At 41.0% G+C, this 269,674-nt stretch overlaps 10 protein-coding genes across 14 annotated transcripts; 6 read left to right on the top strand and 4 right to left on the bottom strand.

Moving 5' to 3' along the window:
* The first annotated feature begins 11,680 nt into the window (after positions 1-11,680).
* LOC130174863 (uncharacterized) lies at positions 11,681-14,948 on the top strand. 3 transcript variants are annotated; one of them, XM_056385097.1, is made up of 6 exons: positions 11,681-11,865; positions 12,688-12,810; positions 12,922-13,266; positions 13,505-13,612; positions 13,758-13,792; positions 13,934-14,948. In XM_056385097.1, exons 2-6 carry the CDS (start codon positions 12,765-12,767, stop codon positions 14,051-14,053), a joined length of 654 nt encoding a protein of 217 aa, XP_056241072.1. In that variant the 5' UTR covers positions 11,681-11,865; positions 12,688-12,764; the 3' UTR covers positions 14,054-14,948. The 3 variants fall into 3 exon arrangements, with proteins under 3 accessions (XP_056241072.1, XP_056241071.1, XP_056241070.1); XM_056385096.1 differs by having other exon boundaries at positions 11,681-11,915; XM_056385095.1 differs by having other exon boundaries at positions 11,681-12,066.
* Positions 14,949-15,520: 572 nt separating this feature from the next.
* Positions 15,521-24,736, bottom strand: dnajc16 (DnaJ (Hsp40) homolog, subfamily C, member 16). Its single transcript, XM_056385092.1, has 15 exons — positions 24,599-24,736; positions 23,986-24,167; positions 23,840-23,906; positions 23,366-23,690; positions 23,092-23,276; positions 22,102-22,206; positions 21,853-22,011; positions 21,604-21,734; positions 21,245-21,428; positions 19,562-19,741; positions 18,639-18,715; positions 18,356-18,436; positions 18,103-18,189; positions 17,274-17,444; positions 15,521-17,173 (listed from the first exon to the last, which is right to left on the bottom strand). The coding sequence occupies exons 2-15, from the start codon at positions 24,156-24,158 to the stop codon at positions 16,726-16,728; spliced, it is 2,373 nt and encodes a 790-aa protein (XP_056241067.1). The 5' UTR covers positions 24,159-24,167; positions 24,599-24,736; the 3' UTR covers positions 15,521-16,725.
* On the top strand, positions 24,653-28,271 carry casp9 (caspase 9, apoptosis-related cysteine peptidase). 2 transcript variants are annotated; one of them, XM_056385093.1, is made up of 11 exons: positions 24,653-24,808; positions 25,211-25,363; positions 25,448-25,658; positions 25,788-25,868; positions 25,952-26,013; positions 26,132-26,308; positions 26,401-26,490; positions 26,593-26,740; positions 26,838-27,026; positions 27,494-27,603; positions 27,727-28,271. In XM_056385093.1, exons 1-11 carry the CDS (start codon positions 24,653-24,655, stop codon positions 27,829-27,831), a joined length of 1,482 nt encoding a protein of 493 aa, XP_056241068.1. In that variant the 3' UTR covers positions 27,832-28,271. The 2 variants fall into 2 exon arrangements, with proteins under 2 accessions (XP_056241068.1, XP_056241069.1); XM_056385094.1 differs by lacking the exon at positions 24,653-24,808 and adding an exon at positions 24,998-25,076.
* Positions 28,272-31,056: 2,785 nt separating this feature from the next.
* On the top strand, positions 31,057-40,739 carry LOC130175048 (uncharacterized). Its single transcript, XM_056385314.1, has 19 exons — positions 31,057-31,173; positions 31,419-31,451; positions 31,632-31,691; positions 32,416-32,554; positions 33,918-34,024; positions 34,338-34,382; positions 34,517-34,649; positions 35,725-35,828; positions 35,971-35,999; positions 36,520-36,600; positions 37,552-37,858; positions 38,719-38,751; positions 38,891-38,950; positions 39,201-39,333; positions 39,754-39,863; positions 39,970-40,014; positions 40,142-40,274; positions 40,439-40,542; positions 40,660-40,739. The coding sequence occupies exons 1-19, from the start codon at positions 31,149-31,151 to the stop codon at positions 40,698-40,700; spliced, it is 1,722 nt and encodes a 573-aa protein (XP_056241289.1). The 5' UTR covers positions 31,057-31,148; the 3' UTR covers positions 40,701-40,739.
* A 1,312-nt stretch (positions 40,740-42,051) lies between these two features.
* Positions 42,052-47,599, bottom strand: lrrc47 (leucine rich repeat containing 47). The gene is made up of 7 exons (XM_056385461.1): positions 46,983-47,599; positions 45,793-46,254; positions 45,586-45,702; positions 44,858-44,973; positions 44,167-44,269; positions 43,772-43,861; positions 42,052-42,738 (listed from the first exon to the last, which is right to left on the bottom strand). Exons 1-7 carry the CDS (start codon positions 47,550-47,552, stop codon positions 42,517-42,519), a joined length of 1,680 nt encoding a protein of 559 aa, XP_056241436.1. The 5' UTR covers positions 47,553-47,599; the 3' UTR covers positions 42,052-42,516.
* Positions 47,600-48,633: 1,034 nt separating this feature from the next.
* cep104 (centrosomal protein 104) lies at positions 48,634-81,446 on the top strand. 2 transcript variants are annotated; one of them, XM_056384367.1, is made up of 22 exons: positions 48,634-48,690; positions 49,628-49,754; positions 49,968-50,141; positions 50,383-50,521; positions 52,088-52,150; positions 55,513-55,589; positions 56,027-56,195; positions 59,790-59,945; positions 60,081-60,311; positions 61,763-61,978; positions 63,186-63,353; positions 64,729-64,902; positions 68,263-68,439; positions 72,565-72,765; positions 73,983-74,078; positions 74,373-74,460; positions 75,289-75,358; positions 75,532-75,640; positions 75,752-75,890; positions 76,989-77,056; positions 79,526-79,613; positions 80,273-81,446. In XM_056384367.1, the coding sequence occupies exons 2-22, from the start codon at positions 49,642-49,644 to the stop codon at positions 80,401-80,403; spliced, it is 2,847 nt and encodes a 948-aa protein (XP_056240342.1). In that variant the 5' UTR covers positions 48,634-48,690; positions 49,628-49,641; the 3' UTR covers positions 80,404-81,446. The 2 variants fall into 2 exon arrangements, with proteins under 2 accessions (XP_056240342.1, XP_056240343.1); XM_056384368.1 differs by lacking the exon at positions 52,088-52,150.
* A 1,197-nt stretch (positions 81,447-82,643) lies between these two features.
* b3gnt7l (UDP-GlcNAc:betaGal beta-1,3-N-acetylglucosaminyltransferase 7, like) lies at positions 82,644-85,319 on the bottom strand. Its single transcript, XM_056384369.1, has one exon. The coding sequence runs from the start codon at positions 85,018-85,020 to the stop codon at positions 83,785-83,787; it is 1,236 nt and encodes a 411-aa protein (XP_056240344.1). The 5' UTR covers positions 85,021-85,319; the 3' UTR covers positions 82,644-83,784.
* A 1,500-nt stretch (positions 85,320-86,819) lies between these two features.
* c9h1orf174 (chromosome 9 C1orf174 homolog) lies at positions 86,820-92,524 on the top strand. The gene is made up of 4 exons (XM_056384372.1): positions 86,820-87,091; positions 89,291-89,365; positions 89,563-89,937; positions 91,286-92,524. Exons 1-4 carry the CDS (start codon positions 87,080-87,082, stop codon positions 91,424-91,426), a joined length of 603 nt encoding a protein of 200 aa, XP_056240347.1. The 5' UTR covers positions 86,820-87,079; the 3' UTR covers positions 91,427-92,524.
* Positions 92,058-97,505, bottom strand: dffb (DNA fragmentation factor, beta polypeptide (caspase-activated DNase)). Its single transcript, XM_056384370.1, has 7 exons — positions 97,344-97,505; positions 95,503-95,629; positions 95,246-95,431; positions 94,642-94,721; positions 94,380-94,553; positions 94,179-94,279; positions 92,058-93,185 (listed from the first exon to the last, which is right to left on the bottom strand). Exons 1-7 carry the CDS (start codon positions 97,464-97,466, stop codon positions 92,936-92,938), a joined length of 1,041 nt encoding a protein of 346 aa, XP_056240345.1. The 5' UTR covers positions 97,467-97,505; the 3' UTR covers positions 92,058-92,935.
* A 3,441-nt stretch (positions 97,506-100,946) lies between these two features.
* Positions 100,947-264,802, top strand: nphp4 (nephronophthisis 4). The gene is given in 31 exon segments (XM_056385157.1): positions 100,947-101,009; positions 101,335-101,516; positions 102,042-102,185; positions 123,100-123,269; positions 123,647-123,711; positions 135,175-135,324; positions 139,001-139,042; positions 139,045-139,136; positions 154,812-154,996; positions 158,971-159,106; positions 181,329-181,547; positions 182,019-182,148; positions 186,460-186,512; positions 196,723-196,860; positions 206,458-206,615; positions 208,884-209,075; positions 212,240-212,427; positions 226,166-226,326; positions 227,225-227,408; positions 236,926-237,063; positions 240,533-240,735; positions 242,424-242,647; positions 249,307-249,496; positions 250,086-250,169; positions 254,322-254,478; positions 254,986-255,062; positions 255,308-255,393; positions 257,233-257,404; positions 259,457-259,636; positions 260,165-260,308; positions 264,487-264,802. Coding segments are annotated over 31 exon segments (4,416 nt in total). The 5' UTR covers positions 100,947-100,978; the 3' UTR covers positions 264,628-264,802.
* The last annotated feature ends 4,872 nt before the right edge of the window (positions 264,803-269,674 follow it).

Raw genomic sequence — 269,674 nt, 5'->3', positions numbered from 1 at the left:
TATTATTATTTATTATTAACTATCATTCCTATTAATACTAATGAGCTGCTGGACATCTAAATAAAGTATATATCTATCTATATATATCTGTCTATCTCTCTGCACCCTTAAGTAACTCCTTCAGCTAAGGGGAAATTAAACCTTAAGTGCCATTGCTTAAGGAGAAAATTTAAGGTGTTTTGTGCAACTGGCCCCTGATCATACTGTTACAAAATGTTATGTATGATATATTTTCCTTTGTCTTAGGACATAAACACCAACCAGCCACGACAATGAAACCAGTTCCCAGTTTTCATGTTGTGGCTGATCGGTGTATGTACAGTGGCCATGAAGCTGTCGTAAAAATGTGTTCCTGCTGTATTTTCCGTAAGTGGCAGGGAGGTTGTGTCACCTCCAGCCATTAACAGATGATCTGCTTCATTATTAAGGCTAAAAAGTAGAGTAGGAGCTCCTGTTCTGCTCCCACATAATTCCTATGTGTGATAATAACCATACTCGTGTGTCCTCGACAGCTGTGCGTGCACGCTCCCACACACGATTATCTTCCTTTACAACTTCTATTTTCATTCACTTTTTCTCCTCCGTCTTGATTTTTTTTTTTTGTGGCTGTTTGTAAAACTGTGACCATCGTCAGATTAAAGTCTCATCACAGAACCGCTGCAGGATGTCGATCCAGTCTGCGGTGGCAGAATCACACTGTGTGAATGATTTATGAGCGGAAACTCTAGAGCAGCAGACATAGAATTAGAGCAGTTAGAATAGATTTTATGTTACTATGCGCGTATCCATACTGGTGATTGGCCATTTGTCATGTCATAGAGGGATTGTTTAAAACTGGCCATGTTTAAATACACACACTAATAATGTGACTGCTGTGATAATAACCAATAACCACAATGAGCAGTCACGTATCACTGCCAGGCTTCATTGTTTGCTTCTGTACACATTAAGATTTTTATTTTTTATTTTTGACACATTCAAACCCAGCTGTATAAATTCAAAATGACAAATTAGATTTATTAAGCGTACAAGATTTTTACTGGACAGTGTTTTCATGTCCTGAAAGGTCATTTTATACACACCAACCAGAATATCGTTTACACCTTAAAGGAGCATCCTGAGTGAAAACCACACGTCTCTAAAGTGATTAACATCATCGGAATGATACAGTGGTAAAGGGTATAAAAGGTTCCAGTTCCAACATTAATCTGATATGTTGGGAAACCTGGTTGTTTAGCTCACACTAAACTGAACATTTATTATGTGTTGTCAGTGAAGAAGTTTTGATCCTGTTACAGTTCCTTTACATTAAAAGGAGCTGACAAAATAATTAATGTAAAAAGGGTTGGCGTAACAAGCTAAGGCTTCAGCCTACACCTTTTCCTGTTTTGTTTCCTGTTTATCTTTTGATTTTTAATGCTTAAAAGTGTATTAACTAAATGTTTATTTATTGCCTATCTACCAGTGTATTTGTGTTTCATAAGTTGGAAAATGACCAAAATAAATGAAATTAAAATAAACTACAGAGACAGTCCTATGTGCAGCAGCGGTGCATTTGAAATCACTCAGTCTGTAAATCATTCATGGCCAATGATCTGGCAGTGGCAGCCACAGAATTACATCAGATAGACTGTACACCTTCAGTCACATCAACAGTGTTGATTTTTCGGCCATAAAGTTGCTTTCATGTGAGCTACACATTAAGTAATACTCCACAACCCTAATCTTCAATATATTTTATTAAAACCAATTCTCTGTGTTAATTCAGCCTTTAACCAGCTGGAAAAATCTTTTACATATGATGTTTTAAATACTCTCAATATCTCAAAGCTCAGAGTCTTAAAGCTCCTTTGTGTGCAGAGGAAGTGATGCATGTTATATTTTTTTTGGTTTGTTTTTGGCAAAAAAAAAAAAAACTATGAGAGTCTCTTTGAGCAGCAGTGAGTTGGCTGAAAGGTGACAGAATCAAACTGACAGAAAAAGTGCAACAAAAATCAAAGTGAAAGACGAGTCAGCAGCTGTCTACACCGTTTGTAGTCAATTATTGTCAAGCAACAAAAATGTCAACTCAAGGACTCAACGGAGCAGCTCTTTATCTTTGTCCCTGCATGTGAAATGTCCCTTTTTCACAGCACACACTTGACTTGATATAATGGGAAAAGCATAGTGTTGTTTTACCAATAACAGTAATGATGGCTCTGTTCTATTCAAGTGGCAGCACGCCAGCATGCACAACACCAGGACCCTGAAACTGAAGCAGCTAAATGGAATTCAACCATTTATAATTTTATTATTTACATCAGTGTTTTTTTTTTTTTGGCTGGACCACAACAGCAGGACCAGCCCTGTAATGGCGAATGTCCCTGACTGACTGAGTGATCATATCCATTACCAAGCCGTTCTGGTTTCCCGGCTGGTCAGGAACTGCAGGGAAGAGGAGGAGTGCTTCCAATACACTGAGCCTTCCCTCCATTACAGCAAATAAACTACTTTAATTCCATGTATCATTATTACTTAAGGAGGCAGAACAATAACTCAACACACCGAGCAGAGAGAGCAGGAGAGAGGGAGGTCATCACTAACTGCTAAGCTAAAGAAACTAGCAGATCTGGATAGCATGTAAACAACAGAAACACCAGGGACCGGAAATGAGATGATAATCTTACTGCAGCACAGCAATAAAAGCCCTGTTCAGAAATAAAGGGTTTCCGTCCACTGAAACGCCAGACGGCTTTTAATTTGAAACAATTACAGGAAGTGTTGACTTTGTATTAACACGTAATACAGTAACACAACAGACAGGAGCAACTGAAAACAAGGCGTCACACTAAAGTACAAATCAGATGGAGGGAATTCAGATATAAATACCTGCCTCTAATAAATGTCGTTACGTTCTGGAGTTGAGGTAAATAAAGGCCCGGTTATGTCCTCAGGAAATACAGTAGTTGAAAACTGTTGTGGATCACAGACAGAGGCTGTGTGAGGGACAAAATAGGTCACTTCTAACTTTCTCTGAGTGATCATTTTATAAGTAAATGCTCAGCTCTGTCTTTGTAATTAAATCATGTGTTTGGTGATTTTTTTTTTTTGGTTATAAAATCAGAAGCTTACAGCAGCTTGGAAGTTAACATGTCGTCTTAATGGGCCACATTACAGTCGCTGTTGTTCCAACAGAAAAACATTTAGATGTGGTGCAGCCATATTCTAATCTTGTTTCCACTGTGACGCGTCAAAATGTTTTCCTTGAAAATGTCTTATTTAGGCAAAAATCCTCCTGCACTGACATTACACAGCGCAGACGCCATGCTATTATGTTCCTGTTCTGTACATCATAACTCTATAATCACATTACAACCTTATTAAGGATCCTATTCAACATGGAAATTGCAATTTGGAGTAGTAGAATGGATTCTGAATCATTAATGAACAGGTCATCCATTGTTGCACATAACAAGGTGGTAAAAGGCATTCATTGAATAACTAAGCAGAAACCCAAGTGCTACACAAACAGCAACCATTGTTGGCTCACACAAGGCTGTACCCCCCCTCCCCCACTCCCCCAAATACCCTATGAAAAACACAAGAGAGTGGTTAGCCAAGTCAGAGAGACACCTATATCAGCAGTATTACAACCCCCCCTGCAATGTTAATGCAGTCTTGCTGGTAGCTTGCTGGTAAAATGCCAAGTAACATTAATTAGCTCCACTGTCACAGGGACACCTCTACCCTCTCACACACACATATTTATATATTTTTTTTTATTTTATTCCAGAAGAATAAAAGGAGAAAAGTATTGTTACTGTATACATGTAGCTAGCCAAACATTACCAGCTGTTCAGTATGCTTAACATCAACTGAGAGCACGTGTGGTTTGAAAATGCTAACCTCATATTAGCTTACCAGCCATTGTAGTTATAGTGGTGGTATTTAGTTTACACAAAAACATTGCAATAAGCATATGTTTTGTTCCAAATTGGAACTCACGTCTTGAGGTTTTGTTGCATTATTTACTGACAAACAGCTTGAAGTTCACTAACATCGCACTGTGCGTCCACAGCTACACTGCTAACTAGCTAGCTAACTCTGCTCCGGTCGCCAGCCTCTCTCTCTCTCTCTCTCTCTCTCTCTCTCTCTCTCTATACGCACCCAACTTACGTACTGATCTCTTCCCGAAATCAGTTGCACTACTCCTGTAACAATATTCCGTCTCAAATTTACAGCCGATCTCACACAGATGATAAACCAGTGTAATTTGCTAGTTTACGTGCTCCTGCTGCCTCCTAGCGCTTAGAAAGCGAGCAAGTTTAGTTTCATCACACGTCTGCGCATGCGTTTAATGCCTGCAATATCATAACTGATCTCAGACCAAGTGTCAAACTGTTGATGTCACCCATTGGTTTGTGAACTGCCGTTTTGAAGCCTCGAGTTTGTCTTGATGGACGTTGCCATCTTGGTTTTTTGGAGCCAGAAGAAACCATATTTGGATGAGAGGGTGGAACTGGGGAGGAGTGAGGGGTGGTTCTGACCTGTGTCACCGAGAACACCAAGTACACCCGCCCGCGTCGGCAACCTGACAGCAACAGGCTCCTGGCTTTTGGATTGGCTTTTGGATTAGCAATTGGAGGTAAACTGAGTCCTCACGGTCCCTCTGGACCACGTGGCCACCGGGTGAAGATGGCAGAGCTGGCTCCACCAGGCGGCTGACACTGGCCCAGTTTGCAGGGCCCGAGTTCAGTCCAAGAAGACAGCTGAAAGATAATCAGAGAGCAGTGTGTGTTAATATAGATCTGATATTCATTAGAGGAAATAGTGATATCTGAAGTGAATCTCACCTCTGGAGACTCTCCTTCCCAGGACAGGATGCATGAGATGATAATACACAATATACTTAACCACAAGCTATGAGACAAACGCATGTACCTGGGATGAACTGGTTATGGTGGAAACCGGAAGGCTGACCCCGCCCTTTGTCAGCCTACCAGTCTGTGTACAGCTGCACACCTGCTGGGTCCTGAATGCAGCTGAGGTGGCGCCTCTGTGTCTCCATATGTCCCGGATGCAGAGAGAATCTAGCAAACAGACGTCCAGGGTGACGAAGAAGAGATCCTGGATGAGGAGGACCTTCTCCTCTGCCCCATGTGTCCTCCTCCATCAGTGGAGCCTCCACTCCTCCCAGGAGATCCTCTGGATCACCTTGGCAACAGTAAGGCCAAGCATCCTGCGCTTCCCCTCTAGCCAGGGCCGCTATGACTCAATATGACAACAGGCATGTTATTTTTAAAATTGTCATTATTATTATTATTATTATTATTATATACAATCCCAAACAAAATGTCACTTTATATACATTTTGTCACTTGTCTATCGTGCTTCATGGTTAAAATGTCTTCTTTGTCACCGTCAGTTTATCCATTTGTCATCAATAAAGATGCTAGCTATCCCCCCACGTTATTTTGCATTCTAATAAAATTGTTGAATTCATTCAATGAACAATGCCAGTGAACCAGCTGCTAATGCTAGAGCTAATGAAAACGGGGGTGTCTACATGCTGTACGCACAGATTCATACCTGGATACCTTTGAATGAAAGTAAAAGACAAACACTTTAGTTCAGACATAGTGGATCACAGTTAATCACACACACATATACCAGCTGTCAGGGCAGGTACATGAATATCTGCTTCAGCTACTCCAGTGTATGAATTTAAAGTATTAAATGACAAACCCCTACAAGATAATGTTCTAGTATACATTGTGTATTGTACTAAATACAATAAGATACCAGCGAGAAGAGGAGACAGAAATAAGTTAATGAGATAAACTTGAATGTTTTGCTGCATGTAGGAAAATTCTATCAGCGACTGATTTTTTCTAATAACATATTTATCCTTGTCCTGCACATGTTTGCGTGTTTGGGACCAGGTACGTTTAGCATAACAAACACTAAGTTATCCGTTAGCTAGCTAGCTAGGTTAGCAAAGTGCATCTGTAATTCACATTAACTCTAATATTAATTTGGATGTTAACTGTCTCCCGTAGAGAGAAAAAACGCATTAGTTTTAAGTGAGCATCATACACATTAAAACTGTAGGACATTCAGAAAATAAACATTTACTCACCGAAAACAAAACTGTATATCAGCGTCTCTCCAGTCTGTTAGCGCCAAAGAACGAGCCATAATGACTGTGAACCGAAAACTCATTAAAACTAAAGAACTGACAGAAAAACTGTCGGTGCAAAACTCCTCCTCCACAGACAAATATTGAGAAAAATAATAGAAATTTAACACAACTGATTCAATACAATGCACACGAACCAAGCTTTCCTCAGGTGACTGCTACTCCGGTGATCGACCTCCCGGCCTGCCGCGTCAGCTGATCAATCATTGCAGAGCAGGCATGTCAATCAAACAGGCACGCAATCAAAACACCTGATTTTAAGGCCTAATATCTCATTTATTAGATGATTATTTTAAGATGGACCACCGGAACACTGACCAAGAGGTGTGAATTTAGCCCGCAACGTGACGAGTTCTGGAAAAAATGTATCGTCTGTGTATTTCATGAGAGAAGTTGGCGTTTTTTGAATGAGTGTGTATTGGAACCCTCACAGTAGAAACAGCCGCAATGCGCATGCGCAAACCTCCAAACGATGTTCCCTTCTTTGACAAACTCCAGCCTTTATAAAACGTCATATATGAGTTAATCGGTCCGTTCATGAAATATTATTCTGCAAATGTATGTTGACGTTTTTAACGCTTTGCGTGTCTTATTGTCCCATTAAATGAAAACGTGCAATTCAATTCAGCGAACAAAAGCGTCAGTTTGTTCCAATATTCAACTTTTACCATGAAAGTTGAACCAGGAAGTCGAGGGCCGGATGTAAGGATGACAATTTCTGCAATATTAACCTCTTTATTTTACTGGGGAAATTTCATTTTCATGAGGCAAAATTTCTTAAATCAACAAACAAGAAATCCATGTCAGTAGTTAATATATATATTCTGAAATGTTTGCCTGAAGAAGTCACTTAAATTTCATATTTGTCCTTTGTTAATTAATGTATTTTTGTTTGTCTTTTAAAACTTTAATTTATTTTCATCTTTTTCTTTCTTTTTAAATTTTTTTTTAATCTGTTTATTTTATTTAAGAACTGATGTGTCTGATTGTTTGTAAAATTTCCAATTTAAATTAAGGGGGAAAAAAAGGAAAAAAAGGAAGTCGAGAGCCGGAAACAGAGACAGCTTGCCTTCAAAGTAAAGGTTGTGCGTTTTGAACAAACGTGCTGGCTGCAGCGGCAAATTTAAGGGAAGCTAAATAAATAAATAAAACTTTGTAATAAAAAAAAAAAAAGAAGAACATAATTCATAACTGTTATCGGTGTTTAACTGCTAGCCCACAACTGATCCTGAATAAATGTTCAATGAACACTGGAATTATGTTAATTAACTATTTAACTATGTTAACCTTAACTATTTGATTAAAGTTACTTAATTTGTTGGGTGAACAGTAAAGACTGTAGTCTGATTCACCTGAGATATGGCTGTTATCAAAACTAACCCTGAAAAAACAAAACAAACAAAAAAAATTATTTAGTTTATTTTTTCTTTCAGCTGAGGGAGCAGATCCGTCAGTTTGCCCTTCACGTGGTCTGCCTGCAGAGGGAGCTGCTGACCAGACCTGTCCAACCGTCCAACCCTCACATCCTCCCCTTCACACAAACACACACACAAAATGTTTGTTTACTTGCCCTGTACTCAGGACAATACAGGACATGTATCAGAGTGAGGTTAAACAAATTGCAAGTAAATTTAATTATATGTAAAAACCGAGTATTTCAAGAGATGAATGTGAAAATAAATTTTTGAGTTTATCAAAGTGGTTTAAAAACATCTTTAAGAACTTAATGTTTAAGAAAACCCTTCGGAGGTGTTTGGCTCCCTGATCAGAGGGAGGCAGACATGGCTCAGTCAAGATGTTGATGGTGGGACTGAACTCCTTCAGATACAGCCTGTGTATTCTGCTCTTGGTGTTGTTTCATTGTTCTACATTTGTTTTTTTTTATCCACTCAGCTAAATTATATTTTCCCATGTAGAAATGTAATCTATGGCATTTATTTCCCTATATCAAGGGATGTTGCCACATATGTGGGGATATAATATTATCACATATCTACATCCTCTGGATATATGAAGATAGGAGTTTATAACATATTTGAAACATTCATAGTAAATATTTCTATATGTACATACATTAAAAATATCTATGAGGAGTTTTTATATTGTATAACATATCGTGAGCACATATGTTACAGTTTTTTCCAATTGCTAACAAGCATTGGTCAAAACTCTTCACACAGTCGGCGAAACAGAAGTCTATGTGGAGCAAACTGTGAATCACTTTTCACTGCTTTCACACAAAATGCATTCAGTGACCACAGTTACCAAAATTCATCAACTCCTTTCTCAGTCAGAGTCCACCACCTGCAAAACACTACACTTCTGCAGCACATTTTTCAAATGCTAACACACTAAAAAAATAGTGCATTTCTGCTGCAGCCACATTAAAATCTATAGAAAATAATATCAAAAATATTGATGATAAAACAAAATAATAATAATTCCAAAAACAGTTGAGTGCAGTTTGCAGCTGAAAACCTTCCCAGGTGACGTGTGTTTGGCCTCATTACTGTAGCGAGCAGATTTAAGGGGATGGCTTCTGAATGGATTTTTTTGGAAATATGGGTGGAGGAGGACAAGCTGGTGGAGAGAGAAGAGTGGCAGGGAGAGGAAGACCAAGAGCTGTGGTGTCTGATGAGATGAGGGCCACAATTAATGACCATGTGGTGAATCACGGACTCTCTTTGAGAGAGGCCGGTTTAAGTGCAGCCAAACCTGCTAGTTCACTCCCATTGCGCAATGCGCCCAGGCAGCGGGCTGGTGATTTCAGCCTAAACTATCATGATTTTAAGTAACTAGAAACCAAATTTTTATTTTCACTGCAGGTAGATCATAAACTCTTGAATATAGAAACGACTCATTGAAATCGATTGAGAAATATAAATGTTATAGAGGTTTTTATACAGAAAAAGTGCAGCACCTCCGTTGCGCTGATTTACAGGACAGCATTGCCTGGACCAATATGGCGGTGACATTGACATAAGATCCAGTGGCCAATTCGGTGTCCACGTGTAAACGTCTATACGTCTTTGGGAAAAGCACTTCTTTCACCCCGCTCTTCCCAAACAATCAGTGTTTCAGTTCTACTTAATTCATTATTTTACCCTTTGCTTTTACCATTCAAACGAGCCATCTTTCAAATCCAATCTCTGATAGATTATCAAACTCTAAAACTCCGACTTTTCAACCATAAATGTGAGAACAAACCACTCACTGACTGGTTGTCATCTGTCCTCAGGACCATGAACATATAGCTATAAATCAATTTCATCAATTCAAGCTGTGAAATGTTTTTGTGTATTAAGTCTATGAGAAGTCGTTGTCTGAAGATCCTAATCAATCAATTTCCAATTCTAACCCACATTTTTCTAGTGTCTACTCATCAAACTGAAAAAACAACTCAATGAGAGCACATTAATATTTCAACAAGTATAGATTTACTCGTTCCTTAACTGCTTTGGTTAATTTCATGGATTTTCTTCAGGAGGTAATTGAACTGAACTCAGTTCCCTCTGCAGGAGTCAAACTAAGGTGTTAACTACAGGGCTGTTTGATTTCCCCTTAATTTAACCAACTCTGGATGTGGGATCACAGGAGGCAGAAATACTAAAGAACATAATCCAAACGTACCTCTAACTTTGTCTTAACCTTTATTTGTTTTTATCTTTTCTATACTCCTGTCTTACAACCTAACCCTGCTCCAAGATAGAAGTTTTTTTCACAACAGAACAGATAAGGATTATTTCACCCAGAAGAATTAATGGATTTAAATCCCTCAGTGAAGTTTGGGCCAAACTAATGAACTGATTTAAATGAAGTCTGGGAGCACAGGATGTCATGCTAACTGCAGACTCAGGAGGCACTGAGGTTAAAGATATAGATTTATGTGTGTGTGTGTGTGTGTGTGTGTGTGTGTGTGTGTGTGTGTGTGTGTGTGTGTAGTCTGAACCCAGCTAAAATAGGTCAGTATTAGAGGAAGCTTGAGGCAGTCTTATCTCCAAGCAGCCATTTAAAACCCAGCAGTGTTCTCCTGCATCTGTCCAGCTATCTCTAACAGGCTGCTGCTGAACAAGATGAAAGGAGCAAAGAAAAAGACTAAAAGTCATTAGTATCATAAGAGTGAGCACGGGACCTTGTCTTTACTTTGTGAAAAGGTTTGACTCGCTGTAATAAATCTGATGTCATTAGATCCCTGTTCTTCTGTGCCATACACCTGCACTGTTGTCCAAAACCATTCAAATATCAGTAGGGTCACATCACGTTCCTTCATTACGAGGAACACTGTTTCATTTATTCACATCTATGTATTTATATTCATTTTGTTTGTTTGTTCGGTTGAATGTTTTTGTTTTTTTTTAACTAGCTAACTCCAGCAATAAATGTGTATTCATCCGCTGCTGAAAATAGTCCCCAACAAATACACCAATGACAGAGGCTTTTATGACCCATTTTAAAAGACTTTGATCTAAAGCAGGAACAAATTGATTTGGGGTTTAAAGTCTAAAACTATGGAGCTGTATTTTTGTTTGCTCAACTTTTGCAGATGAGCAAACGGCACAAAACAAAAAGACTTGCAGGTTACTGCGCTTGGTCTAAAGTTGTTTAAACTTCTTAGTCTAAATCTGTGTGAAATAACACAAATACATCAAATGTGTGTGTGACTTAAGGTCTGAGGATGAACTTTCAAACACGCACAGGAAAACAGGTACAAACACAGGATACAGTCAACGAGGCTCCGGTAATTAAAACTGAACGCAAAGAGAGGAACTCAGGCTCTTGACTTGAGTTAATGCACAAAACACACACACACACACACACACACACACAAACACACCTTTCTCACACATACGGTTAAACGTCTGCCAAGAAATTTAGTGAAATCTACTCCAAGGAAGGGAGTGAGTTTCCTTTTCAGTCACCGTTACCTCAAGTAAAAACAGAAACACCTGACCTCATAACAAAACACAGCTCCAGTCCAATATCAACCCTCAGCAGCAGCTCTTGTTTTAAACTGTTTTTCTCTTCCTCACGCAGCAAACCATCAAATGAGAAAATACACACGAAATGCAATGGAAACTGACAATATATATTGGCAAATAAATCATGTGACTTCAACGTCCACTGATGTCTGCTCCACTGCAGAGATGAAAAATAACAGCAGACTGAAACATCAGATGAGTGTGGAGCAACAAAAGACCGTAACCTTCCTCCAATGAAACAAACAAAATCATATTTCCAAATGAAATTTCGGGCCCAACACATGCCTGGGTCCTCAGCCCGAGTCTGGTCCATGTACTCAAGTCTGGCTGTTATCCTCCGGTATTGATCGGAAAGCCGGAACAGCATCATCTTGTGGCTCCTTTGTGTTACTGTAACTCTCTCCACAGATGTTCAAGTTCGTGGAAACTGCTGTAAAATCCAATATAGCCTACAGATGGTGATGTTTATGGCAAAGTGGAAAGAGGAGGAGGAGATTTCAGTCCGTGCATGATGTATAATTCTTCTGCAGCTGTTCTTGTTGTATGATTACAACAGTCAACAGTCAACATTCAAGGGAAAGACACTGAGGTGGTGCACACTTACAAATACCTAGGTGTGTACCTGGACAGTAAACTGGACTGGTCCCTGAACACGGATGCCATCTACCTGAAGATGCAGAGCCGGCTCATTTTCCTCAGGAGGCTCAGGTCTTTTGACGTCTGCAGTGAAATGCTGCACGTTTTATCAGTCAGTGGTGGTCAGTGCACTTTTTTTATGCTGCAGTCTGCTGGGGCAGCAGCAAACGTCTCATCTTACTGCACAAAAAAATAATCTATCTATCTATCTATCTATCTATCAATCATCCAACTTGTACCTTGAAAATTGAACAAGGAAGTCGAGAGCCAGATGTAAGGATTACAATTTCTGCAATATTATTAACCTCTTTATTTTACTGAGGAAATTTCATTTTCATAAGGAAAAATTTCTTAAACCAGTTCCCTCATTTAAATTGTTTCTAATTGATACTGAACGTTACTTTGAGTCTCTTAAATTGGTAACAAACAAGGGGGGGGCAGCTCTATATACTGTACATGTCCACGTACATTGCCACTATTATCATCATTATCATTTATTGCAATTATTGTAACTCATTGTTGGCATTATAATTGTTATCAATATCATCATTATCGTTAGTTTTACAATTATCATTATTTTTACCATTATTGTCATTATTATTGTGTACAATCAACTTTCATTAGAACGCACACACAAAATGTCACTTTATTCACTTTATTTAAAGAGGGTGATTTTAAACATTTAAACACCTTTTGGGTATTTGGGATATTATTAAAGTGGCTACAGGTTTTCAGCACTCTGTCAGTCTAAAAAAAGTCTCAACCACAGGAAGACAGATGTCACAATATAATGGCCTTTTTGCTACAAGCAAGAGAGAAGTGATACCTCATCACAAGTTTTGAACTAAACCGTCTCCTCTACAAGTGACAAAATGTATTGTCTTACTTTCACAGCCTGCCCACACTTCCCACGCCGAGATGCAGCATTTTCATTTGCAAAGTGCCATTGAAGTGACACGATCACAAGCACAATGAAGAACTTTACCTTGATAACGGTTTCACTTCTCTGCAGCCTCTGTAAGTACTGGCATTTAAAAACAATACAATAACTGAACAATTTAATAGCTGAAGTCATACAAAGGTTATTGTTTGGGTTCCTGCAACTAATCAGTTGTGTGCTTCTTTCAGGCGGGATCTCTGTCTCAGTTTCGGAGTTTTACACTTTGGAGGTTCAGCCTGGTGACGCGGTCACTTTGCTGTGCTCCAACTACACCAGTTCTCCTAGTCAAATACTCTGGTTCAGGGTGGTCAAGCTATTGAATGCCCGCTGTATTTCTCATATATTCAAGGCTTTTGATTCTGCTTCATACTGTAATGGATTTGAGAATGGAAGATTCGAAATGACATCCAACATGTCCACTGTCTTTCTCAAAATCAAACAAGTGGATGTATCTGACTCTGGACTGTATTTCTGTGGATATTACATAAGGAAAAACCCGCTTATTGTGGGTGCCACTTACTTAGAAGTGCAAGGTAAGTTTTATAAGCGTTTTGGTCGATGTCTATCAACATAACATGTAATTTTGGAAGACCTCAGTTTGAATTTTTAGACTCTTGAGATAATTTAAATTTTAAATTCATCCTACCTCACTTAAACATTTCTGTTGTGCACTGTGTCATTCAGTTTGTTCAGTTTAATATTGATCAGATCTCAAGCAACTAGTGGTATAAAATGTACAAAGTCTAATTTAACTGTCTCTCATTATCGAAGTGTTCAATCGACTTGCAAAGGCGATGATTATGATCTTGGGCGGTCTGACTGTTTCCCTCGCTGTGGTCACCATTTGTTTGGTTGTCAAAATAAAACAGCTTAAGAGAGGTACTTCTAATAATAGTTATTGTATTTTCACATCTTTCACATCTTTTTAAGTTGCATCTTCAACATGATAGTAAAATCGTGTTTAAAACAAACATTTTGAAACAGCATTTGTCAATTAACCAGATATGTTGTTTCTGTTGTGTAGCTCGCATTGAAGAAGAAAATCCACAACAGACAGAGGTGATGTTAAAGATTTTACATTTTTGTATTTCAGCAGCTGCTACAATCACTTCAAGTCATTTGTCAGTGAATGATATTGTCGTTTTCTCACATGCACAGCTGTATGAGATTGAGACTGACTGAAAATCCTTTTGTTCACAGGGTCAGGGCTCAGACCTGAACTATGCAGCAGTGACTTTTCACCCAAATTCAAAGAGAAACCTCAGGCCTGCTCCAGAGACAGAAATGATGCCAAATGCTATTTATTCTGCCATCAGATGACTAATGAAGCACCTGCTGCAGCTCAGAGCGGAACTGATGATTTATTATTAATCCACTGGTGTTGTCAGTTGGTCTGCAGAACAATCACTTCAAACAATCACCATGGTATCAAAGTTCATGTCAGCCTCCACTAGTGATGTACTGCCCGGGCTCTTAAATTTTCTTCCTCTGATGCTGAAAGGCTGCAGCTGTGGTGAGGACTCACAGGATCATTGCCGCACCAATGGGAGAAGCCGTGGAGTTAGAGGCTCCTCCTCTCTGCTCCGACCAATCCTGTCACAGAGTCCGCGCAGCCTGATTAGCATACAGACAAAACACACTTTAAAATCCAAATCCAAATTTGAACAAGGAAGAGCAGAACAGATGATACAGTTACGCAAGATTGCACCGGTAGACGATAACATTAAAAGTACTAGAAAATTCCTGGAGAAATTTTGAATGTTCCTGCTGATTGGTGCGTGTACTTCACTCCTCACATTTCAATCTGCACAAAGGACGTTACATTCAGTTTAATTCATGTGGTAGAGACTCATCCTGACACTGACCTCAGTCACTGCAGGTGTCCCTCAAAAAGCAGTTTGAATTGAATAAAAAGGGTTGGCTTCTCCTTTAAATGCATAATTCATTATTATAATATAGTGCTCCATCCAAGCATCTAATGCAGAAAAATAACAGGCTAAAATTATACATATTAAAGTCATTATAGAAGCCTATTATGGATTTTATTTAAATGATCATGTAAACTTAAAATGAAAAAGTAGTTTTCCACAGGTATGTGTTCTAGGATTTATTCCCGATCAGTTGTGGGTTATCAGTCAAACATATAAGTTTTCTTTTCTACAATTATTCCAATGAGTTAAATATTTCAATAAAATAAAGTTTTACTGACAGTTTTCTCTCAATGTGTGGGCTGCATGTGTTTGAAATGTATCTGGTCTAAATACTATTCACATTAATTATACTGAGAGTACGGTAAAGTGGTTTATTGGTCCGTAAGAGTCTGTGGTTGCCATGGTTTCTCTCCAGGTGCATCATTCAATTTCCATTTGAGCAACAATCAGTCACATGTTGCGATCGTAATTTCCAGTGAGAACACAGCGGCAGTATTTGTTTTGGGGCTCCTAAACACACATGCACAGTTTATATTAATGGTATTGTATCCTGAGCAAAAATGCAAACATTAAATTGGACTCAAGGATGAACCGATTAGACATCATTATGTTCTGCTAAAATACTTCTGGCCATTATTCGATGCTGTAAATCAGGAAGGAGATACTGTGACCATGTTTCCTGTAACTCGTCTGGTTGGTGGGGGAAACAACCACCACAATATTGACAGTTACAGTAATTATTTGTGTTATATCTTAGCTTTGTTAACTGCCGTGGTCTGATTCTTGTTAGAGGTGATGCTGAATGTCCAGGCCGTCCTGCTGAATGAACTCCTACAGAAGGTAAATTCTGCAACAATTAAAACTTTATATTGTTTTAATTAATAAACATAAAGCATTTTATTACAACCAACAAGAGGATAAACACACTACTGAAGACCAACTGAAACATCTGACAGTAGCAGACAGTTCTTTTTACACTAACTCGCAAAAGAAAATTTTCATGAGAACTAGAAAAAAAAACATAACTACAGCATTTTGATAAATCCATGTAAAACATTCACCTTTTCTTTCAAGTTACATACTCTTTAAAATACAGGTCCTATAGATAACATGATTATGTATAATATTTACATAACATAGTACCAACAAAATTTGATTAATGACATTTTTCCACTTGATGCGGACAAAACAAATTAATAAATCAAGCAAGCACAAACTAAGTTTGACCTCACTGTCATGTGTTTGTCGTAATTCAAGATGACATGACGATGACGTATGAAAACATTCAGGACATGAAATACACAGCCTGCTTGTTAGGGTTGCTACATAAAGCTACTGGCTAACTGAGGTTTTTAAATAGCTAAATAATTCTTGTTTGTAGTGACGTACATTTATAAACCACAGCTGCAACAGTTTCCATGTAACAAAACAGGTATTAATTTTCTTTTTCTGCAATCATATGATCAGGAAGAACACGGATAACCCCTTGAGGTCCAGGTAAAAGGCAAAAATGTCATTACAGCAGTTTGCTATATTGTGTAAGCGAGTTAGCATTCAGGAGAAAATCTAAAACTAAAAAAACTAGATAAATAGAAATGGGCAGAGATGCATAAAAAGGCAAAGACATTTAGTGTTAGAGACATGCATCTCTATTCACAGTTTTCATCAATGAACACTACAGTAGTTTTCCTGCCTCGGTTAGTAACAGTGACTGATGGTCCTGAGGGCAGGAGAGCACATGTGGCCACAGTGATTCTGTTGCCTGTTCACAAGGCAGTGGCAGCAGCAGCTGCAGCTGCAGCAACATCTGCCTGGATAAAATAAGACTAGCAACAGTTGAAAACAGCATGCAATGAGTGTTAGAGGGGGTTCGCTAAAGGACCTGTCCCACAGTAGTTACACTAATGTCAAGTTTGTAATATTGACCCAACTTTTAAAGACTTCTTTAACTATAAATATCTCAAATGCAAAAAAAAAAAAGGCAGCTCTAGCCTAACTTCAGCAGAACACGAGAGGGAAACCATGTCTGTGTGACGGTAGATAAATACTAAGTCCTTCCGTCTATTTACAGGGGGTGATCTTGTCCAGTCCGGGCCAGGACGGGATGTAGTAGCGGGGCAAAGTTCCCTCCATGAGCCTTTCCATCCACAACCCCAGGCGGTCCAGTTTGTGGTGGATCTGCAGGGTGGAGATGCTGCGGGACCGGTTGGATTTGCGCGGCGGGTGGTCGTCGCGGGAACTGGACCTCGATCTCCCCCCTGTAGTGGCCCCTTCGTCCTCAGATGACTTACCTTCAAGGTCTTCCCCGGTGTAGACGGGCTTGAACAGACAGAGATATTTCTTGTGGCCATTAAGTGCCAGCACGTAGCCGGTGTAGTCCATCTTGTGGTCTCCACCGTCGTCCTCGTCTGCGTCGATCTGCATGGCGTCCTGGGCGTATTCCAGCAGCGTGTTCATCCACTCGCTGTGCTTGTCAATATTCAGGAAGGAGAAATGCAGCGTCAGGCTCCTGGGAGAGAGAAGAAAGAACAGATGTCATGAAGTATCAATAATTTAATGCTCATATAATGGAGTTCATTTGTTCCATGAAGGATGTTTGTTTCGCTCACCCTGTGAAGGAGTAGACCTCTTTGGCAAACTTGCTGAGGAGGATGTTCTTGGAGGCGTCGGTGAGCACCAGCACTATGTTCATGTGTCCTGGCCTCAGCTTCACCAGGTTGCTCATGTAAGTGATATCCGTCAGCTCCGTCACCTCCACAAAATTCTTCTTAGGGGGCCGACTAAAGCCAACAGCAAAAACATTGAGCTTTATCAAAATTTACAGCGATAAAAGACAATATATCCAAAATGATATCCAAAATGTAACATCTCAATTCATCTCATTTTATTTTCAGCCACAAGATACCCAAATCCTAAAACACTAAAATAATTATTAAATGGTTCAAAAACATCTGTCCCATCAGTCCAGACATGAATTCAACAGGCAAGATACAAAATTAGCAATAAATACTAATAAATAAAAATAATATCTCAGTAGAGTAATCAGTTGTGAAGACCCCAGCCTTTCAAGTTTAAACATATTTTAGTAGCAACTGCTGCGTTAAGTTTTTTTTTTTTTTTTTTTTTTAAACAGTCCAACCCAAATATCGCAATATATAAAATTTTATGTTTCAGGTGTTTTTTTTCCTCAATAATATATAATTATATTATTGTATTTTATGTTTCAGGTATAAGTGATGCCGCCACTTAACAGCAGTAAAAAGTTTTATTTGTCACAAAGCAGTGAAATGACGGGCAGACTTGGCAGAAGTGCAGAAAAGTGAAAGAAAAAAATTGCATATGGCAGGAAATATCGCAGTGTTTGATATTATTGAATCTTAAAAACACAAAGATAAATCCTGCGCTCAGTAGAGCGTGAAATGTTAAATGTGTTCTTGCCTTGAAGCACCGCTCCCTGGTGACCCATTCTCTGCTTTTGTTCCATCCTTTGCTTTTGGTTTTGTCTGTTTATCTTCACTTGAGTCACTGAAAAACAAAGGGAAAGCACAGATGAAGCAAAGTAAAATTAAAAGCATTACAGCTGTTTTCTTTGGCTCGTCTTTAGCTTTTGTTTATACGGTGAAAAGATGACGCTGTTGCTATAGTTACAGAGTTGGTGGTCTAGTGAAACGTGTGCAGTAAAGCAACCAACCTGAAGGCCTGGATCACCACAGTTCCAAACAAGATGAACAAGGCAGAGAAGATGAGGGACAGAAGAGGCATCATCTCACGCCTGCAGGTCATCACACACAGCACACTGTATTTATTTACATCTCAAGAGTGTGTTCTTCCATGACATGGAGAGGAAAGCTCGCATGAAAGTTAAGTACTGGTGTAGAGCAATTTCAAACTTTATAAATGTTTAATTTGTCACATCAAATATTAACATTTACATGGAACTGCTGAACTGGACGAAACTTCAGATTTCTACCTACCAGTTGTTGTGCAGAATATCATCGATGACTTCAGAGAGGTAATCGTATGACGCGTAGATCCATCGGATTACAAACATCTACGGAGTGAGAGCACCACGTTTAGTAACCATTACCTTTGGTGGTGGATATTTAACAAACAGTACCTGGTTGTAAGAATACTGGTTACACAGTTTGTTGCACGGCTGCTCGACTGTGACAAAAATCATAATCACGATTAATTTGATTAATATTCAGATCATGATTATTTAACGATATTACTCATTGATTTTGAAAACACCACGCTTTTAAAAAAAACGTTTTAAATACAATTCAACGGAAAAACAAATAAAAAATATATTTAAAATAATTAGATAAATAAATAAAATAATAAATAATATATATGTAAATATACAATTAAATATATAATATAAAAATGATTAAAAATAAAATAGATCAAAATAAATAAGATCAACTACAACACATCAACCCTGGCAGCATGCATGTAGACAGTAAAGCTAATATCAAGCACTATCAAAAAAGAAAAACATAAAATAAAAAAAACAGATTTATATTTTTTCTGGTTATATATCTGATATAAGTTAAAGATATCTGAGATATATCTGGGACAGCAGCCAACCAGGACATGGTCTCTCCAGAGTATGTATAGAAAGTCTGTGAACCAGCAAACTGCTCAAGATGACGCACTCCTACATATGTTCATATGTTGCTAACGTACGCCGAAGCGTAAACAGAAAGTGGACGGGGGGGGGGGGGGGGGGGGGGGGGGGGGGGGGTTGGTTTTTGCAGGGGTGGGGTGAAAATTGACATCTTCATTATCTTGTTTTCATAATCGTTGGAAAGACAAAAATCCTTATTAAAAACAACATTAGATTAATCGCCCAGCACTCGTTCAAACCCTCCATTTTAACTCACAGAGAACTTACCGATGCAAACTCATTGTTGAGCTCAGGCAGCATGGCGTCGTGGATGAGGATGGACGGGTCCTTCTGAAGTCGCTCCAGCTCGTCCAGAAGACGTTGTTTGTCTTCTTCACTGCCGTTCCAGGCGGTCACGGGTTTAAACAAGGCCTTCCCTGCAGCGTTACGCCTCTCCAGGATCACCACCTGCGCACACGCACACACACATACACACACACCAGACAGTTTCAAAGAGGCTCTCAGTCCAGTGCTATGGATCATGACCAGTGCACCCTTTATGTATGAAGTATGAATCATCTAATCATCTTTTAAAGAAATACCAAAAAAAAGGACTTTTTACTCTTGAGTGAAAAAAAAATTGAGTTTTTATTTTTGTTTTTTAATTAGAGTTATATGGAGTTATATTATAGTTTTTCCAAAAAGTTTGTTTGGGCAGTGAGGAATAATCCTTGAACTGAGTGCTGTACAAAGGACAATTAAGATAAATAAAAGCAAGTAAAACAAATGTACAGAATAAGTAAAACACAAGAAAAGCATAGTAAATATACTGCATACAAAAACATGTAAACATACAAGAAAATAAAAAGGAGCAAATACACAATAATGAACATGAAAATGGAGTAAAAGGTGACAAGCTAAAAAGGCCAGTGAATAAAAAGCTCATCTGATTTCTAAAGGAAACTGGTTCCATCATTTTGGAGCAAAGTCTCTGTCACCTTATCGTTTCAAGGTGCTTTCACACCTGCTCTAGAACCCTGGTTGGGTTTTCCCTCTCAGTACGATTCGTTTATGCAGATGAGAAAACAGTAATCAGACCAAAACAATCGCACCAAGACCCTTTAGAGGAAGTGGAACTGGCTCCGACCCCACCAGCAGGGGAACTCACAAGTTTGAGCTTGACGGTTCCTGTAACATCCTTCCCTGTGTTTACTTCCCTGCGCCAGACAATCTGACCAATAAGAGGAGAGAACATTCTCACCTGGTTTGTAATGATGCATTCTGGTTCTCTTGTATTTTACAAACTCATCAACTGATGTGGAGCAGAGCAAATGAACTGTAGGTGTGAAAACATCCTTAGTGGTGACTGTGGGACAAAGGGGAGAGATGTGCTTCCAGGTCTGAGTGATCCAGGAGCTGAGTGCCAGTGAATAAGGTCTGTGATCTAAGAGCCTTGATTTTTCAAGGAGCAGACAAAAAACACCCATAAATACTGCTCCAAAGAATGAGCAGAACTCATGATCAGATAAAGATAGAAACTTCAAATCACCTCCAGAACAACTCAAACAAACGTGTGCAACTTTCTGGGTTGATATTTTCCTTCTTTATTATGGTTCACACTGTTTTTATATATAAAATAAGGAAAAATTAAAGGACCGTTTTTTGTTTTTTTGTTTTATGGGCTTATATATACTGTACAGAAGTCTTTACTGAGTTATAGTAACTATTTTTAAAAACAGAAGTGATGTGTTTATCAAAGCAGAGCTTGGAATCAGGTTTTTAGCATTAGACATCACATATGGTTTGAGGTGGTCTAGCTTACTTGTTAATACATTATCCTGCTACAATGAATTAATTTCATGGTGCACAACCTAAAGCAATGCCAACTCTCAAATGTAGCTTCATGGTGAAAGTGGCAGTTGTAGTGTTGGAAGTGCGTTTGTGCGTGTGTGTGTGTGCGTTTGTGTGTACCTGTGGTGGTGACTGTGCGCTGTCCTTGTTCTGCATGAGGATGTCACACAGCGGTTGCTGTAGCCGCTGGTACACGTAGGCGAACCTAACGACTTCCTTGGTGTTGGCGGAGGCAAACGAGAGAAACGCCTGGTTCCCAAAAGAAAAGGTCTCTTCGTCCCGTGTCATCAGCAGGACACAGTATCTGAGGGAAAGGACGGACGTTACAGGACGTAGGTGAACACACACTGCGTAACTTAAAATACCTGAATTTTTAATTTGACACTTCGGTTTCATATTTTAATTTTCTCTCGTTAACTTATCAGGTGTGAACAGATGTTTAAAAAAAAAAAAAAAGAGAAAATGTTTGGTTCTCTTACTTCCTGCGTCTGTGGAACTGTTTGACAGGACAGAGCTCGTCAAACAGCTTCTGATTGACCAGCCTCGGAGCGAGCAGAAATTTGTTGTTTGACATGAACTCGTCGATAATTTGCTTTTTCATTCCTTTAGCCTGCAGAGAACAAACATAACCACGTAAAAAAAAAGAGCAAAGTGGAACTACTTCACTGTAAAAACAACAGTGAACGGATCTACTTTATGTCCTCAGGCTCCATATTGCTGTGATTGACCTGTATAATGTCAGCAGGCTTGTCGATGTTCTCTTTGAAGACCAGCATGGTCGGAGCGTAAGTGTTGATATTGAACTGTTTCTGCAGATTGGCCGTCTCTGAGAGGCCCTGGTCCACATAGCCGAACTGCAGGTAGTCTTTATACGCAAAAGCTGTCAGCTACGGAGATGCAGTGATAAATTATTGACATGTTTGTTTTAGTGACGCAGTTACATAGAGGTACATTTCAAATAAAAAAAAAGAGCCTACTTTGTATAAGAGGGGAACTACAGGCACTTGGTCGAACAGAAGCACGTGTGGCTTGTTGAGCTCGTGCCAGCTGTTCAAGAACTGCAGGTCATTCTTGTCTGTGACCTGAAATTTGAAAAAAAAGAAGAAAAAACAAAACTGTTTCATTCATTTTGATAAATGTAAACAATCCATCCCGCCCTAAGTTACAGGTGTCCATGTATGCAGGCAGTTTTTTAGTTTTCTTTTTTTATAAGTTGGAGGATGTATGTATGTGGGTTTTGTGGTTGATATCGTATAGGTATATATATCGTATATACACCTGAGTACGGAGATGTGTAGGAGAGTATGTGTGAGTGTAGATAAACATATATACATCTGCTTTTTTCTTTTCTTTTTTCTCATTTTCTTAATTTGGTGTATGTATATGGGTACATTTCTATCAATCATTCATTGAAAGTTTTCTAACTTTCTCATTTATTTGCTGGTTTAATTGATTGTTGATTTGTCCATGTTATGTCAAATGAATTTACTGTAATGTCCTGAGGTCAGTGTTACAATGGGAGAACAAACCGCTGCTCCACGTCCTTCATTCCTTCTGCTATCAGGCTACTAAACGTCAACAGTTGCCATTTTAATTATATATAAATATATTTTAATTTAAATTTCATTAATTCATTATTCATTCATTCATTAATTAAAGTATTTCTATTATCTATCACCATAGAAACTGCAACATAATGTGTTATTTTTATCTATTGTACTTGTGTTACTCTTATTTATTTGACTTATTCCTGCATGTTGTTCCTTAGTTTGACCCTCCTATGTTGATCTGTTGCCTCTGACATGAACTGATCTGCCTGTGAGTTCTGAAGTTGTGTGTATGGACTGGGTGAGCTGTAAAGGAATTGCCCTTCTTGTGATAAATAAAGTCTGAATCTTAATCTGAAACAAATTATGTAACATCCTGCAGAATATACTGTGTTTACGAGAAGACAGGCAGATATTTACCCGCTCCACAAGCCTCTGAGGAAGAAGGTCCTCTACAAACTGCCTCAGATGCTCCTTCGCAACAGCATAATGGAAAAACGTCACTTTGCCATTGATGACTCCAAGTATTGATGGGGTGCGGTGAGCTCCCAGGTGATTGGCTAACCGTCTCTCGTAGCCAACATCCACCACGCCGATTCCAACACCTGCAAAGACAGGATATCCACATCAACCTCTTCAACTCACTCTGTGAAACTTCATAAAGGGCAGGGCAGCAGCTGGGTCATTTCCACACCTAGAGTCTCCATCTCCTGCACCACCTCTTTCCAGACGGGCTCGATGTGGATGCAGCTGAAGCACCAGTCAGAGGTGATCTTTATCAGGTACGGCCTCTTGTAGCTGTCGGGCACCACGTCGTTGATGTACTGGTTAAAGTGCAGCGTGTACTTGCTGTCAGCAAAGTCTCTGTGGGTTTTGCTGTTGAAGGGAAAGTTGAAGAAAGACTCGTCGAAGTAGAAGCTGTCGTGGCGATGACCATAGCGACCGCTGCTGTAAGGCTGGGTGTCATCAGTTTGCCCGTAACGGTCATAATTGGCACGTTTGTCTTCGTTGGATAAGATCTGAATGTTGGGTGGAACAAACATCAATACGACACAACATCTTCCAGTCATTCATAATATATACTGTATGTTCCTGGCATTTATCAGAGTCAACACACACACGCCATGATACATCAGTTGATGGACCACATTTTTGAAATGTGACCAACCTCATAAGATTTGGTAATCTTGATGAACATATCCTCAGCACCTGGATTTTTGTTTTTGTCTGGATGCCTTGAGAAAAAGACACCTGTTAGTTAAGAAGTGAATGTATTTTAATTTCAACAGGTGAGCGTCTGGTGAAAATATATACCATTCTTTTGCAAGGCGCTTGTAGACTTTCTTGATTTCAGCCTGGCTTGCACTCCTGGTTACTCCTAGGATTTTGTATGGGTCCATCTCAGGCCCGGCATGGGTTGCTCCTGTAAGCAGCACTGAGAGGACCAGCACTACAGCCAGCAGCAAAGACATCTTTGACCCTGCCATCACAGCTACCTTTAACATATCATAGAGCAACAAACAATTAACAATATGTTTATATACATATATATCACCATCAAGTTAAAGTGGACTACACCTGAAATAACAATACAACCTTTATCTGCATTAAAACTCAGTTTAAACCGCCTTTCAACCATATTGACGTTTGTGTGATGAAGACAACCGGTTAGCTAAAGATGCTGAAAATTACATTATAGCATGCTAACCAGAAGCTAGGCAGGCTAGGATATATGTCAGCTAACTAACACAGCAACAGCTAACACCACGTCATAATCTTACTGACATGTTTCTGGACTGTGACATTAACGTTATTCCTAAGGGATAAAAAAAAACGTTCACGCAGATTTTTTTTCCCCATTAGGGTTATTTGCGTTGATACAGTGGCTAGCTGTCTCCACGAAACAGCTCAACATTTTCCCAGTCACCTCAAGCAGATGCGGTCAACCGGTACTACGCCACATATTTGGTGAAGATTTTAAATGCTCCTTGGCGTCTCGGTTAACGCTGATGTGAAGACGCGAAGGGTGTGTTCAGCAGCATCACCAGGGCAAAGCTGTCAACCTGCTGCCGCGAAGCAGAATAAGCTGAAGAAGAGGAGGGGGGAGGCGCCCAGCGTCGAAAGTAATTTTGGGAGAGTGAGTATTCGGTGACACCTTTTGCTTCGTTCGTGTGTTCTCGGTTTTTATCCCCGTCGCGCCGCGATTTTTCAGCATGTATATGTTGTGATACGGTAGCCGCGTAGCAGCGGCGCGCGGTGAATAGAATCAAACTCACCCCATTTTTTTCCGCGATTTGCTCTCTCAGTTGACCAATCACAGGCAGCGGTGATGTAAACACGGAAGTGGCGAGTGAAACCGAGCACAAACAAGACGAAACAGACGAAACTTCTAACATTTGTAGTCTGTAGGTCTAATTTCACTCTTACACGCGACTTGTTATCACATCGCTCACTTTAACATACCGACTGACTTTTCAACAGTCACATATTTTGTCAGTTGCAGCTTTTTAAAGACGGCTCCTCTGTCTTCCTCACTCAGGTCGTTACTGTCGGATGGAGAATGGAGGAAAGACACAAGAAGATCCTTCAGCGCAACAGGACCAACCTGGTGAGAGACTTGGACCCATCGAACCTCTACGACGGCCTTCTTGAAAAGGGAGTTTTCACCCAGGACATGATCGATGAGATTAAGGTAGGATAGCTATGTAGGTGGCAGCATTCAGGTTCAGGTTGTGGGGTGTTTACGAACACTCAAACTCAAACTTTCTCCTTTCAGGGCTCTGGGACCAGACGGGACCAGGCCAGACAGTTGGTCCGGGACTTGGAGACCCGCGGGAGTCGAGCTTTTCCATTGTTTCTGCTGTGCCTTCAGGAGACAGGGCAGCACAGTCTGGCGGAGCTCCTACAGAATGGAGCTCCAACAGTTCATCTACAGCCCGCGACACCCACCGAGGTTCTTCGGCCTGTTCTGCAGCCTCTCCCAGTTTGTGAGTGTGTGATACTATGGTATATCTCATGAGGATTAATATCATAACTGTGTCTTAGTAGGAAATTGCTTTTAACTCTTGTAATGTGAACACTTTTTTATCATTAATTGCTCTGTGTTTCTTTAACAGCCTCTCCAATGGATGTTGACAAGCAAAGAAAAGAACTCCCTGTCCATCCAGTACAGAGACCCAGTACTACTCCCAGTCCATGTAAGATATGCAGTTAATTTATATATTAGTAACAATCTGATAAATTTCTTGATGTTTAACACATATTGATGCTTATGTCACAGCACCTGAAAGGGAGCACATAAGACCAAGACCACCAGGCAGACAACGACGGGACAGTATACAGGTAAGTTGTTACAACAAACAAAAGGACAAAGATTGCTGTACAATCAGTTTAATCCTACATTACATATTTATATCATATTTTATGTCTGTGCCTCCTTTTCCGTGTATGTCTGTGTCAGAGCTATAAAATGGATGCCAGCCCATGCGGGCACTGCCTCATCATAAACAATGTGGAGTTTGAACCTCAGAGTGAATTGAGCAACCGAAAAGGCTCCAACATCGACTGTGACAAGCTGGAGAGAAGATTCAAGGCGCTCAACTTTATTGTCGAAGTCAAGACAAACTTGAAACAAAGAGTAAGAACTATTTCTTCTGCCTCCGTGTCTGAAACTTCACTGAAACACGTGAGCTTATGAGCATGTAGCTAACAGCTCTCTTCACATTTCAGCAAATTAAGCGTGAACTGTCAGCTCTGTCTAAGGAGGACCACTCACAATATGACTGCTGTGTGGTTATCATGCTGTCACATGGGACTGAGGTAAGACCTGTCGGTCGACACTCCAGAACTTTCTTTGACCTACACAAGCTCCAATCCTGATGACATGTAAGACCTGATGTGTGCTCATATCTATGCTCTTAGGTGAGTCACAACCGGTTCCCTGGTGCTGTGTATGGTGTGGATGGACAGTCCGTCCCAGTTCAGCACATCACAAACTACCTCAACGGCCAGCACTGCCCGTCTCTACAGGGCAAACCCAAACTTTTCTTCATCCAGGCATGTGGAGGAGGTAGCTAACACTGAACATGCTGTTTAGTCTTACAACATTTAAAAGTTACACATGAACTACAAGTGTCTCACACACAGGAAATGCTTTTGTCTTTGAGGTGAAAGAGACACAGGTTTTGAGGTGTCACCGGATGAGGTCAAACCATCGTTCGGCGGAGCAGACGACCAGACGGACGCCATTCCCATGTCATCCAGCAGCGACTCTCTGAGCATGTCAGACGAACCGGACGCCAGAGTCACTCTGCCCACGCCGAGTGACATTCTGGTGTCCTACTCAACTTTTCCTGGTGTGTTGTCTTTGAGGTTTTGCATGTACAGAGTAATTAAAACCGTCAGTTTTCATTATCATAGCATCACAATACACTACAGATATGACAGCAGAGTAAAATACTATATTGAAATGCATTTATTGTGACGCACAGTCTAAGAAGAGACAACAACAAAAACAACACAAAACAAACAACACAATTGATAATATACAATTAGCTAGGAAAAGGAAAAAAAAATCTGAGTTTAGGAGAACAAAGTCATACTTTTAAGAGTAAATTCATCCAAGAAATTTAAGTCATAATATTACGAGAATAAAGAAAAATAAAATAAAACAATTAACAATAGATACAGTTAGCTAGAAATGGATACAGCTCTGGTTTGCTTTTAGCAGCACTTCATCTTCGTTGTAAAGTCAGATCAATAGATCGACTTGACTTGATATTAACGTCTTCCTAACGCCACTTTGACCATGTGACGTGTGTAGGTTATGTTTCTTGGAGAGACACCCAGTCTGGATCGTGGTACGTTGAGACAATGGACCGTATCCTCGAGGAAAACGCTGCCACAGATGACTTAGTGACAATGTTGATGATGGTGAGCTTCTCTGTTAAAACTGCAAAATTAACTGGGGCCCGATTAAATCCCTCTGACCATTTCATTTAGTGCTTTTAAATTTAAACACAGACACATCTGATTATGAACTGTTCTTATTTGCAGGTGAACCACGAGGTCTCCCAAAACTCTGCAAAAGGGCTCTATAAGCAAATGCCTGGTTCCTTTAACTTCCTCCGCAAACTTCTCTACTTTCAAACCCAAACGTAGCCAAGGTTCAAAGTTCAGCTCGATGAGTTTCTGTTTCAGATTCAGGTTCAATGTTCAATGTCTCTTTCAATTACTGTAATTTCTTGGGATTGTGTCTCAGATGAGTTTTGAGATGTATGAATTTGCTAAATCGTGGTTTTACATTGATATTGTTTATCAAGCCTTTCTGTGATTAATCATTGATATCTTCTTTATATGAACTTTTTAAGCATTATTGTCATCTTGGAAAGAAAATATGTACTGTGAACATGTGGCTCAGGTTAGTTTTTTTTTTTAATATATATATATATTGGTGTCTTATCAACACGGCCACAGTTGTCAAGAACAGATTTCGCTGACTTTTATTTTCTTTCTCTTTTATATTGATCATATTAACAAAGTGGATTTTTGTGAAGTCGTTTTGTGGAAAATGTGATAAACTCCAAAGGTGTCGACTCTCACTGTGAGCCGGAGCTTTTCTGATTCTCTGTCTGACCCGTTGCTCATTTATTCACCTGTTTTCTCCAGCTGCATGTTCCATAATCCAACCCACGCTGTTCCACTACAGTTACTCTAATGTAACACACACAGCTGGCCAGTGACAGGGTGAGTCATTTTACAGATGGTTTTCCAACACTAAGGAGAAGGTCTAGCACCGAAACGTTGCATTAAATTGTTTGTTGCACTTCAGACAGTGCCGGGACTTTTTGATTGCCACTCTGGATCCACTTATCCTGTTACTACACACCTGCCTCCCTAAATAGATGTGCAACGTTTTCACCACCACACGACATGTCTGAATCCAGTAACATTTACACACTGGAAGCACAACAAGAGAACTGGGAGAACTGGGCTTGTGCTCACAGGCAGTTCCTACATACTGGGGCAGTCCACAAGGGAAAGCATGGGAGTTAAACATCAAAGACAATGAAAGAGAAAAATAAAATAAATATAAATAAAAAATGTATGTGTTAAAATAATCCCTTAAGGCCCAACATTCATCTTAACACATCAGCAGTGATATCACATACACCTCCCTTAAAACTGCCAGGAAATTTATACCCATAATTTATGTATTACATACACGTTGCTGGTGTTATCATAGATTCTTTTTTTTATGATCAATCATTTGTTGCATAAATAAGGAAGTAACAACACAAAATTAGATATTATTTGAGGAACGAAACATATGCAAAGTGTGCTAATGAATGAAAGTTATAGGCATCACTGTTGCTTGTGCTACTGTTGAGGTTCAGTGTGTAACACTGATGGCAATCCTAAAAGAAAAGCTCCTGTACTTTACTAGACTCCAAACTCCAGTAGATGGTGTCTGTGACCCTCAGATATTTGTACTTTCTGTGAGTTTTTTGGTTCCCACCACGACCACCAGGGGTCTCCATTAACTTAGAATCGGTTCCATTTAAATCACCTCAACAACACAAAGTGTTTGAAATGCAGGTTCATCTCTCACCTCTTAAACTACAAACAATGAAATCACTCTGACACATACAGTAGCATGTTCCCAACGCTTCAGTAACAATTCTGTTTTTGGAGAACTTTTACATGACAACACAGGAAGTCCCTTTGTCAGTACCACACACTCATCAGTTCCTCCATATAGCTCTAATTCTTAATTTAGAAATCCAATTAATTGATTCTTGATTCCTTTGAGTTGCTTCATTATCATGTTATTAGACCTTTGAAGGAGAGAAACTTCAAACATCTCTTCATCTTCATCTCTTAAAGCTGTTCAATGAGCTCATCAAACTAATTTAATTAAAATGAATACAATAGATACATTTTCACCCACTTATCTCAAAAGTAAAATATCTTTTACTGTGATTAAAGAGTTCCTTAACCTGCATTCGATTATTCAAAAATTGCACAAAGCTGTGTTTCTATATTCTTATATTAAAGTATGTTTTTAATTTTATACGAATCACATGGGATTGGCCGAATAAAACAACACATGGAAAGGGAGAAAAAAAAACAATAGTATATTTCAAAATGTGCAAAGTACAATAGGTGTGTGTCACAGATGTTAGTGTAGCATTAGTCTAGTCTCCATGTTTGACATCAGATTTTCATATTGTATGTTTGGAACAGTTATTTCTCTTTTAACTCTTTTATTTTGTAACCCCAATTATAATTATTTATAAACACAATATTAAATAATGATTATTAGTTATTATTTATGATTATAACTCCTTTTCTCTCTCTTTTTACCTCTGTATTAGACTATCAATAAAACACTGGCTCAGAGTCTTTGGCTGCAATGGTTTTGTTTCTTTCTGAAAATTACAAAATATTGTTTATTCTCTCTTTGGCCAAAACTGGAACCAAACAGTATTTCTCTCTTGTGTCTGGCCCAATCAGATTATACCTAGTTCCTCAGACCATCATTTTGTCTCGCCCTTGACATGTTGGCACAAACTGAACATTTCTGTCAACTGACACTGTAGATGACTATGTGTTATTCTCACTTTGAATATTATTTTTGCCAGTATCTTCAAGTCATCATGACGAAAACGTTGTGATTATTGTTCTCCAGAAGTTTGTAATCCTCCGCCCACGTGGGTGGAGGAAGAACATGCTTCCAAAACAAGCCCCTGGCCAATGGGATATTTGGCTTTTAATGGTTATTTCTACAAACTTATTCACTAACCCTTAAGAATGGGGAAAACACAGGTTCTGTTTACGTTTTCTATATTTAATCAAAACCACAATCTTTGCCTGTTGTTGTGTTTGTGCCTGAATCTAAACACATGCTGGACGCGGGTTGTGAACCTCGTTCTCCTGGAAGAAAATGTTGCTTGTGAACATTAACCATACAGAAAATTACATTTCCTCCAAAGCAGTTTAGGCAAAATCATTTAGTGCAATATTGACATTTATATACACATTTATAGGAGAAGCTTGTGTTCTTATACACAAATGAAAGTGGCCAGACAGAACAGTTACTGATACACATTTAGAACAAGTATAACGAGATTCAGTACAGTTTAGTCTATAATGTGTTTAGCCAATATTTGATCATTTTATCTTCTCCTCTCCTGCTCCCAGTCTTCCTGTTTGAGTGACTGTTTGCTTTGTCTGTTTCACTGCTCTGGCTTCTTCAGGGTCTGCTCTAAAAAAACAGACATTTCCCCGTCCCTCATGGGATTGTCGTGTTATTCTCATTTTGAAAACTGTCCAGCTGAACAGAAGCCACTGAGGTTCAGGCTTGTTTTGCACAAAAGATGCAGCAGATGGTCCAAGATCCAAATGAATAAATACTGGAGTGTGTCTGTTCCCACCATCAGTCTCACTGGTCACCTACCACTGGGTCCTGTAAAGCCATGCTCTGCATCAGCACCACACTCTGTGAGTAGAACTGATGACTGTAATAATTATTTAAAAAATATAGCTTTATATAAATTTGGTAAATTTAAAATTGTGATTTTATAAAGTTTTAGTTTTGATGTCAAAGAAACCAAAGTGTTCCTTTATAACTCTTAGTGGTTTCATGTTGTATTTTGACTCATTAAGAAAGTGTAATATGATATACTATAATCTATGTCCTATTTCTTTTTTTTAATAATAATCTGACAGTGCTGTTTCTTTTTCAGTCCTGGCAGCAACCTGCCTGCTTGCAAGTGCAGGTAAATATCTATGTATGTGTGTATATATATATATATATATATATATATATATATATATATATATATATATACTGTATGTACTGTACTGTATGTATGGAATGAGGATGTTTGAATGCATTTAGCTTTGTGTTAAACTCATACTTCCATATCTGTTTCTTTTTTCTTTTTTTTCTTTATCAGATTTCCCCACAGAGACAGCTACCACCTGCGAGGGCTACAACATCCATCGGCTGAGCTGTGGTATGACTTTACATGTATTTCCTGAACACAACAGTACTTATATTTTTTTTTGGCAGCATGAAAGAGTTGGTTTGGTTTGTTGTTAGGGTTGAAAAATGTATGCTTTTTATTTATTTATTTTATTACTTTTTTGATCTGACTCAACAAGTGTTAAGACAAAAAAATGTTGTGTTGAATTTTATCAGGACTATGAAGAAAACATTTGTTGTGTATGTTAGGTTAGCTACTGTTTTCTTTATGATACAAGATTAAGTAATTGCTTCTATCATGACAAAAACAGTATTGCTGAATAATAGATTATGTTGATGAAATCCATCAGAGTTGCAACTGTATTCAAAGGAGCTATTTCTAAGTTTTTGCTATTGCTATATAACTAGCGGTAGCATTAGCTGCTGTTTACTTACCAGTCTAAAGGAAATGTTGTGAGCTCAGCATCAAACTACATTCCTTCACTCGCCAACATCTCTCCAGAGGTGGAAAGAAACACTAATGTTAACGCTGTTTTATCACTTCTTAAATTTAGCATGCTAACCAGCTAGCTCAGGCTCAGTCGGCCAATTTCATCACAAGTAGTGCTGCTCAGAGGACGTATTATAAGCTGCTATTGCTAATGCTAGCTATGTAGCAAAACTTACGAATAGTTAATTTTATTATCATAAATATTTATGATGGGCTATTAATTTTCATTCTCAATAAACTGTTTTTTCACCACTTTGCTGAGTAGCAGGTTTAGGAGTGATCAGTGTTCAGACGGCGCTGTACGGACGTAAAGACAGGGTGATCTGCAGTGAGGGAATGTCTACATCTAAGACTGAAAACTTATACTGCTCTCTGGACGGCGTGTTGGACATCATCAAGAAAAGGTACGTTCCCGCTGCTGCCATACAGCAACGTCGCCGCCATCTTGGATCGGTCAAGACTGCCCTGTAAACAAACCGGAATAAACGATGGAGAAGCGGTTATTCTGGATTTAAAAAAAACCACTGTAACGTTTATATTTCTCAAACGTTTTCAATTATTTGTTCTTATATTGTGATCTAGTAAAAAAATAAAAGTTTTATCTCCAGTTAGAATCATCATAATTTAGACTGTTTTCAACAGCCGACTGTGGCCCCTGCCGATCAGGGCAGATCTCCTGTCCCAAGCAGACGGCAGGTAGACCCTCCCACTTCTTCTATTCAAACAGCCTCCAGTCACTCTTGGACTCGGGGAGAGCATCAAGTACTATTAATGTGTATGCGGTCGCCATTTCCTGCTTTCAGGAGTTAGTAGAGGGAGTGTCTGTGGGGAGACACCCCTTGGTTTCTCCGTTAATAAAGGGGGCATATCACCTGTGTCCAGGCAAGGTGCTGAGAGCCCCATCATGGGATCTCCCACTGGTGTTAAGATCCCTGACTCGGGCCTCAGGCAGACCTTAAGTCCCTCTCACAAGACGCTGTTCCTTTTGGCAATCTGTTCAGCCAAAAGAGTCAGTGAATTACATGCTTTGTCTGTTAGTGAGCAGTGTTTGAGGTGGATGGCACGGGGGTTTCGCTGTGGCCAAATCCCTCGTTCCTCCCTAAGGTGGTAAACTCCCAGACAGTAAATCAAACAATTGAGATCAGCTCATTTCAACTAGAGTCAGCGTCTGAGGAGGGGGACATAGACTTACAGACATTGTGTCCGTAAGTGTGTTGAAGGTTGAGTGTTGAAGCACACACTGCCAGTTGTTTGTCTGCTATGGTAGTAGTAAACTGGGCTTTGCTGTGTCTAAACAGGGCCTGTCACACCGGGTGGTCGTCACCATGGTCAGAACCTCTGCCACTTCCTGTCCCTGGTAGTCTAGTGGCACACTCTACTAGGGGTATCGCCCGCTCCTAGGCTGCTTCGAGAGGGGTACCTATTGCAGAGATTTGTGCCGCAGTGAATAGTAGTGAATAAAGTATAATAAAAGTTATAACATTTCCTTATGACAAGGAATTATTTCCCGCCACATAAGTATTAAGTTCACTGATGCACACTCCTCCTTCCATTACAGCCTAAACTTACTAACCCGAGACAAAACTTTTATTTTTACTCCATCATCATAAGCTTTTGAATATAGAAATGAGTCATTGAGATTGGTTGAGAGATATAAAAATTTGTGCTTGTGCCGTTAGTATTGTGCCCAGGTCACAAAACACTAACGCATATTTCAGTTTTCTTGTGATTCTGTTTGAATCATGGTCTTTATATTCTTTCCTGCAGGTGTGATGGAAAAACGTTGTGTGAAATGAACTCAAATGCCTTCACACCTGATCCCTGCAGGGGCACCTATAAATACCTGCAGACCACGTACACCTGCCTCCCATCAAGTCAGTCACACATCTGCATGAAACTAAAGCAAACCTGCACTGATCGTTCTTTATTTATGGGCTTGTATTTTTGCCTGATCCTCAAATGTTTTTTTTAAACACACAGGAAATATCTGTATAACTATTCTGCTTTGAGCTCTTGGTTGATTCAGACGGGAGGTTTCATGTTGCCATGGAGTTTGTTAGTCAGCAGCAGGCTGTTTGTCTGTTTATCTATTTTTGTTAGTGTGATCTGATTTGAAGAAGATCATGAGGAAAGAGGTGGGATTTCACATTCATGCATGTTTAATGTGATTCATGTTATTTTTTGCAGCTACCCATGTGGTATGTGAGAACTCTTTGGCACACCTGAACTGTGGTAAGATCACTTTTTACTCCTGTTTCATGGCACTTCAGCCTTCACCTTAATATTTCTCTTGCTCCTTTGGCCACCTTCCTCTCAAAGCTTCCTCTTTTCTCTTTAATTCAAACTCTACCTTTTTATTCTGCCAGCTGCAGGGCAGGTTATAAGCGTCTACGGTGCTGATTATGGACGCCACGACCGGACCACATGCATCTACAAACTGTCTGAATCTAAGATCCAAAATACTGACTGCTATAACCCCACCAACATAGTTGCTGAGAGGTACAGATACTTTTTTTTTATTATTGACTTTCAGCATCAAACAGATATTTCCATACAATGAATCTCAGATTTCATCCTGAATGTAGTTATATAATATATAATCATGTTTGTAAGCACAGGTATATATTAAAGGAAAAAAAAGACAATGAAAAAGAACCATGAACAGGTAGGGAGCGATGTTTTTCTCTAGTATTGATTTGTGAAAATAAAATCAGGCCCATAGGACATTACATACTTGTCCATTTTTTCCAATATGCGACGTTACATTGTTTCAATTTATGATCGACAAATGCTGTTAGCGTCTCCGTTTTATAAATGTCAGTTGTAATCTCCATCCACACATTTTGAGTTGGGTTTTCCTGTGAAAACCATTTCCATGTAAGATTGTTTTTACTAGCCAGCAGCAGTACATTCATTAAATATTTATCTCTTTTCGATCAGTCTCGACTTGGTTTATATTCAATATATATGTTCTTCATTTCGGGAGGGATATCACATTGGAAAATGTCTTGTAAGGCTTTCTATATCTTTCTCCATCCTCTGATGTATGATAGTGGTTTGAGTTTTGATTTCCACAGTTTCTCCAACAAACAGGAAGATTAAATACCTGAACAGGTTCTTCCAGCAAAACTCCCTCCGTTTCGGTGATCTGTTCTCCCTCAGATATAATTATCCCTCCTTCCTTCTCCCATTTTGTCTTAATGTATGAAGTCCAACGTGTTTTAAGGTTTAACAGACCATAATGTCCTAATGTCTGTATGAAATGATTCTTTTACCAGTATCTGAATTGTATGTTTTTCCCAACAGTTCTATCAGACATGTTCTTGGCTCAGGCACATGTTTCACCTTCATATCAATATAATGTCGCATTTGCAGATTTCAATAAAAGTCTTGATTTTCTAAAAGGTGCAGCTGCCGCTCTGTGAAGCCTGTGAAAATCAAAATCATGATGTATTTAACACTGCAGATTTGTGATGCCATCCACTTCCACCTGTTCTCAGAGGATGCTCAACATTTCATATGCACCAGAAGCACTTTGAAGCCTGTCCTCACTCATGTCTCTCTGACTCCACAGCTGTAACGGGAAAAACAGCTGTACTATCAGAGCAAGCAACTCTGTGTTTGGAGACCCCTGTTCCGGCACTTACAAGTACCTGGAGGTGTCTTACACTTGTGAATGTAAGTAGCTTACATTACAACCTTTAGGCTCTATAGGATTCAGATTTTTAGTGTCTACATTTCTTCTTGAAGTAAAAAATGCATTTTTTTTTTGTTTAACTGTCCATCTGAAGTGAAACTTATCTCATTTGTCTTTTTGCAGATCCTGTGACCATTATGATAGAGTCTTGGTAAATATAGTGAAAGCACAATGAGATTACAATATACGTGCATCAGATAAAATTTGCAAACTTTAAATCTGCAACATGTATCTTATCAGTTTGTGATTAAGTTTTACTTTTTGCTAATCGCACTTATTTTACTGTACACTAATAAGATGCAACAAGCTGTACTTTGTATCAAATTAGACAAAAATATAAATAATGTTCTTTATTAAACAGTAAACAAACATGGTTATCCCTTATTTAAAAATATAAATACATGTGCACAAAAAGAGCTTCATGAATCCTTCAGGTGAAGCAGAAGGATTGACTGTCAGTGTCTGCTGTGTATGGATCTTCCAGGAAGTTCAGTGACAGGAAAAACAAAACAAAAACACAATAGGTGCTTTATCATATTCCAAGAACAAAGACTCACCTATGTGTCATTTCTCAGGTAACATGAACATGTTCTGAGCCAAACTGTCCATTAGTGTGACAGCCCTCTCCTAGCTGTACCTCTTGCTGCCTGTGTGTGGCTGCCTCCTTTGCAGGTACTGGGAGGTGGGAGTGGCAAAGGGTCGTCAGTACCTGGGCTCATCAGCACACCTGGCACACCTGGTTCCTGTGCGCTGGTGCTTTTAAAACCATATTGGAGCTCAGCTCTGGGTCTCTTTCCTCCCTGAGGCACCAGTTTGGTTTTGGTTGGTGTTTGGTTTGTGTTGTTTCTGTTGATGCACCATGCAACATTGCACTCACACACTTCTTCACTCATTTTGTATTTTATAATTTTGTAGTTTAGTTGATTTATTTATTTAATAGGGACGATGCAATTTAACATAGTTTCAAAACAAAGCATGAAACTAATGAGTTGCACAAAGAGTTTATAGCTGATGCTAATTCTCGACTCTTGTCCCTCGTTGGGTTTTTACGTGTCTAATGTAATTAAAACAGTCAACAGCAAAAACAACACAAAACAAACAGACAACACATTTGACAATATCCTACAATTAGCAAAAATATACAGATGTTCAGTTGAAAGAGCAACAACAACAAGCTACAAACATAAACAATGAAAAAGAACCACAAGCAGCTAGAAATGAATACAGCTTTGTTTTGCTTCACCTTTGTTGTAAAGGAATTTATATCTGAAGTCACTTTGATTTCACTTGGTGATGTGTTCACAGTCCTTTATGGAGAAAGCCAACTGTCTAAATTTAGATCTACAATATGATATTTTGCAGTTGCCATTCACCACAGTTTCTCTCTCTGTGAATATGAGACTCTGGATCTAAACTGTTGATAAATCTATGAACTAATTCGAGAAAGATATATTTTGTCCATTACTTTTAATGCCTGAGTGTATAAGGCTGTGAGGAGTCTGAGTCTAGAGTGCATCAATAACTGGGTATGTAACGTCTGATTCATTTGAAGCAGTTAAGGTCGGTCTTTACTGTTTTTGATAACACTGCTGATCTTACAGATTAACATTGTTTGTGTGCGTCTCCCTCTGTCATGGGCCGGTTAGTGACATCAGGAAGAGTAACTGGCCACACAAGCACATGAACTGAAAACAATGGGGCCACATTCACCTCAAAGATAAAGGGCATATCCTTCAAGGAAGGAAATGTCAGAAAAGTGACTGCTTGTTTGGAAAGAGACGTGAATGCAGGTTTTTGTTGTCAGACTGGAAAAATCATCACGATCACCAAACATTGAGCCAATTGCGTGAGATCAGGCTGTTGCAGGTTGTTTGGCAGGTAGAGCGAAGACAGTTCCTCATCAAGCAGAATAAATACAGGTGTGACCGACCCAGCCTCCATCAGTCCCACTGCTCACCTGAGACGGGATCTTCTGAAACCATGCTCCGCTTCAGCCTCAGCGCCGCACTGTGTGAGTAACAACTGACTGACAACTACAACAACAATCATGCTGCCTTGCTTCAGAGGCCGAGAGCTTTATTATATCTGATTGGAGTCCTCCAACCTCTCTTCTGTGGTCGCATCTTTCAGGTCCCCACCTTTAAACATCTAATATTCTTTCAGAATCCACGTCCTCTGGGATTTTTTGGGAGGAAGGAAATAGTTTCTGCGATATCTGCTGAGCTTGTGGATTGTTCCATTAATGCACAACAACTGAATTTTCCCATCAGCTTCAGCTGCGACTCATCTGTTGTGGCCCTAAAGTTAAATATTTCATTAACTCAGTGTAATTATTGAGGAAAAAATAGTTCTAGACTGTGCACTTACTGTTTTGGGTTAGTTCTGAAACGGCCATATAATTCCCAGCATGCTCCAGTGTTCTGTATATGGTTATAGCTGGAAGGGAAATCAGCATCCCCAGGTTGTTTGAAGAAGCAGCTCATTCAGGTGGTTTTCTGTCTCTGTTTAGAAATTTGTTTCTCCTTGTCTGACTCATGTTGTAAAATCCGATTATTGATTATTAAAGAAAGCAAATGGACTCGGCTGTAAATTAATGTTGCAAGTTGATTGATGTGTGTTTACAATCGAGCGATGATGTGTTTTACTGTGTTTTATACTTTGACAGACATTCAAAGCTTTTCTACACGGTTGTAATAAATAACATTAATTATGTCTGCTTCAGAACAGAGTCATTGTTAATGTTACCAATAAAATCTGTGATTTACAATTCAAAATGTCTGCAGTGAAAACTGTGCTGTAGGACAGGATACAAGACTTTGTGACTTACGCTTTTGTTTGGCCGACACAGTTTGACTGATGTTTGTTTTCCAGTGCTGGCAGCAACATGTCTGTTCATGACGGCAGGTAAATATCTGAGAGAATGTGGTATAAGATTCATTTTCTACATATTGTGTATATATCTATATATCTATATATATCTATATATAGTTTATGTGCCTGGACACACTGCAATTTGTACTTTCATATCTCTTTATATTTGTAGTTTCTACAGAGAGAGTTCTCACTTGTGACAGCAACAACAACGTCCAACACCTGAGCTGTGGTATGACAGAACTTTCTAAATCTTTGTGTCAACAATGAAAATTTTGAATTGTTGAATTGTACACATTAACATTTTTAAATGATTTTGGGAGGTGAACACTGATCCGCAAAATTACAGTGGCACAAATGACACTGACCCAAATTTTTCTAAGAACATAAATTATCATATCAGAATAATATGAAATAAGATCATAAAATTATAAAAAATAGAGACCTGGATGTTTAATAACCCCCCTCCCGGTGTGAAACAGATTTCGGGGTGATCAGTGTGCAGGCAGCTCTGTATGGACGTGCAGACAATGAGACCTGCAGTGAATGGATAACTGAGGAACAGCTCGATACACAGTGCTCTCAGAACGGCACCACAGACGTCCTCAGGAGGAGGTACACGTCACATCCATAATAACAGAGTTAAAATAGTGTTTTTCTACATGCATTCAGCTGCTGATGGCAGTGAGTCAATCATTCAGTGTCAATGAACTGTGAGAAAGACCTCGTCTCAAATGTAGTACTTACTATTCAGGAAAGAACCTGCGTCACCAACTGAAGCACTTCACACCAGATCCTCATTATTTAGACACTAGGAAAATGCATTACTGCAGATCCATATGCGAATGTAATATAACACTTTTTTTCCTATACTGTGTTCAGCCCATACAAATATGTATGTTTATGTATTTATGCTTGATGATAGTGATTTAAACAAGTGTACGTCTGATGTAATTTCTCACCTTCTGTGATTATTTTAATTTTCCTGAGCTTTAACTTTGTGCTAAAAACCTGCTCTGACTGTCCTTCCTGAAGGTGTGATGGTAAGAAGGTGTGTGAGATCAACGCAAATGTCATCGGTACCTCTGACCCCTGCTTTGGCGTCCACAAATACCTGGAGACCATCTACACCTGCTTCCCAGCAAGTCAGTCACACACCTGCATGACGTCCACATCCACAGTGACTCAGAGCCTCTAACAGGTTTGATCAGTGTGACTTATCTCTAATGATGATTCATGTTCCTCTGACAGTTCACGTGGTTGCATGTGAGCGCTCTCTGGCACATCTGTTTTGTGGTAAGATTGAATTTCTTTTTTGCATTTATGGTGATAAACAAAATCATAATTACATAATTAGAAATCAAATAAACCACATTCCTTCCTTCCTTCCTGCCTTCCTTTCCTGCCTGTCACTCCTCATCAGATGTGGGGCAGGTTATATTTGTCCTCGGAGCTGACTATGGACGCCGTGACCAGGCTACCTGCTCTTTCAGACGGCCTGAACGTCAGATCCAAAACGTTGACTGTTCAAGACCCACTAGCCAAGTTGCTGACAGGTACAGCTGCTCACCCTTATAATAAATACAGTTAAGTACAGTACATGATTCTGATTCTGATTAAAGAAGGAAAGGCCAAATCTAAACTGCACATTATTTACCTGGCCTCCATAACAACCTGCTTTCTAAAGCCTGTTTTTACTCATGTCACTCTGACTCCACAGCTGTAACGGGAAAAACAGCTGCACTATCAGAGCAAACAACTCTGTGTTTGGAGACCCCTGCATAGGCACTTACAAGTACCTGGAGGTGTCTTATGTGTGTGACTGTAAGTATCCTGTAGTAAGTAACTGTAATTGAACTGTGCAAAGGAAAAATACTGGAAAGAAAAGATGTTAAAGTGGATTAATAATTTGTCTGAATTGAATCCTTTGTTCTTTTGCAGATCCTGCGCTCGCTCCTGAGGAGCCTGTGGAAACACACTGACGCTACAGTCATATCACAATAAACATGCATTGAATGAAATTAATTTGTAAAGTTTATGATTTTGTCCATTGGCCAGAGAAATGCAAAAAATAATGATGCTTATGAGGATGTATGTAACTCCAGAAAAGCTTAAATACAATCCTAATATCCCAGACAGTTGTGTAAAATGTAGAACAGAAGGTGCATTATTTTACTGCATGTGAAGGTGCACTTATGTACAGGACTTTTGGAAACAAATAATTAACACACTTTCCAACATAAAGGATCCCTGTACTCCCAGAGGTTTGTGTTCTTGGTCTTGGTCCCTGAGAACTCATGAAAGTAAGTTGGTTAATCTATTAATCTATTACAAGCAGAACGTCTTATTGCTGTACATTGGAAAAGTGTTTGTGGACCATCCTGGGATTGAAAGGCTTACATCCATGATCAAACAAAAAAGTCATATTTTACATAAAATATGGGATTAATTTCTCAAATAAATCAAATATTTAGCATTTACCAAATGACTGTATCCTTTTTTAAATTTATTTTGATTTGCAGGTATGTTAGTATGCATATAAAAGATCTTAAAACTTCTTAATTAATTCCATCAGTTCATTGGCGAGGGGTTGGTACGGAGGGAAGAGGGGAACGTTTTTTCAAGGAAGACTTGAAAGATAAGCCCAACCCACTCTGGAAAAGTGACGTATCATGTTCAAAATCAATAAAGATAAGTGATATAAAAAAATTTAATAAATATAATGCAGAAACTACTTCCAGAACTATATTTAAATAACACTATGGAATAGTTAAATCGCAGGCAGGTTGTTAAGGAGTCATTTCAAAACATTTCACTGCATAAAGCCGTGAACAAGATGACATCATAACTTGTTAAGCAGGAGGCGGAATTAATTATATTTCTCAGGTCGAAATTTCAATATAAAAGCTTTTAAGTCCAGCTTTTTTATTTTAATTAATTTTTTACATTGTTTATTGTTATTGTATATAGTATTTCTATCAATAAAGGTTCATCTCATCTTAATCTTTCCTGTTCTTGGTTTAGAGACAGATGTTTTGACGTGGTCGGGACGTGGGCAGCTTGGCCTGGACACTTGTTTCAGAAAAGAGAAAGATTTTAATATGCTCCATATGTGCACGAACAGATTTGGAGCAGCAGCTGAAACTCCTCTGCTGCACAGGAAGTGATGCAATTTATGTTCCCAGTGTTTGGAGGGAGTTTGTGGTTGGAATGAGCCGGTGTCGCTTCAATGTCTGGAACGAAGAAAACACAAAAACCTACAGAAACTCCAGCGGATCAGGAGACATTGTGTGTGTGTGACATATAATGAATGTAATAATAATAACATTAATATAATGAATGAAAACAGAAGTCAAGTTTATTTAGTCTCATGTAGACATTGTTTGCTGCTGTTTAAAGGGAAAATGCCAGAGCTGTAAGTTGATAAATAGAAATACAAATCTTCCTGTGACACAGATAAGTGATCAATCCAAGTTCAAGTCAATGTCAGTTGAACAAAATTAATTCCACCAGTTTGTAAATGATACAAAAATAAGGATATTTTGCAGTGTGTCGTGTTGATCATGCTGTCAGGAAGCAGGAAGAGGATTTATTTAAGTGTTATGGGCATGTGGTTGAAAAAGCTGTACATTAATCAGAAATGTTCTGATCACAGACTCCTACAGGATCAGGTTTTCTCCCTGAAGTAAAAGGATGTACATTTTGTTTTTTGCATGTTGTCAAACCTTGCTTTAATCTGTGAATAACTTCATGTAAGTATGTGAATGAGTGGAAACACTGCAGGTTGTCCACAGCCCACTACCAAACGATGCTCAAATTGCCGACGTCTTTGGAGAGGTCGGTCTTCGACGGGTAGACGACCTTCAGGTTCCCGTCCTGGTCCATGGTTCGGACCTGCTGGACGATCAGTTCGCTGGAGGTCTCGCTGCTGGTCGCCGGCTCCGGTGGACCCTCCCCCTCCCCGTCTGACCCCGCCTCCTCCTGATGCTCCGCTGTGAACTTGTTCAACTCTGCCATTTTCTGTGATGAAACAGGAAACAGCCTTTAAATACCTGTGAGATTTTTTCTTTTTAAAACCATTTATGAGATGCACTTTAACACTTCGGTTCTTGAAATGTTTTTTTTTTGGATGATTTTCATTCAAAAATCTGTCCAGAAGAAAACAGAGTGAAGGGGGGAGGAAGGAGACAGTAAACACAACATGTGTCCCAAATTCATACTCAAAGTCTGCTCAGAATCAGTGTGTGATATGAATTTGGGACACACTAACTTCTCAGGGCTTCTTCTTGAAAATCTATATCAGCGGTTCCCAAACTTTTCCAACTCATGGTCCACTTGAAATTCTGAAAAATGCTGGCGCCCCTCATCCGACCCCGTAACAATAAGGACGCCTAATGATGCCCCAGAGCACTTTTTACTTTAATCATGTTCGAACACTCGGGGTTCAACTGAAAACAGGAGAAGCTCAACTTGTCGATTCACCATCTGTCTCTGAACTCTTTCCTTTTAATTCTTCCTGCTGCTAACCAGCTTTCTATTTTGACTGAGAGAGCAAACACATATATGATGTGGTTTTTTAAACATCTTTAAGAGAATATTTCATTTTAAAACATTTAAAAACAGTATTATATATATATGTATATTAATTTTATTTTCACCACAATTTTGCCGTTTTGCAAATGATTTGTCGGACTACTCACAATACCTTTGCGGTAAAGTCAGTATTAGACTCTGTACATGGCTTCTTCTTCACATGTTTTCTTCATTTCCTCAGACCACTCTGTTCAATCCAAAACTTTCCCCAAGAGTTCTATTCCTGTCAGTGAGAAAAGCGAGATGTCCCATCGGCTTCCAGACTAACAACCTCTCTCCCACCCTGTGATCGAAAGGTCAACTGAGGTCGCGAAATATGTGATGAGCTGAGTTTCGGTTTGAGTTTTACTGATACCGTCAGAGCTGCAGCTTCTCTTGGTCCAAGTTGTAAAAAAAACAAAATGATTCTTGATTCTGATTTCTGAGAAAGAGGAAAGAGAAAAAGGAAAGAGAAACTTACTACAATCAGAGCATCCATGATGTCTTTGCAGGTCTGCAGGCTGGTGGAGCTCGTCACCTCCAAGAACAACTCTTTGGTGGTCTTCTTGATCTGTAACGTACAATCAGCTGATCATGTTTTTTATTTCTACTATATCACAAAAAGACGCTGAAACATATTGTATGGTTATCAGATCTAATGATGCTGCTGATTGGCTGTTTATTTACCAAGCTTCAAAATAAAACTAAAATAAAACTAACATTTGTACAATAATGTGTGTTGTAATTTTATATTTGTTAAAATAGATTTGATAAAGTTGGAATAGAAAAAAGCATAATTAAGAATCTGTATCTAAATCAGAATATAAAATCCTCTCTTAGATCAAAGATGCAATCATGATAACCAGGAAGACACACCTTGGTTTTCTCACTGTTGGTAATAGGTGGGAATGAGATCACATGGTCCTCAGCGTCGACCAGGCAGGGATAGACGGTTTTTCCTTGCAAAAGCTGCAGGTATCTGTAAAAAAAAAAAAAAGAAAAATAGGCACAGCTGAGAGACTAGTCGACGGAGACAACACAGTGAAAAGGTTTTGTCTTCCTCTCTGGTCGCTAATAAACTGCTAGAAACTCAAGTAGCACTTTACTTTTGAAGCACACAGTGGTAAAGAAGATTTTACGAGTCATGTAAGTTATAATAATAAACTATTTGAATTCCACTAACACAAATCAATCATGTTTTTATATCCTAATTTTTCTGCATTTTCTTTTCAATATGTGGGATTAAATAAGCTTGTGATCCTTAATAATGTTCAAGTTCAAGTGAATGTGTTTAACACCTACATCTTATTCAATACTGACAACAAGTACGTCAGACTAAAGCTGTGGTCCAACATTCTTATACTGCCCCCATGTGCTCAAACGAAAAGGACAGATGTCTGTACTAAAATAAATTAGATAATTTCTCTTTTATTTTGAAAATCAGTTCATGTGCCCTCAACACAAGAGCCTTGTCCCTTGACTCCAGGCTGCAGTTAACTCAGTTATCCCTCAGGAGAGACAGAGCTCGTGCTGTGTGGATCAGTCATTCACTGTGTGTTGTACTGACTTGTGGAGGCCAGTTACATTCTGCCTCTTCTTCTGCTTCCTCAGCTCTTCAGCCTCGAGGTGAAGGTGTCTTATCAGCTCCACCGCCGTCATCTCCTTCCGACCCAGAGGAACGATCTAACAGACATTATGTTCTCAGTTACAACACAGAACCACACAGCAACTGACACAAACATAAAACTGACGACATCTGGGAGACACCAGAAGACTTTTCTCTGATCTACTTGTACGACACGAAGCATCCGGACCCCTCAGGTGATCAGGTGGGTCAGATTCACTCAGTGTTCCAGGGACCAAACAAGGTGAGGCAGATTTTAGTTCCTCTGCTCCTCACCTGTGCAACAAGCTTCCTGAACACCTGAGATCTGCTGAGACTGTCAGCTCAGTTAGATCAGGGAGTTAAACATCACTGCTCACATACAGAACATCTTATTAATCTGGTGCATTTGCTTATTGTTAATTATTATTATTGTTGGTCTATCTATCTATCTATCTATCTATCTATCTATCTATCTATCTATCTATCTATCTATCTATCATCACTGCACCCCTGTCCTAAGTTTCCTACCTGATCTCATGTATTCAAATATTTTTATTTCTATTTATTCAAATTTGTTTTTAAATGCTGTTTTAATGTCATCTTAATGTTTTATGTTTAATATATTTCAATGCCTCTGTGAAGCACTTGTGTCTGGACAGAATACTGAAAATAATGAACCATGAGGATACCTTCAGCTGGGTGGGAGGTTTGACGTCGTACACCAGTGGACCTTTGAGAAGCTGCACATCATGAGTTGCGATGGTCGCCGTCGTCCTTTTACCACACAGATCATCGTGAAGCTTCGTCTGGGAAAACAACAGGGAAGTGTTTTTGGTCACGGCGCTGCACATGTGGTTATGTTTTTATTTAACATGGTCTTATGTATGTCACCTCACCTGAGCCACGAGGAACCGTTTGAGAGAATTCCCAGACTTCAGGTTCATGCCTCGGACCACGCAGCACACCAAGTACGGCCGCACGTCCTTAACCTCAGCGGTCACTTTGACCGTGAGCGCCGTGGGAGCGTCTGAAACGTGGAGAACCCTCACCACCATCTTGTTCAGTTCCTCCACCTCGTCCTGTTCCTCTGCCGCCTTCTCCTTCTTCTTCCTCTGTTGCCCCTTTTTCCTCTTGTCTGCGTTGCGTCCGCCATCCGCATCAGCTCCATCCTCTCCCTGTCGTCCTTTTCCTTTTCCTCTGAGGTACTCCAGGATGGACTTGGTCTGGCAACCGTTGACCATCTTCTCCAGACGCTTGTCATTCAGCTTGTTGCCTTTGAAGTTGATCTCCTTCAGCTTGGGGCAGTCGCTCAGATCAGAGGGGATCTCACTCAGCTTGTTGCAGGAGAGATCCAGCACCTGGGAAGACGGGCACAAAACCAAGCACATAAACTTAGTCTGACATTCTGGAGAAGAGCATCAGCTCCAACAACAGCCCAGAGTATATTATATTCAAGCTGGTACAGATACATTACTGGCCTGTCTTGTGTGGTTACTAAACTCTGTTTAAAAATCTGACAGTGAAGAGCTTCACTGTATATTAGCAAGCTACAATTAAAGCTGTGCGCCGAAACAAGTGACAGCTCCTCTTTAATTCGGCACATCTTTGATTCACACAGGAGTACGTTTCACAAAGAAAATATCTTTTATTTGTTAACTTTGTCTCATTGTGGTGGACTGGGTGCTCATTAAAATGATGTAGAAGAGCTGTTTCTTGCATTACGATGGAGTATTAGCACCAGATTGAGGGGGAAAAAATGAAATTTAGGGACTAAAGTTATAATTTTGCAAGACAAAAGTCATAATATTATGAGAATAAAGTGGTAATTTTAGGTTCTGTGTTGTTTTAGAGGGGAAATATCAGCTAGAGGAGCTCTCAGCCCCTTTAATTTGTCATAGTAGCTCCTGGAGCAAAAAAGGTTGGAGTCCCCTGACCTTGATCATTTGTATATTTAGTAAGAATAAATGAGTAAAAATAAGAATAAATACAGTAAAAAATTTTGTAATTGTGTGTATGCCAAATTCAAAATACTATTCAAATAACATCTGTATTGTTTTACAGCATGTTTGGCAGTAAACAACAACACCTTCAGAGCAGCTAGCTTGTGAACATCTCCACTCAGCTCTTGGATGCAGTTGTCTGAGGCCACCAGGCTGCTGAGAAGCTCCAGCCGCTCGGAGTAGAAGTCAGCGGGGAAGCCGGTGATGTGGTTCTTGGAGACGTTGATGGTGGAGAGCTTGATGCACTGGCTCAGTCCCTCGGGCAGCACCTCCAGGCTGTTGCAGCTCACGTTTAGCGTGTTCAGCTCTCTTAACCGGACGATGGCCTCCGGTAAAACCTTGAGGTTGTTGACCGACAGGTCCAGGACCTTCAGGGACTTGAGGCTGCCGATGACATTCGGGATGGAGGCGAGTTTGTTCCTGCACAGGATGAGGCTCTGCAGGTTGGTCAGATGCTGGATGTCCTCGTGGATCTCTGTCAGACTCGGACACTGGCTAACTTCCAGGTAATTCAGCAGTGTGAGGGAATAGATGGACCCGGTGAGACCCCCATTACAGGAAATCCTCTTGTCGACACCAGGACCCTGTAGAACCAGTTCACGCCTCTTCTCTGTCGCTGCTTTCTCTATTTCAGGCCATTTCTCCATGTCATCCATGCTGCCTGGTATGAGGTACCAGTCGTTGTGAAGGTAGCACAGACAATGAAATACACCACTTCCGTTTTCCGTTTTCAAAATAAATAATTATTCCTTTGGCCATATGGGTTTGAGGAAGATAACGGTACATGTCAGACTCAACATGCCGAATAATTATAATCAAAATGTGACTTGAAATGTGAAATTTGGCGGATGACTGCTATCCAGAGAAAACCTTATTCATAGCATTTTGGCTATAAATGATTTTTTTTAAAGAAAACTTTTCTCAAAAAAAAATCCTGTTCTCTGAATGACCGACATAATTATTAAATTGTATTATTAGATAATCATTACTTATTAAAAAATTGTGTCAGAATTCGGAGATCATTATTCCGTTAATTCAGAAAAAACAGAGCAGATTTTTTTTAAAGAAAACTTTTCTCTAAAAAAATCCTGTTTTTCTGAACGACATAATTATTAGATTCGATAATTCGATAATTATTACGTTTTAAAATATTATCTTAGATAATTATCTCATTATAACAGAAAAACTGAGCAGAATCTTTTTTTTCCTCAAGTGAATGCATTAGGCTTCCGTGTCGTATTGATAGTCCCTGTGTAATTGCAGTTTTAGACCGTTATCACATATTGATGTATAATTCGATATTTTTTTGTTTAAAGTCACGATATCATTACTGGAATATGAACCTGTAAATTGAAAGGAATATTTAAATTAAAAAATGAAATTAGTAACCTCAAAGATTTTGAAAATAACGCTACACGCTGTGCCTTCATTTTGAAGACCTAGTTTACTTCCTGTAGCATTTTTGCTAGCTTCACGCGCTGCTTGCTCCAGACCACCCAGCACCAGGAAGAAGTTGTCAAAACGCATTAAAAAAATGTATTTTGAATATATATCGATATTGTCCTCGTCGCAAAGTGTACGTAGAAACATACACAACCAGACGTGTGTGTATCGGGGCAAACAGGCTTAAGAACAACTGTTGATGTCAAGAACTAGTAATAAAACTATATCAACCATAATCCATTGCGACTGATGACAATCCTACCATTGCGCATGACCGCGCTGGTTGTTGTCAACGGTGGTTATGGAGATGGAATGGGACTACAAGCTGTCAACGGTACGGTGATGTTCGCGGTAAGATATCTTTAAAATACGCTCAAGAAAACTTCTTTTTACTTTAAACTTTACACCAATAAAAGGGAGGACATAACATGTGACAGTTGTCAGGACATTTATTGGATTTCAGGCGGTCAAAATACCTTTACAATATAGCTAATGTAAGACTAGCTATGTTGGCTGATTGAGTTGTTAACAGTTAGCTAATGCCCCCCGCCCAACATGGTCAAGTTAGCATGAAGGACCTCTCTGTTCTGTCCTGGGGGGGTTTGTTTGCTATTTTCAGGATAGTTTATGTTCCCTGAAGAGAACCGTACAACTGGCCGGTTAATATATTCTGTCTTCTGTGTCTTTAAGCCTCACAGCTACTGACATACATTCAGTACACAAAAATAATGACTTTAGTACTATTTCACACTGCTACCAAACCAAAGGTTGTTTCATAGCGTTCATGTTATTCTTTATTGTCGAATTTATGGGATGAAATGAATTTATTGTATTCAAATCTATTCTTTTAAAAACTGGTAGTTGCTGTCTAATCTCTGACTAACTAGTTTTGGGCTGTATTAGTAAATATTCAACATTGCCCCTTGTTGTAAGGGTTGTAGATGAGTTCACTGACGTGGTTGGGCGAATTTATCAGCTCTAGTACTGATACAATGCCTGAGTTTTGTTACTGAAACTTGACTTTTTTCATTACTTTACTTTGAGAAACACTCACATTTGTTTCTACAAAACCATTCAGAAAAATAAACAATTTCTAAAGTGTTGAACACAAATTCACACGGACTAATTTGCAGATATTCATTAAAAATTGACGTTCCTGGCACTTTCAAAAAGGTATAACTGTACCTGAACATCATCTATGCAGTTATCACTGTCACTAATCGAACTCCTTTGCACTTTCAGATATTAAATATCAAATATAAAAAATAAAATTACTTGTTTATGTCAGTGTCCATCAGAGGGATGCCCAGGAAGATAGGATTCATCGTGGTCAACTCTTCAAGTCATGAGGACAACTTCACTGCCAAGGAGCTCATGGTCCATGCGCCCACAGTCAATGGTTGGAGATCCGGCAGGTACATATACAAAGCGTTCTGTTTGAAAAGCATGTCATTCGTTCATGGCAACTTTATAACTTCATAGGCTGCAAAAGCAATAAAACATTTCCTATGAATGGCAGTTTTCTTAGATTTCTAATGAATAAAAATAAATAAATAGATACATTTTTAAAAAAAAGTGTAATTTCCTCTTCAAGAAACTCAATATTACGTGAATCAAATATTCTGCAGGCTGTGCTCTTACCCTCAACACGTCACCCTCCAGCTGGTGGAGAGAAGTAGGGTGAGGAAGCTGCAGCTGCTGGCCCACCAGTACCTGATCCCAGCTAAGGTGGAGTTCCACATTGGAGACACTCTCCCTGAAACCAGCACTCCAGGGTTCCCAGGGCAGCTTCGCAGGCTCGGGTGGGACTTCAAACTGTTTTGACTTGCACCCTCTTGTATATTTTAACTAGAAGTTGTAGGTTAATACTAGATGGTTTAGGAGGTTGGGATGTTGTAGCATTCAAAAATGTAAACAATGATCATAGTTTTTTTCTGGTGAGGGCTCAACATATATTAAAAATGTAGCTATGCATTTTAGTCTGGTATACTGTATCACAGCAGAGAAGTTGGACTGAAAAGCAACACTGTGCTCTCACCACAGGTATGTGTCTTTGTCAGACAACGAGAAAACGGGCTTCAAAGCTCGGGAGCTGAAGTCGGTCCATGTCGACGCCATCGGAACATACCTGAGAATAACCTTTCATAAGAATCATGTCAACGGTTACAATCAATACAATCAGGTACTCTGTTTAATACTAGCGATGCACCTTCACTATTTCACTGCCTGTAACTTAAGTCTGGTCTGATCCAGACTGTGGGCAGCTTTTAATCTTGGGTTGTAAAAAAAAGTATTTTGTTTGTTTTGGTGTTGCCTTCCAGAGTTTATTAGGTTAAATTGATAAATAGAATGTGAAATAAGCAACAAAATCTTGCTCGAAATCTCGTCATATCTTTAGATACAGCCAGTGTCTTTTAAAAACTATTTCTTCAGATCATTTAAAGTCATTCGCTACTAAGAACACACAAGGTAGTAGTAGTTATTTTGTGTGATATCTGTTGCGTGAGGCTCTCAGTGACAGCACTTACACTGCCATCACCCTGGTATCCAATAGCAACACTGGTCAGAGCACCTTTCAGATAATATTTGAGAGCCTCATTATTGTGATGTGTTGCAGTGATATGAGACAGTTTTAAAGAGCACTGTAAATGTGGCTGATAGATACCGTATGTAAAGAAGAATAACAATATGTGTTGTGTTCATTTGAAGAATGTGTTCAAATGACTGCTTTATTAGACACTCTTTAGAATTAATTTCTTGCCAGTTATTCCCTCAAACTCATAAGTTTCCTTTGCATTTTCAGTAGTGCTGAGATGATTAGTTGAATAATGATTTATTTGATTGAAAGAAAATTAATTGATTCCAGGTCTGTTAATCAATCAAATGTCCTTTATCAAGTATAATCCCAGATTTTCGCTTGTTCTGGTTTATAGAATATGATGATTAGTTTTATTTTCTCCATTTTATATCCTTGTAAATGGAATACTTTGGGTTATTTTTTTTACTGTGATGATAATGTAATGGACTTTTCACATTTTAGAGACTAAATTATTGAGCAAAAGAATGATCAGAATCGTAATTGCAGGATTGTAATTGATATGTTTTTACTCACCAGATAAGGCTGGTGTTAGTCTATAAACAAATCCCATGAAAAGACCAAAACCAATAATGTATTAGTGTATCTGTGTCTGTGACTCATTCCCATTTGTTCATGCTAAAGAAAATCTTAAATCTTTGAAAATGGATCATAAATACATGGATTAATTTTTAAATCTGACTAAGTAATTTCCTGGAACAGTTTTGCTCCATAAACAGCGCCTTTACTGGGGACTATTTTCAACAGCAGATTAATGCACATTTGTTGCTTTTGTCAGTATTTACAGCAGCAGGACAGTTTATGTGGGATTTACTCAAACTAAACTTCAGTTCCCATGTTCATTGTTTATAAAACAACGGAGATCTATAGCGGAGAGAAATTAGTTATATCAAGCTTTGAATACACAGATACTACTTAAGTAGGATCAGTTCATTGTTGGTTTTAATATTTTTAACGGATTTGTTGATAGTAAGTTAATGAAGGATATCACAATTGTTATCCTTTAAACTGCAGTGAAATTGTTTCACCGTTATCCTCTCAGTACTATTCACCCATTTATCACATGCATTGCTTTTTTTTTTTTTTTTTCGTATTTTCTCCTGCAGTCATGTTTCGTTCCACCACCTCACCATCATCTGTTTATGATTTCAGGTTGCTTTGGTTGCCATTAATGTTCTGGGAGACTCTCTGGATGGAAATGCTTTTAACACAATTGTAAGTGAGCACCCTCCTCACCCTGAATGTACACCTGCACAGCAGTAGGTGGTGCTGTTGCATTTTGATTTTGTGAAATGGTGCTCAGTCATCACAGTCACTCAGAGAGGCCTTGACTGAAGTTTTATCAGTTTGAACTTTTGTCATGTTAAAAAGGGAACCAGGTCAACAAAACAGGTCAAATTAGAATCACATTATTTATCATTCAAATATTCTTCATAAAACCTCATGAGATGCAAACTGGGTTCTTTTTTTTCATAAACTTTGTTTATTGATTTTTATATTTATACTGACAATGGTGTTAAAGCACTGTGAGTGACAGTGTGATGTTACAGCAATACAGCTGACAAAACAACAACATACTAAACGTAGCAAAAGACAACAACACAAAACTAACAAAACGCTAACACAATACTAACAGTCAGCTTGCTCTTATATTATCTTAAACATGATAGCCTAATCCTTCCGGTCAGAGTTACAATAAATACAGAGAAGAAGTAAATAAAATAAAGTGAGATCTTATTGAGGGATAACTGATGATGATAACTCTGCATAGACAAAGAAAGGCCCCCACATCTTTTAAAATTTCTTGGAAGAACCTTTCAAAATATGTCAGATCTTTTTTAAAGATGTAAATTATTGAATATTTCTTTTATCCACAAAGTGTGAGAGGCTGGTGTTGGTCATTTCCATCTCTAAGCATCAGTTTTTTTCTGCTCTGATGCTGTTTGAGCTGCTTTTTTTTTTTTTTGTTAGAATAGACAGGATAATATGAATACCTATAGAAGATAATGCTAATCCATTACCATAGCCCTAAATGATATGGAACTTGTAATTTGTTGAGATTATGTCAGAGAGTTGTTGATTCAGCATACCTTGCATGTAGAGCGTATACACTGGATAACACTGTGTTGTATGGGTGTTTTATGTAGTGTTTCCTCATAGTCACTGCTCCAGAGACATTATATAACCATGTATACAGAATATGCACACATGTTTACCTGAATGGTGTGTGTGTGTGTGTGTAAGTGGGTGTGTGTCTATGTGTCAGGAATGTAGTAATGAGACACAAAGGGAAGGCAGTATGTAATCACACAGGAGGCCTTTAGTTAGTCAGAGTAATCAGATAGTCCTGCAGACGGACAGCTCCTGGAGGAGAGAGAGAGCACCTTAAAACACACACACACACACACACACACACACACACACACACACACACACACTGAAACAGAGACACGGAAAGACAAGGACACACACTCGCACAGATTCCAGTGAACAGGCTGTGCATTGTTGCTCCACTAATCTGACTCCGAGCGCCTCCACCACAGCGGCGATCCTGCCTGGAGGGTCGGCTGGATCTTGTTCTCTTATATCTGCTTTATGGATGGAAGTTGTGTTTGTCCTGTGGAGGGACACTGTAGCGTGGATACAGAGAGAGAGCCTAATTATTTGCTGCTTTAACGGCTCATTTTACCCAAATTATGAGAAAAAAGCATCTCGGTGGTATCAGGCCAAACATATGCTTCTTGTTTTACTTGTCAGACTTTGAGATTTCTGCCTCTCCTCAAATGAAATGGAGGTGAATGTGATTTTGTTCATGGTTCAGAAGGATTAAAGAAGAATAATGATTGATGTCTGTTGTCAGAAAGACGCTGAAGCTGCCAATAACTCTCCATCATACTGTATATCTGCGCTGTCCTTCTCCAACTCGTAAAATCAGTCTCCAGAAATTAAATGATGCTTATAAAGTGCAATCTGTTTTTTTTAATTTTGAGCTTACTATAACATGGTTTATTTGTTTCCCGTGGTGCTAACATGTTACTGCTCTGAGCCTTTGTTTGTTTTGACTTGTCACAGCAGGAAATAGCACATAAATGAGTGTTACTCATAACCATAATCAATGGATCTGTTCTATTTAAGTGTCCGAGTAATTTGTGATAGCATGAAACTAGCATGCGCAGTACTATAACCAGGAAACTGAGGCAGATAAATGGAACTCAACCGTCACTGATTTTATTAAAACGTCCTATACCCGACCACCACAATGGTGTAAACCAGTTAAATCTCTCTCTCTCTCTCTCTCTCTCTCTCTCTCTCTCTCTCTCTTAATCAACAAAGTTATTGATTGGCTTTTTAACTGATAGGAATCTAATCTGTGTCACTGACGACTGAGGGTGATGTGACATTAACACTTTAAATTATTTTAGCAACATATTAATCCATCAGTGAATCCATCAGTTAGTTGATTAATCAGGGAGCATTAACCCAAGCTTTTTATTTCCTCTTACAAAGGTTGAAATAGTGACTAAAAAATACACGTTACTGCTTTTTATCCTCCTGGAAAATAGTTGAGTTTTGTATTTCAGGCAGGATAACTACATCCTTTGTGATAGGTGCACAGAATTGCTCTTCTTTCTACTTATTACTGGTGAGGAGGAAGTGGTGCTCATTAACTCCTGGTTTGATGTCTATGAAGTGCTGTGAGTCATCGGTACACACTGTTTCCTGCTTACAATGATTTGCCACTTGACATTTCAGGTGATAGTCGTGCTACAGTGATAACAAGTCTCTATAAGAGCCTGAGGATGCTGGTTAATGAGTGAGTGAGTGAGTTAGTGAGTGAACGAGTGAGCGAGACTTACGGCTGTTATCATGATCAAATTAAAATACGATTATTTAATACGTTTACTCATTGACTTTGGAAACACCACCCATTTAAAAATACTGGACTTTCTTGAACTTAATATATAATATTAAATTAAAAATACAATTCAATGAAAAAAACTAATAAAAAGAAAATAAAAAAATTAGATAAATAAATAAAATGATAAATAATATATAATATGTAAATATATGCAATTAAATATATAATAAATAAAAAAATTACATCAAAATAAATTTGATGAAATATGTTGTAACATTACTGTACTTCTGTGAACCTACTGAAAACTGCTAAACATATATTCGGCATTTGAAAATATAAATAAAAATAAATTTGACCAAATTAAATGAGATCAAATATGTTGTAGTTCACTGTACCAACATACTGAAAACTCGACCGACTCAAGATGACGTTCTCCTGCGTACATTGTTACCAAAACGTAAACCAAACCCAAACGTAACCAGGAAGTGACAAAATCATAATCGAAAATAAAATTAGATAAATTGCTCAGCTCCACTGGCTGATCCTCACTTTTGAAAAGGGCAGTGTTACGGTTAATTTCAGGTTAGGGTAAGGGCTGAAGTTGAGGGTCACCTTAAAGTTAATGGGATTAGACAACAGTGGTCAGATCCTTTTTGAGCACAGTAATACAAGAGTACATATGCATGTGTGTGTAATTTGTCCATCTGTTTACCCCCAGCCAAGCAGAGAGCAGCTGATCGAACACTACCTCAATAGCACTCAGCTGGAGGCCGCCTTGGACATGACCTTCATGGGGTGAGGCTCGGCCATTGAACCCTGGTTTCTTTGTCTTGTGACAATAACACTGTTCAACAAAGCCATTTAGTCTGGAAGCCAAGCAAAGCATTCACAGCCACTCACATTCGAAGGCAATGCAGGTGGCAGCCGGTGCAAAGAGGAAAACACATTTCGAAATAATCTTTTTTTTTCTTTTCTTAATACATCAACCCCCAACGGACGTTTCACCTCGGGGTCTCCCGTCCTGGGGGGGTCAGTCAGTGTTTTTCCCCTTTGATCAGGAATTGCACAATACAAGCCCAATGAACTGATGATGACACATTTATTGGACACAAGCATTTTCTCAAAGTTCAGACACAAGTTTCTATATTGTTCCTGACAGAAGAGTGGCTAATCTAGAATATTTTAATGTTTCAGTCTAGTTAACGGCTTCTGTCCTCGTGTCTCACACCCAGAAAATGTGAGTTGTTTTCCCCCTTGGATGACCTGGCCTTCGACATGTACCAGGACCCGGAAGTTGCTCACATCATCCGTCTCCTGGACCAGAAGAAGCAGGACATGGTCAGGCTGGAGAAATACGAGCAGGCCAAGAATCTGAAGCAGGCCATCGCCGACCTGCAGAAGGTACTGTAGCTTCTGAGAGGCTCACACCAGATGTTTGTTCACACGGTCCAGCAAAATACCCCATAAACACAAGGATGTGTTCTGGCTGCAGTGAGAGTATTTTAGTGTATTTGTGAATTACTCATGGTCTGAGAAGGTCTTCAAGAAGTCTTAATGATTCATATTTAAGGCCTTCAAAAGATAAAAAAGTACTTTACATTACATCACGACTTCATACGAATTAAACAAACAAAATATAACATGTTGATCGGTGAGCTTTAGAGGAGGACCTGCAGGCAGATGGACTTATGAGCTAACTGTTTGCCTGTACTTCCAGTCAGTGCTTACCTGTATTTATTGATATAATAAGGTTATCACCACCCTGTGTTGCATTACAGCATCTCCGTATTGATCACACAGACATGAGTGGTATCAATTTTATCATCGAATTCTCAGCAAGAAAACAAATTCCCAGAAACTTCGAATTATCCTTTTAAGCCACTTTAACTACCTGCATGGATTTATTTTACAGATTTTGCCTCATTCACACATATTTTACAGAACGTTCTCCCACACTGCAGGAGTGTAAACTGCTCTTTTATCCTAAAATGGAAAAGTGAAGTTGATCAATTCGTTTCCACAACAGCATTCTAAGGCTGGGCTTCAGTATTTAACTACGGCAGTTGCATTGTAGTGTTAATGGGGTTTAGAGAATGTGTCTTTGTTTTAGTACAAACAAGTGGTATGTGAACACATACACACACACACACACACACACACACACACACACACGCGCTAAATCTACCTAGTTACTGGGGGTATTTTTTTGTCTTTGCTAAGAATTCCCAGGATAATACTGGGATCTTTGTTCCCGATATTCAACCTCAATCCGGACTCTGGACATTGTTATCAGTGTCTGTAAGTGGCTCCTCATGGCATGGATAGTCATTTTTATTTATTGATTTATTATTTGTGTGAAGGAGTTCACATTTATATGTCTTTATTTAAACTCAAAAATCAGTGAGGGTAAAGCCCTCACTTACAATTATGTCAAGTAGATAAAAATACCAGTTAAAATACAAACATATAGATACAATTAATAAATAATGTAAAAGGATCAATTAAAACAGGTACAAACAGAAATGAAAAGTTCAGAGATTAAGAATCTAAAATGACCAAGAGGCACCAGCGAATTCTTTTTTAAAGAGTGTTGTAGTAGGGCTGCACGACAAAAAAAATAAAATCATATTGTGATTATTTTGGCAGATGTTCTGATTTCAGTTGGAAATTATCGTTTTTTGCATTTTCCTTTTCACTGAAATTTTTTTTTTTAAATGACGATGATGATGATGTGATTTTTGTTGGTCTTGTACCAAACAAACATGTTTCTTTTTCTTTTTTACGTCTGGAGAATATGATTTGTCGGTCGGGGCGTCTCTGTAGCACCAACAACACTTATGGTGCTGACAACAATCGCACTTGCGCCATATTGCGATTTCTATTATATTTCGATTAATTGTGCACCTCTCCTTTGTAGTGAGTTTCAGGTGGACGGTGCAAAGAAGCCATAGTTTACTGTACATGCAGACCATGTACAGTAAACTGGCTATAAGAGCTGTGGGAAATGTTTTATTGTGGTAAGGAAATGATTTAGGTCCAGATGTCAGCATCCAAACACTGGCTTGTATTCTTTGTTTCTAGTGTATTCTCACCACTGTTTGTAACAGTAGTTGTTAAACATTGTTCAGATTCCTGTTACTGACCTTCTTTGTATGCAGTGTTACCATGCTGACCATGAATTCTTAATAAGCCTGACAGCTGATGGTCCTTGGGTAGCGTCTCTCCCACGCCGGGCCGCGGGCCGCTCTGAAACCTGATAACACACACACTAGCACCTTGTTAGTATGGCATATTAGTATCGTGCACAAAGCAGTTGCCAAGGTAGTCATGCTGAAAATCCCTTGTCATTGCACCCTCAGGATGTCAGGGGAGGCTTTGTGGTGTCACATGATATCTATAAACACATGACAGAGAGGAGACAGGACAGAAGGATGAGTATTTACCTGCTCTATTTCTCCCACTTTACACAGTCCAGTTTTTCTTAGCACAAAGGATGCACAAGATTCAGAAATCACAAAGAGCTACATGCTGGAAATCCTTGATATACAGTAAATTTGAGGAGCAGCTGAGGTGCAGAAGAGAGGAAGCTCAAGGTGTTGCAGCTGAGACTGTGTTGCTTGGCACCTGGTTATCAACTAAATTCAGCTTAATGGAATTTCCTCACAACGAAATTACAAGCCTGACTTACTGGAAGTTGCTGTCAAATTTCCATTCAGTAAATTTCAATGATTCACCATGTGGCACACTCCCTGTTATTACTCACTGTGTTACTGTGTGGGGCAGAAATGCCCACGCCATGTCTCCAAGCCAAAGCTCAGAACCACCTCCAGTATGGTTCAAAGATTAAGTCTGGTTCGCTTCTCTGGAAGTTAAATTTACTGTTTTAAACATTACTGCATCAGATTAAATGACATTTTACACACCAATCACTGATTCTGGGGAAATCTGTGATGTAGGTTCAACAAAGTCAAAGGTGATAAACATGAGCAATCAGGCGGGTCATAAACAAGGTGACGGTTTAGCCAGATTATCTATCTCTTTGTTTTTATTATTATTGTAAAGCACTTGGAGCTGCTTCTCTTGTATAAAAAATGCTCTACAAACAAAGTTTATTATTATTTAGATCAAAAAAAAATCTGGAAGTGAGCTGATCTGAGATGTGCACAACTACAGAAAGTGAAGTAGGTCAGAATTGTATTGGGGTGTCAGCTTCTAAACTGTAATGAATATTTACAACTCACAGTGTGGGTAATTATTTTACTGCTCACCTACGTATGTTTGACTGTCCTGAGGGAATCATTTTCAAGTGTTTTACTGCTTGTATCTCTGACTTCTTTTTATTGATATCACGTTTATTGCCAGATAAGCTCGGTGAGCACAATGTTATTTTAATCATTTCAATCAGGAGAGACTAAATGAAATTTATTGTGAACAGAAGAAATAGACTTTGATGCTTAGACCCAGACAGGAAATGGATCACCATGGAAACGATCCATAGGTTTAAGGACCTTCCGAGAGAGAGAGAGAGAGAGAGAGAGAACATTTTAAAAAGTTTGACATCTTACAAGCAACTGGCTGAAGGCCACCGTGTCAGGTTGTGATTGGATGAAGACAAGAAACAGCGAGTGGAGCTTATAGATAGCAGGAAACTGACTTAGATTTCGAGGAGATAGTCTTCCTAACTGAACTTTCGCTATGCGTCACTAAACATGAACAAAGATCAAGTATGTAATAACTGGAATAATATTACAACAAAACACCACGGCAAGAAAAAGACCAGATAAAATTGTATTTAAAGCCAGAATACACTGCACTCTCACCTTTAAGATAGTACCGGTGGTGGAAAAGTAAGCGCTAAGTTAAAACAGTAAACATCCAATACATTTTTTGTCAGTGTGGCCACAAACTGACATAACAACAGTTCTGCTCCCATGTTTACGTCTCTAAACATGCAGCCTCACTGCCTTCACCTCTGCTTGTCCCGGGCTCTTCCAGGTCGGGGAGCGTTTGGCCCGATATGATGTGGAGAAGCGATGTGCCATAGAAAAGGAGGACTATGACCTGGCCAAGAAGAAGAAGGAGCTGATGGAGGAGTACAGGAGGAGCGTCTACCAGCAGCTGGAGGTCCACAACCTGTTGGACACGACGATGGTCAGTCGCCGGTCACTGATGGCAACACTTCACCTGTTTGTGTGATGAAGATAATATGGTGAAACAGGAAAAATCGGTTACTTTACAGTTAAGTGCGGATCTAATAATGACGTATTGTGCCTCTGTTTTCTCCAGATCACGAGGGCGACAGATTCCTCCCCGCTCCAGGACCCTCCCTCCCTTCTGCCCTCTCCGGGTCACCGTTCAGTCCCTGCCAAGTCCCTGGTGTCCACAGACACATTCGGGAAGGGGAGAAAAACGAACGCTCCTCAGAATCAACAGTTGGCCACAGAAACTGTGGCGCCCAAACTGAGCAGCCAACCTGACACACCCTGCACCCCCGCTGCCGCTATACCCAAGATAGATGTAAGATCAACACTATCCACTGTGTAAATGTTGCAACATATCACTTTTAACAATGCTTTATGGACGGCCAGTAACAGGGATGATGCAATTTCTTTTTGAAATCCCTGTTTATTGCTTTTTTGAATGAGCAGCACACAAAAGCACATACTCAATAGATAAGCCAATAAAACAAAATACAAATACAGCAAGTGAACAAGTACAATATCTTTTACAATATAAAGAAATAAATATACAATTTTAAAAAAACAAAGATGCGGTTTAACATAGTTCCAATACAAAGCATGAAACTGACGTGTTTATAGCTGATGCTAATTTTCAACTCTTATCTCTCGTTGGACTTTAACATGTACAGAATAATTAAAACTGTCAGTTTTGATTATCATGAAACCACAGATATGAAACATTATTTTGAAATGTGTTGAATGTGACGTGTGTTTGTGTGTGTCAAGAAGAGACAACAACAACAAAAACAACACAAAACAAACAAACAATGCGAATGATAATAATTACACAGTTAGCTTCAAATATACAGATGTTCAGTCTATAAAGAGACAACAACAAAACAACAAGCTACAAATAGTCAAACAAAACAATTAACAATAAATACAATTAGCTCTGGTTTGCTCTGAGCAGCACTTCACCTTTGGTGTGATTTGACTTCAGGTGGTGATGTGTTCACAGCTCTTTATGGAGAAAGCTGATTGTCCAAATTTAGATCTACAATGTGATAGTTTGCAGTTTCTATTCACCACAGTTTCTCTGTTACTGTATCAGGAAAGAAACTCTGGATCTAAACTGTTGATACATGTATAAACTAATTTGAGAAAGAAAAAGGTGAATAAAGCTCAGTTAATGATCCAGATGTTGACAGCTGCTGTATAGTTGTACTGTGGCACTTTGGGAAACATCTCCTGCCTTTAGCCCCTGTAGTGTTGGAGCACACTGGCAGATTATGACCAGCTTTTATTCTTTACTCACTACAGACTGAGACCGGTCCGGCTACAGGTTTAGGTTTCACTATTTAATTAAAAGCGTGCAACAGTTGGCTGACTCCAGCGGCTGCCAACCTGGCGTCCAGACTCAGCTTTGAGCCTTGTACGAGCAGCAGAGTGCCAGTTGGCCCGGGGGCACAGGAGACAGTGCTGACTGGATGGAGCCTGGGTTTGTATAGAGGGGGTTCGACATCCATTGTCATCGTGATGTTTCATGATCGGCCTATTCAGTGATCACATGCTAGTGAGAGTTAGTGAAAAGAGCAGGGATAGAGCTGATGAATTTTTCAAAAGGGTGGACATCCTGTGGATCAGTTGTCTCTGAGCCTTTCAGCTGAGGGATCTCTGGAGAATACATACACACAAAAAGAAAAAAAAAGTGAAAGCTGTACATGTTTATATATGTAAACATTATATTCCGAGTTGTAAATACCAATGCCGTTGTCTTGTTTATGACAGGTTATCGGTGTGCCTTATGATGAGAGGCCGCTGCCAACGCTCCAGAGGAAAGACCGGCCAGTGGAGGCCGTCCAGAGCCATGCAGAGCAGCGCCCCCCCCGACCTGACATCCACAGGACTCCGCCCGGCCCTGAGCTGAGCGGAGAGCCAGAGCCCCTCACAGAGAAAGCCCAGAGAGAGGCTGGACTACCAATAGAGGTTTACGGAGAAAGCCTGGTAAGAAAAAGAAAGAGGGGACAACACGGCTGACTGAGCCAAGTGATGAAGATATTCAGCAGTCTGTACAACATTTACCTCCTTCTCTCTCTCCATCTCTTGATTCTTCTCTGTATCTCTCTTTCTAAAATAAGTAATTTGCTGTGCACCTGCTTGTTACTTCATCCACCTGCAACCTTGTGGCATTTGTGTCAGGTGGAACGTGGAACTGGGAGTTTATCCTGGACACAGTTGCCTGCAGCAGCTGGAGGACAAAAGCAATGAGCTAACAAAGGATAAAATGTTCTGTAAAACTGAGGGGAAGTACAGAGTTGGATGATTATTTCTGTGGCTGTTTTCAACTACAAGCCACATTTTTCACACCTCACATAGTCATTTGATTTATTGATAAAATAGAAAATATCGATTAGTGCAGCTTTTTGTTTTTTTTGTTTTAAATCAATATCGCCATTTGAATGGGTTTGTGTTTTATGATCTATGTCAGGAGTCTCCAACCTTTTTCACTCTGAGAGATATTTTGACAAAATAAAAGCGGCTGAGAGCTCCTCCTGTCTAATATCACTGGACACATTTATTCACGTATCGTATCAAAACACTCAAACTGATCTCCAAACCAAATCAGATCAATAAGATAAATTAACAAGTCATCAAATATCGATATCCAAAAACATCTGAAACTCACATCAGGCAAATATTTTGAGTCATGATTCAGTCAGACCTGAACACACAGACACGAGAAACCGCTGCAAATAAATCTGATTAGAGATCAGAGAAGAAGAAGCTCCTCAGTCCGTGATCCAGTGATAGTTATCAGTGCATCTGATGGTACATAACAAACAGGAAGTTCAAATAGATTATTCACTACACTTCATTTTCCAAAATGTAAACAAACACGGGCTAAAAAAAAAGAAAAGTTGAAGTTTAACACAGAGTTTAACTCCCTGTATCCATGACAACATATTTGTGTTTGTTGGAAAAGTTTAGTTTATATATGTTCTGTTAAGATTTGATAACACTGCATGTCGGGGGGGGGTTGTTGCTTGAAGTTTGAACTATGCATCAATGGTTTGTACAGACTATATTCTCAGAGCCTCTGTGTGACCTACTGGAAGCTCACGGGCCACATGTTGGACACCCCTCATCTATATATAGAACAGGGCGGGAAAGACATCCCCCGGGCAACTCTCTTCCCTTTATTTTGTTGCAGGTGGCGGGGGCTTATTCCAAAACCTGGTCCAACAGAGAGGAGGCTCTGCTGGCTGTGTACAAGAGGCTTTTGGAGGTATCACCCACCACCCCCAAGGAGGAGCTGAGAAACATGATAAGAGCTGCAGTCTTCCTGGTTAAGAGAGCCCTCCTGGATAAAGTGTCATCGGTGAGCCGTGGTGACTTCTGTGAATGTTCCAAGTTAACTGTAGAGAAAAGCAGCTGTTAGGGAGAACTGGATACGTTGAGTTTGTTACTGTCAACGTCTTCTATACATCGTGTTCTCTGGACTCCCGTTACGAACAGAACTAACAGTGATGGTGTCAAACATAAGCACACAATCACACATGCAAACACTTAACAACGTTCCCCCTGTGCCACATGCAACCCCAGGCCCCTCCCCCCCCCGAGCTGACTTCCTTAAACAAACAGTTTTGACAAGGATGGCCTTGTAACCTCTCTGGAGGTCGTCCGCAGCTTGTATGGTAATGAAAAGGGCAGCGCCGCAATAATTCTGGTGATTTATTTTCCCCGGCCACATCGGCACACAGAATGATCCATTAACATGTTAACTGGTTAATTTGCTGCTCAACAAAAGTGCTTCAGTTTAGTTCATGATAAATGGGCTGTTCTCTGGAAATCAGTGGCTGCATTTCATTAAAGTGACATCCAGGGGCCGGAGATATTTCAGTCGGCTCCGTAGTGTTGGTCCAGTCTTCATTCAGCTCATAGATCAGTCTAAAAAATACAGACTGAATACAGAATTCTAAGCCAAAACACCATTAAACACCTTACCCCCAGGCTATCCCAGACCTAAGACCAATGTTACCATGGTAACAATCATGACACCTGCGCTAACCAATAGCGCTCTACAAGCAAAAAACCAGGAAAACATGGCCCATAATTTGTGGTTTGCTAACAGTGTTATAGAGAGAGCAGACATTTCTTTTTTCTTTGTTCAGCTTAAGATAGACACAAACTAAACTGCTTTGTTATTTATTTAATCTCTGTTTATTGCTTTTTTAAGTGATGAGCATACTGAAACACATACAACAAAATATAAAGACAAGTGAACAAATACAATATCTTTTACAATATAAAAACAATTAGAAAAAGGAAATGTGAGGTCTGACTGTTTGTTGTATTTAAGCCACAGTCTCTCTTTGTGAAACCAGCCCCTGCGTCTAAATGTAGCCCAGCGTGTTTTTTATATGACTCCAGTCTAAATTTTCCCATAAATACAAAAATTCCACTAATATTGATAATGTATTGATAATTCAGTTTAGCTCTAGCAAACAGGTTAGTTGGTATCTTTAGTTTCCAGTGTCTGGTTAATGTGTCTGGTTTACTTGTTAGTGAGTATGAAAACAAACAAACTTTCCCCTTCTCAACCACTGATCACCACTCTCTCTCCACACGCTCTCACCAACTCAAACTAAACATTTTCTCCCCTCTCTGCCGACTGACATCACCCTGGTGCCTGGAGCTTTTTCTTAGAAAGTCGACTAAGTTTTGAGTTAAATGTCCCGTGGCTCTCTCCTCAGGTTTTCCAGGCCTCCTTGAAGCTGCTGCGCCTAATGCTGAGTCAGCTGATCCCAGGTCTGGGGTTGGGCCGGACTGAGGTGACCTACTGCTTGGATCAGACCTGGCCCAACCTGCTGGCCAGGACCGCAGACTCAGCCAGCCGCCTCCGGGCCACAGTCACTGCCTTCATACAGGTATTAAAACACCCTGGACCGACATGTTGCACATTTTCTTTGACTGAAAGGAAAACAAAATGACTGAAGATGATTTTGCAATAATTTTCCATCTGACTTTAATTCTCTCCACCATCCTCTCTTTTATAGAGCTCTATAAAAGCTCTTTCCTTCTTTTTTACGCCATATATTAAGGTGAAGTCCTGGTTCATAATCTCATTTGTTTATGGTTATTATCTCTCAATTTGTAGTAGCAGTGATTTCTACACATACCAGGGTGGAGTTGTCTCCTGTCATCCTCTAACAAATACAAAGGGGTTTATTTAAGTGGCCTCCCTATCCCATGAGATGGGCCCATACAAGGGTGGAACAGTTACCAAGACAGCAAAGCCAAAAACATTAGAAAAATTAAAAGAATACAGCCATGCACCAGTAAAACAAAAACATGCATAAAATAAAGTATTTACAGTATTAAAGATAAGTTGTAGGAGTGAGAGAATAATACACTGATGTGTCCTTCGTCCACCATTTATGTACATAGAGAAGAAAGATTTCCTCAAAATAACTTGATGATGAATTCATCATCATATTAGTGTCATATCCTCTGTTAGTTTAAGTTAAAACAGTCAATTATTCCTTTTTTAACAGGTTGGATTTCTAAAAAAAAAACCATTTCTCTTGCCTCCAGCTCACAGTAGAAAGATTCTCCTCTCATACCAGCATTATCCAGCATCAGCTGCGTCACAGAACCATTGTCTAAACATATAGATCTCTATATAAACAGCATATGTGCTTTATCCTTCACTTCCACTGAAGACAATAGTTGTGTAATGTCTTCTGTGGCTCTGCAGGAGCCTTTCCTTTTTGACTCAATCCAGGTTTTATCAAGAATTTAATGGACAACACAGCGACTCAGTGTTTTATATATAATGCTACAGATGTACCCTCACTGTGAGGCAGAACCCAGGGCAAAAAACAAAAGTTTGCCAAGCGACTGACTGCTTAGAACGCACTCTGAGATGACTCTATCATAGATTCCTCTTTTCTCACATCTGGAGTATGGCAGCTGCAGTGTCAGAGGACAGTGATGGGAGAGATTTTAGTCAAGAAAAATAGGTGTGGAAACTAGACCTGTGCCTGAAGCTGAAATTCTGATCCAAGCAATTAAAGAAATAACCTTGATGTAACAAATCTGAGCAAACTTCAGTGAAACAGTAATGTAATATTGAGTGTCATTAGTATGACAATTGATAATTTGGTCATGTATGGTGAACTGTATTTCTTCTGAGCATGCAAACATAGATAATGGCCACGTTTCCATGGAGATAAATACACATAAAACATTTCACAGGCAGTGATTGCTTATATTTATTTGTATGCTTAATTATTATGTGAATGTAAACACAAATAATGGATTTGGTTAAATAGACACCCTTTTTTGATCGTTGCGGGTGAAATCAGTACGACGGTCAAAACCAACAAGTCCTCCTTCAAAACAATGATGAGAGTGGCGCCTTGTTTACACGCTCCACAGTCAGAAAACATGTGCAACACCAAATCACACTTTCCACCAAAGGCAAACATTGAGGCAGATTGACTGAGCGTGCTTGGTACTTTTATTTTTATCAATTACACGACTTAATCTCCCCAAAACTACAACAAATATTTACTTGACTGAATGTCAAACTCTTTGGTTAGATAATGAAACCAATGAATCATGAAAATGATGAAATGAGCTGATATCATAACTTACCAGGAAGTCCAGTACTTTGTTTTTTTCCATCAGGTTTAGTTGAAACATTTTCAACTCACACGGACACATCTTTGCATTACCCAGAGAAAATTCACTATTATTATTATTATATTATTATTATTATTATTGTTATTGTTATTTTGTTTTTTTGTTTATATTTGTTTCCTTTGATTATTTTGTTGTTTTTTTGGTTTTGTTCTGTCTTTAATTCATAGTATAGACGGAGAGAGAGAGAGAGAGGGAGGAAATGTGTGGATGCAACGACAAACGCAAACTTCTTCACATCCACATTGTGCACTCTGTTTAAATCACTGTAATTAAAAAGAGTGTGCAAGTTATTTTATGTGTTAAGCCGGCTTTTCTAACATTAGACTGATTACAAAGGCGTCACTGTAGCTTGATAAACGTGGTGAATCAGGAGGCGTCTGAGGTGTTGTCACGATCTGTCCCAGGCTTCAAACAATTCAAACAAGCCCCAAGTTTTAGTCGGTGATGACGTGTAGTATGTAAGTGAAGTAAGTGTCTGACTGTATGAACATGTGTCGTGTTTGTTTGCTCAGTGGAATCTGTCAGTGCTCTCATGCGTGTGTGTGTGTGTGTGTGTGTGTGTGCGTGCGTGCGTGCGTGCGTGCGTGCGTGCGTGCGTGCGTGCGTGCGTGCGTGTGTGTGTGGATGTGTGGATGTGTGGATGTGTGTGTGTTTAAGAGCTACAGTTGCTTCTGTTTCAATGAGATCAACTTAGGTCACAACTGTACCGGCTGTTACCAAGAGTTTCAGCCCTCTGAAATCATCGCTCAGCCCCTCTGGACCTCGATTAGAGCAATGACTGAATGCCTCTTTGTTTTTGTTTTTTTGTGTGTGTGTGTGTGTGTGTGTATGTGTGTGTGTGCCATATTTCCGATGTACATTCCACTCACCTGATGAGGCTAAAATACCAAGAGTTTTCTTCCGTCATACTTGTACACATGTGTTCTCTGTCACGACTTGTGTCTCCACCAGCTGCTTGTGTTGAATGACAAATCACTGAGTGTAGCATCACATGGGTACAGTTTGTCAGTGCCCGTCAGCATGCACATTATTTCATTTGAAGGTGTGAGTCTGTGAAGCACCTGCATGATTTTAACACTGAACATATTAAAGGTTTTGATTGATTATAGATCAGGTCTAGGTTCTATATTAATACTGTGAAAGTATCAGCCTCAGTCCACAGAGAAATGCACACAGCCTGTATTCAGAAACTGAGCCTTAAAACCAGGAGTCAGGACTTCTGGAACTTTGTGATGTCACAACAAAACAGTCACCAAGCCCCGCCCACCTGGACCCACCATCCAAACCTTGCAGGATTTGGTTTCTCTGAGTGTTTTACCTGAAATCTGCTATATTTTTATTGGATCACTCAGAAAACAGTCAGCCAATCAGAAGAAAGTCTCAGAGCCTCCTCTCTTCTGATTGGCCCACCGACCTGTTGTTATTAGAGCTCCAGAGAGAAGCCTGAGAGAGGAAATGTAAAACTACACTGAGATGGTTTTTATATCTTCTTATGGATCAACACTTGAAATAGATCACAGGAAAAGTGTAAAATATGAGTCGTTTAAAGTCAGTGTCTCTTTCTCACGTCCCCCTTTTAGGAAATTGCTGTTTTGAAGGATGTACGGGTCCTGCAGCTGATCCCCGGGGAGCTGGTGAAGCCCTTCAAATCCAACTTCCCCTCTCGTCTGGCCCAGAGTCGGGCCGAGCTGCTCGAGAAGCTACTCGCTGAACTGGGCACAGAGAACTCCGGCTTCACCCTGAACAATGTCATGATGGTAAAGGTCCTAAAAAATGCTAAAGGCATCTATCCGTTCTCTTTGCAGTGATGTGGGCATCCTTAATTAATTTGAACTAATTCAAATCTCTGATATGGCTGTACAGTTTACAAGTTAATTATCAATCTTTTGCCTCACTGCATCTAGACAGTCTGACGCCCAGAGTCACCACAATAGCAAGAGCAGCTTTGGTAGCTATTATTTCTTGTCTTGCGATAATAAGATAATTATTCCCTTATCTCAAGGAAAGAAACCTCAGCAGTCATTGGCTGCCATTCAGTTCTATAGGTTCTGAGGGTCAAAGATTTCCCGACTAAAGCTGTTATCAGCTACTGTTGTTTCCTGGCAGCTTGTCAACTCCCCTGTCACAATCTTTCCAGTCTAGAAATAGCAATTCTGACATTCCCTCTGTACTACACGATAGCACATGTGCTGCATATCATACATACAGGATAATGTCTGTATTATTCCAGTTTAAATGTAGGCATCCATTAAGTATATTTTCCATTACATTTGGCTCAGTAATCGCTGAGAGCAGCCCCTCCCTGACTCAATGTGGCCATTCACTTCACCCAAACAGGCCGTCAGTAAGCTCTAGTCAGCTGAGTCAATGTTGTCACCATTGGCATCCATTTTGTGTCCCTTGTACTCCTGTGGTTCCCAGCAGTGATCTAATATTTACATGCAAACTATCCAACTGTTGACCCATGCTGGGCAGGACAACAAGCAGGCCTGTCCTCCCCTCTCTAGTTTACGACCCGTCCTCCACCCATCCCCGTCCACTCAGCCCTCCTCCTGACTCTGCGAGGCTTTTTATCAGTGAGAGCAAATTGTTAGGTTAGTCCACCTTCTGAAGCGAAAGCCACACAGGTGGCGCTGGGTGGCCTGTGTTTGCACGTTTGTGCGTGCTTGATCAGCTCCTCCCTCCTTTTGTGTTTTCTGCCTCCATGTTTGTTCAGGAAACATAGATTAGAGTCTAGATTGAGATGCAGCAGGATAGCTGTACTCTGGTCCATAGCTGTTCCTTCTCTCCTGTCCTGATTAAACAGTCTGATGAGAAACACATAAGAGAAAACTGAAACTCCCTTTCAATTAACAATTTCATTTTTAAAGTTATTTTTTGGGCAGTTTTTGCCTTTATTTTGATGGCCACAGTGAAAGTGAGACAGGAAAGTCAGGGAGAGAGAGAGGGGATGACATGCAGAAAAGGGCCAGAGGCTGGACCCGAGCCCAGGCCGGCGTGGCCAGGACCAAGCGCCCATGGCACGTGCTCCACGAGGTGAGCCACCAGAGCCCCCCCCCCTTCAATTTATAATGATAATAATATAACAACTTTTATTTATATTGCACTTTTCTTAACAAAGTTACAAAGTGCTTCACAGAAAAAGAAAACCAGATAAAAGAAAACGTCAAAGAACCTGAGAATAGTAAAAGAAAAAAATCATACTTCAGTATTAGTATTATTAAAGGATCTGACAGTAAGTGAAGAGAGTCAATAAAATATGTCAAAAAACAATGATAGAGGACAAAAAAAATATAGATTAAACACATATCAGACATTGTCAAAAACTATTAAAAAGAAATGTGTTGGAATAGGTTGAGAAATACAATCACTGAGCACTATATTAGGAACACCATTTCATATATTCATACAATTATCCAATCAGTCAGTCATGCGGCAGCAGCGCTGCTCATATAACACAGAGCTTCTGTTAATGTTCAAGCAGCAGAATGAATTATTGTACCTGATGAATTAATCCGATTTGGTTCTACTTTTCCTACCAGGTCACAGCAGATATTATTCCTCGTTAGTTTCAGGCACTTTGTATATCACTCAGCCTAGAGCGAGAAAAATCAAGTATCCATAAAACTTTGAGAACATTGGGGATATTTTTCCACAGAGTGATGGCTTATAAAGACTCTGGGTGATAAACAATGTCCCTGATATGAACCAGTAACATTACCTGCTGTAAACTGGTAGGCAAACTAGAATTAGAATATATTGTGGCCAGGCAACCTTTAGAAAGAGTGTGTGTGTGTGTGTGTGTGTGTGTGGTGTGTGTGTGTGTGTGGTGTGTGTGTGTGTGTGTGTGTGTGTGTGTGTGTGTGTGTGTGTGTGGTGTGTGTGTGTGTGTGTGTGTGTTGTGTGTGTGTGTGTCTGTCTGTCTGTCTGTCTGTCTGTCTGTCTGTCTGTCTGTCTGTCTGTCTGTCTGTCTGTCTGTCTGTCTGTCTGTCTGTCTGTCTGTCTGTCTGTCTGTCTGTCTGTCTGTGTGTCTGTGTGTCTGTGTTTGTGTGCGTGTGTGTCTGTGTGTGAGAGTGAGAGTGAATAGAGAGGCAGCACACAGACACATACACTAGATATCTAAGCATCAGCATGAGGCACTGAAAGAAAAAGTGGAGAGGGTTTAACCCCACACATTTGCACATATACCTGCATATCATATACTGTATTATCATGCCTTTGATCTGGTGGCCAAACAAACAAGTTGCATTTAATAAATAATACATAACTTAGTAAATGATTAAATCATTGAGTTCACAGCTGAAACTACGACCAGTATCTGTTTTTAGCTCATGTGACTGGTCCCTGTTACAAGCCCTATAGTGTTAGTCCAGCTATGGTTTGAACATTTTTCCTTTTTCCTGCGCTGTTACCGGGGTGATCTGGTCTGAGGCGGGAGCGACAGTGAAAAAAAGGGGGTGATTGAATTTCCTGTAATTAAAATGAGAAGTGCTTGACAAAGACAACAGAGAATAATAGAGAGCTGCCCCTGAGACTGTTGGGGCGATGGATGGGAGGCCTTTGTACACAATTTACCTCTGGATGTTAATGCCCTCCACTGGCAGGATTTCCATTGTGTTGCGACTCGCTTCACAGAGATTATGTTGGATAATGGGCTCTTCTTACGTCATGATGCACACTTCCCTGGAAGGACCCGAACCCTCAACGAGGCTGCTGTTCTGCACCATGAAACTAGACTGCAGATTTAACAAATCATGACTTGTTTACTGTATTTATACTGTATTTAACAATCTCTGTATATATATTTATATTTAATCATATGGCAGCTATGTAAAGGAATTTAAACTGCCTTACACAAGGTTAAAAATTAGAACAACATCTAAAAAACAATAATGATTTAACGATTAGATAAAGTAATGGAGAAAAAAATAATGTTTCATTGTCGTTGTAGTGACCTAACACGTTGCCCAAAATAGCAGGAAAAGAAAAAATTAACCAAAGGCAGAAGTAGAGTGCACAGTAAAGTTTTTAATTTAATTTTGGAAGTATCTCAGGCTCATGTTAGGTTTAAATAAATCAAGCATATCAGAAATGTATTTTGGCCCAAGGCCGTTAAGTGATTTATGAAAGAGCAACAGCACTTTGAAAACTCCTCTGTAACTAACTGGAGGCCAGTGTAAATATTAAAGAATAGGAATAATCTGTCAGAAATTGAATAATAGAGGTCCAAGAATTGCCCCCTGGGGGATTCCACATGCTATGCAGTACATTTACATACATTTACATAAGAATTCAGGTTATACAGGAAATGGGAAAAGGGTTTACATGCACTGTAGTAACCTAGTTACGATATAAATCAGATTATTTCCTTATAACCCTCATGTGAATTTAACAAATAGTCAAATGTTCAGCATTGGAAACCAACTTATTTTGACTTCTAGAAGCTGTTTGTGTTTCAGCTTTAGTTGGACTTTGAATTAATTTTGAGTGTAATAATTTATTCTGTCATCCTGCCGCTAGTCTTTGTCCTCCATGTGTTCACAGGAAAAAAGTCACTACACATTCTCATGGCCAAGAAATGTGTCTTTCTCCAGGAGATTTCTATGAGGTTGCACTAATCTGTTTCTAGTAATAATGAATCGGGTTTATGATTGCAAATAACCAAAAGTCAATTTGTAGGTGTGTCGAAGATTTTTCACATTTTCCGTCATCATTCATTCAAAATGTAATATTATTATATATTCCAAATTAGTTTCATGTCAACAACAAAAAAACCCAATTTGCTTTTCTAATTCAAGCGTGAGTGTCAGAACAAAGCTGAAATTGCAAAATTGCATGTTTGAGCAGTAAGTTACTAAAGCCTGTTTCCTGTGCTACTGTAGTTCTGCGCAGCGGCGTTGGAGCACAGTGCATCAGCAGTTCGAGAGCTGGCAGCACGCATCATCTTATCCATGTACCAGCAGCACAGAAGTGCTGTTCTCAGCTACCTGCCACCCAACGACGCTGCTGCACGGAAGAACTTCCTCTACAAAACCCTCTTTGATGGCTTCGCCAAGATTGACGGAAAGCTGGTGGAGACTCAGGCAAGAAGTGTTTTTTTTTCCTCAGCCGCAAATGAATCTTTCATTGATACTTGGCATCTTCGAAATAACTAACACCCCTTATTTCTATATATCAAAATGTAGCATGTATACGAGTGTCTATATTCACTGTGTTAAAGTGATTTGATTGTAGTCAGAGAGGAGCAGCTGGTGGGTGGACAGAGAAACTGCTCAGACATGGCAGACGGGAGAACTCTTGCTGAAAAGAGTTCAGCTTTTAGGAGGAGAGTACATGACATCATGTCTCTTTATGTTTTTGTTTTTTTTAAAAACTGACAGTAACAAGGAAGAGGAGGCGGGGCTTCATGTTACACAGAGAGCTAATTGTCTCCTTTGCCAAGGCGAGCACGGGCACTCTTGTCTGTCTTTTGCTCATGAGGTGAAACAAATTACTCCTGGTAGATGTGATATAATAAAGTTAATAATAATAATAAACTTTAATTATAGAGCACTTTTCATACAAGAGATCAAAGTGCTTTACAATAAAAAATAATAGTAATATAATATTACTATAAAATAAGGACAGTAGAAAGACAGTAGATGATAGAAATATTTAAATGAAAATAAAATCAGAAACCAGTAAGAAAAGTAAAATATGAGAGAATTAATTAAAAGGTTTCCAGCTAAAAATGTTGTAAAAAGTGTCAGTTTCAGTTAAAAAAAAAAAAGCTGCACTACCTACTTTACAGTAAATATAGTGTTGCACTTCTTTCAAAACCGTCCTGCCATCACCAGCTTTACTGTTTTGCACCAGAAACAATCCTGACTTTTTCATATGATCAACACAAAATGTGGTAAAGTTGAGTCTTTGTCATCGTGCACGACTGTGATCCAAAGCTGTCACCGTGCGATTTTGTTTTACCGTAAAGTTTTTGACTCCCCCAGTGGCCCAGTTTAATTTCTTCTTGGCATTATGAGAGACCTAGACTTCCCATTACGTAATGGCCATGCTGCTGAGTAGCTCTCATCTGTGTAAGTTGCTGCCAACAAAACCACCACACCACATCACTGCAGCTCCAACAGTCTGCAGAGCTCTCAGCTGTGCAGCTTCAAAAGGAGAACATAATGAAATGAAAGCTGGTGTGTTGAGCCGGAACGACCCTGTGATGCTGAGATGATGGTTTGAGAGTGAAGAAGAATTTAGACATAGCAGTGAAATGACTCCGACTAAGCGGCTGATGGTGTCACTTCTCACCCAGGCGACGAAGAAGGGAGGCGGTCAGCAGGAGGGGCAAAAGGAGAAGGAAGAGATCCACTCTCTTCAGGAGCAGCTGGCTGCCTTGAAAGAGATCACAGTAGGTGGAGCTGTCATCAGACCGCAATTACAATTACATCACCTCTCGTCATGTGCTGCTAATTTGTATTTATGACTCCACACAGACTTGGTAGAATTTCTTCTCTCTAGGTGGTCAGAGACCCAGTTGTTTATATGTACAGATAACAACACTGGTACATTTTATCTTTAAAGTCTCTGGAGCTCCACCATTTAACAGAACCCTCTCTGTCTGAAGTCACCGTTGTGTTTTTGTAGATGTTTCCTTGTGTGATTGCGTCTATTTGTTTTCATACATCTCTGTCTGTTTGTGAAGGAGAGAGGCAGTGAGAGCAGCGGGGGACAAATGGCCAAGAAGGAAACTCCTAAAGTCGAGAAAGAGTCTCAAAGAGCTGGAAAAGCAAGTACGTACACGTTTAAAAAGAAGAAAGTAGACAAAAGCACGACGTGCAAACACTAATGCCTTCAACTGTGACCTCTTTTATGATTTTATGAATTCTAGCGAAGCTCCGTGGTCACAGCTGATGACATCAGTGGGGACAGTCACTTTTGTCCTCATTTCACATTTCTAAAATGGATCAGGAGCTTTACAGCATTTACTTTTGTTGTCAGTTGCTCAGCCAAAGAACTCCAAGTATAGTTCTTCTCTTAGCATGTCACTAAAGTGATTAAACTTGATAACATCCATATGGTGTTCCTTATATGATACAAGTTATCTGATGAAAGAAATAATCATCAACACCATGGCTCAGTGTTTCCACCTTGAACTGCAGTGAACCAATGACAGTCTCATGAAGGTCTCCTAAGGAACCAATCCTGTCAACTTGTGGGGACGGGGGGGGGGTTAAATACACCTGGAGCTGTGTCAGTACGGAGAGAGAGAGTTAGCATTAGCACAACTGCTAACACTGTGTCCGCCACTGCCAGTTGCAAGCTGACAAACATCATCATAAATAAATAAAAGATGCTAACTGTTTTGATTTGTAGCCAGCACCTTTGCCTGTATATCTCTAAAGCTAATTATAAGGGAATGACCTGTTACCCAGATATCAAAGCATCTACAGAGCTCTATTATCAAAACTGTGACCCCTGCAAGTCTCATTCATATTTAAATCCTTTTTAAGTTTTGTAAAGTTTGTATAATTAGGGCTGGATCTCGTTTGGTTGGTGGCCGCGAATCAGTGCAGTCAGTCAGTCAGTAACTAAAAGATTCTGACTCTTTGATTTTGCAGGTGTCTCTAAAGTACAGAACAAGATAACAGACAGAGCGGACGTCCAACAATCGGTCGACTATCTGGACAAGTGAGTAACTCATGACCCGGTGGAGACCTTCACTGGAATTATATCAACAAATGATGTGATTCTCTTGTTCCAGTTTTCCGTGTGTTTTTTATCACACTGTCCGTTCTTTTACCAGCTGAGACGTGAATTTAACTTTGATTTAGTGTGTTATTTATTTTCACTCTCTGTTTCAGCTTGTGTATATTCTGTGGTAAAAAGGACGAGTCGTTCACAGAAGACGGGCTGGACCTTCACTACTGGAAACATTGTCCTATGCTGCGACGCTGCGATGAATGTAGACAGGTAGATGTTACATGAATGAATGAATGAATGAATGGTCTGCCTGTCTGTTTGACCACCAGCTCAGTGATACAGCCTGAAGACTCTTTGTACGGCTCTGCTCCGTGTTCACAGGTCGTGGAGATAGCCAGCCTCACAGAGCACCTCCTGGGTGAATGTGAAAGCAGGTCCAGGTTCAGCCAGTGTCCGCGCTGCTCAGAGGCCGTGGCTGCTGAAGACCTGACCCGTCATGTCCAGGGTCCCGCCTGCAACCGTGAGTTCTGTCTCACTCTTTTCATGCTATGTTTTAAAACTGTGAAGCAATGAAAAAGAAAGCACCACTTTATATGTTTTTATTTATTTAAACTCTCATTTACAATCATGTGGAGTAGATAAAGATACCAGTTAGAAATACAATTAATAAAAAAAGTAATGACAAAAGATCAATTAAAACAGCTACAAACAGAAATTAAAAGTCAGAGATTAAGAATCTTCTTCATGTGGATGGTGCATTTGATACCATGTCAAAGCTTTCCTTCCTTCTCTCACAAACCCACCATTTATTTATTTAGATAAACCATTGCATTCAGTCAAAAAACAAACACATTTCCTGAAACACTGATTCACCAGCCTCATGTGGACAAACGTATTTCTGGTTGTGTCTTTCTTTTTTATTTCCTCCTCGTTTTTTAGCTCAGTCCTCCACAGCCGTGATATATACAGTATATACAGAAAATATATAAATAAAATTAAAAAGATAAAAAATATATATATCATATGTGTAGTTATATATTTGTACACTTTTGGCCTGATAATGTGCTCTACTTTCACTAGTGGTACACAGAACCTTTTACATCGTGTTGGTTTCAGCACATTTTTTTGTGAACTACTAAATCCTGTCACCAGTATTTACATTGTGAAAGCTGAGGTCAGCTGTTCTCGTTGCATCCACTGTTGGATTGTTCTCCAGTTGGACAGTCACTAACTGTTACAGCACCTGCTAACCTGAAGGAGAAGCTACACGTATTGAGAACCGACAGCTCTCAATATTCTTAAGATAGAAAGGGAGATAATTCCCACTCCATCTCCATCACCAACCATATGTTCCCATGAATAATTAACACCATTGAGCCTTTTGTATTAGCATAAACTTCGATTCTCCCTCACCTGTGTTGGTTAGAATGAGGAAACAGAAATTTGGATGGATTGTTTAACCTTAATGTTCCCACTCCTCCGAGGTCATTTGTGTATTTAAAACTATTTTCCTTCAGTCGTGTAATTTCATCGATTCTTCGTTCTCTCTGGAGTGTTTCGGGGACCTTCTCTGTAATTGTATAACTGGCAGTTTAAAGGTGTCGTGTTTCTGTTTCAGGCCCCATCTCCGGTAAAGGCTCCAACCACTGTCCTTTGTGTCACAACAACTTCATGCCTGGAGAGGAGGTGAGATTATAGACATGCAGCTCTGTGTTTTTCTCGTGAAACAATGGCCAGGGGTTTACGCACGTCACATTTATGTAAAAAGGGAAAAAGAAGCTGGAAGTCTTTTCCAATTTTCCTCTTTCATATCAACACAGAATCCAGAAAGCATCTAATGTCAGGGCTTGAGGAGCAAACAGGTGTTGAGGTAAAACTCCACCATTGTTGGTCTTTTAGAGACTTCAAAGGAGGAGAAGTCTTTGTTCTTAATGGGCTGTTTCATTTGTCTCAAGATGAAGTAAATGCCACGTCACATGCTTCACATTCCTCCCAGTTTAAAGAGAAGCACAGACTAAAATGCTCCGATTAGACGGATATATTCTTTATTGTCACTGAATTAAAAACACAACGAAATTAAGTTTGGCAGCAAATGTAAAAAAGAAATAGACTAAAATCATTAGAAATGAGCTGTTTATAGATAGTCGTAGAAAACTATGGTTCAATATAATGATCTCTTATCTTTTCACAAAAATTATAAACAGTGGGGGAAAAAATGACTTATTCTCTTGTTGTTAAAGGGTCAGCTTCCAGCAGTAGTGTCAGTTTTCCTCAGGTGTGTAACAGGAAAAGGTTGCCCTCTAGGATTTAGGACTTAAACAACAGGTACAATGATGTGTGATTTAGGAAATGTCAAATGTCCAAAATTTGAGCACTCACTGAATATAATCTCACTGTTTTATATTACATAACACAACCATAGGAAGAATAGTGCGTTCTCCTCTTGCATAAGTAAACAGTGCTCCTGTTTCAGCGCCCTGGAGGCCGCTCATCCGCCACTAATCTTTAGTGTCCGTCCACCTCTTGTGCGATGGAGAAGTTTAAAATGGACAACGAGGTTTTACAAGATTCTCTGGCTCTCGACAAGATGTAACGACAGTGTCGCCTTTCATTCGTTCTTCTGTTCCCTCTCTGTCACTGTGGAGTCTAATGAGTCATGCCACTCGTCTTTCAATGAGCCACTCCTCCAGTCTGACCAGCACCTGTCCCATCACGGTCCAGGTCCATCCCAGTTTGCAGCAGCAGCGGAAATGAAACGAGTGTCCCTGTTTGTGTGTGGCCTTTTTTAATAATATTTTATAAATTTTTCACACAGTCAAACAAAGAGCAAACAAAGGTACAGACATTGGCAAATTGCAAAACAGAATTAAATGAACATGCATGGGTTGCATCGTATGAATTATCAGAATCATATTGTTATCATTACATTATCATAAACAATCTTGTTTATATTATTATCATGTCAAAGGGATGAAAAAAACAAAATACACAATATACAGAAATAAGAATAAATAGATAAATAAAATATAAATAAAATATATTATATATATTATATATATATATATATATATAAAATAAAAAAATGGCTATGACTTATTTGTGAAGACAATGTTTGGGCGCCCCTTCTGCAATAGGTCAATGAGATCACCAGGAAGATAGTCTAGGAGAGGAGCATTTGTTTTTGATTATGTATGAGTGTAAATTTAATAATGTTGCTCCTGATTTCTGATTGGCCGAATCAGGAGTAAAGTATAATAAACTACCTGATACGTAGAAGTAACAATCATATAAGCTATGGTCCGTTTTGCCGCTCTTCACTCGTCTACAGTTTGTAATGTATTTTGTGTATATCACTGTTTAGGGTGTGGTCAGATGTACATCACTTTCTACGGTGGCCCTGAGAGCTCAACCCACTGCAGCTGAATGAAACACATGCAAACAGACAAAACACAAACAACTTCAGGAAACATCTTCATCAATTTGACAAACACAAATACTCACAACACAACAGGAAGTGTTGTGGAACGCCCCGGTGGCTCACCTGGTAGAGCGCGAACCATGAAGGCGAAGTCCTAAGCACAGGTTCTCTGAGTTTGTTTGTGTTTTGTCTGTGTGCATGTGTTTTCTTAAGCTGCGGTGCTTTGAGCTCTCAGGGCCACCGTAGTTTCCCCACATTATTTGATTGAATGTCAAATCGGCCTCTTTCCCACCAGATATTTTGTCTTTTAGTAGTAAAAGTGCAGGTGCAACCAGCGTGCAAAACACAACACATTCAGCCTGAATTAATGATGCTAATTACTCACTTGTTGTGAAAATCCTGTTTCCTGAGAATCAATAATGATTAAACATGAAGATTTTTTTAGTGCTTTGCCTGTCAGCCATTTTCAACCTTCCCAACCCACGACCAGAGTCCAATTCACAACATGCAGTCTGTCGCCTCACACACCCTTAAAATGCAGTGAAGAACAAACTCACAGAAAGTCACACTCTGCTGCCAGAGCTCTGAGCACAGACCCAATGAAAGACTGCAGTGTTAGTGGGAGGGAGGGCGGCCATTCGGGCCTTGACTGGGCCTACAGTCACCCGTGGTCGTCCCAGTCGAGCAGGTACCAGGGAGCGGACTGGACTCACTGAGCTACTTTGTCCCTGTTCCAGGCCTGGAAGGCTCACCTCATGGGCAGGGAGGGCTGTAAACAAAACTCACGCAGGACTGCGGTGTCCCAGAGAACCCAGCCAGCACAAGGTAAAGCATTCATACACCCTCCGCTCACACCCACCTCCCCAACGCTTAGTGTGAGAGCTATAGAAAGTGCCTATGCTCGTTGGCGAGATTTTATGTTGCAGCTTTTCCACTATGGTTTCCTGCCTCGGAGCACAGATGGAGGCATGTGCTGTAATAATAGTGGCAGATTTAATTCAGAAGCTGATGTAGTGGGAGTTTGTGTTTGACGTTTCACAATGATGGTGGTTGTAAGTTGACTGTTAATAACTGAACCAGCTGCTAATTATTTCATATTTATACTTGAGTATAAATATAATATAAATGGAGTATTATACAGTGACATTAAGTCGAGCGTCTGTTTTCCGTTCCGTCAGCCATCTTGTTCTGACAGAACGCAGTTATTAGTTTACTGTAGTACATATTGAAAGGAAGCCGTGTGATGTGACCTAACTGTACATCAATAGAGATAACCTCTCCTCGCCACGAGCTTCTGACACCTTCCCCTTTATGCACGCATCACAGGTCATGCAGGCGGCTTTGTTTAGCGGTAAACAACACGTGAAAACACAGGTTTCATCGGTGTTAAAGTTGTGTGTGTGTGTGTGTGTGTGTGTGTGTGTGTGTGTGTGTGTGTGTGTGTGTGTGTGTGTGTGTGTGTGTGTGTGTGTGTGTGTCTCCAGGCAGGGCTGTCGGTGGATCTAAGCTGAAGCAGGCCTGGTCGGTGGGGGCCAGGAGCAGACCTCTTGGCAGAGGCAGCCGGATCCCAGCCCTGGCCCCCCTGGCCAGAGGACATACACCAGGGAAGCGCTGAACCAGGTTCACAGCACTTCGGGAGGGGGGCGGGGACATCCCTGCAGTAACCCCACCACCACACTTCCACATGTTCCTGCTCCCATGTTCCCGCATACAGACACTGGTAGAGAACAAACATGATCGGTTTCACGTGTTTTCACTGACATATGCAACAGGATTTTAAAGGTCAGCACAGATTTGTGTTTGAAACCTTTTTTTTTTTTTTTTTAAAAACATTAACCAAAAAGGGAAAACACCTGTCTCATTAGCTCACGTACAAACTGACCACATGGTTTTATATTCACTTATTCACACACTGTAGATTTACTATATTTACACAGTCAGAGACGGAGACACACACACCTGCTGGGCTTGTGAACGTGATCGTACTGTGTGCTGTTCACTGACATCTCCTCACAGAATATCTGGTCACTCTCTGCCGTGTGGAGAGGGGGAACTGTGCAGCTTAAAGGGGTCGTCCATTGATTTAGTTTGGTGGGGGACTCAAAAGAGACAAAAGGTCAAATTAAAGCTGCAGCTTTTAAATGGGTCAACTAAACACTGGATCCTACATTTCCCATGATGCAACATCTTCTTGTCTGGGAAATACAAACTCCACGCCCTCAGTTTGCAAAGTGGGCTTTAAATGTGTCGTCCATACGAGCCCAAGCTGAGATAACCTCGATGACATCATCATGACATCATCAGGGTTATTTTCTCAGGCTCCTCCAGAGTCACAGGAGACATGATGAAACTGTTTTCACTCGCTAGTAAACTAAACCTTCGTGTGTAAAATGTTATGGTCAATTTGCTCGATGAAAAGAAGAACGTCTGTCACGCTGCTCTTCTGCTCAGCATCACAATTTATTGATCATACGAACCTTTCGGTCTCTCTCGACCTTCGTAAATCAATAAATTGTGATGCTGAGAAAGAGCGGTGTGCCCGATAAATTTCTTTACAAGAGTAAAATTTTAAGCATGTCAGCGTGTTGGTCAAAACATGTACACCACAAATTCTCCAGAAATATCGAGGATGTAAATAAAACTAAAACATACTCATGATCACGATGTGATGAGGTTCAGAGCTTCCCATCGACGACCAGTGTTGTATCAATCAATTCTCCAGTTAATCTGAATCTAATCAGGAGACGGTGACACTGACTGACACCTGGAAACACTCCTCTCCTCGTGGAAGCAGCGATGAGAGGAGTTTAGCTACAAGCAGAAGATGTTCCCTCCCTCTGTGACTTCCCAGCATACACTGCTTCAACCCTAAAGCCATTAGCCACCTGTTTACATTTTTCTTTTCATTACTTTTCTTAAATAAATTATATATAGGAAGTAAAGTAGCACTTTGCCAAAGGGATGATGCGTCAGCGCTGAGTTTGTAGTTCAGAATGGACTTTATTTATTCTTCCTCTTTAAAGCCTGTTGACAATCTGGAGATGGCACAGTTTTATATGCTGAACAAGTCCAGTGAGAGTGACGACGTAAATCTTTTAACTTAACAGAATTATTAAAACAGATAAAAAGGAGTAGGATGGAGATGAATGTAGTTTATAGCAGAATTTGTGTAGCACCTATTTTTTCAAGCGTTTCAGTGGCTTTAAACTGATTTTTATCTCAAGGTTAAGAACTAAGACAGTTACACGCAATAATTATAGTTATTATTATTATTATAACTATAATTTTATTACTTCTATTGTACTACACAGTATTATGACAGTGTTGATTGTAATATATGTGTGATTCATCTACAGCCAAAAAAAACCCACATCTGTGAATCTGAACTAACAGAAACTTCTCTGTGTTTTTTTATACACAAATTGTGATATTAATTTGGCAAATTCTCTAATAACTGTCTTATTAGTGGACAAACAACTAAACAATTTGGTTTTTAACTTCCCAATCCATCACATGAGCTTTAACATGCTTCCATATTGAGGTCTATCACAACAGTGGATGTTTCATTGTGTTTTTTATGTGCACAGTCGTCTGTATTTTCTGAATAATTTTGGCATTAAAAGAATATTTTTTCTGCAAAATGTATCTGTATTTGTTTAAATAAAGCTTCGTTAAGCTGAGGAGGTTTCCGATGGTCAGCAGCTCCAACAGCCTCTGTTCTAGAAACCAGGTGAAACTAACAGAATCCATCACGTGTTGACTTTACAGGCTGCAGGTCTCGAAGCAGTGATCTTACTCTGTGTTGTCCTCCAGGTGTTGACACACAGGTATGAATCAAAGGCTTCAACATTCACGTTGTAATTACAAAGTTGACAAAGATCCAGTTTTATTTACACTATCATACATAAATCTACAGTTTTACAGCCCTTTAATTTCTTTGGTTTTTGGCCTGTCTCTGAAAAATCACACACAATTGAGTAACACTTAACACATAGAAAGTACTATGAAATAACAATATATTAACTTAACAAATTCATACCATTTGATCATTTTTACAATTTCAGTACTCTACAAAATAATCACTCAACTACGGACGAACCTGTCTGATCTCAGCTGTGAGTCTTTGAAATCCTGGAGTTAGAAAATGACAATAAAATCAACAAGTCAAGTTTTTATGTAAATGCACAAAAACCATGACAACCATAAGAGCACCGGATCTCAGGTGAAGACGTGTGGACCGCACGAGACTCCGATCTGAAATGGCACCAAGAATCTGAAACCCAGAAACCTCCTCCCTTCAGCTCTTACACTGTGGAGCTGTGTGGTAGTGGTTTCACTAAATGGTAAATCAAGGTAGTGGAGAGGAAATCCAACCTGCTCGTAGTATACAGTTGAATTTAACATATAGAAAATTATAGATATATATATTTTTTTTATTTATTTATCATATGTATTATTCATATTTAGCCCATACAGAAATGTAATATATGACATATATGTCCCCATATCAAGAGTGATGTGGTCATATATGTCTCCTATAAGGGGATATATTACTCACATGTATACATCCTCTTGATATACGAAGATATAAGTTTATGACATATATGAAATTCCTATAGTAAAATTTCTATATATATATATATATACATATATTAAAAATATCTATACGTTGGATTTTTATATTGTAGAATATATTTTATTATATATCCCAATATGGATGCATTTATTTAACATATGTCTAATTTCTAGTAAGTTTCATTTATAATTTTACATTTATCTTTTTGTTTTATGTGTACATATATTTCATTTATGGAAAGTCAATATATGTACATATATTACATTTGTGTATGGGGTTGTTTGCTGGGTGATCACCCCCCTCCCCTCCCTCAACTACATGTGAAATGTCAAACAATCATCATGATCAATACGTGATCAATACATGATCAACACAGACCGTATCAGTTCAGCTTTGGTCATTTCATAAAGACTACTAATATCATATGGAGGTCCTTTGCGCGCACACCAGCTCCTCGTTGTGCACCACGCTCCACATCCGGAGCAGCTCGTGCGCGCTGAGCTTGTGCACCACTATGAGGTTTTTGTAAAAGCAGGGCTCGCTGTTCATGGGGCTCACCCTGCGCCGGGTGATGCCGAAGGTCCTGAAGCCCGGGTGAAGCTCTGGGGCCAGGTGGAGCTTCTGCAGGCACATCCCCAGAAACACGTCGTCGATGGGGTACAACTCCAGGTCCTCCGAGACCACGAAGAGCCTCCTGGCCAGCGGGGAGGACATCAGAAACCCCCCGCCGCCCACGTAGGGGGGGTAAGGTTTATCGTACAGCTCTTTGGGGATGTAGTATTTGCTCTGGCGGTTTCGGATCGGGATCGCCTTGGAGATGGTGTCCCCCACAAACAACTCGGCGTACTTGCGCTCCTCCACTTTGAAGCCGATCAGCTCCATCAGGTTGTGCGTGTTCACGAAAACATCATCGTCTCCCTTGAAGATGAAGTGGACTCCGGAGCAGTAAATGTCGAACCACTTGAGGAAGTTGACCTCCTTCAGGGTCAGGTTGAAGAAGGTGTCCATGAAGTCCCACTGCAGGATGTCCCCGTAGATCCGGTCCTCGTACTCGATCAGTTTCTGGAGGTTCTTGGTGTCTTTCCCGGTCGTCGGGCTTCCCAGAAGAAATAGCGTTTTGATTCTCTTCCCATCCACTGTGTGCTCCTTCCCCCAGGTTTTACGCACGGCCTCGCGCCGGTCGTGCTGCTCAATGACGGACTTGACCACCATGAGGAGGTGCACCTCTCCGTCCGTGCATTTCTCCGGGTGGTTGATGAGCATGGGGAAGTACCTGCAGTGTCTGTGCAGCACGAACTGGTGAAATCTCGGGTCCAGGCGCCGGAACCAGTCCTGGCTCCTCACCGACGCGTCCTCGCTGCAGTTCAGAACCTGCGCATCCCAGGAAGCCGGAGTCCCGTTGGAAACCCGTTGCGCATCCAAATCGTTGTTGAGCACCGAAGAGTCCGAGCTCCCCAAACTGGTTTTCACGACCCCCTTCTTAAATGAAAAGCACTCGGAGCCGCACCAGCCGGGCTCCCTCGTGTGTTTCCCCCCCACCCCGTCCTTCTCCGACAGCTTCAGCTTGTGGATCATCAGAAAAGACGCAAAGACCAGAGACAGACTCAGCAGCGGCTTCAGCAGACCGACCCGCTTCCTCCGGAAAAAGTGATCCATGGCTCTCAGTGCGGCGCCCGGAGAGCTTCAGATGCTGCACCTTCTGCCTTCATAGTGTTTCACAACTGTGATGCGTCCTTGGTGAATCCACCGCCGCCGCGCCTTCTCATCTGGACACCAGAGGCTGCGTCCTCGGCTGCGTGAGCGCGCTGACACCGAAGTGGCCCCGGGGCCCCTTTTGCCCATGGTGGCGCTCAGTGAAGTCACACATGGAGTTTCTGTGCGGGCAGACGATGTGGGATAGGCTGCATGTCCCCGGGCTGTTCCTACAGACTGATTGGAGATCTGCTGCAGGACACGTCTTTCTCACCCAAAAAAAAAGAGAAAAAAAAAAATCTCCTCCCCCTGATGAAACACACTGATCTGGGACCAGCAGGTTTCCCATTTCTCACACACCTATTTCCCCCCACATTATTAAGACCCAACAGTTTGTTAAAACAGTGTCAGGCTAGATGATTTGATCAGATATCAAATACAATTTAAAGATACAGAAATAACATTAAACATTAAATAATGATTTTTATTAAAAAGGTTTAATGAAATATTACACATTGAATATGTCTATAAACGACTTATTCAGACTTACAAACAAAGGCAAATGCAACATATAAAACAAAAAGTGCACAGCAGAATACGCGTAATAAATAGGCTATAACACACACAGCCAACACCACAACTTATACATAAGAGCATTGTTTTCAAAGCCATAACAATCTGGAAAACATCTCGAAAAAGAGAGGAGTCTATATGCAAAATGTACATTTAGGCTAATGAATTTGACTAATACAAAATAAGATTAATACAAAAACATTAGCTGTTATTTATCTCATATAATCAAAGATATACCAACGAAAACATCTTTAAAGAAAATATATAAATGATGTGAAGGCATAAACAAAAACTTTCCACTGTGGATACAGGACAAAAACAAGATTCACACAAATAATAATAAAATATTCCATGCCGATATGACATTACATCAGAAACAGTACAGTATCTTGTTGAGAAAGTGCTGTGTTTTTCAACTTAAATCGATCTGCAGGTGGAACAAAGGAAAAGCATATAATGAGTTATCCTAAAGGAATGTCACCAAAAAACAAAGGGAAATTAAAAAATAATGCTCATTCCTATTGTTCATATACAGAACAAACTGAAATAGAATCTAAAAGATAAGACTGTCACCAAACATGTTGTTCATATGCGTCCAGACCTTTTTATATAGCCCACAGTCCTTGGTCCAGAGAGCAGGTTTGGTGGCTTTGAAACGCGTCTGGCGCCATCTTGTGGACATTTCTTGGAATTACACTTTTTTTTGCCACCCCCGCGCGCCTCCCTCCTCCTTTACCATCTCACATGAACGAATTAAATCCAAACTACACTCCTAACTTTAAATAAATGTACACCGGCACAAACAAACGCAATTTATTTTTTTAATTTGAAAGTCCAACTGATCCCGATGAGCTAAACTAGCTGCACCAACTGTGAGCGGAAGTTGGCCTTCAAAATAAATTCATGGACATTTTTACAAGGATTAACACCGGGATGCACAAAGTTTATTAAATGTCAAAAAATAGTTAACAGTTAAAATATTCGAGTAGAAATAATAAATTAAAAACACAATCTGACATTTAGCTGGGCGTTCCTACACGCTAACCTCGATTATTTTGTTAAATTGTCTTTTACATTTGATTTACAGATACGTTAAAAGTTGCAATTAAATAATTTTACCATAAAAAATAGCACCTACCACAGGCCAGGTACCGCTGTAAACACATCGGCAGTCACAGTATCTTCCTGTTTGGTGTTAGCTGGGACTGTGGTTAACGCTGCGGTTCGGGGGACGTCCTGGTGAACAGTCTGACCTATGAGTGAACCTCTCCGGCAGGAAATAAGCCGAGTCTCCCCCGGGCTGACAGACGTTGCTGAGCCAGCGACGACACTCATCGTTAAATTACCACCACTGTTTATAGCTAGCTGTAATTTTTAAGCTAATAACGAACAAGGGAGTCGAAACTTTTAGTAACTGACTCGCCGTAAAACGGAAGCATTACGCCGGCAAATGATTCACAAGGTAAGTGTTTAGCTGAGCAAACTAACAGGCAGCTAGTAGTGAATTAGTTAGTGGTAGCTCGTAGCTGTTTTGCTAGCTTTACTAGCTTTACTAGCTTGTAGTTAGTTGATATGTCGTTTTAATGTTTTGCTAGCTTTAGCGAGCTAGCAAAGATTGTGACACTGTAACTACAACCAGAGGTGAAGTAATTCTCCCGGCATGTGACTTTTAGTTGTTTATGTTGTAAACGTCTCGTTTACAGTTGCAGCTCGTTTAACGACGCTGCGTCTGGATTTTTATTATTATTAATTAAGTTCGGCTACGTTGCTGGAGATGTGGTGTTGTTTAAACAGTTGAAATGTGAGCTGTCGGTCATGAGCTTCAGTTCGGCATAGCTAAAAGGTTTTAATTTAACGTGAGTGGGATGAAGAGTTAATGGAGGTCTGGACTCATGGCTGAGGAGTAACGTGACGTTTAATTTCCCAGTATTTTGGGAGGAGTTTGGTCAGCGGAGGATACAGGGGCGTTGTTGGGATTTCAAACAGCTTAGTGGGCCCTTAAATAGGTGTAAAATATATATATGTATATAAATATATACAAGTATCAGGGTAGAATGTGTTGACAGAAACATTGCTTTATGTATTTTTATTTTCTTTCTCTCACTGGTTGGTTCTGGTCTCGTTTTCAAATGTTTTTATATAAGAAATATGGTTTTCTTTGACGTAAATTGCCTGAAAATAACATGGATGGTTCCTTACTACACTTTTTCCAAATGTAATGAATGACCACAAATTTGACCCAGTCTCTACAATGGGGCAGTGGGTCACACTATTGAAATGGTTTGAAAACAGTATCCTGACTAAACCTTGACATATACCTGTCTGTGATAATCCATCCACATATGTTCCCTTTGATTGTAACTATAGTCAAAATAATTAAAATTTGACGTTTATTGACCATAAAATTCCAAAAGAAAGTGTAAAAGTTGCAGTAACTGTATGTACTGTATACTGTATATACACTGTATATATTGTGGTTTTCTTTCTTTCTTTCTTTCTTTCTTTCTCATTTTTTATGATGTTATTATTTTACATTAAGGTGAGGTTTAACGTAAACCCTGGATGGGTTTCTTGCCTCATCTGCACATTCTCTCCATTAAAAAAAATGATATAGAATGTATTTGTAATGTTTTATGTGTGCGAATAAATTAAAATAAAATGCAAATCAATGCATTTGAGAGTGTGCACACAGACTAGAATTTACACAACTAAAACATACTAAGCAAATGCACAAACTGTACCGTCTAAATACACATTCCCCATTAGTAGCCATTTGGAAACTGACTTCCGCTCATTGCTGCAGCTGCAAAGTTTAAAAGAACATTGACATTGTGTAATCTGAATACAGTTAAACCAATCGCTATCATTTATCACTCAAAGTGTGTATAGTTTAGTGAAAGTTGTGAAGAGTGGAGGCCGAAAACATCCCACAGATTTCAAGCATTAGAGTGAATATTTATGTTAGATGGAAAAAAATGACATCTCACAATTTGAAACACATTCTCAGATTATCACACATCAAGTTGAAAGTGAAGCTTACGTTCAGAAACAAACAAAATGATTGTCTTGTCGAGAGGGCAGCCATATCATACAGAACAATCTTTGATGTAGGAATTTTATCTGTCAGAGATTGCATGCCGCCATTGGTCTGTTCTGTCACAGCACGTCACTCGACCGGCTGCTCTTCTGCCATCTCTTCTTTTAACTAACACTGATTCATCTCAACCCAGCACATATTTCCCACTGCTTTTAGTGAAGGACAGGAGATTTGTTTGTCCTTTTTCCTCTCCTCCTGACTTTCTCAACCGACGTGACGAAGATTACCTGAGGCAGCCATTTATAGTGCACGCAAACTGTCGACACGCCATGTGGAGATCACATGTGTAAAATACTTCCAACATCCTGAAGCTCTTAAAACTGGATCACATAAAGAAAAAAGTGCAATAAATTGAAGTGAACCAACTCTTTTACAGAGCTGTGTTTTGGAAAAACAACTTGGCGTGTGATGTCGCTAAGATCAGTGAAAACATTTAGCTTAATCGTAGCTTATTAGGAGCCAGCCCCCCCCCCCCGAGAATTAAACAGTTGTTTTCATTAACTCACTGCTATAATTTAGTTTTGCCATAAGGGATCCAACAAATCACATTGTGTGTCTTTGCAGATGCCTGGTCAACTCGACAGCAGCCTGAAGCCCAGAAAGAGGAAGATCACCTCTGAGGTCAAAAGCTCCAGAAAGGTTTGTATCACTAGATAAAGACAGCAGTGGTGTGCTGCTGTTAAACGAGTTGAGTTAAATGGTATTTTTCTTTACACAGTTTATAAAAAGTCCATGTTTGATGTCTTCTCCTTCACTGATACATATAGAATCAAAGGATATTGATTATTAGTAAATACAGCGTCATCTTAACCCTGGTCTTTCACTGTGTGTCGCAGGCGTCTGCTGCCAGGAGGAGATGTGTGAAAAGTTCAAAGACGCACTCGGCAGCTGAGAGCGAATCAGGAGTCAGTGGCTCCGGTACAGCGGCCGACCCTGTGGAGGGACGGTCTCGCATCAGCTGTGAATGTCACCAGTCTGCGGGCAGGAGGAGGTGCTCGGCGTCACCGGAGCTCGAGGGACCAGAGGGCAAAGAGAACGAGCTGAGGACGGGGCTGGACGTTGACGGCTGCAGCAGAGTGAACGGCTTCCAGGACAAACAGGAGCGGGAGGAGATGGATTATGAAGAAACCGGCAAAAACATCTTTCCAGACGACGACAGCAACCAGATTCTCCCTGTGGAGCAGTTCTTTGGAAACCTGGACGCTGTACAGGTGAGGCAGCTTGGTTTACCACAGTAACTGGATAACCTGTTGCATCCATCAATCAATCAATCAATCAATCAATCAATCAGACTTGATTTGTATAGGACTTCATACAAACAATTTAACACAAAGTGGTTAACACTTCATTCTCACACACACACACACACACACACACACACACACACACACATAAATAAATAAAGACAATAAAAATAAGACAATAATAACAAGAACTTAGGAAATGCTGAAGACTGGAGAGCAAAGAAAACCATAGTGATAAAATAATAAAACACTAAAACAGAGGAGATTTATTAAAGTGAGTAAAACCAGAAATAAACGGTGGGATATTAAAAATCAAATAAAAATGAAACAAGATGGTGAAGATAGAATAATAAAATGTTAAAAGAGAGGAGATGTTTGGAAGTGAGTAAAACCAGTTAATGATAAAAGTAGAAATAAACTAAATAACCAGAAATAAAAGTAAGGTATTAAACGGAAAACAGTCCAGAAAATAATCATAGAACAAAAGGACACACCAGTAAAACAGCTGAAAATATATTAATAAATAAATAAAATAGAAATAAAATGAAACCAGTTTTTGTAGAGGAAATTGTTCTGTGCTGACGGCCAGTGTGAAAGAGGCTAAACATCATTAAAGCAGCTCTCTCATCTGTCAAGTAAATATTCTATATACTTGTGTATATTTACCATAATATTATTTCATCACATGCGTCTGTGACGTTCAGATCTCAGCTCAGACCCTGGTATGGAAATATGTTCTACCAACGATATTTATAAATAATAATAACTTTTTATTTATATAGCACTTTTCAAAACAAAGTAACAAAGTGCTGTACAAACATCAAATCAAAACAAAGCAATAAAAGACAGAAGAGAGGCAACGTTTGAATAAGTGCTCAATCTGCTGATGAAGTGTGTGTCATTTGGTCAAAAGCTCCAGAGGAAGTGTGTAAGTGGGCATTGAGATTGTTTTGTCAACTGCTGTTTGTGCCTTTTTAGGATGAATTAAAATCACTTATTCAAAAAAACTACAAAACAAAGGTAAAGGTGCAGAAAGGAAAACCATGTGTTGCATCATTAAACTGACATTTTACTCTATAAAAACACTGGCTGGATTTGTTATGTTCTCCACATCAGACTGAAGGCACTAAAAATGATCTTTGCTTTTAAGAATTAAGCGTAACGAGAAACAACAGAGACATGAAAGAATTAAACCCTGATCTCGTTGAGGTTCAGACACTGAAATAAATCTTGACAGTTTAACAGTTCGATTTATTTCCAGGTCGAAATTGACGAAATGCCGAATTAACTCCACAATGAACTCTTTATGCTACAGGACTTTCCTCAGAGACCGTCAGCGACTTCTGCTCGCGCCCACCGGGAGAACAGGCGGCGACATTACTTCGCACGAGAGGACAGCGACGAAGAGGAGGTGGACTTCTGCAGCGTGCAGCAGGACGACAGAGGAGGCACTTAGAGATGAGTAACTGCACTGATGACTGCTGAGGACTCACAGTGACGTCTGAGGAAAGACGTAAAACCTCTCAGCGGCACTTAGGAAAAAAATCAGCCAAATGAAACACGGCGTTCAATCAGTCCTCGTCTAATGTGCTGAACGTGTTCGAGTTCACCACTGGTAATTATGACTTTGTAAACAGTTTAGTTCTTGTTCTTTAAACTTGGAAATTGCACAAAAAAGCCAAATTTGTTTTCCACCCATAACATCGGGCTGATGTTTTAAACAGCTGCAGTAATGAGATTAATATGGACACCTGTGAGGAACAAATGGAGGAGTGATTGTTTAATTATTTATTGTTAAATTTATGCTCACACCTCCCCGGTTTCAGTTGTAACAGGACTTAACCTTGACGGTGTGATGACAGCACTTTATATCGACCAATCAGTCCCCAGAACATGAGATGCTTGAGATCAACTTTGAGAAATACCAAATACAGTGCTGGACTAAAGTCACAAACATTAAAACTGTTTATTTTTTCCTCACAAATCTCCAAATTAAAAAGGTCTGAAATTCTAAATGTAAAAGTCACGCGTTGATAAAAGCAGCGTAAGAAAAGATTTCGTGTGATGAAGGAGGGAACACACACGTCAACAGTGTCAACATGAGCTCATTTAATATCACAAATCTCATGTCTGTAGTTTTCTTATTCACCAAGTGTCTAATATTCCTGTATATATATGTACACATATCAATAATCAATGCAGCTAATCATTTTCCCTGACATGGTTCCTGTTGGGTTTATATTTGCAAAAAAATGACAAAATTACAAATGAAAAATTTATAGTTTAAAAAACAAAAAAACAAAACAAAAAACCTTGAGGTTTCTCGTCTAAATCAGAGTCACAGTCGTTGTACTCGAGTTTTTTGTTCTGGCCGTCCAAGCAAATGTTTTATATATTTTTACTGCCTTATTTATGTAAAATGCTTTTCATATTCTTCTATGCAACTTTGTGACTGAGCGAATGCCTTGTACAGGAAACAGTCATTGTAATCAGCTCATGCGATTTTAATCACCAGCCAACACAAAGAATAAATAAACATTTTTCATGGTTTCAACTCTGAGTATTTACTCCATGAGGTACAAATAAAAAGGTGACGTCACCTTATTGCTACAGTGGAGATATTCACATGGTTCATCAGTGTAAGACATAATGTAGTCACAGCTCATACATACAGAAGCTGAGAGAGGCCATTTTTTTTATCCCATGAGGTTCAGTCAAAATTATTTTCTCCGGATAATTATCTCCTTAGCTCGGGATAATAAAAAATCGTTTTATCCTGATAATATCTCGTTATCTTGAGATAACAGGATAATTATCTCATTACAGGATAGCAAAAAATAATTTTCTCTTGATAATATCTCTTTAAGTCTAGCTTTATCCTGAGATAACAGGATTAAAAATAAATATTTGTGAGTAGGCCCTTTTCTCGGCTTCTGTAAATACAAATTAATTAATAAAAAAATATTCACTTCAAGCGCCTCTTCTTGCCGTTGGTCGGCTGGTTTCTCTTGTTGGCCTCGCTGGCTCGTTCAAAAACCTTCTTGGCGTCACACTGCAGGTTGTGAGCTCCCTTCTTGTGGCACACGATGTGAACCAGCTTCAGGTTTTCCCTGGTGAACAGCAGGCGGTAGAAGTAGGTCAGGTTGACGTCGGCTGCCTTGTGATTTTGCAGAGCGTCCAGCAGAGCGGGAATGACCGTCCTCTTCTTTTCTATCCTGGACCCAAGAAGAAGAAGAAATGTTGGGTTTGTTCAAGAACTAGCTTCCTTATGCACAAGACATTTGAGTCATTAGAATAGTGTTTGGTTTAAACTTAACGTCCTTGTGCAGATGTTTTAAGTTCACATTCAAATACTTACTGTAATATGCGAAAAGACATGTATGAAAAACAGCCTTGAGTTTTGCAGAATAACCAAAAACAAACAGAAAAACTAAGACATGATAATGTGCATGATGTAAAATGCACAAAAGTGAATTCTATACATTATGAAATTAAACTACTGAAATTTCAGCTGTGCACTGAGAAGAAATGACAGTTATGAAGAATGAATTATACTTTTCATGTTCAGAAAATGTGCGATATGTGAGAAACTCCAATATGTTCTTTACTTGAGTATTTTCTTAAGAAACTTGTGACTTTTGACTCCACTACATTTCTACGAAGCGCTCTTACTTTGAAGCAGAGCCTTAAGTCAGTGGAATAGATTTGATTTTATTTTGAAAAAATGCGATAGACTATGAGGCAGAAGGTTCTTCACAGAGACCATGGTCTGATCTGAAGTCTGTGTTTGAAGGTTTACAAATAAAGATTCATTTAGTTTGAAATGTTTGCTATGACCAGACTTCATCACTGACTAAAAACAATAAGAAATGTGAAAACAACAATGGCTCCTTTTGTTGATTCAATGTGTTTTCATGTCCATGTCTACAGTCTGTGATCATTTTCTACAGGTTCAACAGTCAGTCAGCAGGTTGTTTCAGAGTCATTAGGTTCTGTAAATGTGGAAACAGTACAGAACATAAAAAATGTACTTTTGAATACTTCAGTATTTTAAAACCAAGTTCTCCAGTAAAAATCTGACTGAGAAATATTTGACCTGGAGGATCTAAACTCTGACTTCAGTGATGGAGCTGTAAACTTTTTCCACCTCTGGATATATATAATATAGTTTTAGATTGCTCCTTCGTGACTCAGCTGAAGCGTCCGACCTGTGGTCCAGGTTCCAGGTGCTGAAGAGGATCCTGCTCTCCCGGCTGCCGTATGGGTTGATGGAGTGGAGGGACTTGCACACGTCCAGGTCAAATGATCCCTGAGGAAGAGGAAGGTGTAAATATGTTAAAAAGCTGCTCCCGCTCTTTCAGAATCACTCGTCAGTTTGGTCTGGTGGTCTACAGTACGTCCTGTGGTACCTGGCAGGTGAACCATCCCTCCTGAGTGCAGAGGCGAGCCGGCTCTGTCTCAGTCCTGTCAAAGTAAGAGCCGTTGTATCTGGCAGCTTTCAGCATTTCCACCAGGGACTTTGATGTTTTCAAGAACTCGGCCCTGACTTTAGCTTTCTGGATGGTTTTGGTGGCGGCGTCCACCTGAGAACAAAACACAAACAAACAATCCGTTAGATATCATGTCAGACACCTGAGACCCGCGGAGATGAGCGTCAGTTCGTAGACCTACCTCCTTCATGTAACCTCGTATCCTGCTCTCACAGTTGGACTTCATGTAGGCGGACTTTGTCTTGAATCGAGCTTCGACGCCTGAAATGAAACACTCACATTTTCCATCACCTTGAAGAACCAAATGTCTCAAGAGTTAAATCCTAAAGCCGGGATGTTCATTACACCTCACAGTATGAAAAGCAATCTGTTGCAACAAACTCTGCCTTTCTGGAAAAACAGCCAGAAATGTGAAGTTTGTCTTCGGTGTTGCTGCAGAGCAGAGTCACTGCAGTCAAACATCTGATCCTCTCGGGGGCATTGATGACTCGCTGTTAGCTGATGAGATACAGTTTCCCATCTTCCTTTAGAAGTTCGTATTTTAACTTAAACATGGCAACAACTGAAGGAGGTGACTGTTTTAGTGAAGTTGGCAGTTTTATCTCCAAAACTCTCTGCTGTGGTTGCGGTAATCTGTTCAGAATCTGCTGCTGAAACTGAGAAACCTACATTTGAATACCTCACTTTAATGTAAAAAGGATCTCCCTTAAAACAAGAACAGTTTTATTGCTATAACCAGAAACTTAGCAGATATCATGTTGTTGTCATGGCGGCGGTGACTCTACCTCTGAACCACTCCTCGTCCTCCTCTCTGCTCTCCAGCTCAGACCTGTCGTCCAGGTTCAGCAGCAGGTCACTCAGGATCTTACGCCTCTTCGGTGACTCCTCGTCAGACAGGAGCCCCTTCGCTGCTTCGATGATAGCGTCGGCGTGTCGGTCTGTGTCCAGTAACTCACCGATGTCATGCACAACTGAAATCAGGTATCAAGTATAAGAGAGAGAACCATTTCTGTTGATTTATTTTATGTGTTGTTTCACCTACCCCCGCTCCACGTCTGCTCCCCATAGAGGAGAACGAGTTCGGTGTGGTCCGGCAGAGTCTGGAAGAATTCCTCCGTCACTGTTGTCCCATCAGAATACAAACAAACATGTGCAACAGGAAGTGGCAACTGGAAATATGGACGACATAATAATAAAATAATCATAATGGATGTTATTTATATTCATGCCAAAATGTATAAATTTACATTGAGGAAACACTGAAGACTGGAAAGCAAAGATAATGATAGAGTGATAAAGATAAAATACTAAAACAGAGGAGATGTATTAAAGGGAGTAAAACCAGAAATAAAAGGGAGGATATTAAAAGTCAAATAAAAGTGAAGATAAAATAGGAAGGATAAAATAATAAAATGCTAAAAGAGAGGAGATGTTTGGAAGAAAGTAAAACCAGAAATAAAAGAAGAAATAAATAACCAGAGATAAAAATAGGGTATTCATAAAAATAATCCAGAAAATAATCATAGAATAAAATGACATCTGCTTAAAATATATTAATAAATAGAAAGATAAATAAATAAAATTGAATTAAAAGCCAGCCAAAGAGGTACGTCTTGACTTTGCTTCTAAAATGTATTTATTTAAGTTATACATACAATATTATATGAACACTGTATATACTGTGATGCCTGTGTAACACAATCCTGCCCAGACGTGGGAAAGCACTATTTATTTTTTATTTTTACAGTGTGCAGACGATGTGGAGACACATGATGACAGAATACAGTGATTATCTAATTATCTTATGGGGTTTTTTTTAGATTAAATGTTTCCTGTGACAGAGTCTGCTCTGATTAAATGGATTTATTTATCTTGTGTTCACACACAGGAGACTAGACGAGCAGATGATTGTCTCATACAAAAGGCTGCAGCTAGACTCCTGCTAGATTCTGCTGGATCATATTACACCCATTTGATCCTCCTTACATTGGCCACCTGTGTCTTTTAGGATCCATTTTAAAATACTTTTAATCACTTATAAGACTCTGGCTGGTTTGTTATCTTCTTACATCTCAGAACGCCTCTCCCCTTATCATCAAACTCGCTTCCCCAGTTTAGGCAGCTTTTGAGTCTTGATTTGAATATTTTTATCTTTGGTTTCTACTTTAGTTTTTTTTTTTCTTTTGGCTGCTTTATTGATTTCATTGCTTTAACACAGTATTTGTAATTTTGTAATTACACTTGCCTTGGTAATTGACACTTAGCCTTAATTCTCTTCATCTTTTATTGCTTTGTTTTGTTTTTATGTTTGTACAGCACTTTGTAACTGTTTAGAAAAGTGTTATATAAATATAAAAGTTATTATTATTATTATTATTATTATTATTTTTATAGAATAGCTCCTACTGACAAAAACTCATTTAATCTGAAAGGTGCAACATATTTAAAATGTTCTTTACTGTTAATGTATCTGGGGTATTCACGTATCTGCCTCTCTGACCTGTTCATGTGCTGCTGTAATTCTCAGTTTCCCTCCTGTGTGTAAATAAAGTTAATCTTATTTTAATAGCAGAGAACTGTGACATGTCAGGAACATTATGTGACATAATGTGAAGATAACTTTATCTTTCAGTTTCGAGGTTGGTCACATCTAGTTCAAGGTGAATCTGACCGTGAACTACACCAGAGAGGAGCCCTGTGTCGAGCTGCAGTTAATTCAATAGATAAAGTTACGTCTTCTTCTTGAGAACAAATGAATAGCAGCTTGAGCTGGTCACAAACAGCTGTGTGTTTATTTTGTTTACCAGCAGTGTTAACTTCGCTCCTCGCTGAAGTGAAAGATGAAGATCGGGCGGTACAGCTGTTAAAAACACGCGGGCTCACCTTTAATGTCTTGCAGCCTTTTTTAAGCAGCTCCTTCAGGTCTTTTGCTGCAACTCCATACTTCCTGTTTTCATTAAAACTCCTAATTTTCACGGGTTTACTTTTCCCGAAGAGTCCGAACATCTCACCGCTGCAGTTTGTAACTACCGCTTCCTCTTCCTCTTCCTCTTCAGACTGACTGCGCGGCGCTGTGCTGCTGCCCTCTAGTGGTTGATGCGAGGCCATGGTTTCTGACAGTGAGAGTCTGCTGTGAACAGTGGTGGAGAGAGTATTAAAAACATTCACTCAAAGAAATCAAGAATCTCTGTTTTTATAATATTTATAAATATCTTTTTTAATTCATTTTTACACAGATCCGGTTTACTGTGATGGGGGACCTTTTAAGTTTAAATCGTAGATGTATAAAAATGGACGTCGACTCCGGGTCTGGAAAATTAAGCCAATGCGGACGTGTCTTAAACTTGCATTCTATCGAATGACCATCATGGTGACTCCACTGGTTGCACAAAGAAGTATTATATATATTATCATATAAGACACTGTGTGTATGTTTGGGAAGAGAAGATCTTCATGTGTGGACTCTGCAGGTGGAGGTGGTGCAGGGCCTCCATGATTGCTGCAAGAGGTCGTAGGTGTCCCCAAAGATCCAGACCTTGGCTGGATGGGAAAAAACATTATAATAGAGAGAAATCTTATCAATATCATATTGTAGAGTATAGAGAAAAAGACAAAAGAAACAGCACTCTGATTAGATGATCACAGATATCTGAAAATACATTATTCCCTCAGCTTAGTTGTAATAAACAGTCTGCTGAACCGTTTTATATTAAATAACAATAGAATAGAAACTGTAAAAGAAGAAATGGATTTGTCAACATCTGTGTCGTGATACAGAGAAGAAAAGTGTAAAACTCTGGTCAAGTTCCCACAGTGTGACACTGAAGTGACATGGATCAAACTTTGTACTTGTCAGTGTCTCACACTGGGAATGTTGCTCACTGAGTTTTACAGTTTTCTGCACACAGACGCCCACAAAAGCATTTCTTCTTTCCCTGTGTCTTTGTTTAACCTCCCCACTGATCATTTGTTCAGTTTTGATTCAAATGTTTTAACAAATACAAATCTCTTTGCCACAAGCACAATTTGTTTTCACGTGCACAAACTTGAATTTTTCATGCAGATTTATTTTACAGGTTTACAAAGTTTGATTTACAACTACAAACATTGGAATTATTTGTGAACATTACTTTATGAGCTCAAAATCATTTTGAGCCTAATTTGAACCGGGGGCTAAGTCGTCCATTTAGGCAAGGGGGGTGCGAGTTAGCCACCGGGCGGCAATCTCTTTTGATTTCCTTTAGTTATATTCTTAAATTGCATTCACGATGGTCTTAAAAACTCTTCAACACCAAGATGGAAAGTTGCAGTGCAAAGACTGGACACTGACTGTTTTCCTTGGTAAAAATGTTGTAAATAGTTTCCATTGGGCACAATGCTGTTACTGTTTGTAAGAATTAATTTGTAATTTGTGCTTTCTTTTATTCTTGCAGCTCACATCATGTGCTGTGGATGGATGAGCATCGGTTGAGAAAACTAAAGTCATCACATGACTCACTATCACAGGGTGAGGAGCTGTGGAGAGAGAGATAATCAGTTTCACCTGAACCTCAAGTTCTATTAGTAAGTTATATGATAAGTTTATGGCGCTACAGTGACTCACCATCGCCTCTTGAGGAACAAAGTGGTGTTACAAGATGAGACGGACTGTTCAGGACATCCAGCACCAGTTACACAGTGAAACTTTCTAAGGCAATCTGCAGTCACTTATTTCTGCCCCATTAATCCCATCACCATTGTGTTCAAAGGAATTTATTGGTTGAACTTTAAATAAAGGGCTGATTTGTTATAGCATTTGTAAGTGTCCTTGATTTTAAGTTTTAATTCATATATATGTATTAGGTGAACCTGGATGAAACTAATGCAGTATAATGGAACAGGGCTGCAGTAAATCCTCCTTCATGAGGATTATAATGTTCAGTATTTACTGAATCTGTTTGAGAAGTGTTGGTTTATTTTAATGGTCATTGTGGAGGTTGTGATTGTGGTAATGTTTAACTGTACTGGGATATACTGAGACGTGTTCCTAATATATTGTCAAATGTAATTCCTATAAATGGGATGGACAAAATATTAGGAACACCTGTCAGTATAGGGTTAGTTTATATACAGTGGTGTCCAAAAGTCTGAGACCACTTTCCCATGTAGCCTCACGTGTTGCTCCATAGCAGCTCTAGTATCGTTCAATTTCATTTACAAACCAGAATAAAAGGAGCCATTAAAAACACTGAATGGAGTTCAGCAGGGAATCTCCTCAAGTCTCAAGTTGTCGTGTCTCACTTATTTATCCTAGTGCAATTTAGCAAAAAATATGAGAAACAGCATTTCAAACAAAATAGAAACTAAAGTGAAGCTGAAATGGGAATCACAGTTTTGTCTCCTGAGCTGTAGAATAGCAAAGTTTCTTCAGGAATTTCCTATTTATGTGCCTGCAATGCAATAGCCTTGAAGGCATATTATTATTCTGCATACTTATTCTTCTTAGTCATCTTCTGTATCGAAATCTCGGGTCGTAACTAGTCCAGCAGCTTTGAGAAAACCCAGACAATATAGATACGCTTAGCGATTAAGTAACCACCTTACGCTTCGAGTAACCATGGCAACGTAAATGCTGGTAAAAGGCGAATAAATTCCCATAGAGAATGAATGAGGAGACGTCTTCAAAACGACCAAACCCAGCCTTCTTTGGAGCTCTACAGCTGCGTCATACTTCAACACACACACACAATTATTGACAGAAACACACAAACACCATCTCGATATGAATTAACCTTCAAAATAAAAGTCTCAACATGGTAAGAGGGAATTATTGGCTCTCTTATAGAAAACCTTATGCAATTTATACTGCCAAACACAGAAGCACAGACACTTTCAAAATAAGAGTCTCAAAAAGGTAAGAGGTAAGGTAGGTCGTAAAAGTTCGATCTTAGAAGCTATTGTCTATATGGGTGGATAAATCGTACTTAGTACAAAGTATAAATTATAGTAGAAATGTAAAAATAATACTTCATAGCTAAGTGAGGACAGTGCAACAGTCTGATAGGTTGACTGGAAGCTATTGCAGCTGTCCTTAAGTGATGGAGGTAAAGTGCAAAAAGTTCAGGAGCCATTATTCATCATCAGAATCATCATGCAGAACCAATTTAAAACACAAGATTAGAATACGTTTTACACTGTGGTTTTACAGTTTAACGTTAGCAGACATGCTAACTTCAACTACAATAACATTGCAAGTTACTCCTCACATATATGATACTTGCCAAATGTGTTTGTATGACCTACCGCATTCTTTTTTTTCCCTCTACCCTACCCTGTCTCTGATTGGCTTAGCCTGATATTGTTACACTAACTCTAGCCAATCGTCACTCTTCATGCTTAATCATAAACGAGTACTAGCCAATCAGAGGCAGGATAGGGGCGGGTCTTTGCCCACCTCCGGGTGTGGGGGAAAAAAAGCAGACCTTCATGGCAACCACAATACATCCATGATGGCAACGTGAGGATTACCATAGCAATTGATGCACCACGATGGGAAATACCAAATGAAAGGTTAAGTGTGTTAAAGACGAAGTTTGAGAAATTCTGATTATATGATCAGTTTTGGGGTGAAATAATTCGTTACATAAACATCTTCCTTTTATGAATAATTCCAACTATTTGTATAAGGTTTTTACGGGACAATTATCCTGATGAAACTATTGATTTGCTAGAGCAACCCCTCTGCACCGAATGGTAGAATCCGATTTCAAAATGGCGACCGCGGGTTTGAATATCTAAACGGGTGGAAAAGATAATATTCTGTGTAATATTCGGTTGTCACTATATTTTTGATTTTGTATTTTTGAAATATTGTGCTAATGTTTCTATTAACTAGCTAATATGGTAAAGACAGACGACATAACCACCGTGGCGGACGGCTGGAAAGGAGTGTTTGACAGAAGCCGGCTGGTTCCCCCACCTAGCCAGACAGTCCGCCTGGCTGTGGATAGCCACTTCACCCAGTCCCACGGCTTCCAGCTCAGCCTCAGCCGGGTCACTGCAGCTCACCTCCCGCAGGTGACAGCTCACAGATAACACTAAATGCTCGGTAGAGATTTAGCTGTAACAGTTCTGCTAACGGCAGTAACACAGTGATGGTTGAACATATTAATACAGTGTAGGTTTTAAGTTGTTGAAAAGAGTCTTAGTCTTCTACCTTTGGACTGTAGACAAGGTATGATGAAGACTTATAAAAGTATCTCATCGCTATACTTTATGATCCATTTACATTTTGTCAAACATACAATTAAGTTGACCTGTACAAAATATCAGTGTAGGTATATTATGAATCCTCTTTTGAATTCGGGTTAGAGCTAATCCACCACAGTTAATCTTAACATGCATATTTTGTTTCTTTCTAAGTGATGTACTCATGCAGAATTGAGGATTGGGATCTTGAGTGAAGATGTTTAGGTGGACTCATTCAAATGTTTTTCGGGGAGGTGGCAAAGTTAAAGTGGAAAATTTTAAAGTTTTACCTTTCCATACAACCAAATCTTTAAGGGCTGTGGATTAACTGATATGAATGTCTCCCCCTTTTAGTCACAGGAGATGCCAGAGGTGGAACAAGACCTGACCTACCAGCTGCGAGCGACCCTGTTTGATAGAAATCACCAGCACTTCTTTGGGAAAACATGGAGGAGCCAACCCCAGGGGATGAAAAACAACAAGATATCCTTCAATGAGGTAACTTTATTATGAAAGGCATTCCACTCAAATAAGGCTAGAGGACTGCAGATGACATTTACTCTGTGTTACTTTATTTTAAACTCCTCTGATGTTCATTTTATAAGCAGTGGATTGATGATCGTAAAGTAAAACCAGTGCCCATTCAAACACGAATTACATTAATTTAGCATTGCCATTATTTAATTACAACCAACTCAAAAGCTCCACCGCTCACAGCAAAATAAGAAGTGACAGTTGTGATTGTGCTTCGCTCTTGAGTATGTTTCCAGCCTAAACAGGCAAGTGACATCCTGCCCTGATTGCCAGTAAGTGATTCCTTTTGCATTTGTTCCAGTTCATTTTCTTACAATGCAAATTGAATAACATCATATTTTTATGCGAAGCAACAACTTATGGAGTTGTGACAGAAGATTCTTCAGTAGAAAAGCGTGGATACAGTGCAAATCTGAATCAATTACAGACACAGTGAACTGCAGATCAGTTAATAATGACCAATGTTCAGTCAGTTTTACGGGGTTAAGAGGTTAATATAATCAAATGATTCTGCATCACACAGGGAACCTGCCCCTGAAAAACTTAAGTATTTTTCTACACCATTAAATAGTCATGGTCCAGTAAGCAACACTATTTATTTCAAGTTTAACAGTCACAAACTCGTCTTATCTCCTTCATCAGGACTCTGTTGGTGTGCTTTGATCAGATTTAGGTTAGTGACTTTATACTTATACTACATTTTCTGGAAAGTTAATATAGACACCTTTGATGGATAAAATAACCAGACAACATATCAAAGAAGTTGTGGTTTGTGTGCCGCCGTTATTCCCGAAAACTGTGTCTATACTCTGACCCCATTCCTCATAGTGAGTAACTAATAGTAAAAAAGAGATTTTGTAAAGGCCATGCACAGTCACACAGTCGTTTTCACTTACTTAAGCTAATTAAACCACCACTCATTTTGAAGCTGGATGGAGTTATATACTAGAAATACATGAGGTCACCAACCATGATAAATTAATCAGCTGTACCCTCTCTGAGTTTTAAACCTTCTCAGCCTGGTGCTAAAAATCTTCAGCACAGCAGCATGAATGTGATTTCTGCAGTGATAGTTGACGATGTGTCCATTTGTAACTGAACAGGTAAAGTGGTGTTTTTGAAAGTCAGTGTCCTTGGAGCTGTCGTGCTCAGCTTTGCATTTCTGTAATTTTTGGAGACTGTTGTATTTTTCTATTCAATCTCAACCTCCTCAGTTTCCACTCTCCCACTGAGCAGACATGCTCGAGAAAACCTGATTGATTTTCCACCAACCAGCTCGTACGGGGTACAAGAATTCAACATCTAATGGTCTCCATAGCTGTAATATTTCTGCCTCCTTTAAAGGAGCTACATGTAAGTTTTTGCTATTGCTATATCGCCAACATTAGCATTAACAGCTATTCACAGTGTCAGTGACAGTTGCACAAAAACTATGGGCAGCCCAGTGAATTTGAATTGGATTATTTGGTGTAACTACAACCAATTACACAGCAGCACACTGAGGCAGACGGCCAGGCCTGCCAGCCAAAATGTTATAATTTGTTCATTTTACAAGACTGAAGTTTTAGTGAATTCTCAGTATCTCACTTTGGTCAGTCTCAGCAGAAATCACTGTATTTATGCTTGAGCTTTACTCTGTGTTTTAGTTACTATTACTTAATAATACATCTGATGAATCAGTTAGTGGGTTAAAATAATGTTTCAATTGACAGGATAATCGATTTATAACTATTTAGATAACTGTTTTAATCATTTTAAGTCTCTTATCCAGTAAAACTCCTAAACATTTGCAGTTTTTTTTTTTTTCAATTTCATATCATTTAAAATGAGCTTTTGATTTTGCACTGTTGATCAGCCAAACTTAACTGTTTGAAGACATCAGATCGGACTAACTTGTGAAAGGCATTGTTCATAATTAGTTTGACATTTTACAGCCTTAAATCAATTAAAAATAGCGACAGACAAATTAGTATATGTTAGTTGCAGCTGTAAATACATCTTTGTAGAAAGTCGCTTCTCTGCTGTCACAGAAATCACTCTGAATTCAACTGCTTGTTGTGAGCCTGAAGTGCAGCTCCTCCTGTGACGTGGTGATAATTTTAGTTCTGTTTCCTCATCTCCTCACGTTTAGCTCCGGGTTATTGTCTTTATTAGACCGCTGCTCGGGATTGTGTTGCAGCAAACAGTGTTTGTCGGCTACATTATAATGATAAACAGGCAACTTCCAACCCTCAGAACACCAGTCCTTTATGGTTTGGAGGTAGATTCGGTGCAATTACATATACTTGCTGTAGTATTTATTGTAATTTAACACCCTCTTTTGCAAGTGGTAATATGTCTGCTGTGGTTGAGCTGCTCTGAACAAACAGCAGTAAAGACTTACTGGTTGTTTTTCTCTGGATTTGAATAGTAATGTACTTTACTTAACCATGTGAGTCGGTGTGGGTGAAGTTGGCCTGAGTTTCGCAGAAGTCTTCAGTCTCACTTTACCACTTTTTTCCATTTTTTTCCAACCATTGTTCTTTGGGTCTTTTCTCCTCTGTAATCATCATTAGACAAACGGAACAAAGACACAATTTTTTGATGTCAAACTAGGTGATGTACTCTTTGAAAGATGAGCTTTGATGATGAAATTTCCTATTACTTCTGGGAAATCTGAAAATGTCGTTGCGACGAGGGACTTGAGATACAAAAGACAAAATATACAACACTGATATTGAAATATGCCACAAATAAGATTATCTTCATGGTATCCATTCAACTTGAAAATGATTTCTTTGTTTAGCGAGGCAGCCTCTGGTCTCTGTGTCCATCCTGCTCCAGCTCCTGTACAGTAGTAGTAAAGTAAAGTTGAAGTTGAAGGCTTCAAACGGCTTTTGACATGTCACTGTGCAGTCCAGAGTTTTTCTAGTCAGGTGTGTGGAGATGAGATCTAACCAGGCAAAACCTATGGCACCTGACTAGTATTTTAAAAACTCATGTTTTTGCCGTGGCTCGTGCAAATGTGTGACACTTTAATGAACTGTATCTATTTGCGTCCTATTTGAAGTCTAAACCCATTTTTTAGCTGTTAAATTATTGATTTAATCTATTATATTTTAGTATACAAAATCAGGTTGATACCAGTGGTGAGAAAGATGTACTCAAAAACTAAAAGTAAGACCAGAGTTAGACCTGCAAGAGCAGAAACATCTTGTCAATAGTAAAGAGGTTTTAATTATTTATTCTAAAAGTCAAATGCATTGATAAAGTCCATATTTTATTTTGCATTCTTCTGTACTTTATACAGTGACTATAGAAATTAAATTCTTTAACATATATGATAAAAAAAACATCATATTTCTTTTAATTTATGATGAATTTAACTTGTAAAGATAAAGTGTAATTGTAAACTTGTAACCAAGTGGCAACCTGGGTATAATTTGAAATGGATAACTTGCTGTTTCTTGAACATAAAGAAATGCACATAGAAACACATTTCTTAAAAGAAACATACCTAAGTCATTTAGGTATTAATGATATTGCTGCATATCTGCTAACAACTGACTTTATTGACTAACGTGTCGCATCCTGACCATCGGAACACAAAACGTTCATGGTTAAAGTTTGATTATATTAATTTGGATCACAGTGCGAACCAAACTGGACATCCTGTACCGAAGGGCGTGGCACAAATACATGTACCGTTACATCCTTAATATATATAAACCGTTCAGTGAGCCCTTATTGTCCTCAAGAAACACAGAACACGGGCAAGAAGACGTGGAGTTAGATATGGATGTTTTTCCTAGAAAGGAGGAAAAATGAGGGAACAAACAAGGGCTTTTACTGCCCTTTTGTTCATATGCATAAATTCACTTCATTTGGCAGCCATCTTTCATTCAGCCTCTCTTATCTTACCTCCTTCTATGATAATCAAAAGCCAGAGGTCAGGATCAAAAGGAGACAAACAGAAAGGCAGCTCCACTGGCGGCAGGGTTTTGGCATCAACACTTCAGGAGGCATTCCTGCTATCACACGGCTTTAACATCGATCCTGCAGTTGACAGATGTGCTCTCTGTGCAGTGTCTGCTAGAGGAGTTTACTTATAAACGGGTCATCAGTTGCGAACTACAAAACATACCCCAAAGTAGTCTTATCGCTTGAAAATTTGTCACCCGGTGACATGTTTACCATCCCCTCCGAGTCGTTCTGTTAGTTTTGAACAGATATGTGGGGAGCAGCTGGATGTCTGTGTTCTCTCTAAATCAAACGTCTGACGGTGTCTGTACGTCCCGGTTGGAGGCCGCTCACCCACCGGTTTATGATGGTGTCAGAGTCCTGCAGCCTCCAGTGTGGAAGATGGCTGAGCTGCTTACAGTGTGAGCTGTTTTTTTGAGAAAGTCCTTTTTTAATGGAAAGAATACCGCGAGCTGTAGCTGGCTGTTAAATGCAGAGTGTTGCGTAAGTCTTTTATTTATTTTTTTATTTTTTTTATTTTTTTTACAGCGATACCAATGAGTCACAGCTATGGCACATTCTGATTTCCAGTTCTGTCACCATCTGTTTTCTCCCCTTTCCTCCGCTTGATGTTCTTTTGATCGAACAATCTCGCGCAGTGTACGGCCTCACTTTGATCCACTATTATAGTCGTAGCCTGTATTCAAACCCACTTGGTATCCCAATAAGCATCCAAATCCCATTATCCGTCCAGGGTAATAATATAAACCACATCATATCCTATCAGGATGATAAAGTGGGCCTGGCCCTCTCTGTGTCGTGCCGCAAGAGCTGCACCAGCTTTTTTATTGGATTTGGCCCGATGCACTCGCATTTATGCTGCTGTTTATGAGTGGCAAATTGCTGTTTGATATCCAAATAATGTCAGAGGGGGTATCCTCTCCTCAGATACAGGAATGCAAGGAAAATTGCAAGGCCCCAACCGCCCCACCCTCACTCAGCCATGATGGATTGGTTTTAATATCTGGTGAAAAGCAAAGATGAGCAGTGATTAAAGAGAGAAGGAGAGAGCTCTTACTAAATCTGTTTTCTTGTTTAGTCTCAGCGTTTCCTTCCTCTCCTGGCAGAGAGAGGCAAGATGTCTTGACAATGACGACGACATCTGTTGTTATGTTTTTGTGTGTGTGTGTTCGTGTGTGTGTGTGTGTGTGTCTGACACTTCAGGAGTTGTTTATGAGTTGTCAAGCCTGACTTTTTCTAAGCTTTTATTTTGCACACTTTTGAGGGCAGTTTGATGTGTTTGTCAAACGCTCCAGTGGTTTTCAAATTTTCTGAAAAGCTGCTTTTATGTGTGTACAAATACAGGAAGTAGGAAGTATAAGACCAACAGTAACTAATTCACACTGAAAATTTCGGCCTTTAGTCACCTGTTTGCTCGGATGCACAAACACAAATTTATATTGTACATTCCCTTTGATTGGTTTCTCATACTGTGGTAAAACAAGGCCATTTTGTCACGCCATAGGCTTTAGTGTATACCTCTGTTTGCCTGTTGACTAATGTAAATGTTTTCATATCCTGGTACAAAGCTCTTTATGTCTGAAACCCCCCAGACTACACACTGCACTTTCTCACCAGTCGCCAGTTTTCCTCACATCATGACTCAGATTGTTTGACAGTTGGTAAGATATTTCCTACAGTGTAAACCCCTCTCTGCTGCACTCAGCCTCATGTAGTGAAAGCTGTGGGCAGCAGAGGGCAATGTTGTGCTGCAGATGGAGGAGGGAGGAGGAGGCGGAGCGGGGGGGTGGGGGTGTTGGTTGAGAGACTGGAGGAATCAAGAGGGAAATGTGCATCTCTCTGCATTGTCTCTCACTATGATCACTCCATTTGAACTCACTGCCTTCACAGGGAGCCAGTGGTTTCGTCTCATATGTGCAACATTATTGGGCCGACAGCTGGGCTTCGGAGAAAAGGCCAAGTTTTGTTCCTGTCCGTGCAACCTCTGTTTTTGTAGGTCTCCGAATGCTAACTGGAGTGACGTAGGTAGAACAAAGTGGAAGCAACAAACACACCTGAATAGTTTATTTTTCCTCTCCTTCTCCTAACCTTTAATCACATGTCAACACCTCACCTTTAACCTTTAAACCCTAACCCTGAATTAAAGGACCTATAATGTCTAAGGTCCCCACACTATGATAGAAAACAATACCTCTCACCACACACACAAACACACACACACACACACACACACACACACACACAGCCTTATAACATGACTTCAAAGCAGTGAAAAGCAGAAGAAGACGGTGCTTCACCGATGGGAAAACATTTGAACATCAGTCGTGTAATTCCTCTGCTTTTGTTTCTTGAACAGTTGTTCTCTGAAGAAACGCTGGTTTCAAAGTGAAGAATCCCACACGGTTCAAACTTGTGCTCCGAGTAATGAATTGCATTCGTCCTGTAAAGCACAATCTCTCCTTAAAGTGCAGAATAGGTTGCCAAATTTAAGCTGTCAATGCTGTAATGAAGCTCCTGTGAAAGCCTCCACCCCCCATCCCATTTTTTTTTTCCGGCTCACTCTCTAAAGGAGACACGTACTCCAGAAAGGCTGGCTCAGCTGAAGGAAAACTTCTCTTTTTGGAGTCTGGTATATTTGTTGTGTTGTGTTGCTGTGTGCCATACACAGTGTTTTGCAGTCTACCACGTATGATTGCACACGATTCACATCCATTCAAGCGTGTCCATTCAGCTGTCACATAGGAGGAAGCTCTGCCCTTTTCTCCAGTGTTTAGGGAAAAGGTGAAATTACCTATCTCTCATGTCAACTCTTTATTTCACTCCACGAGGAAAGAATAAGCAATTAGAAAATACATTTTGTTCCCCCCCCTGTTGCAAACATTTGTGATGTAGAGAGCAAACTGATTAAACCTGTAACCTTCAGTTCAGCTGGTTTTTAGTTGCTGCTGCTGCTTCTCTGATTATTGACACCCAAGCTTGATGTCGATCTTGAATGGTAACTGTCAGAGTCGCTCTATTGGCGGCTGTATGTCAAGTAGTTTTTTCATAAACCTTTGAACCTGATTGATGCATTTATAAACAGATATCCGCTTTGTATTGAAAATCTGTGGATATACAAACAAAAAGACGCCTCTGCAAAATTCAAAATTCCGGAAAAAAAAACGAAACAAAACTTTGCGATTTGTGAAAAAAAAAAAGAAAACATAAACAATTTAATCTAAAAATTACAATACGACACCGTAGGGTTGAAACTGACCTTAAAGCACCATGTCAAAATAAGTTGGAAGATTATACTAACAGACAATCCCACACCTAGAGGCTGTTAGTGCTGCCTCCTCACTGTCAACTAAGGAAAGATATTGTTAGGATTTTTCAGTTATTGGTATCTGTACTACTGTTTATATACTATAGTCCTTTAATAAATCCTTGTCCATAATTTAGTAAATAAAAGAGGGACATGTACTCACAATAATTAACAGTTACTCTTTGTGTAACAACTATTATGCATGCTTAGCGTTTGCTTTTTTTTTCTTAGCCCACACAGTTCGCTCTGACAACAGTCCACAGAATGTAAACAGAACCACGCAACGTGTCATTAGCAGATGACTACATGTAGGCAATAGCTTACAGTTGCAGGTCGATTCACACTTTTAATTGTTTAATTGTACATCTTATTGGTCGTGCAGATCAGTGACATCACATCCTTTCCAGCAAATCTCTGCCCAGCGTCAACCTGAGCAGAGGTGCGATTAGTCAGGTCACTGAAAACAGCTGTGAGGGTGTGGAGATGGCTGCTCTTGACCTCGGAAACTGCAATTTGACAAACAATCCAAGCTGTGAAAGATACGGAGTAGAGATGTGACAGTTGCTGCAGTGAGAGGGAGGGGATGACAGGCAGCAAAAGGGCTCGAGCCAGATTCAAACCTGGGCCACTGCGGTATGGACTGAGCCTTCGTGTTATGCACGTTACCAGGTGAACCACTGCGGCGTCCCAGTTTGGTATTTCTGTGGACGGGTGCACATGTGACCTCACTATGTGGCAGGAAAATACCAGTCCACTGGTGCACCACTGTGTTTTGCGCCATGCACAAATGTATAACCTTCAGAGTCTAAAGCTTTCATGAACATGCTCAGAATGACAATGCTAACATGCTAAAGTTTAGCAGGTATTTTTTTTGTCATGTTCACGATCTCATTGCATTGTGTTAGCATGCCAATATTTGCTAACCACTAAACTGACGCTGCAGCTGATAGGAATGTCATTACCTTTGTAGGTATTTGGTCAAAAACCAAAGTATTGGACAAATTGAAACTGTCACCTGACAATATTGCCAGATGATAAACGAGTGGATCACCAAAGTGATGACAGTTCACCCTGAGGGGGACATGAGTGTCTGTACCAAATTTCATGGCTGTCAAGATATTTTACTTAAAACTGCATATGTGAACCTCATAGTGGCACTGAAGAAAAAGTTAGGGGACGTATATTTCAGACTGGACCACAGTGGTGGACCGACCCCAGGAGCTACACCGCTAACACGGCTAAAAATGTACTGAATCAAAATGATGTAGAAAACAACGTGACACACTACTTTAAACAGGCTGTTTTAAAGAATATGGCAGGACATTATTATTTAATTAAACAAACCTTTTAATAGGACTAACTAAATGAATGTGTAACTGTGTGGGCGGTGTTTGCTCTAATGGTGCAATTATCACCTTTTATTTCACACGTATGACTTTACTTTTGTAGCCCGTGGGCTCTTCAGCCTGTTGCTGTCGATGCCTAACCTGGGGAGATTTGATAAAACATCGGATCAGGCCTGTTCATAGGTATTAGACTGTCATGTTAGTGGCACAGCATAAACACGTACACATGCAGGACACCACAGAGATTATTGAAAGCAGTCTGCATTGCCTGTTTGTGTGTGTGCTCAGTGAAATGTTTTAGGCGTCATACCAGGTTTTGGAAATGTTTGCTGCAAGCCTGTAATTATGTCTGTGTGTAAACTATCAAAATTAAAGCAATCGCTCATGAGCAATGTGTGAAACAGCAGGTGATGTTAATATAAATCAGGATGCACATTTCTGCTCCGCGGCTGTCAGGTTTGTGATGGGGCTCACACTGTGTATCATACACAGCTGCATTTGGTTTGGTGTTATTGTGTTTTTCATACTCGTACGATTGGTTGTGTAGATAGGGATAGTCAGTGTTTGGAAGCTTCCACTCTATTCAACATGCAGCTTCTTTCAGCATTTCCTCAGGACATTTCATTTGTGTTTTGCTTGTGAATCTGTCCAGTGTATTTATGCTATTTGTCATTCATTTCTTATTTTTCAGTGCATGTTTACAGGAAATTTTAAACATAACCACAACTGTGGTAAATGGAAATTGGAAAACTAGTTTTGTTATCAGTGTTGGACTGGATACAGTGGGAAATATAATAATCTACTTTTTTCTGACTATTCACAATGAATGTTCTCCAAACAAGTATTGTGTCAGTGTATAGCTTGTTACCACAGGCCGCCATTGTTGTCCAAGAACTATTAATATTACTCCAGACAAAATCCTCTGCTGTGATTCATATTTAGTTAAACATGTTTTCTCACATAAAAACTGGGTCTGAAGCTCATCTCCTTTTACTTCCTGGTTGAGAAATCTGGTCTTGAGCCCCACCCACCACCTGCTGGCTCCAGGTGGACAGGTGAAAGAGCAGAGAGCATCAAGATGGTGAGAGAAGGAAACATCAGAGAGACTCAGCCACATGTTTGAGCTTCAGTCAGACCCAGACTCATGTGAGGAGTCCAGAACCAGAGGCTAGCAGACGGGTCAGAACCGTTAGCACAGTTAGCATCTTTTATTCGTTTATGTTGTTTGTTAGTTTGCAACTGGCAGTGGCTGTCACAGTGTTAGCGGTTGTGCTGATGCTAACTCTCTCTCTCTGTACTGACAAGGTTTCAGGTGTATTTAGCCCCGCCCCCCTGCCCCCACAGGTTGACAGGATTGGTTCCTTAGGTTTGTGACGTATGAAACTCTGAATCTGTGTTTATGAGACTGTCATTGGTTCACTGCAGTTCAAGGTGGAAACACTGAGTCATGGTGCTGATGATTATTTCATCATTGTATGTCTGTATTATATAAAAACATCATATGGACGTTAACAAGGTGAAACACTTCATCACATGCATCACATGTTCCTTCATTACCTTGAACATGGCTGCTGTATTTCAGTCCCACATACACCTGCTTTCTCCTGCTGTGAATACTCTACCAGATTAATCCATGTATTCCTTCTGTTTGTTCAGTGTTTGCTAAAAGCTGTTTTAGGACGCAACCTTAATAAAAAACACATTTCTATCTGTTTTTAATGATTTATAAATGGGCTTGTAGCTCAGTGCCACAGACAGTGTAAGGAAGTCAAAGTATTCACAAATGGCCTAATAAGATAGTTTGGAAATAATAAAGCACCAACCTATCCTTTAACATATTAAATCATGCCGTGCATTAAAACTCTCTGGCCCAGAGGAGTCCTGCATCCTCTCCCTGGAGCTGCTGCGTCCTCAGATAAATGGCCAGCAGTAAAACATGTCCTTATATTGAGTCTTGTTATGTTCTGTCTTACATTCTCTATTTTCTTTTTACAAGGCACGACACTTCCTACAGTAAATGTAGCGGGTCCATGAAACCTGCCTGTGTGAAAAGCCTCATGATTGATGGACAAAGGAGCCGCTATGGCAGCACAGACAGGCCTTCAGCTTACCTTGGTGCCTAATGCCTTCTCCCAGCTGGCATGCCACACTAAGAGATACACTTCAATTATACATGGGGATGGTAGGGATGGGGAGGGGAGGGGGGTACCGGTGCAGACTTGCCTGAGAACTGATCAATATTTTAGCTCCAAGGGGACCAAACATCTAGTGGAGCAGCTGCTGCTTAACAGCTTTACACACTGGAGTGGTACACCTCGTAATACACAGCTATGTTCTGTAGGTGTGTGTGTGTGTGTGTGTGTGTGTGTGTGTGTGTGTGTGTGTGTGTGTGTGTGTGTGTGTGTGTGTGTGTGTGTGTGTGTGTGTGTGTGTGTGTGTGTGGTGTGTGTGTGTGTGTGTGTGTGTGTGTGTGTGTGTGTGTGTGTGTGTGAGTTTGAGGGAATTCAAGGGCCACAAGAGCTACTGCTGAGGTGACAGTAGGGGGAGATGAGAGCTTGAGGAGCTGTTAGATGTGTGTGTGTGTGTGACTTATTTCTGCAGTGTGCGTTGTGTATTGACTCAATTCTTACTTGACTTCCTCCATTCCTCCATATCTCATTCCTCTTTCCATCACACCCTCTTTTCCCTACACACACACACACACACACACACACACACACACACACACAGACAGACAGTGAGACTGTCCCTGTAATTCTGCTATCAGCTCTCCCTGGGGTCTGCACTGCCTGTGTTGGGTAGAGAGACACTGACAAAGGGTGGAGAAAAAAAAAAAAATTTCTGTCTGTTTTGTACTTTGTTGTTCCAGTCTTTGACGTGTCAATTCCAACTTTACCTTTTTGAATCTGAAGTCTGGCAGTGTTCCTCCAGTCCTTTCATCGTATATTTCCTGCATTCCTCCCGTATTGTGATGCATCTCTACCATTCACAGTCAGCGCCCGCAGTTTGTCTGTGAGGCATTTCAGACAGGATTTACAAAATGTCAGGAGACCAGAACCTGGGTGACAAACTTAAGACTTTACCCAGCGAGTGCGGAGATGTGTCGCTGGAAAAGCTGGGGGGATGTTGTAGAATGCAGAATCTCTCTTGGTTTTTGTTGTGGGAGTCGGGGACCAGGCAAAAAATACCAGAGGCACTGAAGCTGAAAACATGGGATGGAGACTCTGGGGAAAAGGTTACGCTGATCTGGAGGTTGCCATTAGGTGCACACATGTATTATGGAAGGTGGAGTCGGTGCTGATGCTGACAGTAGATTTGACCTGTCATTGAAGGAAAATGTCAGAGTTACTGCGTCGTTCTTTCATCTTTCTAATTTCTCATCTGCATCAGACCGGCCTCGGCTGTGACCCAGAGGCACAGAACCGAACCGGTCAGGACACATACGACTCAGTAGTCACTAACCCCTCTGCTCTCAGCACCTCAGTCAGTTTTCATCTGTTATCTCCAAGTCAGTTTGGATCCATCTTTGTCAATGTCCGTATTTTGTATTTAGAGATAAAGAGTTTGAGCTTGTTTCTTTCAGGTGATGACAGTTGTTTTCAGACAAGTAGCATTTGGATTTATATATACCCGACAGTCCAATCTCCGTCACCAATCAAACAATTGAAGTGAGTGGTGGCTCACTTTTTCCTGATTTTTGTTTTGCCCCACAGTATGTCCACTGATCAAAAACTCAAAGGACAAATGATTTCCTGCTTGACCTTGATTTGTTTTAAATATTGCTGATTAGTTTGACATTGACACAACTGGTACTGTGCGGCACTGATGTGTCATTGATGCTGCTGCATGTAGCAAGAGGGTCAGCCACAATACTAGTCATAGATCTAGAGCTGCAAGATAGTGGACGTAGAGCCAGAGTAGCAAGATCGACTAATGACTTAATTCAGTCAGAGTCAGCGCTGAAAATTAGGGATGCACATTTTTTTTGTTGATGTTATACCAAACAAACATTACGTCTGGAGAATATGATTTATAGGTGTAATAAAATGATTTTTGGAGTGTTTATTTTTGAATTAGAAAGGGCAAATAAAAAAAAAAAACTCTAGAAAAAGTTTGATGCACTCTCTTGTCCAACAAATATATTTCACTTTTCTATGTTAACAGACTCAATTTTGGCAGGATTTTGAAATCTATTAAGAATAATATGACAATAACCCCGTTCTTTCACACCTTTCTAACAGTGACTGCTTTTAATTTCTAGTGTTGCATACAAGCAAATAGACTTAACTTTATTCAGTCAGAGCTAAAAATGTTCATGCACAAGTGTGTAGTGGAGTATTTATTTTAATTTAATTTTAATTTATTTTTGTATTACAGAGGGCAAATATAAAAAGAAGAGAAATACGATGTGAGTGAAAAAGTTTCATGCACTTTCTTGCTGAATAAATATATTTTACTTTTCTATGTTAGCAGATTAAATTTTGGACGGATTTTGAAATTTATCAAGAATTATATTACGACAACCTCTTTCTTTCACACCTTTTTTAACAGTGAGCATTTTTAATTGCTGCTTAATTACAAAGGGCTGATGTGATTGATATGACCAAGCGGTCACTGAATGTAATCAGCAGAGACAACTGTATGTGATTTTTATGTTGGACTCTTCCATCTACAAACTTTCTCCATTGGTTACTGTGATGTTTTCTCGAGGTTTACAATAACACCCAGTACTAATACCCAGTTGAGGTATTATCTGACAATTTGGTTTAATTTGAAGTAAGCTTTTCTCAGTCCTTGGTGCTGTGGAGACACTTCGGTTGGTACCAGGAAGGGGTTGAGGTTCAGTTGTTTACATGCAGGCCAGGTGTCCTCATCTACAATGAAAATTACAGGTTGGTCATTTCTGAGTAGTTTCACTAGATGTTTAAAAATGTCTGTAGTCTAAAATGGTCTCAGATGGAGGTTTCTGTAAAATGACAATTACTGCTCTGTGAAAGTCCTTGCCGGATAGAAATCGCATCACTGTCACCCTCATTCCTTGGAGGGATTCCACATAATTGGGCTGTTTCTCCAGTAATTGCTGCTGTCCTCTCATCTTTGGCTGATAGATCAGCTCTTCCCTGTCCTCCACCTGTTCTCTCTCTCTTTTTTCTTCTCTGTTTTGTCCTTACGACATAAACTTTGATATTAAACCACTTTTCTTTTCTTTTAACTCCAGCCACATTGCACACCTCGGGGGACACAGCATGCACTGCCTCTTTTAATGCTGCCCAGGACTCGTTCCTTCACCAGTCACACAGGTGATGGGAAAGAACACCTTTTACTGCCTTCAACTTCTCAATCAGCTCCATTACACCGCTTCCCCTTTTTTTCAGTTGTCATGCTCGAGTTTCAGTGGCTGCCTCCTCCACTGTTACATCTTTGATCCAGCTGAATGGACTCACTTGTACAGCATACAGAGGCTCAGGTGTGTGTTATAGTATGTAGAGGTTCAGGTGTGTGTTATGGTAAGTTGAAGGATGCCCCGATCATTTCTAAAAGAATCCAAATTTATCAGCTACTCATTAAAAAATAAAAGTGTTGGCAGGTTCTGCAGACATAATAGTGAATGAGACACTTTGTGCCTTAGATACAATAAAATGGTATGAATAATGGATCATGACATTCTGACTGTGGAGGTATTTAAACAATAGATGAGGAAGCCAAAGTGTATTTCTTCACAGGTCCAATCGTTCCCTAGTAACTAAGACCCAACCAGGGACCACAGTAACTTGATAAATCAGACAAATGGCCATTTTGTCATTAGTCATTTTGGTGGCTGACATACATGTGTCCTGTCGATGTAAATTTGAATTGAAACAGAAGCGGTTAGCAGTTGTTAAGAGCAGTTATTAGGCCAGGAACACACTGTCTGTGTGGCGTGTGCGTGGTGGCTGTGGAACGTCTTAGTTTTCATTTGGATGCCCATGTTAATGGGTGAGAGCGGACACACTAACTATGTGACTTGTGTGTCTCACGCCACACGGCTGCGTCGCTTCATCTAGAAAATTTGCCTCTCGCAGTGTTTTCACATGTGACGCGTCTTGTGGCAAAGATGTACAGGAAAAAACCAAACTTCATACCAGCAACATCACAGAAAACTCACACCTCCACTATAGTTTTTATGTCTAGTCTGAATCTGAATATGATACAGACATGAAATAATATAGATATATTTTCTTAACCATTTTAGCAGCTGCATGTGGAGACAGTGATGTTTTAGTGGCGTTTTCTGTCAAAAGTAAATCAGAAATGAATTTATATTGAAGAGAAATCCAACATTCCAGTAACGTGTAAACTCTATGTAGAGAGGTAGATCTGCAGTAACGCAGCAGAGACGCAGCTGGTGTGAACACATGTGTGCTTCTCCGTAGCAGGTCAGTGACGGCAGCCGCCACGCACACAACGCACACGCAATGCACACGCAATGCAGGCAGTGTGTCCCTACAATTTATACTGTTCAAAGAAATCTAGGATTTAAAAGCTGTTACTTTGGTTTGTTGACTGTAGCCGTGTTGATCCCATTCACACTTATCACCTGAGGTCAAGCTAGGACTGAGGCTGGGCTTGGTCCAAATTATATTTAGACTATTCTGCCAGTCTCATTTAGACTGCATCTGACTGTCCTGGGGTCTTTTTGGATCAGGTCTCTTTTTGGGTCAGTTTCACGTCGGGTCCAGATATTTATTTGATCCTATGATGACCGCTCGTTGTAAGTCCATTTGATTCAACTGTCACACACATGCATACCGTCATTTTCTCTGCCTCTCTATCATCTCTCATCTCTCCTGTGCTGGTGACAGTCATAGGATTTCACAGCGAGAGGATCTGTGATGCTGATACCCCCTGGTTCCGTGCCTGTCAAATGACTTACTGTATCTCTTGCTTCCTCTTCCTCTCTCTCTCTCTCTCTCCCTCTCTCCCTCTCTCTCTCTCTCTCCTCCACCTTAAGGCGTTGGCTCTGCTGCCAAAACTAGTTTCAGAGCATTACAGCCAAGAATCTTCCCGAGTGCATCGCTTAGCTTCATATGACTTCACGAGCTCAGGCAACAAAGAGCAGTTACACAGTAGCAGCTCAGAGTTACAGTATAGGTGCACTTATATAATGCATTAAAGCCTGATGGTGTATTGATGTGCGTTTACTCATCTTAGCTACATGTACAATGTGAATAACTAAGACAGGCATGCAGACATGGGGAGCAGGTCTATTATCTAAGTCCCAGGTAGCCGACTATAGTGCTTCCAGCCTCCCAGCCAGAGCGTCGGCTAAATGGAAATGCCCTGTTTTCTTTTTTGTTGGGAAACCTCCAGGGGCCGAACAACAGGGCCCTGTCAATTACACTCCTGTTGCTTCGGACCTCTCTATGCAAAACCAATGCTCATTTGCAGCCTCTTTGTTTTGTGAGATGCCTGTGATTCCTCCGTCAGTGCTTGCCCAGTTGCCCACAAGTCGAGCATTTGAATGTCCACCTCGAGGGGGCAGGAAGAATTAGCTTCGGCTTTTACACACTATGAGAATAATAATTGCATGTTTAGCACCAACCGCCATGAATTCATTGCACAATCTTTTGTTGAAACTGGAGTACAGTTTTTGTTCAATAATCATCTTGTCACAAAATGTGGCACAGTTTAGTACGATTGAGCATTAGAGCCACAATCAGGAAAAAAAAAGAAATTTTGAAATTTTGAGACTAAAATCATAATATTTGAAGAAAAGAAGTCTTAACATTACAAGAATAAAGTCGCAAAATTGCGACAGCTGCTGTTTGTCTGTCCAACATTAGAATACTCTTCGCAATCTTTTCAATGTCCTGATGATGATGATGATGATGATGATGATGAGCCAAAAGATTAAGTATCTCCTTATTTGAGAAACCTCTGCTAAAATAGAACTTCACATGATGCTCCACGTTCCTCATTTATTTTAACGTTTGTAAAATTACAACTTTATTCCTGCAATATTATGACTTTTTTCTCGAAATTTAGGATTTCTTTTTACCTCAATGTGGCCTTAATACTCCGTGAGAGAAGATGTAGAGATGCAGCTCAACAGCTTTACAATAAAAAAACAAATTGTACAATATTTTCATTTAAGAAGGACAATGAAAATAGACAATAGAGGGACAGGAGATGATGAAATATGTAAAAGAAAATAAAAACAAACAAAAAGTTTTCCATAGTTTTGGAGCAGAGTTTAAAAAAAAAGCTGCACTGCCAGTTTTCTTGTGTGTAAAACTGTGTGTATTTAAAAGCCTGGCAGTAAAGGATCTGAGAACTCATGAAGGATTATAGAACGACAGAGAATCTGCGATGTTGGCCTATCGCAAACCGTTAAGAGCTTTAAAAACATGTAAAAAGGACCTTACAATCTATTCTAAAAGATACTGGGAGTCAGTGAAGTGAAGCTAAAACCGGGATAATATGATCTCTCTTCCTTATTTTGGTTAAAAGTCCAGCAACACAGTTCTGAATGAACTGAATTGACTGCTTTGGAAGACCAATAAAAAGACCATTTGAAAGAAAAGCATGAATACGTTTTTCAGCATCTTTATGGAATAAAAACGGTTGTACTTTGGCAATATTTCTCAAGTGATGAAAAGCCGTTTTGGTCATCTTCTTTAATTGTAACTCAAAGTCTCAAATAACGCCCAGGCCTCTTCCTGTTTTCTTTTATTTGGTTCTCTGTTACCCTCACAGGGGTCTTAGCAGAATCCCCACAAGCTGCAGACATGCTGGTTGTTGATGGTGACCGTGACGTGAAGCTACTGATGATGTTTTAATGTCACCCCGTCGCTGCTCGTCCCTCTTTACTCAAACTGTGGAGGGGAGAATCAATTACTGCTTTGTTGACAGTCGCTGTGGAGTATAACCTCTCATTAAGTCCGACATATGCTTCCAATGAGGCTGTTTTCTCAATGATGTCTCCCGCTGCTCCGGTGACGTTCGGGAAGGAGCGAGCTCTCATGACATCGCCTTAACGTTAAGTTGTGTTGCTGTTGTAATGGTACAAGTCTGAAGCTTTGCTCAGACAAACTGAGGCGAATTTAAATGCAAATGCAAATCATAATTTCTTGATTAACTCAGACATTTGCATATAAAAAGTTAGTTATGTAAAAATATCCAAAACTCGACTGATGTCTGTGCCTCATTTCCTACTAGTACAAAACACTTCAGTGCATTCGTTCCTTATTTGCAGTATTACCACTACCCCCCACAACGATACGCATTGAAGACGAGTAAACGGAGGACACGGTGTGATATTAAAAGTTTACAACTTTATTTCTTCCTTGTGTTTTGATTCACATTTTCAAAATGAAACTAAAAACTGAATGTAACCGAATCTGACACAGTAGGTGCTGCTGCAGAGGATTCCCCCACAGCTCCTGTGTATGACGCTGTCATCAGGGTTCATTCAGTGTTTTTATTCAATCAGAGAGAATGCATTGAGGATCAAGAACTCTTTTACAAATGTGCATTACCAGTTGATCTTTAAAGAATCTGCAACACTGCCTTGTACTTGGGGTTGTGTGAGTCACAGATTTTTTTAGCCTATAGGACATATTTACTTGATTTTCTCTGGAAAAAGGCAAAGCATGTCCATTGGTTTGTACAGCTACATATTTGATATATTTATTATATTGCATCTTTAGAATTGATAATATAATAAAGTGACTACACATACAAGAAGGATAGAACTACGCGGCGGTAATTCCAGTTATTTATTTTATTTATTTATCATTTATTTTGTCAGGAAGGTCCAGGGAATCTTTGCAGGACAAATAGTTTCATATAAAAAAACAACAACTTCACATTGAAACACATACAATACATAAAAGCAAGATAAGGGAAACGGTAAAAGTAGAGAGGATATAAGTGAAGGATTATGTAAAACAGCAACATGTTTCCTTTAGGGCAGTTGGTAAAAGATCTTTAAGTATTCAAAGAGGGAAGTGCTGCTAAGGTAAAGCTCATTCCATGCCCAGGGTGCATAAAAGGACTAAGCAGTTTTACTAAGTACTGAGTGCAGCCTGAAGATGTTTGGTGCAGTAAGTTGACTATGACACCCAACTTTGTCAATACCTGTGAAGCACCATCATGCTCCGAAACAGGATCTAAACAACACAGGGAATCAGGACGGAGAAAGATATGAAAAAAGCGTGGAAAAATTGTACAAATCAGGTCTTTATCAGTGGTGAGTGCAGGTAAAAAAAAATATTTATTCAGAACACTTGACAGTATTTTATCCACATTTCAGCTCGTCTGTCTCAAAATATTCAAAACCAGTCGTGGCTGTTCTCTTCAGCATCGAGTACGTCCTTCTGTAAATCTGAATTATTGCAAATCGAGGAAAGGAGATATTTGGTCCACAGGGACTGTGTTATTTATTTATTTATTTTTATTTTTTTGCAGGAGATTGGACTTGAATCAATTTGGAGGTGTATCAAAGCAGCGAGGCAGATGAAAAAGGAATTCTTCCTTTGAATTGGAAATCTATCATGAACAATGTCCACGTTTTGATTGCTCCGAGACGAGGGACTACATCTTTGACCACAATGCAAATTCTACATTATTACAGGGGGACGAAATTTGGGTGAACATGACAGAAAATATAGACCCCACCCCCCACCCCCCACCACCACGAACACTCCTAAGCTCATTTATATGGCTTGGGATAGGTTCAAGAGAAGTTCATTCAAAGATGAGGCTTTGATTTGGGAGTTAAGGTTGGAGGGAAATAAATAAATAAACCAATTGAGAGTAAAGTTTTCAGCCCATGAATACTGAATGACATGCAGGATATTTTTACTCTATCAGCTCAGCCAGTGTTTGGTTCTGCAAGACTATCTGTGTGAACTCCAGCTCAGCAAACATAGAGTAAATGCTCAGTACCTGAAAAACTGTGCATTACCTTCATTGAGAAATGAGCCACATGTCGGATTAGGACGGATGAATTTCATCAAAAGTTTCCATTGAAAGCTCAGTGATGAAAATTTTCCCCCAGAAATTCAGAGCCTCGGTTCCCAGACACTGTTACTCATCCCATGTCGACAGAGCCATGAACAGAAAGGCGTTGATGCTGAATCACTTCCAGCAGGACACTTGCATCCTAACACACACACAAGTTTGTGAGCCACGATGTTTTTGTGAACCCCGATGTCCTTGTCAGTGAGGCAAAGTCCAACGGACATATGAAAACAAGCGAGCAGACAAATAGCTAAATCAAACCATGGCTAGACGACTATCTTTGCCTCCCAGGTTTTCCATTTGTATTCAGCAGTGTTTGTATTTGGAAAAGTAGTAATTTAAACTCACCGTGCCCGGAGATAAAAGACTGATGTTGCCGAAATGGGAATGCCTCTGAGGTTTTGAATTTGAATATATGGCTCTGTTGTGGCTGATAGCTGGGTCTAAAGACGAACAGGCCATGGCACAGTGGGCTGGGAGAAATTGGCTCTGTATTTCAAGGTAGCTCATGTCTACTTAAGTCATTTTTTTTCCTGTCGACACCGTCATGTTCTTCTTTATTGTTTTGAGAAATAACAGGCTTTATTGTGCTGGATCACAGAGAATTTGTGGGTCTCTTTAACATATTCAGGCCTTTGTGCATGTAAATCAGTGTGGCTCTGCTGTAGGTAGGCTATTATTTCCAATTTAAATGGTAGATCAGCGGCTGGAAACAATGGCACCTACCTGGCACGGACTACAGACAGGCTTCCCGAAAGGCTCGACTGTCTTCCTGTGAACTTGTGTGAAAATAGCGAGGTCAGACCCCGTTTGTAATCCCAAAGAGTCTCCTCAACAGGGGGACATACTGTACCTCCTTGAATGTCCTCACCAGTCAGGTGTTCCTGTGAACCCTGGATGTTTCGCTTATTCCTTATAGAGACTTCCAATATGGAGATTGACCACAGGAGTTCATAAAAAGTGTGTGTCCCCATAATATTACTTATGGTTGTAATATATTTACAAAAAGCTTTGGAACAAGACTAGCATTATTGAACGAGTAACTGGTCATTACTAGTGGGCAGATAGTTAAAGTAGATCTAGTTCAGCTTTTAGGTTAATCGCTAACTTGTTAATTTGCTTTAAATGATTGTTTTTACCCGCCAATACCACAATTTACCATTTGATTCAACTACAAGTTAAAATCATTACTCTCTTCAATTCTCTGCAGGGACTCTCACAAGGTCTTGTCGTCTTTCTTCATGCCATGTTTATGCTTCCTTAGGTCCTGTACTTCCATACGTCTCTGCGGTTGCCCAGCACGGTGGTGGTCCTGGAGCTGGTGGCGTTGTCACCCAGGCCAGACGGCTCCCAGCAGGCCGTGGGCCGAGGCTTCGCAGTCCTGGAGCTTTTTATCAACAGGCCAGATGCTCAGGCTGCTGATGGGGACAGAAGGTGATTAGCCCATTCCTAATTACAGCAGTCAGGGATTAATGATGTTTCGCATGAGGAGATGGTTGAAGGACAGGTGTAGCTGTAGTGGGGGGATTACTCCTTGACTATCAACCAGGGACTGTCATCTTGTTTGGTCTTACATAGATATACCTGCTAAGCTTTAGCAATAAAGTGTAACAGAGATATAGCCGTTATAACTGTCCATCTTTTTAGTATATGCATGCAGAACTACTGTTGTGTGTAAGACAGTGGTCAGGAGGTAGTTTGGTTAAGAGGAACTGGTTTTAGACACTAGAGTGAAATTCTAGCAGAATGTTGTTTTGTGGCGCTCCATTCATTCATCCAGTCAGTCGTTCAGGTTGATTTCAATTTCCTAGGCTGGATCTACACCATGGATCACCGAGAAGCCTTCTCCACCCCCTGCTGAGAGACACAGCTAACTGTAAGAAACCTTTTATTTTTCTTACATACTATGGTTTTCAAGTATTTATCAGGTTTAGTCACACTGTGTGTTAGGGCAGGAAAGCTGACAGAGCTGCAGTACATGTGGGTTTATCAGCATTTTATTTCCAGGCCAGTAACGCTGGGAATACACTTCCTGCGTTGCATGAGTCGCTGTGTGTCAATATGACATCGACGGGACGCAAACATAGGTGAGACACCGAATGTCTACATCATGTGACGCAGCGGCGAGGTGTGACACCTGTGTCCACTCTAACCTGCCACAATGGTAACCAAGACGTTCCACGGCCACGGTGCACATGACTCACATCCAGTGTGTTCCTCGCCTGAGGCTACCTGTGTTTTCATGAAGTGACACTCACACACACACCTGTATCTGTGCACATGACACTGTTGTCATATTTTTTTTTTACCATGTCATAGAGACTCACAAACATATCATACAGTCTGAATGGATTATGTCATCAGCTTTAACCTTCGGAGACTGTGATCCATGAAGGTGGACTCATATAACTTATCAGTATTTACACATTAAGCTAAATGATAAAGTATCAAATACAAAGTGAAATCAAAAGTCACAGCTTAGGGGAACAAGATGTGACTTTGTCCAGCTGCCATGTAAGGTCGGTTGAGGCACACACCACCTTCCCCTTCACAGCTGGTTTGAAGTGAAAGTATTCGCAAGCAGCCAGGCTAAACGTATTATTGACCCTGAAGTTCTCCATGTTTTCTTCTAAGGTTGGTTTTATTTTTTCACTTTTTACCTTTGACAACTTGGGACTCAACCTGCACAAAGTCTCTTCAGAAAGAAAATAGCTCAGAGTGATTTTAAAGATTGTTGCTCACTTGCTCACTCTTTCATTCGCAGCGATTACAGATACAGTAGGTAACAAAGAAAGTTATTACTCATGATTGAATGAATAGATAAAACTGCAGCTCTCTGCTGAAGGTCGAGATTCCTGACTATGTGTGAGAGTCGTTTTTGGGGGGAATTCACAACCATCGACTGGATTATCTCTGAGTATTAGACCAACATCAGTTTAGACTTTTAGAACAAATCTTCTTGAATTATTGAGTTTGCTACTGAAGGTCCGGGTTGGTCTAGATATGTCCTCACTTGGCCTAAAACCAAGACTATGAATTACAAAATACTTTAGTGCCTCACAGTATGAATAACACTGTGCCCAGTGAGAGCAAGAGTTCCTGTCTTGGCTATCATGTCACATGAATATTAGAAAACCGTCTCTCAAACGGACTCTTATGCGCGCTGAATTATTAACTACATGCCTGTTGTTTAGCGGAATCTTGCTTTTCTGTTTGATGAGCCGTACCGCTGCCACTCTCTCTCTCTCTGCTGCTGCTGCTCTTTTATGGTCAGAAGCCTCTTTTCATTTCATCACATCACTTTTTATTCTCATCCACTGTGACAGGGACACACAGTCCCTGTATCTGCTGCTTGATGTGAAGCACTCTGAGTGTGAATTTTTCTGCAGTGAAACAAGTATCTAAAAACTGTTTTGTGCTACAGTGAAATGAGTACATTTCCTCATAGTGGTCATTCACGTCTGATTGTGTGAAGGAATTATAATGAGAAAACACGCCCCGGAGGCTGACTTTTTTTTATTTTTATTCTTTATTCATTACAAATTCCACATTATTCAGTTTCCCCCGACTTTGTTTTTGACAATACTGTGGCTCCAGATAAGAATTATATTTTCATTATTTCTTGATGTGTTGCAAATGAAGTTAAGGTCAGAAGTTGAATTGAATAAAAGTGAGTAAATTTAAACTATAAATTGCTGTATTTCACAAATGCCTACCATATTAAAGCGACGGCAGGCATCACACCCCATCATCATTACGATGGAGTGTGCTTCCTCACAGACCTGAAACAAGCTGCTGGCTCAAGGCGCAGATAGAAACACACATGCTGTTCTGTTTGTACTGCACTGGGTGTCTGCGCACATGGATGGGCTCACACATGTTTCATCAGCATGTGTGGTCCATGCAGCTCATCGTGAACATAAGTAGATGATAAACTGCGCATCCTGTAGCCACTTGGTTTCTGAAACACTTTTCTGTGATTCCTCACGTTTGGGGATTCAAATTATTCTCTGTAGAGGCGGCGATCTATTGAAATCGGACATGTTGTTTCTGTAGGTTTAAATTATTTATATCACGACTCTCTATCACAACTAAACAAAATGTAATTTAAGCTCCTTCACCACTTGGCAAAAAACCCACTACGACCCGCTAACATCTGCCTTTTGTTGGCAATGGAAAAGGGAACAATCGGCATTCACACCCGGGTCAAATGACTGCACAAACTCTGTAAACACACCTGTCACCTGTCCAGCACGGTGCTGTTAAACCAGAAACACCATGGCTACACAGCGCATGGAGATGAAAGAGTGAAGCAGCAACCCAGAAATAAGTAAAAAAAAAAAAACACAATCACCGATCACTTCTCACACGGAGGCGCTGATACTTCAGGACAGATCTGTTTTACCAGTTTGCTAACAGCTCCTTCTTTCTCCACTGTGTCTGTATGTGTGCTCTGTGATAAGTATTTGTGTTGACATCGCTCCAGAAAGACAAACTCGACTGGCAGTGGAAAAGGGGCCAATCAGCTTTTATCAGCGGGTTTATCTGTATTTAAAAAATCCGCTCATACCTGTCACATCACAGTGACATCACAGCAGCAAAATAACACATAAAACACACAAGTAAACACATGACTTTGACCAGTTATAGGTGATGGTGCACTGTGTGGGGTGGTGAATGGCATTCTCAACATATGGCTTTTTGTTCACGATGTGGCCGTATAGCCCCAGAGAATGCCTGCTTTGATTTCTGTGTTCAGGCTTTCATATCGCTGGTCTAACTGGTAGAATGATTTGTTTTTAGGTGTTTTTAAGGGATTTAATTACCAAAGAGCCTTTTGGCTGAACTAGCTGCTAACATAACCTGAGTGCAGGCCTTATCTGAGCCCCAGTGAACTCGGCTTTCTGTCCTCATTCCCTGCAGTATTCCCTGACTGACTCTTGTGTCATCCGCCGTGCACCGAGCACAGTTTCATTTCATTTAGGTTCACAGATAGAGACAGACACTAGAAACTAAACCACAATAACTTCAGAGTGAAGGTTATTATTCAGGGTCCTTCAAAACTTTGGCTTTGCATTTGCATCCATGCCTCTGCACCCCCTCTCCCTTCTTTGCTGCCTACCCTCAGGCTCATATTATGTATTATTACCCACCCGTTGTTTCAGGTACTGCAGAGATCCAAACACTGCACAGTCGCTTAAAAAGCTCAGAGACAGGGTTTTAAAACTCTGGTACAAAGTGGTAACAGTTCCTTCACAGAGTAATCTACCGGTAATCTGGTATTAACATGATCTTAAAAGCCCCACAGTTTGTCTGAGGCGGCCTTATATAGCTTGAGAGGAGAAGGAGCACTTTTCTCTGAGGCTCTGCCTTTTGATTTGATGGTTTGGGAAACTTTAAATCATATTACAACATTTGTGGAAAGAAGCGGATATAGACTGACAGGCTATAGCATAATAATATCTGTCGTCTTGTGTCTCCGACGCCTTAAACCTTCAGTTGCGTCTGAATGCATCCTTAACACTGTGTACTCTGTGCACATACTGTACCAACTTTCCTGATGAGAGCAAACAAACCTCGGTCCTGCCATTTACACAATGGAGCTTGTTTCCTGTTCCAATGCCAGCAATTGTGCTCCGTCCCCAGGAATAACCAGGTTGGGTCAGCATCCTCTCCGCTGTGTGTGAAACGTGGTCTTTGTCTTTACACTCCACTGAGGATTGCTTGCCGCATCACAACATGGAGCAAAAAGTTGATGGAATGAAAACAGGGTCAGAGAGGAGACTTCATGCTTTGCCACCACATGGAAAGTAGTTTTATGCAACATTTTGCATGGAGAATATGTTCAGTGGATTCCCCCCCACAGGGGAAAATAAAGACAGATAAACACTTCATCCTTAACCCTCACTCTTGTCTGTGGGAACTGGAGCTCAGATGTCAGTGAATTCAAGTTGGCAAGCGCCACTTGCTGCATCGATCACATCCTATCAGCGTTGTCATGTGCATTTATTGGTTGGTTGACAGAGAACGATGGGAAATAATTCAAGGGACATGAGATTTGACAGTTGTTGACAGTCGAATTCCAACTCAGGACGCTGTGGTCACATGTTATGCACCTGAAAATGCTGTTGGTGGATTCATTTAATACAACATATCTAACTCTGTTTTAAGGAGATACCGTTTCTTGTTGTACAGCATATTAGGATCACACAGTTTCTTTAAGATTTTGACCTGCAGGGGGCGCTAGATGAAAAGTTAGGGGCTCATAAAAGCCATAAAAGTTTCTCCTGACATGTTTTAAACTCTGTAAAAACCATCTGCTCAGATTCATATTTTGGTTTTCACACATAAAAAGTGAAAAAACAAAACAAAAATTGGGTTTACTCTTACTTCCTCATTGAGAAACCTGAATCAGGTCTTGAGCCCCGCCCACCACCTGCTGGCTCCAGGTGGACAGGTGAAAGAGCAGAGAGTATAAAGATGGTTAGAGGAAGAAACATCAGAGAGACTCAGCCACATGTTTGAGCCTCAGTCAGACCCAGACTCAGAGGAGGATTCTGTTGAGACCAGAACCAGAGACTAGCAGATGTATCAGAACTGTTAGCATCTTTTATTGGTTTATGTTGTTTGTTAGCTTGTAACTGGCGGTGGCTGGCATAGTGTTAGCAGTTGTGCTAATGCTAACTCTCTCTCTCTCTGCGCTGACAAGGTTTCAGGTGTATTTAGCCCCGCCCCCCGTCCCCACCAGCTGACAGGATTGGTTCCTTAGGTTTGTGACATATGAAACCCTGAATCTGTGTTTATGAGACTGTCATTGGTTCACTGCAATTCAAGGTGGAAACACTGAGTCATGGTGTTGATGATTATTTCACTCATCATATGTCTTATATTATATAAAAACAGCAGCTCTTTACTCACCAGTCTGGACAAAAGGTTGTGAGTTCAGCATCAAACTTCACTCACCACTCTGCTTCTTCTGTCGCTTCAGACAAAGCTTTAGAAGCCAGTAAGTGAATGAAGGCTTTGCTGCATAGCGCACTGCAGTAAGAGTAAGAAAATAGTACCCCACTTTTCTGAATTGAGAATCAATCAAGAATCAATTCTTAACTGAGCGGTGACACTGAGAAATGAATCCAGCTGTGAGACTCAGAGATTCTCATGCGTACAGGGGCGGGCAAGTGGAGAGGAATTCAGAGATATACTAACACGTTTGTTGACAGGAAGAAAAATACAGAATAATGGCAGACTTATTCTTCAGAACAGTTATGTAAAACATTTGCCACTTAAAGGCACAGAACTGTATGTGAGGAGAAGCCAAGACTCCCATTTACACGCCGATCAACAGAGTGTTTATACAGAGGGAGAAGTTTTGATTTATCTTCCATGATTCTGCCACAACAGAATCTGTAGATTTACAACAACTGTTCCAGATTTGACAACGGGCCTTTTGGAAACGTAACGCATTGCTAAATAGCGCCACTGCCAGGCTATGAGCATGTTTCCCTGAGTTAACGTGTGTGTGTGTGTGTGTGTGTGTGTGTGTGTGTGTGTGTGTGTGTGTGTGTGTGTGTGTGTCTGTGTGTCTGTGTGTCTGTGTGTCTGTGTGTCTGTGTGTCTGTGTGCGCAGTGTGCGCAGTGTGTGTACGTAGATCTAATTGGTTGCCAGACCTGGAGCAGGGTATATGTATATATTGGTGGCTGCCAAACAATATGTATTTCTGTGTTCTACTGCCTCACCAGGCTCTCTGCCACTGGCTGAGTAACACACACAAACACACAGACACACACACACTTCCTTCTCTCGGGTAAAGACACATGAATATATAAAGAAGAGGAAGAATGGAGGCAGAACTAGAGGCTTTGTCCAGTACAGCCTTTTTTAAAGAGTGGTCCACGGAGTAAATGTATTAAATTATGTTTTAAATTTAGTGTTTTTCAATCTGTCTGGGTGACCATGAAACCTACTTGTCAGTAGTGTATATGTGTTGTTTTCCATATTAAATCAACTCATGTAAATTCAAACATTATTAAGCCTATATGACTACGGCTGTGTTGCAGTGTTGTTCACTGTAACCGACCATTTACAGTTTATGTTTTACGATTTTGGTCATAAATGATCAGCGTGACATTCAAAAGGAAAGGCGGATGAAGCTAACAGTTAGTCCTTCACTGGGATTGTGCTAAATTTCCCCAGTTATCAGCCTGTTAACTATCAAACAGAGAGCAGTTAGTCTCCGGTTCGATTCCCAACTGGTTGGACTTTTTGTGGCGTGTCATTCCCCCGTGTTTCCTGCCTCTCTTCACTGTCTTTTAGTGGTTAAGTGGTCTGTAAAAGTTTGAGAAACACCGGTTTAGTAGGAAACATGATGGGATGATACTGCAGGTGACGGTGCGCGTTAGTACTCATAACACTAACTATGTTGATAACGAGAAAACATACAACCACCGGGCTAATTAAAAACAGTGGTGCAGTTAAAAGCAAGAAAAACACAAGCTGGTTCATGGCTCTGGATAAACAGACGTTCACAGGACATGGTTTTTTATCAGGGCTATACAAATGCAACTGGTCTTGTTTGACCTCAAGCAGGCAGTTAGAAATTAGGTTAAACATGGGTTTAACCTATGTAATACAAGTTGGACTAAAAGGGAAAAACATCAGTGGAGAAAAACCTGAATGCAGAAATATCAGTTGGAGTTGGTCTGAATCCTAACAGAAAAAGGAGCCGTGAAAATACAGACAAAAGAAATAGATGTGGTGGCGGCAGAGAAGTCAAAACGTCTCTATTTTCCAAAGCTGGAGTCGAGGTCAAGAGGCAGGAAATGGGGAATAAGGAGGGACGACAGATGAGGGGAAGTTGCCTTGGGGCCTTTGAAAGTCTTAAAGGATGTTAGGCGAAAAATAAGAGGAGGAAACAAGCATGAAGGGAAGCAGTGAGCTCATTGGCTTGATCTGAGCTTCTCAACCAACTGGGAGAAAAGGGGAAGGAGAAGAGGGAGGAGAAAATGGAGTGAGAAGGACGGAGGGCTCCTCTGGGGCCCTCTTAGTGTGACGAGAGGACAAACAGATGGCACATTGTGTTCACATTAACATATCTTAATTTGAAGCAGCACCACAATGCATTAATTTATTGCTTATGTCTGTGTGCGGGGGACATGAAGGTAAAGCCATGACAAATTTCATCCCTGATAAACCAAAAAGCCTCTTTGTGGCTAAGATAAAGATGTTTGCCAGTGTCTTCCCTGCATATCTGTCTCTGAGGCATCCCACAGAGGTGTTTGTTTTCACCACCCACGCCAAGCTTTATTGCTGTTTGGGTGAACTTCAAATTTCCAACAAATAAAGTTAAACAACACTTCTTCCCCTGTTGTGGCTTGTGCACCTGTACTCGTACCTCTGCTTTATAACGGTGGCCGACAAAAGCAACCACGCTGCAGCGGCCCAGAACACTTCCATTAGAGAAACGAGCTGCAAATTCAGAAACGATGCACGAAAGTACAAAACAAATACAACAACGGAAACGTGCTGCAGAAGGCAAGAACAAGAACATGAACAACAAACACGCTGCAAATACAGACAAAAACACACAAACCCCAAAACAAATGCAACAGAAAAAACGCTGCAGATCCAGACAACAACACTGCAGAGCTCCAGGCCTCTAGGGGGAGCTCTAAGTGGAGCTCCCATAGACTGTAGATAAGCTAATGCTAACACTTGCTACTTATAGCTTAGAGCTCCCCCTAGAGGCCTGACGCTCTTCCATTTAGCTGTCTGGAAACGCAGCGTTTCTTCTGTTGCATTTGTTTTGGCAGTTTGTGTGTTTTTGTTTTTGCATTCTTGACGACTTCATTGACAATTAATTCTGCATTTTTTTAATGTTTAATTGGAATTTGTAAGCCTTTCTATTACTGACTCATTTACCACAATATTGAGTCTAACTATATCTAGTTTTTGAAAACCTTTTTTTAGGGAAATTTATTTTTTTCTGGAAAAATTTCCACCACCAACAATAACAGCTTATTTGAACCAGACGATGTATGAAAAAGTGTGTTGGTATCAGCATCTCTGAATTTACATGCAGAAGGACCAAAGTAGCGATTGCTCGGTACCAAACATAGAAACAAACGAATCTTGCAAGTCACCACTTCAAATCCCTTCACTCGTACCTAAGTTGGCAGTAAAACCCTTTCTCAAAAATCACCCATCTCATCTTTATGTCTTTCTTCTTTCCAACTCAACCTTCTCCCAGAACCACTGCCTCTGTTTGTCTGATGCTGAGCCATTTTTTTTTTTTTTTTTTTTGGGTTTTTCCCCTCACTTCCTTAGTTTCACATCTCTTGCCAAGCTGCTGCTCAACTGACTCTGAGGTACCACTCCAATGCTGTAAGGAAATTTTGGGGTCGTTTTCTAATCTATGCACAGCATCTGACTGAAACCCAAGCTTGATGCATAATGAATAACAAGAAATAAATGATGAAAAAGTTGCCGACACCTGGGCACCATCTGTGTCAAGAAAGTTCTATGTTTGATTCCTCCCTCTTTTTCTCTCCCTTCACACCCACCCTACTTTTTTTATTTTTATTTTTTTTATGTGTTTCATGGTAAGAAACACCTTTTCAATGAAAGCTGCTGTCGCCACTGAAAATGTTTGTTGAAGCTGAGCTGCAACCTCAGAGATTTCCCCAAACCATTTTGCCTTTTTTTTTTTGGCTTTAGACGTAAGTAGACGTTTTTTTTTAAAGCGAGTTAACTGTTAGAGAGAGTTGGAGTTAAAGGGGCTGGCTGGGTTGAGCCGTGGACAGGGAGGGGGAGGGGAACACAGTCATATACTCTATCATCTTCTTTCCTTCTCAGTCCCTTTCATTGACTTTACAGATAAAGGCGCTGGCTCTGCCCTGAGAATAGATGAAAGCTGTCTACAATACGAATTCCTGTGAACACATTATCTTTGCCTAATTTCATTGTTTTATTTGATTGGAAAAGAGCAACTTTATTCACAGAACCCTCCTTCTGTGCAGATGCAGTTTATTTCAAATAGATCATCATTAAACCTTTTTTCTTTTTCAGTCGTACCACACAGCTGATCCATGTTGATCTCTTTGCTATTTCTCTGCTTTTATCACAAACGTTTTACCTCTGTGCCTCTTAAAACAGCGTAGTATCTTAAATATTTTAGTGAAAGATTTTTGTCTTAAACTGAATTCATTGTGAGGCTGCCATTGGGTGATATCTGAATAGATTGGTTTCTTCCTCACAAAAGTCTGAACCTGAATGTCTGTACCTCAGGTGTTAAACTTATTTTTTTTTTTTTTCCTCCTGGGCAAAGTTTGTAAGGAAGTCAGAACTAGAAGAAAATGCAGTGATGTTTTAGAAGCTGAAACGTACGGTTTATTGCGTCTGTGTGGATTCCATTCAGCAGTTTTTCTCAGAACTGTGAAGGTGATGGTTTTCTGCTAAATACACTCCAACGAACATGGACAGTAATGCACATGATATTTTTAATGTTTGGGTGTGTACGATATTTTATAGAGTTTGTGATTTAACTTCAACGTGGACCTGAAGATCAGGGGAGCTCTTTTAGCTCCTGGGGAAATATCTCCATCTATAGGTTGCCCAACTACTAGTGGAGCTTGGCGCAAAATGTGATGGTTTCATTTTCAGCCTCTTAAGTTTGGGCTAAACCCAGAATCTTTACAATGTCTGGCTCCGCCTCTGAATCTCATCATCATGGAGTCAGTCTGGGAGACCCTAAATCCACAGAAGAACTGTGGCAAATTCCCTAAGATGCTTGGAACAAGCACGTTTGTTTTAGTTTTTTTCTGTTTACTGCACTTTTAAGATAAATAAAAACGTATATATATATATATATATATATATATATACATACAGTATATAAATATATAAACAGCATTCAGCAGTGAATTTATTGAGATTGGCAACAGTCTTGATCTTTTTAGACAAACACAACTGTTACAACAGTCAAAACAGTTTCAGATTCAGGATCCATATGTAGATTTTCCGATTTGCCACTGTTATAGTTATGGTTGTTTAAGTTTGGGCAACTAAAACTACTTGCTTGAAATTCAGGAAAGTTGGTGGGAGACAAGATGGGAACAATGGTGTCAAAATAGGATGGTTTTTGCATCTTTGCATCTGTTTCCTCTTGTAAAGCCTCCAATAACAAGCATAAAGGTGTAATGTTTCCTGTAGGTCCTACACGGGACGCACCGTACTCGACTCGAAATCTAATCAACTTTGAGGAAAAACTGTTTTTGCTACTGTACTTGAAATGTTTGTTTCCTGCTGGTGAAAAGATGTTTTTTCTACATCATCTGATTGTTGGTGCTCAGATAGCAGTAAAAAAATTAGCTCCTGTGTAATTTCTCTTGGTGTGGTTGCCATGGTTACATTAAACCACATGTGTTAATGTCTTTATGTAGGTCTGTACTTTTAGTTTGAATACCTTTCCTCTGGACTGTTTCTACAGAACTGCTGCCGTGTGTGTGTCTGTGTGTCTGTGTGTCTGTGTGTCTGTGTGTGTGTGTGTGTGTGTGTGTGTGTGTGTGTGTGTGTGTGTAAAACGACCATAAGCTGTTATCGTCATGCAGCTGTTTACTGTGATAATTATGAACCCATCAGTCAAATGCTCCCATTTCATTATCTATAACGACTCACCTTCAGATTGTCCACTGTCGACTCGTTGAAACAGCCTATGGTAGCGAACGCGGCTTCCTGTATTGATTGTCACTGATGCCGTTGAAGGTACAATCATTAACCCTGTCAGAGTGAAAGATTGCGACGCCGTTCAGGCTTGAAGGAAGCCAACATACGCGGCGCATCAGACACCACATTGCTCACCTTCCAAATGGCCTGCGCTTTGTGTCGATGGTAGGAATCACGGGTCGTCACTTGTCACTGGATGACCTGCTTGAAGGATGACGACGTCTACCTCATTGCTCATACCTTCTGCCCCGTCTACGCCGCAGTGCCCTTCCGATGGAGTGCGTTTTCCAAGCAGAATGGTTGTCATTTCGGTTTTGCCCAGGAAAACGATGCTCGCTCTGTAATGGGACATTGCACCTAGGTCACCAGCAGCCAAATGGAATATTGAAAAATGGAAGTGTTTGCGTGTTGGGTGTCATGCTGTCAGGTGACTCGCTGCTTTCGGGGAAATATTAGACTCTGACGCGCCAGGTAGATGGATGACATTTCTGTGTCTGGACAAGGAATGATGGCGGGGTGGAAACATCATATCCGACCCATTTGTATTTAGAGGAGCAGTTGAAATGAAATGCACGATGAGATATTCTACATACATATGTTTTATGTCTCTTCTTGCAGACAGCAGTCTCCTCAAAACTATTGATGGTTCCCATTTGGACTGTGTGGTCAAAAGACATCCTGCGCTGGTTTCCATGATGCACCTCCTCCCAGAGAACGTCCTCGTCTCTGGAGATGAGAACATCCCCGGGCTTGCAGCTTCTCCGACAGGTAAACTTCACATCACGAAGAATGAACAACACATTATTATATCATAAATGATAAATGATCTGGATAAGACAAAACTTCTCAACAACAGGAAAATGTGTTAAAGTCGGTTCTGACATCAGGTCGATAAAATAACACAGTGTTTATGAATTCAAAATGTCTTCCTTCTGATTAGTTGGTGGCCCTGTTATTCTCATTAAGGTTATTTAAACACATATGAGAAATAGTGATAGAAAACTGGCCAGAATTACTGCGAAAAAATGGTTGAAAATGGCGAGAAAATGGTAAAAGTGTGTTGAGCCGTGAGTGAAAAATAAATGTTTTATAATCCACATGAGCCAGGTTTTTAGTCCGCGTCTCTCCTGTAATGTTCACTCACCTCCAGCTCTTTCTGCAGACTTTACAGGCCTTATTGCCCATGTTCCACATTTTCCCTCCATTTCTTTGCCTTTTTTGGCTCAAATTGCAGCATGAATGCACAAGACACAACACATTTTAGGGCATTTTACTTTCTGTTAGCGTGTAGCCTGCTGCCCTTTCACTTGTTCCTTCAGTGTGTGCTGCAAGACCAAACAATCTTCCTGTGTTGGACTTTGACATATGTGAGGTGTCTGTTCCCGTCCTGACTCTGTGTTTACTGCACAACAACAACAACAACAACAACAACAACAACAACATCTGACAAGGTGGAAAATGATATGATGGTACTTCTACCGTTCCGTTCCTCCGATCCAATCTGATCTGATGGCAACCTTTAAACAAAGGAACTGAATGATAAATTACTTCATGTGAAACAACAAAATAAAAAATGATTAAAACTCAAGACATTAAGGAGCTATTTGTACATTTTTTCTATTGCTACATAGCTAACGTTAGCATTAACAGCTGTTTTCCTCCCTGTCTAGAGGAAACGTTCCATCTCAGCATCAAACTTCATTACTTTACTCACCAATATCTGTCTCCAGAGGTGGAGAGACGCACCACTGTTGATTCTTGTCTCCATCACGTCGTTTTTTCTTCGACTCACTGTAGCCTCCAGTCGGACCCGAGGACGTGTCATAACCTCTCATCTTGTAAACATGACGACGGAGGAACCGAAGCTAAATAGTTTATGATAAAAAAGGAACTGAAGAACTTGAAAAATTGAAGGACAATTGAAATGGCGGCAAAACGGATGGATAAATAATACTTTATACAACTGGAAATAAAAAATATAAAAGATATAAGACAAATACTTTTATTTTTTATCTGAAACTAAATAAAATTAATAATATATGACAAGTCTGGGCATCAAAAGGACTACAAACACATTCACAAATATTTAATAAGACTTGGAGGCCACATCAACTAAATTAGTCACAGCTGTGTCAAATTTCTATAAATATTTACAAATCAGAAACTTTTTATTAAAAAAGAGGACGCAACCAAGAACTCCCTCTAACAATATTCATGATGAACAATTATAGAGTTTTCATTGAAAATATACACAAGATTCTTTATTACACCAAAAATACAATCAAAATGTACATTATGAATTAAATCAGACTGTGGAGGAGAATCACCCACGTTCACTTTTACTGTCCAATAGCAATTCATTGCAATCTCTATTATGAGCTCACGTTATAGACAGACACCTTAACCGGATACTGAACCAATGACAAGGAACCTGCTCCACCTTGATCCAGAAACTGGAAGTCAAAAGTAAAATAAAGTTGAAAAAACAAACAAAAAAATAAACAAAGGAAATTAGACATGGGAACAGTAAATGAATCAGAAATCAAGAGATTTACAAGACAGTGGAATAAATGGACTAAATACATGAGGATCATTGTTTTTATATATGTATAAATATATATATAATAATATAATATATATAAATATGTATTAATATTAATATGTTTTGTTTATTTATTTATTATGTTTGTTTCCTACAAGTATGTGCATGCACATGTATTTTAGTACGTGTATGTGTATATGCTGCAAAAGTCATTGTACACATATAAATGTATGTATGTGTGTATAATTAAATTCAATTAACTAATTGCTTTAATTGAAAATTGACACTTTTTTGTCGATTTTCATTCCGTTTAACAGTAAGAAATACAAATATTATTGTAACAAAACTATATGTAAGCAAATGTATTTTCATGTTTTATGTCTCCAGCTGTCAAAATCACAAACCAGACAATCAACACTTAATATTTAATATTGGCCTTTTTTTGAAACTTAGTTCCATCAGAAGTTGAAAAGTCTGCAGTACTTAGAAAGTAAGTTTCTAAGGGGAAATGTAATGAAGTCTGACAGTGCAGAGCTATAATCATTGGGAGTCAGTGGGAGGTATGGTAGCAGGCTAATCCTCTTCATGTTCTGGGGCTGTGAGCAGCGGAGACCTAAGCTGCCTTTTAAGACCACAGCCACCGGCTTGATATTCACGCTGCATTCAGAACAGCCCCAGTCTGCGCTCCAGAGACAAGGGCTGCAATGAAACGCTTGATGGCTACATTACTCTTGACGAGATTACAATCACACTGGCTATTTTCTCTTTGCTGTGTCTGAAAGGGCCGATTGTGGACTTCACAGGCTTTCCCACTTCATCCATTGGCTGAGATGCTTTCTTCAGTCGATTCTGATTTAATTTACGCCGAGTATCCAAATGGAAACGGTTTTTGTTGTTTGACACGAGCACTGGTATCTCTCTCTGTGGAATAAATATTCCAGTGATTGGCATTAGGCTGCTCACCACAAATCAATGGCGCAGTTATTTAGATGGAGCTGCTGTCTCTCAGAAAAGTTCTAATCAAATATATTCATAATCAAAGTGCTGCCAAAAAAATGGGGTGTGTTTGTTTCATCATCCAGCTGGATAGAAATCTCCACGAAGGGAGTCAGAAATATGACAATGAACGATGCTTCATAGAATATATTATTTCGTGTGGTTTTGATACGTAGCAGTTTACAGCGTTACAGTGTTTGTTTGTTTGTTTGTTTGTTTACATCCTCCCTGCCACTCATTCACATCCCGTATTCTTTCACTCTCCGCTACCTGACGCTTTGTTAAGATAGCAGCTAAAACATGAACCCCCTGAACCAGCAGCCGACAGACTCACACACTCAGCTGCTACTCTGTGCAAAATAAAAACAAGACTGAAGTCAAGGTTGAGGGATCAACATAAATTCTACGGGCATGCAACATTCGAAGCGGAGCGTCTCTGGAGTCCAGGGTGAGGCAGATAGATTAATAAGTAAAACTGCCATGAAACAGCAAGTGTTTGTGGAAACTAACCCTTTGGCTCTTAACCGAGGAGAGTTCAGCTCACTTTGTAAGATAACACACACACATAAGGAATCAGCAGCACGGCTGTAACACAGCATCAAACCATGTGTTTTCCACACGACTGCTTTCTTTTAGTTTTCCAGAACTTTTGGGATGCAATTATACAGTTTTTTGTGGATGACGGGCGATGTTAGGCAACTGGCTCGCAAATAGGAATATAGTTGTTTCACATATTTATTATGGTAGATTGTGGTTTTTAGTTGGGTTTTTTTTTTTCTTTTACTGAGCTGAAAACAGAATGAACAAACCAGAGGAAGAGGAAACTGGAAATGCTCTAACTCTAATATTAGTGTGTAAATGTCATGACATGCTGATAGTTTGATGCTGTGTTTGTGCCGTCACCAGGAGATGCTCTGCTGAGGCCTCAGCTGCTCAAGATGCTGCCCTTCACCTGAACAGACTGACCGTCTCCCTCCAGCCGTCCCTGGAGAAGTTCGAGAGTCAGCTGCTGCAGCTGATCAATGCTGACTGCCATAACACAGTAAGACCTGGCTTGCACTTATACTTTATTTTACTTTATTTTTTTTATACCGAGAAGTCAACTACAGATACAGGGTGAGGGCAAAATCTGAATCAGAATCAGAACCTGGTTTATTACCAAGTAGGTTTTCAACTTCTGAGGATGTTTTGGTGCATGACAATAAATATAATACGGAGAAAAGAAATATAAACATAGATGAAACAAGTTCGGCAGGTCAAATAACTTAAATATTTAAGCTATTTTTACTTTTGACTTCCAGTTTCTGAATTAAGGTGGAGCAGGTTCCTTGTGATCTCATACCGACATGCTTGAATATATTTTGGTTCAGGTCAAGTTTTAAATATTTTCATAATAGAGATTGCAATCAATTGCTATTGGACAGTAAAAGTAGAAAAAATTAACAATAAGATAAAATATATACAATAAAAATGTTAAGAAATGTTATAGAAAATCTAAATATAAACAATACAAATATATAAGCTGTGCAAAATGAATTGAAATATACACACTTATAAAGCAAATATGTCTTTTTCTCATCCCACATCCTTTTAAATGAACAATATATAGTGTTCTTCCAGGGGCAAAACATATCACCTTATGGTTTTCTGATATAAAGGTATCTACACAATCCCGATAACATTTCATCCTCGTGAGGTAACAGGTCACTACGCTCCTTAAATTAAAGATGGCCGCGATGGCCTTGACATACCTCTGTTAAGATTATTTTCCCCAGCCTGATGCTTTCCTTTATCTTACTTTCCGTTTCTTCAGTGTGCAAGCACAGGCCCTTTTTACAGCTGCCACTGCAATTTAAAACACATCACATCCCAAACTAAATGGAGCTTATCTGTTCTCTTTCCTCTCCCTTGTCCACGGAAACCCACACGGTTAACTGTATTTGACAGGTGCAGCTATGGACGGGCAATTATTTGTACAGTGACTTTTGCGCAGGCCCTATCTGTTCACTTCAGCCTAAGTGAGATATGTCTTTAGTGGGGATGATAATTGATATGACAATGCTGTCACTCCGTATCTCTCTCCCATTGCGCTTTGATACCGCTGGGCTGGATCCTCACACTCAAACACAGGGGACCGAGTGTTTAGAGCTGAAGTGGAACAAATGGTAGTCACTAGTGTCTCTACCTTGTGAATAGATGGTAAGTCGACCACCTGCCAAACATTTGTTTTTTTTAGAGCTGCAGGTGGCTCGGGGCTCAGGTGCTTATTTTGATGGATAAGTGAAAAATCTGCACAGAAAAGCCTCATTATGTCATTAAAAGTTTCCACGGTAAAGGTTTCACTATTTTCAGTCATTTTCAGAACCGTGTGGAAAGTCAAACTAATATGAATAATGATTTGGTATTTTTCACTTTTCTTTTTTTTTTTTTTTTTTTTTTTTTGCAGTTTCTTTGTTCTTGTAAAATATGATCTTGAGAAAAGCGTGATATTGAAAACATTTAATTATCCTGAAAAAAAAGATTACTGCTTTTTAGGATTCAAAGTGTCTGTTTTTTAAAACAGGAATAACAGAAAATTATCATCTGAGAACAAAAAAAAAAAAAATGAATATAAGAAAATATAAAAATAGATTTAATACAAGTGGAAAAGAAAAGAAGGAGCAAAAAAGCAAAAATATAACTGTAAGTGATTAAAAGAAATAGCAACATGTGGAAGCAGGTGATGAGAAGAAGCCACAGTCGTTGTGACCACATCATACAAAGGTACAAACCCCACCTCCAGCACCACTCTCAGGACAATGACCATTGACAGTCTGAGCCCTTCAGAATAAAAGTCTTAGTGTAAGGGTTCCTACGTATTTTGTTATGCCTGTCTCTGTGCTCTCATGTACTAGGCCACAAAATCTCTGTATTATGTTGTTGGAAATTAGCTCCTGGTCAGTGATTAACTATTCTAATCAGATGGATTCAGCTGCAGCTGTGTGCTCTAGTTTGAAATGAAATGAATGAAATGGAATTAAAAGAGCAAATAGCAGAATGAAAAGAGTAGAATTGAGAAAAGAGGACAAAGTAAAGGTGCTTAGATCAGTGGCAGGTTGGTCCGGCAGATTCATTTCCCTTAAGAATAATATTAATTGAATAATATTAAGTGTGTAATGTTCGGTGGCTCCGCCTTGGGGCAGCCTCAGGCCCTGGTGGGTGGGCGCTGTCCTTTTATGGGTCTGACTTCTCTTCCTTTTCAGAAGTGCTCCCGGACTCACGGGAGGGAGCCGGTTCTTTAGGGACTCGCAGGCCTATTTAAGATTAGTTATATTTAAAGGGAAGCTGTTGGAGAATCAGCCCTCCCTGACTTCTCCTGCAGCAGCAGCGGAACAGTGTCTGGAGGTTCCCAGTGCACATTATATGAATGTGGGGGGGGGGGGGGGGGGTATATATTCAGGGTCATAGTTATTTTTTAAAGAAAGAACATTAATCCATCTCATTTTAAACATCAAACATACAGCCTGCATAAGACGCAGGGACAAACTTAACGAGGACATTAGTTAAGAATTTTGAACAGATGTACTTCTATAAAAATAATGTTTTTTAAACAATTCAGAACAGGATTTGAATTTTTTTCTGTTTTAAAGCGCCATGTATTCTTCTTCTCCTGTGTTTTATTTGAAGTGTTGATCCATAAGAAGATATATTTGTGGTTTTGAGATCCAAAAATCATCTCAGTGTAGCGGGGCTTGGTGACTGCTTTGTTGTGACATCACAAAGTTCCAGAAGTCCTGACGGCTGGTTTTAAGGCTCAGTTTCTGAATACAGGCTGTGTGCATTTCTCTGTGGACTGAGGCTTTGATACTTTCACAGTATTAATAAAGAACTTAGACCTGATCTATAATCAAACTACACATGGACAGAGACCTTTAGACTGGATATTAGATTCTAGAACAGCAGCAGCAATATATATAACAGCGATAAACAATATAAACTCAGTGATGTCTCCCTGGAAACAAATGTAAAATCTACAATAGAATAAATAAAATGACTGACTGAGTTTCCAGTGGACATGCATGTGTGTGATATTTGAATTGACTGGACGTTAACTTGTAGTGTCATTGTTTTATAGTAACACCTGTGCTGATGTACAGACAACACGTCCAATGAAATACGATAGAGTAAACTACACCTCTGTCTTCTTTTCCGACTGTGAGCTAAGTGACATGTTAGCATGAATAATTCTCTCATTGTGGTGTTCACAGTTTTTTTTTTATTTTTTTTTTCTCATTTGTGAAATGTTCCTTGAAGCTCTTCGCAACCCGTCTAACAGTCCAAGTTGTGTAGATTAGTTAAATGTTCCAGACTTTTATAACTTCAGTGGGATGACGACATTCTCACGTCTGTGAGAGGTGTTAATATATGCAGAAGTCAGCTTGATTGCAGCTTTTAATTAAAGTGTGTTAGTGTGTGTTAGTGTGTGTGTGTGTGTGTGTGTGTGTGTGTGTGTGTGTGTGTGTGCGTGTGAGTGAGATAGAGACAGACAGAGAAAGAAAAAGAGTGTGTGTGACCTTTAAAAGTGTGACTCCAGCTGGATTGTCATCAACCTGTCTCTGAAGTGATGCTGACACCTCATCCGCCAACTCAGTTTCACCATTGTGCGAATGAATGTGTGTGTGTGTGTGTGTGTGTGTGTGTGTGTGTGTGTGTGTGTGTGTGTGTGTGTGTGTGTGTTTGTGTTTGTGACTCCATGCTAGTGTGTCTGTTCTTAAATTGGCATTGAGGCAGAAGTGGAGTGACAGAAATGAGGAGGAACAGGGTGGCGGATGAATGTACAGTGCAGCATGAGACGAATCCTTTACGCCGGCTTCCAGTCTGACGTACAGTCTCCACATAATCTCCCCTTAAGTATTTCTATTTTTAGTCCCACAAACTATCACAGAATGTAGCTTCTTTTTAAAGTCCACTTTCCCACATATTACACAGCCGCTGCCCTAGTTGATGTGCTTTTCATGTGAACTACTGTAGGAGCTATGGAGCGCTACCTCTCATAGCCTCGTAGTGCCATTTAACAAGCACTAGGCTAATTTCAAGTGTAGGCTTTAACCTCTCGAGACGCACTCTGACCTGCAGTTTAAGAATCTAACACTATTCATCTGCAGGATTGCTTGAACATGTCCGCCTTCCCCTACGTCTGAGGGAAGCCACAGGCTACATCACCTCGAATGACCCAAAGCAGCCGTTCACCTACATCTCCAATAAAATCTATTCCTCTTGATAAAAGGGCCGAGCTCTTGTCAGAAATTATGTAACATCTCAGCATGTGATCAAACGACAGAGAACAGAAGATGATGAAGAGAAGGAGAGGAGCAGGCGAGGACCAATGCCACGCCGCAGGCAGAACAAAACGCCTCAGGCTGATTTAATGAATGGAGAAAGACTGTGGCAACAAAGCTCCAGGAAGTTTTCATTTGTCCTAAAAGAAGAAAACTGGGACTGCCCCTGTGGACGTGCTACTATAAAAAAAAAAAGACAAAGGAGGTTGAACATTTCCGAAATAGGAGGCGTCTTGCACGCCGTCCTCTGAGGACACCGAGTTTCAAATGTGCCGGCTGAGTTCCTTCTCCGTAACATAATTAGGCCCGTAACCACTGTAACTGCTGCAGTGCAAAGGAACGGGGTTTAATGCACTTGGCTGGCATCAAATATTCATGAGATGCAGGTCTTCGTAATGACAGACGATCCAATGGTGAGATGAAATAGACTGCGACTGGTTATAGACCCTATAAGTCAGACAGGACAGAGAATGCACAGTGGTTTAATGAGGAAAGATAGATAGAGAACGTAAAGATGTTAGTCTCTGTGATTTCCCTCTGTTGGTGGGATACATCAGGAGAATCTGAACAAAGCGGCCTCCAGGAGACATTTAAGAACACTGTGAGACATACAGGCTGATGCTGTATTAACGATTGTTCAGCCACTCGTAGGATCTCGACATTATTAGAAGTCTTTTAAAGGCAATGCACCTCAAAGTGTTCCTGAACGCTCGGCTGATATCACTCAGGGTCTTTAAGTGTAGGTGACGCAGCATTGTTTGACACAATCCCAAATATGTGTTATTTTGTGGGAATTCAGCTGGTCCTGATGCGATCATATGTTAAGATAAACTTTATTGATTCCACGCAGGGAAAATTTATGTGTCGGATCCAAAACATTATTTATTCATTGCAAACTATCAGACCTGCATCACGGCCTGTCGGCGCAGGTGCTGCAGTTCCACAAACAGCGGATGATGATCGGCAGAGATTATTTAACATGTTAAAAAAGACGCTCTTACTCGTCTAACACTGGCTGTTTGCTGAAAGTTACAATGAACAACAGTCATTCTTTTAAAGCATTACCTTTGTGGGACCTATTATTTGCAGAAACCAGCACCATGATGAATATAAATGTGATATTCTGCTCTTTATTTTTACTGTCAACAAATCCCATGAAAAGAGCAGATCTGACATGTACTGAGTGTGTATCTACAGCCTGGAGCCGGTTTCACACAGACAGACTGTGACTGTGGCTCAGATACAACAAACAGTCAGACTTCAGATGGACTGAGTCTGAGTTCATCCGTTGCACAAAGCAGTTTAGTTCTCGACTATCTTTTTTCAAAATAACAAAACGGCCGACCGAAGAACCGCATCCACTCACCTAATTGGGAAATTCAGTGAAGGGTGAAACAATGAAAAGAAAAATCCGATTTGGGAAAAAAATGGCCGCTGTCTCTAAAAACTATTTCTCTTCTCTTTGCTCCATAACAATGTTGACAAATTATGAACCATGTGTTCCTGTTTTTTTTGTTGTTGTTGGGTGCCACTGGTCAGCGCAGGTGTCACTGATTGTTACCATGGTAACAATGGTCTTAGGCCTGAGTTAGCCTGGGGGTAAGGTGTAATTTCTTTGGCTTAAAATGAGTCAGTCTTTTATTTTTGTGTAACAGTTTTACTTGCGATGACGAAAACCCAGCTACTGTTGCACTGGGTGACCTGTTCCTTCATTGCCATGGACACACACCTTCCTGTTGCCATGAACACTCACGATTGGACCAGATGCTTGTTAATCCTTTGCTGAAGAATGGACCTTAAGAAAAGGAACCATTTACTCCTGTTTGAGTGACGGTTGGCCAGCTGTCCCGGGGAAATTACGGAGCCCTTTAAAGAGTCATGTCTTCAATAGGAAGAAATGTGTTTGGGGTTGTGTGCCTCAGAGTCAGAGAGGACTGAGAAAGTCTAATAACACCAGCCTCATCCTTTAAGGGGTATGACGTCGCACGTTCGAGTCCCGTTGGTGTTGGTGGCTGGACTGGACCCACCGTCAGAGGTTTCTTTCCTCCACAATGTTCTCACAGTGGATGAAAGTGGCATGTTATATATATGTTATGCTTGCAGGGATAAGTGGTGTGAAATAGGAAGGGAAATAGGAAGGCAGCAGTGTGAGTGTGTGTTTGACTGAATATTTTCTGAGTGTTTCAGCAGTAGGGCAACAGTGATTTATCGGTGGCAGCGCTGTGCCAGTTAAAATCTGTTAAGGAGTAGGGGAGTGGGAGGATGAGAGTGGCATGCTAATGATGCTGCCACTGTTTCTTGCCATGGATGACTCACCCTCAATATGGGGGTGCTAACATCCACTGTGTGGGTAGCAGCAGCACACACACACACACACACACACACACACACACACACACACACACACACACACACACACACACACACACACACACACACACACACACACACACACACACACACACACACACACACACACATACACACATACATGTCTTGACATAGATGCAGCAAAAATCAGGAATGTAAATGAGAGTGGATTCAGACCAGAAGTGAAACATGAATATGTTCGAGCACAGGTCTGTAGTGTAGGTGAATGTCCTGACTGATGTCGTATCTGTAAGTCAAAACATGGAAAATGACGAGACATCGAGCAGCTAACTAGCATCGTCTCCATGACTGTGTGAGAGACACAAAAACTGAGCTAAGGATTTTTCTTTTGTTTTGCTGGTTTTCAAAGAGGGAACATGCCAGAGTTGTGTAACCCGCTCGGTAATTGGCTTATACAAAACTCATGTGGGACATAATTTCACCTGCTTTCTCTCTCTCACGCTCTCTCTCTCACACACACACACACACACACATGCACACACACACACACATACACACCCACCCCTTGAGATGACAGTTGCCATCTGTAGAGTTATTATTACCTTATACAGCCTACACATTGATATCACAAAAGTACTGACATGAAAACTTACTGGCGAATAGCTAACGGCTCTTAATGGTTAAAAAAAACATCTTTGTAAAAGCAATGAAGCACCAAACCCAGGTCTTTTTAGCTTCTTTACAGCTAGTCCTTTATAGCTGCCTATTAGAGCTGCATTTACCAGCAGATTTTCTTTTTTAATAAAAGAAGAAAATGAATGACATGGACTGAAAAACTGAAAAAGTGACCAGCATTCAGAAAGTGTTCACACACCTTCACTTTTCTCACATTTTGTTATGTTACAGCCTGAAATCATTTAAATCCATTTCCCTCATCCCTCTACACTCAATAGCCCATGGTCACAGTCTCTCCTTCCTGAGTTACAGCGCTGTATAATGACCAGAGGTGTCACAGTGACCTTTGACCTTTGACCAAAAAACTCTCATCGGTTCATCCTTGAGTCCATGTGGACATTTGCGCCAAATTTGAAGAAGTTCCCTCCAGGTGTTACTGAGATATCGCGTTGGAGGCATATTGACAGTATTCAGACTATGACAGCTCAGGTTCTTCACATTTCTCTTGATCACCTTTGAGATGTTTCGTCACCTTGATTGGAGTCCATCTGTGGTGAATTCAGCTGGTTGGACGTGATGTGGAAAGGCACACACCTGTCTGATATTTTACGTATCAGAGCAAAAAGCCATGAGGTGAAGGAACTGCCCGCAGAGCTCAGAGACGGGGTCGTGTCGAAGCTCAGATCTGATCCTGAGTTAAAGGGTCTGAAGACTTAAATCACTGCGATGTTTCAGTTTTTTCCTTTTCAATAAATTTGCAAAGATTTCAGTATTCTGTTTTGGGGTTGTCATTATGGGGAACTGAGAGTGAAGGGAAAAATGAATGCTTTCAGTATGAGACTGCAACATAAAAAGGTGAAATACACTGTAAATACTTATAGAGGTTGTTAAAATACGTAAAATAAACCGAATAAGCAAATATTCATAATAAAAAATGTAAAGTACTGAATGATTCATTTGTCCCCCTGCTAACTGCTGCCTGTGTCTGTCCCCAACAAATCTGTGTGTAATAAAACCATAATATTTAGACAAATAGACGCCCTGCCTGCTTAGACGTTTCTACATTTCAATCCAAAATTAGTTTTCTAACAACTTTATGAATAATTATGGTTGTGACAGATCTCAGTTTTCCTGTGTGCACATGCTCGAGCGACATCAGACACACACACATTTGTGTTTGCGTCTGTGTGCGCTCGCGCATAAATAAGCAGCCACATAAAACTGGGCAAACAGATAATCAAATATAATGTGAGATAATGTGGATAATCAGAAATTAGAGGGAACATTTAATTATCCTGTCAAGATAAGAAAGAAAAGATGTAATTAGCCTATGAGTCATAGCATTATTTAAATTATTTCGCTGATAATATATTTCAGCTGAACTCAGCTTTGGCAGCTCGGTCAGCGCCGCTCCTCTTTCACATGAACATGATGACTCTTTCCTCTCAGTGCGATGGTAATGGCCCGTAATAGGTGTGTTATTCAGGTTCAACTCAGACATGTGCAATTTGTTTATGCTCCTCTGAGCTGATTTTTCAGTCCTTTAAAGAACCGGTGAAACGTCTGTTAGGAAGGGTGTCAACATCCTCGCTCTCTCATTACGAGTTATATAAACATTAAACGCTTTCCTTCATAGTAAGTGATAAATTGAGACGTTGCAGACTTTGTTTCTGGGAAATTAAACTCATCTTTCTCCATTACTGAGGGTAGTGCCACATGAACCACTGTATTGAGGGATTTTTCAGCAAAAAGTAGTGCACATGGACGGAAGTGAGAAAGGAGGAAGCGATGTCTTTTCATCTTTTACACGCCGACGCCGACGACTTCTGTCACTTTTTGTTTTTACAAGCGAGTGCAGCTCTATGAATATCTTCCCGCAGAGACCGTCTGAGAGCATGTGTTGTTATCCCCATATTTACACTATCGCCGCGTCCTCCACCTCTCATAGCAGTGGGGTTTTTCACCCCACCTTCCTTTGAGTGCAGCTATTCTGAACAGTTACTTATCACACTTCTGTCTTCCCGTGTGGTGGGACGATGACTCATAGTACAAACTTGTTCTTTGCGAGCGAACCTGCGACTTCCTCTGGCGCTGACGGTGATCCAGAGGTTTTATCCAACTTTGAAATTCAATCTCTGGGACAAACAAACATTTTGGGGGGATTTTTATGGCCTGAGGTAACATCTTTAAATTGATTCTAAATCATCACCAGTCCAAAACACAATATTATACATTACAATATCGGTAGGTGATAGGTTTCAGACGACCATGTTGGGACTTCTGACCCTGGTATTGATCAGTGCCACTGAGCCTTGTCACGACTGTTTATGAAGTACCTGCCCAGTGATTACAGGGTCAGGACCCGGTGGCTGTATTGAGCTTCATAAGTCCCAGTTGGAGCCATTAAAGAGAGCTTGCTCTCTCACTTCATCGCTTGCCCTTTGAGCACAAAGAAATAACCTTCACAAACTAATTCTTCCTCCTCTGAAAATCTACACTCATTTCCCTCAGACTGGCACAATGAGGCAGCTGTCGCCTGCTTTCCGTTTCTCTCCCAACTGCTATTATTTCTAAATTCACGCTAAATTACTTCCTTTCTCTTTAGCAGTTCCATTTTATTCAAATGACAGTGTCCCCAACTAAATCAATCTTGCTTACTAATATTTCAGTTGAACCGGTAAATTGAATCTAAGAGAATCTTTGTTTTTCAATATTCTACAATGATAATGCCATTTTCAGGTGTGAATACTCAAGTGAGAAAATAATCTTCCACCTCTGCACTTCAGAGGTTTTTTGTCATTTTATTTTGGAATGAATTTAAAATGAGGGAGGGGGGTGAAAAAAAAAAACACCCTCCAAAAATAAAAATGAGTTAATACGATTGGTGTTCACAGGAATACAAATACAAGCCCCCCCCCCCCCACACACACACACACACACACACACACTCAAGATAAGATATGTTTTTCCACCACAGTTATCTTTGACTTGCTGATTTCAAAGGAATGTGGTCATTTTTCCTGGAGATCACAGACACATTAGAAACGAGGGTTTTGCAGTTTAAGAAAACATGTCTGTTGAGCCCTGGAGGCCGTGTTGCTCTCGATGCACTGCAGACTAACAGCCGTGAGAGGAGCCATCGCAGATAATAGTGATGCACTGGCTTAGATGCATTTTTTTTCCTCAGTTTATATTCTTGTTTTTTCCAATAGGAAATGGATGGTTAAGCAGAATGTTTTGTTTCCCTTTTACAACGCCCACACCAGAGTGACTCGTCTAATTGGGAGACAAAAAACCCCACCACCGACTCTTCTCTTACAACGCACTGCTTTTGTTTACTCTGTTAACAAAGCTCTAAAACAAACTGCCTCCAAAAGCATGCAAATTAGTTTCATTCTGCCTCCCCCTTCCCCTTCCTTTAATGATACAAACAGCATTTAGGCAAGTTGGCTTCGGAGGAAATTCCACTTTTTCTAACCTAAGTGTGCATTATGATTTCTGAGGCGGCCATGTTGATGGGCTGCACTGCCGCTGTCTAGTTTAGCGTTTTCCAGAAGCAATATCTGGGGAAATATCACAAATATGACATAAAAGCAGGAGAAAGCAAAGCCTCTGTGTGTGTGTGTGTGTGTGTGTGTGTGTGTGTGTGTGTGTGTGTGTGTGTGTGTGTGTGTGTGTGTGTGTGTGTGTGTGTGTGTGTGTGTGTGTGTGTGTGTGTGTGTGTGTGAGTGTGTGAGTGTGTGAGTGTGTGAGTGAGAAAGAGAAAGACACACCCTCATGGCACCGGTGCGCTCATCACTCAGAAAAGTCCCTCTTCTGTGACTCTGGAAATGGAGTATAATTTAACTTGGGGGCCATTTCATTGTTCCCTTTAAGCTTCTTAGCTCTAAAATATTCATATTTCAGGCGAGGGAGGAAGAAATCTGTGACGGCAGCAGACAGAGGCGAGAGGCAGAAGAAAGAGGATAGTGAGCAAGAGAGGTAGAGAGAAAGAGAAACTGACAGAGTGAGAAAAAAAGAGCAATGAAATAAATGAAAGAGAAACTCAGAGGAGGGGAGTGAGGAGAGGGATGCAGAGAACAGAAAGCAACACTTTAACTGATGTTCTCCTATAAACAACTTTCTCCCCGTCTGTCTTTTATTCTCTGTCTGAAGCACTTCATGGCAGACCTGTCCAACAAAAGACAAAGCCATTTCCCTGTCATCTACCCCGGCACTGGCTGCAGACAGACTGTGCAGGAAAAGGCACCGTCATAATTATTATCCGGGTGTCACTGAAAGCAGTTATTTACAGATATCCTGTCATATTTCTGCTGCTTGGTGCCACTCACTGAAAGGCAGAGTTTTTTATTATTTTGGATAGGTCAATTTAAAGGCAAGAAAAATATACAGCTAATTTACACCAGCTGTATGAAATGCAGCTAGTCCTGTAAATCAAATGTAAATCAAAGGGCTGCTTCCTGTTTCCTGTAGGCGGCGCAATCACTTTGACTTCATATTGGCACGCAGATGTCAGATATAAAGTTCGGAGCAGATGGGGCATTGTCTATTTGAGCTATAACAACTTCCTGTTTAATGGCGAAACATCGAAATTCGCCGCGCCAACAAAAAGTCACAGTTTTCTCATAATGAAGCATCATGAAGTTTGAGGTTGGTGTTGTCAACCGGCTAGGATTATTGTAAAACATGACATTTCCTGTCACCACATGGGCGATATTGGCATGTAGACGTCTGCAATTCGCCGCGCTGCGACGGCCAGGTCCTTCATCAAAAACTCTCAAAGCTTCGCAATTTAGCATCCCAAAGGTCTGAAGGTGAGTCTGACCAAATGTGATGTGGATCTGATTGGTTCTCCAGAAGGAGTTTGTTAAAGAATTACGTTTTTTAAATCGCAAAAAACTGGGTCACAATTGCGGAGTGAATTCAAAATGGCTGACTTCCTGTTGGGTTTAGGGTCCATACAGTCTTTTTTTTTTTTTTTTATAGGTCTTGGCATGTTACATGTGCCGACTGAACCTCACAGGTGAAGCACAGTGCAGGGGCTACTCTTTGACCCATAAAACACCAAGCGTGATGCATGAGCAAAGTTTGATGATTGTTTAGACTCTAATAGTAACAAATGAAGTAAAGTGTGCAGGTGCATCAATTCATAACTAACTAAAAGACTTGACAGAAAAGAAAATCACAAAAAGCACAAATTACAAGCACAGAACTGTGCGGCATGAATGGAGAGGCAGAAATGAAAAAAGGTTGCATCACACTGCAAGCAGAAGAAGATGCCAGAGTCAGGATCCATTTCAAACAAAGACAACAAGCATGAATGAGACTGACGCAGCTGCACAGGTTGGAGGAAGTCTCAGTGAGATCAAGACTTCTTCTTTCACGAGAGCGACCTGAGACCAAATTAAATATATACATCACGTCGGGAGAATTCAGCCTCACGAAGCTGCGAGTTCATGTGAATATGTAAATAAACGTCCTGAGATTAAAACCGCGTTAGTGTCTGTTTCCTACAACAGCAAGTTGTCAGAAAGATCGATGCCGCTGTGTAAGCGCGCACACGGGGATTCAATGTATGTTGTTTGTTTTTCATCATTTTCTCTGGTAATTAGTAATTATCCTGCCTGTCACGGTGCATGCACTGTGCATGTGGTTGAGTCCCAGCGTTGAAACGTGTGATGTACGCTCCTCTGTGAGGGTACATCTTAGTCTTGGCACTTGCGCGGCAAACGTTAATTGAACGGCGCCTCAGCCCATGTGATCCAGCTGGAAGACAGTTATGTAACAGTCCCAAAGCCAAACGAGAGCTGACACGAATCAAAACAAACTATACATAGAGCGTTGCATTAGTGAGTCACCACGTCCTCTTATAGGTAAATAAAAAGTAAGCTTCAAAAAACAAAACAAAAACACACGAGACTGTATAGGCAAGGCCTTCTGGGTATTCATTATGTCTGTTCTTGATTCGCCAGTATTGTGCAAATGTGAAACCAACACTGTTTTTTTTCTGAGCACGAGTTGAGATGAGAGGTTTTGTTTTCTAAGGGGAGAGAGCGGAGGGAATCTGATCCACGGCTGAGCACATACCGGCCGTTAGCTTGTAGGTTAGAGGATGAGCCATGATATCAAGAGGAGGATAAAAAAGCGGACAGAGAGAAGGAGTCAGTCGGAGCAGAGATGTAACATGAGGAGAGCGAGCTGTGCTGTGATGTAGGCTGTACAGTAACCAGGCAGGCTGGGCTGCTGCTCCTGCTCCTGCTGTTTTAAAAGAAAAGAATAAGCCAAAGCTGAATTGATATGCTAATTTGATTGAGAAGGTGTGTGGGTGGATATGGAGAAGGTTTTAAGCAGCGAGAGGGACAGAAAGAGAGAATGACAAGAAAAGAGAGGAAAAGAAAGGGAGAGTGGGAGTGAGAGATGTGACGGAGCGAGGGAAGAGAGCGAAGTGAAACAAATGGGAAGGAGTGGGACGAGAGGCGAAGCTCAGCACGGCTCTGCGCTTTGGGGTAAAGAGAGTTTACAGTCAATCGGCGAGCAGTCGTCAGTTAGCTGTGCGTTAGCGGCGGCGGCGGCTACAGGGTGGCGGCGCCAGCCTCCACCAGCGCCTGCTGACACGTTGACGTGTTTGTGAATCAGCACTTACAGTACATTTTGAAAAAAGAAAATAATCATGTTGTCCATAAAATCTAAGACATTTATGCTGTTAAAGTATAAATCCAGCTCATTACAACATGGTTGTTTGTTCTGTTAAGTGCTGAGATCAAGGAAAACAGAGACACTGTTGAAGCAAAGTCCAACAGGGCAGGAAACACAAACAGACCATCAGACAGATTCTTATATTAGAACATGCTCACACTCAATAAACACTGGACAGACAATAGACGAAGCACCAGGTACACAGTGATATACAAAACTCCCAAGAGCAAGGTATCAAAAGATAAACAGGTGAGACAGTTAGACTGTCCCCGTCCACCAGGAGAACCACACAAAACAAAACTAGGACGCAAAACACAAGTTAAAGTATCAGTACATTACACAGAATAAGACGGTGCTTACACAGAGTAGAGATACAACATAGCAGCAAGGCTAATAGATGATGTGGTTAGGTCTCACTGAGCATTGTCAAACTTGGCTTCCATCTTAGCAATAGAAAGCAGCTCGTTTAGCCGCCTCTTCAAACACTGAGACTTCCAGTTTAGTAATACTCATTTTTTAGCTTTTAAAATCCTGCTTTTGATGGGAGGGAAGGGCGATAAGACAGATTTTAAACCAACTATATTAGGAAAGAAAAAAAAAAATTGAGCTGGTAATAATCCAGCGCCCAACAGCAAAAGTTGTGCACATAACTACGGTAAGTATGGCAGGTCAAAATTCAACCATTTGATCTGTAAACTGCTGCAGTGATACCAGCGCCTGAACCTCTCCATGGTGAAGTTTCTGTGGTGAATTTGTCGGCAGCCAGATCTCTTCTGTATTCCTCTCATGCGTGGCTAATTAAATTCATTATGATAGCAAACACAGCAAGGTCACAAGTAAACAGCAAAGGTGTTTGAACTTGTGGTCTGGACAAGTTGTTTGTGTTTTGTCAGAGGGACTCTGTAGACCGCTACACATTAGTTCTCAGTGGGGATTTGATGGCTGACCATATTCAGTTTAAAAAATAAAAAAAAGATTCATAACAATGTGAGTTAATCAAAATATTTAAACCTCTGTAAAAAGGTTTTGTAATCAGTCGTGTGGTGTGGTGCAGGAGGGAGACTTGACTGCTGACAGTCAGTCCAGCCCATCAGGGTGCAGGATGACCTGAGGTTAGTGCGAGGAGATAATTGGGACAAGCTGTCACTGAGTCTTTGTAATTGAGGATGTGTCATCATCCTTATTGTTACATAACGAGTATGTTGGGATTTTAATTTAGAATAGATTATCTTTTCTCTGTTAAGTACTTGCGAGATGTTTTTCAAAGAAACTAATGAATATTATTTTTAAAAAGCTTTGGTTTTAATAATTATAATACGGTTCTTTTTATTTGGTCGTCAGGATTTAAAAGAAAATCTGCAATCTGTTTTTTCTGTCATGGCGTGGTATTTTAAAATATGATGATTCTCAAGACATTTGAGAATATTAAGACATCTGCCTTGTGCTTTAAAGCACTACATGGCCAAAAGTATGTGGACAACCAAACAAAGCGTGTGGACTCCCAAGCGTATGACTGTTGAACATGTAATGCCAAAACCACAAGCGTTCATATGACTTTTCCACCAGAATTTGGAACCTGTGAGCATTAGTGAGGTCGGCCACTGGTCACCGTCGGCGGTCCAGTTCAGAGATCCCAGATGTTTTGGATGGCGATGAGGTCGTGTGTTAACTCCTCTCTGCTTCGCTCTGATTCTCAGAAACAGCCGGGACCAGAGGGCACGCTGAGGACAGTAGTCATCCAGGAAAGGAGGCTCCACGTCGGTGTCCACAATGGCTGGTGTTTCCTCGACAAGCCCCAAGTGGTGGTGCTGGAGCTGGTAGCCTCAGGGGCCAGAGGGCGGGCAGACAGCACCTCCAGACAGAGCACCCTGGTCAAAGACAGGTGAGCAGAGGAAACACGTGTACATGTCTGCAGTGGAGCTGTTGCTGTAGGCTGCAGGAGATGCTGGAACATCATTCTGTTGACAGATGAAATCCACAGATGTGCAAAAATCTTTGTACATCTTTGCGAGTGCTTATTATTTTCATCAGCCTCTCCGGGTGCAGGTCCCTCCGCTGACAGACAGGTGACTGAAAGTTTATCTAGTAAAGTCAGCACAAACTGTATTTTTCCGAAAAAGCGAGGTTGCTGTGAGTTTCATTTTCATACATCTGGAGAAAGTGAATCATTTCACAATCGTACGTCCAAAACGCTGCGATGGCGCCAGACGTTTGATTGTCGGAAACGGTATGGACTTGATATGGACTAAAGAACTAACCTGGACTAAATGCTTCTAGTCATGACGCACTTACAGGTATTTAACCACATTAGACTAAATAAGACTATATTTTTAGGAAGCCACTGATCTGAGTTTTCTCCACAACACTGGTTTCAATCCCCAAACTCAGGGAACCGGTCGATACAGAGTACTGATCCACATTATGTTCCCAAATTTAAAATCTGTGAAGCTCTCTGTGTGGAATCTATTAAAATCATCCTTCTACATGTGAGGTAATATGAGGCTGTGCGCACACATCCATTCTTAGTCATAATGTGGATGCGTCATGCCGATACCCGATCTGCTTCATCAGATCAGTGTCTCTGCTATCATCTGTCAAAAGAAAACGTCCAGAAATACACATAATAATAATAATAATAATTACACATAAAAATATAATAAAATGTTTACATAATTTGTTGCTTTTTGTTGTTTTGTGGGATTAGATGCATTGTGTTTTTATTTTGTTTGTGACCTTGCTCAGAGAGATAAGAGCGACCGTGTCCTAACCCAACCCCAGCCTCAGAATTCACACAGCAGCGCCGGCCGTTGAGGCTTCCACCCTCATAAAAACAGCTTGGCAGTGCGTTCCAGTGCATGTGGGAGCTCCTCATAAGCAATCAAGGAGATATGAGTCACGCTGCTTTTACCCCTGGGTTTTGTATAGACACACCATGACACTCAGTGCTCATCTTGTCCGAGCCTTTCTGCGGATGTGAGGTCAGCAGCGTCGGCCTCAGATCAGCAGTAAAACACTCGGGTGTCAGTTAAAAGCAAAGGTCGCCGCTACCTGAAGCTGAATTTCATCCTGCCTCTAACATTCATTACTGATTTTAATTACAGGGATGAGAACCATTCAACATAATGAGTATACTTTCACATATTGAATTTTCCATATATGAAATACATTTCTGTATGGGCGGTATCCACAAATTCAGGTCTTCAGTTTTGGGATCTTGGAGGGGGGGGGGGTCGCTGCATTTTGTTAATGAATCGGTGCTGAATAAAAAAACAATCAGATCCTCTCACATACTTTGTTTTTTCTAAGTTAACAGCAGCTGTCACAAACATCCCAGTGCACCCCGTTAAATCACTGGACGTATTCGTTATCATTAAAGTTGTGAGCAAACGAACCTCTGACCGCGTTGTGAGCGGCGCACGTAAACAACAGCTAGCAGTTTCAATTAATGAGTTGTCAGGGAGCATCAGTGAGCCACTGAGCAGAACTGCTTTGGGTTAAAAAAAAATGTTTAGTGTCTGTTTGGGTGACACTCTGCAGGTCTATCACGCCTCTGACTGCAGCTCTTTTTCCTGTGGGTGATGAGGAAAGTCTGTGCAAATATATCACAAGGAACCGTTCAAGCAGAGCTGTGATACAGATTACAGTTCCTCATTCGGTAGAGTTACAGAATGATATAGTGATGTAGTGAGGAAAAGGTTGAGATCTGGGGGAAGCTCTCGGCTGCTGTGACAAACGAGGAGATTTAGCATTTTTAAAGTGATGCTGTTTCTCATTTTCATATTGTACAGTCATATATTTGACTGGACTGCAACAGCGGGGGCCAGCCCTATAATTGTGAATGTGACTGACTGACTGACTGATGATGTTTCTACCACTGGTCAGTCTCAGTCTACCGAGCCGCTCTGGTTTCCCGGCTGCTTGGGAACTGCAGGGAAGAGGAGGAGCACTTCCAGTACACTGAGCCTCGCCTCCGTTACAGCAGATAAACTACTTTGATTCCATGTGTCATTATCGCTAAAGGAGACAGATGAAGAACTAAACACGAGATACAGCGAGCAAAGAGAGCAGGAGAGAGGGAGGGAGAGAGAGAGAGAGAGAGAAGTCATCGCTAACGAGGCTTTGTACTAACGACTGTGAGTAAGACATAAAGACCTGCCTCTAATAAAAGTCAGTGACGTTCTGGAGTTGAAGTAAATAAAGACTAAACTATTGTGGATCCAGACGGAGGCTGTGCTGTGTGTCAGAGACTAAATAAGAAAGATAAATAAAGTCAGCTCGGTGGTTCACCTGGTGGAGCACGTGACATCCTGGCGGCCGGGGTTTGAGTCCGATCTGTGGCCCTTTGCTGTGTGTCATCCTCTCTCTCTCTCTCTCTCTCTTCTCTCTCTCTCTCTCTCTCTCTCTCTCTCTCTCCCTCTCTCTCTCTCTCTCTCTACGACTGTAATAAAGGCAAAAGTCCCAAAAAATAACTTAAAAAAAGACGGATATTGTGTCTCTTCTACCTTTCTCTCTGAGTGATCATGTTACAGTAAATCCAGCTGAAATCACGGCTCAATCTTTGTCTTTTATCTGTTATTGTGTTTGGTGATTTTTTCAGACAACGTCACGATTATAAAATCAGGATTTGACCAGAGGCGGTCCAGATATATATCAGGTTTAGACTTGGCGTTGTTGATAGTTCTCTTTGCTCTAAATTCGTCTTTCCTTCATGACGTCCACCATGAGGACTGTGAAGAGATGTGTTTGTGCTGACAGCACTATCTGCAGGATACCTGAGTGGTTCAAAGCATAACGGTGTGATATTCCTCTCTGCGTCAGGGTGTTTATGGGAGTTTGATCAGGTGAGATATTTTGCAGAGTTTTCTTGAAATAATGATGCAAAGGATTTTTGGATAAAAGGATCAGTCTGATCAATAAAGACAAAAAAAAAAAAAGATTAAAAAAACTGAACAGCTGGTGAAAGATGATCCCCTTCTCAGTGTGAGTGTGAATCAGAATGTATGGTGTTTGCTACTTGAAATGAGACAGTAGCTGATGTGGCGATTATGTGGATGATTACGTCGGCGTCTCCTTATAAGAACAGAGTGCACAAACATGCAAATGCATAATCAACACAATCACACGCTAACTGACAATCTGTGCTCAATTACTCTATTATATGAACGACAATAATCGCCATTATCATCCAAATAATTCCTTCCGTCATATCGTATGTTATGCATTTTCCTGTTTTGATGCAAGAAGGAAGAGCTTTAGTTTGATAACACCAGTGAAGGCAATAATTATGATGTGTTCCGTTTTTTTTTTTTTTTTGGTGCTGCCAGTGAGAGCTGACAGTCTGTCTTGCTTGTGTTATGCCTGGTGCTTCCAACAGCAGGGGAAGAGGGAGAGAAAAAAAAAAAAAAATCTGAAGTGCTCGCCTGTTCCATTTCTCCAGAGAGTCCGTGAAGCGAAAAAAGAAAAAAGGCGCTCGGCCCCACCTCGTGACACGCCGGCGCTCCACAGTATGCTCCCGCCTGTGGTGTATGCAAACTGTGAATGACGAATGCGGAGAAGTGCTGTTCCACTGCTCACGCAGGAGGCCGGTGTTTGCCAGGGAACATTTAGCCAGCGATTTCTAAACCCTCCAACACATCGATTTCTCCTCCGTTTAATAAGAAGTAAAACTATGAAAACACGGACAGGGACCGTCAGCATTTTCGTAATCTGTATATGTGTTTCCCATCATAGCTCCTTCACTCATCCTTCACTCCTTCATCGTGTGTGTGTGTGTGTGTGTGTGTGTGTGTGTGTGTGTGTGTGTGTGTGTGTGTGTGTGTGTGTTTGTTTGTGTGTGTGTCTTTACTCTCTCCTCAGCTCTGCAGCGTCGCCCCTCCCTCAGGTGTTGGGCCTTCGCAGCAGCCTGCAGCTCAAGATGACCAATCATCAGGCTTTGGCAGTTGTCTTCCAGCTGGAGTACGTCTTCTCTGCTCCGGTTGGGCGAGAGACTATGGTAAGAGAGATGCACAACAACACACACTCTCACTCTCTCTCTCTCTCTCTCTCTCTCTCTCTCTCTCTCTCTCTTCATCCCACCTTTCTTCTCTCACCACATATTTGGTAATGTGGAGGTTCATCTGTCCCTTTATTTATTTATTTATTTGTTTTTTTATTTGTTTTTTTATTTTTTGGGGGGGTCTTTCAATGAGACAGCATCTTACCTCGCTCTTGAAATGTGGTTTGTCTTGGAGCATGTCGTCTTAACTGACAGGGATCGCAGGCTTTTGCTGTTGCTGCTTGTCTCTCGCCACCTCAACTTAAACCCCAGTGTCTCAGGACAGAGGGTTTACAGATTGGAAAGTCGCCTGAGGCAAATTTGTGATTTCCGGTCATATAAATAACGTGACCTGACTTGATGCCAGGCTTCGAAATGTTGCCATCCTGGTGATGGATGATGGGTAATATCATTCACTCCACAGCTTTTATTTCTTAAAAAAAAACATGTCAATCCTGCCACTGCTGAAATGCAGCCTGCACAGGCACAGATTTTCATGAATGTTGAAAGGATTTCTGGGAAATGTGGGGAATTTAAATATGTGGTCTGAGGTTGCTCTCTGTTGCTGCACCCCACAGCGAGATGCTGCTATTATTTTTTTTTTTTTTTACAAGCATCAACCAAGGCTGAAAAATGAAGCCAACTCTGAAGAACCAGAAGCTGCAGTTCCTCTAATGACCACTAGAGTCTGGCTCCAACAGTGAGTCAGTCCCCATAGACTCCCATGTTAAAATGTCCAACTTTACAGCAGAAATAAACATGTTTACAGCCTGGTACAAAAACTGTTTTGGTCTCTAGAGCTAATTTCCTCCTTTGTGACACCTTTTTATATAACTCACCTGTTTATATAACAATATATCAACAGTCAAACAGTCAAAGGTTAATATCTATATAAAAAATCAGACAATACATATCCAGTCAGAGGTCGGGCTCTGTCAGGTGCCACTTTCAATCAGTACCTGACATAGAGGAACACAATCCTTTTTGTATTCCTTTATCAAAATATGTCAAGCTTCTGAAATGTGTCTCTGTTTAATATTGTGTCAACACAAACAGCCGGAGCTTTGCCCTAAATAAAAACTAGTAAGAAACTAGTAAGGCTATGATTTAAATTAGGAAACATCTGATAAAAGAATAAGTAAACAAGAAGCTCAACGAGCATTCTTTAGTTCTCAACAGTTTTCGGTTGAACCCCCCGCTCCCCAGTCTAAGGATTTTTGCAGGTCTCTTTTTAATTCGCATCAACATTCAGTTAGAGCCCGTGTAATATCCTCTCACTTTGCAGCTGACTGTAATAGATGATGGTGAAAAGTATGTAATCAGTGTTTTGGGCCGCCTGTAATTTAAAGTTGACCGAGCCATTATGCTGATTTGTCGATGCAATAGGCTGAAATCAAAAACTGGAACAATGGTTGGCCATTGTTGTTAAGTGCTAATTTCTAAAAGGAAGATTGAATTTAAGTTGCCTATTTTATTGAGGAACATAAAATACATCATATAATGTATAACATAAAATCTCTCCGAGACATTTTTAATTAGTTCAGAGTTGTGTGTGATGATGTAAAAGGTCTTTTAGAGGCAGAAGCTTTTGCTGCTGTGATTGGTTAAAATAAAAAATAACAACTTTCAACACAGCAAATCTTCAGCTTTATGAATCCATAAAATATTGTTAGTTATTAGTTGAGTCCCAATTTGGAGTCCCATCATATCTTCCCTCTGTCCATATGAATTACACAGAGCAGCAGCCGGCACCTGTTGTAGGACGACACAGTCAACACGTCCCCTGGGAAATAATTTCCGAATTCAAGCCGCACCACTCAACAACCGCTCATGGCGTGGAATACCACAGAAAGACTGTGGTGATTATGTGTGTGGGTGAGCCTTCAACACTTAATGCATGCCAAGGCTGGGCTCTCATTGTGTTACTGCGTGTCTTTTATACAAGCAGGGGTCACGAGATCACCAATTAAAAGCAGCAGGATAAACAACCAGCAACTCGGTCATCGGAGCGCCGTGCTACATTTGCATTTGTGTATTAATTCACCCATTCCTACCTCAGCAACAGCATGACATAGAGTCTGTTGTAAATGGACAGTTTCCCCCCTTTTCTTTTAACCATGGATGAGAGTGATTGTTCCTGTTGACACATGATATATATATATATATATATATATAATGTATATGTATATATATATGTATATGTATATATATAATATATATATATATATATTATATATATATATATATGTATGTATATATATATATATATATATATATATATATATATATATGTATATACACATATATATATATTGTTTAGGTGGAAAACAACAGCGTTTTTATAAAAGAACTTGAAACATCACAGCTCAAGTGACAAATAGCTCACTATCGTCACCATCTTTGTTGCTTTAATGTTTCATTTTCACTTTTATGTGACCACACCACCAGCTCTTTCCTGACGTGTCATGATCTGAATAATCACCAAACACCGTGACTTTCACAACCGATGAACTGTACGCTTGTTGTCTGGAAGATGTAGTAAACACTGCTCATGGTTTGTTTGTCTCCGTGTTTCAATTATGATAGTTTGTGGCTTTTCAGAATAGAAAAAGAGATGCAGGAAAAAAAACAAGGCTGTTAGTGTTGTGTCAAAGTCACAGCATCGCTAATGACTGTGTGAGCAGCTGAGGTCAATGGGAATGGCTTTAATTTTATTTTGCATCTATTTGATCATAAACAAAGTATTGGACAAATTGAAATCTTGACCTGGTGATGGCGCTAGATGAAAAGTCAGGGGATCACTGAACTGGTTACAACTGAACATGAATGTGTGTCCCAAACATGTCAGTCAGGCAATACTTGATGCATTTCACTCAGAATCACATATATTGTGAGCGACCTGATGGCCGAATGGTTAGAGTTCAAATCCCCTGAGCAGCGAGTCCTCGAGTCGACTCCCAGCTGCCCAGATCATTCGCTGCGTCTCATTCCGCTACTCTCTCCTTCCGCTACTCTCTCCCTGGATTTCCTCTCTATCTCATAGACTGTAAATTAGTATGGATGTCGCCTCTGTGACGTCACCAACAGGTTTCTGAAGACCGGTTTTGAAGCTCAGAGTGAATTGCTTCACTGTCACCGTCTTGGCAGCATCTGAGTCTGGACCCTAACTCCCAGCTAATCCAAAAATGGTGAAAGAGGAGGGGGCGTGTGTGTAGCTGAGACTTTGGCGAATGCCAGTTTGTGTCAATCATACACTTACCCACCTGTCACTCAAAGAGGCCACGCCCCTCAATCCTCCATAACTTTAGTCCTTAATAAAATGTAAACAGGTGAGTTATATAAACAGGTGTCAGAAAGGAGGAAATTAGCTCTAGAGACCAAAACAGTTTTTGTACCAGGCTGTAAACATGTTTATTTCTGCTGTAAAGTTGGACATTTTAACATGGGGGTCTATGTTGGACTCACTGTTGGAGCCAGACTCTAGTGGTCGTTAGAGGAACTGCAGCTTCTGGTTCTTCTGGCTAAAAATGATATGACTGCATGTTTTTATTGAGACCATTTATTTCAGTCGTTAGTTTGGAAATGAATTATGAGAATATACAGAGTGTTTGCTGTTCTCGTGTTTGACTAGTGGTTTTACTCTGATGTACTGTAAACTCAAAAGGAATAAGGTCGTCACATCACAAATCCGTCTCTCTCTCCAACCCAGCCGGTCGAGGCAGATGGCCACCCTCCTTGAATCCGGTTCTGCTCGAGGTTTCTGCCTCTTAAAAGGAAGTTTTCCCTCGCCACTGTCGCCAAGTGTTGGGTCTCTGTAATCAGTGTTGTAAAGAGTACGATCTAGACCTGCTCTGTATGAGGCGCCGGGATATAACTTGTGTTGTGATTTGGAGCTGTATATATAAAACTTGAATTGACATACTCTTTGTGAAGTAGCTGTTTTTTTACAGCAATAAAAAAAAGATTCTGGCTGTCATTGTGGAGAAGGAAGTTGTAAAGCTGAAGTAGTATGTGGCGGAAGAGATTAATAAACAGGCTACAGACAATAAAACATTACATTTACAGGCAGCACACAGGTCTAGTTTATGGTGTGTGTTATTACACCGTCTATCAGCGCCATGAAACTGAGCAAATGTGTCTCAGCCATTGTTCAGAGCTTGATTCAGGTTTCTGTTGCACTCTGCCAGTCTCTCCCAGGGAATAAGAAGGAATAGGAAAACTAACCTTATATCCTTGACATCAACTGTGGAAGTTCATGTTCCCCAGAGGATGGAGCCTCGTGCTTTTGGCGACTCCCTGATCCTTTTTTCCTCTTTTGCCCTCGTTGGAACAAACTTTCCACTTGTACACAGAAAATGTGAACATGTAAATGGGCAGACTGCCATAAAGTTAGGTCAGAGGAGGAATGCTTTCGATTTTGGACACTTTCCTATCACACCTACCAGCCCTATAGTCCAAAATATTCACTTTGCACGCAGGATATCTCGAAATCTATGACGCAGATTGCCTTGAATTTTACTGATGCTCCAATGGGATTCTTGCCTTTTATTGAAAAAAGTTCACCCGGGTTGAAAATTTCTAATAAAGCCGATAGAACCGTCAAACTGATGTCTGTCATCATCCTAGAATAGAAAGGCAAAAACTGTTGTGTGGGTGACAGAAAGAAAAAAAGATCTCCTACCACACTCTACTTCACCACCTTCGCCTTCTCTGGCATGACTGTTTGATGAGGTGAGAGATATTTAGCAGGTGGAGAGTAATTTCTGTCTGTGTGTGGGAGTGGAGTGTGTGTGTGTGTGTGTGTGTGTGTGTGTGTGTGTGTGTGTGTGTGTGTGTGTTGTGTGTGTGTGTGGTGTGTGTGTGTGTGTGTGTGTGTGTGTGTGCTGATGTGTGCATATGTTATTTGTGAGTGTTAATCCAGAGCCTGATCTGTTTCGGGTGTTGACTGATAAAGGTTTGATACTGGCAGCAGCAGCAGCAGTCAGCTGACTGCTAAAACTTCAGCGGGATGGGACTGTGTACAGTCTACACTCCTGCACTCTGTCACAGCTGGCAGAGATGTGATGCTTTTGAGGTGTTATATCTGTGTTTAGCTAAGGTGCGCCTTCAGGGCAGGCAGCTGTACACTGTCAACAGCACTTCACACCACTTGACACCACTCGTGAACCATAAATGTGAAGGTTCATGTCTGATTGCTGCCACAACCTCCAAGACTTTTCAGGCCCTTGTGATCTCTGCTGGTACTTAAACCTGCAAGAAAATCAATGGCGTTGCCTTAAATTGAATTTTTACCACCACTCATAACTCAGTTATATTTTTGGAAAATGCACCAGAGACTTTGGCCTTTTGACCTTGGTGTATTTTCTAATGCCATTCAGGCAAAAAACTAAACATGTCAATGCTTTAAATATGGCTATTGACAGCAGTGTCTGCAGACTCTATGCAGCTTGTTTTGCGAGGCTGTATTCTTATGAGGAATTATGGTATTTGAGATTGACTCTAGGTGTGAGAAATTGTATTACAGCAACAGAAGGAAAAGGCTCGATAAAGATTCAGAAGAGACTACAGCAGAGCAGAAGAAAAACATAAGTTAGAACTACACCATAAATCAAAATTACAAAGATATACAGATACAAGACGCAGAGTAAACAATGCGTTGAAATAAAATACAATAAACTCAAGTCGGAGAGCTATTTACAGTCCAGTGTCCTCGGCCAGTGTACAGAAATGTGGATTAATGCAGTGTGTCACAGCTCTGGTTTAGGAAGACTCAGTAGCATGACTCAGAGACGGCGGTAAAAGTTCACAGCAGTTCACCTTTATTAAGGCTCAGCAAGCAGAAGCAGGGGAAGGGCAAACAGTGGGAGAAGTCGGGGCTCAGGTCGTGGTCGGCAACAGACACAAAGATAAAACAGGCAAAAGGCAAAATCCAGAGTGGGGAACAGGTGAGAGTCAGGTGGCTGGAAGGTGGGAAGGCCGGGGTTACTGCAGGTCAAGAGGGCACGGTAGGGTGTGAAATGGACAGGAGAGGCAGTGAGAGAGTGAGAGAAGAGAATGAATGAACTGCGACAGAAACATACGTGTAAGACTTCCTGAGTGTCGTATATATTTGTATCTGTACATGTACGGTTGAATAATATATAATATACTGACATGTGAGACTTTAATTGAGTAGAAAACACAATTTAAAAGCAAATAGTATGAGTTACACAAGTTATTTGAAATAGTTTCACTGTCTCATATGCAAATGTAATATATGTAAATATATTGAATTTCCATATATGAATATATATGTTTTATATATGTACATAAAAATGATATATTAAAACTATTAGAAATTGGAACAATGGCCATATATACCCATCCCAAAGGCTGGAATTTATAAGAAATGAATCACAAAAATATATATAAGCATACAGACTCTTGATATGTATGTTGTTTTAATAAATTAGCATATATAAATTAAATATATGTTGTTAACACATATCCTGCTACATGTTATACCAGATAAAATTCATCATATAGATGTTTTTAATATAAGCACATGAAAAAATTTTACTATAGGTATTTCATAAATGTTATAAACTTATATCTTCATATATACAGAGGATGTATATATGTGATAATAATAATACATCTCCTTTTATTTAACATATATCTTGATATAGGGACATATAATATTAAAGAATAATAAACTTTACCTGAAACTGAAGCGATGAAAGGAACTGAAGTGTCAGATGAAACAGAATCTAAATAAACAGTTTCAGTTCAGAGTGAAGTGATGAAAGGAGGTATAGTAAAATGTAAAATATATAATAAATGTGAAAAAGATATATATGATATATTATAGAACTCTAGGGATAATAGAATAGTATAAATAAATGACAGTGACAATAACATGACTATAGAATAGAATATACCTCGAGGTCCTGCTGAGTAACATGGTAGGAATCAATAATAATAATAATAATAACAAATGACTCTGTAGTTCAGCCTGAAGCTGAGGGCACAAACAAACGCCTGCAGCACTCTGTCTTGTGTGTGGATTCAGCCGTGAGTGGACCACAGAGAGTCCCGTATAATGGACTACTGAACCTGTTTTCCATCATTTCTCCATCATTTCCCATGTTGCTCTGCCTCAGACTGTGAACTCCGCCACTAGATGGTGCTGCGTAAGTGCAACTTGAGGGAGGGAGCGTCCTCTGTGTTTGGAGGGGCGCAGCCTGCTTTTCCTGTTGTGCCTTCCTCTGATTAAATACAATGATGTCCTCTGATGTGTTCTGAGGGGGCTAAGGTGGGTGAGAAAGAGTAAAACAATTTTGTTGTAATCCCTTCTCTCTCAAAACATTACCGCTGCAACACAGAGGCAATCGCCGGGTGCTGCGAGACCGCTGGCTCTGTCTCATCCTCGCTGTGCTGAGGAGACCGTCTGCTCCTCACTGTAAGACAAAGACCGTGGATGGCCTCCTTTTTACAAAATTGCACTGCCCTCATTGCCTTTGGTTGTGAAGAAAGAAAATCATGCAGTGTCGTCATTTGTCCTCTTTGGTATTTTTGATTTTAGTCATGATTGGGTCGCTCTCTCTGCGCCACACACTGTCTCTCTCTCTCTCTATCTCTCTCTCTCTCTCTCTCTCTCTCTCTCTCTCTAACTCTGAGCCTTTGAGCGGACTTCTTTCATGCTTCTCAGCAGCAGTCAGACGGATGGAGATAACAATTTAAATGAAGGAGGCTGGGGAAAGGAGAGGAACTGGGAATTTGTCTGATAGGCTGTTCTCAGAGAGGGTCTGGGTTCTACCAGCATCAAAGTTTTTCCGGCAGTCAAATAAACCGTGTCCACTTTCTGTCTTTCCCCTTTTCTTCTTCTCGCCTTCTTTTGCTGTTTTACTGTTTCATTCTCTTTCATTCTCTCAGTCTCTTTCCCCGTCCTCATCAAGGCCTCCATTGTATTACCCAGCATCCCTCTCAGTGCTCGTGCCTCGATGGGCTGCACACAGTGAAACTCTATCCTACCGTGTCCAAACTTCCACATCACTCTGCTGCCTGTTAAAGACGAAAACCTGAAGAAGAAGAAGCCGTGGAGGAAAAAGAAAGGCAGGGTGAACGTATGTTCAAGAGTTGCAATTAGTTGCTCCGCTCGCTACTTCGCTCAGTAATTACAACGCCCCAAAATATTAAGATGACGGGTAGCCTTAATTCCCCGCATCTCCCACCATATTATTACTGTAATTGCTCGTTCACGTACTGTATTGATTCGTGGTATGAAACCCGGCATTAATTGAATATGAGGATATAATATTACAGTGTGAGGCTGAGGTAAAGTGCGCTGCCCTTCACACAACATTGATTATTTTCCTCTGTAGACTAAAAAAAAAAAACATTTATATTTGATATCAGTGCAGATTGTTTAGATATAGTCCTGAGATTCTCCTCCTCAAAACAATGGACTTGAACGCAATTCCATCTCACAGCATTGAAAAGTGACATTTAAAAACTCGACAGCAACATCTCCTTACAGGATCAGCATCTCCATTATTCTGGAGACTCAGCAGAAAACTGTCAGTAGGTTTCATTCACACCAAAGTTTCATTCATCTCTTTGCACTTTTTGTTTTATCGAAACTCGACTCATTCCCTTTCTGACGGTTTCATGATGTTTGAGATGTAACTGCTGGTTTACACGTGATCATTTAATGACAATAGGAACACTGCAGCTATAGGCAACAGTCGCACACAATGGCGGCTGCGGAGGCATTGTTGGAGAACCTCGCCAATGCTACACGGACGGAAATCGCTTTATTCCTCTGACCATTGTTTCCATTGGAAGAATGGAGAAGTCAGAATTACAGATATTCAAACAGAGCATGTCTCCAACCACTCAAGGCTGACGGTGACAATGGAAAACAGGCTTGTGTGTCCGCTCACTTCCACAATAACTGAGATGTACAAAACAGATGCAGCGTCTGACAAAAAGAATATGAATGTTTCTCCGTCTTTGTGAGTAAATAGAGTTTTAGGCAGACAACAGATTCCCTCATTTAGCATCATCATCATAAGAACATTTAGACAAAAAGACAGTAATAACAATACGCAACAACAAGACAAACCCAAGCTGCTACAATGAACAAACAAAAGCCAAATGAGACAATAAAATGAAAGTCGTATTCCTACTTATAACAAGTTCATCCTGCGTCGCATCAAACTCTTGCAGAACGTCATTTCCAAAATCATGATGGACGTTGGTCAGTGCAAGTCCACTCAGTCCGTCAGTCGCCGTGTTCCTGAGACTCATCTTCAAGCGAAAGAGCGTTCAGCTAACTCACGAGAGAAGCTCAGTCCGACGCCGCCAACGCCACGATTAAGCGGCAGAAATGTCCGTCAAACAAAGACCTAAAATATATTTGTGTCATAACGTTACTGAGTGGATGCAGCCAAAAAATATAAGACACGACCTGATGTTGTGACAGTTTTATTTTCACGATAGGATGTTACAAGAACAAACAGAATCATAAACCAATAAACCAGTCGTATAATTGATTGATTTTCTCCTCCATTTACCAGCAGCGCAGACATGAGCCGTGTCACAGGCCTCTCACAAAGGATTGATGCAAACACTTGTAAAATATTTGAACCTTTTTCGTCACTCGTCTCTCGGCTCCTTGACAAACTCATTAATTTGAGCAGTGAAAGAAATGGAGTACACCACGGAGCATCGTGCAGTCAGTCATCCACTGAGGACACTTTCCACACTGCGTGATTCGCTCACTTGAGAATACTTGGGTCACTGACAACTGACGTGAGGCGATGACAACTCTCCTAATTGTGATCTGTCAGCGCCAATTTATTTGTGCTGTAACTTCATCGGAGACACGCTGCCGTTAGCTCGACGCTGCTCGTCAGCTGAGCCGCGTAATGCAGTTACGAACGCCTTAATGCGAGATGATGGGGCTTGTTGTTGCCTACCTTCTTCTGCTGACAAGCACTAACTCTTGCTAATGGAGGGGGCTGGTCCAGGGGGAAACCGGGGCAGGAGGCAGTGCTGGCCCACGCGTCGTTGTCCTTTTGCCAGGAAACAATTTGTCGGGAGGCGTGACAGCTGCAGTCATCCAAAGCACCGACTCAAGTGAGTGACTTCTAGTAGGTCGCAGCCTCAGAAGAATGGAAGCAGAGCAGATAGATGGATAGACGGAGGGGAAGAGAGGGACGTGTTAGGGAGGAGATACTTGGTTGCATCCTCTCACTAACCGCCGTTACGCTTCTGAGAGACTGTCAGACTGGAATCACATCCTCGGAACAGTAATTGGCGACTCTCCTGAGCTGCTGTGAGACAGCAAACTCGTGTTGCTGCTGAAAAAGGATGTTGACAGTTTTGATACGTGTCATTTTGTGAAATGGGTTCTCCATCTGAGTAACTGGGCCGGCGCACAACCAGTAATGAATGTGTCACCCGCGTCACATTTTCGCGCCGCGTCACCCTTGACCCCGACCGGGCTCGCTGAATGGCACAGTCGATTACCGAGCGTCTGAGGAAGTGTAACCATTAACGCACGACCTTTAAACATACTTACTGTTTCGCCCTGCACTAAGCTCCCATCCGGATATTTGCACACGCGGCGCCAGGTTTGGCAGCGAGCCCGTTTCTCAGACACTATATGAAGCTCAAAGAAAGAGTCGGAGACGGTGGTTGTCACCTACAGAACAGCTTTGTTTTCTGTCTGAGGTTTGATATGAAACCACAAAACGAAACCCGGCCACCGGAGGAACATTTCCATATAACTGAGACTGATCATCGCATTTTCAACACCACTCTGAAGAGTTAGTGGACAAAGAGCTGCCGGCGCCGGAGACATCCTGCTGCAGATATCAGATAAAGGTCAGACGTGTGGCAGTAAACTGTTCCAGAGCTGGAAAACACGTTATACGTCTCGCAGTGCAAGCAAATCACCAACCACACTGTTTTCTACCTGAAAATGATTTTAAAAAACAATAAAATTTTTAATGGAATATTGTGTTATATTTGTTTAATAAGCCTTAATAAATCTTTTCCACAAACCTTCCCTCTCATGGATTTTGTTCTTATCTCTTGATATTTGCCGGATCCCACCAGTGTTACTTCTTTGTACGTGCACTCGTTTTACCATTTCATGGATTAAGCTTATTTTTTTCACATTCTGTCATTTTTCAAACAGAGACTCCGTGATAGGCCTTATATAAACAGCATAGTCAAAGCTGAAAGAAGCGTAGTGATGAGCATTATGTGACTCAGTAAAGAAGTGGTGCCGTGGAAATGTACATTATGGTGAGTTTATCATGCACTGACAGTTCCAGCCCTCCTTAATGTTTATTTACAGCCATATTTGTTCATGACAGGAACATGTGGTTCCATTTTTATTACTTCATTCACATAATATAATAATACATTTTAATTGTAAGCACCTTTACAAAGCAAATAAAAACTATTAGAAACAAGATAAAGAATTAAATATACACAGTATACACATATATAAACATATATATATATATATATAAATATACCAGGGAAGGGTCGGCCTAAACAAGTTAGTTTTAAGTTTTGACCTGAAAGAAGCAACAGATGTGCTCTGGTGCAGAGTCTGGGGGAGGGGGCGGAGTTTAGGGCCAGCTAAAGTAAAGGCCCCCCCCTCACCCGTGGTGCACAGTCTGGAGGGGGGAGCATGGAGTAGTCGGGCATCAGAGGAACATAGTGATGGAGAAGGTTGGACAGGTACAGGAGAGTTTTAAAATGAATGTGGTATTTAACCCCCCCGGTGACATGTGTCCACCAATGACTGCTGGATAAAGTCCTCGCCGCCTTGTTTCAGACAGTGGAAGACAAAAGCAGGATTCTCATTTCCGGCCGGCGACTGTTTGCGATTGTTTGCTCTGAAATGACAGTTGTCACTAATTAGCTATAGCTTGCTAATCAAGCTCACTTTAGTTTGTAAGCTGACGTGAGAAGTTTGACTTTTTTTAAGGTTACCAGCTGATTTGTTTTTTTTAAAACTAAAACCCTGTGAAGATGTAGCGGCTGAAACAGTGAGGCTAAAGCTTCATGTTCACCAGCTGATGGATCCACAGAGAGGAAGTGAACACAGACAGGAACAGCATGTTCTTGTGTTTCAGTTAGATGTGAGATCAAACTCTAAATCTCACATAAAGGTTTGTCTGCTCCGCTCACTTCCTTAGATAAACAAGACATGGATTGGATTTATCGGGGATAGTTTGTATTTTCAGTTTGTTAACCAAAGTGTTTCGTAGATTAAAATTCCCAAATACAAACGTGTTGTTGACTCTGGGCCGGTGGCTCGGGGACGGTGGCCCTTGTTGTGTGTTTTGGTGTTGGACAAGCTTTCCATTAGTTGAGAAACATAACAAACATCAGTCTCTGAATTATGTGTTTATTACTTGCTCTGTCTCAGATGTCGCCGCCGCCGGGGGGGGGGGGGGGGCTGAAGATAAACAGTATGTGGCGCAGAAAGCAGCGACGTGACCGGTGGCTGGGTTTATTACAGGGGACGGTGAGCGGTGGCTCCTCTGTGCCACAGAGACTCTTGTTTGGATTTTAATTGGCTCACCAACAGGTACATGGGCTATAGATTGTTGTGTGTTTTTGCTGTGACGTCCCTCAAGTGGCTGGTTCTGTGTGTGCAGGTTGCATGTGTGTGTGTGTGTGTGTGTGGTTGTTATGGGCCCCTGCAGGCTGTAATGATGTTTGCTGAATGAAAGCATCTTGTGAATATCTTCCCAATCACATGCTCATTAAAATGTCGTCTTTACGATCTTTATACCGTATACCCCCAAACCTCTGAGCCCCTCCCTTGATCTTTCGTTTCCCTGACTACTCACATTACGTGAGGTGAACACAGACTCCTCCCACCGGCGCGGACCTCAGAAACCAGTAATATTTTTTAGTTTGGTCCTGATCTGAAATGTCATACAAATGTTAATTAAATGTTAATCAAACAACTTAAGCGCAGTAATGTCATCAGGATGGAGAAGTGTTATATTTAGCTGATTTGTGGAGGTCACTCCTCCCTGGAGGCTCCTTTTTTTCCTTTCTCACAACAAGAAGAGGAGTTGAGGCTAAGGCAAGGGAGGCTACATGCCGCAGAGACAATATTTTTCCCGCCTAATTAAAATGAATGTCAGCTCTCCCCCCACTGAGATGTGCATCAATCTCCCCCCTATGATAGGCCCAGAGTGAGTCTTACCCTGTCAGTGCCTGCCAGCAGTGCCATCTTTCTCCAGATGAATGCGTCGGCCTGGCAGCGAGGGAGGCAGCGGCGATGATGTTTGCACATCTAATGGCTGCCATGTGGACGACCACCTCAGACCGAGACCCCGCTTCAGTGTGGAGGATCTTTGGCCCCGGACTTGAATGATTTTTCATCTCGGAGCCATTTGAGCCCCGAGCAGCTGCAGAAACATTAGTTTCAACATACAGCTGTAGAACACGTGCAGCTACAGCAGATACACAGACTCGTCTTCTTTTAATGTCTGTGATGGAAACAAGACTTAAACTTACATTAAGTAACTCCTTCCTCTGGAGGGTCTCTCAATCAAAACAATAACAAAAGACGGCGTTGGGTGATGTCATAGAATAGCGTGGCATCATGGGAGTTGTTGTTTGGATGCCTTCAGCGTGAGTGGTTCAGGAAATTGATGCTAACCTTAATGCTAAGGTGTAAAAAGTGTCTGTGGCTTAGAACCAGATAAAAGTCGATGTTGAGCTTCTGTCATACAAACACAAACACAACTGACACATGATCGTAGAGGATATGATGTCACTGACTGACGACCAAATGACACGTGCCGTTAATTTAAATTTGTGATAATGTAAGAACACAACTCAAAAACATACTGAACACAGGTCGAGTTGTGTTTAGACGTTTTAATGTGGGAAAAGTTACAGATTATAACTTTAATGTGTGATTCAAACTCCAACAGTAACAGTGACAACAAATGTTCAGTATCTCGGTCCAGTGATGATGCGTCCTTCATGCTTTTTCTGTTTGGCAATAAAAAAGGCAGTTGACTAAAACATGTGTATTTGTGCCTGTTGGTAACGCAGCAGTCCTCTCTGCAACCCAGTCTCCACTTTATTGCTGTAAAATGATTTGATTTAACAGGTTTCATTTCAAATCAGACACAATCTACATGAACACTTACGTCTTTAATTTGCCATTTATGTATTTCTTTATATATTTATTCAGACAAATGTGTGTATGACTTCCAACAGCCGTTCACCTTTCTTCTTGTTTTTCTTTGACTAAATATAAAGTAAAGTTAAATTGTTTGGGCCAAACGTTGGTTCCGTGTGGATGCTGCTTTCTGTATTTGCCAAATGTCAAATGGGATGCATGTGCGGACCAGATAAATACCTGCACACTCCACGTTTGACAGAGCTTTGATGTTTTGTAAAAACTGTTTTGGTGCGCCGAAGATGAAAGCAACACCACGAGATTAATTTGAGAACGTCAGGATGAGATATTATGTCGACAGGAGAAAAGTTGCTGCTGTACAACTCCCATGTGCAGCTAATGTCATTTACTTTCCTGAGTGATCCGGCAGTCGTTTCTTCATCTCTCACATCACCATTATCTCCATCGTCATGTGATTTTAATTTTCCTCTGAGGAGGTTCGTGTGATCTGTCGCTCTGATGAAGGATTGATAATCATCTCAGGTATTTTATATCACAGCTCCCAGTCAAATGAATCCCTATTATTTTAAATGAGCAAATTACTGATGCTGTTTCTCGCACTCAGACTTTAATAACATGTATATCAATAAAGGTGAATCTGCCTTAAACCAGACGACAATCATCCGCTGCGATAGTGGCTCTTCAAAGTTTGTTTCTGATCCTCAGTTGTGGTGAAGTAAATTAAAAAATGGTCGTATTTGTCATGTTAACATGTTCTGGAGCTTGGTTTGGTGTGTTGCCATGCCAACACTTTTAAAAACTGTTAATTAGCAATAAATACAAAGGACAGCTCAGGCTGAAGGAGTTAGTGTTTTTGTGGGTATTTGGTAATAACCAGAAGTGACATTCTGACCTGATAATGGCTCCAGAGGAAGTGTTTAAGGGCCCCCTGAAGTTATTACTATAAATCCTGAGTGGAACAGATGTCTCTATGAAATTTCATGGCATTTTTAGGCGGCTGTGTGTTTAAAATGTCAAGCTGCTGATGGTGCAGGAAGGAAAAGTCACGGGAACACCGAAGAAATTATGATCGTTTCGGGTCTGTCAAACTCTGCTAAAGAAATTTCAGCGCAATCCCAAATCAATATTTGTTGAGATATTCTGAAGTGGTGGAAAAACCAACAGACGTTAACATCTGTAAAAACCTGATGATTAAAAACCTTATTTGGTCTTTGTAATAAATTATTTTTTAAAGCAAGTTTCAATTTTTGCCAAAAGATTTAAAATATCTCACTGCAGTGTCTCCCACTACAGTCTGTTTCGCCTCCAGTCTTAAATCCTGAATTAGAGAGTAAATGATTTGTTAATGCAGTTTAAACATCACACACCGTACTTAATGATCAGGTTCTTCAGGAGAAAAAGCACCAACTCCTGATTAGAAGCTGAGATCCGAGACCGGGCGTGCGATTCTTTCCCAGCCTTATTTGGCCTCGGCGAGCTGGATGGAGATCAGCCGCCTGCTGGGTTCATTTGGACTACTCGTGCAGATGGATGAAAATGTGAGTGGTTTACTGCTCTTAAGTTAATGATCTCTGTGCATGTTCCCTCACTTCCTCCAGGGCTTCTCATTGTGGAGAATAAGTAGCGGGAGCTGTGGGCCGGCGCCTGTCACAGGGTCCTGGCTGAAATAATGACACGAGCAGCCCAACAGACTGCAGTAACAGTAATAACTGTCAGACTCCGTCTCCCATCAATGCTCACATCCCCCTAATTTAGGATTAATTCCTGCTGTACTCTAGAAAGCCCTGAGTTGCTGAATGTCTTCCCGTTTTCTTTGAGCTTCTCCCAAACTCTCTTCCTGCAAACTGCTTCATTTCAGCTTTTACACAAACTTGGCTTTTTATATATAAATATATATATATATATATATATATATATATTTATATATATATTTGCACCTATCAGGAAAATTTAAACCAGCACAGCAATAGCAGCAATGTTTCTAAAATTAGTGGTGTATTTACACTCGTGTGTGAGAAGAGGAAGTTCATCATGCTGGTGAATTGGACTGGTTGCATCTCTGCAGCTTCCAGTTCTTCTCATCTGCTGGGAAATGCAGTTTCAGCTCTCTTTGATGTGCAAAACTCGCCGTCTGTCACCTTTTGATAATCCAACCCCTCCCCCCCCTTTTTTTTTCCTCCTCTCCTCAGTGTCCCCCCCAAAAAAGTTTGATGATTACTTTTCTTGCTCCAGGTTACAGACATGAGATCTTTGTTTCCATGCCGTAGTATGTTTGAAAAAGAAACTATTTTTTTATTTGTCTGAAAATGCTGCAGCGTTATATTTCACACTTCTAAACAAGGTTGATGGATTCTTCCCTTAGAAAATGCTTTGCCAGTTGGAGCAATTATGTGTGCAGTGACATCGCCTGTTATTGTTTTCAGTACAACTTTATGAAAAAGTTTGTTGCTTCCTTGTTTTTGCCCGAGGCCGCTGTTTCTATTTTTTCACTATTGAAACAAGAGCTCTGCTGCTCTCTGAGTTCAAGTTAATGGCTCTTATTTTATATATAGCCTTTAACACTCAAATCAACAGCGTAATAACACTTTGGGGAAACTGGCTATTGATCATTCTTGTCTGACACGATGACCGACGCCGCCGCAAACAGCTCTTAAGGCAGCTTCTCATTCAAACGCCACATTCAGTAATTAATTCAATTGTTTCCTGCCCAAAACAGTGCGAGTGCAGAAAGTCATACATTATTTCCACTGGAATATAATATCATTGATTTGATGTCTTCTGGCTGTCACCAGCAGGCTTCGCCATTGATTAAGACTCGCCGAGTCGCTGTGGTTCTCAGAATGAGTCGATGCGTCTGACCCCAAGGCAAGTTTCTTCTCACCGGAGGCCCTTCAACACACGCACGCACATCTGCTCACTCCCTCCTACGGCGCTTTGTCCTCATCACAATGCCATTACACCACCTACACCCTCCTGTTGACGTAACACCGATCTCCGCCGCCACATAATCAAGGAGCCACATATTATTCTCCTTAAGCTCGTGTATGCCTCCACACGCTGCGGACTGTTTATGTACAAGGATTACATGCATAATGTGAATTTCTCAGCCCGGCTTTGAATGAAAATATTATCCATGTTTGTTTACTCAAAACCACGACCAAAGAGTCTCTTTGAGATTTCCCTCCTATCCTTCCAGTCCTATTGTTTGCCAGCCCGAGCTGTCAGCTCTTTATGCACTTCATATGTAGATCACACCGTTCCAAAGTACTTTAAAACCACCGCGCTGAAATCCTGATGCATGTCCCCACCAGCTCTCTGCCTCAAAGGGAATTCTTCTCTAGCTGTTTGTTCTTATCACACAACCCCAGGTTTGAGAAATTTGCCTTGAAAGATCCTCCATTTTTTGGCCATTAATAAGTTATTAATTGTTTGATTCCAGCGGTGGATGTTCATGTCACATGTGTGTGGAGGGACGATGTTGTGGCGACACATGTTGAGTCTCGATGGGTGTTTTGCCTCGCAGCTTTTCTTCCTCCTCCTCATCCTCGCTCGCAGCTTTCAACACACAGTCGTTCTGGGTTTCCTGCGTCTGGAGGACTGAGAGAGTGCGGAATGCGATGAGCGTTGAGCGTTGGATAGATAAAAGCTTTTTCCAAGGCTGTTTACGTCCCCTGTAGGAAAGGCTCCTGATTGGTCCCTTGTCTCTTCCGCTGTCTCACAGCTCAGCCTGCTTTGCTGCTGCCACTGAATATATTCATTGAATAATACAAGAAGTGAGTGTTGGGTCATGTGCTAGACCCTGGTGTTCTGCAGGAGCACAGACGTGTTGCTTCAAATAATTAAAGAAAATTTAATAAAATCATTACTTTGAAAATAGACTTGTTTGATTGAATGTTTCCTATAAAGCATCTTATTAATTCAACCCCATGAGATGGAAAGACAGGCGATGTCTCAGGGGGGAACATACTGCTGTCTGTTTTATGGCTGCCGTATATTTCTGGAGTTACAATTCAAAGAAATAGCTGTTAATGTCTCTGCTACTTGGGGGTAAAATTATGGTCTGAAACAAACTCCCTCTTCGAGAGGAATGGAATATTGATCTGCACGGGGGGGAGGGGCTGAAAGAAGTGTGAAGCTCTGGAGAGGTCTTCTTCAGATGTACAGCACATAATAAGACGTTTGACAAGGTCTCCTGTTTGTGTGGAGTCCAGACGGACAGACTGAACATGTTCAAATAATGGCTGAGGAAAATGGCAGCCATGCAAGTTTAAAACATTTGTGGGTTTATATCTGTTCGTTATTAAAAAAGAAAAGAAAAAGAAAAGAGTATTCTGATTTGGCTGACACGTCCTTAACCTTTCCACCTGCAGCTCTCTTACTCTGTGCTGCGGTGTACCATTAGCTGCAGCGCTCAGAATGTCAGCTCCATTAACCTCTCTGAACACTTGACTTTGGGCTTTTGTTCGCAGGGTAGCCGGACGGTTGGAGGGTTATTTTGCATAACGCATGATAATTTGACATTTTGAAAAAACGAACCCTCAGCTGAAAAACAAAGGCAGCATTGATTGTTTGTTCAGAAGTGGTCTGTGTTTTTTTTTTTTTGTTTACCTGACAAGGACCTCTTGTCTGACAGGAGGATGTGATGTAATAAGGCCACAGATGGATGTGACTTTAACACCGGAGGCCGCCGTGTGTTTCATGTCGTCAGTGTGGGTTTTCTCAACTCTACGGAGACGATTTTGATGTGAGTTTTATGAACGCTGGTTTTTGGATCTGGACAACAAACCTGTTTGTTTTTTGTTTTTTGTTTTCACCGAAAGTTTGTAGACCTCAGCGACCGTCACTCGTCTCACCTCACAGAACAGATATATGAATCCGTGGATCAAGAAGCTGCACCCCTGTTTCTCAGTGCTCTGCGATCCTTGTGTGGCGCAAACAAAAATAAATCTCACCAGATCCACTAACCAGCTTTCAACTACATCTCACAGTATTCCTCAGTGGATGGAGTTTGCTCAGTCGTCATGGAGACACCCCAGCTGTCGATACATGACCTCAATGTGGAACATCGGTCCCGTGATAATCGGGTGGTCATACACGGAGAGGAGATCGTAACGCCGCCTCCGTTCGAAGGCGACCGTTTGGTCCAGGACTTTGACCTGGTCTTGTCCGGTGTCCTCAGACAGCTGCTGTTGTCTTCATTCAGTCTCCTGTCCACGCTCCTCGCTGTTCCACCAGTTATCTTCCCTACAGTTGTCACATGTAATGTCATATACCTTGACAGTTTTCACTCTCTGGGGGGGGAACGGCTGCTGCAGCGCCGCCCAGTGAACTACAGTACATCAGTATGAAGCTGTCTGTCTGTGGCAACAAGATCAAATGAATCAATAGAGAAAAGTCATTTTCATCAGCTGTAGTCCTGGTGGAGCTCACTGGAAATCTCTTGTTGTTCATTATTCAGTTTAGTGACGACTCTTTTTGCTGCTGCCGCCATCTCAGGCCGAGACAGACCATAAAGTTCAGCACTGCATCTCAAGACTGGATCTCACAGCCCAGCAGCGCCGGACGTCAACTAACGTCAGAGAGATGTCAGACTCTTTTTGGTTTTTGGGTAGAAATGAAAGTCGTGTTGACGTCAAACTCCAATGTCGGATAACTGAGGTTGTGATGTTTAGGAGACGTTTCCCAGACATTAGACAACGTCCTGAAATTTGAGTGTTGGTCGCCTGATGTCACAACCTACATTCAACAGAGTTGTATTGACGTTGGCGTCCCGCTGGGCGCCTGCAGCGAGGATACAAACCTCAGTCAGACTCAGGATTTGAGGAACCAGACACAGTTTATCAGTATTATTATTATTTTACAGCCGTGACAGTCTCCTTTTAAGAGCAGTGCGGAACGGTTGATGATCAAAATTGCAGTGGTACCACTTCAAGACCACTGCAGGCACTTCCTGTTTCCCATAACAGCGCATGAGATTCAGAATACAGATGACACCTGTGTGAATGATGACCTGTAGTACTGGATTATGGTATTACATGTAAAAAGAAATGTACTCGGGGGAACTGCAAGCATCGAGCGAACCATAACGGGCTCCACTTTGTCCTGAAGCGATGTGGACTTCGGGCTCAGTGTGTTCTCTGCTTTGTTCTACCTGTGATTGATTACGATCGTCGGAGGCTGACCGGCTTATTAATCGATTCAGCAGAACCTGCGGGTCGCCCGTGGATGATTTAAAGCAAAGGGCTTTTTAACTGGGACGGCTGAAGTAGAGACGCAGTGGAACAGATTGTAAATCACCTTCAAACATAACAAAGTTCCTCCTGAACTGTGTGTTTGGGTCTCTGAGGGTTCGACTGTATAGAACTGCAAAGCACTTTCACAATAAATGTGACTTATTTTCTGATTGCTTTTTAAATTATTCAAATAATTTATTGCGTACCTGTAATTGATCATTTAAGTTTGCACATCGGTAAAATATATTTTCTTGCATTTTTTTTTTTTCAGTCATCACACATAATACAGTTATATTAAACAATATAGTCAGAAAAAGAAATGTATTCTATGTATTAAGTCGTGACTCAGACCTGCCTACATTCTTATCAATTTAAGACACCCAGCATAAGGAAAAGGAAATTATTCACACCTTCATAAATATCTCTGTAAAGCACTTCTTTGAAAACCAAAAGAACAAATGTATATTATTATATTAAATCTATATTAGCATTGTTCCATAATTTAACCCCAACAATAGAAATACATCTGCCTTTAATCCCTTTTTAAAGCTTTTGTACAGTGAACTTACAAACAGCTCTCAGATCAAAAACCCTTTTTTACTTTGTATTTTATAATAACATACAGAATCATTAAATGATACGGCATGAGAATGTAGAAACGACAGTGTGATCATAGTCACCAGCCTTATTTACAAAGACTGTAGCATTATACTCGTTTTAAAGGTCGACACTTCCCGTACAATAAGTTAGAACAGGAAGTGTAATTGAGCAGTAAATTATGTACAAGGCTTATTTCCCCAGATTTATACAGAATTGCTACTGACTTGGATATTTTATCAATATGTTGTTTCCATGTTTAACCTGAACTGTGCGGAGTCGGACCAACTGCTGATCTCCTGTCTGCTGGTAGCTCTTCATCAGGCTGCTAACTGTTGCTGTGAGCAGCTGTCAGCAGCAGCTTCCCTGTTGCTGTGTGGCACCAGCTGTGTTTCCATATGAAGGGAACAGTATGGAAAAATAAAAAATAACTTAAAGCAGAAGCGTAGCCACTGAATCTGCTGTATCTTTTTTTCCAAAATAAAACACTCACTCTCTGTAGGTTTGAAAGGAGAATTTTGCAGTTGCAGAAATGATCCACTTTTCCACTGGTGATCCATATTTTCATCACGTTCCAAAGAGATTTCATAAGTCAGCTTCAAACCTGCGGACGCACAGAGTCAGTGTGAGCTGCAGTCTGACATCGTTTTACAATTCATTTTATGAACCGAATGATGGTTTAAATAGTTTTTCACTTTGAGTTTATTAATGCAAAACCAATTTTCTAGTCGGCCCATATTAAATTCATCGGTTTATTATTAAATGTTTATAATTAGTTAAACACTGTAAAAGTCTGTAATTATCCCAGTGGCACATCCATTTGTTTGTTTTATTGCCTGTTTTTCTGCCATTTTTAGTTTGCATATTCTTATTGTCTTATTGTCTTGTCTTATCATTGGATGTAAATTTGCTTTGGGTGAAAAATGCTCATTAAAGGAAACGTTCTTCTGTCCATATGTGCTCATTGTAATAAAAAATTAGTTGCTGTGACAGGGTGAATAAAATCAAGGAAGCCAGTGGTAAATATTTGAGCAGCATCGTAGAAGAAAACATGACTTTAATGTTGCTTCCACAAAGATTATTCTCAATGGATAAACATAAAACGGTCGTTTCCATGTATGACATCAATATTCATCATGTCCTCTGTCCTTGTGTCCTTTCCATCTCGCAGCTGTCAGTCACCTCCTCGTCCAGAGCAGCCTTCTTGCAGTGCCTCCGTTGGGGGATTTGGTTCCCGTTCCGGCAGCCGGCTGACTGGAAGGGGGAAGAGCTGCAGCTCGTTCTGCAAGGAGGTGCAAAGCCAAACCCTCATGGAGTCATGGTCTACAGCACAGAGACGCCTGCCAAGACTCAGAGCTCAGCGCCGCTCTCAGCTCCAGGCACAGCTCAGGTAACGCAAGAGCACAGAGCAGCAAGATGTAAAGAATGCGCTGGGAGGTGTTGAGACAAGGCGCTTGTTTCCCCTGAAGACAGAAATCTTTATCTCTATTGTTTTTTGGCATGATGTGGTGCTTTAATGAAAGCGCGTCATACAGAACCTGATTACTCTTTCCTCTGAAGCTCTGCCCTGGAACACTGCAGTTTACATCACACCATTGTCTCCAAGTCGCATCACTTAAGAGACAGTATCAAAAAATGTAAAGGTTGCAAAAGTTGTCATCTGAACTTCTCGCACCTTAGCTGTGAATTTTCACGCCACTCAGACGGTTTGAAAAATAACCACATGTCACCGTCACGTATCCTGCTTGTGTCTGCTACTGTGTCTCATCCAATCCAACTGCGTCCCTCCGTCCAGAAGCTTAACCTCTCGTTCTTCCACTGTTTTTGTGTCTCCCTGAAACGTCTGAAACCTGTCTCCAAGGTGAAAGATACGATAACGTTTCGGCTGTCATCCGGTCTGGAGGGGAAGGCGTCCACCCCAAAGGCATCTCTGAGGACGAAGCAGGAAAACGCGTCACGTCAGAGGAGATCGCCTTCATCGCCCTCACAGGGTAAATATCAGCCTAATATGAAGAGTTTTCCTCAGAGTCTTACCAGCTTTAAAAAAGGACTCAAATTCTGTTTGTCTTCCACAAAGGTTTGTATGTTGGACCAGAAAGTGTGTGTGGTCTGTTCCCGCTAATTGTTTTATAAGTGTATCTCAAGTGTGCGACAACACCCAGGTGTAATCAGCCGAAGTTCTGAGCAACAAGCATCAAACTAGCCTGTCCTCTGCATATAATGCAGCCCTCACCTCTGCAGTGTTATCTCAATGGCACCACCTGCTCTCTGCATGATTAGCACACTCCATGATGGGTCTGAGGGGAATAAAGGGATAAACTCAAAGTGCTGGGAGAAGATTTTGGCTGTCCATTAGGGTCTCTTGATGTAGAACAAGCCTTCTTCTGCAGCCTCGTGCGAACGTCTCTTCTAAAAGAGAAAATTACTCACAACCAGAATTTACATCCCGTGGATTCTGACAAAAATGTGCTTTTAGAGGTAAATACTAATACTTTATTTTTAGGTCATATTAGTCTCAGATATTATTCAGTATATCTGTCAAAGTGAAGTCCAAACGGTAAACTGTCACAGACGTTTTACAAGCTTGAGTTAACATGAGGCTTTTACAGTCTGTGCTGGTGGGAGATGCAGTGTCTCAAAACCTCAGTAATTCATCTGCTGAATACAATGTTATTATTAGCAATTTAAATGATGGCCAAACCTAATGAGAGCCAAGTTGTAATCAACCAAAATTACCCTTTAAGTTGGTGGTTTTAATCCACCGCTCATTTCTAATGTGCAGTTCTTTGTTCTGTTTCTGCCTCTCAGCAAAAGGTTCTGATGTAATAAATATAGTCGGAACGAATGCTGTATTTTTACATTTTGAGCGGAGAGATCGATTCCCGACTTTTGGAACAGACATTATCTGTGATAAAACGTTCCAATCACCTGAGTTAAAGACGGATTAGATCGTCCGATACGAGGATTACCCCCGTAAACAACCAACTGTGCTAAGGTCATGTGACGTGATGACGTCTGAGCAAGCTCCATTTGAAAGCGCTAGTAAGCGCATCTAATAATACCAGCAATAATCTGCCCGCTGGGACTTCCTCCGCTGACCAGCAGGGGTCACTGCGCTCCAGCTAGCCAGCCATATATGTCAAGAATTCATTCGCTAACTGTGAATTTCACACAAACGCCATGACTCAGGAACAGAAAGGGGAGATTGTGTTTCTCACACCTGATCAGATACTGAATCGGTCGGCACTAATCTCGAGTACCCCACCTTCACACTGTGGTGACTGTTTAGATTCTCCTGTGCTGCCGGGAGGAGGATGTGTGTGAAGCATCCAGAGTCCGCATTTGAAACATCAGCTACAACTTTGTTCTCCGTCAGATCCGTCAGACAAATATAGAAGCTACACTTTTTATTAAGTTTTCCTCCATGTGTTACATGAGTCTGGACAGACACGGGTGTAAACTGCAGCTTGACTGGTTGGCGGAGGCGTACGACCACGAAGTTTTAAAGGGGGTTATCAGTTTAAGCTGCAGAATTTCTTTCCCCCAAAGCTTTTTTATTCCATCGTTCCCAATTAAGCGTGACCGCTCCTCCATATCCCGAGAAAAAAAAAAACTCCCGTCCTGAACCCTGAGCTTTAAAGAGGCGTCCCTCTGAAACAAAGTTCTGATTAGATATTCCACATCCCGCACACAGCTGAAGATAAATGATGTGCCACCGTCTGCATCTCTTATTGTAAACCCAGGCTGCTGATTTTCCCCGTGTCTTTGAGTGAATTGATTAGAAGTGTAGTAAACACCGCACACAGCCACTCAATCCCAGTGACAGCAGAGAGAACTTGAGTGGACCCTGGTCGTATACTCGATGATTTCCCTCCTAATGATGCTGTTAACTTATCTTGGGAGAGAAGAATAGTGTTGATCAGGGCCTACTTCACGGGTGTGTAGAGAAGCCTTTTGGCAAAGTCTATTAATGACATTTTAATCAGTGCTCAAGTGTCCTCAGAGGATCGCCCAAGAAGCCTGAATGATTTGGGCTAGTGTTCAGAGGAGAATGATATCATGAATCTCTGTCATTCTTTGATTTCAGCATCATAATCATGCTTGACTTTGTGTTTCCAGGGTTGTGTGTGTGTGTGTGTGTGCGTGTGTGTGTGTGTGGGCGCGTGGATATGCCTGTAAGTGTCCCGCTTTCAATTGCAGATAGTTTAGTTCGACAAATATGAAATTCATGGCCGGCCTGAAATATGTAAATCATGTTTTTTGATGCATTTTTGTAGGTTTATTATTATACTGGGAAATCTCCCGCTGCGTTTTCACAACCACTGAATCATTCGCTTTGTTAGAAAGAAGGCAGACACACATTCTCAGGACGAACCCCTGAGTTATTCATGATGGACATCGAGACGACCTCCAGTCAGACGAGCGGAAACTCAAGTCCACGCGTTTTCATTCCTCTAGTCTATAATTTAGTGACAGGATCCCTCGTTGTTCACGTGACCATCGCACATCACGCTCTGTTTCCACTGATGAGCCGAGAGGAGGAAAATATGATGTTTTGACACAGATGCTCATTAATACATTTTGATGATGCATCATCTTTGCATATTTAAATGTCCCCCCAGTTGCACGTCCGTCCAGCTAATGAGGTGAAACACACGTTTCCATCGTTGCAAGACGTAAAACAGTGAGAAAATAGAAAGCCCCAAAAACAAAATGGCTGTCAGCAGGGGGTGGGGTGGGGTAGGGGTTTTGGGGGGGGGGGGGGGGGGGGTACATTTGTGACACAGAGCCAGGCAGTCCCGCGCCGTGTCCACTCTGCGTGCGTGTAGTGGGAACAGATGGGAGCTACAGTGAGACACCCCAGGCAACTGAAGCAATTTCCAAAAGGCCAGTCAAGCCCAGCACAGGGAGCGAGGAGGAGTGGGAGAGGAGGACAAAGAGATACTGGAAAGCCTTTCATTTCAGTATTACCATGGCTACCAACCAAAAAACTCAGGCAGCATTGTTAGACTTAAAAACTCAGTGTGACATCTAAATCCAGCGCCGCCTCCTGATCTCTGTGAAATTGGATAGATTTTTGTACCGATTCTAAACAGTCGTGGTATCCTGGCGTTCAGTGGACTTATTTATTCTGCTGGAGTCATTCAGGGCGCACAGTGAGGGTTCGTTCTTTACACCTCAGCGTGACACCTGACTCCAAATCCAATCAACAGCAAGGCAATAAGAAAAGATGACATTTTACTATCAGCTTCCATCACATGTCTAGCTAGGTGTGCAGAACGTCGAAGATATTATGATGTTGTTAGCTGAGCCGGTTAAACATCGAACTGCAGCTGCTTTGACACATAAAGTTTTAATCTGTAAATCTAAAAATGACTAGACTTGTGTTTTATGTGCACATCTTCTGATCAGGAGTCGGTGCTTTTCTTCTGAAGAACCTAAATACAGACTATGATGTTTAAACTGCATTAACAAATCATTCACTGTCTAATTCAGGATTTAAGTCGATTTTATTCTTGAAACAAACTGCTGGAAGATACTGTCATGAAATATTTTAAACCTTTTGGCAAATTTGATACTTGCTTTTAAAGTTATAATCTGTAACTTCTCCACATTAAAACGTCCAAACACAACTCGACTTGTGTTCTGACATCATCACAAATGTTTCCATCAGTTCACGAACCAGAGAAATCTGTGATTTTAATCATGGTGATGTTTCATTGGTGGCCGGTCAGTGACATCATATCCTCTACGATCACGTGTCAGTGTGTTTGTGTTTGTCTGACTCAACACTGACATTTATCCAGTTTTAAGCCACAGACACTTTTTACACCTCAGTGGTTTTCAGCTGGTTATTTGAACCAGATGATTTTAGTCGTAAGTGAAACTATTTTCTTCAGTGTTTCCACTGGTTTTAATCTCCTGGTGTGTTTGTTGTGGAAAGGAGGACGCATCATTCAGCTGCTGGTAAAAACCTGCTGAACATCTGGTTCAGAGAAACAGTCAGAACTAAGGTTAGCATCAATCTTCCCTCAGTCTCTGTCCTCCGTACAGCGTCGCTCAAACTCTGACTTTAAATGTCAAACTGCTTCATTCAGTTATAATCACCGGGTCTGTTTGATTTCCTGAACCGCCGACGCTGAAGGAAACCAAACAACAACTCCCATGATCCCGCGCTATCTCGTGACGTCACCCAACGCCGACTTTTGTTATTGTTTTGATTGAGAGGCGGGAAGTTACAGAGCGGACAGACCGTTCGTGTTTATCTCTTCATCTTCTTCCGTCTTGTTTGTGTTTTTCAGGTCAGAGACAGATTCCTGCAGCTTCTCCTCCAGATTCTCCTCAAGGCCCCGGGGTAAGACGCCATGTCACCTACTCCACCGTACAATCCCGCTAAACCCTAAACCCTCAGACCAGAGACAAGCTAGTGCACTGTGATGAACAGCTTCCGTCTGAAGCTCCGTCCAAGCGTCCGTACAGGTTCAGACGACTTATGTCGTCACACCTCTGATGAAAGCCTGTGGTGAGAAGGTTCACACAGGCTCCTGGCTCAGCTCCGTCTCACCTGTGTGTCACTGTGATCTATAGATATTCAGTCACCTGTTCGTCACCTGTCATACAAAGCTGCAGTAATGCATTCTTTCTCTTTCTGGCCACTTGGGAGCAGCAAGAACAAGCAGCAACCACAACACATTATCACCCTATAGAGTCTTTATGGCTGACTAACAGTTGTTTATTTGCACATCTTGTGTTTCTGTCAACTTGATAAATCCAGTATTCAATCTCATTTGTTCTGGCTCTACAACCTCCTTAGAAAAATATTTAGCTGCAAACTGTACGACGTTCTTGTCCAGCTCGACGCCGACTCTGATGACTCTGCCGACTCTGCCCAGTTTTAAACTGGGCGTGCGGCGTACAGTGAGTTTATCAAACTCTTTGTTTTTGCTGAAAATAGCCGCCTGCTACATCGAGAAACAAGTGTCAACAAATGTCTCTTGTTTAAGTGTAAATGTGACAGAAAAAGTACAGAGAGAAGGACTTTCGGGGCCTCGACCCAGTAATGAAGCATTTTTCTTTTCTTCTCCTCTCACCTGAGTAAAGACAGCAACAAGCGAATGTTTATCCGGATCTCAGCCGAACCTGGACGGATTCTGGCAGGATGACAGGAGCAGGAAGACTCCGCAGCAGCGCCCCTCCCCTGCTCTTTACACACACATCATAGACACTGTGTCTGGTTTGTCAACACAGATTGGAGACCAGCCTGTAAAAGAAGCTCAGGAAAAAAACATCCTCATATTTTCTGTTTTGTGTCGGTTTTTCCTCCTCAGTCGAGCCGAGGCTTGTTGTTTTCAGGTTTTCTGTCTCATTATCTCAGTAACGCCTTGAAGGAACTTCTTCAAATTTGGCAAAAACATTCGCTACGACTCAAGGTTGAACTGATTAGACTTTGGTGGTCAAAAGGTCAAAGGTCAAAGTGACGGTGACCTCACAAAACGCCCTTTTGGCTTTGTGAACGCAATCTCTCCGTAGCGCCTTGAGGGAATTTCTTCATCTGGTAAAAACGTTCTCAAGGACTGAAGGACGGACTGATTAGATTGTGGTGGTCAAAGGTCAAAGGTCAGGGTCAGTGTGACGTCACAAAACACCTTTTGGCCATTACTCACTCAGAAATTATAACAAAATTTCACACAGATGGTTCATATTTCATTTGACTCTGGATAAACAGGGATGTAGTCACACCACCACGGGGAGGTCATTCTAGTTTTCATTAAATCAGTACGAGATCCCGAAGACCGGGTCCATGAAAACACTCCACAGTTTTACTGAATATGTATGCAGCTGGCTTGGCAAAAGGGAAAATGGAAGTGTGTGGGTGTGTGTCTGTTGAAATAGTTATTCTTGGTGAAAGACAAACAAAAAGCCTGTGTGTCAGTCATGGAAAATGTGAATCACCACAGAAACCCAGAGGAAAAGAAGTAATATTGATGATAATCATTTCTATTTGCATCAAATCAGATTGAATGTCACATTAGCATCATTAGCATGTGAGAGGCTTCCCACAGGCAGCTGATCAATTCTACAATAAATTTAACAGCAGCATAATCATCCATCCATCATATCAGAGCTGGGCAAGGATGACTAACTCATATCCTATTCTTAGTAAAAATACCAACATCAAGCATATGTAACACACACCAGCAGTGTGTGTTTCTGTGTGTGTTGTGCAGCCGTGTGTGTGTGTGTGTTCGTTCGTCCTGGCTGAGCTAAGCTACAGGGCGTTACCTTCATCCCTCAGCCTGAGTGGAAGTGCCAGTAGAGACGGGGAGTTGTGATAGATGCTACTCTCGCTCAGTATGAGGCCAGGGACACACACACACTCATACGCACACGCACACGCACACACACACACACACACGCACAAACGCACACACAGTAACATGGAGTCACAGAGCGGAGGAGGAGACAGATCAGCTCTGTTTCACTGTGAGCTCTCTGGGCCAAAATGAGCCACAGTCTGTATTGTCGACTCATTTTAAATTGAACCAACAGGGGCTGGGAGCTGTGGGAGTGCTGCACCCATGAACTCCACAAATCGACCCTCATTTTGATTAAGCAGCAAAGGCGGTGGAAGTGTGCGAGTGGGCAGCTCCCAGTGGCTAACAAGAGATGCCTGTGGTCATACTGGGCAGCTCTTAGGGGAAGACATTAGAGGACGGTGGTGCTTACCTGGATATACCTCACTTCAGGTACAGAGTCTTTCATCAACCTGTAATTCCCAAAACGTCAGGTCCGCCAAACAGGCTACATTCATATAAAAAGAAAATATATTTCCTCTCTTTGAATTTCCACGATATTCCTGCGACTACTCCCTCGGCACATTAGTATATTCTCATGTCATATTTCATAAGGTCGAGGGTTAAAGTTCAACTCCATTTTCCCAAAAGGAGCAATTAACTTTAGTATGAGACAGAAAAACACTGGAAATTTAAAAAAGCTGTAATTTAAAGCAGGAGTATGCAGAAGCAGCGATGTGGCCACAGGTGGCATTTACAGCATGACAGCACTTTGAATTCACGTCGTCAGCAGGAGACGAACGGCAGCAGGTGGAATAGAAATGACATCTACAAACACGAGCTAATACTGGTCACCACCAGCTACTGCTCATCCCTGATTATAGCTGCAGGCATTTTTTATTTTTTAATACAAATATAATTTAATGCTTTAAAAGGAATTGACCTTTTTTAGCCTCTGTTAGCTTCGAGTTTACACAAATACCTACGATGGCGAACACAACCACTAGATGGCCATAGAGAGGCCGTGAACACGTGTGCAAAACTAATATAATGTGTACACATAAAATTTATTCATTTATTGTATTTATTAAATTTGTTTTGTATAGAGAAATAAAATCAAATCATCTGACACACTCAATTTAAACATGTTGGATGACGTTATTCCAGTCTGAAGGAGTCTTACACATAAACGCCTCAAATCATAAACTGATGAACATGGTACCAGAAACTGCTGTAAATAGTTTACGTCACTTGAAATGAACACATTTGAATATTAGTTGAAGTCAATACCCAGAAACTCCGCTCCGTGTGACGTTGCTTGATTATCGGCTGAATGTGTAAATTAGCAATGTTTTTGCCAATAAGTTCACCGGCAAGTCAGAAGTTCTTGTGCCGCTTATCCCAAGTGGCTGAAAAAAAAACCAATTAATGCAGCTTTAAGTTTGCAGTAAATGTCCCGTACACACACACACACACACACACACACACACTGTAAAGGGGGGTTGAAAAGCAGCAGTCATTAGTGCCTTGGCTGCTTGTTGAGCACAACATACGTAGATATCCATCTGATGGCCATCCAGGATTGTGCATAAAGAAGTGAGATAGAAAAACGCCGTGTGAAGCCGTGCCACCGCTGTTGGCAGTCGCCCTGCGATTCATCACGACTCTGGTGCTGCTGCAAAATTCACAAATACACTCACTGTGTCTCCGACTGCTGCTGTTATAAAAATACACTTGTTTCAGTCCTAAAGTGATTTTTCCCTGTTCAACAGAATTTTTTCTCTCCTCCTCAACATGGCTGTCAAATGCTGATTAATCAATGGCATCCTTCTCTGAAATGGCTCTGTAAACAAGCCGTTCGCTCCGGCTCTGTCTGTAGGCATTGTTGGATCTGACAACTTTCTCTTGCTTCGCATAAATTATTGATTCTTGACACCCTCGGTTCGCCGCGGTGCAGAATGCTAAGGATCTTGTGGTATTTATAGCCAACATTTGGGCGAGCAGCTGAGTTTGTTTGCCCTTGTTGATGATGATTTCTCGCATGGTGTTTCAGGGTCGTGCTCGTGGTCTGTTGACCCAGGTGGTCTTGTAGTCCGTGGACCGGAGGTGAGGCCGTGTTTCATTTTGTTGCTGGCAGAGCTGTGTTTGGCATCTGTTCCTGGCTCAGTCAGACCTCATTTCTGCAGCCCTCCTTCACACAGAGCAGTTAGTACCTCGTCGTTTCAAAACAATATGATTCAGGGTTTCTGAGCTGTATTATATTTTAGCGGCCCAACCTTTTATTATTGCTGCATTAATTCTCTCTGTCTTTACATTGAAAAGAGGTAAATGTAACTAATTTTCATGCTCCACGGTCAAATCTAAGTGACATAAAGCTTTGAAAAGTGAGATTAAATTGGTTTCTTTGAAATTACACTGGGTTTCTGTTAATGCTGGTGTCCTATGATAATCACACCTTGAAGGTTACAGCTCCTCTGTGATTATTGTGGGTGGGTGTGTGTGTGTGTGGGGGGGGCACTTTACATTTACTTGCCGCTGAACATCTAATTGCCAGAGATGGATTTTTTTTTTTTATTATAACTGATCATCTTGATCTTTCATTTGTGATATCCAGTCCACAGTGACATCAGTGTGACGGGCTTCGCTCTCTGGCTTTGTGAACTCTGAATGGAAACTACAGTGTAGGAGGAAGTGTACAGGATGTAGAGGTGCAGTCAGATACATCTTCATTATGATGACCAGTCCATTCAGCCCCTCAGCTTCTACATATATATATATATATATATATATATATATATATATATCAAGTGGAGGTCACATTAGTGCTCATACATCCTACACCTGTGAAGGCTCTAATGTTCAGATTTAGTTGAAAGAGATCAACTGATATTAAAGCCAGTGTGTGTAGGATTTAAAAGTCTCTGGTTCATAACAAGACAAACACAAAAGACATTACAGACGGGATCAGTCTGTTAGTTGAACGTATACATGCTGTTTACGTTCTGAACAAAAAGTAATTTTTATATTGTTTTGATTAAGACATAATTAACAGTATCTTAACGAGCTGTAGCAAGTGGCAGCTGATTTCATTGCCTATAGTGATGAGTTCGATGGCACTTTTACTCCCTAAATTCTATGACGTTAAATGTGTGAGCTGGCGAGACAGTTGGGACTTCTTGCCGTCCACAGACAGATTGTGGTCATCGCAATTTAAATCGCAATTATAATATTGGTTGGAAAATTTGCAATTCGATGTTTTCCTCAGATCATTAAGCTATAATTTAAACATAGTTGATAGAAGCAGGTACCAGCATATTCTCAAACACATTTTTATTTATTTCTTTTTGTCTGTTGTCAAAAATGATTCAGTAGCAGTTGCTCTGTAAATGTTTAAATCCATGGTCGTCATGTTTCTCCTCTCCTCATTTTACATTTTCTTTATTTCTTCACTTTGTCCTGCACCTCCTCAATTTTCATTTTGTCATTATCTCACTCACACACAATTATCACTTGTCCTTACTTTCATCTCACCGTAGTGTTCACACTTTGACTTGGTAAGCCCCCCCCCCCCCCCCCCCCCCCGGCCTCTCTTCTTCCCCCTGCGTCTCTAATATTGTCCTCCATCTTTTTGTGTGCTCGACTCCTCCACCTTTTATTCTCAATATTTCATTCCAGTAATCTCTCCATCTTTTTCGCTGGATCTCCCTCTTTAATCCTCCTCCTCCCGTTTAACCCACAGCAGATCTGACTCTCTGCCTCAGAGACACATTATGAGTTTGACTCCACGCCACGGCCTCACGCAGACATGAAAACACACCTCAAACACAGAGAGGAGAGAATGCTTTAAACAAACCTGCATAGAATACCTTGGACACACACACACACACACACACACACACACATACATGAAGGACCCATGAAGCCAGAATGTGAACAGATGATCTGCTTGGCTGTCAGGGCAAACAGGCTGAGTTCAGAACATTGGCAGCCACAGCAATGCTACTACTAATTGCCTCGCTCTGCGTATTCTCTCAGTGTGTGCGTGTGTGCGTGTGTGCGTGTGTGTGTGTGTGTGTGTGAGAGAGAGAGAGAGAGAGAGATCCTCACATGCAGAGAGAGTCTGGTGTCTTTCACACCCTCTGGGTGCAGGACACGGTGACTCAATGTGAGATCACATGTGTGTGTGTGTGTGTGTGTGTGTGTGTGTGTGTGTGTGTGTGTGTGTAAAATGTGATATGGCTTTGCGATACTTGTGAGGACTGAGTTGTGACAGCCCACTGGTCTTGACATTTTAGGGCATTTTGAATTGTGATGACATTTGGACCAATCCAAACACAACAGCTCATTTACGGTCACTCCTATGTGTAATGTAGCAGTGGAACAGTGTTTGTGACTGTGTGTAAGAGAGTCAAACCAACACGACCGACAACAAGAACTTTTCAATATTTGAGAGTTTAAGAAATATATTCTGATATTTGCTTTTTAACACAAACATTTTTGATAAGGATCCTTTGAAGTTGTAATCCGTGACAATCCCGTGCATTACCGTGATCATAGATAGGAAGGTTTAATACAACAGCAAACACTTGTTCAGCAGCTACTTTGTCAAAAACACGACAGAGGAGCAGCTGGTGCGTCTGTTTACACTGCAGTGTACAAACTCATGTTGTTCAAATGAAGGAGCCAGTAAATCATTTTTCCATTACACACCTCCACGCAGTGACGGTTGTTACCTGGCTGAGGAGTTGGCCGTGTGCCGCCTGTCACCTGCAGTTCTTCATCAGCTCACTGTGGCTGCTCCCTCTCGTTCCATCCATACCTGAAATATTCAAAACTGGCAAAAAACATGCTGAAAATGACCATTGTCTTGTTTCTTGTTTCTTGCAGCAGCAGTGAGATGTTGCATCTGCAGCAGATATAATGTGAACAGTGAGGCTGTTATCAATGAAATATAATGATGAATTAGATCCTTGTTTCCTGTGAATCCCTTATGTGTGTGTGAAGGCATCATGAATCCAATGCATGACTGACAGAATCTGCCACTAACGCTGAAAACCACTGTACGGTAGTAGAGAACGTTTCCAAATGTAAATACATTAAATGGCTGCTGCAAGAAAAACAAAGACCATAAAAAGTATGAAAATTAGGTTTGATTTCATGAAAGTTTCAGGAGTAGTGTTTAATAAAGAATAGAGAGCCACAGGAATGAGTCCTAAAACCAGGACGTTAGTTTTATTTTAGCACTTCCTGTTCCCTCGTCTCTCGTCTGAGTTTTTTTTTTTTTTTTTTAATATTGCAGGACAAAAACTGCAGCATCCAAATATACAGAGCAAACTCCACACAGGAGGGTGTGGAAGAAGAAGAAGTTAACCTAGTGAGGTCTGAAACTAGGACCTTCATCCTGTGAGGCGGCTGCAGCATCGTTAAGTCACAAGTTGCTAAACTTTAACTAGGCCAGCTGCACAGTTTCAGAGTACAGAAAGGTGCAAACAGTCTTCCTCTAATGCAAGATTTCCTGACGTCTGTCAGCGCTATTCGCTGTGGGTTCTTGCCTCATCTCTCCTCCAATGATGACCCATCCTGTCTTTTGAGAAGTGGCTACTTTTAGCACAAAGGCTTGGGCTGACCTATAGTCATTACAGGGGAATGCTGTGCAGCCAAATGTTGTTTCCAAGGAGACCAGACATGTCAGGGTGGATTTTGGGGAAATTGTATAAACTGACTTACAGGACATCTATAATTTTTCCATTTAACGAAGTGGCGCAGTCATCAATTATGTGGCGTTTTCTCTTTGAATATTTTGAACAGTGTAAACATCATATATCTTCAATGAAGATTCGGAACAACCCCATACAGAATGAATATGATGCTGCCAGACAGCATGGAACAAACTACAGGTTCCAACCTTAAAGCTGCTTAAGGGGAAAATTGGACAAAAGATTTGTTTGGTTTCTGTGATCATGGTTAAGGTAAACATGTAGATATATATTTTTATTGTTTGATATAGAAGAAAAAGTTTTGGGCAAATGTGAATCTGTTTGATTTATTTTAAGATCCCATGGAACGAATATAAATCAATATAATGTCCTCACAAGCATAGCAGAATCAGTGAGCGTGTGTGTGTCCAACAGATCCGTGGGTGAGTGAACATCTCCTCTCTCACTGCTCAATATGGATCAATGCAGTAACTTTATTGTGTCCCAAGAGCCATTTGTTTTGACCCTGACAGATTCAATAACGGTCACAAACAGACGACTAAAAGACACAGTCAGATTATTGAGGAATATTGGCCACAAGCCGTCCAATAATATTGTTTTTAACATTCTCACTTTGTGTCTATGTTTCTAACAAGATAAACTTTGCTTCGCCCAAATTTAGAATAATCAAGCTCATGTTCTGTCGCTGATTGATCGAACATCTGACACAGTTCTGATGCTGCCAGGCTTTCCTAAAAGGCAGAAGCATCTGGGGGATAGCATTGTCTAAATTATGAATCGAGCCGCAACAGAAAAGATCTCCCTGTTCCTCCAAAGTACATTTCTGGTTCTACTGGTGAAACTTTTCCCAAAGGGAAGTGGCTAACCGTGTATCACAGTCCCTACAAGTTAAATTAGGGACTTTAAGCAGCGGCTGTTAAAGATGATGTGATGGCGCAAATGTCGACACGTCCGACCGTTGCTGCTCAACTTTCCACTTCGGGAGGAAAACTACTTTGCCCTGTGATACCTTAAAAGAGTTAGTGGGTAGTTACACGTTTTGACAGTCATTTCGTTTCTATTTAATTATACCATTAGTAGTTTTAGTAAAAGCATGGCGCTGTCCGTGGTGCTGAAGTAACAGATGGATTTATACCGTCTACATCAGGAGCTCTCAGGTCATTTTAAGAGACGTCTTGTAGCAATGTTCAGAGCGACCTCGGTTTCCTGAAGAAGTGAAGTAGCTGTTTTTGGAGTTAAATGTTGCTCAGTGATCTTTGATTTCGGACTGTTCAACCATCGGTGCTGAAAGTCCCGATTATTAACCAATCACTCCTATTTGTGGTAAAACAGTTGCAGCTTTGTCTATGCGTCAGGAAAGTTTAGGAAACATTTGGCTTGTCATATTTTCCCGGATGAGATTTTCCTACGATCAAAAGACCAAAATAAGTTTGCTCCTGGGCTCAACCTCAGGGATGAGGTGAAGGACTCAAACATCCCTGAAGCAGCTCAGCTCCTTTGTGTAGAGAGCCAGGAGACGTGGTTTGGGCATCATTTCAAGATGCCTCCTTGTGGGCATCCATCTGGGAGAAAACCTTGGGGCAGACTCACGCCAGAGGTATAATCTATCTTGTCGAGCATGGAATGCATTGAGACCCCCCAGCAAGAGGCCGGGGGGGGGGGGGGGGGGGGGGGGGCTGAGCTCCTCCACTTCGCTGCCTCTGCTAATCCGAGCTAGATAAACAGCAGAAAACTGTGAAGATTAGAAGAATCCCATGTGAAAGTTGTCTTTTTAAAATTCTGGTCATTAGGCAGACACATTAGAAAATATGCTGAGACTTTCCTATAGTATGTCAGCCATAACTAATGAGGGTTATAAACTGTCAAGTCACAAGCATTTATCTTGAAGCCGTAAAACATAAGAAAATGAAGTGCAGTGAGAACAGTGAGGTGTCTGCGTGTATGAAAATAGAGAATTTTTTGTACCAAGATGATTACTTGGTTTGTTAAACCCAAACTGCTGAATCCACATGGATGTATTGTAGAATTCATGCTTTCACAGAGTAAAGGCAAAAGTTGTTTTGTGGCTCCAATGACTGATGGTGTCTGTTTTCCTGGAAGACAGTGGAAACAGGTTAACACGTGAGCACTGGCTGTGTTCATCCTGTGGCTGATCAAATCTTGTTTTCTGTCGTGTTCAGGTGGAGTAGTAACGCTGCTCAGCTCTTTTCACATCGTGTTCCACTATTGATAAAAGTTCACTTGATAATGATTGATGTCCCCGTTTGTTGCTCTTGTGTAACTCCTAAGACGACTGTGACGAGCAAACCACAGTAACCTTCTCTTTTGTTTCCAGTCAAAAGTCTTCGGGAGGGTGGGGGGTGACAGCGTTAAAAGGATTGTGGGTGGAGGAGCGGGTGGAGTGAGAGGGGCTTATGAGCGCCAAAGCAGTGTAATGGTGTGTTGTTGTCATCTGAGACGACACATGTGTCTCTCTGGCATTAGGAGTATTCCTGAGCCCTGTTGTTCATAATCATAATAATAACAGCAAATCATTTGCATTGTTTCTCTGCAGCTCTCACTGTCTCAGCTGGCAGCTACTTCACGCTACCCGACCATCAGCCACTCCAGCTCGGCGTTGCCGTGGCAACAGTCGTTTCCTTCTCTGCTCCATCCTTCCCCGTTGGCATCGGCCCACCAGCTGTCACATGTCGTAAGATTTCCACCCCCGTACGCTCACGCACGCACACACGCACGCACACACACACACACACACACACACACACACACACACACACACACAGACAGAGCGAAAATACACAAGCATTAAGCAAAAGGGAGTTGTAGGTACATTTACACACAATGTGCACATTCAAATACAGCAAAGTTAAAACATGGTACATACGCCTTGAACCATTCCCAAGTCTGTCATTCACTGAAGTTCAAAGACACACACACCTTTACAGTACTCTGCTCCCAGCCTCATACCATGGAGTCACACACACACACACACACACACACACACACACACACACACACACACACACACACACACACACACACACAGTCCTCTAAACTGAACTCCAGCCCTGCACACTTTTTGTCTTTGGAGCTACTGAAGCTGCTGGAGGTGCTGCAGTTGCTCCTTTTCATCTTTATAATCAAAAGAAATATTATTCTTTGACTCCACTTTTCAAATTTTTCTACAAAGGGGATTTCAAATTTTTAAAGGTACCCAGTACCCTGCATAACATTGTGCTTTGCATTCTGGGAAAATATGTTTAATCTGCCACGTCCAGGGCTACTTTTATTAATGAGTTATTCTTTTATTCCACATTTAAGCGCCTCATTTCTGTATCCGCCTCCATTTTGAAATTTAATTCGTGGCCTTTGAGGAGGTCACAGAAGTTAATTTTAATTTCACAATAGTTTTAAAAGTTTATTAAAATAATGTAGTGGACTTTTTTATGAAAGCCTATAACACCAGACCACACCACAGGACTCCAAGGAGGTCTAAACAAATGTGAGCAAGCCAAACAAATACTTCTTTTTCCTAATAGATCCCAATGAAGTAGCATAGGGATGGTAGTAGGAATAATATCCGGCTGTCTCCACTTGCTAACAAGCTTTATGCATGTGTACAAAGTTTTGTGGTTGCAGCCAGGGGACAGCAGAAATGAGAACGTCAGCTATACTGTGCTGACTGTGATAACTCAGTTGAATAATTTCCTGAATTGACGTGAGGGTAAACTGTTCACCCCCAGTTGTAGGTGTTTGCTGCTGGGAATCGGCAAACAGTCATTTTGCCTTTGAGAGCTGCCTTGTCTTTGCTAATTTAAACCATGTTCACCCACAAAGATGCATATATTTGGGAAGCAGCGCGCTGCACAGTATAAAGAGTGGTGAAATGGAGAGGAAATCATAATGCTGTAATCCTGGGATTAACCCTGAATTTTTTTTTTTTTTTTTTTCTGCTTATCAAAGTCAGTTTGCACCTTCTTGGATGATAAGCACTATGTCTCTTTGATGTAGGAGAACCGTCGTCAGAACAACACATTGCTGGTGTTTGAGCAGTGCAGGGATTTGTTTGGCTGCCTGTAAATGGTTTCAGTAGCATCACATGATGCTGAAGCGTTGGATGGTGCTGTAAACAGTTTTTTCGTACAGTGCTGGATCTCTGTTGCCCCCTTTCTTTTTCATGCCGCATCTCATTTTTAGAATTAAGTGTGTCACTCACATCCGAGCGTCCACCCTTGTGGAGTCGCAGAGTGGAATCGTTTCGGTTGTACCTGCTGTGAGCGTGTCACAGCGCTCGCTCATCACATCCCGTCTGTGAGGCCACTGGGCTGCGTGGGAAGGATTTGCAGCAGGAGACAGGACTTAAAACATTAATCGTTGCCATGGATATAACTAATGCAGCGATCTTGACCCTGCAATCCATCCAAGTGTATACTTTTAAAATGATTTTGAAAGGAATCCACATTGGCAGCTCGTGTGCTACGTTAGGCTTCACTGCAGAAATAAACTGAAAGTGTATTTACAGTTTGTTAGACAGGATTTAAATCTATAAAAAATATGGTGCATTAAAGGTGTAAAATTTTTTCCAACTTATTTTGTGTTTGCCATGCTTTATGTTGTAATTATGCAAAATCTATTCAGCCGTCCATACATTTTCTGCTGGGTTGTGATGCCCATATGTCCTTCCCCCTTCCACTTACTCCTCCTGGGGCGTCTCAGGGTGGCCCCAGTCCAGATGGGGTAAATAAATCCCCAGGTTCTCCTCCCCTGTGGATATTTTCTGGAATACTTTCATCCTCATGCGTTTTTATCACATGTCCAAACCAACTCAACTTTCACCATTCAGTGCAAACCAGCAGCAGTTCTACTCCAAAGTCCAGATGTCGGTTGCTAATTGTGTTGGTGATTACACCAAACACATGACCACAGTGAAGGGTGGGAATATAGATCGAGTAGTAAATCGAGAGCTTCGCCTTCGATCTGAGCTCCTCTCCTCTTCCTGTAACAGTCTGATCTACACACACGGTGGACTCTCTCCAAGTCAGCAGAACGATTGCTTGAGGCCCCATGATGAATTGAGGATTTGGACGGCTCTCTGCACTCCGGACTTCATGAGTCTGGAATTGCAGGGATTACTGGGCATTTGGATTCAACCTTTTCTAAGAATTTAGTTGTACTTTCAGTAACAGTAATTCAGTTTCAGTAGTTTGTCCAGTTCATGTTGTGAGGCTGATGGATTTCTCGCAGGCGAGCATCCATCTTGTCAGGCTCCGAGCTATTGGCTGGTGGCTGAACCACAGTGGTTCAGACCAATAAGTGTCAGCGAGGGAGGAACTACAGGCAGCTACAGGTGTGTCTTTGGTGTGGCGACAAGGAGACGCAACTGTTCGACAACAGTGTTAACGAAGAGGTTAACGTAGATGCTGCTATAGCATCAGTATGGAAGCAGACAAGGGCCATGCTTGCAAATATTTTATATCCCGTTATCTCGAGATAACAGGAAAATTATTTCGTTATCTTGAGAAAACAGATAAGGCAGCTTTGCTTTCTCGAGATAAAGAGAAAATTATTTCATTATCTTGACATTAAATAGCTCCGTTACCTCAAGATAACAAAATAATTATCCCGTTATCTCAAGAAAACAAAGCTCTGTTATCTCGAGATAACGAGATTAAAAAACATTTGTGAGTATGGCCTTTCTCAGCTTCCGTACATCAGTTATGTCATAGTATTTCTTCTTTGAAAGAAGAGCCGAGAACGGCGCTGAAGACTTTTCTTGATGGAAAAGTTGTTCCCACTCTTCTCCCGACTGACTTCAGCAAATGTTTGATTTAACAACTGGCTCCACTGAAGGCTGCAGAATCTGATTGGTTGACGTTAGCATGTGATAGACGGATGATTCCTTCACTCACCTGCCAAGTGTTTTTTGAACACACCTGTCCTTCGCCCAAACAGTTTCCACCGAAGCCTTCCCAGATGGTTCTGCGTAACCAACCATCTGCTGTGTCAGGTTATCGTTCAGTAGTTAAACAGATAATGTGGAAAACTCTGTGAGTGAATACAGTAAATCATTGTCTCATTCCTTCATCCTGTCGTGGGTTTAGATACGTAGTGTGGGCTTCTCCATAAGTTTTATTCATTCCCGTTTGTTATCACAGTGGATTGTAGGTGCTGTTTCAGAGCTGTTCTGGCCAGTCCACCTGTTTTTCACGCCTCAGCACAGCTAAGAAGGACTTTGTACATATTCTAACTAGACAGCAGTAGCTTTAATGGGTTTCTCCCATAATCCATATAGCTTAAGCTGTGAATCATATTGCAGGAATAATCCAGGAACTGTGGATCAGGCTTACTGGAGATAACAATAGTCAGAAGCACAACATGGCTAAAAAAAGACACAATTCAATTTGGTTTTGAAAGACTGACTAGTTCACACTATGGAAATATTGTTAAAACAACTTATCTGTTTCATAGATATCTACAACTACACTGATAGTCCAGAGTTGACAGCATCCTGTATTTTGGTATTCTTGGTTAAATGTCGAGCGACGTGCTTTCTATACATCCTGAGGTAATCGGGAGGACGGTGGTTCAATCCCCGATTAGGCAAGATACTAAACCCCAAATTGCCCCCAATGTATCGTCAGTGTGTGAGTGTGGTAGGAAAGTGCTGAAGACATAGTAAAAGCACTGTAGTGTAAAGCACTTTGACGTTTACTGGTAATTTTAATAAAACTCTTACAAGTAATTTTAGGATTAATTTTGTGTTATTTTATAAAGGAATAACACATTAATGTTGTTAGTCAGCTGGACGCCATTTTTTAATCTGTTTATCCCTCAGGTTGGGCAGGAGGAGAGAAGCTGAACTGCTTTACCATAACAACAATTTAGTTGTCTGTTAAGCTTGTTCACTTGAACATGAAGTATTTTTGGATAATTCAACCTCCCTGAAGTAAAATAATCATCAGCATCGGTTCTGAAAAGCCTCAGGGGATACGTGGCTATCAACGTAAACCAACACCTCAGAGAGAATCTGTACACTGTCAGAGTTAAAGCAAGCTGGTATCACTTTCTGGTAATTGAGGCGTAGTTGTAAATGCTTAAACGTAGTGTAACAGTTGCAGTGCACAAGTGCAGAACAGTCATGAAATGAACTGTGCAAGTTACACAGTGATATGATCTAAGGTTTGCCATAAGATACTAGTGATACCAGGCTGTAGCTGCCAAACCCCCTGAGTGTATGGGCGGGTTTTATTGCTTTATTTTATTGCTTCAACCCTTCACTGGTAAACAAATGAATGTGGTGTCTCGGGTCACATCCTGTTTCTTCTAAACTCTCGGACCATTTCTTGGGCGCAGTTGCGTTTCTCATCTTCTGCAGCTGATTCTGTACAATTCAAAAAAGAAACACTGTCAACATTAAAGCCATGGATAAGTGTGATACATTACATCCTAAATTCCACTAGCTGCCATTAGTTTTCAGTTACGATACTGTAAATGAGTTTTTGTGACATTCTCTTTGCATATATTGAGTCATTAAATCAGTCTGCGGAATTTATTGTTGAAACCTCCATTTGTCCTTCTCCATGACCTGAACACACCTGCCCATAAAAACCAATTACTCATGTGTCATTTGACAGGGTAGTCTTGATGGCAGCAGGTTCAGATACAGTATAAAGCCATTACATGGAGCCTTTTCAACTTGCGGAGGCTTCTACACCACGCACTGGCACCCTCTCAGGTTATTACAGCACAGGCTGTTTGATCAGAAGAGGAACATGGATATGTATGTTGTATCCATGTAGCAGCGTGACTTTGGTCGAGGTTATTACCAGCATGTTTGATGGAAAGCTCAATAATGTACAGCCATGCATGTCCTCTGATGGGCTGACTGAACCGTTTGCATGTATCAAAGACCAAAGGAAAAATGCTTGACTGGAAAATGACACCATTAGCACTCCTTTGCTAATTATCTGTGGTAATACCCCTCCAGCTATGTGTGTGTCAATGACAATGAAGAGGGGATTAATGTTTGCCACTAAAAATTTAGGAATGTTAAATTGATCCACAGGCATTTACTGTTATTTTTCTGCAAAAGCAAAAATGGATGACAAGAAATTATATTGTCAAACATTAGAATGTCAGTGACTGAGCTGCAGATGCAAATGCAAGAACGCATCTAAATCACAACATAATCAATAAATTGATGGCCTTTAACTCATCACTTAGCAGGGTTCCTACACGTCCTGAAAAACCTGGAAAACCAGGTTGACCAGTTTTCCAGTCATGGAAAACGCATCGAGAAATTAGAGAAAACAGTAAAATGTCCTGGAAAATGTGTAGGATGTCGTGGAAAATCATTCCAACATTGTCCGATTTTCAGGGTTAGGGTTAGGGTTTGGGGACGGCAGTATTTTGAATAGGCTGCTGTCGGTTTTGTTTGGCGGTGCTGTGAACTCACCACAAGGTCACATCACCTGCTGCAGATTGGATGATTTACAACGTTAGAGGTCGAAACTCTGAAAAAATGTAAGTTACATTACCTTTAAATGTACGTGACTGACTGTTTGCTGCCAACTGTGGTATTTTTTGTCATGTTTATAGATTAACGTCTTCTTCCCAACTTGTTTTAAACATTTAAATAACGGCTTAGCATGTTTGGTTCAGTAGCTTGCTAGCTTGTTTAGCCTCTAGCTAAAGGTTTAAGGTTTGTGGTTCAACTATGGCGGAGCTAAGGTTTTAAATGTGTGTTGACTCATTACTGAGAGTTGGATGATAATGATAATAATAATAATGAATGGGAGCCCAAATGTATGTCAGCCAAACACCGGCTAAATACTCGCTAATGGCTGGTTTAGCTTTGCTAGCATCTTTGTTAGCATCACTTCAAACACAATGCTGAGTAGTTTAGGTAAAACGGATGATAATATCACATGACATGTTTAACTGTTGTAGTGTTGTGTTATTGGTGCCCAGATAGCAACGGTTAATATAATTCTTAAGAAATAAGTGAGTCATGTTATGAATAAATAATGATAATAATTATAAATTATTGCCACAAATGTGTTATAATTTGATAATTAATTAAGCATGTAAGAGATGATTTCATAGTTACGTATAGGCAAGTATACACTGCACATATTTTAAATCAAACTTCCACACACAGGAACATATCGGTGTGTGGTGTGATTCCTGTCTTGTCTTATGAACTACATCATCACTGAAAATTTCCTGGAAAATTATTTCTAGCAAAGAGTGGGAACCCTGCTTTGTAAGCAGTCCTGTTTACATTTATCTAAATTAAAATGAGAAATCGACTGTCAATGGCACCTTGGTTAAATTAAAAGTTACCACATTTGTTCTTATTCTCATAAGTGGAAGGGACGCTGATGTTTCACAGAAAATGCATCATCTTCACTCAAAAAAATAAGTTAACGCTGCACTTTATGGGGTCCTTGGAAGTTTCCTGTAAAGAATTCAAGGGACACAGGAATGCCCTTGAAGCAAGCAAATTTTCACTTAATTGCATAGGTTGAACTGTATGCCATATAGATGTTTTTGCATGTTCTGTTGGCTGAATATAGCTTTCTCTTGGTTACACCAGCTATTAAAGTGCTCCCAATATAATTTCTTAGAATGCAAAACATTCATGTTATTTTTTTTTGGCTGGTTATATATTTATTTTAGTCAACAAATCACACGAAAAGATCAAAACCAACAATTCATTGATTCCTCTGTCTGTGTATCCAAAGCCTGATGCAGCTTATTCCTCTGAGCCATGAAGCTCCACTGTGATGTTGAACTATACAAATCAGTGATCCCCGCAACACTGAGCTGGCTCACCTGATGTTCCTTCATTAAGATGAACATCAGCATTGAGAGTCAATACCACACTCACCATCCTGCTGCCAAATTACCAGAGCATGAATGTGTATTAACTTTAGACTGAAAATAGTCCCCAACAAATACACTGTCTACTCTTATTCAAGTGGCATCTGCTAAAAACTACAGCGCCCAGTTGTTTTTGGAAATGACTGAGATTAAACGACCCACTTTGAAAGATTTACATCTTCACTGAGAACCAGTCGGCTTGGGGCCACAGCCAGAGAAGGGAAATGGAAGTAGTACTGAGAGATGAACAAACACATTGTTGGTTTTGGTCTTTTGGATTTATAAACAATCAGTATAGAATGAAATGGGCAGTTTAACAGTGTATTTGATGTATGTTAAAGCCTGATTAGAAACTGAGCGAGAGCAGATCACTGGAGTTTTGAAAGTTGCGATGAATCCAGTGCTTCACAGGAAAACCCCTGATATTCTGCTCTTTGATAGCTTGAGAAATTGCATTGGCACACCTTACCACTTAAGCTTGGTGATGTATTGTCTCCACGTCAAGTTTATTTATGGAGTATTTCCAACTTAAAGGTGTGTTGTACAGTAGAGGTCAGAAAACAAGAGACTCTAAAAGCAGATAAGATCCAGTGTAGTAAAACACTGGTGATAAAACAGCACAACACTAAAGAGACGTACAGAGAGTTAAACATCAAATCAACACACTGTAGGTAATAATTTTATCATTTTCCACTCATCATTTGGAATTAACAAAAGCAGAGCACATGCCATCGTGTTTATCTTTGGCTACTAAACGTCTTGATTTACAGTGTTTATAGTTCTAAATCAATTATAATCCAGGAGAGTTACTTCCTGTGGATCTGAACACTGACTCACATCCTGAACAAGGATATGATAAACACTCCAGTAATGAGTCGACCACAGGCCCAGGTGAACCTGAAAGAGGCTATATTATGTCCCCTGTGACATGTGACTCCTGTGTATCCAAGACCATTATTTCTCCAAATAAGTATAGTGTTGGAGGAGCCAGAGTATTAAACCATTTCCAGAATCAGTTCTGACAAATCCACTACGAGCTTTCTCTCTCGCTGCCACTTCTCTTTGACCCGAGCCTCCACAAAACAGTTTTACTTTCCGTGTAATTTTCATGCATCCAGATGCCAATTATTTATAATGAAGTCCTGGCTGGATTCCTGGCTGTACTTAAGTGCAGTCATTTCTTGATGCTGCCTTTGACCACACTTTTGTACAATCAACTTCTGACTTAATAGAGGCGTTGGCTATCTGTGATTCTGTAAAATGCTGATGAATATGATCTCAGTGGATGGTAGGGAGTCTTCTAAGTGACTACTGGTGGGGAAAAAATCTAGTGCGTGGCTATAGAGTAACAAAAATTATGTACTGCTATATTGCAGCAATACTACCGATGATATACTGTATATTCCAGCCACTAGTGGCAGCACTGTGAGCACCGCTGCTGAGCAACGCTGCAGTCGGGGATGAGGAAGAAATCCTGCACCATGGCTGCAGTGGAAAAGTCTTACTCTCACTGAGTGAAATGACCTGGAAGTATCTGAGCAACAGCCACGATAAGAGCTGGTCCAATTCTCTAAATGATAAGGACAGGAGCTTCAATGCTTCCTATCTTATCTCCTTAAGCATAGGAAACACTGGTACTTCCTTTATGAAAAGGAAAGGAGAAAATGCCATCCCACAATTCCTTGCTGCAGCAACATTCAAAGCAATGTACCATTGTAGTTTCACAACAGCAGACCCATGTAAATGTAGAAACAACAGAACATCTGTTTTATGTTTGTGACACAATTCAAAACTTATGGAAATCCTTGTCTGATTGTCTGAGCTGCAAATCCATAAATGTAGTTATTCTCTAGAAAGATAAGCATCATCATAAATATCTATACATAAATGTTTCAAAACTCGGCTTACTGCACTAAAAGAATAATTTTTCCCTATTTAACAAGTGTATTTAAAAAAAAAAAAGGAAAACTCTAAATAGGCCTACTTATGTCTGAATATAATCCTTTCTGTCCCTTTACTCAGTTGCTTATTGTTATTGAATTATTACTTTAAAGGCTTTTTTTACATTTCTTTCACATTATCTTGTACATTGTGTTTCTGGTTAGTGAGCATTTATTGTCCATGTGTTATAAATGAAGTTTGTTAAAAAAAATTCCTAATGAAAGTGCAGTTGGATTCCTTTCTGACCGCAACCCATCTTTGATTTGAGATGGTTTGTGTTAACTTGAATCAAAGAGCTTTTCTTTTTTTTTTTTTTTGTTACTTTTTCATTGCATTTCTTTCACCATTAACTGAAACATCAGCATGGACTGCAGAAACCTGCACTTTAGCTTTCCTGGCTTCTTTATACATATTGACTAAAAACTTTCCATTCTTGCTTCTGTATCATCCCATGGTGCTCCAGGCCTGCTCAGCCGTCAGCAACATCGCCCACCTGGAGATGGGCCTTCAGCGGGAAGAGGACGTGTCACCTTCAGCTCAGAACGAAGGAGACCAACTTCAGGAGCTGCCCTTCACACCTGTCCATGCCCCTGTCATCACCCTGGGGATGAATGTGCCAAGGTGAGCCCTTCTTATAGTCTGCGTCTGATATGGGCAATGAGCTGTCCCAGAAAATAAAGAGGTGTTTATGCTGTAAAACCTCCATGATGGTTAGTGATAGTTGCATGGAAAAAGTAAGAATAAAATTAATGGACAGTCTTCATAAAACATGCTGGACATTATTTCTTTGCTAAGTCCAGTATCTGGGACCAGACCAGAAACCACGCCTGATCCTGTGTGAGGAGAAGGGAAAATACCGCTGCATGTATGTTAGTGTTGGCATCAGCTGTGTCATCTGAATCGCAATAAAGAGGCCAGCTGCTGTGAGGCCTTAAGCGCTGCCCAGTATAATGATAGATGCTTGTGATGGTTAACCTTGAAAATCCATAAGCTGAATACTGACTTGAGTGGATTTTAATTGTTGGTCCGTGTTTCAGTGTGAAAAAGGCGTTTTCTGGCGTTTTTTAGCCAGATGAAACAAGCCCCACCTGGACGTCCTAGATTATACATATGAAGCTCGAGTTTATAAAACAAATTTTTTTTTTTTCCTGGTTGTATTTTCTGTGATCAGTTCCCCACTAAAGTCTCTGGTTTGATGAACTTCTCCACTACAGCATGTGAGTGTGATCTGAGTGTTATTTAATAGGAAACGTTATAGGATGAAGTCACTTTAAACTTCCTCTTAACTTGTTACTGTTTTATCGGCCCCTGTATCTCGGTGTCAACACTAGTACAGTCCTTCATTACCACAATAGTTCACTGTCTCGCTATCTACAGAGGGGTATCGATCGGCTCACTAATTGGCAGCATGTGTGCACTGGGCAGTACAGCAGTGTTGTCAGTAAGTAGGAGAATTCAGCTCCGATCCAATTTAAAGAAATTGTTTTGTCAGCCTTTACATTCCACTTTGGGGTAATGGTCTCAGCGTTGTTTGCTAGTGTGAAAATTCATGATTAAATCCAGCTGCAAGGGAGACGTTTTGGATTTGATTTAGTGGAGCAGAATGCAGTGAAATGAGCTCACAGTTTACACGCAGCTAATAATAGAGATCGGAGAGGATATCATAATGGCTGCGGAAATGCAGCAGGGTCTGCTGAGGTGCGACACCAACTGAGAATGCACACCCTGTAAATAATGGGCACGGTAACTCAGAAACAAGGCATTGCATTAGTACAGAGAGTCTGTAAATAAGCAGCTGGCATCAAAACAGTTTCCCAATCCCAGAGTTTGGATCCAGACACGATGCTGTTCAGTTCAGTGGGTTGAATCATCTCTGCCTCTTCACTCGGAGCCAAAACATCTTTTTGACTGTTTTTGGTTTGGAATGACCCACTTCTCTGAAGAGAACAATGAAGTCTAAAGAAGTTTAATTGAAGTTGCTGTGCATATCTGATTGAGCCTCTTTTGAAATAAAAATGATGGCTTGAATATTAATCTACTGGGGCTAAATTAAGATATAAGTCTGAGAGAGGGAAAGCATGAAATTGACACAGCCGCAGAGGAAAAGCCAATCAAATATCTTTATTGTTGTTGCCTTAATTAGTTTGATCAAAGCTTTTCTCTCTCACAGATTTGCCGCCGTGGCCTCGACTGTTTACCGACTGGACACAGGCAGCGTCACTGTTATGATAAGCACCAGCATCATTTTTCTGTGCATGCACTATAGCCGGCCATCTGTGCGCTGTGTTTATCATACCCACAGTGTCTGGTGTCAGCGTTGAAAGTATAAGTTATGAATGTTTCCATAGTTGCAGAAAAACAGGTGGCCACTATGATTAGAGGTAAATGCCAATTATACTAGAAAATCCTGAGGGAGCACTTTGGCACCCATTCTCTCTCCACTCTAAGTGTTTATGTGGTGCTGCTGCTTAACAGACATCTCTGACATACTCATCCTGTATAATCACCGTCTCATCACGGTTTTTTTCTCAAGTCCTGTCGGACATTGAAATTCAGGTTCAGTGCAAATAGGATGAAGTGAGTAAAGTGAAGTTATCTCCCAAAGGATAAACATTTTGAGTCAGGATGGAAGTGATCCAAGACGAATAGCGCTGGGTCTAAAATGATAAAACAGCATCGTATTCCACTTGGAGCCAAATGTTTTTTCTGCCTCATTTACAAACACAAATCACCCGAGTGAGGCCAGTGCAGCGGGGAATAAAAACATTACATCCTGCTGCTCGTAAAGCATCAAGAGCAGCGTTCACTCAAATCTTTTCAGCGTGGTGAATGATTGATGTGCACTCATGGATCTGCAGCTTTTTCTCTAATTTAACCCTTCTTCTGTAGATCCTGCTCAGTCAGCTCCAGGAGCTCGCTCGCCCACCTCTACTCTGCTGGCTTCCCAGAGATTATGGACTGCAGCGGGCAGGTGGCAGAAGTCCTGGATCCCACAGAGCCCGTGCCCTTTGACCCCCAGCGTGAAGAAACAGACCTCCTACAGGGAAACCTGCTGGTGTTCCAGTTTCTGGCGTTTACCAGGTGAGGCCTGCGGCGCTGGGTCATGCGAGGCTGCAGTGCAGCTATTGACTGACAGCAGCAGCAGCAGCAGCAGCTCATGTTGTGAGGTTGTGCACAGTGTATCTGCTGTTGTCATAGAGATCAGTATAAATTTAGCCTGTGTGCTATGACAGGTCACATGTGATTATTTGTTTCTGGAGTGTTGCTGTAAATATAATTATTTCTGTTTCCAGAAATGTCACAATTGCTGTGTTGTAAGTGAAAGAGAGCGGCCACTGACTTGACAGCAGTTTAGTCACTCGCCATTGAACTGTACACAAGAAAAGATCCATCTTTTATTATCTGACAGCCAAGGACGACGCCTACTCAGCCTACCTTCACATTTCTGTTTTTAAATGTTTTTTTTATTTGCAGACAGATTTCAGTGCATTTAAACCAGGCATACATTCTTGCCACTCATCCTCCACTCTTATGTCAAGTGCACACACACACACACACACACACTCACAATTTCAGAATAACATGTGAACACATTTCCCGTCAGCGACCCATCACAAAAACCCTGGAGCCAACGTCCCCTCTGTCAAGGGCTGACAGTAGAGGGGGGCTCCTGATGGATGGGCACAAAACACACCACTCTTCGTGTCCTTCCATCTCGTCAACAGCTCTGTCAGCAGTTTGATAAACCCAATTCACATATGTCCTGTTCATCATAGACTCACTATCACCAGGCCTCCTGTGCACCAGCCTCCAGTCTCTGTATTAACTTGCTGTTAGTGACGTGATGCACAATGCTCCTGTCAGTGCTGTGTGAGAGTAGGTAGATCTGCTTTCAGTTACAATTCATATATATATATATATATATATATATATATATATATATACACACATACATATATATAAAAGTACTTCTTGTATGTTAATAGATGCCATTAACTTCACATAGATTCACCTCAGGTTGCTCTAAACTTGAGAGATGGGGAGATGATAGCAGAGTTATTGATGTCCAGAAACTTATTCCTCATGATTTTTTTTTTTTATTGAGTAACAGCTACATACTCTTTGCCTCTTTCGTGAAACTCACAGGTTTCAGTGAGAAATATTGCACCTGTATGTAGATGGATGGATGGACGGATGGATGGATGGATGGATGGATGGATAGATAGATAGATAGATGACTTTATTAATTCTCTGAGGGAAATTAAAATGTCATTGCAGATGAGTTAAAATACAATGAAATACAGTAAAATACAAAGACAAAAATACACAGGATTCAAGTAAACAATAAAAATGAGAGGTATGTGTTCATATGGACCAAAGTGCAGGGGTGTTTAGATGAATTATAGAGATGCAATATAGAGAATGTGAATGTGCTCTTAAGTTTGTCTGCCTCTTAAAGGATAATCGTGTTTTGCGGACGTGATGACATAATTAAGAGGAAGTCAGACAGAGCGAGGAACACAAGCAGTCAGACAGGTTGTAAACAAAAATCCCCAGGTTAGACAAAATATTCCCTAAACGTCACAGTTTACACACTGACTTCCTGATTCGACCGGAGAGGTCAGTAATGACGTGTTTCCTACCTCCAGCTTTCCTCAGCAGAGCATGACTCTCCTGTTTACTCCAAACTGGCTGGCAATTAAGTCACTTCCTGACTGCGGGCGAGTTGGAAGCAGGTTTGGTAGTAAAAACTTATTACATTGTCAGATTACAACAGCAAATATTTAAAGCCTCTAGGTAAGGAGCAGCTCTGTGGTATTATCATTTGGAGACAATAAAACAAAACAGATATTTTAATATCAGAAAGTTTGGATTTTTACTGTAGTTTGTGTTCTGTGATGTTATGAAATCTTATTTGATTCCTCTAGTTCTGTATCATGGCACCTTAAGGCAACCTGAAACTACAATCTAGAACATAAACTGTGTATCTTTGTGGCTCGCTGTAGAGTGGGGTGGGGGGTGGGGTTACTTCATAATTATGACAAACAGGTATGGCAGGCTGGGGTTTAGGCAGCAGAAGCAGTGGCACTTAGGCAAGCGGGGAGCCTGTGGATAGGCAGTGTAATTTCTACCTCTCACCCGGGCGCCATAATTATCAATCTTGTCTGTTTACAGAATGAATATTAATGCCGGCTCCTCTGTGAAGATGGAGCACGGCCGCATCTTTAACAGTGGAATATCAGAGCGTGTGATTGACTGGGAGGTCACACACCGCTCTTATTAGATTCCACTTTGAAATCTGCAACACTGACGGCCTGTCCTTGGTGGCGGGGAGCCTCCAGCGCTCCCCGCCTGTTTTCAAACGCCTCTCTCTTTTTTCCCTCATTATTGAAAAACCCGATGACTGATTGCTTATCTATTCATCAGACAGAAACAGAAAGGAGCTCATCCTGAAGCTCGCTCTTTATTTAACGTGTGCGTGCTAATATTGAGTAGGCTCATTGGGACTTTTTGTGGGCCATCCACAGTCTGAAGTGTGTGTGTTTAGATTTGTGTGTGTGTGTGTGTGTGAAATCACACTCAGAGGGTGGTGTTTGTGTGAAAAGGAATACACACCACCAGCAGGTTCTCGTAGTCATGGAGACTTTTTTTTTCTCCATAGGAGTCATAGTAAACAAAAAAGAACTTTGTGTTAACAGAGAACCAAGAATAAAACCATATTTAGATTTTTTCTGTCTGCTACGCATCTAATAACACGTTTTCACACTGGCTTCAGTTTTGAAGAAGCCCAGCGATCCACTTATTATGAATCAAAGGTGTAATGCGTAGTTTACATTTCCTCAATGAGTGGTACAAATTACTGCCACTTTTAAGGTTAGCCCTTTCATTTCTAATCCACATTTTGATTATAGGGTTTTCACATTTAAGTAGCTGTAAAGCTGAATTACCAGCTCTGCTATAGGACGTGAATGAAATGCATATTTGATTTTTTTTTTTTTTTCCTGTAATTGTCTGTAAATCATTAATTGAAATGTGATTTACTCTCCCAGCTTTTAATGATGCATACCTCTCCAGTCCCCACATATATTTTGTAATTAGGGAAAAAAATCACAGATAACATTTAATTGATAATATTCATGATAGTGAATCAACCACTTGTGCATTTATTTACATGCACTTTACTGTTGATGTTGATGTTGCACTGAGCACTCGTTATTTTTCTGAATAATCGTGTCTTTTGACAGAACACCAGCGGCGGGTGTCGGTCCTGACTGGCCTGACAACATCCACTTCACCTTCCACTTTTACCGCTTCCCACCGGTCACATCGCAGCAGCTCAAACTACTGACCAGGGACAAGGTTCAACACAAAACTAGCGATCCACTTCCCTGTGTCCTGGCCTCCATCAACAAAGATGGCACTGTCAGCTCAGGTAAGGATCCACCGCTGCAAAAAAGAAGTATATATATGTGTGTGTGTGTGTGTGTGTGTGTGTGTGTGTGTGTGTGTGTGTGTGTGTGTGTGTGTGTGTGTGTGTGTGTGTGTGTGTGTGTGGTTCATTTCCTCACTGAGGTGGAGAGTCAAGGCACTCCATGCACTTTAAGTGTTTTAAATACGACTTGTACAATTAAAGTTTTAAGATTTAGTAATAATAATCCTTCGGGAGTCTACGGAGGATTTTCGCTGTTCCCGCCCTCACCGCTTTGTCGCGAAGCGTGGCTCCTGTCACCTTGGCCACCTTGACAACATGTAACTTCTTTTCACCTTGGTTTTAACAGTTGTACCGTTCGCTGTCGAACTGAGCTGAAACCCAATACTTACATTTAACAGTGTAATCCTTGGGCTCTCTTGTCAGTGTTGTTTGCTTTTATTACTGGCGCAATGAATCTTGGGATAGATTGGGATCCTTCGTTGCTCAGGAAAAGAGGGACGCATTTCTCGGCCGCATTTCAACCAGTCTTCGAAATGGGACAGTGTAGTCGCCACGGTGACGCAATCGGCCTTCAAATGCTGCCTCTGAAGGATGCAGCCCCTGAACCGGGACACATCTTTACTCTTCCAACCGCCATTGGCTTCCATTCATATTAGCACAGTATGAAACGGCAGTGACTATGTTGTCACTGCATGGTTTTACAGTGGAGAACGTGAACTGACAAAACACATGCTGTTTGGTGCATTCGTGGCCATGTCAGAAGGTGGAGAAAAAAACGTATTGTAAGCTCAGTTACAGACAGTGGACATACATCAGGCTGTGAGTTGTGTTGCTGCTGCTCTCCAGGTGAACATGGTGCAGCCGGCGCCTACAGACTCTGAGCTCGTTCCATTATGCTCCGTGATGTTCTCGGACGCTGAGGCACTTCTCTTTCAATCAGCCGAGCGAGCGCTGATTGATGTCAAGTCTATTCATGTAGCAACTAATGAAATGGAAGAGATATTACAGCTTCTGACAGAGCGTGATATTGAACACACAAACAACCCCCCCCACCCCCCACACCCCCTCTCTGGTTCCTACACCTACCCATATTCTTCATTCCCCAGCCACACACTCCGGTCCAACTCCATCAATATTTCTCTGTCTGTTCCTGCGTCTCTTCAGTGTGCTCTTCCACAAAGCCCTCCTACATTCACACAGATCCTTTCCATAAATTCTGAGGCTAAGACCCTTTTCCACTTTTCTTCCTGCCAACTGCTGAACTTCTTATTTCCAAGGATTAAGCGCTAATTAGGTTCATTCGCAGCTTCTCTCCCAGGTAATTGTTTCTTCTGGTTTCAAAACCTGACTCATCTGTCTTTAGTAGCTTTTACGTTGATAACCCACAAAAATACTGTAAATTTAAATGCTATCTACAAACAGATAAGAGCTGTCCTTTCTGTAAATATGTTATTGTAGTTTGTCATGAAACAGCTGCTCAAAAAGATTAAACTTGAGTGGATTCAGAAGAAATGGTGCCATCACATCAAATCTGTTTTTATTTTATTTTATTTGCAAACCCATTACAAGCAGCTATGAGAAAACGTCATGAACATTTGGAAGTTTTTGTCGTAATTGCTCCCTAGATTACAAGTTTCATCAGTTGAATATATCAGATTACAAACAAAGGCAGAACAAACAATTACAACAGCAACTGGAGATTCTCTGTGTCTGATTTCATTGGAGAGATTGTAATTTGGTTTAATGTTACTGATGTTTACACAACAGTAATATAATCAGAGTGATGTGAGATAAAAAGAAAACAAAAGGGAGAAAATGACTGAAAACTGATATTAATTCTTATCTCTGTGCAATTACTTGTTAAAGTAGGAAAAACAACAGACAAAACACTTGTGTTTAGACGATTAGTCAGATAAAAACTGCCTTAAAACGGCCATATTTTCCTCTTCTCTTGTGTTTTATTTGAAGTGTTGATCCATAATATTTGTGGTTTTAAGAATCAAAAACCATCTCAATGTAGTTTTACATCTCCTCTCTCAAGCTTCTCTCTGGAGCTTTGACTGTTTTTCTGAGTTAATCGAATAGAAAAATATTAGATTTCAGGTAAACAAGAAACCAAATCCTGCAAGGTTTGGATGGGGGGTCCAGGAGGGCGGGGCTTGGTGACTGCTTTGTTGTGACATCACAAAGTTCCAGAAGTGCTGACGGCTGGTTTTAAGGCTCAGTTTCTGAATACAGGCTGTGTGCATTTCTCTGTGGACTGAGGCTTTGATACTTTCACAGCATTAGTATAGAACCTAGACCTGATCTATAATCAAAATACACATGGACATCTGCTTTTAGACGATACAGGACCTTTAACGACATCATGGACAAGCTTTTGACATAATTTAAGTCAAATGTTTTGAAAGAAAAAGTTCAGTGGTTTATCACTGTAGCCTTTCTTGGACTGACATGACCACTGGCTTAGAGCAGTATAGTTTATATTGTTCGCTAATGTAGGCAAACTTTAGATCAATGCTTGTGCTACTGTCATCTTTAAGCTTGAGAATCATTTTCATGGTTTCATCACAAAATTGAAAAAAGAGACAAACACACTGCACTTCACCAGAAGATACTGTATGTCTTTTATTTACTTTTGCTAGCCTCATTCCAGTCTTCAGTTAGGTCTCCTAATGATGGTGTCCGTAGCCCCAACCGATACTGACTCAGGTGACATCACCTGAGGACATTAATCCGGCTTCCTGCTGCTCCCTCTGGAGCCACAACAGGCGCTTACACAACTTTTTCACAGATGTAGCAGTTCTTCCGGAGACCTGTTCACAAACTGTGACGTGTAAAATCAATGATAATTGCAATAATCAATACTTGTAGCTTCAACCTAGACTGTCACAACATTAAATTGACTGTTCAACAGCAGTTCACTTATTGTATTATTGTACTCAAGTGAAGCTTCAGGAGATTTAAGGTCATTGTTTTGATTTTTCAATTAAACTCTGAATATCATCAATACTTTCTAACTTCTCCTGCTACAGATTTTAAGCCTTTCTGTTTCTTTGTTTAAACTCATTGTGACGGTGTGTTAACCACAAACAGGCTCAATTGTATCCTTCTGTAAAATGTATAGAATGGAGTTGATTGAATAGTTTTTCTCTTTTTTTTAGTGGTTGTGCGTCTTCCTGCCCTCGGGCAGTTCTGTCTGCTACATGCTTCATTGCTGAGGCAAGCTGTTGGCATTAAATGCAGCCTTGAGAAATATAAAGGAATTCATGTTTTCTTATTTTTTTTTGGATTCCTGTTTGTGTTTTCCTCCGTGCCGTCCTCCACTCCTTATTCAGTCTTGTTGTCATGTCTCAATCTGTGAAAACAATGCAGAGCCCCGTCTAACGCAGCGAGCTCCAACCACATGCTGCTCTGTACAATCTCTGGCTTTTAATTTGACGTTTCGCTTCAGTTGTTGTGATGACCAGCCTCTGTTGGTGGCCTCCTTTAACAGAGTAGGACACCGTCAAACCACCACGCTGTCGTCTTCATGTTGGCTGGACTTGACTTTGATCACCACATGTAATAATACACACATTTTCACAGTTTGTCTTCCAGCCTCGAATGTTTAAACCGTGGTTTTATGGCTGGGTTCTGATTGACAGTTTCGTTTGTGATATTCAGGTTGACTAGTACTAGTAGTGACTAGTAGTTGACAAGTACTGAAGAAATGTTTCGTTGAATCATCTCGGCATAGTCAGAGCCAGAGGCATTTTGTTTCCGGGTCGTCCGTCCATCCATCCCATTCTTGTGGACGCAATATCTCAGGAATACCTGGAGGGAATTTCTTCAAGTTTAGCAAAAACATTCAGTTGGACTCGAGAATGAACTGATTAGATTTTGGTTGTCAAAGGTCAAAGTTCAAGGTCAGGTCTTGTGAATTTCTGTCACACTGTGACCTCACAAAACACGTTTGCGGCCATAACTCACAAATGTTCATAGTGTCCAGTCACACGACAGTCACATGATCTATGTGCAAACCCATTATATGCATATGCACAATCACAAGTAACAAAACATAACCATATAATACAAAATATCAATCAAATTAAATAAAAAAAAAGTAGACCCAACCCTCAGTTGTTGACTCAAATATAGAAAACACTAACAGTGCATGAAATCAGCTCTTGATAAATAAGAAATATATAAATGAACACAGGGACATAAAGATATCTGTGGACAGTCACAGGAAAGGACATATACTGTAGACTGGTGGAGAGGGATGTGTCTGCTACACTGTAAGAAGAAGGAATATAAAGTGTGGAACAGTCTGAGGAACAACGTGATGAGCTGAAGGTTTTAAATTCATTAATTTGAAAAATCAATTCGGTTTTCTATATCTGTGAATTCTACTGATCAGAGAGGGGAATACCTTAAAACCTTATTTCTAATCAGAAACGTACAGATAAAAATTCATTGATACGTGGCGACTCTTACCACACTACACCTCCCTATCTCACAATTCAGCCGGATCAGAAGGATATGCAGCTCGGATGAGGATTTTCAGGATCAATCAGCTCCACTTAAGGATCGTTTCAGAAAAAAGGGGCTTATGAGGAGGAGTGGATCACAGAGGCATCCAGGCACTTTGATGAAATCTCACAAACTGAATATCTTAACAGAGTTAAATCAAAGGAATCTGTATCCAGGGTCACCTGTTGTGTTCGGTGCTCACCTGTTGGAAGAGGCATTGGCACATCATTGATTCAGACCCCTCACTGAAAAGTTGGTTCAATAATCCTTCCTTTATATAAAAGACCACCACATCTTGGTAATAGTAAGAGCAAACTCGCCTCCACCCACTGCTTCACACTCTCTCTCCGTCACATCCCTCCAGCCAGTTACAAATGTGGGAATTGTCAACAGTGTTATTTCACATATAAAAGTGTTTATATACTTTCAGTCGTCCTCACTCACCTCATTCTCAATCTTCAGTATCAAGAGCATTATATCTTGTAATGTGGAATATGTAATATATATATAAAATATTAAATGTCCTTGTGGGCTTCCTTATGTTGAAAATCAACTAGAACCTTTAAAACTAGGATTACTGAACACAGATGTGCTGTTTGTTACCAGGGTGTAAAAAGCCCAGCACAGTATATCCACTCTCAGATACACTGGCATTGAAACTATAGAAGTGATATTGACTCTGTACCTTTCGGGATATATACACTGAGCACTTTCACACCACGCGGTCTGAAGACCTTTCCTTTGACTGTCCATGTTGTCCACAGATATCTTTATATATATCTTTATATATGTGCCATGTTCTCTTCAGGTATCTGTGTATTCCTGTGTCCATTTATTTATTTCTGTCTTATTTATCAAGAGCTGATTTCATGCACCGTTAGTGTTTTCTACATCTGTATATTTTTCTTTAATATCTTTTTAGAATATAGATGTGTTGAAGGTGTAACAGCTACTGGCTTGATGTGTTTCTATTGTGCTTTGAGGATCCTTTCTATATTTCTATACATCTATGTTTCCTCAGTATTATATGGTTATGTTTTGGTACTTCATTATGATTATGTGTGTGTATACAGGGCTGTGAAAAAGTATTTGCCCCGTTACAGATTTCTTTTGTTTTTGCTTTTTTGTCACACTTACATGTTTCAGATCATCAAAGAAATTTTAATATCAGACAAAGATAACCCGAGAAATTACAAAAAGCAGTTTTTAAATGATGATTTCATTTATTAAGGGAAAAAAGCTATCCAAACCCACCTGGCCCTATGTGAAAAAGTAATTGCCCCCTAAACCTAATAACTGGTTATGCCACCCTTGGCGGAAACAACTGCAATCAAGCGTTTGCGATAACTGGCAATGAGTCTTTCACATCACTATAGAGGAATTTTGGCCCACTCTTCTTTGCAGATTTGTTTTAATTCAGCCACATTGGAGGTTTTTTGAGCATGAACTGCCTGTGTAAGGTCATGCCACAGCATCTCAATCGGGCCACTCCAAAACTTTCATTTTGTTTTTATTGTTTTTTATGTTTTTCTTTTTGAGCCATTCAGAGGTTGACTTGCTGGTGTGCTTCGGATCATTGTCCTGCTGCATAACCCAAGTGCGCTTGAGGTTAAGGTCACGAACTGATGGCCGGACATTCTCCTTCGGGATTTTCTGGTAGATTTTCTGGTAGAGAGCAGAATTCATGGTTCCATCAATTACGACAAGTCGTCCAGGTCCTGAAGCAGCAAAGCAGCACCAGACCATCACACTACCACCACCATGTTTGACTGTCGGCATGATGTTCTTTTTCTGAAATGCTGTGTTAGTTTTACACAAGATGTAACACACCTTCCAAAAAGTTCCACTTTTGTCTCGTCAGTCCACAGTATATTTTCCCAAAAGTCTTGGGGATCATCGAGATGTTTTATGGCAAATGTGAGACGGGCCTTTGTGTTCTTTTTGGTCAGCAGTGGTTTTCGCCTTGGAACTCTCCCATGGATGCCATTTTTGCCCAGTCTCTCCCTTATTGTTGAATCATGAACACTGACCTTAACTGAGGCAAGTGAGGCCTGCAGTGCTTTAGATGTTGTTCTGGGTTCTTTTGTGACTTCCTCGATGAGTTGTCGATGCGCTCTTGGAGTAATTTTGTTAGGCTGGCCACTCCTGGGAAGGTTCACCACTGATCCATGTTTTCTCCATTTGTGGATAATGGATCTCACTGTGGTTTGCTGGAGTCCCAAAGCCTTAGAAATGGCTTTGTAACCCTTTCCAGACTGATAGATGTCAATCACTTTGTTTCTCGTCTGTTCTTGAATTTCTTTGGATCAGGGCATTATGTGTTGCTTTTTGAGATCTTTCAGCTTACTTCATGTTGTCAGACAAGTGATTTCTTGATTCTACAGGTCTGGCAGTAATCAGGCCTGGGTGGAGCTAGTGAAATTGAACTCAGCTTTCCAAAAAAATGTGGTTAATCACAGTTAATTCATGATTTAACAAGGGGGGACATTTACTTTTTCACATAGGGCCAGGTTGGTTTGGATAGCTTTTTTCCCTTAATAAATGAAATCATCATTTAAAAACTGCATTTTGTATTTTCTCAGGTTATCTTTGTCTGATATTAAAATTTGTGTGATGATCTGAAACATTTAAGTGTGACAAAAAAAGCAAAAACAAAAGAAATCTGTAAGGGGGCAAATACTTTTTCACAGCACTGTTTAATGGGTTTGAATGTACATCATGTGACTGTCATGTGACCGGAGCCTATGACCGATTTAAGATGGCGACTGTATTTGGTTAATTCAGTCTGTATGTATTAAAATCTGGATCTGGATTCAGCATCTTTTAACATACTAAATATCCCAATCAGCACTAAACACTAAGTACAGCTGAAGCTGATGGGTAAGTGCAGGTATTTGGTGAGAAACCAAAATGATGATGACCCTAGATTTAAAAAAAAAAAAAAAGTAGATATTGATGGATCGATACAGTAGGTTTGCACGTACATCATGTGACCGCCATGTGAACAATTTAAGATGGCGACTGTTTCATTAGTCCAGCAACTGTTCATTTTATAGACTCTTTGGTGAAAGAAAAAACTATAAAGAGTCTTCTTGTTAAGCAATGTAGACATTCAGGTCACATCAGTTTTAATATTTGAAATCTCCCAGTGAAACTTTGGTTCATATTGTGTCTGTAATTTAAATGATATACGTTGGCTCTGATATTTGAACCATCTAGCTTGTGAGAATGACCCTGTGCTGGTGTGTATTTTAGGACTTGGACTTGAATCATATCAAGCATTTTAAATCCAATTCAAAACTATGTTTTTTTATTAAATTACCATTGCAGTTAATACAGTGATACGTCTACTGTATTTTACAGACAGTGACTAAGGCAGAACATTTCATTTCCCTTTTCCAATTTAGCAAATTATGTTAATGTAAAACATTAAGCAGTGGCTGCACTGCACTGGCTGATCCCAAGATATTCAGATTCAAGTATTGAACAAGATCAACGATCCACTGACTGCTCTCTCATCATTCAGTATGAATGTGTGTGTGTGTGTGAGTGAGAGAGAGAGAGACAGCGAGAGAGAGACAGAGGTTGAGAGAGAATATGTAATCTGACTTTGAGCTTCAAAGCTGCTGCAGTTATTCAGCGTTGTGAATCTCTGTCCTGCTGGGTGGAAGTTCCCCAGAAGCCCATTGAATTCCTAAACCCATTTTAGGCTGTGGGTGGACAACCCTTTCATGTCTCTTCATGCTCTCGTTAGGAGCCAGAAAAATGTGTTTGAGTCGAGCTATCGACTCGGTTTTTACAGCTACACTCAATCAGATTTTATGTCACATGTCACATGTGGGTGCAAATGAGGAAAAGACGCAAGACCTGATCTATCTTTAGATTAATTTCTGCTGATCGGCCAGTTCCACTGGCAGGAAATCATCTCTCTAAACAGGAAGTGATATTAAATATGAAAATATTACAGCAAAATCCAAAATTTCCTTTGTGCTCTGACCTGGATGAGTTGAGTTGAGTTGAGCTGCAATTCTAAAACTTTCAAGTCAGGGTCCCAAACGTGCAAATTTTCCAAATACAGAATAATATGTGCTTTTCCAATATCTATCATTTTTTCCCACCAAAGACAGAAGGTTTCTCTCAGTTGTCTTCTGATCCAGACCATAGCACAGTCAGCTTCCTCAGTCCTTAAACCCTTAAAGATTGATTTGGCTTCGGCAGCTGGTGCAACATTTTTACAATTATGAGAAAGCAATTCAAATGTAAAAACTGCAGGTAATAACAATTAGAAGAATTCACCAGTGAGCAAAGGAATTTGCAGTTTGCTTTGTTGTTAGTTTGTAATAAAACGTATTTTGAAGCCACAACAAGAGAGAAATGTATTTTAAACCCAGCAGAGGGACAAATTAGAAGTTCTGAGTAGCTAATGGTAACAACAGATCAATATGTGCACTGTGTTACTCTTGGAAATTATTTGCGAGAGATGGAAATAATCCAGTAAACAGCCAGGGTCCTCCCACATAGCTGTTTACATTCGCCTCCTGATGAGAACTCTTCTCAGGACTGTGTGGGCGTGTACAGACTGTGCTTGATTGACATGTCTGTGACTTAACAGTTGGCTGTGTTGCATCTTTTAAGGTAAATTCAAGATAAAATGCAAAAGCCAATTTGTGCTACAAAAAAAAGTACCAATTAAAGTGCTTTAGCTAAAGCTTGCTATCAATGTATGCACCAAACATACATGTGGTGTTTGTGTGTTGGGTTTGTGTAGCAGCTCAGTCTCAAGAGTTTCCAAGAACTCTGGTTCTCTGTGATGTTTTTTCTCCTTCTCTCAGCTCTGCACTTTTTAATTGGTCTCAAATTAAAGCAACTAAAGTTATTTAACTCACAAGGATGCAACTTTTTAAATAACCTGTCATCCTCCAGGTGCTTTGTCAACCTGTAACTGGAGCTGATACCGAATCAGTGAAACGTCCTTCACCAGCTCTTTGATCCACCAGAGAGATCAAGGACTTGTCTGTCCAATATTTAAAAAAAATTAAAAACACCAGTGGCTGCAAATCTGCAAGACTTATTCGTTTAAATGCTACTTCACTGGTTTTTACACACTGAATATACATGTGACACGTGTATAGCTTTTAAACATAAAACAAGAACTCCAGAAAAATAAAGACGGACTAATTTTAAGCCAAAAACATTAGACACCTTACCCCCAGGCTATCTCAGGCCTAAGACCAATGTTACCATGGTAACAATCAATGACACCTGCACTGACAAGCACCCAACAACAACAAAAAAAAACAGGAAAACATTGCTCATAATTTGTGGTTTGCTAACATTGTCATGGTGAGAGAAAAGAGAAGAAGAGTTTTTAGAGGGTGAAATGTGAAATGTCCTTGTAACTGTTTAATTCTATTCTTCTGTTGAGGTAAACGGAGCTGAGCGGTTGGATGTGGATTGAAAAAAAAAAGTCTTAATTTACCCAGAATTCATTGAACCACAGTTTGGCTAAAGTCAACAGCTAAACTGCTTTGTGCAACGAATGAATCTATTTGTTATATCTAAGCCACAGTCAGAGTCTGTCTTTGTGAAAACAAACCCAGAACAACACATGTACGTCTTCTTTGACAGTATTATTTCCCTGTGTCATCCAGTGCTGTTATAATTCAGTTAGGACTAGGTTAAGTTAAGGAATTGATTGTTGTTTGGGTTAAAATCATGATTTCATGAGGACGAGGGGATCATTTTTCATGGTTACACCAATAACTTGCTTGAGTTTGGGGAGCGATCAGCTGCTGGCAGTCTGCTCCGACACGCAGACTTCTTTCCTCTCTAGATATTTTGGTTCTACAGCGACATCGCTCTACTTCCTGTCGTTTCTGGGCATTTGCTAAACTACTCTTTATCTTTTTTTTTTTCTTGTGGGGACAGTCTCCCTTACAAATACACATTATGCTGTACATCTTGATGAGATAAACCATGTCAATCAAAAATATGTGGGTCAAGTGGATATGCATTCATCTAAAAACGTTGATTATTACTTTTACGTGCTGCTGTAGAAAACCAGAGCATAATATCCAATCTGACAAATAGCATCACAGCCCTGTTGTTGCAGCGAGAAGCCCTAAGTGGCAAGTATTTGTTTTTTTCTCTTTAAAAAAAAGGTCCAGTTTCCTGCAGATGCAATGGTAAATGTAGCTTTCATCTCCAGTGATGCTGTGGTTTGCATCAGTCTCCACATCATCTCTGCATCCTCATTGTTTTCTCCGCCTGCAGGCTTCGCAGCGCTGTCCAGAGTTGTTGATGCCCGGCAGGATTTTCTGCCTGCCCGGCCTGCTGTGTACACATGAGGCAGGCCATCCAGGGTTGTGTGTGTATGTGTGTGTGTGGGGGGGGGGGGGGGGGTGCTTGGTGCCCCCTCCTCGTCTGCAGACCTAGCTGCACACACACACACACAACCATGTACAACCCTTGGGCCTGATCTGTCAGCTCTTCCCCGCTTGTGAGCACAGACACACACACAGCACACTCTCTCTCCCTCCTGCTCTCCCTCTGTGCTCTCTTTGCCACCCGTCCACTGCACACAAGCCCAGAGCATGCTGGGAGAATTAATGGTCCAAGTGGAGAGAGTTGGCGGGTGGTTGGGGAGAGGGGAGGGAGAAGGGGAGGTGGAGGAGTCTGCGTGAGTTAGGTTAAAGGGAGAAAAAAAAAGGAGTTTTGAGGCAGCACAGAAATATTGTCTCTTGATCTTTTTCTCGAATGCTGTTAGAAAGTCTGTCGTGGTCGCTCAGTAAGAATCTTCTATCATCACTCTTCTCCACGTTATAGAAAAATGGAGATTTCCATGGTCGGTATGTTTTTATTCTGATTCATTTCAGATTTCTGATCAAAAAACAAAAACATTCCAGTGTGGGTGGATTTTACTCAACTGTCCGCTACACTTAAGGAGCTGCAGCCCACCTCATCCTGCCGCTCACTGCAGAGTGTTAGTGTCTCCTGGCGGCCTGAACGCCGCTTCAGGCGCTTTTCTACCTTGTCGATACATCAATTAATAATAAATCCGATAAATGAGGCTTTGTGTTTTTAAATTCGTTCTATAGATTACTGTATATTTATATCAATACAGTAATTCGTAGTGTAGTACTATATTAATGAAATAATCTAAGCTCAAAGGCCCACTTACTAGATTTTTAGAGCTTTCAGCTGCATCTCATGAAAGCAGACAACCTCAGCTGTCTGTGAGCTAGCTCCATTCACTGATGATGACCATGACGTGCTCCAAAAAGCTAGTAAGTGACCTTTGAGTTTAGAGTTTGTTCAACATGATAAAGTTGATGACTTTTTTACGAGATGAAAAGTCCTTAAATGGCTCAGAAAAAGTGGGTAACCTCTGTCTGCTGATGAAGGCCATGTGATATGATTGAAAGCTCCAGAACAGCTGCTAATTGGACCCAGAGGTGCAGCTTGTGAACAGGCAAGGCAGGCAGGCAACTGCTCGGGGCTCCAGGCTGTCTGTTGTTTAGACTCGAGAATCACCACAGAATGGACCTCATGGTTTTCTTAAGTTCGTGTCATTTAGATCAACAGCAAATTCAGTCTTTTTCCGTCCCTTGAAACTATTAAGAGATAAACTTAAATCGATCTAATGTGCGATTGAAAAGGATTCTAGTTCTAAAGCTCTATTCCATCCTGGAGTCAGAGTCAATAAAACCCTGCTGAGCCCAAACCCGAACTTTAGATATTGGTATTTGCCATCAAAAACCTTTCGACTTGAAACCGAAGAGACGCCCACGTGTAGCAGTGGTGGCCTCTGAACAGGCTGTCTGTCTGCACACATGCATCATGGGAGTACTGCAAGAAAAAGAGAAGAGTTTTCCTTCAGTTCATGCTGGTCTCTTTAACACAGCGGGGTTGTCACCAAAGGTCCTCATCACTCCACCTCTCTGCAGCCGGCTGCTCCTCGCCAGGTTCAGCTGATGGGAGTAAAGACAGCGTGGGGGCTTTGATACAGAGAATTCTGGGAATTGCAGATCCACACTTACACCTTTAACACACACACACACACATGGTAAAGTTAACACGCTGCTGCAGGTTGGGTGTGCCCACTCACCAGCTGAGTTGGATCTCAGATGGAGTGAGTTTCATGTGAACTGCTTTAAGTCGGGGGATGACTCAGGTTTGAAAGCCGTCATCAGAAAATCACAGGGCACTCGTTTTACATCCTCAAATTGAATTTGGGCTTTTACTTTAAAGGGATTTCATCAAAATGAAATGGCTGCTGTGTGTGTCCCTGCGTGTAACCTTTGCAGGAGTGGACAAAATAAATGGCTAACAACATAAATGTCTAATGAGATTTTCAGCCGCCTGTTGTCCTCAGAATAACTTCACTTAACGAACTGTGCGTGTGGTATTTTCTCTGAAAAAGAAAACTGTGTCTTCGGAGTGATGAAGAGAGACATTTGCTCCTCTTAAAGGTCCAGAAGTGATTGTGGATGTGTTGATTAAAGTCATGACTTTATCCCGCTGTTGATGAAATCACTCTTGAGGTTTTTTTGGCAGAGTGTTAGGAGCCATTATCATCTTGAATTATGGGAACCCTGGGGGGGAGGCGCTCCTGATTCTGTAAAATGGCCTCATACTCGCCGGTTGTTGTACTCCCATGCAGCGCAATCATCAGACCAAATGACTCAGAGTAGATGGCTGTTGTACCAGTTTAGATCTGTCCACAAGGCTGGTGACGGATATGATGACTGTTCCTCAAACCAGATGGACGAGAGGAAAGACGGTGGAGACGTACAGTATTTACACTACTTCAGTTTCTGAGGCTCTGCTTTTTTGGTGTTTGGTATCAATGCAGTTTATCAAACAAATAGGTCACACATTAAAGGGATTTAGTCTCGTACCAATTGTGAGAGACAGACAAGAAAAATTCTGATTAAAATCAATGCAGATATCCCGTCTCTAGTTTCTAAAATCACAGGATCCCTTACCTTTCAAATCCCACTTCCCCGGCACTGACTTCCAAACCTGCGGGAAACATAAAGATGATGTAAAACTCATTAACAGGGAACCTTTTAATTAATTTAGTAGCATCCTTGTCAGGTTTTTTATGGTGTCATATACAGTGCAGTCCATTAATATTTCCACAGTAACATTTAATTCATGACTGCTTTATATATTTAATTATACTTTTATGTATAGTATCTATTTTTCTTCCCTCTCTCAGGCTCTCCAGGTCTGCAGGTTCAGTTCAGAGTAGACGACAGTTTCCTGAGGCCGGGAGAGAAGCGCTGGTTCCTTCGCTACCTGGCGCTTCACACCATGCACATCGACATCTGGGACAGCACCTCGCTGCTCCTCATCGGCTCTACCGCCATCGAGCTCAAGGTAAGAGCCCGAGGTCGACCCGAGGTGACACCGGTACAGTCGTGATTGTTACTGTGGTCGTTTTATTACAGCGCAAACTCTGAGTGAAGAATTAAAACAAAGAAGAAGAGACGTTCTGTTTACACATGCAACGTCAACTCATGACACATCATCTGTCATGGGTTCATGCAGCTGCAGATTGTTTTAACACCATTATCAGAGTGAACCTGGCGCTGCAGAGAACACTGCTGCTGATAACAGAGCAACAGACACAAACACATCTATTTGTATAAACCTAAGAAAACTTACTAAACTAAAACTAAAACAGACTTTTCATAACTTATGATAAATGGTTTCTCTTTATGTCTACAAGAGATATACAAACACGAGGGCTGTTTTTAACTTTAGAAGAGTTTTTTCTAACGGGAAAGGGGCAAAGGAGTTTAAACTCTTTGCACCAAAGTGTTGATTCTGTTCTGAATAACCCCATTTCTCTTTAGTGCTGCTCCCCGAGTCGTCAAGAGTACTCACCAACTTTTCTTGCCGTTTTAACCTCTGAAGAATAACAAACCACAGATTAAAGCTTCTTAAATTCTAGGCTTTTCACTTCTGCTGTTTATTAATTGGACAGAAACTCTCAAAACAACCTTGATGTGGAATTGATTCGTTTTGCAACTGTGTGAAATTTGTAAAGCGTTTAATGAGAAAGAATCGAGGGAGTCATTTACAAGCAGGCAGAGCTGATTTTGAACTTGACCTCATCCATTTAGCAAGAACACAAACCCCAACAGTTCCTCAGCCACTGACATGTCATTTCATTTTCTTTCTACTCCGTCTTTGTTTTGTTGTTTTCCCCTCACTACATTTGAGTTTACATGCACCTTATGTCTTTTCCTCACACCCTGTTCTGCGTCCCCAGTACATGTTGCGTCAGGGTAAATCAGCAGTGCAGGCTCTTCATGAGGTGGAGGTGCTGACCACCGACTACGTGGGGGAGGACACCCTGCTGACGAGCACAGGTCTGGGTCGACACACGGCCTCCGGCCCCATGACGGTCCGCACCATTGTGAAGGGCCGGCTGCACGTACGCACAGGCAACATGGGTGAGTGCAGGGAGAAGTGTTTGACTCTGACAAGGTCTTGTTTACCGAATATTACATCAGCACAGAACATCACGTCTAATAAACACTGTAATGGAATCAACATGCCGAGAGTTATCGTCATGGTTTTCACCTGCAGATGAAACTCAGCTCAGGTGTCGTGAGCCGTCGTCAGTTGATATTTTGTCACATATAAGGATCCCAAGGCCATCTCTTCTTCAGCTCTTCTGCAGAGATGTCTGTCGGTGCATACAGCAAAGTTATTGACATTGTTCACAGGGATCAATGAATGAGCAGAAGATGCCGTATGGATTATTACATCTCCACGACATACATACGTCCAATTCTCATGGACGCAATATCTCACTAACGCCTTCAGGGAACTTTTTCAAATTTGGCACAAACATTCACTTGGACTCAAGGATGAACTGACTAGATTTTGGTGGTGAAAGGTCAAAGGTCAAGGTCACTGTGACCTCACATTCTTGTGAATGCGATATAACAGAAACACTAGTTATGACACAATTTTACTCAAATGTCTATAAAGATAAAATGAAGTGACGGTATTTTATATCCAAATGATCAAAGGTGAACTTCACTGCGACATCATGATGTTCTGCCAAAACACTTGTGTCCGTTATACAATGCTGTAACTCTTGGTAAGAATTTACCAGACCAGGCAGATAGGTGGTTTGTTGTCGCTGATTCTGCTATGGAGAAACTAAATCTAGTGCTGCCCCCACTGGGACACAGAAGAGAGTTTAGAGTGAGTGTATGAGATGAGGGCTGTACCGAACAAAACATGAAGGTAAATGTAAGGAAAGGAAAGCCAGGAAAAGAAGAAATACGTTTGTTTAAGCTTTCAACAGAAGATCCTGTTTCAGTATCACTCGAATCTCCTTCTCCCGCTGAAATATTTACAGGAGTGTTTTCTATTCAGGTCATACTCCATTTGGAGCCTCAGATTACAAAGTAATGTTGTCTGTTTGCTTTTATTGAAGTGTAGAGTTGGGAAATGACAGTGAATCCCCGGGGATGCTGCTGCTGCTGTTTAAAGTTCCCATTTTTGTGGAGGCGTGCAGGCCCGCAGAGCAAACACAGAGCCAGGGCGAAGAAATATCTCCATGTGATAGTTCCACTCCGTCTAGCAACCGAGCACCTTTCCTCTCACCTTCCACTCATCCAATTTGGGCCTGGTGTGCCCCCGCGGCGCGATGGCAGCTGATGATAGCTCCTGCGCCATTAATCAACTGTTGAAATGATACTCTCTCTCATAAACAATGCATCATTCTCCGGGCCTCAGAAACTCTGCGCGGTGCCATTGTTGGGGCTAAATATGCCAGCGCTTTCTCGTTGTGCTTATCACTCGGAGCAGGTTGAGATCGCCGTGGGTTATTGGGTGTGCTGGGGACGGACGGAGGAGGGTTGTGTCTGGCATGTAAATTCCAATCAAGGCTCAGATATCCATCAAGCTCCGGCCAACAGTCACAATCAATTTGGGATGGGACGACTCACAAGGACTTTTCTTTGTTTCCGCTTCCATCTCTCTCACAGTCACGCTTCTCTCCTCGCTCTCTATCGCCGTCTTCCCGTTTTCTCCCTTTCATCCATTTACCTCTTCCCCTCCTTTCACCGAATCTCTCAGTCTTTCTGTTTCCTGCTCTCACCTCCCAGATATCCACTGCGTTTCTCTGCGTCTGTCATCAAGCCGTAATGAATCGGCGCTCTCATTTTGGATTCAGGATGTGACGCTCGCACATTAATGCTTACTGTGGGGGGGTTGGGAGGGGGGCAGGTGGTTCTGTATGAAGACTTTGACAGAGATGTGATGAGAAGGACTCGCACAGGAGACGTACATACAAGCATGTGCGGATATCAAATCACTCACACGTGCAAGGAAGGCATGCAATCATGCACACAGACTCATGGACGGGCAGGTGTAGTGGAGCGTGGACAGGTTGTGTGATGAGGCAGGATAGCAGAAATGAGAGGCGGACAGGTGGAGGGTATCACTGATATCAAATGAAAACCCTGGAACTCCCACTTTTTTTCTTTCTTTTTTTTTGGATTTTCAAGTTGAATTGAATGATTACATGGATCCACTGTTTGGAAATTTCTACCACCGCTAATCAAACACGCACACTGACCCGAGCAGAGAGACGGGGTGTGTTTCTGTGTCGACACAGAGCAGATGCAGCTCCCGGGTTTCAGCTCGACAGGTGAAGGGAGGCTGTTCGACACAGAGAGCAACAGAACAGACGATGGTGATGACGCTGATTGTGCCTTTGTACTGATTTATTATTACTCATGCGTTATTATACGATCATGTTGACTAGCTCGGCTGCAGAATGTCTTTGAAACAGGCCTTTATTTAGCGTGTGGCTGCTGCTGTCAGACATGAAAATAGTGTCTATGTGGAGACCAAAACTGAGCAAAGAGGAGAGTGAAAAGTATCAGGCCTGACTACAGAAAAACTTTACAGGTGTGTAGTTGATATCAAAATGATGCGTACTCAGGACTCATGTAATAATGTAGTAATGACTCCCGAGAGCTCGTGGGTCAGAACATCAACATGTTGACGGCTGCTGTGATCCCATCACTAGTTCCTTCTGAATTCACCTGAGTAGTAATCTTAGTGAAAAGCCTGTTTTCTGATTCACTCCTGTTTGAATTTATTTACTTCCTGTTAATGCAAATTCAAACCTACCTCCATGTTTACATGCTGTTTTGATAAATTCAGCATATGGTGTGATAAAATATTTTTACAGCACTAATAACTTTCAGTACAGACTCATATATCATTCAGTACTCCACTGCTCTGAGTTTCTCTTCCCTAACAGAAATACTGTTTTCATTCACTAAATATTTACAGTCACTTTGATCTTGAGTTTTTTTTATTTATTTATTTTTTTTATCTCTGTTAAGTTAAAAGCCTTCCTGTGACTCACAGGGGCATAATCCCTCCCATCCCTGCTCGGCTTTTCCTTTGACTTGACTTATGCGGAAAATGTTGAGTTTCATTGACAGTGAGAAAAACAGCAGAGCAGGAGTGATTGAAATTATTCCTCTTGTAAAGTGAAGCTCACAGCTGCAGAGCGGAGAGAGTGTGATATGACTCTATTCTTGTACTGATGGAATTAGTGCTTTGGAAATGCCCAGTATTTTTGCATTTTCCATGTGAGCCACGGTGTTACGTAGTCACCCTAAAAAAGAATGTATTAGTTATATAATCATATTAACTAACCGCGCCAATGCAGTCCTGACTACATGCTACTCTCTCTGTTTTTTTTAGTCCTATGTTTCTGTCATGCATGCGATTAATCTTTACTTCGGCCCGTTGGGAATTAATCAGAATGAGGCTTTATTGGAAAAAGTGAGTGGCAGACTGTCATTTCCAAATGAAAAAGAGTGAAACGCCAAACGATATCCTTTTTAATTATCACAAGGTGGGATTGACAAGTAATTAATTAAATGGTAATCATATACGCTGTCAGGCCCATTCAATCATTCCATAAAGCAGCTTTTATTAATAGCGTCGTAAAGGACAAAAGGAAGTGGCTTAATCAGAATAATAGAGAGTTGTGAAATCGTGGCTGAAACATTAGGGGGTTTGGTTTTGATGAGGTCTCGAGGAGGCGAAAACAGCGCACCCACACAGGGAAGCGGAGCAGACGAGGAGTGTGTATAAACCGTGACGACCGCCCGCTCCTTGTGTGAAACCGATCGACTGGTGAATCCAGAGGAAAGCTATGATGCCTTATTGATTTCATCTGGTAAATCCACATGATCTCCGAGGTGAAAATGAAGATGGAGTTGGGGACTAGAGAGATGTTTAATGTTGCTCCCAAAGATAGAAAACAGAGAACAGTGAATAATCTTTGTAATCTGTGGTGTCATCGTGATGTAAAGCCCAGAGCTTTTCCAGAGGCTGATAGTGTGGACTGACTGATGGCTTATTAATGGTGATTAATGTATATCATCTTTCTGAGAGAAACAGACAAGCAAATAAAACATTGATAGATGACAGATGGATAGAAAGGAAAAGATGGATGAAATAAAAACTGAAGAATGTAAGAAGCAAGAACAGACGAGTCATTTTAATAGATTTGAGGCCGTCGCACGAGTTAAACCATGTGACAGAGGAGTTTAAACTGAGCCCAGAATATTTCTTAAATGTTCTACATGTGTTTATTTATTTGTGTCTCTGTGCCGACACAATAATTTTCTCTCTGTCCAGTTCTTTTATATTTACAGAGTAAGTTTCTGTTTATTGACATTTAGCAGCCAAACTGCTGTAAACTTTAATCCAGATGTTCATGGTGCCTGGAGGGTGATCCCTAATGATTTGGTGACAAGCCTCACCTGTGAAACAAAATGTCTTCCATATTGTCATTTTATTAAGTTATTTAGAGAGCGAGGGAGTGAGAGAGATAGAGTGCGAGGGTGTTAGAGAGAACATGATAATGAGAGCCTACATTGGGTCTATCACACCTCTGTCTTTGAAAACTGGAAACACGGATGATGAGATCAGAGGTTGTGGGGCAGCTTCGTGGAGCTGAGGGGAAACTGCAGAGAGAGCTGAGAGTCGGGTGACGATTCTCTGTTGGTTCATCACAAACTGGCTGCTTATTTTTGGCTCGTAATAAATTTAAATCACTTACATTTCCGTGACTGGACCCAAACTTGTATCTGAGCCCAGACTACAGCAGTTTATATAACAGGTTCTGATGGTCCAACGCCATCTTACACACATATCACTTGAGCTTCATAAAAAGGTAATATTAGCTACGTTGCCAAAAAAGTAAGACAATGAGTGCTTTTAATTTCCAATTTGGAAACAGGTTGTTAATATTTGCCAACAGTAAAAATAAAAAAGGCCCATATGTGACAGAAGAGAAAAGCTTATTGATATAAAAATGGTTTTGCTGACTGTGTTGTGTCTATATCCTTTCTCTCCAACTCTCACTTTCTATTGCTGTCCCTTTTTCTCTGTACACACACACACACACACACACACACACACACACACACACACATACACATACACATACACACACACACACACAGAGAGCATGTATCTGCTTCAGCACTGTAGAGAAGACAGATTAGAACCTTCTCCAGACCTCACAGTGCTCCTCATCTGCTGCGGCCTGATAAGCCCTGGAGAGACTGGCTGTTGCAGCGGGAGAGTATAGAGAGTCCTGCCCAGAGCTGCCACAGGTGGAACCAAATATCAGTGAAATTTACCTGACAATTAGTTTAGCTAGGTGACTTCCCTAAGGGGGCGCATATAGTATGTCTCACTCATTAAAAGCTCTCGCCGTCGGCGCGTCGAGGCCAGACTTTTTCAACCTCGCTTTTAGCCCTGAGGTGAGAGAGAATCTGCTTATTCTGAAAGGTCAGTGGCCTGGAACGGGGAGGCAGGAGAAATCGAATATTGCACACTACTTTGAAATCCCCTTGGTGCTTGCTCCCATTTGTTCTGAGCGCCAGTAAATCAGTGGTTTGTTGTGGCCTTAACCTCAAGAAACTGCCAGCAGAGCAAAGAGGGCAGGCAGGTGGGGGTAAGGCCGAGTGGGGTTATTGTCATGCAACAGCCAGACGTAGTCAATAAATTTGATAGAGTTCAGCCCCTGGCACTTTGTGCACAATTACTCTCCTCTGCAGAGACAACAGAGAGTGGCGACACGCTTCTCTCTGCAACACAAACCTGGAGTGTTATCTTACATTTCAGCGGTGAGGCTCATCAGCTGCGTCTGTGTGATTCAGCAGTCAGGGACGGATAATGTGACCAAGAGCAAGACATCCACGTCAACCTGGATTAGCACTAAAGTAGGTATTATCTGATGAGCCTAATGATGGTTCCAGTGATAGACGATTAATTAAAATGATTGAATGATTAAATCAGAGGGTCATAATAGGGTTCATCATCAGACCATTTGTTTTATTGTGGGCACGTAGCACCGGGCGTGTTCATCTTATCGCGTCCTCGCAGACTTATTGTATAATTCTATCCATCATCAAAGCATTCCTCAACATACAAAGGAAAGCAGGCTGAAAAGGGCCGTAATGAGGCGCCTGGAATGAGATCTCTGTGGCTTTGTTATTGATTGGAGATGTTTATGCGACAGGAGAAGTAATGTCTTCACAGTAATATTTGGGAAATATAGCTCCAACAAATACATTGGGGCTGAGTTGTGTGGCCAGGGAAGGGTGATGGATGACGAGGGGAATGCATTGGGACGGCAGACACCTCACCCATTAATCTGCGGAACTGCGCTGTCTGTGTCTGTTTGCATGGCAACACCAGCTCCCCATTACTCATTTAGCTGATGCACATTATCAGTTTGTTGATGAAGGAGTTTGCCTCTAAAAGATTTGGAGGGTACTTTTGGCTCCCCTTACAAAACTCCTACAGGCTCACTGAGGTGTCAGTAAAGCCACTTAATTGCTGCACTCACCATATTTCATGTGGAAGCGTCCTGGATGAGGTTTCCCAGAGCCTCTCTGAAAAAAGGCTAAAACTTCTCACGCTACAGTTAAGCACCTCAGCTGGGTGCGTTGTGATGCTCTAAAGGCTGGAAAGTGATGGGAGTAATGGGAGCATTGTGTCAAAGTGCACTGTAATTTAAAGAGCCGTAAACTTTAGTTTTAATTGCTTCTTCAGTCGACTGTTGTAAATTGCATCCTGCAGATTTCATGTGGTGGCCAGAGTTTACCTGTAAATTGCACAAAACAAGTCTTTTGACCTGTGGTATTTGAAAACGCTCCTGTGAAGATGGTGCATGGCTGCAGGCCGCTGGTGTTGTGGTTGTGGCTCTGTGAGCAATCATCCGTCACACTTCCATTAGGAGGCGTTTTGTGTGTAAAGTATTGTGCAGAGGTCTAAACAACCCTTCCCCACAGCTATTGTAGAGGCTCTACACAGAATGAATTAATGTTAGAAGGAAATCTAATATTGACCCATCGACCATCATTCACTGTCTTAGTACAAGAGCACCCTGGAGTGCTCACTTATCCACTTACCTTTAAAAAGACGGAAAACTGATGATTTTGCCATTTAGGGACAGACACTGAAAAACAAATAACTGAAGGGAGGTCCGGTTGTAAAGTACGGTGGCCCGGAGAGCTCAACGCACTGCAACTGAAGGAAAAAACATGCAAACAGACAAAACACAATAATGCAATTATAATACATCCATGTGTACTTGTTCAATGCTTTTAACTTCAGAAGTCACAAGGGCATTGCATGCATTGGTACCTGTTCATTTACAAAGCCCTTATTGGGAAATCACCATCATATATTACGTCTGTCTTGGTCAGAGCAGTTGCTACGCACCAAACTCTCCATGTAGGGAAGGTTAACTCTGAATTTGGGAAGACTGCGTTTGGATGTAAGGCCCTGGACACATGGAAGAAGCTGCAGAGCAATTTAAAAGTGGATAGTTTAATACTTTTTCCTCATTTTAGAAACAAGATTTTAAACCTTCCCAGAACACAATGCAATGGTTTCAACTGATGAGACTGAAACTGTGTTTTCTAATCTTGTCATTTTATATGTTTTAAATTGTCCTTGTGTTTTTAATTTTATTGTTTGTTATTTAAATTGTATTGTAAATTATTTTTCTATCTGTTCATTGAATTGTTTTTATTATTTTTTCGTGTACATTCAGGTCTCTCTTGAAAATAAGATTTACCAGAATAAATAAAGGTTAAATAAAAAATTGAACAACAAGTGCGTCCCAGCTGGGTTCATCACTTTTTAATGTCCTGTGGAAACACTTCGGTTGTCCTCTATGCTACTTGCAGCGCCTTTGTTTGTTTGGTTGTGTTGTGAGTATTAGCAGCACATGTGTCGTGAAATCGTCTATTTGCACGTGTTGTCTTCAGGTGCAGTGCACTGAGCCCTCAGGGCCACCGTAGTAACGGAGCAGGTTGTGCAGCTCAACCACAAACTGTACAAACTGTGCCATTCAGTCAGTGACACTAAGCTTTTGTAATGACAGAACTAATACTGTGACAGTTAACAGTTAAAAATGATTCTTTAAAAGTGGGATCTGTAATGATGATGACGACCACCTCGGGTTGAAGGTGATATTTAACAGCTTTGTGTTGAATTGTGTGACTGCATCTCTGACACCCAGCACTCAGTCAACCCAGACAGAGGCCAGCGCTAACCATCCATCAGCATGACACTCAACGCGTCGCCAGCTCTCCGTGTCCAGACTGCCGTGGCAATTTCAGGCCACTAATTAACCGCTGTAGGCTTGTCTCCATGTATTGATCCTGCCTCAAGTGTTCTTAGCCAGGGTTTAATCTGGACCCTGTTCACTTTGCCACGAGGGCAATGAAAAAGTATTGTTTCACATCACATGGGACTGGATTTGTCTTTAGATCTTGGTCTGGTTTGTTTCTTCGAGAAGTGGCAAACACACAAGTCTGGAGCCACAGCCGGAGTCGCACAGATTACATGTTTAAATAGAAGAAATCCAAACGACAGTTACACAGATAACTGTGCTTCCAACTAATGAATGATCCTGATCCTGATGAGCACACCTCAGACATTCAGACTGCTGATGTGGAGCTTTGTTGCTGGATTATTGTTTGACTGTTTGAAACGAGGAAGCTTGAGTTTTAGTCCGGTGAGATTCTTCATTGGAAAAACAGGAACATACAGTGTCATCATACCAAAGCACCTGGACTTGCACCCTCGTAACCCTGGAGAGGAACAGGGATCCTCAGCTAATTGTACTAGTCTGAAAAAAAGAAAAAAGAAAATAGGTGGATGAGCTGCAGAGGCCAAAAGAGAAAAAGAAAAAGCGATTTAGTTTTGTTTTTGGTGCTAAATACTTACTAGTACAACCCTGGCTGTTATTGAAATTATTTTCAGATCTGTTCTGAAAATCAGATCTATTAACATTTTTTTATTCGTATTAAGAGGTTGTGCAAATGCCAAAAACGCACAAATGAAACAACAATAAAACAATTTCCGCCATAACCTTCATTGCTAGTAGGTGGCGCAAGTGTTGCAGGTGCAGCAGGTGTTACCTTCCTGGCCTGTAGGTGATGTACAGGTAGTGAATGAGTGGGTGAGTGGGTTCAAGTTCATGAATGACTTAAAGGAGATATTTGTTTTTGCTCTCGCTACATAGCCAACGTTAGTGTGAACAGCTGTTTACTTACCAGTCTAGAAGAAACGTGAGTTCAGCATCAAACTTTATTCCTTTACTCACCAGCAGCTGTCTCCAGCTACGTTTTTCTTCTACTACAGTTAGCATGCTAACCAGCTTTCCAATACTGAGCCACTCTAGCCTCCAGTCTGCCCTGAAGAAGTAGCTGCTCAGAGGGCGTGTCATTACCTCTTGTGTTGTAAAAACAACAACGGATGAGGCTCTTGGCACGACTGGTAAGTAGATAGCTGGTAATGCTAACGTTAGCTATGTAGCAATAGCAAAAACTTAATGAAAGCTCCTTCAAAGATGCAAAACGTCAAACTAAAAACGCTGTTTCTCTTCTACAGGGTGCCCGGTAGATCCGAGCAGGAGGAGGGCAGCAGGCGTGACGATGTCGTCTCATCCTCACATCATCACACCTCGAGAAGTCACCAGCAGCTTCAGAGGAGGAAGTCTGTCCTCCAGAAACATCCTCCAACTCAACGGTAAGCACTTTAATCCTCGGCCCACTGGGTCCTGCCTGTTTATCCTCTAACGTATCAATTGACTTCACTTTCACTAACTGTGCAGTTTCAGGCCTTTCTCCACTTACCTGTCGGTGCACTGTATGTTCAAGCACACGTGTGTGTGTGTGTGTATTCTTCACCATGGGGTAATTAGTATCTTTCAGTTGGGCGGTGACCATGCTCCTTACTTGATCAACTCAACCAGATCCATTTCACATTCTGTCTGTTGGCTGCATCACTGAACCACTCAATTTTCAGCCTAATTGAGCTTGCAGAGGCATCTCTGGTGGCTTGCCACAGTCCTGTTTGTATTTTCTGTGTGTGTGTGTGTGTGTGTGGGCCTGTGGGCATGTGTACGTGTGTGTGTGTGTGTGTGTGTGTGTGTGTGTGTGTGTGTGTGTGTGTGCGTGCGTGCAGTCCAAGCAGAGGCACACACATACACCGGGGAAACCAATTTTTTCCTCAATTAGACAAGCCGTCGCCAGTCAACTGGTGTATATATTCTTAACTTTGTCCTCAAATGTGGACTAGGACTGAAACAACACACACACACACACACACACACACACGCACACAGAGATAAGTTAAGGTATCAGATAAGAAAGAGTGGATGAAAACAAGCAGATAATTGCTGATGATGATATAAAGCAGGTCTGACAGGTCTATAATTACATTATGCTCTGAGGAGAGAGTATAGAAGTGCTGTGTAATTATATTTCACAAACATTTGTTCATGGCACACTACATACTAATACACTGATGAACACCATGTGTCAACATACACTGTATAAAACATGTTTACAAATTAATTCATGCATAAGTTCACTCCAAATGTTATTCCCCCAACGGCTGCAATCATTTATTCACAGCTCTTGTTACTGTGCAAACACGGTCTGTTCACTGTTTGCTTTGTTTCTTACCTGCCTCACCGTCCCACCCCTCCACCTCCTCCACCTCCTCCACTACTGTTGTCTCTCTTACACACCGAACCCTGTGTGTGTGTGTGTGTGTGTGTGTGTGTGTGTGTGTGTGTGTGTGTGTGTGTGTGTGTGTGTGTGTGTGTGTGTGTGTGTGTGTGTGTGCGCACGCAGCAGTCACACTCCTGTCCCACACCTTTCTGCCTGTGGCTCTGAGGGAAGTGGTGTAGCTGGACAGTATCTGGTTAGGTGACTGTCAGTCGACCCAGTGACTATCTGATAAGGACACTTGGGAGAAATGTCCAGGGATTAAGAGTTGCACTGGGAGAGGAAAACAGAGAGAGAAGTGAATATCCAGTTTATGTGGAGGCACAAAATTCAATTTAGGAATGTCCTCCCGCAGGTGGGTCATCGGCCGGGTATCATCGCTTAATCCGTAAATAATTTGTTTTTTAAAAACAAAGAAACATAAATCTGTTATTTGTTTCAAAACCAAAATGTAAAAAAGTTTGTGGTGTCAGAATCAAAAAAGGGAAAAACCAAACAAAACGGTCAGTTTTTGGTTTCTGCCAATTCTTTTTATCATTATTGAAAACTTTGGTTTGATTTGATTTTTATTTCTAAACCAAAAACGAAATCTTTCCAGACAGAAAGAGGAAGTGAAGTGTCAGAAAGTCAAAATAAAAGCCAAAAGGACATAACAGTGTAATATTAAGCAAGCAAACGATCTATACCAAGGTAATGAATGAATACATGCATACATTGACTACATGATGGGAAAAAACAAAAACTGACCATTTTGATTGTTTTGTTGTTGTTGTTTTTTTTTGTTTTTTTATTCTGACACTTTTTTGGTTTTGAAACAGATTTAAAAATGTTTGTTTTTGAATTACAAATGAATGATGGATTATCTGATGATACCCGGTTTGTCCAAAAATCTATCTCAAGATCAATTTCCTCCATAACTATGCATTTAATGAAACACAATGTTTTTATACATCTGTTTCCTTTTCACACATTCGGTTTGTTCTGTTAAATTACAGTGTGACAGATAGTGTAGTTACAGATCAGGGCTGTTTTCTGATTGGTCCTTGTTGCTTGTTCTCAGCCCAGAAAGCTCGACTCACTGCAGCTAAAGAAAACTCCTGCAGAGAGAAGAAAACCCAGTTCCCACTTTGTCAAAACATACATCACGTTTAAAACAATGCTAATAAGTAAAATACAAGTAAATTATAAGACATTAAGAAAAACACTGAGCTCTTAGCCGGTGATATTTATTGAAAATTGCCATATGAGTAGGACTGGCTGTTGTTTGAAAGGTTGGTGTTAAATGTTTGTTTGCTTTTATTACAAGGCCTTAACGATTCGTTATTAGCTTAAGCAGCACAGTGTTGTTGTGTAAAAGGCACCATCACTCAGCAGAGAAAACAGATGCTACTGCTGATACTTTTTATTGCACTCGCAGTAAAGTTAAGTAACTCCAGTAATCTTCAGTATCTTTACTTCACCTGGTTCTGTGTCCAGAGACAGAGACAGAGAAGCAGTCCGACCATAAACGATAAATACAAAATAAATATATATATTATCAGGCAATTGTTATATTTTACCAATAAAAAAAAAAGGAAGCAAATACGCTGCGGCCCAGTTCCGGTCCACGGCCCAGGGGTTGGGGACCACTGGTCTAAATATAAGCAGCTGCACAACAACTTTTCCTGATCCAAGAATAATCCCTCGGCTTTTTGATACAGTGCCACAGACACATTTTGGTCAGCACTAAAAAAGTATTAAGGTTCTAGACCAGGCCATAAATGTAGTTTTTGTAAAAGATTCATACTGTCTGTAATTTGATCAATTTGGTTCAAGCCTCATGTCTCTTTTTTAAATTTTTTTATCTCTCTATCTCCCCATCTCTCTCATCCTCAATTCACTGACGCACAACTCCCCCTTTTTTCCTCTGCTGCTCATTTCTGTTAAAGATTTGTGGCCACTTGCAGCCGGCGCGGGTTTATCTTCCCACATGCTGCAACACACACTCCATCACATGGCTGCAGACTGCGTGGAGGAGGAGTAAAGCCGTTTTCAAATATCAGAAATATGATTTGGGGAGCTCTGAGTTTTAAGTTTGTTAATGTGTGATTGTTGTTCAAAGTGCAGGATTAGGCAAATTCTCTTGTCAAAGCCTTCAAAGAACACGGGTAATTTGCATGATCCAGTCCAAATGAGGTTGGATTATTTGGTGACGGGTAGATGAATCGGGGGTTTTCATTAGGTATTTTGTTGTTTGCGGAGGATAGCAGCGGAGGTGAAAGATACATTTTGGAGGAGGCGGCTTTGGCCCAGTTGTTTTACTGGACTGTTGTCTATGTACAAGCTGTTGGTTCTTGTGCTCCAACAATACTTAAATCAGTCAGCGCCTCTCTCCCTTGGACATTTGGAGGGTTTTTAGAACATATGGTCAAAATGGCAAAGAGATTAGATTCCACTCTGTTCAGTAAATATATTCATGATGGCAGCCTGTCTCCCCTTCACAGCGAGGAACACAGCACAGGCGCGCCGGCTGGAGATGGATGGGGATCACGTGCCATTGTTCAGACGTGGGATCAGACCTGACAACATCGCGCCCGGAGTGCACAGCTCTCTAAACGAGCCCGACGGCGGGCGCCGCAAGTTCAACTGCATGGCCGCCGTGTATCAGCGGGAGGGCAGAGAAGGTGTTAAAGCAGCTAAGGTCACGGTGAGGTCAATCTTTGCACTTTGAGCCTATGGGGAGCCGGAGGAAAAAAAAGAAGAAATCCTTATCTCTAAAGCTGAGACCACAAGAGTGTTTCCCTTTGTGTCCTCCTCACTTCAATCTCAAACACACAACAGAGGAGGAGCAACAGCTTCTATTCTGGTCATGAGAGAGCCGTCATGGAGGCGTGGAGCTCCTCGCAGCAGCACGCCGCTGTTACAATTCACAAGGCGATGTGCCCTTCACCCCTCTGTGTTTTACCGACTGTAGGAGAAGGTGTTAATTGTTCTTCTACCTGAAGGCACATCTTGTACTTTCACCCATGGATGCACATGCTAAATATGATTTTGGCTGCGGTGCATGTCTGTCTCAGACACTTTACACATTGCATTTCCTCCCTCACAGCCAATACTATGTGGAGTTAAACTGCGTCTTGCCTCGCACAGGAGAAAACATTTTTTGAGTTGCTTTGCAATTCAATTTGGATTTGACTTTTCTGGGCTGATAGCCATGACTTAATTTGGACCAGGTTTATCCCCAGCATAATTTCAGTGAGCTAGACCTGTGGAAAACCTCAATTTTTTTATATTCCCACTCACTTAGCTTTACCACCCTGATTTTGAAACTCAATTTGAGGTGTCTAATTTATTTTTACTGGCCAGAATCACTGTCATCATGCAGTTTATTGTACTCTTGAATATTAAAAGGATGAGTCCAACAGATGTCCAAGAGTCCAGGTTCATGGATTCAAGTTTAGTTAGATCGTTTGTCAGAGGCTGTAAGACCGTCTTAAAACCCACACCCGCCTTTTCTGTTGCACCATCTGCTTTGGAGCTGTGCTGCACAAACCTAATGCGAGAAAACATTGTATGTTGTATTGAATCCTTTCCCAAACACCTGTTCTCAGGGCTCCAGGGTTGATAGACGAAATAATATAATTGTCTGAAAGGTTTGGAAAAGGTCATTTCATGTTCACAGCACTTGACCATGAATGAGAAGTGTGTAACATTAAGTTTACTCCACCATGTTCCAACTATAACATGCGATCAGAATGCAGCTATGGGTGGATTGGTAATGAGGAAAGTGCCTTAGAGTAGTTTCTTAAATGTCATGGAGAAAATTATGGTTTATTTTCTTAGTTTTGGCCTTTGTTTCTATCCATAGGCTCATAGAGCTCCAGCCCCTGGATGTTTTCTCCAAAAGCCCAGAATCTTTCATAAAGTTTATGATATATATATTATTATAAGTTATAATAAAAAATTCAACTTGGTGTCATTTCCCCTCAGTCTGTCTGAATCCAGCTCTTTTAGCTGCGGGGGAAATATCGTCATCTATGGGTCGCCCAACAACTAGCGGAGCTTCCGTAAAACGTGATGGTTTCATTTTTCTGCCCCTTAAATTTGTTTAAACCCGCGAATGTCTGGCTCCGCTCCTGTTTTGCTCACTTACAATAACACTGTGTTAACCATTTTTTAAATGAGTCAACAGTTCAGTAAATACAGGTAAAACATTCAAAACTGTGTGTGTGCAAACTACAGCAAGTCCAGCCGGTCAAAATTGAAGCAGGAAGTCACTAGATAAACTGTGATGGATGTTTCCAATCAACACTTAACAAACCGATATGATGTTGTGTTGCCTGGTGTCACAATGGAACATCTTGTCATGTCTTTGTCTTTGTTCCTGGGTGTTAGGATGAGAAGAAGGAAGCCCAGCTGGCCAGAGAACTTCTTCAGATCAAGCCCAGTGAAGAGCGCAGCAAGGCGGAGAGCATTGCCAACATGCTGAGCCAGGCCATCACCACGCAACACCTCCTCTACGCCAGCCTGGGCTCCGCCGAGTACATGGAGTTTGTCCTCAAAAACCCCTTTAATGTCCCTCAGACCGTCACCATCCACTGTGATGACCCTGAGCTCAGGTAAGACTCATATTCTCCACTGACGAAGAGGAACTTAATCGTGTGCTTCATCTCTAAAACTGTATTTTACAAGTTTATAATTGTGTTCCAGGCCTAACACACCAACTGTGCATGTGTTTCTGTACTGTTTGTGTGTGTGTGTGTGTGTGTGTGTGTGTGTGTGTGTGTGTGTGTGTGTGTGTGTGTGTGTGTGTGTGTGTGTGTGTGTGTGTGTGTGTGAAGCTCTGGAGATAGTTCTTAGAACCTATTTTCATCCTGCTTCAGGAAATGATGCTGCGTCCTCACGCTGAACTGTCCCTAATGTCAGACACAACCAGTCCAGAGGATCTGTGATAGTTGAGCTCTCCACTCCTGTTCCTCAGAATTATTCAGCAACATTCTTGGCATCAAAAGTTGCCTACAACACCTTGTCAATACAAAACACTTAACAGCATAGGGCCGTAAAGCAACATGATACTGGATATGACCCATCGTTAATGACCCTCTGAAAAAACCCAGTGTTTCACCTCGTTAACGTCCACATAGTTTTTATATAATACAGACACATGATGAGTGAAATAATCATCAGCACCGTGACTGAGTGTTTCCACCTTGAACTGCAGTGAACCAATGACAGACTCATAAACACAGATTCAGGGTTTCATACATCACACACCTAAGGAACCAATCCTGTCAACTTGTGCAAACAGTGGGCGGGGCTAAATACACCTGAAACCTTGTCAGTGCAGAGAGAGAGCGTTAGCATTAGCACAACTACTAACACTATGTCCGCCACTGCCAGTTACAAGCTAACAAACAACATGAACAAATAAAAGATGCTAACGACGCTAACAAGTTCTGACCCGTCTGCTACTCTCTGGTTCTGGTCTCCACAGACTCCTCCTCTGAGTCTGGGTCTGACTGAGGCTCAAACATGTGACTGAGTCTCTCTGATGTTTCCTCCTCTCACCATCTTGATGCTCTCTGCTCTTTCACCTGTCCACCAGGAGCCAGCAGGTGGTGGGCGGGGTTTAAGGCCTGATCCAGGAAGTAAGAGGAGATGAGCTTCAGACCCAGTTTTTATGTGTGTAAATCACAGCAGAAGATTTTCACAGAATTTAACAGAAGTGGAAGACGGCCCTCCTCAGTCTCGTCGTCATGGTTTCTAGTCTGTTGTTGGTTCGTTGTATAACAAGTCGTGAGCGGTGTCTCATTCTGTACTGAATCAATTTACTACTAATCATCTAGTTCATAGGAGTTCTGTGAAACTTCGCCTGGTGCTCACGCTGCAGTGACTCAGCACTGCTCATTCATGATGCTGATTCATTCCTTCATATTAGCATTTATCAGCAGGTTATAACATTCATTGCATTTAAAGTAAACCACCGTTCCTTTTATTCTTTTATACCAGTATTTTTCTTGCTGTGACAAAATGTCAAAATCTCTCTTGAGAGAAATAATAAACACGAGGTTTTCAGACCACGGACGATTAAATCTCAATGAGCCGGTTAAACACTGTTGTTCAAGGATGCAGTTTGTGTTTCTTTAAGTGACACCTGCGTGGCTCAGTTGTACAGAACTGACGGGTCACGTGCGAAGATTTTTTTTTTTTTTTTTTTTTCTTTGCGTTCCCCTCGCAGTGTGTTGGTGGAGTTATAATACACTGGCACTTCAGGGAAACCCCCTGCAAATACTACATGAAGGAGAGAGATGACGCAACACTTTACATTATGTATTTATTGCTCATTACTCCTTTCAAAAGGTCGAGCTCCGACAGCAGACAGCCACCGTCTGTGAGCAGAGCTGCAGCTGTGAGGGATACAGCTGTGGTTGTGGGCGGGGTTAATGCTTGGACTACATCTGCATTTGTGGATGATCATATATGTTGCTATGGATATGGCCATGGTAGCTGTGCTGTGTGAGTTCAGGAACGCAGCATCTTCCGTATGACACTCAGCCGGCACATCCATGTCAGTGCACCACACATATATAATCCCAGCATGTAGTTTACACGGATATATCTGTGGCTGTGTCCCGATTCCGCTAGACCGTCCCATTTCGAAAGGCTCCTTCAAGTGTCCTGGGCCATCATCGCGCTGGTAATGAAAGCAAACAACAGAGACCAGAGAGCCTGAGGATCACACTGTTAAATGTCAGTCTTTTGTTTCAGCTCAGTTCAACAGTGAACGGTACAACTGTTAAAACCAAGAGACTTAAAACCTGAAGTTTCTGTGAAAAAAAAAAAAAAAGAGTTAGGTATTGTCAAGGTTGCTAAGCGACCAGTATCTAGCTGCTGGTACTGACTTTAACCTGAGCCAACCACAGCTGAGGGTGCAACTGGTGCTGAAGTCACAACCAGCGGTGAGCTAATACATAAAACATACTACTATATTATGATGCAGCTCAGCCTTTCTCTAAGGATCGAAGGTGATGCTAAACATACTGTGAGGTGACACGAAACTTATTTCCACTGGGGGCTTCATATTGTTGCATTGAAACACTGATGGATTTTATTTTATTAACAATTTACTAGAAAAAAAAAACATTTCAGCTATACTTTCACATCACCAGGTGATTTAAACAAACATTTTTTAACAGCATCAGGAAACATAGACGAACAGCATCTCGGAAAAAGACCACCAACACAAAACCGTGAAGTGATTTCATGAAGATGTTTTTTATTCAGGTTGTGGGAGTCTGATTCACAGCTCGCTCACTGTTTTGACATGATGCATGCGTGTGTAGGTGTGTACTGATATGTGTGTGTTTGCATGTGTAGCTCTTGTAGGGTTTGAAATTGGTTTGATTTACTGTGTTGACATGTCTTGTTTGCATATAGTAGGTGCATTATTTAGTCTTTGAATTTTCCACTTTGACGCGGCACATTATGTACGCGTACGTTTACGCTTTACACGTTTTTAATTTTGTTCACAGTTTTGAGACGTGTGTGCATTTTTATTTGTGAATGAAGAAGATAAATTATTAGCCTTTTCAGCACAAATCGCAGCCACATTTCCAAACACATTTTGTGTGGCTGCATTATCAAACTCTGACTTTTCAGCTCTGCCAGCACCATTTCAAAACATTTCACACACATACAGAGAAGAGTCTGACTCCTTGAGCAGCACAAACAGGTTGTCCTTGACACAGATGCAGACATAATGCTGGTGAGATGCTAAATGTCCCCTTTAATCCACACACAGCAGCCATTATGGCGGATGTTTCCTGGATCACCCGCTCCTGGTATCCATGCCGTGTTTGTTTGTGTTTGTTGTTAATCCCTTCGCACTAAGTCTTTTGTTATGGATTCTGCTCATGCCTGAGCTTTGGATTAACATATATCACGTTGATCAACAAAGGCTGGAGTGCGCTGTGGATGAATCATTATGGCATTAGCCCAGCCACCGGGCCTACCAGGTCTAATTGAGAGTCATCAATCCCCGCATCTGTCCTCTGGCCGGCTTAGTGCCCTGCTAGTTTATTTATTTATTTCCCGATGAGGCGGCCTGACACCAAACCGTCTGCCACCTCTACCAAGAGCCAGAGATGTGTAAATTGACAAGGAAGCTTCTGCATCCGATGTGTCCCTGCTGCAGCACCGAGGCTTTTAACGATCAAACTCGAATAACCCAGTTAGAAAGAGACGGTCCAAGATGCACAGCAGGGCCCAGACTACTTGTTACTTTGTTGTTTTTTATTTTTTGGAAACTTGAATGTTGCTCTTCGCTCTGATTCAGTCATGGAGGGCTGAGTGTGTGATCAATCCGCTCTCTGAACCACTTTGTACTCTGCTTGGTTTTTATGTCTCCACGCCATCAACAGTCGGAGCTGGAGGCGTGTTGCTTTCGGGCTGTACGTCCGTCCCGTTCTCATTACAGGATGAACTGATTAGATTTTGGCGGCACTTTGAAGCCATAATAAAGACACAAATGGTTAATATTTTATACGTCTCTGGATCAACAGGGATGTAATCTGAGACTAGTCTGAGTGGCGGAGGCAGAGGTGATGGAGGAGGTGATTCTACTTGTTTTCTGTAAACTGCCGTTTTAGGATGAGAAGTAGTTGTTAGAAGCTGCAGCTGAAAGACGGATCCAGTTATGTTTCTGCAGTTATGCATGTTAATGCCAGACTTTATCATTTAGCTATGACATGTATGGTAGTGATACCGAGGTTTGGAGGAGACTTCTTTGTTTAAGCACAAACAATAGTCTCCTGTACGCCGACACACCGGTGCACAAAAGCACCAAACGCTCAAACTGACAGAGGAATGTCTCCGGGGGGAAAAGGACGATTACAGTTACTGAGAAAGAAGTGACTGAATCTGAATCCTAGAAGGTATTTGTACTTGTGCTTGTGTTTTACAACAAAACCTGCCCCTGAACCTCAGTTGTCCTGGACTGAGTGAACGGTCCTCGGTCAGTCGGAGGTCACTCTGCTGTAACTTCCCCCTCAATATTTCAACCAATATTTGACAAGGAACTCTGAGATCTTGACAGCATAAACAAGGCCTTGGGTCAGCTCTTTGTTGTACAGAAACCAACAGAAAAGAGTGTGCCCCCACCCACCCCATCCACCCCCCCAACCTCAGGCTTTGAAGGGAGAGTTTAGAGTTTAGCCGAGCTGTGGCTTTGATGTCTGCAGTGGTGCAGAGCCCAGAGGCTCCTCTCCACGAGGAGGACACGTTTGCTACCTGTTGCCATCCATTTTGCATGGCTACCTTTTACACTCGGCCTCACGGTGCCCAGTGTGAGCGATGGCTGCTGGCTAGGCCAGAGACCGTGCAGCTCCTCTGCTGCTTTCTCTCCCATCATTTTTCCCTCTCACATTATCTGTCCCCCTCCCCCCCGTGTTCCTCCACTCTGAATCCATTCACTTCTCTCTCTTGATATCCTTTTTATCATCTTTATTTCGTTCCCTCTCTTCTCTCTTTTAGCTCCATTTGTCTCAATCTGTTTATCCTTTGCACTTCCTACGTTGTTCTACTTTCATTCCATGAAAATGAATCAGCCGATGGTTTCTCATGGAGGCTGGGGTGAAATGTCCGCACACAGACAGTCTTTGTTGTCGCGATAAGCCACAGGCAAAGTGTTTTATTCCAAATGCACAGGTGGGAATCTCCAAATAAATTTAATGGAATTGACTGTTGCATCTCGTACTAATGTCAGTGAGGTGGGGCCCTGAGAAAAAGTCTCGCTCCCCTATTGAGAGAAATTCACCTCCTCACGCCTCGTGTGTTGGAACCTTTTGAAGTTTAAAGCAGCACTTCCTTTTATGCATTTGTGCGTGAAATTTTTTTGCATTCAAAGGAAGCAGATGGAGCAGAGACGAGACCTCCCTCCGCCGGAGCGTGTTATCTGTTCCTGTTGCTTTCTCCCCGGAAATCCATTCGTTGGGGTTTGTAGTGAGGCTTTCACTGACCTCTGCACGCCTTCATGAAAAGCCCCTGACGCTAATTAAAAAGGAAAGCATTATGTTTGGACTGTTGACTGATCGACCTTGGAATTTAGCTCAAATTGGATGTTGACCACGCAGTGAACTTTTGCTTGTTCTGACTCTCCCATTGGACGAGTGGGAGGGTCAGTATTGTTTGTTGTTTGTTTGTTTGTTTGTCTTCACTAAAGAGAAAATGCGTTGTTTTAGATGTGTTGCTGGATGCCTTTGAGAGCGTAGATCCAGTATGTAGGGAGAATTTACCACAGTCTAGTGAATGATACCGCACAGCTCCTAGTAATCATGATTTTATTCTAAAGCAGGTGGAAAAATGTCTGAGAGTGAGTTCAGAAGATCAGTGTCACGTCTCATGTCACTTAAGTATTCTTAAATCTAATTAGAGCTTTTCCTTCATCTAACTCACACACAACCACCTGTAGCATTTCAGAATTCACCCACTACATCTCACTGACGTTTGCACAGCAATAAATGACATTACATAACATTTGTTCTGAAACCTGAAAGTGCTTTAACAAAGCGGACTTGTTGACGGGCAGAAGTTATCACCAAAGATCTCCCCGGCCTGCTATTGATTCGTTCTCTTTGGAGTTCTTTGTGATCCTGTCAAACTGAATGAACTGAGATCAGAGATGTTGATCAGGTGAATTGTCAACGGCAGAATATTTCAACGACTACAGGCTCCAGATCCACAGGGTTTTCTTGCAGATATTCATGTCGACCAGAGGGTGACCCAGCGACGCTACTATCAGAGTAAAATCCCTGCTCTCCGGATGATGAACCATTTCCATTTTTTTCACGCTCACTTCTCAAGCTCCAAACTCAAGACCAAATGACTCCTATTACACTGTAGCTTTTACATAATTGAATATCCAGGTTTCCATTAAATTTAATGAGCAAATCCATGTTGGTGAGATGAAACTCATTTGATTTTAATGACCTCGTGAACTTTTTCTGTGCCACTGACGTCTGCATTCATCTCTGTGCTTCTTAACCAAAGTTCTGCAAAGACTTGAAGAAAAGCAAAAAAAAAACCTTCAGTGCATTGTTCGTTCTGTTCAACACCATCTCATCACAGGACCTAATGAACATTTCAGTGTCCCGCTGCGCAGGTTTAACCTTTTATTCTTGATTGTGTAACAAGTCCGATTCTGATTCCGGATGGATCCCTTAAAGATATAAGAGCCAGCTTTCATCTCACCCGTGCCTTTAATCTTTCCATCCATTACCAGTGTCATCACCAGCACAGAGGAGTGGCATTACTTCAAAGCGCTAACCAGAAGTCCGACTCCACTGGAGGAGAATATGTTCCACCTGGAGGAGGGTGCTCCGGGTCCCAGGGTTTACCTCCGGCCCAAAGAGAGCGTCCACATTCCCTTGAAGTACCAGAGCTTCCTGTGCGACCACACCATGGCCCTTCAGGTATCTTTGTATCTTTGCAGTCAGATTAGAAAGGTTGGGTTGAGTTCTTGGAGAGAGTCGGCACATCTTCCCCCTCTCTCCTCCTTCTCCACAATATCACACCACTCGACAAGTCTACGTATTGATTCCGGTTCAGGGAAAATCTTTTCAAATTGATTCGCTCTGTGGTGTGAAGGTGTGTTTTTGGTGCGAGAAGCCCGTGGGAAGAAGAGATGAAGCGGGTACAAAAGTTGAAATTTCATTGATGTAAATGTCACTTTACCTCAAGGATTATTAACCGTAGTTGATCTATTCGAAGGGCAAGTTATACAGATGGAATGGTAACTCAGGCTTGACAGGTAATTTGATGCCAGGAGGGCAGTTTGATATAAATGTCACTTACACAGGCTGTGGCCTTATCTCCTGTGGACAACTGTGATTTTATGCCCTTTGATTCTCTTCTGCTTCTTTGTGATCATTTGCAGTTTCCTGTCCTGACGTACAGATGTAATATTTTCTCTGCAGTCATATGTGTTGTTTTGTTTTTGTTTTGTTTTTTGGTAGATGTTCAGTTCTGATAAACATTCGGTTTCTTATCAAATCCTCACAGGGGCCGAGCTTCTTACCTGCAGGCAAAGGTTCTCAGGTGGCCAAGAAGAATCTGTCCAACATTGTTGCTGCCAAAACTATCAAGGTACAGAGTGTGCTACTTACGCTTCGCACAATGTTTTCTGTGTATTGGACCATCTCTCTCTCCATCTAAAGTCCTCTGCCTCCTAATCCCTGATTTGTTTGTCTCCGGGCTGGAATTATAGCAAGATATGGATTTGAGCTGCAATCTGGATGTACAGTATGTTTTCCTGCCGTGATAAGAGCTGTAATGTAGTCCAACAATTTTAGCGTCTTAATGTATATGCCTTTATAATTTGATTATTAGATTCAGCAGAGCAGAGGAAGATAAAACCTGAGCTCAGTGTGCAGCACGCAGCTTTTGATTCGGGGGTTAACCTCCTGCCACATCCCTAAGTCTAACAACATCTAGTGTACAAGCACAATCCCAGACAACTCTCTGCGGAGTGGCAGAGCGCCGCCTCCTCCCTCCTCTCCTCTCCCACACAGTCACAGCTCAGACACAAAGAACACTTTGAAGTGTCAACTATTTCAAAAGTTACACTAGGCAGACGAGATTGTCAAGCAAAGTGATATGCTGCAAACCACTTTTATCTTATTGAACCTTGTTTATCTTCTCCAATTGGCAAATGTCAGGCTGGAGAGTTAAACTATCTGCTGATTGGAGGACAGCTTGACACGTCTGGCTACTTTACTTTACATGAACGGCGTACGCACCGCATGACTCTCAAGTTATTTTCCCACTTTCAGCGTTTATTTGACCGTCTATAAATATGTCAGAAGTTTACAGGAGAGAGAAACGACGTGAACGTGCTTGTTCTGATTTACTGTAGATAAAACAATGAGCTCTATAGCTGCAGATGATGTAATGTGCAGCCCCTATACAGCTGCAGCTGTCACCAAAATAAACTCTCTGCAGCTGCAAGCGTCAGTCGATGCTTACGTTATTGGCACGTGGCTTTATGCTGCTGAAAACAAGATATCCATCAGTGCTCGCCAGTACCTCGCCATAATCCTGTTGTTTGTGTAGAGTACAGAACCCCGAAGCTCTCCCATTGCACAGGGTGATGAAATATTTGCCAGTCTGCCAAGCGTGCGTGTGTCTGCCTACATTTTTTGTGTATTAGTGTGTCAGTGTCAGCACTGCTGCTCTGAGCAAAAATCCTGTCAAGAGGTCAAAGAGGTCAGGTCTGGATCAAATCTGTGTCCCGCTAAAGCTGACAAGCCCCAACAGCAGAGCTGTCAGGATGCCAGCTTTGGCACCGCTGTCAGTCAGCACCCATCACCAGAGCCAGATATGGGCCACTCCTGCAGGTCAGCATGGGCCCACAAATCTCACACATCAACCGTTTTGGACAGCTGCTGTTTGGCAGGGATCAGCTTCTGTGAGTGTGTGAATCAATGACCAAAATGTGGAAAGGTCACTTCAGAGCATTCTTCATTTCTCATGACTGGATATTTTAATCCTTTCAGGCAGTTAAACTTTACTTTGTATTGTAGCTCTGAACAGAATTAAACTGTGTCTATTTTTAATGGTGTAACCCTCTGCGGTGGGATGGAGTTTATAGTGTGTGGACACCTGAACATTAGAGCCATACAGAATGTGGCCTGAACGAGCTGCTCTACCAGCCTCCTCTCCCCCTGGGAAGCCTCTCCTTAAGATTTCGGTGCCTCGCTGCAGGGATTTGCTCCCACTAAGCCACGGCTGCATTATGGTGCTTGAAGTCAGCCACTAATGTTGAGAGATAAGGCTCAAAGTTCAGTGTCACTGTTCATTCCAAAGGTGCTGGATAAGGTAAAAGTCATGACCCAGCACGAACTCCTTCAACAGGAGAAAAAGACATTTATATATATAAACCACAATATGTTCACATTGTTTTTATGATGTTGGAGATGCTGTCATTTACGTTATTGAAATGAACACCTGGTTGGTCTGCACCTTACCACTCAGCACAGCAGTGATCGGAAAACAGTTTTCTACAATGCAATCTGATTATTTTGCTGTGACAACATCACACTTTATGAACAAGATTACAAGTTTAAAGCCCCGAGAGGACGGCATGTACAGTCATGTCTTTGCGTCCTCTAGAGATCATGTAGCTTAAAACTCTGAAGTTTGTTCTGATGGTGGCACTAGAATAAAAGCCACGAGGTCGTCCCAGATCTGTGAATTTAATGGCGACGTGTCATTTAGACGATCAGGTGTTCTGTGTGAAAAGTTGAGTTTTGATTGACATAAGAGGAAAGTGCATGAATGTGCTCAATAAATTTCATGGTAATCTGCCCAGTGGATATTTGTACAAGTGGAAATTCTGGCCTGACCGCGGCATTCTGGGAAAGGCAGTGGATCAAGTAAAACATAAGGGCTCGTCCATTAGGGACCTGAACATTCACAGCAGATTTCTTGTGAATCAGTCCGTGAAATTTCTAGGTAACCTTGTCTTGGACTAAAGTGTTGGTCACAGGGAAATTCTGACCTGACGGTGGCTTCGAACGTGAAGTCAGCAGCTCAACGTGAAACATCTCCAGCAAAGTTCATGACAATGTGTTTGGAATTGGATCCGAATGAAGCGTGTGACCCAGACAAACTCACATCGTCAAGTCACACCGCAAAACCTGTGTGTTCCTCTGATTTGATACGGTTTGAAATAGTCAGTGAATAATTCATTAACATTGCAATCCTGCGGTTCAGCCATACGTAATCTATAATTCCTGAACTCCACTTCAGTTATGCAGAGCATGAAGTCATTCAAATCAAGGCGGCGAGCACCAGTTTGAGATGATGGAGTAGAGTATGATGGTACGTGAGAGGGTTGGCAATCCCAGTGTGTTTGCATATTTTGGCGTATGTGTGTATACCACTTATCGTATGTAATTAGTGCATGTGTGTGAAGACAGATCCTCTGGGCTGTTTCAATGCAGCAAACTTCAAAGCACACTCAGCAGCTCTGTGGGGGTTTCAGCAGTCTGAGGCCAGTTTTTATATTCCAGTGTACAGCTTCTATCATCATCATCATCATCATCATCATCATCATCATCTGTGAATGTTTGAATAAAACTTCTTTAAGAGTGTTTTTTTAAAAAAAAAAAAAAAAAAAAAAGAAGAAGAAGCTTTATATGTTATTTAGAGCTGAAATGCCTCAGGAAGAAAACACAAAGTTCCACTTCTGCATTTCACTAAAGAGAGTCAGGAATTACAATGTGGGTGTTTTCTAAATGTCTAATGACACAGGAACATTGTCTGTATTGTTGTGTCCTGTTTTAAGGTCTCACACACACACACACACACACACACACACAGAAAGTGTAGATTAACTAATTAATTTAGTTTGTGCCAAACAACAACACAGCATTTACATGACCTTCCTCACACTGCCTTAAAAAAAAAAAAAAAATCCAATTATTACAACATTGGTCTTAATTTAATTATTGTTTGTATCTGTAAAAAAATAAATTAACTGCAATCATCAAGTTCATTGCTGAGATCCAGGAATATTGCAACATCACTAACATGAAGTCCAATGGTGCACGAGCAACTCTTCAGGTTTCAAACAAGTCGCTGCTCGCTCTCAGATTCACCTTCGAGTGGTTTAGATCAGTGTTTGTGCCTGGGGGTCTGGATCTGGATCTGGATCTGGACTGGCTAAGGGATCCAAAGATAGAAGAAAAATAAAAAAATGAAAATATATATTTCTGCTAGACAGAATTAGTTTTTCTGAATTTACTCTAAATTTAGCTTTTTTTGCTGGAACACTGGAAACTTCCTTTAAAACATCCAAATCTGACTCTGCTCACACTCCTCACAGCTCACAGTGTCACAGCCACAGCTTGTCACAATATTGATCATTAAAGAATATAATTTTGATAAACTGATACGCTGTCAGACTTGTTGCAGTGATGTCACCGTGTTCCCAGATCTCAGCAGCTACACTTAAAGAACTGATATGTCTGATTGTTTGTATGTTTTCCATTTTAAATGAATGGAAGTAGCATTGCAAAAAAATAAAATAAAAGTTGTTATAAACTTTCATTCCCCTTTAAGGAGCTTCTAACGCAGCTATGAATGATTTATCAGTTTGTCTTTCACTGAGGAGTTTCTCTGCATCCTGATGATGTAAATGCTCTTTCTGGGTATGTAGCATCAGGCAGGGGAGGGTGGTGGTGGTGGTGGTGGGGGGGTGGCATGCTGCTGAGACTGCCCATTTTCTCTCCACAGGTGACTTTCAAAGCAGAGGACGACAAGCCGATGGCCATCTGCCAGGTGAACGTGGAGCCAACACCCCACGTTGTTGACCAGACTTTCCGACTTTACCACCCCGAGCTCTGCTTCCTGAAGAAGGCCATCCGTCTACCGCCCTGGCAGGACCCCACAGGTAGTCACGGTTACCCCAGTCATCCCCCATCAGCCATTGCTCCCTTGCACTCTCCCTGCACTGTGTCTAGATTGGATGATTTAATTTCTTTTAAAAATTAATTTGCATATTATTGCATTTTTAAAATTGCTTTCACTGACACAGAATAACATATTTATACAACATGGGGGGAGGAGTGGAGGTGGATCAGGATGAATAATGTATTCTACTTTCATTTTATTGTATTTTTACTAAAATATCAGCACATACAATCTTACAATATAATACAACTTCAATCACAAAAGAGAGGCTAATAACAACAGAGAGGCGTCTGGAAATAGAGCCGGAAATGAAAAGCAAGAAAATGTGAAACAGATGAAGTGAAGACTTACACCACATCTACAGCACATATGCATGTTTATAAATTATATCACATTCGATGTGTGTTCTTATTTATGTCCGTAAGGTCAGCTGTGTGTGAAAAACTTTCTTCTTTTTGTTTGTTTTTGTCGTTCATGGGTTCCTCAGCCGGAGACCCAGACGCCGGCGCCTACATTTCTGTACGCTGCAGTGACCCGAACATCATCTGCCAGACAAGGATGCTGGTGAGGGAATGAATTGTCTTATATGTTCTAATAACCCACATTAATATTAGCAGGGGGATTCATTGCTCCCCTGTCATCAGTTGCAAGCTGTTCTCACACACAAAAGAATCTCCCCTTACAGCATGCCGTACACTTTTAAAGTGCGAACGCAGGGTTTCTTTTACTGCTGCTGCTTCTTCTGTTTTGTCTTTTCTCTTCTCCTTCCATTTTAACATGGTTCTGCCTTTTGCTCTGGTTCTGCCCAGGTGCCAGGGGAGCCTCAGGATGTGTACTTGAAAGTGCCAGGGAGTCCCAGTCCACACATAAAAATGTTCTTTGTGATGGTTTTCACGTATGTATTATTTACTGAACAGGGATACTTTACACACACGCACGCACACACACACGCACATGTACAGCTTAGGTATAAAGAAGCAGTCTGTTTTGGACAAATTAAATTGTTCACACAGGCTTAATTAATTAACTAATCAGATGGAGGTTTGGTGGTTTTAGTGCCTGAAGTTACAGAACCCTTCCTCTAGTCTCCCAAATCTCCATCTGGATTATGTGTGGGTTTGTTAATATGTCGGACCAACCTTTGCCTCTAATCAAATGTCGGGGATTTATCTTTCAACTCCAGTGAAGTTTAGACTGGTCACATATTTACTGCAGGGCTGAGGACAGATGTATAAAACTCTGTAGATTCATGATTAAAACCAGAAATATTCTTACACACTCTTTTCATCAGAATTATAAATACGTGCCTTCACATGGTTCCACTATATCAACATGTGCACGAGCCTCATTTCCACTGAAGACTCTCCTTTAATCAATCAGTTTCCACCACAAGTGATCAGACGCAGAGAAGAAAGACGAGGAAGATGAACATCATCAGTTTACTTTAGTCCCAATAAATGAAGTTCAGAGTAAAATCGGACTTTACATTTCCAGTGATTGTACTAGAGAGTCTTAACGAGGCTCCAACACTGTGATTAATCAATATTAAAATAGTAGCAGTTTACAGAATGACTCACAATAAATAATAAGGATATTAAACACAAGCACAATTATTTCTGTCTATGAATTGTAAAATTGCATTTCCTGTGTAAACAGCAAAACCTATGCTGATGCTAATGCTCTGTGTGTGTCCTTGAGTTCTGACTAATGTGTCAAATTTATTCTCTGCCTCATAAAACATTTGTAAAGCCAATTTTTTTTAAAACAATGTTGCTGCCAGTAAGTCGACAGGAGTGTGGATCCCGTTGCACAAGGTGTAAACAAAATAGGGACCTCCTCATATAAACTGCTACTGGACAGAAACTCCACAGGTCACCTTTAATTGATTTCTAAGGAGATCTTGATTGGATTCTGCCCCATCAGAGTCATGTATGAATCTGTACAGGAAATGAGCTCAAAAACAGGAACACGGCTAACGCTTTGTTCTATAGATAAAACCCACGGTGTCGCATCCATACGCCTGGACACTGAGGCCATTTGCTTCTCTCACGCTGGAACAATATGATGTGTCAATTAGTTTGTGGTAATTTAAGAAAACACAACATGATTAATAATGTGCCGTGTCAGTACAATATAAATTAAAATAATATGGGATTAGTTAAAACTAGTTTTAGACATAGCACTTCTACAGGGCCAGAAAATTGGCTTATGATGCAGGACTAATTAATATTTTATATTATTGATGCAAATCCCCAAACAAATTAGCAGGGAGCCCGAGGCAGTCCCTTTCTTCACCTAAATGATAATGACGCTTTGTTTCAAGAAAACACTGTAGGAAATTATGAAGAAAATTACAGGACCTGTTAAATAAAGTATCGCCGGAACACCCTCAGCGATTCAGTTTGTACGTTTGTTGCAACATGTAGAAATGTTGAATATGATGTGAAGATTTCCAGCAGCAGCAGCAGCATTAATGATACTGCGTCTGTCCTCAAAAACCCACATCACTTGACGTCTCAACCAAACATCCCCAAATGCTCCTTGAGTGCTGTTGTCACAGAGCCGAGCCTCACAGCTCTCAGAGTCAGAGTCAGACCACTGAGACTGAATCCTCTCCGTCTCAGCAGCGTGGAGATGATCATGATGATGTTTCTGCTGCCACAGCCGGAGAACTGCCTTCCTCGTTAGCTTAATTGATCCTGATGATGTTTTTTTTTTTTTTCTCTCTCTGCAGTGATAAGTGGATGGCAGCTCCCTCCCAGATCTGGCAGATTTATGTGCATTTCCTGGAGCGGGTGGATGTCAGCTGTGTGACCGGACAGCGGACCTGTCAATCACTGGTGCTGAGGGGAAAGCAGGCTGTTCGCAAGGTCAAATGTTTCTCATCACACCCCACGGAGATCGAGGTACACGCCATCGTGATTCACTGACCTCTACGGTTTTTAAATAATATGTTTATTAACTTTAAGACGTAACTATTGTCAACACCACGTTCACTCCTGTCTGGACAAGTGGTCTCAGGTCCGTGTGTAAATATGTCTGAACACTCGAGCGGCACCAATCAGACCTTCCACCAGCTCTGATCTTGTGTGTGTCGTAACAAGTGGAGGAGAAAATCTGTTTTTTGAGACAAATGGAGAGTGTGAACTGTGAAGTGCAGGAAAAATGACATGGACCGCTGCTCTTTTGGACAGCAGCTGCTCAGTAATTGGCGGAGCATCATGCTGCTTCCAGTCTCTCTGTGTTCGGGTCTGACTGGGCTGACAGGGTTTTTCCTCTTGATTGAGTTTGTCTTTAAGAATTGGGGTTTTTTTTGGGGGGGGGGTTTTACACTTTATACTGAAAACTAATTTATGCTCAATGGGCTCAGGTAGTTTGGATTGGATTTAAGACCCAAGAAGAGCTTTAGCATCGATTCTCGATTTGACTCATGACAGTCAGTTAGGTCCAGAATTCACAGTACTGTAGTTACTCACATAACTCTTCAGATCAAGAGGGTGGAAAAAACACCGGAGCGATTCTCTTCTACATCTTTAATGCTGCTGGTGGTGCAGTGGTTGGTACTGTGGCCTCACACCAAGAAGGTTCTGGGACTAATCAGACAGTAGAGCAGTCGGTCCTTCAGTGTGGCCCTGGACACATTCACATCCACACTGCTGAAAGAATGTGGTCACATGTTGTCCCATCGGATCTCAGATGTGTCCTCGATGCGTCTTGGGAGCGTTCACACCTGAACTTACAGCCGACCACCTGTGATTAAAACCATTTAATAGTAGGTCTGAACAGGGTCTTTCTGTGTGGAGTTGGCATGTTCTCCAAAACACGTCTGACTAAAATGAAAGGCAATGAACTTAGAAAAAGAATCAGAAACAGCTCTAATCATCTAAACCTTGACTTTTACATATCTAATGGGACGTTATCAATTTTCAAACTGTAAAATGATTTCATGCAAATTGTTCTCTTTAGCAGCAGGAAACAATGGAAGAGCAACAGCCTCTTTTGTAATAACTCCAGGTTAAGATTCAAGTCATTATCAAGAATGTACAAATGCAGATTGACGGAATAATGGGTCTTTTCATTTGTCACTTCATTTCTTTTTATTAGGTTCCCACATTACTTCATGCAATCATGTCAGATCATGTCGGTACGCAGTTTGACACAATCCCTGAAAAAAAAAAATTAGCAATGGCTGTATGCTCCCTTGAACATCTGAGAATGTGTTCCAGGAGTGTCAGATTGCTCTCCATTTTTAATAGATCGTTTCTTATTCATAACGAGATTCAGGAGAAGAGGGAGTTTGACAATGTTTCTCACTCAGAGCTGCAGTAAAAAGGGCATCGCCTTGTGATGGACTGTCAGAGCCACCGTGTACCATACAGCTCGACCCAAACATGTCTCCCCTGAAGAGAACAGGGTAGTGGCTGAAAAAGTGACAGATGTATTTTTAAAAGATTTTGCCGTATGCATCGGCGGCCTCTTTGATCTGACTCTCGGCAGGTTAGCTCGGCGTGGAATGCATCGGAGGAGTCTTATAAAACAGGATAAAGCTCACCGCCAGAGAATTGCTTTGCTTTTCTCAACAGATTAAAAAGGAGCTGCACAGTAAATCTCATTCTCACATCCCTCTGTCTCTCTGTCACTCTGCTGCCTCTATTTGCTCTCATTTCATTGTCTCCCCCCTCACTTTGCTTCTTTCATTCGCTCTTTTTCACCCACTTTCTCCTGTAATCTGTACACCTCCTTCACCTCCCTCTGACTTTGTTAAACACCTTTTCCCATTAATTCTTCTTTTCTATAACTTTGTTCCCTCCTCTTCTGTACTGTGTTACTCGGTCAACGCCTCTCCTTCCCTTTTATTAATTGTCTCTTACTCGATCTCACAACCCACCCGACATCTCTACACCCCACTGCCAAACCCAATAAACCTTTACCGCCACTCTCCCACACCTTCCCTGCAGGTGGATCCGGACGGCGTGTTTGTTTTGCCTCCCGCAGCCGTGCAGGAGCTGCAGCTGAAGGTGCAGCCGTGGCACGCCGGCAGCCGCTTCCTGTACGTGAACGCGGTGGACGTGGAGAACCAGCGGCTGGTCACCGCCTGGCTACTGTGTCTCAACGTCCACCAGCCCGTGCTGTCCAAGGTAGGAGTCGTTTCTTTAATACTTAGCCTTGAGTGCACATGGATTCAAATATCATTCGGTTACCCAGAAGAAACCAGTGTTTCCAACTTCTGTCAATGCAAAGAAGCTAAAGCTGCTTGAAAAGACGTTAAATGACGCAATACGCCAGTTAGCATGTTCATGACGCCATGGCGCAGTGTTTGCATTCAGCCCAGTTTCACAGTGTTAACATTTGCTTCTCTCCTCCTCCTTTTCCTCACACATACAGTATTTTAACACAATTCACTTACGTGTTTTTATCTTTCTGTTTTCACGACAATGAAACAAGTGAGAGACCAACCGTCTAACTCACCGACTGTGGGCCTGACTGACAGATTATCAACAGAGTATACATTAAAACTGTGTCTAAATTCAGTTCAGATTTTTTTTATCATCAGTCTTCATTCAGTCCCAGTGTTTTTTAAATTATTTATTGGCCAACGGTTAGCATAAGCTAGCACAAACTGTGTGTGTGTGTGTGTGTGTGTGTGTGTGCGCGCGCGCACGCAGGCATTTGAAGTGTGTGTCCCAGTCGGCGGTGGGCGTGGCAGCTCAAGAAAAATCACCTACACCAACCCCTACACCAGCAGCCGCACGTTCCTGCTGCGCTCGGACCATCCGGACCTGCTGCAGTTCAAACACGATAAATTCCAGGTGAGCGAAGCAGGAAGTCGTGCAGCTCTCTCACTCTCACTGGGAGTAAAATCATTACTTTGATTAACACCCAGACGAAAGGAGGAAGCTTCCTCCTCGGCAACAGCTCGCCTCTTCGATCAGCACAGGTGGTTTCATGGGATTAAGGGTGACTGTGTGACAGTCTGTAAAGTATTTCATGAACAGCTTTAATGGAAAGTGCTGCTGATCAATGGTAAAATTTATTATTTTTATTTTATTTTATTTTTTTTATTAGTTATTTTAATTTAGTCAAGGATTAAATAATGGAAACAACAGGGAATTCTCTTTGCCAAACATAAAGATATAAAAAAGTCTTAATAAAAATTCTGCGTATTGATGTCATTAGTGTTCACCTTTAAAGCCTCATAATGATTGCACCCTTCCTCATTATGGGAAATAATGCTTTTGGAAGATTTTTTTTTCTAACATATTAAACTCCAAGCTATTTTCTGCAAAGTAAAAAACTGCTCTATCTAGGTGCAATCATGTTTTCAGTATGCTCATAAAACAAAAAGCTATTGGCAATACTTCAACTACAACTCTAAACTTTATTGGAAATGTAGCTGCTACAGAGCAGGGTGCTTAAAGACCGTCTTTGTCTACACACGATGCATTCAGGCGCAGTATTGAGCGTAGGTCATCAGGTTTTGGCAGCGAACGAAAAACACTTGGAAGTGTGAAATATGCTTCAGGTGACGGTAACGCACATTAAGAGGGAGGGAAACACGAGCTGTCACCTGACCTGTGTAGACAGCTTTATTGATTACTGTAGAAGATAAAAGCATAATCTGTTCTGGGAAACACGTGTGTAGGCGTTCAAACACTTGAGTGAAGTTGTGACTGAGCTGTTGTGCAGCCAGAACAACAGGGACGTAAAGCAGCGACGGTTGAAGTGACGACCACGGCGCCCGTATATATTCACACGCGTTGCCGTAGTGATGGAAGTCAAGTTTCGCTTCTTCAGGAAACCAAGGTCGTTCTGAATGTCGCTAAAATAAATGATGCGAGAGCTCCTGATGTTTGCTTTAGAGACAATTTAATGTCAGATGAGTTTTATAAAGTTTGTCTGTGAATAAACTGGAAAAATCCATCAAAATTAGCAGATATCACGGCCCATAAAACTACTGATGGTATAATTGAATATAAACAAAATGACAGTGTCAAATATGACAAAAACCTGTAACTACCCACAAACTAGAGAAGAAGAGCCGTCTCAGATGTCGCCAGGAAACCTCGAGTATTTACTGTAAACACATTTTGACGGGACACAGGTAAATTCTGGCCTCTCGTGGCGACGGTTCATTCCACATCTGTGACAGGTGAACGACTTCCTCGTTTGCATTCAGAACAAAAAACGGGGGGAATAAAACAAAGTCATTAGTGCTTGTTGCTTTATTGTTATGTTGTCAACCTCGGTGTCTAATAGCTGATTCACTCACATACAGACATGAAGCGCCGGAGTCGCTGCCTCTCATTTGCCTCTCATTTGCAGAGGTGTGATGGCGAAACAAACGGGAAAGCAGCATTTTTAAATTAACAAATAAATGAATGAGGTGCAGTTGGTATCTATTTCCACATGAACTATTAAAGAGTCTCGCTGCTGCCGTCCAGAAGACACTGCATCAATTAGACAGAAGGAGGTGGGCAGAGTGAAAAATAGCCCATTGTTTTTTTTTTTCCATCTTGTCAGCGAGGCTCCAGGTGTCTCATAAAGAATTTACTGTGCCTGCAGCATTAAGCAAATGCGGAGACACCTTTCTCTTTTTTAACATAACTATCCACCGCCATGATGAAACTAGCTGTCGAGAGGGAAAGAGAAGCAGGGATCAATACTGCTTCGCTTTTGGGGACAATTACAGCATAAATCCCCCAAACTGACCCATATATCCGTTACTGGCCATTACAGAAAATACAAGACGACAGTTCTGCTCTGATTGAAATACTGTGAAGACAAAAAAATGACCACATAAAGATGGTTTGCACACTGCGACCCCTGAGAAATAAAAAGATGAAAACATTAAGCATCGTGTGCCTGTAATCAGTAAAAGGAGAAGTCAGAGGAGTGAGATGTCAGGAGTTTAGAACAATGAAGAATATAAACCATGTGAAGTTTCCTCGTGTAATCATCTTCTGGTTTCAGATGACTCTTATTGGATTAGGCTTTGGACACACACTAACACTGAGCTCCATATTTAATTTTAATACAATTTAATCATTTTTAATACAAAAACAACAACTTCAGTATTTTAATATTGTTGCAGAGCCACAGAGTTAGAAGAGTTTAGAGTGTCACTTTAGAGAGTGAACAGGTTCTCAAACAGTCACTGAAACAAACAATGGACATGTGACCACAGAGTAAACAGGAAGGACCAACTCCTAAATTTAAAGTTAGACATGTATTTCCTCGTTTAAGACCCGAACGGATTTCTAACATCATTTCAAATCTTTATTTTATGGGGGACCTTTATTTTGAAGGGCAAACGTTTCTTAAATTTGAAACCTCCTTGGACTGAATGGGCGCTGTGAAGGACCAAACTATTTCCAGGCTGAAGGATCCAGCCTGGAGAGAGGACTCTGCTGTAGAAACTAGGGAGGTCGTGATACTCGAAATTTTTACCAAAACCAATGAAATTCCACGATTCTCAATAACAAATTCGATACCACAAAATTATTATTTTGCAGCATAATACTGTAGTGAGCACCCAGCTATCGCTACGTTAGCCTGAAGAGGATAACGTTAGCCTGAAGAAGATAATGTTAGCCTGAAGAGGATAATGTTAGCCTGAAGAGGATAATGTTAGCCTCAACAGAGTAAAGTTAGCCTGAAGAGGATAATGTTAGCCTCAACAGAGTAAAGTTAGCCTAAAGAGGATAATGTTAGCCTGAAGAGGATAATGTTAGCCTCAACAGAGTAAAGTTAGCCTAAAGAGGATAATGTTAGCCTAAACAGAGTAAAGTTAGCCTAAAGAGGATAACTTTAGCCTAAAGAGGATAATGTTAGCCTAAACAGAGTAAAGTTAGCCTAAAGAGGATAACGTTAGCCTAAAGAGGATAATGTTAGCCTAAACAGAGTAAAGTTAGCCTAAAAAGAGGATAATGTTAGCCTAAGAAGAGTCAGGTTAGCCTAAAAAGAGGATAACGTTAGCTTAAAGAGGATAACGTTAGTCTAAACAGAGTAAAGTTAGCCTAAAGAGGATAACTTTAGCCTTAAAAGGATAATGTTAGCCTAAACAGAGTAAAGTTAGCCTAAAGAGGATAACTTTAGCCTAAAGAGGATAATGTTAGCCTAAACAGAGTAAAGTTAGCCTAAAGAGGATAACGTTAGCCTAAAGAGGATAATGTTAGCCTAATCAGAGTAAAGTTAGCCTAAAGAGGATGATGTCGGCCTGAAGAGGATAATGTTATCCTAAAAAGAGTAAAGTTAGCCTAAAAAGAGGATAATGTTAGCCTAAGAAGAGTCAGGTTAGCCTAAAAAGAGGATAACGTTAGCTTAAAGAGGATAACGTTAGCCTAAACAGAGTAAAGTTAGCCTCAAGAGGATAATGTTAGCCTAAAGAGGATAACGTTAGCCTAAAAATAGTATAACGTTAGCCTAAAAAGAGGATAACGTTAGCCTAAAGAGGATAACGTTAGCCTATAACTCCCATAACATCCCTGGTAGAACCCACCATAACTAGTGTGTTTTAGCAAAACTGTGGAACTATATGAACTGTGAAGGTGGTGAGACAGAACTTGATCATATGACTGACTAGTCATTAGTGTATGAATGACAATAAGTTCCTCCTTTTCTTTTAGTGAATTAATTAATTTAATCATTTCTCTAATTCGCTCTGTTTGTTTGTGACAGACATGACTGCCTTCTGTAATAATGAGAACAAGGGAACAGTGCATCTCTGAACTAATAGTAAAGTTTAACCTTCATAAGCCTGATAACAGTCTCAACAGAATATTGACCCCAAAAATCTAAATGAAGTCATCAAATTCCCAAAGAGTCCTTTTAGAAATCATAATGAATGACTCCATTTAAAGAGGACGTTCAGGAAGTCGGTGTACATGGATACGGTCGCATCTGTGTGGTGTTACAGGCTGAAAAGAAAAGAAGAATCATGGTCTCGCACTTCAAAATGAAGGATGTTGTTTGTGTTCTCTGTGTTCAGATCAGCGGGGGAGAGAGTTACAGCATCGGACTGAGATTCGCCCCCAGCCAGAGTCCCGGCTCAGTGGAGATCCTGGTCTACGTGAACAATCTGGAGGAGAAGACGGAGGAGACGTTCTGTGTGAAAGTCAACTACTCATGACCCGACGTTTGTTTGTTTGCTTCAAACACAGAGTAAAACTACTTCCTCGGAAATGTTGACTGTGTTTGGAATAAACACCTGAGCACAAATGAGCTGGAGGTTTTATACCAAATGTGTGTAATTTTATATTAGATCAGATTTAATACAGAAATAAACTTTTTGTTTTTATCACATATATAGTTTTCTTTTGAAGTTTTATTTTATGAATGGAGGAGATTTTTTTTTTTTTCTGCTGGCTCAGTGCGCTTCAGTGGAATAAGGTTACAAGAATCAAACACTGAATGCAAACTACGCTCTCTTAAAAGCCCGAACACAACACTTGGTTTACTAAATTATCCACTAAAGCAAAGTAGAAACTAAACTTAAAAGTGCTTTTATGCATAAAAACAAAAAATTTGAGTGCAAGGAAGAAAAGTAACTGAAGGTAAACACGATTTTCTGTCTTGTAATCAGAGATATCAGCGTCAAGGCTGAATCTCAGCAGTGATCCGTCCTCTGCCGAAATGTCCGACAAATGTCTGACGGTTCACCCCCGACCAGCCGAAGGTGGGCCAAGGGTGAAAGCAATAACATTTTATCGACTTTAATTACCCTACAAACCCACTTGAATGCCACTTGATGGTTGAGTTTTAATCTAAGACAAGCCAGGGGTCCGCTCTCCCCGTCCCTCACCTCCCAAACAACTAATCCTCATCACCGGCGTTATTAGAAACAGTGCCGTAATGAGGTGTGATTTTCCAGCGAGGCGCACTTCTCTTCAGATCGCCCTCATTAACACCAGCATCCTTTTAAACCCTCCATCCTCTCCTTCCTGCTCGCTCTGCTGCACGTCTCTCTATCTGAGGTACAGACAGAGAGAGAGAGAGAAGGCCATGCACATTGTGTTATGTAACACAGAGTTACACAACCTCCACCACCGCCCCCCACACCCACACTCCCTCCCTCCTTTGCTTTCTCTCTCATTAGAATGCAGGCTGCAAAATAAGCCTCAGCACAGCAGCAAAGGCTAATAAAAAAAGAACATCTCAACCGAGCCGGATGCACTTCAACTTTACCTTCTCTCGCATCGTGTCTGAAGCCGACGCCTCACTGTCTTCTCCGCTTTATGTTAATATGTTAACAGCCTACAGAAACACACATTAAAGCTGTGTTCACTTAATAATTAGTTCCACGTAGCCTTTGACACTCTGGCTCTTTATGCTAAAAGATGCGCCGTGCTAAAAGGAGAGGTCTGGATCTCTTTAAGCTCGTCTTCATACACGACTCTACGTGCATGTTGCTGTAATCACTCCAGCTATGCACACTGGCCCCGGTGATCTTTTTCTGACGTGACTAGGGCGTAAGAAACAAACACAAAACACACGTTGTAAAGCAAAGTAATGGTGCAGCAGATAACTCTAATAATCTTTTAAATGTGGTTACAAAAAAGAAGAAGCCCTTTAGCTATTAGCTACCATTTTCCAAGATGGCCGCCATTTCCGGCATAAGAAACATGTTTTACCACAGAGTTTTATCCGTTGGACAGATTTCAGTGATTTTGCAATTAAATCCTGTGTTTTTGACTGTGAGGACAATTATTAATGTCAATTAAATATTATTTTAAATCATTAAAATTATTTTGGCCTGTCCCTCTGTACGATTGCTCTAATTCAGCAGGACTTTTAATTTGTAAAATGTAGGTGAACATTTTTACAGTGTTCAGAATTTTTACTTTCTGCTTTGTTAAAATGATTTGACACCTGGATCATCCGTATGGGAAAATTGTGGGTGAGTTTATTGCAAAAAAAAAAAAAAAAGACATTTCCTTGCCAGAAGTGTCAGCCATCTTGGAAATGGTGACCATCTTGAATCCAAGGAGGATTTGTGCCAAGTTGAGTACTTTGAAATGTGCAGTTATCTGCTGAGCGTCTTCCAAATTTAAGAGCTCTTTGTTCTCTTTGTGTTCACACAGAATGAAATAAAACCTCAACAGGACCGTCTGCATGAGGACAGCCCAGACAAACTGCCACATTCACTCCATTCGTTAAACCTGATGTCGTCTTCATGTTCGCTGGTTTCTCTTCAGAATGGGATTGTTTTTTTCTTTTCTCCTGCCTTCACCAATCTGCGGCAAAGAGATGTAGTCGTTCCACCAACATCATGTTTATCTGTGAAAGTTAATTAAGTTAATTTGATGCAGTGGCAGTTAAAGCTAGAGGTTGCTAGGAGAAGTTATCTTAAGGGCTGTTATTTCTAGAAGTCGACGTAAGTTATCCAGCGCGGCTGCATCGACCTCATCCGTGCACTTTACCGTTTTTCAGAAGCCATTTGTCACGTGTGTTGCTCGGTAGCTACCTAGCTATGTCTTAATTCTAATTCTATACCTATCAAGCTCTGATTGTTTCTCCAACCAGGGGAAACTGTCAAGTTGAATCACTGAACCAATGATGTGATTCAGAGCTCTACAAACATGCTTAGCTAAAGCCTCGAATTAGCTTCAGCTGAACTTTAAACATGTATATCTGCACAGAATCAGGACTGTGAGAGGATGCTATGAGAGGATCTCTGCACAGCCTGTACGGACGGGAGAGGAGATCACAGTGACAGATATTAATCTGAGCCCATCCTTTAAATGCCGGCAAAAGTGAATGAAGTTTTGTTTTCACCGCCCTCACAGCTCGCTCCCCGTGTGTGTGTGTGTGTGTGTGTGTGTGTGTGTGTTTGGGTGGAGAGTGGCGACCAGCCGTCATGTTTCCATGCGTCACTACCTGTGTGTGAAAGAGATTTCCTGTCAGCCTCCATCCCCAATTTGAGCAAAAATAACACGCAGCCTCTCTGGTAGGGAGGTTTTCTGTTTCCTGTTGCAGCTCTGGTTTGTGATTCAACGTAGGCTGATGAGGCAGGTGTGTTTTGAGTTTTAAAAAAAAAAGAAAAGAAAAGAAATGGTGCCGGTTGCAGTTATAATACCTTGATCCCCGTTGGAGCAGCAGCTCTCAGTGTGAGCTGCATGGTTGTTCTCTCAGTGAGGGGCAGAGCAGCGCTGACACCTTATTAGCGCTGCCAGTCCAGTTGTTGTCGGTTCCTCCTGAAGGAGCACAGACACCCGCCACAACAGCTCACACTGTCTGCTCACCTTGTTAGAGTGGTTAGACAACTCCTGTCTAGCTGCCCAGCCGAAAGGCTGCCTTGATATTTTGCCGGGTGGAAGGGTGGCTGTTATTGCCCTGATTTGGAGAGAACCAGGCCTACCCACGGGGTGCATGTCTGTGTGTTAGTATGGTCTTTTGTATGTGTGTGCGTGTGCAGCTGCCTGGCCTGAGCCATGTGAGTGGGTGCATGTCTGTGAGAGCATACAGCGATGCAGGTATCAAAGAGCTTTGTAACTGGAGGAATATGCAACCTAGCAACCAGCCCTCCTCCTCATGTACACCGCTGGCCTGGATCAGCTCTCACACAGTGGAGGGAAGAGAGCTCGTGTGTATAATTGCAATCTACTTCAAGCTGTAGACTATCAAACCGAGAACAAACACACATCACAACAGAGAACTCGTTTTTTTTTTTTTTTTTAAAGCTACAGCTACAGAGAAATTTAAAAAACAAAAAAAGGAAATTCATGTCTTGCCACTCCTTGATCAGTGATGTCACAGCTAATGTCTTTCACAGCTGGCAAAGGAAAAAACACCTGCTATGACATCACTGATTGGGGTGTGGCTAAACAGCAACAAGCTTGCAGGTTTCACCTCACAGGGTTGAATTAAGTCTTTTATATAGTGATACAGGAAGTGACAGTGAAACAGGAAGAAGAAAGTAAGAGAAATGAGAGAAGGGGTAAAGTTAAAGCAGCTGTCTGGTTTTATCTCGGGGGGGGGGGGGGGGGCTGGATCAGATCAGACGTGAAGTGTGTGAAGGACCTCTTAACAAATTGAAATTCAATTACCTTGTTACTCGTCTCAGCAGGACCTCCTCCCTCAGCCGCCACTGTCGAGCACAAAGGATGTTTCGCCGAGGGAGCGTCACTGTTCCTCTCTCTGCAGACAAACATCCATTTTGAAGACAGATCTCAGTAGATGGCAGCCTTACACATACAGCCAGCCGCCACTGCTGCTCTCACCAGCCTCCCTGTCCTCACAGGCAGGAGGAAACCAAACCGTTACAACACGTGGACCTCCAATCTCACTTCTATTCAGTTCAATTCAATGCCTCTATTGTCACAGTGGAGCATACAGTAGCAGAACTCTGCATACAAGTAATCACATTACAGTCCATATGAATACATATAAAACAAACATTAAATAATATTGATGGCAAGGAAAGAATTTGTTCCTTGATTTCATGATTTCAAATCAAAAACATCAGTCTTTTCTGTGCTGGATGTATACGGTGACTTTACACTGCATTTTATTTAAACATTTAATTATAGAAAATATTAAACCTTTAATTGCTCTGGGAAGATGGTAACGTTGCTCTTAATGCTTGCATGCTGCATTTCGCTGTGCTACCGTGTTTGCTTGTTCACCTTCTGTTTTACCGATCCAGTTCTCATGGAAAGAATGAGAAGCTTGTTTCTTTAGTCGCTCGAGAAACGGGTCCAAACTGTTGTGTGGGTTGACAGGTCTGTCAGACACCCGAGGCTGCAGCTAGAATCAGACATCATTTAAACCTTGTGGTTTCATACATACACACACACACACACACACACACACAGTGTATGTATTTATGCATCTTAAATGTACAGTAAGTGTCCTCCATATGTAAGCCAGTAGAGCCATCAGTGCTCACTGCTTCTAATCTGTCATATGGACGGGGATGAATGCCTAAAATAATGTTATGGTCTCCAGAAGACAGATCATCTTATAAATGGGTCAGTGGTTCATGATGGTAACAGCTACAAATGATGTCTTATACGAGTGACCTCTTCTAAGTGTCCTTGAACAATTTGTCAGCCGGTGCTGCTCCCTCGCTGTTAATTATCTAGAACAAGTGTCAGCTACATGCCCAGATTGAAACTGTAAATAAGCTCAAGTCAGGAAAGCAAGGGGAGACCTGATGCTGGTACAGTGGGAGGTCA

The sequence above is a fragment of the Seriola aureovittata genome, chromosome 9 (genome assembly GCF_021018895.1).
Source record: "Seriola aureovittata isolate HTS-2021-v1 ecotype China chromosome 9, ASM2101889v1, whole genome shotgun sequence".
NCBI classification, from domain to species: Eukaryota; Metazoa; Chordata; class Actinopteri; order Carangiformes; family Carangidae; genus Seriola; species Seriola aureovittata.
This window is presented reverse-complemented; position numbering and strand designations above follow the sequence as displayed.

Excerpts from the sequence above, each read along its gene's own strand:
- LOC130174863 (XM_056385097.1), top strand. The coding sequence starts at position 12,765 with ATGAAGAACTTTACCTTGATAACGGTTTCACTTCTCTGCAGCCTCT. Across the intron at positions 13,267-13,504 it reads CACTTACTTAGAAGTGCAAG|TGTTCAATCGACTTGCAAAG; the intron begins GTAAGTTTTATA and ends TCATTATCGAAG. Across the intron at positions 13,793-13,933 it reads AAAATCCACAACAGACAGAG|GGTCAGGGCTCAGACCTGAA; the intron begins GTGATGTTAAAG and ends TTTTGTTCACAG.
- dnajc16 (XM_056385092.1), bottom strand. The coding sequence starts at position 24,158 with ATGGCAGGGTCAAAGATGTCTTTGCTGCTGGCTGTAGTGCTGGTCCTC. Across the intron at positions 22,207-23,091 it reads CTCAGAGGCTTGTGGAGCGG|GTCACAGACAAGAATGACCT; the intron begins GTAAATATCTGC and ends TTCAAATTTCAG. Across the intron at positions 22,012-22,101 it reads TAGTTCCCCTCTTATACAAA|CTGACAGCTTTTGCGTATAA; the intron begins GTAGGCTCTTTT and ends GCATCTCCGTAG.
- casp9 (XM_056385093.1), top strand. The coding sequence starts at position 24,653 with ATGCTCCTTGGCGTCTCGGTTAACGCTGATGTGAAGACGCGAAGGGTG. Across the intron at positions 25,364-25,447 it reads ACATGATCGATGAGATTAAG|GGCTCTGGGACCAGACGGGA; the intron begins GTAGGATAGCTA and ends TTCTCCTTTCAG. Across the intron at positions 26,309-26,400 it reads AGACAAACTTGAAACAAAGA|CAAATTAAGCGTGAACTGTC; the intron begins GTAAGAACTATT and ends TTCACATTTCAG.
- LOC130175048 (XM_056385314.1), top strand. The coding sequence starts at position 31,149 with ATGCTCTGCATCAGCACCACACTCT. Across the intron at positions 36,000-36,519 it reads CCATTATGATAGAGTCTTGG|GTACTGGGAGGTGGGAGTGG; the intron begins TAAATATAGTGA and ends CCTCCTTTGCAG. Across the intron at positions 39,334-39,753 it reads ACAGACGTCCTCAGGAGGAG|GTGTGATGGTAAGAAGGTGT; the intron begins GTACACGTCACA and ends TCCTTCCTGAAG.
- lrrc47 (XM_056385461.1), bottom strand. The coding sequence starts at position 47,552 with ATGGATGACATGGAGAAATGGCCTGAAATAGAGAAAGCAGCGACAGAG. Across the intron at positions 45,703-45,792 it reads AACGGTTCCTCGTGGCTCAG|ACGAAGCTTCACGATGATCT; the intron begins GTGAGGTGACAT and ends TTGTTTTCCCAG. Across the intron at positions 43,862-44,166 it reads CCAACAGTGAGAAAACCAAG|ATCAAGAAGACCACCAAAGA; the intron begins GTGTGTCTTCCT and ends TGTACGTTACAG.
- cep104 (XM_056384367.1), top strand. The coding sequence starts at position 49,642 with ATGCCCAGGAAGATAGGATTCATCGTGGTCAACTCTTCAAGTCATGAG. Across the intron at positions 50,522-52,087 it reads GTTACAATCAATACAATCAG|GTTGCTTTGGTTGCCATTAA; the intron begins GTACTCTGTTTA and ends TTATGATTTCAG. Across the intron at positions 72,766-73,982 it reads GAAAGCTGGTGGAGACTCAG|GCGACGAAGAAGGGAGGCGG; the intron begins GCAAGAAGTGTT and ends CTTCTCACCCAG.
- b3gnt7l (XM_056384369.1), bottom strand. The coding sequence starts at position 85,020 with ATGGATCACTTTTTCCGGAGGAAGCGGGTCGGTCTGCTGAAGCCGCTG.
- c9h1orf174 (XM_056384372.1), top strand. Across the intron at positions 89,366-89,562 it reads AGGTCAAAAGCTCCAGAAAG|GCGTCTGCTGCCAGGAGGAG; the intron begins GTTTGTATCACT and ends TGTGTGTCGCAG. Across the intron at positions 89,938-91,285 it reads GAAACCTGGACGCTGTACAG|GACTTTCCTCAGAGACCGTC; the intron begins GTGAGGCAGCTT and ends TTTATGCTACAG.
- dffb (XM_056384370.1), bottom strand. The coding sequence starts at position 97,466 with ATGTTCGGACTCTTCGGGAAAAGTAAACCCGTGAAAATTAGGAGTTTT. Across the intron at positions 95,630-97,343 it reads AAGGCTGCAAGACATTAAAG|TTGCCACTTCCTGTTGCACA; the intron begins GTGAGCCCGCGT and ends CCATATTTCCAG. Across the intron at positions 95,432-95,502 it reads GGAGCAGACGTGGAGCGGGG|TTGTGCATGACATCGGTGAG; the intron begins GTAGGTGAAACA and ends ACCTGATTTCAG.